Source organism: Labeo rohita, chromosome 17, assembly GCF_022985175.1.
Source record: "Labeo rohita strain BAU-BD-2019 chromosome 17, IGBB_LRoh.1.0, whole genome shotgun sequence".
NCBI classification, from domain to species: Eukaryota; Metazoa; Chordata; class Actinopteri; order Cypriniformes; family Cyprinidae; genus Labeo; species Labeo rohita.
In genome coordinates, this window is record NC_066885.1 from 30243771 (window position 1) to 30516913 (window position 273143).

The window sequence follows — 273143 nt, forward strand, 5'->3', positions numbered from 1 at the left end:
CTAATCAAACACACCTTTTTCTGCACTGATTTAATTGCTCAGTAGTAGAGAATTAGATAGATCAGATAAACCACGTGTAGTGTTAGTGTGCTTCATGTGCCAGTGTTTCTACTAACACGTCTTAACACCTCTGAGTTAACAGTTGCTTTAAATTTGTATTTGTCCCATTTGTATTTGCATTTCTCACCCAATTTAACCTAATGTTTCTGCTCCAGTTTCTGCTTCTTATTTTTGGCAAATTTCATCATACGCATACACCTGGTGGTGGTCTAGAGCAGGGTTTTCTAAACAAGGCTTTGTGAAGCCCTAACTGCAGGGGTCTATCAGTTGATGAAAAGCTAATAATTAATGAAATAAAATGTATGTGAACAGGGCTGAACAATTAATCAAAATAAAACTGAAATCGTGATATAGCTTAGTGTGAGTAGCAAATCATATGCTGTGACTTAAACAGGTAGATTAATGCTTATTTGCGTTGAAGTGGCTTGGTTCACAGTAGAGTTATGCATTATGCATCATAAATTTGTGGTAACACTTTAGATCAGGGGTGGCGAACGTCGGTCCTGGAGAGCCACAGCCCTGCATAGTTTTGCTTCAACCCTAATCAAACGCACCTGAACAAGCTAATTAAAGTCTGAAGGGTTACTAGAAAGCAACAGGCAGGTGAGTTTTAATTAGGGTTGGAGCTGAACTCTGCAGGGCTGCGACTCTCCAGGACCGGAGTTCGCCACTCCTGCTTTAGGTTAAGGAACATGTTCACTAATAACTATTAATAAATTACTCAATACATTCCTAATTTGCTGATTATTGATAGTAAGTAAGGTAGTTGTAGTTATGTTTAGGTATTGGGAAGTGTTAAGTGATCTAGAATATGGTCATGCAGAATACGGCATTAATATATGTGCTTTATGTAAGCAATAAGATACTTGAGGCTGTGCTGTATTGTGAATAAGTCATGGCTAAAGGGCGTTGTTAGGCATTGTTGTTAAGCGAAGTGGCTGCAAGTGCAACCCCTTCAGCCGTGAGTTATCCACAGTACAGCACAGCCTCAAGTATCTTATTGCTTTTATAAAACTGTTACCACACAATAAAAAATATTAAAACCAAAAATGTATGTACTGATATTTTACTTTTTTGAAGCAAGTTCGTTAAATGCTGTCTTCCTGCTAAAAAATAGTTTCTGAGAGTAAACAGCAAAAGAATGTTAAAACAGACCGGTTCGCAGCACAGTGCGAGTTTGTAAGCGCCATTACAGTGTAAAGTGACGGACATATGGACATACAGAATCATACCTGAAACAGAAAACTAATAAATAAAGTATTATTCCCTCCTCATGTAGGAAACTGTGGGTTCCACACAGACATGCACACACATCACAATATCTCCACATGAGAAGAGTTTCTCTGACGGGGAAGGGCGTGGTCTCAAAATTAAAGATGAAAGATGCAACATAACGGCAGCAGGGGTCACTCATACTCAAAGCAATAAATAACAAGCAGTTAACTGTCCCAAAATACATAATTCATGGAACAGTTTTGATGCTATATTATTGATTGTTTATGCTGATAAGGGTGCTGCTCAGTGATACACAGATTCGTTGGGTGAAGTGGTCACAGCCGTGCTTTATCGTGAATTATAAAATAGATAGTTCCGGTCCTTGATTCTAATTGGTTGAGCCACGTTCTAAGCTGTTGTAAATTACTCTACACAGGGCTCAATGCTAAGGTTTTTTTTTTTTTTTTTTTTAAGGATTTTTTGCCCAGTCAAAATTTTCACTTGCTCTGCCACAAAAAATAATACAGTTGCTGTTATTATTGTTTTTGACTCATGTTATTTTTTATTTTAATAAATAATATTATTAATAATGTCAGACCTTTTGGACTGTGTTGTGTGTTTTTCCCCCATGTATGCCCATATTTGGACTTCCTGTTCCATTTTCAATTCATTACGTCACTGTTTGATTGTTTGCACCTGTCCTCCCCTGATTAGTCAGTGTATTTAAGTTTGGTTGTGTCCACGTTTAGATCATCGGTTCTTGTACGTCATTCGGTAAAAGTCATATCAGTCAGTTTGTATGTTTCTCCGTCGAGTTACGTTGTGTTTTCTGGTTCCCTGCTGTTTCCTGTCCATTACTGTCTCCCTGTGGATTATATTTAATAAAACTCTATGCATTGGACCTCCTCGTTCCTCCTCGTCTTTTCCCGCACACAACTCGTGACAAATAATATATTACACCAAAATTTTGCACACCAATTAAATTGTACAATTCTCTCTTCCAATTTCAATACCACAGCAAAACCTACCAGCCCAACAAATATAAAGTTCAAACATTATTTGTTTGTTAAAAAATTATTTTATTATCATTAATATTTTATTATAAATTAAAAGATGCTTTAGAGAAAAACAGCAGACAGACTGAAAGAATGCAAACTCTTCCAAACGCGCTTATGGAATAACAGTGACATTATGTTTCTTTGCTTATCGCTTTAAACAAAGCAGTGCAGTGCTTATGAACGCTAGTTTAAATGCATTATACAGAGGCAAATGAAAAAGTAAAACGGTAAGTAAATTTTTCTTAAAACAGTCAGTACCCCTCAGAGACACATTCATATAAACCCCCGTTTCAATATTTAGGATAATATTTCCAATATTTTGTGCATTGTGAACCGTGATCTTGCTCTGTCTGCTAGAGTAATGTTTCCTCTTAGCGTTCGTCTTTAGCATCTCTGGCCTCTGTTAACGGATATTTAAATATTTCCACACACAGATGCGTCATGCCCATTGAAAGTATCTCATTCACAAGATACCGGCCTCACATCAGCGGCTGCCATGTTTGGAAGACACTGGTCTCTTATTCACACGATACCAGCGTGGAGTCACTTGCTTCCCCTGCGCAGAAAAGCGTGCAAAGGTGAGGAGTCACCTGATACCCCTGCCTTCTACTCGGAGGAGATCCGCGCTCGCCTCTCTTGGGAGAGCTCAGCAATCATTTTGTCTTCGCTACGCCATTTCAGACTAGGCCCTGTTCGCTTGAAGGAATTTCAGAGACTGCTGGGACTAATGGCAGCAGCATCATCGGTGTGTCATCTGGGTTTACTATACATGTGCCCGCTGCAGTTATGGCTGAGATCTCAAGTCCCATGGACGGCGTGGACTTCGGGCCGTTTGCACATCTGGGTCTCCCGCGGCTGTATCGAAACTCTGAGCCTGTGGCGCAACCCAGTTGTCTTCAGCCAGGGGGTTACCCTGGGCTTGGTGACATCATGTATCGTATATAAATCGTAAAGGAAGTGTCCGACCCAACAGGCAGGCAGGGAATCTCCTGCTATGGGCGGACCGTCACTTTCTCTTTGTCAGAGCAGTGCACATCCCAGGTTTCCTGGACCTGACAGAGCTGCTGGTGGTGCCGCCTTGGCCGATCCTCATCAGGAATTAAGGATCGGCTGTCTCAAGTGAGCAGTTCGGTGTGGCATCCGAACCCGGAGTTATGGAGCCTTCATGTGTGGCTGCTTTGGGGATATCAGAATAGCTGAGCCCCTTGCATTATCGTATGCAGGACACTCTATTAGAGGCGTGGGTGAGATTTCTTAAGGGGGTGAGGACATTGCGTCCGCCTTCAGTTTTGCCCTGGGACCTAGAGGTGCTGTTAAGAGGTCTTTCACAGCCACCATTCGAGCCTTTAGCATCTGTTACTATGAAGGAAACTCAACTCAGTCTTTCAAACTGCATTTTTTCTTGCCCACACTTTGGCTAAGAGCATAGGGGATTTACATCCCCACTGGATTGTGGAGCTATCGCAGCTGATTATATAAACCAACATTTGGAATGCCCTTTGCACATTAGGGCCCACTCAACAAGATCTATTGCTATGCTTTGCAGTTGGCTGGTCTTCTCAGAATACCTTGGCCAGGTTTTACAAGCTGGACGTTCAGTCCTTTGCCTCCCAAGTGCTGTCGGTGAGTGACTAATTCACAATATGCCACCTCTATTCATGTGTGTTTGCTGCCTCGCACAGTAATTACTCTGCGCAGTCCTGTATGCTACTGTTGTTGTTGTCTGCTCTGTAGTTAGTGCAGCTCCTGTTATCCAATGTCCAATTGGGTACCATCATCATGTTATGTGTTTTGTTGCTTAACACAGTTATCTCTGTGCAGCTCATTACAATACTGTTGTTGCTTCTGCCCTGTTCTGAGTGCAGTCTACAGTATTAATGACCAGATATGCAAATTTAGTATACCTGGGTTTTAGACGCTCATTGGCTTATCTACACCTATCAGCTGAAAGCCCGTCTAGCGAGCATCACTATTGGTTATAGGGATTATGTGTATGTCTTCGCATAGTGTGTAACTTGTACAGGCTGCTCGTAGCCTCTCTCACAGCAGGACTGAATATCATTCCCATAGTGGAGAAAGCTCTGTGATGTCTTGTGAAAGCTCGTAAGGGAATGTCTCTGGCTACTATTGTAACCTCGGTTCCCTGAGAGCAGGAACAACACATCGCGGAGGTTGTCGTGTTGGCTGCTCGACCAGCAAAGCAGCGTTCAGTATCAGATTCTGACGTAATTGTCGCATACACCGCATTTTATACTACCTCTCAAGCTTGTCCGTATTTGCATGTGATTTGCATACTTCTTGACAGTTGGCTAGTCATTTGGACTGGCGTGAGCCAATAGGACGTCAGGAAAGGTTGGAAGGGAAGGAGTTCCCATAGCGGAGAAAGCTCTGCGATGTCCCGCTCCCGCTCTCAGGGAAACGAGGTTACGATATTAACCAGAGATGATTTTACAGCACTGCGCATTATAACCAATCACACACAAAGCTGTTGAGCTTATGAATGCATTGACCAATCAGAGACATTCAGATGAGTTAACGCTAAAATGCTGATGGCTCTTTACTCGCTCGCTGGCTGAATACCACTTTCTGGTGAATTCAGAAAACAACAAAGTGCACATGTGTGTACGAATCTGTAAGTAAGATTCACAGTGTAAACAGTTTCAGTGATTTTAATGGGAGTTTTTGAGAGTGCTTGAACTCTAGATTGTCAGTGAAAATGTTATTTGATGATGTAAATGTTCTTTGCTCTTTCTGTACAATGAAAGTGTTATGATTAGTAGCCTAACCTTTTTTTTTTTTTTTAAACATTAACTTTAATTGTTAAATTCACATTAAATATAAAGTCAGTCATATTAAAAACCCTAACTGTAATGACCGTATTGAACCGGAAAAAAACAGAGTTCACGCAGACATTTTGAAAAGTTACTGCATGCAGTTCGTGTGCAAGCTCGGAACAGAGATCGGTCGAAATATGTCCAGTCGATCGCTGCATCTGTACTGCACTGTATAAATTAGATTAATCATTGTTAAAGCTACAAAGTTAATCGTCAAAACGAGTATTTTGACATACTTTTGTAGGCTTTTGTCCGTCAGAGACGTGTCTCTCTGTGATCGCTTGAAATGTTAAATTAACAAGGTTTAAAAACTCGTGCAAACGATAAACTTTTGTGACGACGCAGCAGTGGCCCGATAGGGCCAGTTACAAATTCGTCAACTGTCCCGAGTGTCTTTCACGCTGGCTCCGGGCTATCGGGGACTCCCTACTGTCGAGCCCTGCTACAAATCTTTGTTTACATTTGAGTGTTGCTTGGCAACCACTTTGTTGCAACCACAACTGTTTCTGAGGAACTAAACTGTTTGGTGGAAGAATACTGTTTTTATTTATTTCATTACACTTTATTTGCTCTGTTTTATTTTGTGAAACCTTGCTACATATATGGAATAACCGTGCCTAACAATGCCCCTTAGCAGTGTGACGGGAATCCCGAGGAGCAATCAGCGTCGCCCTGGCAACACACAAGCTGCACCTGGAGCTACTCACCACGAGCCAATCGGTCACGGACTAAACCCCCATATAAACCGGCAGCTCAGCACAGAAGGGTGAGAACTATCTCCGATGGTGTGTGAACTTACCTCGCTCTCTCTATCACTCTTCCAACAGACTCGCCGTGACCAATTGGCTTCGCACTTCCTGGACCCAATTCACCGGGGTGACCGCACGTCCTTGCACCCACCCCTCACGGACATCGACACTAGGAAGCACAGGAGAGGAAGGAATCACCACGAACCGCTCACCGAAGACGCTGTTTTTCCGTTTTTTTTGCCACGCACCGCTCACTTCCAGTTTTTTTGTTTCAGGGCGCGCTCCTCCCCGTCAGCATGGAGGACCTTGTGATGAAACTAGCAGAGGTTAGCGTCCGCCAGCAACATTGTTTTGAGCTGCTTACGGAACAACAAGGGCAGATTCAAGGATATTTAGCGGACTTACGTTTATCAGCCGCTCAAAACGTCCCACTTCCAGATCCGCGAGTGACGGCCGGTCGACTACTACCCAAGCTGACCGCAGATGATGACATCGAGGCTTACCTCAAAATGTTTGAGTCTGTCGCTCACACAGAGGGCTGGGCGAGAGGTACCTGGGCTGCGCTGCTGGCCTCGTTGCTTTCGGGTGAGGCCCAACGGGCATATTTTTCTTTATCAGCGTCTTCTCAAAATAATTATAATGAATTAAAAAGAGAGATTTTAGGTCGGCTAGGACTCTCAGCCACCGTCGCTGCCCAACGCTTCCATGACTGGGAATTCAGACCTCGGGTGCCAGCCCGCGCTCAAGCCACGGATCTGATGCGGTTAGCCGAACACTGGCTCCTGGAGGGGTCGCCGTCGCCCACTCAAGTCGCTGAACGGGTAGTAGTCGACCGCTTGCTGAGAGCGCTGCCCCGCTCAATGAGACAGGCTGCCGGCATGAGAGGTCCAAAGTCCCTCTCCGAGCTCATCGAGGCCGTTGAACTGGCGGACGCTACCTACCACCGGGAGGCTGGGGAGCGAGCGCCGCCATTTCCCCGGAGGGTGATCCAGGAGCGACGGCCGCCGGAGGGTACCCCACGGCCAGTGCACAGACCGTCCAGCTCCCGCGACGAGCCCATGCCCACCGACCCACCATCTCCGTCGACAAAGACTTGGATGGCAGGCTGTGTGGTTCACCGAAAAACTCCAAGGGGAGCTCCAAAGACCACAGTGAAGATTAAAGGCCGGCTGTGTCGGGCGCTTTTGAACTCGGGAAGCGTCAGGCCTGACACGTCTCTCTCGTCAGGCCTGACACGCTGGGACCCCGGCCAGTCTCCAAGGCTACAATCCCTATTACATGTGTCCACGGAGACACCCGTCAGGTACATACTAACTTCCTTACCTTCCATAAAGGTCGAGAAACGTGGACGCTAGAAGTTGGAGTCTTAAAGGACCTACCGGTGCCCCCGTTGTTGGGTCGTGACTGGCCGGGGTTTGAAGCCGCCTTGGCCGACGCCACACAACCTGCCCAGCCTCGTCACCACCAACGTCGTGCACCGTCGCGGGGGTCTGAGAGCCAGTCCAGCATGCTGACATCTGACAGTGGGAGAGATGGTGAGTCCCCCTCTCGTGACTCTAACCTTTTCTATGATGTATTCCAACAGATCACGGGAGGGGGAGACTTCGGGAAAGCCCAAAAGGAGGATGACCGTCTCAAACATTGCTGGGGACAGGTACGGATCCTGGAGGGCCAGGAGGTCCTCCCAGCACCCCATCCTCTCCCACACTTCGTCGTGCAAAACGGTCTGCTGTACTGTGTCGCGGAGCAGCGAGGGGAGGTAAAACATCTTTTGGTCGTCCCGAGGGGCAAAACAGAAACGGTCCTCGAGTTAGTTCACTCACACCCCATGGCGGGTCACCTAGTGGCTCAGAACACGGTCCAGCGCATCCGGGACAGGTTCCATTGGCCTGGCTTAGAAGCGGAGGTGAAGAGGTTTTGCCAGGCCTGCCCCGTGTGCCAACGCACCTCACCCAGGAAACCTCCCTCCAGCCCACTCATTCCATTACCCATCATCAGGGTACCCTTTGAGCGGATCGGGATGGACATCGTAGGGTCGTTGCCGAGGTCTGGCCGGGGTCACGAGCATATTCTAGTCATCATAGACTACGCCACCCGGTATCCCGAAGTAGTCCCCCTTCGTCGAGCCACCTCCAAAGCCATCGCCCGTGAGCTATTCCTGCTCTCCAGCCGGGTGGGTCTACCGTTGGAGATACTGACCGACCAGGGGACTCCCTTCATGTCCCGGCTAATGGCTGACCTCTGCCGGCTGCTGAAGGTAAAACAAGTAAGAACTTCCGTCTACCATCCTCAGACCAACGGGCTTGTCGAGAGATTTAACCAGACCCTGAAACAGATGTTGCGGAGGGAAGCTGCAGAAGATAAGAAAGATTGGGATCTGCTCTTACCGTATGTTCTGTTTGGAATCCGGGAGGTACCTCAAGCGTCCACAGGCTTCACCCCCTTTGAACTTCTGTTCGGCCGGCAACCCCGCGGTCTCCTCGACGTAGCCCGAGAGGCCTGGGAGCAGCAGCCGGCAGCCTACCAGACTGTCATTGAGCATGTCAAGGAGATGAGAACCAAGATCGCCTGCGTCATGCCATTAGTCCGGGAACACTTGGTGAAAGCTCAACAGGCCCAGCAACGTCTCTACAACCGGGCGGCCCAACCGCGGGAGTTCCAACCAGGAGACAGGGTGATGGTCCTGGTCCCCAACGCCGCTTGTAAATTCCTCACCCAATGGCAAGGGCCATTCACCGTAGAGGAACGAGTGGGCCCCGTCAACTACAGGGTGAGACAACCTGGCCATAGACAGCCCGTACAACTATACCACATTAACATACTTAAGAAATGGGTCGGGGACCGGGACCAAATGACCGCACTCACCCTCCAAGAGCCCGCTGTTGTAGACACCAACCCCAACCTGTCCGCCGCCCAGAAGGCGGAGCTGCAGCACCTGGTCGGTCAGTTCCGGGACGTCTTCTCCGACACCCCCGGCCAGACTAACATCCTCTCTCACGATATCCCCACTCCTCCCGGCGTTATTGTCCGACAACAGCCCTACCGAGTCCCTGAGTCCCGCCGGCAGGCAGGCTATAGAGGAAGAAATACAGAAGATGCTCAAACTGGGGGTAATAGAACCATCCCGGAGCCCTTGGTCCAGCCCGATAGTCCTGGTCCCAAAGCCGGATGGCACCCTCCGTTTCTGTAATGACTACCGGCGCCTGAATGAAGTATCCAACTTCGACAGCTATCCCATGCCCCGAGTGGATGAGCTCCTGGAGCGCCTGGGGAGGGCCGGTACGTCACAACATTGGACATTACCAAAGGTTATTGGCAAGTCCCTCTCACCGATGAAGCCAAACCCAAAACGGCCTTCTCAACGCCATCTGGACACTGGCAGTACCGGACCCTTCCCTTCGGCTTACACGGCGCTCCAGCGACGTTTCAACGGTTGATGGATGTCGTTCTCCGGCCTCACCAAACCTACGCAGCTGCCTACCTGGACGACGTGGTAATCCACTCGGATGCGTGGGAGGACCACCTGGAGCGTCTTCAGAGGGTGCTGTCCAAGCTCCGTCGGGCTGGGCTAACCGCCAACCCCCGCAAATGTCACCTAGCAATGAACGAAGCTAAGTACCTGGGTTTCACCGTGGGAAGAGGACTCATCAAACCCCAGGAAAACAAGGTAAAGGCGATCCTGGACGCCCCAAAACCCTGCAACAAAACCCAGGTACGAGCATTCTTGGGGTTGGCGGGGTATTACCGATGTTTTATCCCCAGTTTTTCCTCTATAGCTGCCCCCCTGACAGACCTGCCCAGGAAGGGGCAACCAGAACGGATCCGCTGGACGGAGGAAGCTGAACGGGCCTTCCAAGTCATCAAACGGGCGTTAACAACGGGGCCAGTTCTGCGCGCCCCGGACTTCACTTGCCCCTTCCTGCTCCAAACGGATGCTTCCGACACAGGATTGGGGGCCGTGCTCTCCCAGGTCCAGGAGGAAGAGGAGCATCCGGTGGTATACATCAGCCGTAAGCTGTCCCAGGCCGAAAGAAACTACGCAGCTGTGGAAAAAGAAGCTCTCGCCATCAAGTGGGCAGTCCTGGAGCTAAGGTATTACCTTTTAGGCCGACGATTCACTCTCTTCACAGATCATGCCCCGCTACAATGGATGGCCCGGGCTAAGGATACTAATGCTTGGGTCACAAGATGGTTTCTTTCGCTCCAGGACTTCCACTTCGATGTGCGACACTGGGCCGGTTCCAGCAACACCAACGCCGACGGACTCTCTCGGTCCTGGGCAGCATATACAGGTCTGTCAGGGGTCACTCCCCTCCCACCCCCTGTTTCCCCCTTTGTTTCTACCTCCAGGACCAGGACGTCGCTTAGGGAGGAGGAGTGTGACGGGAATCCTGAGGAGCAATCAGCGTCGCCCTGGCAACACACAAGCTGCACCTGGAATTACTCACCACGAGCCAATCGGTCACAGACTAAACCCCCATATAAACCGGCAGCTCAGCACAGAAGGGTGAGAACTATCTCCGATGGTGTGTGAACTTACCTCGCTCTCTCTATCGCTCTTCCAACAGACTCGCCGTGACCGATTGGCTTCACACTTCCTGGACCCAATTCACCGGGGTGACCGCACATCCTTGCACCCACCCCTCACGGACATCGACACTAGGAAGCACAGGAGAGGAAGGAATCACCACGCACCGCTCACCGAAGACGCCGACCACACTATCACCCGTATTGTTTGTCTCACCATTTTTTTGTCAATAAATATCACCCTCTGGGGCTCACCGAAGTCTTGCTCTGTCGTGTCGTTCCTCGCCAGGCCACAGCTGTTATAAAAATTCAGTGTAAACCACAGCTTCTTGGGGCTTATTGCTTTAAAAAACACAGCTGCTGACCAATCAGAATTGACCCTTCGCAAACAGCTTGATTGACATGCGATCTTACTAATCATTTTGTCATAAATTCTGTCTGATAAACAAATCACACAGGAGAGTGGATTAACTTTGGTGGACTTAAAGAAATTTGAAGAAATTGACGTCTTTCCGTGGTTTAAATAAAATACATTCTGATGGGTTTTTTTTTTTTTTGTCAGGCTTTAAGTAAAGAATAAAAGACAATCGGTTCACATGTCAATTGATCTAATAAGGCAATACAGTGATCTGTCACAACACATTAAAGAGTCACAAAACGGTAAGCTATTTATTATTTTAAATTCTTAAAAAATGACAACATTTTAAAGCTGAGACCTTGTTTCATACCAGAAGTAACCCGCTCTGCCTTGTCTGTCGACGTGTTGTCAGTGACTCTGGACTTGTCTCAACATGTGTTGCCACTATTTCATTTCCTGTTTTACTTCATTTGGTCTTGTTCCTGTCCTTGTTCAGTTTAATTGATTATCCCATGCACCTGTGTTACTTAATTACCCCTTGTATTTAAGTTCCTGTTTGTGCTGCCTTCATTGGTCGGGCCTACTTGTTGGTACATGTGTCATCTCAGCCCTTACTGTGGATCATCTTTTGTGTTTATCGAACAAAAGACTATTGACGTTTATTCATGCTCCAGCGTGTTGTTCCTGACAGTGTACTGTGACGGAAGACCTGACCCACAACAGTTAGCCCCGTGCCTACCCTTTGTTTTTATGTCTCGTTTTCCCACAGTGATTTTTCTTCCGTCCCGAATACCTCCTCCTCCTGCTGAAGCAGAGGGAGAGATCTCTCAAGAACCATACTAGACTCTTCCTAGAAGTAGCTAATTACACCAGCTACTCTGCTCGTTCTACAATGCGAGCTTCAACACTGACTGCAGAGTGCTGTCGTCTGAAGATGGTCCTCGGTAGAGCTTTGCCAAATTTGTGGAGTGAGTGCTGGTGAGAAACGGATCTCCCTTCATCAGTGGACCTGAGGATGATCTCGCCAGTCCCACTCCGGACCCAGCGCCCAGCCCACCATCTCCCCACTGTGCGAAGCGCATGCCTGAACCCACCGCTGACGGAGAGCCAGAGCTTCATATTACATCAGTCCAGGTGTGTGAGCTGGCAACAGTGTCCGCCACAAGTGAGAAAGCCGTGGAGAAGTGATTTCGTGGAGGGGAACTCCACCCACTGCAACATGGCTGAGGGTGTATTGCTTGAAGATCTGGGACTATTTGAGGCTGAGGGGGTATTTGACAGGGACCTAATAGACTTGTGGACTGACTTACTCCCTCTCCTCCCACCTTTATTGAAGTAGACTGAAACTGTAATGTCAGGACTCTGGACCTGTCTCATCTCCTGTTCCATGTATTTGGACTTGTTCCTGTTCTTGTTCAGTTTAATTGATTATCCAATGCACCTGTGTTACCTAATTACCCTGTGTATTTAAGTTCCTGTTTGTGCTTTCTTCATTACGTAGAATATACCAAACTTTAACAATATATGAGTGCTGAAATGGTCAAGTTGAGGCTCTCAGTAAAGCATTTCTAAGATTATATATATTTCTATCTGTTTCATGGATATTTCCAAGAAGGAATTTTGTTCATTGTAACTGCTTCTAAAACTACCAAGAGTTCAAATATGCAGTATCATAGCTGCATGTTACAAAAAACTTAATGCCTCTTAAAGCTCTCCCCACACGTTTAATGAACCAAGATTTTCTTCACATAGAATTTTTAATTATTAGAATTTGCTCTTGCTATAAAAATAATCATAATCATACACAGATCAAGGTAGACCAAATAGTATCCACTAATATCACCCCAAACTTTGAAACATATACTTTAAACAACTCGCCTGTGAACAGCTGTACATTTGAGTAAAGGGGATAAGCGCCTCAGCAAGAGTTTTACTAGAAATTGTTGACTTATTTTTTATTATTATTATTATTATTTATTTTATTTTTTGTCAATCTGCAACTAATTTCTGCTTTTTCAAAAGGATTTATTAATCCTTAAACAACACTGTGTTTGCATCATAGATATTTCTTGTACCCCTTTCTATAGGAGGTCTGTTGTGACCCTTTTAGTCTAAATCCAGAGAGCTCCAGAAGGAAAACCCTATAAACTACTGACCTACAAACAACTGACCATATCAGGACCTATCCAGGGCAGAAGTTTTATGTCACACATACTGTATCATACGCAGCACACAGGACTGACAACCCTCCAAAGGGCAAGAATCAGACATGGATATTGCTGCAATTGCTGTATCTTGCAGATACGACATCTCTACACTCTCTATACTCAGAGAACACTCTGCAGAGGCTATCAATATTAGCCTTACTATTGCAGTTTTTTGACCTCTCAAAAAATGCTGCAGAGGCTAACAGTGCAGTCTAGTCTCAGGTAGAGAGAGAGAGCGCTTTGCAACTTTTAATAAGATGATTGCTGGAAAGAGGAAACTCCAGAATTTCCAGAATTAGCCTCAACCAAGGAAGGACTGAAGTAGTTTAAGTCAGTGAAGGGTAATGCAAAAAAACTCAAAAACAAAAAGGACGTCTGCTATATATTAAGCAGGTTTTCTTTTACAGGTGAAATGGGCCATATTTAACATGCTGAAAAGTCAAAAATTAAAAAGTGAAATAAAAAAAATCAAAATGGAAAGAATGCAGTATTACAGAAACTGCAAAATTAAGCCATTACCATTGGACAATAAATGCTCATTGGGGCAGCAGGGTTGCGGGGTAAAGAAAGAGGTGGAGTGGGTAGAGAAAGGGGTGTAATGCGAAAAAAATGAAGGGTGTAACAGGTACAGAGATGAGTAGAGTGGAGGATGTGAAAAAAAGAAGAGAGGAGAAGGAAAGAGAGAAGAGATGAGTAGGGAGGAGAATGTGAAAATGAGAGGAGAAGGAGAGGGAGAAGTGCATTACTATGTAAAAAAAAAAAATAAAAAATAAAAAAAAAATATATATATATATATATATATATATATATATAAGTGTTGTACTATGATTGTTGTTGATAGTATTTTCAGTTCTCCTGGGAAAACTTCGGTCATTTACTGTAAATGTCCAAACATTTTTCTAAATTGAAATTTGAGATCATTCAGGTGGACAGTTATAATTATTTTAAATAGAAGAGGAGCATTTTTGACATGGTGGTCCAGAACAACATCACCAGCCACAAAGGAAGAGGCCTGTGGAGATGTTGAGACAGGAGCTTGTCAAGCATGGATTCAAAGTTCTTACAAAGTTCTTACATTTCTTCTCCAAACACAACAAATATGTAGTGTAGATAAAATGCAATGAAATTCTCTTCCACATGTAAATGAAAAGCAAAATCAATAATTCAGGATAAGTCATGTATACAGCAAACACACACACTATAATATATATATTGGCCAACACTGTATACAAACGTGTGTGTGTGTGTGTGTATCCACCACTGTGCTGTAAAACACTGATCTGTAGTTATCAGAAAAGTTTGTTTGCAGTTCTTGCTGCCAAAGGTGGCACAAACAGATTTTAAGTTTAAAGGGGCGAATATGTTTTTTCTCATGGGTGATAGCAGGTGTTGCACAACAATTTTATTTCATTTAGATTTACACAATATATATTAAACAAAACTCCCTGTTAAAGAATTGCAATAAACATGTATTTTCATTAGCATATCTGTGCATCTACGGCTGAAGTGTTTTATAATCAATAGAGAACAAACCTATAGATTTGATGTTAAAATTTACATTTAATAAATGCATTATTAGAAAAAATTGCAGTGCTTTATTTTGCAGTAAAGTTGAAATGTTTGGTTAAGATAATTTTGTGTTTGGATGGCTATGCTAATTGTTTTATGAACAAGTATACTGCATTGGAGAAAAGTGTCAAATCGATTGAGAAAAACTGTAATAAGAATCACAAACTGAAGTGTCATGAAATTGATGAAGATTTATTTTTTTAAAAAGTTTCAAAACCATTAGAGGAAAGGTAACACTTTATTTTGATAGTCCACTTTAGACATTCTACTAACAGTAAGTAACTTTGCAACTGCATGTCAACTAGTCATTAGAGTATTAGTAGAATGTCTGCTTAATATCTTCTAACACTCTTCTAAACTTTGCAAGTATATGCCAACTTATTCTACTAACCCTAAACCTAACAGTCTGCTCTGAGAGTTAGTAGACATGTAGTTGCAAATCAATAAAAATTAGTTGACATGTAGTTGCAAAGTTACTTATAGTTAGTAGAATGTCTAAAGTGGACTATCAAAATAGTGTAACCTAAAAAATATTCCCTAAAGACTACAGGAGCTTGTTGAACACAAGCGTTCCAGGGGTTCAGTGTAATGAATCATGATGCTTGTAGAATAATACATTTGAAGTTGGATCGAGCTGTCAAAGCAGTCTAGTCAGCCATTGTAACAGCGCTGATAGAAAAGTGGTGAACTCTGCATTTAACCTAACTAAGTAGGCTATGACTAAATAGCCTAGTGAAACTAGTTGAAATACCACGCACCAGAGAAAGGAGCAGTGCCTATCCCACCACTTCTGCTGCACATTCTAAGGTGACAGCAGTATAACACTTAGGATAACAGAGCAAACAGCAAATTGTATGATTCTTGCTAATCATTGTTGATTCTGTTACTTTCCTATTTAATACTGTGAAGCTGCTTTGAAACAGTCTCTGTTGTATGGAAGCACTATAAAAACAAAGGTGCCTTGATTTTACCTAATGTTTGATAGTCCCTATCCTTCAGTTTTTGCCCACTGTTATTCTTTGCTGATGAAGGCTTCCCATGCTTTGTATGCAGTCATAATTGAAAAGACTGTTGTTTTGAAAACACCAAACAAGCTCCTGCTATACAGGCTACCAGGATTTGTCTTTTTTGGAAGTCTGACAAATCACCTATTTCATGAAGCACTTGTACTAACCACTGCTAAACACAACTTATAAAAATATAATTACAACAGTTGTTTTTGTTTTGTATTGTTTTCACAGTAGTCTGTGCAAATTATATTAACCCCTATAATAATTAACTTTATCTGATCCCTGTCTATCCACAAGGAATAAGGAAAATGCACATGTGAACATAATATGCAAATATCTTTAGTCTTTAGTGTAACTGAAGAACACCTGTATTTTGCACTGTACAACTTGTCTCACATCAGAGTGGGTACATGTCCTATCAACTGTAAATGTGTACCATCACCTTGACCCAGTGAATATGTTAACTGTGATTAAACTTCCCTTTTGGTGGACAGCTTTTTGTGTATGCCTAGTTGTGTCCGCTCGATTCTTTGGCATAATCCATTAAATCACACAACCACCACTGAAGAGCAACAGTTACACAAAATAAATCTAGGTCAATCATATCTGCTGCAGCAGGAACATAAAAATCACACAAATACACACACACTTCCCATTAGAAGGCACACAAAGTGAGGTGAGGCTAAGATGTTTTACCCCAAATAAATATCCTGCCAAAGCAAATAAGCTGTTGTTTTGTGTTTCCTCTTGAAAAAAAAAGTGTGTCTGCAGCTACTGCTTGCACAAAAGTTAAATGTTTGAGTTAAATGCTCTTTCCACTGAAAGATGAAACAGCCAGTGCATGATTATCCAGTAAAATATTGTAAGCCCTAATTAGTTTACTGGAAAACTTTGACAGAAATTTTGCTTTATCTAGAAAGACCTAGATTTTACCTAGATTTTTCTGGGATGTGTTGTGAGCACAACAAAATGAGTGATTCAAACCTTGCTGTGTTCTACCAAAACACACAAATTAAACTTGTAATTGCAACTGCACTCCATTCCCTTTTCATTTGCTTCTTTTCCCGTTCACTTCTAAGCCATGTAACATGAGTTTGTTTCACTAGTACTTGTGTGCTGCACGCTGCAATAAGAATTTTGTCACAACAAAATTGAAAAACAAGTGGTTCACATTTGAATTGTAGGCTGATTTGTTGTGATCGGACCACTATAAACGTGATGAACGTAGGGGAGAGCATGTAGTCGACAAGGGCCAGAGTGTACACTGTCCACAATGACTCTTTCATAAAAAAAAATGTATATCCTGAACATGAATTGCTATAATTTATAGCATACTTTCCAGTTATTAAACAAGTACGTTTTACAAATTCTGGCAGCCCATTTGGTAAAGCTGAGCTACTGAGCAAGTCTGGCATTCAAGGCAAAGCATTATGAGAAGATATCACCCAAACACCTTGACATGTACAATTACCATGAACATAAAACACATGTCAAACACACATTAAACACATAACACACAAAATTTGTATGGTTCAAGCATTACAAAAGTGTATGTATACAGATGTCAGTGCCGGCAACTAGACCGTGTAGCGCCACGTGATGTGTGTGTGTGTGTGTATATGTGTATGTTATGAGGGTACGTGCCCATAGTTCATGCATAGTCATGGGTTAGCTCCGTGACACTTTCCAAAAGAGTAATATGAATAATAAATAAATAATTTCCCCGTTAACCATATAATTTTCCCACAGTCCGTTGCTGGTCTTCTTATTAATGTTTTTTTTACTTACTGATCATATGTTGGTTTTTTTAAAAATTGTTAAAATAATGTTAAACATAAGTAATCCTAAACAGCAACAGACTGACAGTGCTACTGCTTTGAATATTAATTAAGCTTGCTGTCCTTAATGGAGGCTCTAACCCGAGGCTCGGCTTGAGCGCCGAGTTCAACCCCCCATTGCAATATTACCTAGAGGGAGAATAACAGAAATAGAGGAGAAGAAGGGAAGTTGGAGGGATGCCAGAAGAACTGACGCTGGGACGGTGCCATGAGAGCTGCTTATATAGGCTCGTAATGATGATTGACAAGACTGAATGATTAGGCTCCTCCCGAACCTATGTTTGGAACTTCATTTAATTGTCAATTTTAAATGACACAGAATAGGGATTAAAACATTTAACACATATGAATAAAGGTTTGTTTAAGAACAAATCTCAGTGCAAGTGGTCCATTAGATTTGCTTTGTGGCGCCACAAACCAAGGCAAGGCAACCCCAGTCAGATTTAGTCACATCCCACTCAGTTTCACCATTCAATCCTCTTTAACTGGATCTGCAGTTATAAATGCACTCTATACTTATTCCAGGTCAAATTAGGAAAGATCATATCCCTGCAGTTCCCTACATTGCATCTCTGACCCTTTGATTTAACAGAAACAAAGAGCCTTATATGTTTGTAGAGGGTGAAAGCCTTCTTTCTCCTGAAGGTGAAGTGGAAAGAGGAAATGCCGGGCTGAATTTTCTCCATGTGCTGCTTGAGTGACATCCAAAGGCTTGAAGATAAAGAATGCATAAGGCTTGCTCCAAAGCCTGCTCCAAAGCCCACAGCTTCCAAAACATCTCCGCGTTTATATACTGCAGCATATTACCCTGGTAACCTGGCAGTAAATCAAGGCCTTACACTAGAACACAGTGCTTCTGGGAAGAAAAAGAGATGCAACACCATCTTAAAGACATGTTTTTCCAAGAAAATATGACTGGTGCTTGCCCATGCAAAACTCACCACCACAGTATTATGAGTGGTTTCTTAATGGCCTGAGCAAATGGCACCAATTATTGAACACAGTGTGTGCATAATTATTAAGTAAGTCAATAAAATGGGCGGTAAAAGTTAAAAAGGGCCAAAAAAAGAAATATAATGTGCTAAAACGGAAAATATTATTAAATGTCCACAAGAAGGATGCAATACTATAGAAACTGCAAATTTTGGGACGTGACTACTGGACAAGAAATTGGAGCAGCAAATAAAAAATAAATAAAAAAAATAAACAAATGGTTGTAAAGAAAAGATTTTAACTGCAAAAGACTTAATTAAGAATTAAGGTGAAGAATTAGGTGGTAACCCACAAATTAAACCATCAAGAACCATTTAGTCTCCATTGTCAACAATTTCCAGAACTGTAATCAAAAATTTCTTGTCCAATGGTCACACTTTAATTTCACAGTTTCTACAGTATTGCATCCTTCTCACGTGCATTTTATTTAGTCGTTTGTTTGTTTGCTTGTTTGTGTTTGTTTATTTACTTACTTATTTTGTTTAATAAAATTTTTATTTATATGATGATTTATTTATATTATTATTTATAAATGTTTATTTATGTGATGATTTCTAAAATGTGATAGGGAAAAAGGCAACGAAAAAACTGACAAAGGTCAGAACTGTTATGATGTAGATTTTTGAAGTGCATCCGTCATAAATTAATCCATTACTGTTCCTACATAATCTGTAACAAATAACAGTGGTAAAATATCTATTTAGGAGTCTTAGACCTTTCCAACGATATATAGTTTGTCATGATTACAATTTATTTGTAATATAGTGTAGCAAACTTACGCGTCCCTCTGAGGAGACGGGTGACAGTTAAAATGTTAAAACAGTTCCAGGGCCAGAAAATTTATGCTTACTCTTCATATATATTATTAAACATCAATATACGTAATTTTAAAGGCAAGAATCTTCAACAGAATTGACTTTCATTCCTATTGCCATTTACAGTTAATTTAAATCCTCCCATCTACCTATTTTTAATATAAATATGATGAGCATTTACTTGTGGGTCTTCCATGTCAACCAGAGGTCCCCCTTAACCATTTTACCCATCCAAGTGCACACACACAGTAGTGAACACACACACCGTGAACACACACCCAGAGCAGTGGGCAGCCATATTGCTGCAGTGCCCGGGGAGCAGTTGGACAGTTGAGGGTTCGGTGCCTTGCTCAAGGGTCTCACCTCAGTTGTGGTATTGAAGTTGGAAGAGAGCGCTGATCATTCACTCCCCCCACCAACAATACCTGCCGGTCCTGAGAAGCAAACCCGCAACCTTATTGAATTTTCCATATTTATTTTTTACACTGTGTTTTACACTGAGTTTTTTAAAATATTTCTAAAGTTTTTTTGTTTTAATTTTGATGATTAGAGCTTACAGCTCATGGAAGTAAAAAATCCAGTATCTCAAAATATAAGAATATTTCCTAATATCAATCAAAAAATGGATTTGCAAAAAAGAAAATTTCAAGTTTTTTAAAGTATGTTCATTTATGTACTCAATACTTGGTCGGCAGCACATATTACAGTAAATGACTTGCTCCTAGCACAAATTACAGCATCAGTGAAGTGTGGCATTGAAGTGATCAGCCTGTGGCACTGCTGAGACACTACTGAGCCTTCAGATTGTCTGTATATTGTTGGATCAACTGTTTCTCATCTTGCTCTTGAAATTATACCATAGATTCTCAATGGGGTTCAGGTCAGGCATGTTGGCTGACCAATAAAGCAGAGTAATATCATGGTCAGCAAACCACTTGGAAGTGGTTTTTGCACTGTGGGCAGGTGCTAAAGCCCTGCTGAAAAAGGAAATCAGCATCTCTATAAAGCTTGTCAGCAGATGAAAGCATAAAGTGCTCCAAAATCTCCTGGTAGATGGCAGCACTGACTTTGCACTTGATAAAACACAATTTCCTACTTTGCCTACCCAATTTCTTCCTTCCAGTCAACTTTCTATTTAATATGCTTTGATACATCACTCTGTAAACAGCCACCCCATTCAGCAATGACCTTCTGTGACTTACTCTCTTTGTGGAGGGTTTCAGTGATTGTCTTCTGGACCATTGCCATGTCAGCAGTCCCCATTATTGTGGTTTCAAAGAATAAGAGATACACAGAATTTATACTGTAGGAATGGACATTTAAAGAAACTCAAATGTAAATATTCTAATATTTTGAGATACTGGATTTTTGACTTTCATAAGCTGTAAGCTCTAATCATCAAAATTAAAACAAAACAACTTTTAAAATGTTTTACTTTACATGTAATGAATCTAGATTATATGAAAGTTTCATTTTTTAAAAAATAAGCTACAATAAAAAAAATGAACTTTTCATGATATTCTAATTTTTTGAGATGCACCTGTATATATAGTGAATGCAAAGTATGGCGATATAAATGCACCTAATGTAAATACTTTGTTTAAGTGAAACAAAAGACGAAACAAATATGATGACTGTTGAAATGCATCATTAGAGTCTTTGAAAAGAATCCATAGTGTCATTATTCGGCTCCAGTCAGTTCAGTGTTGATTCAGTTTATAATTTATATAAATTCCATCAGGTGTAAAACAAATTCACTTCAGCTATAAGCAGCTCTACAATCTGATTCAGTTAAAAAAGTAGTTCTGGAGAAGACAATAGTATCTTTATTCAGCTCAGTTCGGTTAAAATAAGTCTTTATTAACTGATAATCTGTTTCTGTAATCATTAGTTGTATTAAAAGGAATAAATAAAGGTGTTCTACTGTTTGCAGTGTCATTTCACCTGGAAACTACAGGGATAGCCTAGTTACTATGACACAAGTTGGAGTCCATTTCTGTACAGGACTTTGTTTACCTCTGCACTTCCTGGATGCAGATAACTGATATTCATCCTGAAAGAGAAGTAAACAGCAGTCAGGGAAGCTCTGGCCCAATCAAGCCAGGCATGTCCTCAACCACTCCAAGCTTAAAAGAGGTCACACAAGTACTTGTAGTACAAGTCCTTTCAGAGAATTGTGTTTTCATAATAGACACACAAAAATTACAATAAAAATGGTCACACTTTAGTTTGGGGACCAATTCTCACTATTATTAACCAAAACATGAATGTTAGACCCTATATCATCTAAGCTCTTAAAAGAGGTGTTTCCAGAAGTCATAGATCCTCTTCTGAAAATTATTAATTTGTCATTGTCATTAGGTTATATTCCAAAAACCTTTAAACTCTCTCATTAAAAAATAAATAAATAAATAAATAAATAATAAAAAAAACACAACTTGACCCTAAAGAATTAGTTCATTCAGATCGATCTCAAATCTCCCTTTTCTATCAAAGATACTAGAAAAGGTAGTATCAGTATCCTCACAACTATGTTTATTCTTAGAGAAAAAATGGCCTGCTTCTTCTTTTAACTGTTGCCCTGATGCCACTGAGCACCACAACAGCCAGGCACAAGAACAGCTTTTCTCTTAGGTCATATTCCACTTAAATAACATTTCAAGACTGCATATCTATACATAACTTCTCAAACATGTTCATCTGTAAATTTTTGCACATTTGCACATTCATGTTTCTGTCTATTATTTTTATTTTTTCATTTTATTTTTTTAATTTGCTGTTTATTCTCTTTATTATTAGTGTTCTGTTTCACTATATAATATGTATGTCTATCATATGCATGTCTGCACTATGTCTGTACATTTTCTTTGCACTGGAAGCTCCTGTCACCAAGACAAATTCCTTGTATGTGCAAACACACTTGGCAATAAAGCCCTTTCTGATTCTGACTTTTGCCTCCTAATAAGCTGCTTATTAATTGTTAGGTAGTTGTTAAGTTTAGACATGAAGTAGGATTAAGGGACCTAAAATATAGTCATGCAGAATAAAGCATCAGAATCAGAATCAGAATTAGCACTGCAGCCACAGTGCTGTTCATGATGGTGAGGGGGGGGTGTTTCTCCTGAAGTCCACTGTCATCACTACAGTTTTGAGCATGTTGAGCTCCAGGCTGTTGTGACTGCACCAGACAGACAGCTGCTTAACCTCCTGTCTGTAAGCAGATTCGTCACCATCCTGGATGAGACCGATGACCGTAGTGTGATCTGCAATCTTCAGAAGTTTGACAGAGGGGTCTTTAGAGGTGCAGTCATTTGTGTTGAGGGAGAAGAGCAGTGGGGAGAGAGCGCAGCCCTGGGGAGCTCCAGTGCTGATGGTGCGGGTGCTGGATGTGAGTTTTCCCAGCCTCACTAGCTGCTGCCTGTCTGTCAGGAAGCTGGTGATCCACTGACAGATGGAGGTGGGTACAGAGAGCTGTGACAGTTTATTCTGAAGGATATCTGGAATGATGGTGTTGAAAGCAGAGCTGAAGTCCACAAACAAGATCCTTGCATAGGTCCCTGGTTTGTCCAGATGTTGAAGGATGTAGTGCAATCCCATACTGACTGCATCATCCACAGACCTGTTTGCTCGGTAAGCAAACTGCAGGGGGTCCAGCAAGGGTCCAGTAATGTCCTTCAAGTAGGCCAACACCAGTCTCTCGAATGACTTCATGACCACAGATGTTAAAGCAACAGGTCTGTAGTCATTAAGTCCTGTGATTTTTGGTTACTGGGTACAGAGATGATGGTGGAACATTTGAAGCAGGATGGGACTATACACAACTCCAGGGATCTGTTGAAGATCAATGTGAAGATGGATAGCTGGACAGCACAAGCTTTAAGGCAGGCTGGAGAGACACCGTCTGGGCCTTTGGCTTTCCTTATCTTCTGCTTCCTGAAAACTTTGCAAACATCACCTTCACAGATCTTAAGGGCAGGCTGAGAAACAGTAGGGGGAAGGGAGGGGGAGGGTGTTAATGGCTGTGTTGCGGGACAGTCAGGGTGGGTGCAGGGTGTCAGACCAGTCTTTTGTTTTTCAAACCTGCAGTAAAACTCATTCAGGTCATCAGCCAGTTGTTGATTGTCCTCAGTGCTGGGGGATGGGCTCTTGTAGCTGGTGAAGACTTTCAGGCCATTCCACACTGATTTTGAGTCATTGCTTGAAAGCTGTTTTTTTTAGCTTTCCAGAGTAGTTTAAATTTGCCACTCTTATCTCCCTATTCAGTGTGTATTTGGCCTGTTTGTACAAGGCTTTGTCCCCACTCCTGTAGGCGTCCTCTTTGGCCTGTTGAAGCTGTTTGAGTTTTGCACTGAACCAAGGTTTGTCGTTGTTAAATGTTAAATAAGTCCTGGTGGGTACACACATGCCCTCACAGAAACTGATGTAGGATGTCACAGTGTCAGTGAGCTCATCCAGGTCAGTAGCTGCAGCCTCAAAAACACTCCAATCAGTGAATTCGAAGCAGGCTTGTATATCCAGCTGTGCTTCAACAGTCAATCTCTTTACAGTTTTTACTACAGGCTTAGCAGATTTAAGTTTCTGCCTGTAGGCTGGTAGAAGATGAACTAAACAGTGATCAGAGAGTCCCAGCGCTGCACGGGGGACAGAGTGGTATGCATCATTTAAAACAGTGTAGCAATGGTCCAGTATATTGCTGTCTCTGGTGGGGCATGTGATGTGCTGTCTATACTTGGGCAGTTCACGGGTGAGATTTGCTTTATTAATATCACAGAGAACGATAATGAAAGAGTCCGGGTGTGTGTGATCTGATCGGCCAACAGTTGTAGCACCGCACTTACATGCGCGTCAGGAAGAATATACACACTCACCAGAATAAACGAGGAAAACTCCCGCGGTGAATAAAAAGGTTTACAGTTAATAAAGACAGCTTCCAAGTTTGGGCAGCACATCTTCTTTAAAACTGTCACGTCTGTATACCAGCCTTCACTGATATAAAAACATAATCTACCGCCTCTCGTTTTCCCCGACGACTCAGTGACGCGATCCGCTCTGAACAGCTGGAAGCCCGTTAAATGAAGCGCGCTGTCTGGAATGCCTGTTTAACCAGGTTTCCGTGAAGCAAAGTGCAGCAGAATTATAAAAGTCCTTGTTTGTGTGGGTGAGGAGTTGTAGTTTGTCTGATTTATTTGCAAGAGAGCGGAGATTAGGGCTGGGCGATATGGCAAAAATGTAATTTCGATCTCGATCATTTTTCCCCATATTGAACGGTAACGATATATATTTCGATATAAGCTGTTAATGCTGCCAGCTTTAAAAGAGTATCCCAACAATGACTGAAGCCACAAAAATGAAAGGGTTCATTAAATTACATTTTAAAGTATAGTTTATTAACAAAAACAGATGACAGATTTGGCCTTAAAAATTAAAAAAAATAAATAAAAGTTGTGACAAAGTATGGTAAATCAGTAAATGTACAAAATGTAAACATAAAATTATTGTAAAAACACAATTTATAACAGAATTAGACCACAGTGTCTGACTTTAAGAGGTAGGTCAAATGTGCAAAACATAAAATTATACAACTTCTAGCTAGTGAACACAATTTGTAAAACTTTCACATTATTATCTTATTTATTTTTCTATTTTTTGCCAGAAAAACTAGTCTGTAAACAGTGTCTGGCATTAAGAGGTACATTAAATGTGCATAATGTAAACAAAAATATTCAACTTCTAGCAAGTGCACACAATTTGTAAAACTCTCTTTTTGCCAGGAAGACTAGTCTGTGAACAGTGACTTTAAGAGGTACATTAAATAAAAGGTAAACAAAAATCAATTTCTAGCTAATGCACTCAATTTGTAAAACGTTTACAGGTTTTTTGCCAGAAAGACTAGTCTGTCCACTGTGTCTGGCTTTAAAGCTGCCCTGTTGCAGCACACAACATTACCACCTGTGCTAAAAGCGCGCTCTGAGGGTGAGCTGGTGGCAGGAATACACAAGTAACGTTTTGCCAGGAGGCTCACTCTGGGGAATGTCGCTGCATTGATCTTCCACCATACCAGGGGGGGTTGGTCTCACTGTCTGCATCAGGAGCTTGCAGGTAGCTGTTTAGTTCAGTTTCAATAGCCTGCTGTTCTGTGAGACCAGATGTTGCAGCAGACTTAGTGTAGGACTTAAAAAAGCTGCCCAGTGTCTTCTTCTGCAGTTTGGCTGGTGTAGCATCAGCACCATCACTTTTGCCTCCTCCCAGTGCAGTGGATGGGAATTCAGGAGTAGCTTGCGATGTGCTCTGACATTCATCCAACATCTGAGCCACAGCTCTGGATTTTACAGCCTCAAGCTTGTCATCTTTGATGTAGCGTTTCTTAAAACGAGGATCAACAAGGGATGCTATGCTCAAAAGGTCATCAGTGGCAGCATTGTCATATTTCTCATTCAGATAGCTGATGACAGAAGCCTTGATGGTCTTTGTGAGTTCTGAGTCATCAGCTACAGGTTTCAAGACCTCCTCATTGAAAAGATGCAGTACAGGTTTCAGGTATGACACACTCACATATTTTTCACCAGAAAGGGCATCAGTGAAATTAGCAAGTGGGTTTAGAGCCTTGCACACAGACTCCAGAACCTCAATATCCTGCCATGAGGGAGCCAAGTGCCTTGTTTTTTTATCAGCTGATAAAACTTTTGCAATGGCCTTCTCCTGCTCTAGCACTCGTGCTATCATTGCATGGCGTGACCCCCACCTGGTCGGTGATTCTGTGATCAACTTGTGCTTTGGCAGCTTGAGCTCCTCTTGAGTGGCCGCTAGTTCGCGTTTCTTTTTCCACGAGAAGGAAAAAGCACTGACCACTTTTTTGCACACACCCATGGCTCTTTGGATTCTCTGGTCTCTCATACTCCCCTCTGATGATGAAGAAAACAGTATAGGCACATGCTCAGAATCTTTACAAGGCAAAGATTTTTATAAAAAAATACTTGTTTGTGATGATAAAAAGTATTTTGTTGACGATAAATTACAATGTTTTGAGATTTTCAAACAATAATGAGAAACAACATTTAGACCACACACACTAGGGCTGTCTTTTTATCCCACAATTCGGAGTTAAATAAAGGCTATTTCACACTGCCCCAATAAACTGACATAATGGCTTAAGCATGCAATGACAACAAAAATGGAATGAATTATGAGAAATTATCACGTTATTATTGTAGAACAGATGCATTACTCACTTTTTAAAACATTAACGCCATGTAACATACTTAATATATATGCATATTTATTAAATAGCGTCAAGCAGGTCTAGACGATCATTTATTTATTTATATCTGCCTTTACAGCGCACAACCACACGCAAGTTGGTGTTTGTTAGGGCAGTGTGAATACAACAGCATTTTCTAAATTATGCAGTCAAACGTGATAGCCTTAAATGCTGTGAAATCGTAGGATATGTTATAAATCCTCATATGCTGTTTTAGCACTTTAACTTTAGTAGATGCTTAACTTACCAATGGCTAGATGCAGCCGGTGACCAAAACACTGCAGGCGAGTCCAGTTTTAAAGTGAGACAGCCTTAACAATGTTTGCGCCGTTGTCCGTTGTAATGCACACCTGGCGGTCCTCGCTAAGGCCCCAAGATGCGAGTGCATCCTCCAGACCCGCAGAAAGTACTTCCGCAGTATGGTCGTCTGGAAAATATGCAGTCTGCAAGCATCTTGATTGCAGACCCCAGTCCTCGTCGATGTAATGAATGGTGAGGCTCAAATATGGCTCGGATGTGCGGCTGGACCATAGGTCGGTGGTAGTGGCAAAGTATCTCACGTTCCTTAGATTATTTTCCAGCTTTCCGCGGCACTCTTCATACAGCTGAGGTAGTGCGGTTTTGGAAAAGTATTTTCTGCCAGGGAGTTCGTACCTGGAGTCAAGCACTTTCACTAATTTCCTAAACCCGTCTTGTTCTACTGTGCTTAGGGGCATCATATCTTTCGCTAGAAAGTTAGAAACGGCCCTGGTTATATCCTTGCTCCTTTTGGAACACCTTTCATAAGGTGTAATGGCCACGAAAGACGACACGATCGATTTCTGCTTTGGTACAGCCCCACTGCTAGCCCTGCTAGTTGACGGAGTAGCATCGGCCCGCATTTTCATGCTTTCAGTGTGGTCGTTTGGGTGATGCTTTTTTAGGTGATGGAATAGGTTGGTTGTGTTGCCAGTCTTGGTTTTCACAAAACGACGACATATTTTACAGATCGTTTTAATCTGTGCCTCGTCATTTTTCAGATAGCCAACCACTTCCATATAACGGAATTCGTGCTACCTTTTTTGTCGACAATTTCAACATCTTTGGATAATAACTCGAGGTTAGATTCACTTTCGTCGCTGCTTCCACTAATTTTTTTGTCGTCCTGGTGTCAAGTTTGCTTCGCAAAGTGCGGTAGGAAATTAACTTTGACGTGCACGGCACGCGCAAGCTGCACGCTGATTGGCTGTTGTCGTATTGTTCTGCTGTGTGATTGGCTCTTAGATTAATCCATATCGAGCAAAAAATGTCTAGAGCTTATCATCGTTATTAAAATAAAATAAATCGCGATTCGATATGATATCGTTTATCGGCCCAGCCCTAGCGGAGATTCACCAGATGAATGCTCGGCAACGAAGTCCTAAGACCACGCTGTCGGAATTTCATGAGCACGCCGGCGCACTTCCCTCGCTTGCGTCGCTTGGAGCACTTGTATAGGAACGCAGCCCCTTCGACTAAAATGTCCAGTAAAACGTCTGAATGTTCAAACGTTGGCAAAAAGTTATCTGGTGTGCTATTTCTTATGTCCAAGAGCTCGTTTCTAGAGAAGCTGATCGAAAAACGTTGCTTAAGACAGGACAAACAAACAAAAACAGTAAAAGTACGGAGGGGCAACAAACCGAGGCAGCCATCTGCGGCGCCATCTTGATCGAAGTCTGAGGAGCATATGGTGGTACTTGCTGTGCTGACTTTGTGAAATGTTTTGTGAACCCAGACTTACACTTGTGTTTTAGATGCTGATAAATAACTGCAATGGCAAAGAGGACTTACTGTTTCTCATTCATCTTTTTTATTAAGCATTTTATGTCTCGATTCCATTAATATTTAGTCTTTTCCTTCCAAAAAAACTTGTCTATAGTGTCAGAAAACTGATTTGTTGTCTACAACATCTGTGAATGCCAATCATAAAAGTTCCTAGGCAACCAGTAGCAGGAACGTCCACTTGTAAGCTGACTGCCAGCCACTGGCAACATGCAGCAACAAAGTTGCTGGTTGTGTGAACACACCTTAAGCTTTATTCAGCCTTACACAAGCTTTCCTGTAATCACAGGAGGTCACTAAGTTACTGTATCATGAACTCTACTGCCTGCACTCCCTTTGGATATTACAGCCTCACATTGCTGCTCTAATGCTGGTCTATTGCTCTATACATATATAATTTAAAGATAAAGAGTTTAAATCATGTAAACAGTAAACAGGTAAACTAACGGTTACAATGATAAATATTTCTCATGGAACAGGCATGCCAAAACAAAACACCGAAAACACACAATACTATGGAAGAAAATTAATGACAAATGTCTTTGAAACAAAAAAGCATGGTGAATTGCACTAACTGAAAAAAATAATGCATTGAATCAACAGTGCTTGCATTTTAATACCTTGTATTTTCAGGGCTTGCATTTTTAGGTTCTAAAATTTAACATAGTTGTTTATTTAAGCTGTGCATATTTCAATTTAAAATATTTCACACACATTTTCAAAACTAAAAGTTCATATTCACCTTCCAAAATTCACTTCCCAAATATTCAATCTAGGGCTGTGCAAATAATCGCATGCGATTATGACGCGCATCTCTTCAGTAATGCCGGTTCCGTGATTAGTCGTAAATTTCCATCACGTGCAGTCAGACGCATTCATTATGGAGCGGCACTCACTACAAAGAGCCGAAATTCACTGACAAGCCGCGCAATATCGCGTTCTTGCGCGGCTTGTCAGTGAATTTCGGCTCTTTCGGCTCTTTGTAGTGAGTGCCGCTCCATAATGAATGCGTCTGACTGCACGTGATGGAAATTTACGACTAATCACGGAACCGGCATTACTGAAGAGATTATTTACGCATGCGATTATTTGCACAGCCCTAATTCAATCTGCTTAAAAATACGATGTATAATATTCGACAGGCAAATTTCAGTCAATTTTACATCACTTTACAAATTCGCTTCCACAAGTTCAGTGGTTTAAACTCGTCAGAAAATTCGGCAGGAGCTGCAGGAATAGCAGTAGAGCACCGATGCACGATCTCCAGCTGCTGTCAGTCGCTCACCAGCAGGTGTCGCAAGCGGCTGTTGATGAAGGCCAAAGCGACCAGTAGTAATGCAAGTCATTCATTCACAAAAACTGATTTGCAGAAATTAAGCAAGCGCTAAGTAGAAGTTATGATTATCAGGGCCAGTATGTATATGCGGAAAAGCTGATTGTCTTTACGTTTAATTTAACATCTTTGCTGCTACTCGTTTACCCGTGCAGACTACATGTAATCAGCTTTCTCTAATGCAGAGGAGATTATAATGTTGTTTTACCCGACGCTGATGTACACAACTAACATTACATCTGACAAAGACATATTGCTTTCGGTTACTTAGTTTCCTTAATTTTGTATCATAGCTTGCGTGACATAGTGCTGTAAATATTGGGGTTTCCCTCATAGGTCACACTCCAGGATTCCCCAACGACGCGAAAGCGCCTCAGTGAAGTAATGCAGTGCTATAAGACCTTGGAGTACACTTTATTGGTGATGCGAACCAAATACAGACAAGCAAAAGTGGACACTGTGTATTGTAGCAACAAAATTAAACCGGAGAAAGATTTGACGTGCTCTCATCTGACAGTTCCACCGACTGGGTTAAAACGTCTGGTGTATTTTATTTAAATGACTTCTAAGATTTAAAATAACACACTGTCAAACTGTAAATCTTTTATTACTCATAGTGATTTACTACAGGTGAGATTTCGCCAAGAACTCCCTCCATATATGTACAGTACACAATTATTTTCTTAAAAAAAAGATCCCTTGAAATTTTTTTTTTTTTTTTTTTTTTTTTTCATGTTCCAAGACTTATTTACCACAGGTTAGATTTTGCCAATATCTCCCTTACAGTGTGTACATTACACAAATATATTTTTAAAAAAACTACAGTAATGCACCAAAAGTTGTTTTTTTTCTTTCATGTTCCAAAGGTTGTAATATGTTGCTAGCGTCAAGATTGGCTTACTACATGTGAAATTTTGCCAATATCTCCCTTACTGTATGTATTATTAAAAAAAAAAAAAAAAAGAGAGAGAGATTTTTCATGTTCAAAAGGTTGTAGTATAAAAGATTGATCTACTGTTTGTACAGTAAGAAAGATATTAGCAAAATTTCACCTAGTAAGTCAGTCGAGTCACTAGGAATGTACTACAACTTTAGGAACATAAAAAAAAAAATCTTTAGGTGAATTACAGTAATTAAGAATAATTATATACTGTATGTACAGTAAGAAAGATATTAACAAAATTTTGTAAATCAGTCTGGTCACTGGGAACATACTACATAATTTGGAACACGAAAAGCCTAATTTTGGCGAACATCGTTTTTTACTGTGAGGTAAATTTGCAGATGTCCCCTAAAGCTGCATCTGCGAATATGCAGCCAAAATCAAACCTAAAACTGATTTTATCACGCTTGGTTTTCTGTAGGAAAATGTGGGTTATGGGCTCATCTGCTTAACTGCACATAGTATAGTTTATTCATTAGATGGTGAATTTGATAATTTATTATGACTGCCTTCTTTATGGGAAATATGTTTAACATGCAGTTTTGCACGTTGTGTAACTTACGTTCATATTCTGATTTTATCTGCCTGTATATAGTTTGCATCATCAGTAAGGTATTATGAGTTTGGTCTTTTAATGGCTATCATTGTGTGAGCCCACTGAGCCACGTGATTTATTTATTTATTGATTGATTGATTGATTGACGGAAACTGCATGAAACCTTACGCGTTCATTCATGTTCTACATCTGCTTAACTGTAGTCTACATAGTTTACATTATCAATAAAGTGTACTCTGAGGACTTGTATCACTGCATTAGTTCATTGAGGAGCTTTCGGCGTCATTGGGGAATCCCGGGGTGTGACGTATGAGGGGAAACCCCAATATTTACGGTACAGCATCACACAAGCCATGATACAAAGTTAAGGAAACTAAGTAACCGAAAGCAATATGTCTTCATCAGATGTTAGTTGTGTACATTAGTGTCGGGTAAAACAACATAATCTTCTTTGCGTTAGAGAAAGCTGCTTACATGTAGTACACGGGTCAATGAGTAGGAGCGAAGATGTTAAATTAAACCTAAACACAGTCAGCTTTTCCGCATATAAATACTGGCCCTGATAATCATAACTTCTACTTAGCGCTTGCTTCATTTCTGCAAGTCAGTTTTTGTGAATGAATGACTTGCTTTACTGCTGGTCGCTTCGGTCTTCATCAACAGCCGCTTGTGACACCTGCTGGTGAGCGACTGACAGCAGCTGGAGATCATGCATCAGTGCTCTACTGCTATTCCCGCAGCTCCCGAATGTAAAATGCAGAATGTTCTGCCGATTTTGAACCACTGAATTTGTGGAAGCGAATTTGTAAAGTGAAATAAAATGGACCGAAATTCACCTGTCGAATATTATAAATCATGTATTAAACAGATTGAATATTTGTGAAGTGAATTCTGGAAGGTGAATAAGAATTTTTGAATTTTTGAAAATATGTGTGAAATATTTTAAATTGAAATATTCACAGCTTAAATAAAAAACTATTGTTAAATTTCAGAACCTAAAAATGCAAGGCCTGAAAATACAAGGCATTAAAAGCACTATTAATTCAATGCATTATTTTTTAAGTTGCTTTTCAACATGCTTTTTCATTTCAAAGACATTTGTCATTAATTTTCTTCTATACAATACCCAGTTTTTTCTTCCAAGTTACAGTGCGTTGCGAATGTATTCATACCCCTCATTTTTTCCATGTTTTGTTATGTTACTGCCTTACGTTAAACTGCTTTAAATTACTTTTTTTCCCACATCAGTCTACACTCCATGCAGCATAATGACAAACAAAAAGGATTGTCAAACTTTGTAAATTTATTGGAAAAAACAAAAAACAAAAAAACAAACCTGAAATAAGTACATTGCATAAGTATCATACCTTTAACTCAGTACATACTGTAGCTGAAGCACCTTTACAGCCTCAAGTCTTTTTGGGTATGATGCAACAAGCTTTGCACATCAGCATTTGGCAAATATCTGCCATTTTTCTCCTCACTTCTTCCCCTCTCAAGCTACTGTGCAGGGGATGAGCTTTGCCTGGTTTCCTTCAAGCATGATGCTTAGAATTGAAGTTAATCAGACCAGAGAATCTTGTTTCTTACAGTCTGATGGTTCTTTAGGTGCCTTTAGTTGTTTTTTTTTTTTTTTTTTTTTGTTTTTTTTTGCTAATTCCAAGTGTGTTTTCATGTGTCTTCACTGAGGAGAGGACTGAGTCTTGTCACACTAACATAAAGCCCAGATTGGTGAAGTGTTGCATATATCTCCATATATGATCATGGAGCTCAGCCAGAGTGATTCTCAGGTTCTTGGTCACCACTCTAACCAAAGCCTTTCTCCATAAATTCCTCAGTTTGGCCAGGAGGCCAGCGCTAGGAAGAGTCCTGGTTGTTTCAAACCTCTTCCATTAAGGGTAACAGAGCCTACATGCTTCTGTGAATATTTAATGCAACAGATTTTTTTCTGAACTTTTCCCCAGATGTGTGGCTTGATGCAGTCCTGTTTCTACAGGCAGTTTGGTTGACCTCAGAGCTTAGATTTAGCTGTAATATGCATTGTCAGCTGTTAGGCCTTCTATTAAGACGTCCGCCTTTCCAAATCATACCCATTCAACTGAATTTGCCACAGATTAACTTCACTTGAAGTAACATCTACAAGCAATTTGAATGCTCTGGAGCTACGTTTCCCAGATAAGGGTACTGTTGTATCTTTTGATCAACTCGCTGTTAACAATGACACACAGACCACAGAGATTATGAATGGACTTCTTTTACTTCTCATCAAACTCAACTCAGGTACAGGGCACATGTGCAGTACAATTGCGGGCGTGCCCACTACACAAACTGTGTGGGGGTGGCCTATAGGCTAAACCATTCACTGCATATACTACAGGTATGAATACTTACGCAATGGAATCATTTAAGTTTTTTATTTTTAATACATTTGCAAAGATGTTAAAAACCTGTTTTTGTTTTGTTTTGTTTTTTGCTATGCAATTGTGGTGTATTAAGTGTACATGTGGAAAAAGTCATTTAAACAATTTAACATAAGGTAGCAACATAAACATAAAAAAATGAAGTCCATACCTTCACAAGACACTGTATGTTCATAAGGGTTGTACTGTATGTTACACCTAATTTTGTTAAATTAATGTTTATTGCATTATTTCAGTATCATGTGTGTTACCATGATGGTTTTTAGCATTTGTGTGAATAGCACTGTGAACCTTCTATATACAGTATATTGTATATGGAAAAGTGGATTGTGATGAGCTTTGGTTCATCATGTGACTTTCTCATCTCCACCTGCTTTTGGTGGTTATCAGTGTATTACAAAAGTATTAAACAGATTACAGAACTTCAATAGGTTGGTATATTAACATTATATCAGTTAATGAAATTAACATATTTTTTACTGTAAAATTCTGGCAAAATTCAAGCTGCCAGTTTTTTACCATAAATTTTACAGAATTTTTTGTACGGTATGGGCTCTGAAGCAAAACCAGCTAAGAAGAACTTTTCTAATGTTCACTGTATAAAGGGTTCATAAATCAAGGATGAATTGACAGTCTTCATTTTGATGAACCAATGTTGATCCTTAAATTCCAAAATCAATCTTTTAGCTTATGTTTTCTATTATTGCATGAACCAGTTTGGCTTAATAAATGTTTCAATCTTTATACATTATGCAAATATTAGTGACGCATCAAAATTTCAGCTGAAATAGCTTAGGAGGGCTGAAATCATTGACCAATTTTGAAACACCCTGCCACCCCAAAGGAGCATTTGACAGAAGCTGGAGCTATGGGAAAAGCTGGAAAAGGGGTTGTTTCTCTCATGGACAGAGCAGGAATTTTCCCACAATCAAACAAATAAACAGAGCAGTGCAGGGCAGTGCAAAGACCCCTCTCTGCAAAGGGGGAGGGCTGTCATTGTGATAAAAAAAAAAAAAATCCATGCAGCTCTACAAAAGAAATTAGCAGAACAACAAAACACAACTGATCCCTGAAATTAATTACGATAGTATAATTACTACAAATACTGACACCGGCTCACACCCTTGCTCAGCTTCGGCACCGGGGCAATGGTGTTCGCGGTCCTCCTTTCCTCAAGAACAGGCTCACAAGTCACGGCAGGCGAAAACTTCCTATCTGCGGGGGGAGTTCTGACGTTGTTGCAGCTGACACAGTGGCAGGTGTTAAGGAACTCCTCCATGTAGTCTTCCAAGCTACGGCCATTTTGAAAAATTAATACTGTTGCTCTACTCAACAGACTGTTGCCAACAAACATTAATGGATGCAATTTACATTAATCTCCTTGATTTTGAGGGTCTGGTCTTCTGTCACAACTTCGTTGTTAAAAGCATACAAAGAAGAAGATGAAGTTCCAAAAATCTTTAATGATAAACACTACAGAGAACCCAAACAAGGCAGGCAAACCAAACACAACCATGACACTGACAAGACTGGAGGAACTGAACTGAAACAAGGGGAACTTAAATACACAGAGCCAACAAGGTAAATTAACGATGCACAGCTGAACAGATGTGGCTTATTAATTGCTTAATGTAGGCTACTAAAATAATTTAATTGAATTTAATAATAATAATAACACTATTAATATTAATAACATTTTTTTTTCTATCAGTAAAGTACTATTTACAGACAAGCAGAATAGCCCAGAATTTGAATGTAGCACGCTTAAAATGCATGTTTAGCTTTTTCCCTCCCTACAGAAAACAATTATAAAGAAAACATTTAACATTTTATATCACGCTCTTCTTATATTAACCCACGTAAGCTACAGTTTTGTGGGGGGAGAAAACGCTTAACGTGCGATTTAGCACTTTATATTCATATTCTGGGCTACTCTGCTTGTCTGTAAATAGTATTTTATTAACAGTAAAATTGTTAATAAGGTTAATAATATTAATAGTGTAATTTGTATTAATAGTAATTAATAATTAACGGCATTGTTTAGTGCAGGGACAGGCATCGTGTCAGGCATTCACCACGGCCACCCTCATCTGACACACCTCCGGTAGCACCACCCACTCGTTCTCAGTCACCCGAATTCTAACTCGCATCACCTGTTCCTCGTTGAGCCACGCCCTATAAATAGACACTCTGCCATTTGCTCATTGTCTGGTCTACCGTTCACATGCTGGTTCTCACTCTCCTTCCTTTGATGTCGTGGCGTGGCTCTAACACTGGACTATTGGACTTCAACAATCTACATACGCATTCAGTTAAGAACCTCTTTCACTGTTTGATGATCTGTCTTTTAAATAAGACGTAGTTTAATAAATTGTTGAAAAGTATTGCCACTCATCTCTCGTCTCCTCCATCCCCTTGTGTGTGCGTGAGTGTGACAGAAGACCAGACCGCTAACAAGAAATACACAGCATGATGCACCGAAACACCCGCCGCTACTAACCCTTTCTCCGAGCTGGTGAATGCCTTGAAGGCGGCGTTCCAACCTCCATCGACGCCGCCATCCGTCTCAGGATCTCCCATGGCCATGCCCCAAACGTTTGCGGGAGAGGCGGCTGAGTGTAGCGGTTTTCTGCTTCAAGTTAATCTCTTCATCAAGATGCAACCACAACGGTTCACCACCGAGGACGCTAAAGTGGCATTTCTCATCTCACTCCTAACCGGTAAGGCCCTGCTGTGGGCTAGAGCTATTTGGAATGCGGAGAATCCGATCATACATTCATACAAACAGTTTACTAATCATTTCACCGAAGTTTTCAGCACAGCAACAGGAGAACTCGCGACATCAGATCAACTCTTCCGGCTACAGCAGGGCACTTCTTCAGCGAATCACTACACTCTTCACTTCCGTACGCTGGCGGCGGCTAGTGGTTGGAACGAGAAGGCACTGCTCAGGGCTTTCAGACAAGGCCTCAATCCCGATCTCCGAGCTGCTATGGCACTGTATGACGACAGCATTGGATTAGAGGCCTTTCTGCAACGTACCAACAAAGTCGCCCAAAACCTAGCCGCCTGCCAGCCACCCATTACCGCTCCTCAGCCCGCCTCGGTGGCTGCTTGTCATCCAGTATCAGAACCCATGCAAATCGACTCCACACATTTGTCACGCGCAGAACGGAACCGCCGAATCATGAATGGACTCTGTTTGTACTGTGGACAACCTGGTCATCACCTCCGTCAATGTCCCATCAGACCCCCACGCCCCGTGGTGAGTACCCTCTCTACAGAGGTGGAAATATCTTCTCTCACATTGCTACCTGTAACCCTGCATACTTCTAATATATCTCTATGTGTTTCTGCGCTGGTGGATTCCGGCTCTTCAGGCAACTTCATCTCTCAAGACTGTCTGAATCAACTTCAACTGACTCGTCGACCCCATCATCAAGTTCTATCAGTAAAAACCATCCAAGGAAAACCATTGGGGCGTGGGAAAATACGACACTCTTCACCCATCATCACCTTGCAAGTCGGTCTGTTTCATTATGAGGACATCAAATTTCTGGTACTGGAGGATTCCACCGCCAGCATAATCCTGGGACGTCCATGGCTGCAACAACAACACCCGGAGCTCAGCTGGGACCCATGTGACGTTCTGCACTGGAGTGATTACTGTAATCAACACTGCTTGATCAAGGTACCCTGACCTTCTACAGATCCTCTCGTCCTCTCTTCCACTCGGATTGAAAGCCCGGATCAAGACTCCGTTCCTGAGGTCCCAGCTGAGTACATGGCGTTCCAGGATGTGTTCAGCAAACAAGCAGCCACCCAATTACCACCACATAGGCCATGGGATTGTGCCATCGATCTGCTGCCAGGGGCCCAGCTCCCCAAGCGGCGAGTTTACCCTCTGTCCATCCCGGAGCGCCAGGCGATGGAGGAGTACATCTCGGAGGCTCTAGCTCAAGGATTCATCCAGCCATCGACCTCACCGGCCGCTTCCAGCTTCTTCTTCGTGGGTAAGAAGGATGGGGGGTTACGGCCCTACATAGATTACCGTCAACTCAACTCCCAAGTCATTCAACAACCCTATCCGCTCCCTCTGGTCCCAGCCGCCCTCGAAGAGCTTCGTGGAGCACAAGTCTTCATGAAGCTGGACCTGCGGAGTGCGTATAACCTCGTTCGTATCCGTGCGGGAGACGAGTGGAAGACGGCATTCGTGACACCCTCCGGCCACTATGAATACCGGGTAATGCCGTACGGCCTCTCCATCAGCCCATCTGTCTTCCAAACGTTTATGAACGAGGTGTTCCGGGAGTTCCTCCATCGGTTTGTGATTGTCTACATCGACATCTTGATTTACTCCCGGAACATGGCCGAACATCGCCACCACGTCCAGCAGGTCCTCCATAAGCTCAGAGAACACTGTCTCTATCTCAAGCAAGAAAAATGTGAGTTCCATCGTCCATCAGTACACTTCCTGGGTTACATCATTTCTGCCGAGGGCGTGCAGATGGATCAGGGGAAGGTTTCAGTCATCCAGGAATGGCCTCAACCACTCACAGTCAAGGAACTCCAGCGCTTTCTAGGATTTGCCAACTTTTACCGAAGATTCATTAAGGATTGCAGTTCCATCACTGCGCCGTTAACCTCCCTCCTGAGGGGTAAACCGAAGACCATCAGCTGGAACCCCTCTGCCCACGAAGCTTTCCGCCAACTGAAGAAGATTTTCAGTACCGCACCTCTTCTACACCATCTGGATCCAGAACTTCCCTTTATGGTAGAGGTCGACGCATCCACCACTGGAGCAGGTGCGGTACTGTCCCAAGCGGTCGGTGAGCCTCCACTCCCCCATCCCTGTGCTTTCTATTCCCGAAAGCTGTCACCGGCGGAGCAGAATTACGACGTGGGAAATAGAGAGCTTCTCGCCATCAAGCTTACCCTGGAGGAGTGGCGTCATTGGTTGGAGGGTTCCAAACTTCCATTCACCATCATCACTGACCATAAGAATCTTCAATACATCCGGGAGGCCAAGAGACTCAACCCCCGCCAAGCAAGATGGGCTCTGTTTTTCACACAATTCAATTTCAAAATCACCTATAGACCTGGCTCTAAGAACATTTCAGCGGACGCCCTTTCCAGACTCCATTCCACAGATCTACCCGTCGAACCAGAGCCAATTGTACCCTCCAACCTAATCGTCAGTCCCATCGTTTGGGAGATGGACGAGAACATCCGCAGCGCCACCCTCCAGGAAGCTGCTCCGCCGGATTGTCCAGAAGGCAAGATCTTTGTCCCTCTCGCCCTACGTCAAAACCTTCTGGACACAGCTCATCGGTCTCTGGGCTCTGGACACCCTGGCAGCCAACGGACCCTCTCGCTCATACAATCTCGTTACTGGTGGCCCAATATGCGCTGAGATACCATCAGGTACGTCCACAGCTGCTCTGTCTGTGCCATGTCTACTACTCCTCGTCAACTTCCTACAGGCAAACTGGTTCCACTACCCATCCCACAGAGGCCCTGGTCCCACATCGGAGTAGACTTTGTGACCGATCTCCCGGCAGCCGAAGGTAACACTTGCATTCTGGTCATGGTGGATAGATTCTCTAAAATGTGCAAGTTTTTCCCCCTAAAAGGTTTGCCCACGGTGATGGAAATGGCTGAGATTCTGTTCCAACAACTATTCCACCACTTCGGCTTGCCTGAGGAGATTGTGTCGGACCGGGGACCTCAATTCATCTCTCATGTATGGAAGGCTTTCTTCAAATTACTCGGTGTTTCAGTTAACCTATCTTCTGGCTATCATCCACAGACTAACGGCCAGACAGAGAGGAAGATCCAGGAGCTCGGACGTTACCTCTGGGCATACTGTCACACGGACCAACACTGCTGGAGCAGGTTCCTCCCGTGGGCCGAGTACGCACAGAACTCCCTGCGCCAAGATACCACCGGCTTAACACCTTTTCAGTGCGTACTCAGGTACCAGCCTCCGCTGTTTCCCTGAACGGAGGAACCCTCAAATGTTCCAGCGGTAGACCACTGGTTTCGAGAGAGCGAGAGAGTGTGGGACTCAGCTCATCACCATCTGCAGCGGGCTGTACGACAACACAAGCGCTTCGCTGACATCCGACGGAGACCTGCCCCCGAATTCCAACCTGGGGACCAGGTTTGGCTGTCGACACGGGATCTCCGTCTCCGTCAATCCTGTCGCAAGCTGAGTCCCCGCTACATTGGTCCGTTCAAGATCCTGAGACGCATCAACGAAGTCACGTTCCAACTTCAGCTCCCATCAAGGTATCGTATTCATCCCACCTTCCACGTTTCCCTACTTAAACCTTGTTATCCCTCTGCCACAGTACAACCGGGAGCTGAAGTGGAGCCCCCTCCTCCGGAGATCCTGGAACCACCATCCATCTACACTGTCCACGAGATCCTGGGCTCACAGCGTCGAGGGGGCCGGTTGGAATATCTCGTCGACTGGGAGGGGTATGGACCGGAAGAACGATCCTGGGTCTCACGGGACGACATACTGGACCCCACCTTGTTATCCGACTTCCATCGAGACCATCCAGATCAGCCTGCCCCTCGCGGTCGAGGTCGCCCTCGGCGTCGTGTTAGGGCGTCGGGAGCCACCCCTGGAGGAGGGGGTAGTGTCAGGCATTCACCACGGCCACCCTCATCTGACACACCTCCGGTAGCACCACCCACTCGTTCTCAGTCACCCGAATTCTAACTCGCATCACCTGTTCCTCGTTGAGCCACGCCCTATAAATAGACACTCTGCCATTTGCTCATTGTCTGGTCTCCCGTTCACATGCTGGTTCTCACTCTCCTTCCTTTGATGTCGTGGCGTGGCTCTAACACTGGACTATTGGACTTCAACAATCTACATACGCATTCAGTTAAGAACCTCTTTCACTGTTTGATGATCTGTCTTTTAAATAAGACGTTGTTTAATAAATTGTTGAAAAGTATTGCCACTCATCTCTCGTCTCCTCCATCCCCTTGTGTGTGCGTGAGTGTGACACATCGTCAGTCCTGGAATGCCGATGTACTGCAGAGTTTAGCTCCAACCCTTAAAAAAAACTTCACCTGCCAGTGAATTGGAAGACCGTGGTTCCCCCTATCTATCGTCAATGGGTTTTTGACTTTCAACATGCTCATTAAGTCTAAAAGATCAGATTTGCAATGAGACAGAAGTATAATCTCTTTTTGAAAGTTTGGTGCCATTTCCTGGATTACTTTAGGGCAGTGGTCACCAACCTTTTTAAGCCCAAGATCCATAAACTTGCCTATTATGAACGACAAGATCAATCTATTGAAGAAGATTGTACTTCCCATTTGAGGCCTTTATTTAGTGTTTTAATTAGTGATCACCAATCATGCTAGTTTTTTTTTTTTTTAACTAGCAAACTGGCAGATTCTGATAGTGTGTGTGTTTTATTAATTTTTTTTTTTTAGCAAATTTATTTACTGGTTATTTGCTCTATAGAAAGCAAATTAGGCCTAAATCAGAGGCAACCACTACATTTTAATTACAATCCAAACTTGTTGCATGAACATGTTGCACGAGCAGTTGTTTTTGATTTGAATGAGACTGTATAATTTCAGGATTTAAAGCAAAACATAATAGTCTGACTTTAGCTTTGTAAAATGATATTACATAAAACGTAACTGCATGAAACAAAAACAACAGAAAATCATAAGGGACCTAATAATGGCAGCGGAGCACATTTCAGAGTGCTTTAATAGAATTCTGACCAAGTCTGCAGATCAACCAGTGTTCATACTAGGGGACTTCAATACAATGATTGCCCAACCCGTTTCTGACGCACTACCCCATAGAACAGGGATTCTCAACTCTGGCCCACAAGATCCTTTTTCCTGCAGAGTTTCACTCCACCCTTGATCAAACTCACCTGCCTGTAACTTTCTTGTGATCCTAAAGACCTTGATTAACTTTCAGGTGTGTTTGATTAGGGTTGGAGCTGAAAACTGCAGAAAAATGGATCTTGCGGGCCAGAGTTGAGAACCCCTGCCGTAGGGGAAACAGACTGGCAAAACAGGGCAGGACGCAAGGATATATTCAGCAACAAACTGGCACAGGACTGCAAACACAAGGAGAATGAATAGAGACCAAACGAGAAGGGTAATGAGGGAAGACAGGTGGGGCAAAAAAAAACCAAACTGAACCTGAACAAGACATGAGTGCTGGGATCCAGGCACCACTCTCCAACATGAAACAAAGAAACAGGGCACGCAGACAAAAGAAAGCACACGGCTCGAGAATCCCAGAGACCACAGTCAGACAAGGACAAGAAAATACAGGAAATACAATTTTTGTGCTCACATTCGTTTTCTCTGAATCACAATTATGCACTGAAATGATCTTAGAACAAATTTGCGACAGTTTATACACTGTAAAAAGTTTTCACCAGTCATTTCAACTCACAAGTTAAATCAACTTAAAAGTACAAGTCATTTTACCTCATTTTATTGTAACAAGTTAAAGTGACTTGTAGTTTTAAGTTGACTTAACTTAAATTTTTAAGGCAGCTGCTGAACTTAAGTTTTTAAGTTGAAACTAGTGAAAACTTTTTACAGTGTGGCAAAAAATGGAAACATTTTGATATTGAATGAGAGAGGCTTCTGAACCCAATCCATTTAGTTTCGCTTTAATAAATTCATTTTAGCTTGACGTTTGTATTCTGTTTATAATGAACGGCACTATAGCCTAATTTGTGTTACTTTATAGTTTAATATAAATTTTTATAGCTACTCATTCTTCATTTTTTTCTGTAATACCATTAACCCTCAAAGACAGAGACAGCCGCCCACGGCTAAAAAAAAATATTTTAGAAAAACTGTAAAATTCATCTGCACCTTCTACCTCTCTTTCCACCCTTTCCACCCTTCTGTGGACTTCTTCTATATCCATGTCTTCTTACAGTTTCTTCTCATGCTCTTTGCACCACACCACACCTCTCCACTCTTCTTTTCTCCCTCTCCTTCTCGTTTCCTATTTTCATACATCCTCCTCCCTGCTTATCTCATTCTACCTGTTCCACTCTTCTTCTCTGTCATTACACCCCTTTCTGTATACTTTCCTTTTTATTATTACTATAAAGCAGTTGTGATTAATGTGTTAATGAATAGGTAAACTGGATTCCCTGTGTTGTGTGTTTTGGAAATTAAGAATTGTATAAACTTAATAAATCATCTAAACCAACAACCTGTTTGTTAGACCCTATTCCTATAAACTACTAAAAGAGATGCTTCAAGAAGTAATAGATCCTCTTTTGAATATTATTAACTCATCATTGTCATTAGGATGTGTCCCAAAAACCTTCAAACTGGCTGTTATTAAGTCTCTCAATAAAAAAACACTACTTGACCCAAGAGAATTAATTAGTTACAGACCGATCTCCCTTTTCTGTCAAAGATACTAGAAAAGGTAGTGTCATCACAACTATGTTCCTTCTTAGAGGAAAATAGTATATGTGAGGATTTCAGCCAGGTTTTAGACTGTATCATAGTACTGAGACTGATCTCATTAGAATTACAAACGACCTGCTTCTATCATCCGATCGCGGTTGTATCTCTGTAGTAGTGCTATTGGACCTTGATGCTGCGTTCAACACTATCGACCACAACATTTTTTTGAATAGACTAGAAAATTATGTTGCATTAGAGGAAGTGCACTGGCATGGTTCAAATGGTACTTATCTGATCGCCATCAATTTGTGGCAGTGAATGAAGAGGTATCATAACGATCACAAGTGCAGTATGGAGTACCTCAAGGCTCATGGCATGGATGACTAGTATTTTCTTACAGCTAAATTCTGAAAAAACAGAGATGTTAATTATTGAACCAAAAACTTCTGCATGTAATGACCTTGAACACTGTCTAATACTTGATGGCTGCTCTGTAAATTCTTCATCATCAGTTAGGAACCTAGGCGTTTGATAGCAATCTGTCTTTTGAAAAACATGTATCTAGCATTTGTAAAACTGCATTTTTCCCAAAAAAATCTTGCTAATTACCTATAAAGCCCTGAATGGTTTAGCACCTCAGTATTTGAGTGAGCTCTTATCAAACTATAGTCCTTCACGTCCGATCTCAGGACTCTGGCCATTTGATAACACCTAGAAAATCAAAATCAACTGCAAGCGGGAGATCCTTTTCCTATTTAGCATCCAAACTCTGGAACAATCTACCTAACACTGTTCAGGATGCAGACACACTCTGTCAGTTAAATCTCTTTAACCTGGCTTACATATAATACACCATCGCATTTCTATAATTCAAATCCATTAAAGGATTGCTAGGCTGCATTAATTAGGTCAACCGGAACACCTGATGTACTTGTTATATCTTATAATAATGGCATCTACGCTAATATTAGTCTGTCTCATTCTTATTCCGTGGTCACTGCAGCCACCCGGAACCAGACTGTATCCAGAGCAGGTGGTGGATGACCTCTACAGCCCTGAATGTCAGCGGTACAATAGTACAATACACACAATCGCAAAGTGTCCTTCACAGTAACTGCCTTTCATAAAGCTCTTACTATCAGGCTTTTCATTTGCATCTCTTCTCAGTCAGTTTAATACATTTGTCTATTATTTAATCTAACTCAACTAACTCAATGGTTAGTCAGTGAATCATTTGGTGCCTCTACAGAGATCTATAGATATAGATTCAATACATAAAGTTTCTAAAGAACATGTTTACAATTTAGGGATAACCAAATGTAATTAATTATTTTTTGCACTAAGTATATCTTAGATGATAACCACTATTTTGTACGTGAGTGTGTGTGGTTCAGGTAAACCCTATGTCATATGGGGACAAAATGTCCCCACAAAGATGGCAATATTTAAAACCCTTTTCCTTGTAGGAGACTTTTTTTTTCCTTGAGAAATAAAAAAAATGTAAGGGTAGGTTTAGGAGTAGGGTTACAGTTTTTTAAATTGGTTTGGTGCTATTTTCACAAGCAAGTGGTACATTTTCAAAACTCTTACTACTAATCTCACAACAAATCATCAAAATTGCACTTTTTTTCAAATATTTAAGCATATTTTTTATGTATATAATATATAATACACACAACCACAAAATATCCACACTACACAAAATAAATGTTTCATCTATATAAATGTTTCATTCACAATGACTGCCTTTCTTATAGCTCTTACTGTCAAACTTTTAATTTGTATGACTTCATTTGCATAGATTCAATAGATATACTGTATAGTTTCTATACAACTTTATTGCAATTTAGGGATAACCAAATGCAATTCATTATTTTTAACACTAGAAGTGATTTATCTAAGATAATAACCAAAATTGTGTGTGTGGTTCAGGGACAGTAAACCATATTTTATGGTGACAAAATGTCACCACAAAGATGGCAATATCTGAAATCATTGTCACTGGGGAGGAGCATGGCTAAGAGTCATGTCCGGAGCCTAGATACAAATCATTGAGCCTCGAGTGCACAGAAGAAGATGGAAAATTCACCTCCAAGCCGATACTCTTCACCGGGTTGGTATGCCCAGGGGAGGACCACAACACTTATCTGCACTAAACAAAGGTAATCCCCCGTTGAATACACAGTTTGAAGACGATCACAGTAGAGAAACTCCTGGAACTCTTCATGTCTTGCAAGTGTGATCTGTTTGGATTTTTGTACTAAGAGCTTTGAAAATATACACCTTACTTTTGAAAATAGTACCAAAGGAAATTAAAAAAAAAAAAAAAAAAAAAAATGTAAATGCTTGAGCTCTTCAATTCAAGATAGATTCTAATTCTGTCAATGTTTTTACCATTCATCAGCTGGGGAAAAAAAAATATATATATATATATATATATATATATATATTCTGAAAGTGATTCCCACAATTTTGTTCATCTATGTTGTTATTTTTATCATTGTGGTGTGGACTCCCCACAACAGTTTCAGACTCTGAAATGACATACATTTTGTGGTACGGTACAAATATTGTGTTCTTTATACTGTCTTTATACTTTTTTTTTTTTAATCAATGTGATGTTAAAAAAAAACGCTAAATTGACTTTTTTCTTGGTCCTGAGACAGCACAGATTTATTTGTTTCTATTAACATTAAATAAATGCTGTGACATCTACTGTGCAAATACCAACAAGTGCCATGCTCTGTGCATAAACACAGCACCAGATGTGGCTGCAAGAGTTAAACACCAGGACCACACTGCAACCATAGCATGCCAAGAACTACTACACTGTAACATAACATACAACGCGCACGGGCCATCGTAAATCAGGCAGGCGACCAGGGCTTAGGAGACAAAGGCATCCAGTGTGTTTCTAGCACAGAGACTTGGATCCTATTAATAAACGCTTCCAGATTTTCCAGCAGTCAACTCTCTTCGGCTAACACACGCCAACTGGGCACAGAGGACTCTAACTACAAGCTGTGATTGGTAGAGATCAGTGTAGAGATACTGTATATTGTGTCGAGTTGCTAATTATTGACAGAGCTCAGAGGAGCAACGTCAACAACATCCACAGAGCCACTATACACTTAATAAAAATGGTGAGCTGCCCAGCAGAATGACAGAGGGAGTGAATGAAAGCAAAAGACAGAGCAAAGCTAAAGGTCTCTGAAGTGTAGCCACAATCATGCTTTTAAATTTACATTTAATTATTTAGCGACTTACAAATCACGACAATACAACCAAGAGCAACAATATATAGGTACTGTGACATACACTACCAGTCTGAAGCTTTTGAACAGTAAGATTTTTAATGTTTTTTAATGTTAAAGCCTGTATTTATTTGATCCAAAGTACAAAAAAGCAGTAATATTGTGAAATAATTCTACCATTTAAAATAACTAATTTCTATTTAAAAATATTTTAAAATGTAATTTATTCCTGTGATCAAAGCTAAATTTTCAGCATCATCACTCCAGTCTTCAGTGTCACAGCAACAAAAGAACTCCACTCCTGTCTGTTCTGGACAGTACCCCAAGTATGATTCAGATTCATTAGTTCTCGTTCTACAGTCCGGCACCAGGTGTTCTTTGGTCTGCCTCTCTTGCGTTTGCCCTCTGTTGTCCAGTAAAGGGCTGGGCAATCCACCTCCATCCTCTTCTCATAATGATGGTTCGAATGCTGTCCTGTTTACAACGAGCAAGCAATTGCTCATAAGAAATGGTGTTTGGCCAGAAAATTCTCATGATTCTCCTCAAGTTTTTTGTGTGGAAAATTGAAAGCTTATTCAGATCACTGTCTGTCATCCTCCAGCACTCTTAGCCATACAACATTGTGGAAAGCACACAGCTCTGGTACAACTTCAGCTCTGGTCTTTATGTAGTACTGCTGGGACCTCCAGACATTCTAAATGCATTTCAGGCCTTGCTAAGACGATTTTCTATGTCGCTGTCCACACCTCCATCATGTTTGACACTGCTGCCGAAGTAGGTGAATTCTTTGGTCATTAGAAGATTTTCTCCATTTACCTGCACTGGTTGGGGATTTGGGATATTTAGTGTCATCACCTCTGTTTTCTGTCGTCAGCAAAATCCAGATCTTCAAGTGTAGAGAAGAGGGTCCATCTCACACCTCTTGGCTGGTTTTCTGTAGTTCTGAACATCACCCAGTCAATAACAATGTTAAAAAGGAATGCCGACATTACACAGCCTTGCCTCGCTCCAGTCTTCACATGGAAATGATGATCGCTGTTTACCATCTTATATGTGAAGTTGTTGTAAAAGCTTTTGATGAGAAGTATGATGTCTTGTGGTATTCCATATGAACGTAGGATGCGCCAAATGCCATCTCTGTGGATGCTGTCAAAGGCTTTCTTAAAATCTACAAAGTGGATGTATAGTTGCCCCGGCCATTCCGTGCATTGTTCAATGATGTTTCACAGTACAAAAATCTGGTCTGTACAGCCACTTCCTTTCAGGAACCCTGCCTGTTAATTTCTAAGATGTTGGTCAACTGCATCCGATAGTTGTTGGATTATGATTTTCATTAGGGTCTTGCTTGGAATGGACAAAAGAGTTGCTCCACACCAGTTACTGCACTCAATAAGGGCCCCTTTCTTGGGGATCCTCACAATGATGCCTTCTGACCAGTCTGTTGGTATCTCTTTTTCTTTCTATATTGCTGTAAAGAGTGGGAGAAGCATCTTGGCTGCAAGCTCTGGGTCAGCCTTGAACAGTTCTGCACTCAGGTTGTCCTGTCCAGGTTTTTTTTTTGTTTGTTTATAAGGGACATTATGGCTGCAATGATTTCTTCCTTCTCTGGTGGTGCAGTATTGATATCAAGATCATGCTCCGCTTCCTGAATGTCAGCTTCCGATGTTGGTGATGGCCCGTTCAAGACCTCACTGAAGTGCTCAGCCCAGCGAGAGTCAATTTCTGTTTCTGATGTCAACAGTTGCCCATTTTTGTCTTTGATTGGTGTGTCTTTATTTCTTTATTTCCTCAATATTTACCACAGATTTCCTTGGTTATTTTATAAACTTTCCCTTATTCTCCCCTGCTAGCTGCTTCTTCTGCTTGGCTTGCAAGGTTGTCCATGAATGCTCTTTTATCCAATTTTGCCAATCTCTTCACTTCTTTATCTGCTTGTTGGTAGCTTAGTTTGTATCTCTCTTTCAGTCTCTCTGATTTAGCATCAAAGAGCTGCTTCTTCAATTTTCTCCTGGTACTGATGGCCTGCAAGGTGTCTGTGGTGATCCATTCTTTCCTTTTCTTTTCTTGGGTACCCAAGCATACTTCGCTGGTCCGGAGATATGCTGCTTTTATATGTTCCCACCTGGTATTAACATCATCTTGTTCAGGTTGTGTGTGGTCTTCCATATCTCCAAGGGCTTGGTATTTGTTTGTCAGCTGAAGAACAAAAGTATTTTTAATTTTGGGGTTTTGCAGTTTCTTCACATCCTTTCAGGTCTTTTGCACCCTGTCTTTCTCAGCTTTACTTTCACTGTTGCTACAACCTGTTGGTGGTTGCTCCCAAAGTCATCTCTCCTTTTATTTCTGACATCCAGGAGTGACCTTTGCCAGGTACCATTAATCATGAAGTGGTCTATCTGATTTTTGTCCCTTCCATTAGGAGAGTACCAGGTCCTTCAAATTGCTGGTTGTCATCTCTTCCTAAGTATAACAGTGTTTCTCCTGTACTAGTTATCAGTCTTCCTGAACCTGTCTATCTGCTCTCACTGACTCCCAGGATATGTAAATTGTAATGTCTCATTTCTGATGTTACTTAAGACAGCTTGCCTGTGTCATACATCGTCCTCATCCTCACATTCCAAAATCCTATTTTTGTCTTGGTTTTGGTGCTCAGGACTTCCACCACCCTGGCAGTAGCTTCCCTCAAGCTTTCACCACTGCCATTCATCTGAGTTTCTTGCGGTGACTCTGAAAGCCCATTACATCCAGTAGTTTTAGATTCTTCTTTTGCCGTAACACCTTTACGGAACTGGGTTGTTAACCCAGTGTCCAACACCCAACCTGGAGGGCCAGTGATCACTCTTAGTCTGGTCTCTACCCTTTGACTTGTCTGACATGGTTAGCCCTAGCAGGAGCACAAGGCTCCAGTCAGCATAGCTCTCTGGGTCACTGAGACACGCAAGCCCCCAAGCCACAACAAGGTAGTGATCTTTTCAGGACTCTTTGATGAAAAGAAAGAGACAAAGATCAGCATTTATCTGATATAAAAAAAGCTTTTGCAATATTATATACTATACCATTCAAAAGATTGGAGTCAGTATTTTTATTTAACAAGGATGCTTTAAACTGACCAAAAGTGATGATAACCGGGCAGTTCTAAAAATGTGGTATGTGAAATTCAGCTCATCATTAATCACAACTTCAAGGTTTATGGCTATACTGAAAGATGTTATGGTTGATGCACCTAGATGGATGGAGAAACTGTGATGAAGTGTTGGGTTGGCTGAAACCACAAGCTGTTCTGTCTTGGCAAAGCTAAGTTGAAGGTGATATTTCTACATCCAGCAAATGTCCAGAAATGTCTGTTAGACATGTTGAAATATGAGCAGCTATGGTTGGATCATCAGGATGGAATGAGGGTTGAGAGTCATCAGCATAGCAGTGGTATGAAAAGCCATGTTTCTGAATGACAGATCCTAGTTATGCCATGTAGATGGATAAGAGAAGTGGTCGAAGAACTGAGCCCTGGGGAACCCCCGGTAGCTAGATGTTGTGAATTGGACACTTCACCCCTTCAAGATACCTCGAAGGACCTATCTGAGAGGTAAGACTTGGACCACTGGAGTGCGGTTCCTGAGATGTCCTTTCCCATGATAGTTGACAGGAGCATCTGGTGGTTAACCATGTCATAAGCAACGAATGGATCCAGCAAGTATTTTAGGGCTTCTACAACCAAGAGCAGGGCAGACTCAGATGTATGTCCACTTCTGAAACCAGACTGGTTGTTGACCAGGAGATTGTTTGGTGTGGAAAAGGCACAGACTTGGTTGAACACAATGCTAGGGATGGGCGATATCTTATTGTTTGAGATATACTGGTAAAATTTTTCCCCACGATTAGAAGTAGTCTTCCCGCGATAATAACGATAAAGTCCAGTTGTTGACATATTTCTGTGTGCAACAGTATGGAGTGACATGCTGAAGGCGGATGTGAAACTAGTATATTGCTAAACGAGGACCTCCATTCTAGAACTGGTTTGGTAAAAACTGTGCATTGCAACAAAAATCTGAGCCTTGAATATCGTTAAATGTACTAGTAGTACATGTGCAATGCAGTTTTGCATGTGTGTGAGCCTGTTTAACATGTTGTCCAACAAAGATATCATTTTCTCCAAATTAACTTCATAACATAGTCGAGTGTTTGAAATACCTTTTTGTGATCAGCCGTGGTCTCATATCACAGAATGAGGCTGAAATCATACTATTTTATAGTATTATAAAGGCTATGTCGATTAGCATTGCATTATAAATATACTTTATCCTTATAAAAATACCCAAAATTGCTTGAAGAACACAGACAAACCATATATTGTAGCCATCATATGTTTATTGTCTTTAAGTTTGCTCAGTTAAGATTTCTCTATGTGCATTCTATTCAGCTACACCGATAACTGGATTAGAGATTCCTGGAGCTTCGTCAGTACTGTTAGCCTACTTCTGCTATAAAGCATATGTGGAGCTTCTGCGCAAGGGCGCCCTCTGGCTTCCAAATCAGAATCAAAAAGAGATTTATTGCCAAATTTACACACAAGGATTTCGTCTTGGGAGTGTTTCATAAAATAAATTGACCAAATAAGCCAGGCTTATTTTAGTTAGTCTGACTTATTTTGAACCAAATCAAGTGACAATAAGTCAGACTAACTGAAATAAGCCTGGCTTATTTGGTAAACTTGTTTTATGAAATACCCCCCTAGTGTTAGGAGCTTCCAGTACAAAAAGTACAAAAATTTAATTTACATTCCAGTGAATTAAACAGGCATTACATTACGTGTGTACTTAGCTCACAATGCTCACAACACCCTGTTTTGGGTAAAAATAGGAAAGATAACAATTTTCTTTAAAGAAACAGTGTTTCCTGAATTATCGTAATTGGTATTGTTATCGCAATAAATACCAGAAATTATCTAAATACATTTTTAAGACCATCTCTACACAACACCTTCAAGTGTTTTTGCAATGAACGGTCTGTCGTTTTCTAAAAATGCAGGATTAAGAGTGGGTTTCTTAAGTAGTGGGGTTATCCAAGCCTGATTAAATGTTAAGGGAAATACATCACTGTGAAGGGATGTGTTAATGTTGTGAGGTACAACTGAAGGAGGAATGGCTTGAAGAAAATGACATAGAATAGGATCAAGTGGATAAGTAGTGGGATGATTCTTCAGCCAATGTATGTTTGCTGGTAAGATGTGTTTGACAGTTTATACTTGACACCTGACACATGAATCATATTTAGAGTGGGCTGTTTTGGCTTGAACCAGTATACAAACACCTAGCAACTAACCAAAACATCCATCAATATTCTAGAAACCACAAAGAACTGGCAAAGTTGTCAGTCCAATATTATGGTAAACACAGGCAAGCACCATTCATTTGTTTTAAGAAAATGTACAAATCTGGACTTTTTTTAAAGTAAATTAGCAGTTCCTTATGTCAAGTTCCATACAAGCCACTGAAGAAAGATTCCCCACGTTGGCACAGTGTAGGAGTGGGCAATATGACCAAAATATTACTCCATGGTATGAGAACATTTATTTTACAATAACAATATATATCTCAATATATTTTATTTTTGTTATTAAAAATAAGAACAAAGTACTGTGCTATGTGGATATATTTACATACTGCGAAATAAACAGTAGAGCAATAGACACTTTATACCATCACAATAGATATTATCATACCACCAAGCCCTACATAAGTGCATGTCTATTTTCTATTAGTATTGGTGTTTTGGTGCTAATGTTTATCAGCATCTGGACACAAACACTTCACATCCAGCTGCACTCATTCTAAGGATGCAGCCAGTAACACACCCACTTTCTCACCTTACTTGCATCCCATCCAGGAGCACTGCCAGCCACAACATCCAGATGTGACTGAATAGCCTGAGTGGCTTACCTCAGTGACTTATTTCTAACTCAGTGGGTCAGAATACATCTGAGCACAACACTTGCTGCACATATCTATGGGCATGATACATCCACCTGGACTTTCACTTAGTCAAAAGGCTTCAGCCAATGATGTACAACAGGCACAAAGAAAAATCTGAAGGCTCTCGGTGTAGGGAACAAAATATGTGGTGACTAAAGTACAGCTGGCCTGCAGGCCTGCCCAATTATTAAGTATAAAACAATGTAGTACCAACTTCAGATGTGGCAGGTAAGTTTTAGTGCAATAACTTATCTAATGACATTGCACTTGTAGGCTCAAGTGGCCTAGTCTTATTAAAGTCATTTTTTTCTGTTCACACAGATTTGCATTATTAATCTCACAGTAATGGAATGGCATAAATGCTAAGGCAAAGACATCAATGTGAAGGGATTTGTTAATGATGTAAGTGAGTGAGTGCATTTACAAATGAAGGAGAAATGGCTTGAAGGAGATGAGATGGATCAAGCAGTGTATGTAATTCACATTTTCACTCAAGACATCAAGACATAAAGCCAAATGTGTGCAAACTGGCGTTCTGTGTTACATCAATACAGGTTTTACAGAGTTTACATTTAACACTTCAGCAGCAGTTGGTATAACAAAAACACACACCAAAAAAAAAAAAAAAAAATCAAAGCAAATGCCAGATGCTTTCATTATCAATACCTGACTAATTTCAAGCCATAAGTGACAGAGCAACTATTATTTATTTATTACATTTTATTCTTTAAAACCACACATATCCACCTTATTTTGTTGTTATTTTGCCAATATGAGCATAAAGATGGAAACAAACAAAAGGATATTATTTGAGTATTATAGTGTATTTGGTCAGAGAAAATAAAATAGCCTAACTTTTCCCTATGTGGAAAGATAGAAACAGCGCCTTCTACTCGCCACGAAAAAAATACAGCCAGTGACTACTACACTATACGACACCGGCAAAACATACACCCATACTGAAATTATATAATGAATGCAATAAAACTGTGACTAATAATCAGTGTTTGTAATCACATTTTGTCTACACAATTGTCATAAATGTAAAAGTGAAAGAACACCGTTCTTATCCACAAAAATAATTACTCATTGACTGCCAACACGGCTGCATGAACGCCGTTTACCAAGTGTTACCTTAAAATTCACGTAAATTATTCCCAAAACGCTGCAGGGATTTGCAATTGGCAAACAAACGACAACAGACCGCCTTTATCTACACCCACATATAAAATCTATTTTACGTAAGAAGCTACATAAAAAAGATGATACGTAACATGGATTTTATTAAAGGTTTATATCTAGAGGAGTTAAATTTGGACATGTCCAAATAACCTGGACAGATTAAGTAATGCTGTGAAATATGTAATGTCAGCAATGTCTCTGTAATGTCAGTAGAGCTATCATAATCATTATACAGCTTGCGAAATCAACAGTGCTCATTTAGGCATGGTTACTTACTGTACATCTTCATCTTTGAGAAAAACGCGTTGTCTAAATTGTAATCCGTTTGCGCTAACAGCGTCAATTTTGCGCTCTGACTCCAGAAGTACCAGTAAGTGAACTGCGCGGAGCTGCTCCTCTCTCACCATCAGTCCAAACACTACACACGCCTACTAATGTCTCTCTTAAAGACACAGTTCCATCACCAAACATGTCCATCATGGATACATCCAAACTGGCTCACATACTGTTGTGCGGGAGTATGTTCCAATTGCCATCATTTATTTTTGCTCCACTGGTATATTATAGATCACTGTTTTGCTCTCGTCTTGTAAAGAAACTACTAACGTTACTGTAAAAATTGTATAAGTTATGATTATAAGCAACTTATGTGAACCTTTTACCAACCCTAACCTTAAACTAAGTCTCCTAATACTCGAGTGTTGCTTATAGTCAACAGACTAAGGGGACCATCAAAATAATATGTAACTTTATATAGAGAGAGAGAGACATCAGTTGGTATCAGCTGGTATATATGCACACACACACACCTAACCACTCACAAGATGTAGATTTAATATGGTGTTCATTGTGTGTTAGAAATAATTATACTCTTAAAAGTTATAACTACAAGTTATAATGTATTATAATGTATTATAATTGTTGTTATGATTATTCATGAGATTATATAGAATATTATAAGGTTTTTTATAATGCATTATGCATTCATTATAATGCCTTAAGAATACCCTTATAATGTATTATAAATACAGACTTCATAGAAAGTGTTACCAAAGTAAATATTAACATAAAAATGTAGGTGTGTTCTCTATTATACGTACAATCTGTATAGGACAGTTACAAAATATTCAGATCACTGTTAACTGTTTTGAGAACAGTGACCTGAGTTTAGATAAATGTGTCAAATCTTTAGAGAAAAAACTTTATATAATCATATTTCCATAAAAGTGCTAAATTTATTCATTTGGTAAATGTCAGTCATTTTAAAGACCAAAGACAGGGATTTTTCATTTGGTATTTCTAGAATGCCCTGGATATGCTCTGTACAGGACATCCAAACTTAAAAATGTGACATGTACAGTCACAGAGAAATCTAAACTACAACATCCTCTACAGAGGACAGAAGTCTATGCTTGGACATACATGGATAGGCCAAACATTATCACCAGTCACAGGTGAAGCGATTATCGATGATTATCTCTTAACCAAGGCCACATCCCTTATGAAAATTAACCATGGTTTTACTACAAATATTCCTCACGATCCGGTCTTGAGTCTATGACATATGATCATCATTCATGTGGATCTGTTGCTGTTCCCTCTTTGTGGATTATTGCCTGTTGGACTGATTAAAGATTACCTTCATCTTCGTGCGCTCGTGTTTCATACAGTAGCCACCCGTGACAATGGCTTTTGTGAAATTATTTTTATGTTTGTTTTCTCAAAACGAATGTTATTTTGAAAAATCACATACACATTTAAGAAACAGTCAGCATAGATATGGGTATCAGTATCATTACAAATTATCAGTATCATGTTAAATTAAAAAAGTTTAGTATATTGCCCATCCCTAGTATAAATAGTTACTTAAATTATGTTAAGTTAAGTTGAGCCATTGGCCAAATATGACCAAATAGTCTCTTTTGCATTTGCAGTATAACATGCAATACATCATGCAATATACTGTGGCCAAACTGGAGAAGGTCGAAAGATCCCTCAACATTCTTGTATTCATAATTCATGTAGTTTTAATTTAAGGGACTGTGCTAATTGTGAGTGAGTGTATACGTGTGTATACAGGAAATACTGGAATTCATTAACATACACATGTTAAACTATAAATTCTGAGCTTTATGATCCCTTTGTGAATCCTGCAGAGAGGTTTCAGGAAGGTAAATTTTACATACAAATTACTGTAAATTTACTCATATATTTAGGGAAGTTTCTTGAATGAGGCCCATTTGATATTTGTTTACTGGTTATCTATGGACCATGCCTGTAAACAAATGTCAAACAGGGCTACTCAGTCACCATAGGTGTATGCCTGTATCCTTTTCAAATATGCAGACCCTCTAGACTATATTTGTATAATGATGGAAGAACAGACAGGCAGGTTGATTCAGACATTGCAATAGCAATGAATAGACAGGACTGACAGGCACACTAAACACGTAACATATTGTTTACACACATATGTACACAAATGCACACCACTGTACATTCTAAGCATCCAAAACAGCACCTAAACAAACAAAGTGTCATTTTGCTCTGGTTCTGATGGTTCTGCAACCAAAATGTTGTGTAACATCAAGTATTACACTGATTAGCTACTCTTCTTTACACTACTTTCTTTTCCTTTCCATCTGTTCTTTTCCTTAGAACCCTTCCTAACCCTGTGGGCCTGCTAACCAAAGCTCTCTATTTATACTCTGCATTTAGGGTGGTTAACAGCATGCTATGGGCTCCAGAGGCAGACCCACTCTCCAAAGCCACCCGCTGCTCTCCAGTGCCAGGGGCTGTGCTGACTGTTCCAGTCTGGCCCAGGCAGCTAAATCTGAACTTGCTGAGGTTAGAATAGCAGCTGGAATGCTGGGTGAAATAGTCGAGTGCCCTCCAAAATCCCACAGAAGTAGGAATAAGCCAGGGTGTACTGTATCAAGATTTATACCTTTCATCTTGAATACGTTCATCCAGAAGGCTGACAGCATGTAATCAGTACAGACTGATCAAATTCAAGTTTTATTAAAAGAAAAATGGGTAATTAACCTTAACTACAACATGAGTCATATAAATTCATATTTGAAAACTTACCCCAAGTGTTAATTAGTTTTTTTCAGTCACTTTGGTACATTTCTCAGATCACAACTGAAATTCTCAAAGCTACTTGTTCAAACTTACATCATATAGTCAGTTGTGCACATCATAGAAGCAATTTCTCATTCTTTTTGAACAAATTAAAAAATGCTTTGGTACATTAATTTAATTGATTATACACAGTTGTCTGCTGTTTCCTGCATTATCAATTGCTTATATCATATTGATCAAAATATATTATACTGGTTCTCTGTTGAATAGTCTTACCCTCCAAAACATATAGTTATAAGTCAATATAGTTTTTCTCAGTCACTTTGGTGCATTTCACAAAACACAACTGAAATTCTGAAAACTACTTGTTCAACCTCCACATCATCAAATTATGTGTGCACATCTTGAAAGCAATTTTTCATTCTTTTGAATAAGTTGCAAAAACTTTGGTACATTCATGCAACTGATTGTGTACAATTGTCACAACTGCTGTTGTCTACATTATCAATTGCTTATGTCATGATGCTCAAAATATATTACAGTTTCTTGTTCACATCAGGTTTTAACTTCTTATTGATTTAGGCAAATTGCATGTTTTGGCATATGCATGAAAAAGAGTAAATACAATTGTCTACTATTTGCACAATAATTATTCTCTTGATTCTTCTTGATTCTCATTGAAACCGTCTAACGTAACAACTTCTGAACATTCTTTCATCATGTGAGCCATCACATGCATAGTGATTTGTTCAGTTATCAAAATCTGTCAGACATTCATGTATTCCATAAATATCTGAATGGTTGTAATGTCTGCTAAGTTGGTAAATGGCTTGCCATTATTGCAAAAGGGCAGAACATTTCTGGTAAATTTCCAGAAACTTTCCACAATTTCTGGAAACTTCACAGGATTTTATGAATTTTTAGAAACTTTTGGAAAGTTTCTAGAAATTTTCTGCTACTTTGCAACCCCTACTTGCCATTGTAATAAAACCGAAAATGCACACTTGATTGTTGTGAAAGAGCAACATGTGGTGATGTAAGGGGAAGACAATAGAGTTGGAAAAATGAGTAGGCAATGGTGAATTTTCAGTTTACATGTAACACAGTTTACATATTTACAAAATAAATGTACTGTAGAAATAAAAATGATCATTTTCTTTTTGTGTACTTCAGTATTGACTTTTACCAATATATTTTACCTAGTGTTGAAATATATATATATCAAAAAATGCTCAGTGTGTTACATAGACAAAACTAACATTCTTGTATAGTATAGAAAGCATTCTGTCAACATAATAGTATAACAAATATGAAATTAAACTGCATATTACAAAATGGAATTAGCATGTAACACTAAATTAAAAGAAATTTACATATAACAAATATTTTTATTGTAAAAAGAAACAAATAAGTAACATTTTGACCAGTGGGGCTCAAACCATGGAAAAGAAAAAAAAAAAAAAAAGATGTTTTATTGACAAGGTTCAGGTTAATCAGTTAATCAACTTAACCAGCACAGCGTGTAAAAACATCCAACTCACCTCTGTCCCACAACAGTTTTCCAGCATCCCTCCTACACCCCAGCACCTCACTATTCTCATCCCAGACTGAGGATGGGGGGAGTTCTCAGAGTTCAGGCTTCCGAGCTCAGAGCCCTCCCTCAGGACAGCACAACAAATATTTGTTCAATCTAATTATATGTAAGTGTGAACTTATGTGAATTTTGGTGGCACTTTTCAACTCACAATACACAATATAGTCTTTTTATACACAGCAGACTTACCTCTGCTCCTTGACAGTTTTCCAGCATTTCTCCACCACCCTATCTCCTCACCCCACCTTAGGACAGCACACCAAATATGCATAATTTTTTACTCTATTTATTTTAAGTAAGTGTGAACTCGTTACATGAAAAATTGTCTGTTTATTATTGTCTTCTAGCATTATTGACAAACTATTTTCCTGTTTGACACTGTAAAGCACTATATAAATAAAGGTGACTTGACTTGACAGTGACATTGTACAGTAATTTGTTGACAGACCACCAGCAGAAGTATAACCGAATCCCATTCAGTCTACTGCAATATTCATTCATAGGGTAATGTGTAAATATGAATTTGGTATATAAAAGAAAAAGAAAAATCACTCATTGTCATCCAAACCATAGTCACATCAGGAAATACTGTCAGAGTATCTTGTTTGTGAACAATGACACAAGGACTTGTTGTTCTGTTGGCACTGATATGTTGATTATCTTGTTTGTGAACAATGACACAAGTTTGACATTCTGATGGCACTGATATGTTCATTACAGTTTTTCAATCAGTTTTACATATTTCTGCAAACTCAGGTCACTATTCTCAGTTTACGCACTGATCTGAACACTTTTGTACACTAAACTAATTGTAGCTCCTATTATTGATTTTGCACAAATCACAAACATTTATGCACCTTTTGTCCAAACTCAAGAAACAAAACTCTGTAATCTGTCATATTATCAAATGCACATGTAATATTTTCAGTTGGCCGCAAACTAATAAATAAATAAAGTTAAATGAATAAATTCCTGATGCAAAATTAAAGAAAAAAAAAAATCATGTGTACATTGGAGGAGTCCCCACTGCTCCAGGAGCCCTTTCTGTGTTGAGTTCTCTGTGTTTCTCACACAATCCAAACACATTGTAGCATTTGGGCCAATCAGACACACAATTGTTCATTAGATTTACCAAATCAATTATTCATTAGATTAACAAATAATCACAGACTCCTTCACCCAATTTACCACACTGCGTGCTGGGATGTCTCCAATGGGCCACCAGGCCCCTGGTTACTATGGCAACCCGGACACCTCTGCCTGACTTTATGACCTTTATGACCTAAAAGTATGTGAGAGAATCTCCCCCTATTTAATTCTCTCTAAAACAGACACATACTGCTACAGGAAATGACTTCTTTCATTAATTCTTAGACAAACCTTTCTGTGAACGAACACACATATCCTCAGGTCATTGTGTATATTATTACTGTTCATGTATATTGCCTCTTGTACTGTATACTCTTTTGTGCATGTGTTATGATAGATCACTAGTATAACTCCACCAATACCATGTTCGTTCTCTATGAATTCATATTTTGATTATCTAAAAGATGGTGTATATTATCTGTTGATATCTGTGCATATCTATCTTTTGTAGTTTTGCATCAACACCCAATCAAATTACAAATTACATGAGTTTCTGATTCCGTCACTGCTTGTAAATATTGTCCCTTTTCCGATTCAAGCTACATGCTCTAATGCAATAGTACTTTAAAAATGGTTATTTTCTGTGGCCAAGAAAATATCATTTCTTAGAGCTGATGTGAAATTACCCTGAATGTTCACTGGATGAACAGATTAGTTACAGTTACAGTTACTACAGGCAGCTGATGTAAATAATTATAATTAATTATAATTAATTGTACTAATATATTGATGTATTAATATACATTTCCATTTTGAATTATTTTGCTACAACATACAGGACAGCTGAACTGGAGACTGTAAATGTGAATATGAATGTGTGCATGTTTGTCATCCCTGCTGAAAAAACAGCTAAAACCAGCCTAAACTGTATAAGTTGTAATCTTGCATTAATAGAGCAGGAATTAATTTGTTTCAGTCCCTCCTCCCAAATCTTCTTTGAAATATTAAGTCCAGTATCACTTTCCCAAGCTACTTTAAGGTGGTCTGAAGACACTGCAAAATGGGAGACAAACAAAGAAAAAACTGTGTCACCAAATGTTTGGCCATGGGAGATTGCCCGAAAAAATTATACAAATCATGATCTTGTGGTAACTCCTGAAACTCAATAAAATATTTTTTTATAAAATGACGCACCTGTAGATATCGAAAAAATTGTGACTGGAAAATCAAAGAGTGTTCAATGTGTTCAAAAGTGGCAAATTTTCCATCTATATAAAAGTCCTTAACTGTGGCCAGTCCTTTACCTCTCCACAGTGAGAATACCTTGTCCGACTGGCCAGGCAAAAAATTATTATTATTGCAAATGGGCAGCTGTACTGAGGGACATGTAATATTCAAAGCAGTCTTAATTTGATTCAGAATTCTAATGGAGTTGAGCACAAAAAAGTTTTTACATTGTGACTTCTTTAACGATGCAGTTTTAGAGAAAAGAATAGCGGCTAAGGAGCTACCAACAACTGACCGAGCCTCCATATATAACCACTTGAGTGAGTCCATCAAACTGTCAGCAGCTTGATCACTCATCTGCCAAAACATCATAGCCCTGGCATTAGTGGCTCAGTAATAATGATGGAACACTGGTAGCGCTAGACCACCTAACTTATTCGGCTTCTGCAAATGGGCCTTAGAAATTCTATGTGCTTTGTATCCCCAGATAAATGGCAAAATGACAGAATCTAATTGTTTAAAAAAAGAATGTGGCAGATACACCGGCAAATTCTGAAAAAGATAAACAAAGCGAGGCAGAGAGACCATTTTAATGGCATTGACCCGACCGATTAAAGATAACGGAAGAACCCTCCATTTTTTAATGGATAATTTTAACTTATTAATGGCTTCTGTGAAATTTAAACTAAAAATATGTTTACAGTTTTTAGGGATGACTAACCCCAAATAAGTAAAGTGATCCTCTGAAATTCTAAAAGATAATGACCTCAGGAACTGAGCATCCAGCCCCTCACCCAAAGGCATGAATACACTTTTCTCCCAATTGACAGAATAACCACAGAAAGAGCCAAAAACCTCAAGTGATTTCATTAAAAATGGCAAGGAAGAAGAAGGATCATCTAAATATAAAAAGTAAATCATCCGCATATAAGGACACCTTAACCTCAGAATGACCACATGTAATACCTCTTATCTCAGAATGATTACGAAGATGTATAGCCAGGAGTTCTAGGGCTAAATCAAATAACAGTGGACTTAAACAACATCCCTGACGTGCGCCACGCTGAAGAGGAAAGAAAGCGGACTTATCCGAATTAGTAAGTATTGCAGATTTAGGGGAAGAATATAGCATTTTTATCAATAGTTTAAAATTCTCACCAAAACCAAACCGATCTAACACAGAAAACATATAGCTATATTCAATTCGGTCAAAAGCCTTTTCAGCGTCTATAGAAAGAATAGCTGCCTTAGAACTCTTACTCTGACTACTTAACGAAGCCACATGTTTATTCAGATGAGTAGCCAAAATTTTGGCAATCACTTTTTGATCACAACTGAGAAGACTTATAGGCCTATAACTAGAAGGCCCTGTAACATCTCTATCTTTTTTCTTCAGAACACATATATGTGCCTCATACAAAGAATCTGGACATTTTTTCTTCTCAATCGAATTATTTATCATTCTAAGCAACAAGGGGGCGATTGCATTTGCATTAGCCTTATAAAATTCCACACTGAACCCATCCAGGCCATTCGAGAAGGAATTTATCGCCTCCAAAATTTCACAGAGAGAGAATGGTTCCTCTAATTCCTCTCTGGCACATTCATTAAGTTTTGGAAAATCTACCGCATCAAGAATTTGGCACCCTATATCATCCAGCTCTAAACAGCTGGAAGAATAAAGATGCTTATAAAATTCGGCAAAACAATTATTAATTTCTTTAGGATGTGTTAGCAAAGTTCCATTCTGAGATTTAATTTGATGTATCGCCCTGCTAGCCTGCACTCCTCTTAATTGCCTGGCAAGAAGTTTATCTGCCTTATCACCCATTTCAAACTGTTTCTGTTTAAGTTTAATTAACAAATTAGAAACCTGATCATTCAAAATAGAGTTATATTCATATTTTAACTTAAGAATAGCGTTAAGGTCAGTCTGAGATTTAGATGCACAAAATACTTGTTCTAAGGACAGCAATATAGATTCTATCTCAGACAGATGCCTGCGCTTCTCCCTCCTCAATGAAGATTCATATGCAATAATGTGACCCCTTAGTACTACTTTACAGGTTTCCCAAAGACAAGAGTCTGAAACGTCCCCCTTGTCACTGGTCTCCACAAACTGGCCTAAACACTCTGTAAGATTGAAATTGTTTATCCATTAATAATTGAGGATTGAAATGCCAGCAATACTGTGCCTTTGTTAGCGACATTTTCAGACCCATCAAAATAGGGCAATGATCAGAAATGAGAATATTATGATATTTAGAATAAGTCACCCTCTGAATGAGTTTCGAGTCAATGATAAAGTAGTCAATACGTGTATACGATTTATGAACACAAGAAAAAAAAGAATAATCACGAGCAGTCGGGTTGAGTAATCTCATCCACAAGATTCATGGATTTTATTAAATTATTTAATACACCTACCGACTGAATAGAAGGAGGAGCTTGTGAAGATTGACGGTCCAAATAAGGATCCAAATAGCAATTAAAGTCTCCCCCAATTATTACGTTAGTTGGGTTCGTGTCTGGAATAATCCTGAATAATTTTCGTAAAAAAACCCGGATCATCTACATTTGGTCTGTACACGTTAACACACGTAATCAGGAAATTATTAATAAATCCAGACACAATAATATATCTTCCCGAAGGGGCAGGCTTGTCCTTGTCCCGATCATTGTGTATCCGTGTGATAATGGTGCGAGGTCTCTGGCCTTCAGATGGCTTGGGTAACAGTGCCAGGTGCGCTCAGGTCCAAAATGAACACCGAGGGGCGTCCCCGCTCTTCTCCTTCCATTATTCCCACAAATTTGAGATTTAGCCTGCGAGAGCATCCCTCCAAGTCATTCAGCTTGGCCCAGAGAGATTTATTTTCTGCACGCAAATCTTCACACACCTTTTCCACCTCTCCTAGCTGTAAATCTGTACTGTTCAGGGGACCTTCTATTTCCACAATTTTTTGTTTGACGCCGGCCTGTTCTGACTGCAGGTTAACCACCGTGGCGTCTAACGCATCCAAGCGGCCACTGAGAGCTGTCATCTTGTCCTCTATTAACTTTTTCAACTCATCTCCTTGGGAACCGATTGCAGCAAGTATCGCGTTCACATTATCCTGTGAAATAGAGTCACTTGAATTGGCGTCCTCCTTCATAGCTGCAACGGCTTTTAAAGATTTCTTCGACGCCATTTTCAGACACAGAATGAGTTAACGAACCAACGAAAATCTTCCTCGAGGACCTTATTTAACACAACGTATTCAAAACAGCTAAGACAAGGTAGCTTTCAAAGAGTCATTATGGACACTAAAGTGAACTGATGGTACTTTAGTAGTGAAAATATTCAAATTAAAGCGCCAGCGGAGAGGAGCACAAAAAAAGACGACTACTCCATGATTTGCTCGTGTCATCGATGTGGATGTTACTTTGACACGTACCACCTACCTAACCATTGTTGCAGATCATATACACCCTTTCATTGAAATGGTATTCCCTAGGTGGCTGTGGCCTCTTTCAGCAGGATAATGCGTCTTGCCCACTGATCTATAATAGAGAATTGGATTGCTTATGACATCATAAAATTGAAGCCACTGAGCCGCCATATTGGTATTCCCTAGTATTTGCATACATTCTATTGAATGAATAGGAAATTATATGATTTTAATGAGAAAACATCATCTAACAAGTCAGCATTTTTATGTCTAAAGTCTCACTGTACATTTTCAAAACACAAATGTCCTAAGCATGTAAACAGTTATTTGTTTAATGTCGGGAATCTCCTCTGCTTATTACAAAGTTACATTCATATACATTACAGTGGCGTACATTAGATGATAAATATCGGGCGTTCAACATACGTTTACAAATGACAAAGTTCTCATTCAGAAATCTAAATAAAGATTTATGCTTTATTATCCTTAATTTGCCTTGTGTAGTTATTCAGTGTTTATGTAATAGTGTTTTTATTCATATAGTAGGCTAACTGCATGTTTCAATAATGATCTCGTTAACAGCATTAATTTTGAAGCAGGTAATGATTTGTTCGTTTAATTATTAATTCAACATATATACATAACATTTTACTCATATGGAAATGGTAATGTTAAATCATTATAGAATTCGCGATCTTTAAGAGTCTGAAATAGATGTAGCTCAGTCAGGAACATTAAAAATATGCACATCATAACTTGGAGAAATAACAATGACTACATACGGTACAGACTTAAATACATGAAGCTTTATTTCCACAATTTTAATTTCAATACAACATTGAGCAATATAGTAACAGAGGCTTGCACTGTATTATTTATTGTATATTCTAATCAATTTCAGATACTAACACCAGATATATGTTTATGTTAAATATTTCCTGCATAATTACGTGCATAAAGAAAAATATTTTGGGTTAAATCAGTTACCTGTGTCAGCAAGTGCACAGCTGACATGCCCACCTAAATGATTTCAATATATATCCTGGCCAAAAAGACCATAAACATTGCAGATAGCATCTTAAGTAAAAATTAATCAACATACACATATCCTAAACTAATCCTGTGTAAGTGATACGCCTCAAATCGGGTGATTTTAGGTCAGTGGTTTGGCTGTGATTCAATGTTGCTCCCTGCTAGTAGGGAATAGTAAGATGGCGGATCGAACACATGCGGTGGTTTCACTGCCTAATGGAAGTTTAGAACACAATGAGCAATCCAGTCATTATATATAGATCAGCGGCCTTGCAACAAAGCAAGAATGGTTCAGGAATGGTTTGAGGAGCACAACAGTGAGTTTGAGGTGTTGACTTAGCCTCCAAATTCCCTAGATCTCAATTCAATTGAGTGTGCTGAACAAACAAGTCCGATCCATGGAGGCCTCACCTCACAGCTTACTGGACTTAAATGATCTGTTGCGAATATCTTGGTGCCAGAAACCACAGCACACCTTCAGGGGTCCAGTGGAGTCCATGCCTCGATGGGTCAAGGCTGTTTTGGCAGCAAAAAGGAGGACCAACACAATATTAGGAAGGTGGTCATAATGTTGTGCCTAATCGATGTATATTGCCCGTATTGCTATAATTATTTCAGCAACAAAGGTGATTTGAAACATGCATCTTGCATAGTTTGGTTTTTGAATGAATTGATGTTAGTGTACAGTTTTGCTCAATCGATTTTGACACATTTCTCCAAATTCAAGTCAGTGTTCTCGAAACAGTTAACACAGCAATCTGTGTACACTTTGTAATTGTCTTAAACAGATTTTACTCATTTATTCATTTCATACAAATTTCAAATTATGCAAATAATTTTCTCAAAACACTGTTCACAAACCTCTCAAATGTTTTCGTAATAGCTACAACAAATCTGTAACATGAAAGTCGTGACAACAGAGTTGGGGATCCAAATGCAAGGCTTTTATTTACAAACGAGATGAAAACAGGCATGGTTGAGCACCAGCAAACAGTATAATCCAAGAATAATCCAAGAGAGTAATCCACAAGAAGGGAATGGTCAGGGCAGGCAGCAAACAATCAAAAAAACAAGGAAACAGTACAAGCATCAAAATACAAAGGCCAGGAAACAAGGAAACTAAGAAACAAGGGAACTAGAAAACTAGGAAAGGCTAAACAAAAGAACATTACAGACTATACATAATCAGTGATCTAAATGTCAGAATGAGCAGCTTTTAAAGAAGACAAGGAGAACACATGACAAAAGCAACCAATGAGAACAAGACGCATGCAACCAAGAAACCAATTAGAACATGACACATGCAACCTAAGAACCAATCAGAACATAACACACGGACAAGGGTAGCACATGACATGATCACATGAGGGGCAAGGAACACATGGGAAATGGAGTCCAGAAAACAATGGCCAGAGTACGGGGTGGAGTGCCCTCTAGTGGAATTCATGGGCACTCCAGTTGGCAATTGTGACACTCTGATTTTATCAGAAATTTATTTGCACCTTCTACCTCTCGTTCCACCCTTTCCACCCTTTCCAGCCTTTTGCCACTTTCTATGTCCATGTGTTCTAACAGTTTCTGCTCTTTCTTCTTCCACTACACCAATGCCCTCCCTTCTCTCTTCTCCCTTTCTTTCTCCTCTTCTCTTTTATCTAATCCTCCTCTCTTCTCATCTCTTTCTACCTGTTCCACTCTTCCTTTTCTCTCTCATTACACCCCTTTCTCCAAAACTAATAAAGAAGCTACAATTGCTTTTTTAAATATATTTTAAGGTAGAAATGTAATGTAACTGTGACATATACATGTAATGTAATTTTAATGTACAATAAGTTAAAAACATTTTTTTTTTCATTGCTTTCTCTGTCTTCAACCCCAACATTTTAGCTTTTCTTGTGCTTCAGGTCAGAACACAACTCATTCCCTTTGAAATACTGAGAAAAATCAAAGTAATACATATTTAATAATGATATAATAATTTACCATCATTGAGAAAATGGAATACAACCAGCAAATACAAATCAAAGTGATTTTGGTAGTCTGCTTTCTATTTTCATAGCATTCTACGCAGATAGAAACTCCACAACAAACAATAACGAATGTAACTGATCATACTTTATGGATCCAGTAATACTTAGTTACAGTGGTAAAATGTTATGCATTGATACAGCGCACAGTAAAAATATAGTAAAGTGATATCTGTAATATTAAAAAAAGTATATGTAGTACATGTTGTAGTAAAGTGAATAATATAATAAAATAGCAAGTACAACAGTACAATAACATGAGTAATATATTTATATAGATTTATTATATAGAACTATTATATAGATTTATAATAGCAAACATTACATGTATAATACCACAATAAGTAAATAAATAATAATAATAATATGTAACGCCAAGCCAGCAGAGGGAGCCCTCACCCTAGGACTGCCTGCATGCTCCCTCTGCTGCTTTTACTGTTACTTCCTGTTTGACACTATTTAAAGACTGACCATGTGCTCTATACTTTGCGAAGTATTGCCAGTTCAACCTGCCTTACCGAGCGTTTATATTTACTCTGTTGGATTTCCTGTTGCTATCTTGCTTTGTTTATGGACTATTGAGTTTTCGGATTACCCCTATAGGATTGTTTGCTGGTTCTGGACTGACTTCACGGTATTCAACCCACTGCCTGCTTTATCTCTCTGCTGCTTGGATTACGTTTATGTTTTGTATGCTGTTGGACTGCTTTTCTGGTTATTGACCCTCTGCCTGTTTCCACGTTTATGTTTGCTGTCGTTTGCAATAAACTTCTGCAATTGGATTCAAACGCCGCCTCAGCGTCCATGTTACAGAATACTTCCCCTCCCATGAATCCAGCGGAAGTTGCAAGTACACGACCAACCATGGACCCAGCAGCTTCTGACCGCCAAGCCAACATGAGTGCAGACACCAAGCTAATCCGTTTTCGCCAAGGAAATCACCCCATTGAGCACTATGTGAAGGATTTTCTGGAACTGGCACAACATACTACCTTTGATGAGGTATGCCTTATGATATTTTTCAGAGGAGGACTTTCTGAGCCAGTTTGTTCCCTCATGCCTTTTCCTGAATCCACTTGGACTTTAGAACAATATATTGACGTTGCATTGTTGCTGGCTGGGTCACCTTTTACTGTTGGGATTGCTGATGAGGGACTCTGCAATCCCACAGTAACCTCCATATCACAGCCTTCTCATGCCGAGCCTGCTTAAGCCATGTCTGCTAACGTCATGCCTGCCACACCACAGCCAGCTCAAGTCACGTCCACTAAGCCAAGACCTGTTCACGTCATGCCTGCCAAGCCAAAGCCTGCTCACGCCACATCCACCAAGCCAAAGCCTGCTCACGCCACATCCACCAAGCCAAAGCCTGCTCACGCCACGCCTGCCGCTCCAGGGCCTGCTCACCCCACGCCTGCCGCTCCAGGGCCTGCTCACGCCGGGCCTGCTCACGCCACGCCTGCCAAACCTGTTCACAAGATGGCTGCCATTCCAGAGCCAGTCCACAAGATGGCTGCCGTCCGTGAGCCAGTCCACAAGATGGCCGCCATCCCAGAGCTAGTCCACAAGATGGCCGCCATCTCCAAACCTCTTCACAAGATGGCTGCCATTCCAGAGCCAGTCCACAAGATGGCTGCCATCCCCAAACCTGTTCACAAGATGGCTGCCATCCCAGAGCCAGTCCACAAGATGGCCGCCATCTTCAAACCTCTTCACAAGATGGCTGCCATTCCAGAGCCAGTCCACAAGATGGCCGCCTTCCCCAAGCCAGTTCACAAGATGGCCGCCATCCCAGAGCCACTCCATAAGATGGTCGCTGTCTTCAAGTCACGCCACATGATGACCCATGTGCTGGACTCACCCCTAATGGCTGTACGGACAGCTAAGATGGCGCTCCCTCTTGTTGCGGCAGCTGCCCCTGATTCAAGTCAAGCTGCAGAGCCACGTCAAGCTGCAGAGCCAAGTGAAGCTGCAGATACATCTTCAGAGTCAGGTCAAGTTGCAGCTGTGCCTCCTGTGTCAAGTCAAGCTACAGCTGCTGCTCCAAAGTCCAAGGCTTCCAAGTCAAGTCCAGTTCCAGGGTCAAGTCCAGTTCCAGGGTCAAGTCCAGTTCCAGGGTCAAGTCCAGCTACAGAGCCCGGTCAAGCAACAGAGTCGAGTCAAGCAACAGAGTCGAGTCAAGCAACAGAGTCGAGTCAAGCAACAGAGTCGAGTCAAGCAGCAGAGTGTTCAAGCCCCATGAGTCAAGCAACAGAGCGAGTCAAGTCACAGCTGTCGAGTCAAGTCAAGCCATGTGGCCACAGCTGTTCCCCATGAACCAAGCCAAGTCACAGCTGTGCCCCACGAGTCAAGCCATGTGGTTCCTGAGTCAAGCCATGTGGTTCCTGAGTCAAGCCATGTGGTTCCTGAGTCAAGCCATGTGGTTCCTGAGTCAAGCCATGTGGTTCCTGAGTCAAGCCATGTCGTTCCTGAGCCAAGCCAAGTTGCAGCAGATCTTCACGAGTCAAGTCAAATTGCTGCTGTCTTCCCTGAGCCAAGCCAAGTTGCGGCTGTCGTCCATGAGCCAAGCCAAGCCGCGGTTGTTCTTCATGAGCCAGGTCAAGTTGCGGCTGTCGTCCAGGAGCCAAACCAAGCCGCAGTTGATCTTTCAATCAAGAAGGCCTCCCGAGTCAAGTCCGGCCCACAGGCAGGCCTCCCCGAGTCAAGTCCGGCCACGGCAGGCCTCCCTGAGTCAAGGCAAAAAACTAATGTCCTACCAAAACCTCACCAGGTCTCCTTTAACCTTCTCAAACCACCTCACATCTCAGCTGAAACCGCAGAGCCCACGCTCCCAAGCCGCGCAGAGCCCACGCTCCCAAGCCATAAGTCCATAACATCCACACCCACAAGGTCACCAGACACCCCATTATCTACTGTGCTGCCTGTAATGGCCGTAGCCACTTTTTTAGTGTGTGGGCTGCACACTGTGTTCCAGAGGTCTCGCCTGTCCACGAGTCTGCTCCAGAAGCTTCGTCTGTCCACGAGTCTGCTCCCGAGGCCTCGTCTGTCCACGAGTCTACACCAGAGGCCTCTTCTGTCAAAGAGTCTGCGCCAATGCCCCCAGAAGCAGCAGCTATGGCTGCAAAACCTCCTAAAGGGGCGGCGTTTCCCCAAGGACTCTCTGCCCGTCCTGTCACGGCCATGAAGGCCATTCATGACTTCCCTGCCTCACCTGCCCAAGCATCTGCGCCCATGCCCCCAGAGGTGTCAGCGCATGCTGTAGATCCTCCTATGGGGGCGGCGTCCCAGGATGAACTCTCTGCCCGCCAGGTCGCAATCAAGAAGACCCATATGAAACTCTCTGCCTGTCATGCCACGGCCAAGAAAATCATGCATGAACACACCGCTCTGCTATGCATGTCATTAGTCCCACTGTGGATATCTCTGCTCCTGTTTGCTCTGCCTGTTCTGCCTGCCCTGCAATGGCTCCCTGTTATGCCTGCTCTGCCTGCCTCGCCATGGCTCCCTGTTCTGCCTGCTCTGCCTGCTGCGCCACGGCTTCCTGTTCTGCCTGCTCTGCCTGCTCTGCCTGCCCCACCATGGTCCCCTACTCTGCCATTGCTCCACGGCCCAGGCCCTCCAGTACTGCACGGTCTGCCACAGCTCCACGGCCCAGGCCCTCCAGTACTTCATGGCCTGCTACTGCTCCACGGCCCAGGTCCTCCAAGGTTCCACTGTCTGTCACAGCTCCATGGCCCTGGTCCTCCAAGGTTCCACTGTCTGCCACTACTCCATGGTCCAGGTCCTCCAATGCTTCACTGTCTGTCCCTGCCCAACGATCCAGGTCCTCCAGTGCTTCACTGTCTGTCCCTGCTCCACGATCCAGGCCCACCTGCTCTACATGGACCTGGCCCTCCGTCCCACCCCCTGTTTTGCCTGCATGCTCCCTCTGCTGCTTCTACTGTTACTTCCTGTTTGACACTATTTAAAGACTGACCATGTGCTCTATACTTTGCGAAGTATTGCCAGTTCAACCTGCCTTACCGAGCGTTTATATTTACTCTGTTGGATTTCCTGTTGCTATCTTGCTTTGTTTATGGACTATTGAGTTTTCGGATTACCCCTATAGGATTGTTTGCTGGTTCTGGACTGACTTCACGGTATTCGACCCACTGCCTGCTTTATCTCTCTGCTGCTTGGATTACATTTATGTTTTGTATGCTGTTGGACTGCTTTTCTGGTTATCGACCCTCTGCCTGTTTCCACATTTATGTTTGCTGTCGTTTGCAATAAACTTCTGCAATTGGATTCAAACGCCGCCTCAGCGTCCATGTTACATAATAATAGCAAGTAGAATATGTAATATATACAGAATAGACAATATTTAAAAATAAATTAATGGTAAATTAAATTAAATTAAATTAAATAATAGTGAAAAGTACAGTTTAATAACAGTATCTGCGTAATAATTATTAAACATACATTACAGAATAGAGATATGTACTTATTTTGCCTAATTATTATTATTTTTTTTTTTTTTTTTTTTTTTTTACTTAGCACTGCCCTTAGCACTGAAGCTACCGAAGATACTTACATTTTCCCAGAAGACAAAATAAGTTAAATTGACCCTAATCTTCAAATTCCGAAAGTCATGATCAGCATTAAACAATCTGTGTAAATAATTTTACATGCAGTCTATGGTATTGTGAATGACTGAAGAAACTGGCTATATTTAAATGTTGTGTTTGCGATTGGCTAAAAAGGAAAAAAATAATCAGTCCACAGTTTCATATGATAAGCTATCAATTCCTTATAATGTAGTGATGATAAGCTTACTCTTTGTAAATGAGTAGTGAAATTAAAGAGAGATACTTTAGCTCCATCCCTAATCATGACAGTCTGACATTGTCTTGTCAAAGTGCTCACTGTACATATTGTGCTCATAACACAATTTAGTTTATGATATAAACTACAATATAAGTTAAAACCTAATAAAAATTAATTTAAACTTCATGATTTCTTATAACTATTTTACAGCTAACTAGCGATTGCTAGCTATTAATAGTGTGTCACTGGTGGTCAATTAGGCTGTCAATATAACATCAAAGTGACCAAAAAACAAGCAGAAACAACTGCTCAGTCTTACCTGTGCAAGATAATACCCTGAGATCTGTTTTTATTCATGTGCGATGGTTTGTAGATGCCCAAGCTGCAGACGATTCAGGTATCGTTTCTCTTGTACTGATATGAGAGTTGTGGAGAGTTGCCCTGCACAATATGGTGGCGACGCTGACGTACCGTTGAGCGGCCAATGGGGCGTCTAGGTATTTATATATGTCTATGTTCCTAGTAACCTTTCAGACCTTGATTAGCTTGTTCAGCTGTGTTTGATTAGGGTTGAAGCAAAACTCTGCAGTACCCCTGTACTGGAGTGATGATGGGTTTTTTTTTTATTTTTTTTTTATGTAATTATTGCTTAAGGAATTTATTATTACTGGTTTTTTTTTTTCAATTGCTAACAAGTGTTGTTCAATACTGAAGCCACATTTTCAAAACTGTTCATACAGTCTGCATTACCGACATGAATCTTGGCCAAATTGTATATCACCTCCAAAACTCACTCAGACCAACAAAACACTTCATATATGTTTCAAAATAAGCTTGTTTCACCATAACACTGGCAACAATTCTCATTCAGAAAACATACATTTCATTCATACCACACTGATCTAAAAAAAATACTAACAACAGGGAGCATTACATAAACTATGAACTTTTATCTTTGAAATTTAAATGATTTGTCACATAAGTATTTCATTATAGGATAAGAATAATATCTTTTCTTTTTACTGACTGTATTACAGCACAAAGAATAAATAAGAAAAGCAGCATTTTCACCCCTATATCTTAACATACCAAAAAACAAAAACCCATCAACACTTACAAAATTTACTTGTGGAAAAAAAAAAAAAAAACGATAAAAATAAAAAGTAGGAAAAATATATATAAATTCCTGAAGCAAAAATTACTTAAAAAAAACCCCCATCAACAGTATGTCTAGTAAAATGAGGTAATTTGAGAATCGGAGTCCCAGCTGCTCCAGGAGGCTTTTCTATGTGGAGTTTGTATGTTCTCTCCGTGTTGATGTTAGTTTCCCTTTTGGTTTCTTCCACAATCCAATGACATACAGGACAGGTGAACTGGAGACTGTAAGTGAGTGTGAATATGAATGTGTGTGATGGACTGTCCATCTGTCCAGCAGGTTGTCCTGCCTATGACCCAGGAAAGGCTCTAGCCTCCTCATGACCCGTAGGACAAGTGCTATGGAAAATGTAAGGAATAGATAGATGGATGGATGGATGTTCAGTACTGTGAGGGTTCTAGTTCACCCTCTCTCTGCCACTCTTTTTTTTCCACCAGTGTCTCTTCTTTGATCCATGTTTCCAAACAAAATCATTCCGAAGCCATCCATTTATCAAAAAAGAAAGAAAGAAAGACAGAAGAAGAAGACTAAAAATAGGACATCTGGCTTGGTTTTCAGCTGAAATTGCTGAGTTGTCTTAATTAATTAATTGGAATAATTAATTATTCAGTTTCATAATAAATATTCTGCTAAGATTTTATATTTCAATATAATTCCTGCAGAAATGGACAGAGTTTGCCATTGTTCTGATTTTAATGTGCTTTTGAGACCTGTATGAAGTGTTTTGTTGGTCTGAGTGAGTTTTGGGCTTGATATCAAATGTTTGGCCAAGATTCATGTTGATAATGCAGACTGTATGAACGGTTTTGAAAATGTGGCTTCAGTATTGAATGCTTGTTAGCAATTGAAAAAAACTGTAAGCAAGTTACACGCTTTTGCAACTAATCCATTGTGTGGTGCTGTTTGGACAAACTGTTTTAAGAAATGCATTCACTGGCTTCCGAATGTTAAGGCTGATTCAAGAAATGAACCAAAACAACTGAGAAAAACTGCAATACATTAACTAACAAACATGTACTGACATCTAGTCAAGGTGGTTGTTATTCACACATAAATCCATATGACTCATGTCATAGTTAAGGCTAGTTCTTGATTAGTACATGCCTTAAGTTATTCTTAGTTCATATTAACTTTATATTAACATAGCATATGTTACATGATAACAAGTATGTATTAGTACATGACAATTCATGTACTGTTATTGTAAAATGTTCCTGAAAAATGTTTGGTGATAGTGCTGTCTTATCTTAAAAAAGAAAAGACACAGCCAGAGAGCTATTTCTACAGGTGTTTTTCATTGCATTCCACTGGTTGAACAACCATGAGACTAGGACACCTTCATAGGAGGCCCTGATAAAATGTCCATAACACAGCAAAATTCTGAAATCCTTTGGAAAGAACATTTCTATAAAAGGTAATGGTATGCACCTAAAATCTTTGGCAAAGTGAACAGTGCACATGTCACAGATTACTTTGGCTGTGTTTCCCTAAGCAAACATCAAAATGTTATAAAGAAATCCCTAAGTTGTTATGGTTATGTTATGGCTTTCAATGGCTTAATGAAACTCTCTCACTCTCTCTCTCTCTCTCTCTCTCTCTCTCTCTCTCTCTCTCTCTCTCTCTTTCTCTCTCTCTCTCTCTCTCTCTCTCTATATATATATAATGACATCCATGAAAAATGTAGGCAGACAGAAGGACAGACAAGCAGAATGATAGATAGATAGATAGATAGATAGATAGATAGAAAGATTCTGGACCTGAAGTGTGTACTGTGGGTGATTTTATTTATCAAATTGTTCATAGCCATTTTAGACAGCACACAGCAAAGCAGTTTGCACATAGCCTAAAAAACAAGTTTGTTCTGTCCCAGTCTGTTGGAAAGGGGTGGAGCTCTATTATGTGTTTGTTTGAGACAGGCTAAAGAACAATAAACATGACCTTAGCAAGTAAGAGCTTCCTCATAATTAGACTTTCCTCATTTAATGTAATTAATACATATTGTCACGTTAAAGCCTGATTAACTTAGAAAAAAAAAACAACTGTATTGTAGCTGTTGTGTAACTGTTGTGTACACTATCATGTTTCACATGACATTTCTGCCTCATTTAGTCTTGTGTCTCTTTCTAAGAACACCAACGCAAAACTTAACCTCCTGAGACCCTGCGTCCTCATGTGAGGACAATGTATTATTATTACAATTATTACTCCCATTATTAGACTTCTTTTTCCATTACATGTTGGCCTAAAAACACATTAATATGCAAATTAGATTTAGTTTATATTTACATTGTATAAAATGAGAAAACCCATTTTATAGCCATTTTACACACATTTTGCATAAAGAAAAATGGTATATAAAATCGTTTTGTTATAACATAGTTGAGACTCTTCATAGTTTGGTAAAAAAAAAAAAAATCCTGAAAACTAAAAATGCATTAGTGATTTAAAAAAATGTTTTTGCCTATGCATGTGTATTCATGTCTTTTTATTATTATTATTATTTTTTTAATTTAGTCCCGAGGACATAGCATAACTTATGAATTAAATATCTTTTTTTTTTTTTTAATGCTGTAATGACATTGAAAAAATACTAATTTTTTACTACATTTTTTTCCCGGGTCTCAGGAGGTTAAAATAAGTTGAAATCATAAGTGAAATGAATATACAGAGGATTAAAGAGATGCGTATATCTAGTATCAGTCTTATCTATCATAATCTGTAGCACATTAACCATTTATGGCACAAAACATGTCAAGTCTTGTGTTGTTTTGTTAGGACTTCCATTAATGTCACCAAACAGCGTCACTTTCGCTTTTAATTCTTGGTAACTTAGGACATATGAATCTGTAAAATGCCATTGTTGTCACATGATGACAAATTCTCTGCAACAGATCTCAGCATGCCCTGATGGAAACGATCAAGACGTTGAGAGCTCTCATATTATATGACTTGGTGAACTCGGATTTAAATATGTCAGATATGTGGCTATTTGCACTTTGACTTGTCATAGCACATGCATATCATTACTCTTTTCTTGATTTGTAAGTCGCTTTGGATAAAGTGTCTTGGATAAAAGTTGAAAGTTCATTTTCATGCATTACCATCTGTCCCCAAAAGGTGTAAACTATCCATGTCTAGGCCTTGATCAATGCAAATTCCAATTGTTGGTTCCTGTCTCCATTTGGTGGATGTTTGTCTTTGTCAACATAAGGAAACTACTGAAGGAAATGTTGCAAGAAAATCAGCACGCTTCTGCAGCCAGATGAGCCTGTAGAATTAGTGTGGACACCCTCCATACTATGTTTTTTTTCTTAAGTTAGGTATGCATCCTTTACTCTCGGATTTATCTTTGAGAATTTAATGTTTTATTTTGATTTGAAATTACAAAACCTACGTATGTAAATTGAAAATCATGTTTATAGTATTTGTAAAACCTAATTTCCCTTTCGAGGAACTCGAACTGCGTCCTCTAGAGGTCGCTAATGGGGAACGTCTCCTACGTGACCCGTGTCTGAAGCTAACATAAGCCTATGACGTCACTGCCGGCACGACTCGTCGCTGCTGGCGCATCATACCAGCGCGACCGCATTGTACAAAAGGGAGCCGGTCGAACACAACGTCCTCTTCTTTGTCTTCAGCGACTGTTCTGTTTGAAGCCTGCAAATTCTACGGGTAAGCCTTTACCTTATTGCCATGGCCAGCACTAGCAAGGCGTATAAGAAGTGTGTGGATCCGTGTCCTAGGTATTTGACACCAGATGATACACACGATCTTTGCGTCACTTGTTTGGGCAAAGAGCACGCACGCGAGGTCCTTCAGGGGGCGATTTGCGTGCACTGCGAGCGTCTTTCTATGAAGAACCGCTCTTCTGCTCCCCGCAGTTCGGGACCTGCCGCTGCCGAGGCACGGAGGAAACTGAGCTCGTGGGGGTCGCAGGTGGATCTGGCCGATAAGGTGAATAAGGGGCTTTCCCTGTCCCGCTCGTCGGCTGGAGACGAAAGTGAGCTGTTGGATGATGACGATGTGATTTCTCTTATATCGTCTGATCCGACAGCTAGTGGTCTTCTGGGTTCTACCCAGGAAGAACAGGAGCTTTTGGATGAGGAAATGCAATCTGAGCCTTCTCAAAGCTCCTGCCCCGCGTATGAAGAGCTGTTGGAGGTTATGGAACGTGGATCTCCCGTGGAAACGCATGAAAAAGGCGCGCCACGTGGCCGCCTTAACGAGCGCTTCCTATTGGACCATAACCCCCCAGCTCAGGTGAGCCTTCCATTCCTTCCCGATCTCCATACTGAGGTCGTGAAGGCATGGAATAAGCCATTTTCCTCACGCATTCATAGGTTCCAACAGACCAGTTATGCGAATATTGAGGGAATGCGCGAGAATGGCTATGAGAGGATGCCCCCTATTGAAGAGACGCTTGCGAGCTATCTCTCCTTAGGTGAAGCATCGTCTCTTAAGGCTCCTTCCCTGCCAACCGAGCCCCTTCAGAGAACATCCAGCTTGAATGGCAGGGCATACGCGGCAGCGGGTCAGGCTGTGGCCTCTTTGCACACCATGGTGCTTCAGGCGGTGCTTCAGGCCTATCAGGCTGACCTGCTGAAGGACCTGGATAAAGGTCAGAGACTTTCCCCTGATGAGGTAGTGGAGCTCCGCTGTACTACAGATTTGGCTCTCCGTGCTACCAAGCAGGCCGCCACTGCTATGGGCAGGTCTATGGCGGCCATGGTGGTTACGGAGAGACATCTCTGGGTAAACCTGGCCGACCTCAGGAAGAAAGAGAAGGGCTTTCGTCTCAACGTGCCGGTTTCGCCTTCTGAGCTTTCGGTACTTCCGTCGAGACGGTGATCGAGTAGTTTAGGGAGGCGAAGGCGCGCTCTGCTGCCTTTAAAACCTACATTCCTCGAAGGACCGGGTCCGAGCCCGAACATCAAAGGGGTCCTGGCCCTTCCCGGTCTGAGGATCGGAGACAGGCTCAGAAGGACAGTGTGGCGGCCCGTGCCCCTCCTCCGCCTGCGGGCAGGAAAGGCCGCGGGCAGAGGGGAGGTTGCCAGGATCTGAGGGAGGTGGTTCTGACCAGAGCAAGTAACATCTTTTGCTCACGTCTCTCTCGGGGTGGCTCACCTCCCCTCTCTAATTCCCCTGCTGCGTAAAACTGCAGTCTCTTACTGCTGGACCATATGATGTGCTGGGTTTGTTCTATTCCATATAGAACGGCCGTACTGATAGTCCGGACTCTACCTAAGTGTTTGTGGAGCCACGAAATGTCATTATACACCATGTGGGTGAGTACGATCCTTTTTCCTTTCTTATTGGAAAATATTAAGCTGTTTTCTTTGTGCTGCAGTATGTGCGTTTGGGCTGCTGTGTTCCTCCTATGTTTCAGGGTGGGACCCCCCCCCCATGGATGGGACCCCTGGATGCTGCTGATATCTCCTCCTTCGTTGGACTTGGAGGATCTGCCTTCTGTTGCAGAAGCATCTTTAGATGCTACAAGGTAGCTCTTGTAAATTTGGGTCCCTCGCCACATTACTGCAACCCCCAGGGCTTTCGATCGCTATTCAGGTAACCTTTTCTCGTTTTTATCTCTGCTCACCTTTATTTTCTCCAGGACTTTTTTCTGTCCTTCTTCTAGGCAGGCTCTCTGAAGTCTCTCCATGAGATGCCCCTGATGCCCCTGGCTGATTACATCACACCCTTCTCGTGCCTCGCCCTGAGGAGCTTTCTGCTGTTGAGCTATTCACCCATTCCTCATGCTTGGGGTGTTTTCTGAGGAAAACCCCCTTCTCGGTGCTGACTCTGAGGAGCAGCAGCCCGCCTGAGGCATGTCTAGGCCTCTGTTCATGCGCACCTGAGGGTTAGCTGAACAGGGCCTGCACTCTCCTCTGAGGAGGAGAATGCATATTACCTGGGTGAATATAGCGAGAATGCATAAGCTCCCCTCCTTGGAGGGCTAGCCTTTTGGTGCTCACCTCATATGCGAACTGGGGAGTTTACAGCACGGGCTGCTTGGGCTAATACAGCTAGCCCCTCCTAGCGGAAGGTGAGGACGTTCCCCGCTGTCGCCCTGGATAGGCTCCCCTCCATGGAGGGCTAGCCTTTAGTGCTCTTTAGTATCTTCTAAGAACGATTCGACTTCCCCTCGATGCTGGATCTCGTTCTATGCTCCTTCCTGGTCTCTCGTCCCAGAAAAGGGTTGTGTATCCACCTTATGGGACGAGGTGGTCCAGAGCACACTATCCCTTGGTAGAGTGGATAGATCCTCCCCCCCCTCTGAGGGGGGTCAGGTATCTTCCTTGAGATCGCTGATGCTCCACGATGACCACATCGGATAATCGGCCGCTTGCTGCCGCCCGTTGTGATTTGTCTCCCATCACATTATGTGTGCATAGGAGGATATATCACCCCACTTGGGTATTGAGGTTCTTGCCTCTTGGAGCCTTATGCAATCAGTGACTCGGGTCCTTTGACCTCTTCTCTACCATTACGATGTCTTCTCGACACGGGGTGTGCAGGCTGTGCTCCCCTGCTACGCAGGGCCATTCGAGCAAGCTCTCCTGGGCAGAATACGTAGGCCCTTCTCTCTCAGTAGGTTAGGTGTCTACCTTTCAACTGCTGTGCGTCCCATCGCTGTCATGTTGGATTAGTCGGCCGCTTGCTGTCTCCCAACGTGCACTGGTTTCGGTCGCATTTGTGCGCACGGGAACCGTATTACTCCATGCCGGCATCTAAGGCATCCTGGCTTACGTTTTTCAACAGTACAGGTCACTACCTTGTTTCTGTCCATATATCCCTTCTTTTGGGAGAAGAGCATGGCAGTGCCTCCCTCTTTAGTAGGGATGCTTAGGTAAGCCGTACAGAGGTTTCCTCCTTCTGTTGCGGGGTATCTATCCTGTGGCTGCTATATGCTCGCCTTGGTTACTAGGATGGAGTTCTTATCTCATCGGACAGATTGGCCGCTTGCTGCCGTCCGATGTGTTTGCTTTCGCCACCTGTGTGTGTGGAAGCTGCTCTATCCGTTAGGGCCTTCTAGAAGCCCTGCAGACAGCAGTTTTCTCCCTCTGCCCCAGTGATGTCTCTCCTGACATCGCATGAGCTTGACAAATGCTCCCCTCACTGAGGGTCTTTTGTGAGCATGTCATTCTCAGCTGGCGCTCGGGTGTTCCTCTCTATACCAAGAGAGGGACCTCCGCTCCCTATGGCTCTGGCTTTCCAGGTAGTAGCCCCTGGTGGGATGACGTAAGTCGGCATTCTTTGCTCCTCTCTAAATTGAGGGTCTTCTGTGAGCATGCTATACCCTGTTGAGCAACCAGGTTTCTCGTCTTTTGAGAATTATATCTCCTCTGCTCCGGGGCATCCCATTCAGGCTGCTCATACTGAGCGCTATAGTGCTCCCACTTTTTGCAGAAGGGTCACATTGAGCACAATTCGGCTCCCTGAGTACTCAGAACCTGCCCTCCTTTTGGGGTTTGTGTTCTCTGCTTCCCAGAGCTCCTCCCTGAACGGTATTTCATTGTCTAGGCTCACCGGACACATCATAAAATTCACTTTTGTGGTAAGAACGCACACTAGCTTCTTGTGTTCTTTCTAAAATCCTGTATGGTGGGGATCACGCGCTCAGCTTCGTACCCTTTCTTGAGTTGGTTAGCCCCGGAATCTTGGGCTACACTCGACCTTTATATTGCCTAAAAAATGATACTTCTGAATGGGGTGCTTTGACCTATGCTGCTTTCCCTTCAAGCAGGGTTACACAAGCAATAGGTAAACCCCCTGGTGACAGGCCAAGGTCTAGACTACCTTTCTAGACTGTAGGCTATATCCCTTAAAGGAATCTCTTTTCTGATTCCAAGTCTGAGCTCTGCCCTCAGCCAGGCGTCGTTAGCCTGGACCTTACAGGTAAGTCCTTGGGTATGCAGCTCAGGCCTCTGGCCGAAGGGATTAAGTCACTGACAGCCGCCTGGACGTCCTTTGGGGCAGCTCCCCCTACTTAGGTGGAGCTGGTACTTAGTGCTCGCCGTTTGTGTCTGGCTTGCACTCCCCTCAGCATGGCAGCGTGGGTATAACCGTTCCCCATTAGCGACCTCTAGAGGACGCAGTTCGAGTTCCTCGAAAGGGAACGTCTCAGGTTACGTATGTAATCCTGGTTCCCTGAGAAGGGAACGAGACACTGCGTCCTCTAGACTTGTGGCCATGCTTCGGACACATGCTTCAGACGAAAAAGCGGACGTTGTGTTCGACCAGCTCCCTTTTGTACAATGCGGTCGCTCTGGTATGACGCGCCAGCAGCGACGAGTCACGCCGGCAGTGACATCATAGGCTGTCGCCGGCCAGTACCTTGTAGTTTTTGTATATAGCTTCAGACACGGGTCACGTAGGAGACGTTCCCCATTAGCAACCTCTCAGGGAACCAGGGTTACATACGTAACCTGAGACGTTTTCCATCTTAAAAATAGATCAAAATTACAGCCTATGCTCTCAGTGTCAAATGCAGAAACGTTAATTCATACATTCATGACCTCAAGGTTAGATTATTGTAATGCTTTATTGGTGGATGCTCTGCGTGCTTAATAAACAAACTCGAGCTGGTTCAAAATGCAGCAGCTAGAATTCCTAGAACCAGGAAGTATGATCATATTAGCCTGGTTCTGTCAACTCTGCACTGGCTCCCTATTAAACATCATATACATTTAAAAATCTTGCTAATTACTTGTAAAGCACTGAATGGTTTAGCAACTCAGTGTATGAGCAAGCTCATATTGCATTATAGTCCTTCCCATCCGCTGCAATCTCAAAACTCTGGCCATTTGATATTACCTAGAATATAACAGCTCCAGGCAGCAGATCATTTTACTTTTTAGTGCCCAAGTTCTGGAACAATCTACCTAGCGTTGTTCGGGAAGCAGGTGCAATCTCTAGGTCTAAATCTAGATTAAAGACCCATCTCTTTAACCTTGCATACACATAACACACTATCACATTTCTATATTGTTTCTGGATTGTTAGGCTGCATTAATTAGGTCATCCAGAAATGGGAACACTTCCCATAACACCCGATGTATTCGTTATATCATAAGAAGAATGGCATATGATTCCATTCTCATATGATTCCTCATCTTTTTTTAAATATTTTTTTTATATTGGCCTAAATAAGCTGACGAAATACACAATTACTGTGTAATTCCCTTACAAAAATTAACCATGGCTTTACTATTAAAATAAACAAATTTCCTATTATATATATATATATTTTATTATATAAAATAAATATGAATAAAAAATGGTTAAAAATTAAACTAGTTAAAAACTAGTTAAACCATGGTAAATTAAAAACACTAATCATATTTAAAACCATGGTATGTACACAAAATGGTAATCAATACACAGAAAAACAACAACAACATGGTTACTACACTTTCGCTATAATAAAACCATGGTTAATTTTCATAAGCATTGTTGGGTTTCCCTCCGTTGTGGTCTGTGCTTGCAGCACGTTTTTGTGTTTGGTTGTGTTGTGACTGTTGCAGCGCGTTTCTGTTTTTGCATCGCGTTTCTTTATTTGGTTGTATTGTGAATATTTGCAGTGCGTTTCTATTTTATTTCATAATTTGCTGGTGCTTTTTCTATTTGCATGAGTTTTCTTAAGTTGCAGTGCGTTGAGCTCTCTTGGCCACCGTAGCATTTACATCTGCAAGACGTGTTTTTTTAGAGTGTTTGCTCATCTACAAGATGTCTATAGGACATTTCCTATCAGATGTCAAATAGACATCTATTAGATGTTGTTAAGATGTTTATGATTTAGAATTTATGTAAAACTGACATCTTACAGATGTCTGTCAGATGATTGTACACAGCAGATGGTTTCCAGATCAAGTGATTTTTAACAGACATCTTGCAGACGTACGTGTGCTATCTGGGAACTCTGTGCAATCTACAAGAATGTGCAATCTACTAGAACAAGTGAAAAGAAGAAAAACAGTAAAACAGACTCACTCTGAAATATAGTACGAAGAAAGGTATGCTAGAATTTGCTTACTGTGAAATGGGTGCTACTGTGGGAAACCACTACCATTTCAAAACAGGCACAACTGGTTTCCTGGCATCGAGAAATGAATTACAGCTTTCTTGCATACTATTGTTGGCATGCAAATAAAAGTCCAGAAAACTATAAATGATAGTACTGAAGAGTATCAGTCTTCTGAGAAATTGTTGTTGTTGTTATTATTATTATTATTATTATTATTATTGTTATTTTTAGGGCTTTTTACAATACAGATTGTGTCAAAGCAGTTTTACAGTAATAAACAGGAAAACAGTATGTCGATAATGCAAAAGGACAATAGTAAACACTCAATTTTCAGTCAGTTCATCGATTCAGTGATGTCATTGTCCAAGCACAGTACAGTTCAAATAGTATAGATATTGCTGGAAATTAAGTGTCTCCAACTAAGTAAGCCAGGCGCGACAGTGGCAAGAAATCCAAACGTAATTAGTGACAGAGATTAAAAAAAAAACCTTGGGAGAAACCAGTCTAAATCAGGGGCCAGTTCTCCTCTGGCCAGAAGAAACCAGCAATTTAACACCAGGCTGCAACAAAGTCAGATTGTGCAGAGGACTTGTCTGGTTCCCGTGGTCTTGTGCTGATGGCCGTCTAGGTCAGAGGTCCCCAACCACTGGGTCGCGACCCAGTACCAGGTCGTGGAAGAGTTGCATGAATGTTCTGAGGAAAATGTGTATAGATATGACAGATATTTATTGTGCGTTAATTATTGTAAGTATATTCTGTGTTTTTGTTTGTTGTATGCGATTGCTATGGAGTAGCAATTTTTAACGATTTCATGTAAATTAAATGTTCAATTAGTAAATGAATGAGTGTTTGGATCTGTCATATTATATATACAGGTGCATCTCAATAAATTAAAATGTCATGGAAAAGTTAATTTATTTCAGTAATTCAACTCAAATTGTAAAACTTGTGTATTAAATAAATTCCATGCACACAGACTGAAGTAGTTTAAGTCTTTGGTTCTTTTAATTGTGATGATTTTGGCTCACATTTAACAAAAACCCACCAATTCACTATCTCAACAAATTAGAATATGGTGATATGACAATCAGCTAATCAACTCAAAACACCTGCAAAGGTTTCCTGAACTTTCAAAATGGTCTCTCAGTTTGGTTCACTAGGCTACACAATCATGGGGAAGACTGCTGATCTGACAGTTGTCCAGAAGACAGTCATTGACACCCTTCACAAGGAGGGTAAGCCACAAGCATTCATTGCCAAAGAAGCTGGCTGTTCACAGAGTGCTGCATCCAAGCATGTTAACAGTAAGTTGAGTGGAAGGAAAAAGTGTGGAAGAAAAAGATGCACAACCAACCGAGAGAACCGCAGCCTTGAGAGGCTTTTCAAGCAAAATCAATTCAAGAATTTGGGTGAACTTCACAAGGAATGGACTGAGGCTGGGGACAAGGCATCAAGAGCCACCACACACAGATGTGTCAAGGAATTTGGCTACAGTTGTCGTATTCCTCTTGTTAAGCCACTCCTGAACCACAGACAACGTCAGAGGCGTCTTTCCTGGGCTTAGGAGAAGAAGAAATGGACTGTTGCCAAGTGGTGCAAAGTCCTCTTTTCAGATGAGAGCAAGTTTTGTATTTCATTTGGAAACCAACAACCTAGAGTCTGGAGGAAGGGTGGAGAAGCTCATAGCCCAAGTTGCTTGATGATTTGGGGTGATGATTTGGGGTGCAATGTCATCTGCTGGTGTTGGTCCACTGTGTTTTTTTGAAATCCAAAGTCACTGCACCCGTTTACCAAGAAATTTTAGAGCACTTCATGCTTCCTTCTGCTGACCAGCTTTTTAAAGATGCTGATTTCATTTTCCAGCAGAATTTGGCACCTGCCCTCACTGCCAAAAGCACCAAAAGTTGGTTAAATGACCATGGTGTTGGTGTGCTTGACTGGCCAGCAAACTCACCAAACCTGAACCCCACAGAGAATCTATGGGGTATTGTCAAGAGGAAAATGAGAAAAAAGAGCCCAAAAAATGCAGATGAGCTGAAGGCCACTGTCAAAGAAACCTGGGCTTCCATACCACCTCAGCAGTGCCACAGACTGATCACCTCCATGCCACACCGAATTGAGGCAGTAGTTAAAGCAAAAGGAGCCCCTACCAAGTATTAAGTACATATACAGTAAATGAACATACTTTCCAGAAGGCCAGCAATTCACTAAAAAATGTTTTATTTATTTATTTATTTATTTTTATTGGTTTTATGAAGTATTCTGATTTGTTGAGATAGTGAATTGGTGGGTTTTTGTTAAATGTGAGCCAATTCATCACAATTAAAAGACCCAAAGACTTAAACTACTTCAGTCTGTGTGCACTGAATTTATTTAATACACAAGTTTCACAATTTGAGTTGAATTACTAAAATAAACAAATTTTCCACAACATTATAATTTATTGAGATGCACCTAGACAAAAGCATGCAAACCAAGTCGATTCCTCTTTCGCGTCTCCTTATATACATATTAGGGATGTAAGAGATTAGGGATTTGTGTAATATATATATATATAAAAAAGTAATATATGTATGTTTAACACAGTTCGTAGAACGGGAAGAAGGAGGCGGGAACCGGCGAACATTTAAACACTTTAATAATAAAATAAACAAACACGAAAGTAAAGCGGCAGCCGCTCACTGATGACTGCCGTGCACAAAGCACAAAATAAAGTCCAGGCCTGGTCCTCTCTCGTCTTCCAATGTCGTCGCTCCTTTGAATTTGACGCAGCTTTTTTTACTCCTTCACTGTATATGATGAAATAATTTTAAGATGAAATATTTAAAGACCCACCTTTTTAACCTGGCTTAAACCTGGCTCTAAACTGCATGTACAAAATATTATTGCACTTTTATGACAGAATATATAACAATTCAGATTATAGCACCTTCACTAATTGAATAAAAAAAGCAAAGCATACCTGATATGAATTATTTTTTTATAAGGCATTTGTAGATGAATACATTGTTTTTTTTTTTTGGTTGTGCTGTAATTGAATCAAAAAATGCCAGGGTGGAAACATTCATGACGCAAGAAGACTTTTCATTCTTTTGAATAATGGCTGCGTCAGAAAGCTCTAAAATGCTGCCTTTGGAGGCAGCATTCCAAAGCAGGAAGGCATCAAGGCATGTCCGAATACAAATTCGATTTCACTTCCTGTCTCCAGAGGTACCTTGTTCTGAATGAATTTTGAAAGCAGCATAGATGTATCCTTCACTGCCTTAGATATCCCACAATTCTGTACGTTCCATTCCGTGACAGTTGAGCTAAAAAAAATAAAGATGGCATCTGAAATTTGCGTTTGGTGGTCAGTTTGTGTGTAAACGTATATTTCTGACTAACTTTTTGCACTTTTCATGTTATTTCCAGCGAGAGATCAGTATTATAGTATCTAAATATTTGTTTGGCCATCATCGAAATTCGTTCCATTTTGTTATAGATCATTAAACCATTACACTGCCTCGGAAATCAGTTTCATAAGGTGCCTACATGCAAAAACGCTGCCTGCAAAGTCAATGACTGATAAGGCAGCGAGGCAGCAAGTCAGCTGTCTAGGCTTTCGGAAGCAGCCAATGCTAAAAAGGATCCTAGCCTAGAAGCCTCAGAGGGAAGGATGCAGCCTTCAAACTGTGAAGCATCCACACTTGATGCATCCTTCAGAAAAAGCTAAATTAATAATGCATCCATAATACATAATATTCATAATAAATAATAATAAATGATACTTTATAATATAATAAACAATCATTTACGTTTTGGCTTCGAACCACACATTTCACATATGCCAGCAAGTCATTTTGCTCTATTAATATATTTCTAATATATTATAATCTATTCATTTGCTCTATCATTTCTTAAATAAACTTCTATTACATAACGGTAGATCCCTTGAACGCAACTCAAAAGTGACGCTTGAGTGATCAAGAATATACTTTTATTATTATTATTATTATTATTATTATTATTATTATTCCTCCATCCTCATTTTCTTTCCTTAAATCCTTCCTTCACTTCCTGAGAGGGTGGAGCTAGGACGCGAGGAGAGGAAACGAGGGTGCACAAATACGAAATGAGAAGTACCCCACGGCTACATGCCAAAGATTCTTATAATTGATACGGGCTTAGACGTGGCAACCCAGATATACAGCCTTACTAGGAGGCATCCCTCTAATTTAATACCCATACTTGGCTGGCCTGGTGCTGCTGGCCTGAGACGGCTGTGACGTATTGCTTTGTGGTTCGTCACTGGTCGCTTAGGAACCAATGTACACAAAGAAGTAAAAAAGAAAAGCGTGAACTGAACGTGTGAAGCTAATCGGGTGCTTTGAATGGAAACGTCGATAAAAAGCATAATAAATATCATATAAAACAATGGTAAAGCAAACGATTCAAATCTTTGCCCGTGTGAAACCAACAAAGAAACCCACCGCGGTGAGTATTTTGCGTTTGTGTACTGTGTTATTCGTGATTATAGTTTTGTGATAGTCAGGCTTGTAGAATATATGAATCGTTAAGGAAGGTGATATACCATTTTGCATCAGCAAGATAAGGTGTGCTCATGCTTAACACATCCTCTTGCAGGAGTACTTTGTGGACAGTGAGGAGCAGGGCGGTAGTTTGGAGTTTGTTGTTCCCAGAGACTTGGCAGATGGTGTTATCAACAATAAGAGGGAAAACTACAAATTCAGGTGATGTGGAGGAAAATTAAGAAGAGAAATTTAATGAAATGCAATTATAGGGTTGGTTTCCCAAACAATTAATATCCTTGCATGCTTAATAAAGTATCATTTTTCAAATGACATCTCCTGTTTAAAGATGCAGTAACTTAATAATAATAATAATAAATTGCTGGATAAAACCAGCAATGTTTTGAAACATTTTTAAATAGAATTAGAGCAGATTTTGTCATAATTAAGTATACAGATATGTGACTAAAGTTTAAGTAAAAGCAAAATTAGTTTTTCTTTGTCTTTAAACAACCTGTTTCTACTAAAATATTTCTTCACTATAGGTTTCAGAGGGTTTTTGACCAAACAGCGAATCAAGAGGAAATCTTTGAGGCAATTGCAAAGCCTGTTGCTGAAAAGTGAGTTGAATTTTTTTCTTCTCTGAAGAGTTCTGCATGAAAGGCATGCATGTGCAAGCATACATTTCAGAAATACATGTTTATATTAATTGAGAAAACTATAGATATGCACGCTATTTAAAATTAAGAAAAACAGTATTTGGTATCATTAATGAGTAATATTCATTATTTAAATATTAATATATGTATTTCCATTTCACCCAAAATGTCACTTACTCCCTTTCTGGTTCTCACCCCTCGTTACGTACATTCAGTAAAAAGACCTTGGTCCTCATTTATAAAATGTTTGTTAGGTGTTTGTTCAAATCTCTCTAAATGACTGAATTTATGGTGGCTTTTCTCAAAATTTGTGGCATTATTTATGTAATTTCTTGTCTGGTTTTGTTTCTCACAACATTTTTCTATCAACAACATTTTTCTAACATTTATTGTTGATTTTCTGACCTCAAGGACACACGTGCAAACATTTTTCTTTTATATTTTGTTGAAAGAAAAAAAAATATTTTCTGACTATTATTTAATTATTTCCGGGCTTTCAGTTTTTTTTTTTTTTATAATATAACAAGCAAAGTATTTTATAATCATTTTAAAATTTAGCAAATGAAAAGAACTTTAAATATAAAAGTAGCCTACTTTTGAAGAATACACAAAATGTATAAATGTTTCAGACAGAACTGAAAATGCACACAATTGTAAAGTCTGCAATCAGGTTTTTGGGTAAACTATCCCTTCAACAGGCCTCAGCTGGCAGACCATAATTTTTCTCTATGGGAAAAATCTCTTAGGGTTAGCACAGGACCCAAACACCAGTAAGAGTCATCTGTAAAGAAATACATTATAAACCATCCAAAACACCCTAGTCTTCTGTATACACAAAAGGCCTATTTCTCTCAAATATTGTTCACAAATCTGTCTAAATATGTGTTAGTGAGCACTTCTCCTTTACCGAGATAATCCATCCACCTCACAGGTGTGGCATATCAAGATGCTGATTAGACTGCATGATTATTGCACAGGTGTGCCTTAGGCTGGTCAGTGTAGTTTATCAAATCAGCTCTCGTTATGTCTTGACCTTGTCATAATCAAACAGTTGCAGTGGTGTTAATGACCTACGAACCTCAGCCACCACGGCACTATATGACGCATATGCTATTTAAGGACAAGTCCACTTCCAGAACAAAAATGTACAGATAATGTACTCACCCCCTTGTCATCCAAGATGTTCATGCCTTTTTTCTTCATCCGTAAGGAAATTGTGTTTTTTGAGTTAAACATTTCAGGATTTTTATCCATATAATGGACTGATATAGTGCCCCGATTTTGAACTTCCAAAATGCAGTTTAAATGCGGCTTCAAACGATCCCAATTGCGGGTGTAAACGATCCCCGCTGAGGAAGAAGGGTCTTATCTAGCGAAACGATAAGTTATTTTCATTAAAAAAATACAATTTAAATACTTTTTAATCTCAAACGCTTGTCTTGTCTTGCTCCTCCTATACTCTGTGTATTCTGCTTCAAGACAGTTAGGGTATGTCGAAAAAGTCTCCCTCAACTTCAAAAATCATTTCAAAATCATCCTACATTACTGCAGAAGTACCGACCCAGTCTATGCACAGTGAACATGCCATGAAGATCAAACACCCTCAACAAAAAAGGTAAAACAGCAATATAAGACGATTTTGAAGTTGAGGGAGAACATGAAATGGGAGTTTTTCGACATACCCTAACGGTCATGAACCGGAAAAAACAACAGTTTAGGCAGAGTGAGACAAGACGAGCATTTGACATTAAAAAGTATATAAATTGTATTATTTTTTATGAAAATAACCAATCGTTTCCCTAGATAAGACCCTTCTTCCCTAGATAAGACCCTTCTTCAAAAACAAAAAAAACCTTGCATCTTAAATGACTGAGTGAAGTAAGTCCATACTTCACTCTGTTTTTTTGTACTTTCAGTCATCTTAAAAAAAGTGTTGAAAATTAGCAAAAATAAGCTAAAGAGTGAAGAATAATTCACTGGATAATGTTAACACACTGAATAATATTCTATGTCTAATTTAATAGACATTTAATAATATTAAATGTCTATTCACATTCCCAAATTGTAGTGACATGTGACCTCAGTTGACCTTATGTAGCCCCTTTTAGCACTGCGTTTGCTGTCTTCTGTCTTCTGATTGTAATTTCCACAGTGTTTAAAATCTTCCTGGTCTACTGACATTTGTTAAGACATTTGCTTTAAACATTACAATGCTCATGATAATGTTTGTTCTCTACAATACATAAATCCACTTTACCAGCTAAATTACTCTTAGACAGCGATGCCACAGAAATATATAGAGCTACTGCACAGACGGATGTTCAAAAACAATATTCTAAAGATGGTGACGTACTTGTTTCTCTGGAGAATAAGGTCAATTATCTGACTGTTGGGCAGATTTACATGACAGATATAATTCAGGATGAATGTGATTTGTATTTGTCTTTTCAGCTTTAAAGAACATATGAGAGAGAGAGAGAGAGAGAGAGAGAGAGAGAGAACCTTTCAAAAAAATACAACCCAGCAGAAAATAAAACCATACAAAAAAATTATAAAAATTCCATCTCTCTTTTTTAAAATATTTATTGAACATATTTGTTTATATATAATATAATACAATATATTATAAGCCTAATAAATAATCAACCTCAGAAAGGGAATTCATGAGCAATAACTCCTTCATTTTTCATATATTATATTATATTATATTGTATTATATTATATCATTACAAAGAATTTCATTTCTGTGTTTTCTTTTTATGTTTTTTTTTTTTTTTTTTTTAATAGCATTTCTTGGTAACACAGCACTGTAAAAAATGTTTTCTCTGGTAACGTAAGATGTGCATCATTTAGTCACAGGTGGCCGAAATGTCCACCCAATAGAGAAACGTTTTGCTCAGCAAGAAAAAAAAATAGAGGGAACATTGGTGGTGGGGCTGGATTATATTGATGCTGTTTGCATTGATGACCCCCCCACCTCAGTGGGAGATGGAGGGACTAAGGGTTCTGGATTTCTGGGGCTTCATCAGGTATCTCCATAATTGTGGCCAATGGGTGATGCTAAATCAACCAGAACCCTTCCGCTGAGATTATACCACGAGCCCTCCCATAAGTAAGAAATCCTACTGAGAAGCGCAGGTTAAGGCGGAGGAGGGTGGTTGGACGAGCTGCAGCTTCCCCAGAGACTGACGATTCTGAGTTTCAATTTTTTTCCTGTCTCGGACACAGTGGCTGTTCATAAGCCGTCTCTTCCTCTCATGGCTGTTAAAGAGAGCTTGTTCCAGAGTCTGCTGCAGCACCCCAGTGAGAGACCAGTGATTCTACATTTGTGTGTTTATCTTGAAAGTGGAGAAAGAAGAATGCCCATGATGTTTTGCAGTCTACTGTTTTTCCAAAGCCACAAATCTCCTCTGTAAATTCAGTCATGAACACCAAGGTTGTCCCAGAGCTGCCCATTTTTTCTGTTCTGGTGGAGAACACCAGTCCTGGGCCACCTACTCTGCCTGTTATGGCCACAAGGGTCATTCCTGAATTGCCAGTCACGGCCACGGAGGCTGTGTTAGACCAGCACGCTCTTTCTTTTATGGCTATAGAAACTGATCCCCAACTCCTGAGTTGCCTGCACTTCCTGCTACGGCCACAGAGGTCATCCCAAAGCTGTAGTATTCCCAGTCACTACAATTGAGTCGGCTCCAGCTCCTGAGTCTGCTGTAGTGTGAAGTCCACTCCTGAGTTTGTTCCCGAGTCAACTCTAGTCCAGGGGTGGCGAACGTCGGTCCTGGAGAGCCGTAGCCCTGCAGAGTTTTGCTTTAACCCTAATCAAACACACCTGAACAAGCTAATCAAGGTCTGAAGGGTTACTAGGAAGCTACAGGCAGGTGAGATTTTATTAGGGTTGGAGCTGAACTCTGCAGAGCTGCGGCTCTCTAGGCCCAGAGTTCGCCACCCCTGCTCTAGTCCATGAGTCTGCTCCACAGCCCACTCCTTGTTCACTCCGGAAATCAGTCCTGTTCATGAGTCCAGAATTTACTCTAGACTATGGCTGTGTTTGAGATGCCATACTATCATACTACTCTTACTATTTCTGCAGTATCCAGTATGTATACTATGCATAGTATGCAAATTTTGGAATACCCGGGTGACCTACTATATTTGCCAGAATCTGCTAAATATAACTCAAGTACAATGAAATCAATATAGAAGCTGTGTTCGAATGGCATACTACCATACAACTCCTACTATATTGCAATATGCTATGTGTATACTGTGAATAGCATGTGAATTTTCTGCGTGAAATACCCGGATTACCTGTTACATTTGCTGAAATTTGATGTATGCATCTGAAGACACTGCATGCGATACTGTTTCCCACAATGCAATGCGCTCCATGTGACATTTCATCTTCAACTGGAGCTAACTGGAGGTGGGGAATAGTAATTATAAATGTAACATGTATATGTACATATATGCATATATATATAAACTACAAACTGTCGCTGTGTATCTAAAAACAATATTGTTAGTAGGATATAAATTGTACTTTAATGTCTATGGCACGTTTCCGATCAAGTAAAATGACGTCACCTTTATCTCTATAGCGCTTTATACAGTAGTAATGGTTTCAAAGATATTAAATAATAATAATATTGCAGAAATAAAATATTTAAATAACATATATAAATAAAAGTAGTATTTCAATTATGCAAACAAAATTCAGATTCCGTGTAAAGCAGCTCTAAAAAGAAATGGGGTGTATTGGACAAATAGACCAATTTGTCAGCAGAGGCTACAGTGGGTACGGAAAGTATTCAGACCCCCTTACATTTTTCACTCTTTGTTATATTGCAGCCATTTGCTAAAATCATTTAAGTTCATTTTTTTTCCTCATTAATGTACACACAGCACCCCATATTGACAGAAAAACACAGAATTGTTGACATTTCTGCAGATTTATTAAAAAAGAAAAGCTGAAATATCACATGGTCCTAAGTATTCAGACCCTTTGCTGTGACACTCATATATTTAACTCAGGTGCTGTCCATTTCTTCTGATCATCCTTGAGATGGTTCTACACCTTCATTTGAGTCCAGCTGTGTTTGATTATACTGATTGGACTTGATTAAGAAAGCCACACACCTGTCTATATAAGACCTTACAGCTTACAGTGCATGTCAGAGCAAATGAGAATCATGAGGTCAAAGGAACTGCCTGAAAAGCTCAGAGACAGATCTGGCCAAGGTTACAAAAAAATTTCTGCTACACTTAAGGTTCCTAAGAGCACAGTGGCCTCCATAATCCTTAAATGGAAGACGTTTGGGACGACCAGAACCCTTCCTAGAGCTGGCCGTCCGGCCAAACTGCGCTATCGGGGGAGAAGAGCCTTGGTGAGAGAGGTAAAGAAGAACCCAAAGATCACTGTGGCTGAGCTCCAGAGATGCAGTTGGGAGATGGGAGAAAGTTGTAGAAAGTCAACCATCACTGCAGCCCTCCACCAGTCGGGCTTTATGGCAGAGTGGCCCGACGGAAGCCACTCATGGCTGTATTAGATCAAAAGGGTGCTTCTACTAAATACTGAGCAAAGGGTCTGAATACTTCAGTATTCAGATATTAATATCAATATTTCAGTTTTTCTTTTTTAATAAATCTGCAAAAATGTCAACAATTCTGTGTTTTTCTGTCAATATGGGGTGCTGTGTGTACATTAATGAGAAAAAAAATGAACTTAAATTATTTTAGCAAATGGCTGCAATATAACAAAGAGTGAAAAATTTAAGGGGGTCTGAATACTTTCCGTACCCACTGTATGTGGGGTTATACTAACTAGTGATCTATCATAACACATGCATAAAACAGTATACAACACAATATACAAGACAATATACAAGAAAAGTAATAATATACACAGTGACAACAAGTTCTCACTTCCAACTCATCACATATTAACGCTTGGTCAGGACCCTTTGGCGTCACTTCTTGACGCTCAGGGTACCCCTTTAGCGTCATTTTTCGATGCGATCGTCATGATTAAATTATGTATTGGATAATAATATTACTATTATTGCATATATGTTGGGGTGTGATTTTTTTTTTTTTTTTTTTTTAGATGCAAATAGTCACAACAGTTTTATTTATATTACACTGTGTACACATTTAACCCAACTCCTGCCCCTAAACCTCACCATTTGTCAACAAAACTCAAGATATAACATGCAGATACAACTATATTCAGAATTTATTCAAAAAGTATTAATATTCCAAGTGTTCTGAGGCAAAACGATTGATTTGTGAGAAGAATAGATGCAATCGCCATCTCCGTCCACTGCCCTGTGTGCTGCTGCAGTCTGTCTGTGCGCGAATTCAAAAAATGCCGCCAGCCTTTCGACAGCCTTGTTGTGAAATGCTATTGGCTCTTGGGTGTCTCGTGACCGTTTGCGTCATGCTGTTGTGAAATGCCATTGGCTGTTGTTTGTGTCATGTCCGAATGCGTCACGTTAATATTCGGGAGTATCTTTTTGAATGAGATGTGAGCGCATTAACGGAGCGGGATCATTTCAGCGATTAAAACTTTAAGACAAACAACTGAAAACAATGGAGGACCCTGCGCATTGAAAAATGACGCAAAAGGGGTACCCTGGCCGTCAAAAAGTGAGAACGTGTTGACAATGACCAGAGGATATGTGTGTTCGTTCACAGAAAGGTTTGTCTAAGAATTACTGAAAGAAGTCATTTCCTATAGCAGTATGTGTCAGTTTTAGAGAAAAATAAGTAGGGGGAGATTCTCTCTGCATACTTTTAGGTCGTAAAGGTCGTAAAGTCAGGCAGAGGTGTCCTGGTTGCCATAGTAACCAGTGGCCTGGTGGGCCGTTGGAGACGTCGCGGCACCCAGTGTGGTTGATTGGGTGAGGGGGTCTGTGATTATTTGTTAATCTAATGAATAATTGATTTGGTAAATCTAATTAACAATTGTGTGTCTGATTGGCCCAAATGCTTCACAGCCTAACAATCCTTTAACAGATTTGAATAATAGAAATGTGTTAGTGTGTTATGTGTAGGCCAGGCTAAAGAGATGGGTCTTTAATCTAGATCCCTCAGACAAAAGAGATATATCTACAGAACGCTTGAAGTGTCGACTTTTAAACAGGAGCACAGTGGATTATTTGTTTTGGAAAATTAATCCTCATAGTGGGAGACAAAAAGGAATTGGAGGGGAAAAGAAAAATGAAGGGTGACTATAATTAAATGACTATAGTTGACCATGTTCTTGTGTATGGAATTACAATGAGGAAAGCTGGCCTGCAGGCTCATCCACAGGGTTTTTATACTACTTACATGTACAATATAATTACAGTACGTAATAGCAGTACTTCTGATGAGAGATCTTTCACTGTAAAATTTATTTGTAGCCAAGAAGTCCTGACACGCACTGTATTTTTGAAGAACTGAGAGTCGACTGTCTAGGGGAGGTAGAGAAAGTCTTTTGTCAGAAGACTAAGAAATGGCTATAGTATAACAAATAACATATGACCAATACTGTTCTTTGTACAATTTGGCAGAGAATTAATTAATTAATTTATTTATTTATTGCTGTACAGTAACTGACAGTAGCCTATATTCCAATGTGTGTTTACAGTTGTTTGGTCTTTAAACTTTTATCCTCTAGTGATTTTCATCTACTCTTTACAATAGTGTAATGAGAATTAACTTTTCTTAAAGCTTATTGCTGAATTTTACTGTATCTGCACCCCTCTACTTAGGCTACATACTGTATTCAACACTGACTGTATTTGACAAGGATTTCTGTTTCCCCAAAGCAGGTTTTTGTAACAGTTTATTAAATTGATCTCACTAGTGTTCTCTAGGCAGGAAAGTAGTCTGTGTATTTGTAAGGTTTGTGTGTCATCTGAGTGAAAACACCCTCAGACCCCAGAGGGTTAAGGTAAAGGGGTGCAGAGCGAGTGGTGGTTTTTGTAGGCAAATATTAATGCCTTGAACTTTATACAAGCAGCTGTTGGTAGCCAGTGCAAATTCTATGAAGAGAGGTGTGACGTGCGTTCTTTTCGGCTCATTAAAAATCAATCTTTGATTAATTCTGGATTAATTGTAAGGGGTTGATAGAATAGGCTGGAAGAACTGCCAAAAGAGCATTGAAGTTGTGAAGCATGTTCCGAAAGAAAGGGCCTGATCTTCCTGATGTTGAGTAAAGCTAATCTGCAGACACTTCCGCAAAGGATAGGCAGTTTTAGCAATGTGGTCTGAGAAAGTCAGCTGATTATCAATCACAACTCCAAGTTTTCTGGCTGTTTTTGAAGGAGTTATGGTTGATGTGCTTAACTTAAACTCTATTAGAATAACCAGGAGAACATAGCCACAGATTCAAATCCACATCAACTCAAGCTAACATTAATACAGGACAAAAGAACAGGGGAGAACACAGGACTTAAATACTTGAAAGGTAATTAGGGAGAACTGAAACCATAGCAAGAAATGAAGAACCAAATCAAGAGACAGGAACACAACGGGTGCTTCTCATTTCTTATTTGCATCCTCGTTTCCTTGCTTCCTTTCGTGAGGACGGAGGAATGAAAGGATGAACATTAGAATATTCCTGACCACTCAAGCGTCACTTCAAAGCACCATCAGCTGCGCTAAAGAGATCTGCCCATATGTTGTTAAAGTTTGTTATTTAAGGCATTTATAATAAATATGAATAAAGCAAGATGCCCTGTTTAAATATGTGACGTTATTTAAACTGCAAAGGTCAAATATAAATGTAAGTTATTACGACAGATGTGAAGGGGGAGGAGAATTTATATGTGCGTCACATTTAGTCGCTAAACACTTCCGCAAAGGATAGACCTGTGTATCCTCGCTCATGATGCCTCAGGAAGCCTCCTCGCTCCTCGATCCTCGCCTCCTCGCGGTGTAATTAGAGAATTGGGATGTCCCACAAGATGACTGAGCTCGATTGGTTTCCGGGTCATAGGATATTGAGAAGCACCCAAGGAAATCAAAACCAGAATAGAACATGACGGTGACATTTAAAAAATTTTTTGATGCCTGGACTCTATTTTCAGGAGTTTAGAATAATATAAAGAGATTGTTTTGACTGCAAATGCCACATCTGTAAGGCTGGAATTGCCCATTTTCAATTTTCATCTGTACGTTTTAGTAGCCTACTCATTTATTAGTTTTTATATTGTTTAGAAAATATGAATTATAAATATATTTATAATGTGTTGAATAATGAGAGAACTTGTGAGTTTAAACTTAAAGGCGTTTTTTTATTAATTTGTCCAGTATTTATAGTTTCATTTTATATATTCATTTTGTTTGATAATGGGAATTCATGTGCAGGAGTAGCCTGCTGTAGTTCTCTGTACTGTTAAATAAGGACAGGTAACAAAGTATGTCCATGACATGTAGAATTGTAATGTTTGTTGTAGGAATTATTAAATGTAAATTTTAAACATTTGTATTTGTGACAAATATTAAGTATTGTGACACTGACATTAGCATATCTGCATTTAATATGCTCCAATACAAACTAAACCACTTTTCTTTATTTTATGGAAATGTAACATATTATTCAATAATATAAATAATACTGCACATCTGTTAAATTTGTAGAATGAGTAAAATGTAAGCACAGGCTCACTGTCATTTACTATATGCTGCCTGAGTTCGTTCTGAATAACAAATGCAAATATGCTTCTGTGAATATGAATTAATTATGAATTATTTAAACTAGTTTATCTTAGATTATAGACCAACTGCAACCAATTTATCCACTACTGCAGCCATCAACGAGCCTATTGGCAGAGTGCAAGAGTGCAGTACGTAAGGGAATGAGCTTTAATGTGTTCACATTCTAACATTTCAAAGTCTGTGGTTAAAGCACCACTTAGCTGTAAAGGCAGCAAATACACATTTCTAACATTGCCGCCGCGACATCTGGATGTAGATGAAAAATCAGGTTGATTTTTTTTTTTTTTTATAATACTGCTATTTTCACGTGGAAATAGAATCCATTTCTATTTGCACTTAATGTAAATAGTATCTATCAATATTTGCACTTATTGTAAATAGCCATTGTCATATTCAATTATTCAAGAATATAGCTGAAATTACACTTAAAAAATGCTAGCAGGTGGCGGCAAAGTCACTGTCTTTGTCACTGAGTCAGTTATTCATTCTATAGATTCTTTCAAACAGCTGATTCACTCAGGAAGGTATGATTATTTATGAATGGGTCATTGAATCATTGACTCACTAGAGTCACTCAAAAATGCACATTCATTCATAAACGAAACACCACTGTGTTCGCATGGAGATGCGCAGCTGTGACTTTGTTTGGAGCTATTATTGCTAATGAAATAGAGCAAAATCAGACAACAGTGTTCCTAAAACAACAACGATTGCGGTAACAAGCGAAGATGACACACAAGCATATTCAAGCAAATCCAACACAAATAAGTTGTGTGAAACAAAGCAAAATCAATGTTACTTACCTCTTAAGAAGAAACAAAGCAACCTCGCCGGTACCTTGGTGTCCAATGCCAGGCCTTCCCCCTCATTGAGTTCTCTCCACTGCTGGAAAGCTGCTCAAATATTCACGCTGGTCATACCTCTTGCCTGATCATAACCCTTCCTTTTAATGTTTTGTTCCATCTCCCTCAATCTATAGTTGATCTGCTAATATTCATCCTGTGCACTCACTTGCTCTCTTCTCCCTATCATTACTAGACATGCTCCTTACTGCTGATTGGCTGTAAGTGTGCTTTGGGACTCGGCCCAACACTGTGTTTAAAAGCATTTTTCAAATATTGCTTAGTGCACCATTAAGCTACACCAAGCATGAACCTGCAGTGTTGCCATGTCCACGTATATGCATCTTTGGACTTATTTGTTCCATATTACAGTTTTTTCCCACAGTGACACAGTGACCTGAATACTTTGTAATTGTCCTAACAGATTGTACATTTTCATTCATTTCATACAATTTACAAATCATGTGAATAATTTCCTCAAAATATTGTGCACAAACTTCTCAAATGTTTTCGTAATAGTTCATACAGCCAATCAAAATTTTAATATATCAGAAAATAAAAGAGAAAGTATAAAGAGTCAAGTCACCATTATTTGTAGCGCCTTTTACAATGCAAATTGTGCCAAAGCAGCTTTACAGTATTAAATGGGGAAATATTGTGTTGAAATAATATGTTGTTCTCCTCTGGCCAGACAAAATCAGCTATTTTAATCTCGGCTGCAGCAGAGTCAGATTGTGCAGAGGACTCATCTGGTTCTTTTGGTCTTGTGCTGATGGCCGTCTAGATGATGAGGTCTTCGGAGGGGATCAGTCTCTGGGGCACATCTACACTGTAAAAACAAATAAGTTGATTCAACTTAAAAAAAATTGTAACCTGGCTGCCTTAAAATGTTGTGTTAAATAAGCTAAAAAACTTATGTGGTTTAAACATATGTTGGAGTTCCTTAAACCTAGAATTAATATTTGGGGTAACAAAGGTGAAGCTGAGTCAACATTTAAGTTTTTAGTTAGCCCAGCAAGATGAGAAAGTTGTGCTAACCTAAATGCAAGTTGAAACAACATAAAATTAGTAAGACCAGGATGACAAGTAAGTTGTGCTAACCTAAATCCAAGTTGAAACAACATAAATTTAGTGAGACCAACAAACGTTAAGTTGTTTAAACTAACCATTTTGTTGAATGAACTTATAATTATAAGTTGTATAAACTGAATGAAAATTGGCTCAACTAAGCATTTTGTTGAATAAAGTCATATTTTTAAGGCAGCCAGGTTACTTTTTCAAGAATAGTTAATCTTACTTGTAATGTTAAGTTCATTCAGCTGGCTGAACTATGCAATTTGCCCACACAACTTAATTTAAATTTATAATTATAAGTTGTGCAAACTAAATAAAAATTGGCTAAACTAAGCATTTTGCTGAATCAACTTATATTTTTAAGACAGCCAGGTTACTTTTTCAGCAATACTTCATCTTGCTTGTAATGTTAAGTTCATTCAGCTGGATGAACTATGTAATTTGCCCACACAGCTCAAGTTTCTATTTTCTAACAGCACTGCAGAAAATAGCCTCATGGACACTGAAGAACATGCAGAAGGCTATTTTATTTGAATTCAAAATAGACAGCCACGTGTCAGTTAATGTGTGATTATGAGTACATCACATAAGAAAGATTGGTGGGATCTCTAACTTGTAGAATCTCTTACTGTATTATCAACACAAGGAAGACACTAGTTGGTAATAAAATAGATTTTATTAACAAAAGATAGACAAGAGTAATCAACAACTACTAAATGAATACCATGAGTGAAGAAGGAATAAAGTGCATAAGATGCATAAAATGCAAGTGATTATGTTGGGTGTTGCTATGTCAGAGCTACGTTATCTGGAAAGATAAACTGTTGCTACTCTGAAACAAATAAGGTGAAGAATCTTATTATGCATCAAACAAATACGTGTAAGATTTCTTAACTGCAATCAGCTATATAATACCTAATGCAAATTAGAAAATCATATACTGATAATATACAACAATGCCAATGTCTCTGGAAGAGGTTTGGAAGTGATATTTACGTTCGCTGTGGTTGAGTGAGCAGTCCAGTGGCGACGACGACTTCCACTGGTTGTGTGGGTGGCAGTACTTTGGGGAAAGGAGCAGGAATCCGTTTCGACAGCCTTGAACATGAAGTGCTGTAGGATGCTGATCTCCTGGAGCACCAAAGGTCCTAAGATCTGGAACACGCAGGTGTGGCCCTGGAGTATCCTTCACTTGGAACACGCAAGCAAAGTACCTAAAGTGAAGGTTTGCTCGTCTGTGCTTAACCTTGTTGCAAATGTCTGTGTGTCTCCTGCCTCTCTGGGCTAGAGACTCAGAACTTGGTCAGTCCACTTTGTCTCCCTAGGATGGAGACTCAGGACGCTGCATCTGCTGTTGTCTCGCTGGATGAAGACTCTGAACGTAGATTATTTTTCCTCGCAGACTGGAGGCTCAGAACGTGGTCGTATCTGTTGCTGCCTCAAAAGCTGCAGACTTGGACTGGGTATCTGTGGTTATCTCACCCTTGCGGGTCACAGAACGGTGTAGTTGTTATTGCCTCTTCCCTTACGGGACTCAGGCCCCGTACGGGTATCTGTTAGTCTCTCTGGATGAAAGACTGGGAAGGAGTTGATCTGCTATTGTCTCACCTTTACTGTCTCTCTGAACGGGAGACTCAGTTACAGTCCTTTCTTTGACAGGCTGCAGTCTCAGAACTGAGGTTAATCTGTTATCGTCTCACCGGATGGGAGACTCAGAACTTTGTGTATCTGTTAACCTCCCCTGGATGTGCCGGAGATTCAGAACGAAGGTTGTTCTGTTAGTGTCCTTTCTTTTACAAGACTCAGATTCAGAACGAAGATTATCTGTTTCTGTCTCTTCCCTTACAGGACTGAGACTCAGAACAAGGAGTGTCTTTTGGAAGGGTACCTATATACCTTTCCGATGATGAGGAGGCAATTTGGCGCTTCTCCATTTCCGTGCTGTGATTGGCTGGTTCCATCGGAGTGGGGGGACACGTGGTGGCCCACCCTTCTTTCCTCCTGTGGAATTTATTTGCGTAGTCCAAACACAAAGTTAGAAGAGTGTCACTAAAGTTTTACCGGTGCATTTATCACTTTCCAAACCATAACCAGAATGCATTTGGCAATGCTACAAACACATTAAGTCCAAACATGATGGGAAAAGATTGAACTGTCATGCATGCATTAATTTGTCCATTAACAGCTAAGTTTGTGTAAGATGTTGCACTACACGTTGCTGTCACAAGGAATACTTATTTGTCTGAACAAGTATAAAATGTGTGTGTTGTAGTGTGCATCAGTTTTAAGGTGTGAAAACCTAGTTTATGAATGGATTTGGATGGATCTCCATGATCTCTCTTTGTTTCACCCACTGCTGCTGCATCTGGAGGTCCTAAGGAATTTTTATGGTCGGTCACAGGCACCCTTAGAAATCAGTCGCAAGGTGGGTGAAGGGCACAGACTACATTTTGACCAATAGGAAATTCTGTCCTTCCCAGGCTTTGTACCAAAGGTGTTCTTCTTGCCCTCTAAGAGATGTCTGGCTGTTGTCCTGGCACTTTTATCTGATGGCGTTGGACAGTTTGTTTATGTTGGTTCACCAAGATCCAATCAAAATGTAGCAAACCTCTGTCCACTATGGTGATTAGGGAGGGGCCCCCTTTCCATAAACTGGGCCCTGGAATGTGCTGTCCACTACAATACATTCTTTTAAAAATATTTAAAAATAATAATAACAGCAACAACAACATCAACAAGCAGCAATTAAGTGATAAAGGTAAAGTAAATAAAAAAAAAAAAAGGCACAAGTTACATGAGCATGGCTGGGAGTATCAGACCAACTGCAACAAGTACTTTAATTTCCAGAATATAAGGGTGTTTCAAAACTAGCACTTTTGGTGTGCACCAGGTTCGGTTGATGTTAGAGTTTGGTTCATTTGGATGGTGTGAACTCTTAGTTCTTCTGTTGTTTATCTGACATTGTAGCCATTAGGGATGTGAGAGACTAGCTGCCAAAATTCTACCGCTGCTAGTCGATGCTGAAAATACCAGTCATTTAATATTTTTTTATTGGCACATTCTCACATGTTTTGCTTCATAGTTTTACAAAGACTTTATTCAAAGTACTGTCACTTTAATGTTACATTTTGCATACAAAATATTTGTAGTAAATAAACATTTACTAAATATTTTGTAAATTATTAGTCTTGGCCACACGTTCACAAGAGTATCACGACACTTGTGTGTGCTTCTGACACAGGAGTCGGCATTCTGATGTAGAACATGCATGCGCTGCGCCTTGTTTATGAGCAGAGGAATGCACACACATGCGTAGTCGTAATCCTAATTCCAAATGGAAGTGATCATCCCTATGCTCTACTCCAGAGCCCTTGGAGTGTAGACTTTGGAATGAGCAGGGCACTTGCGTGCCATTATGTAGATGTTTGGAATGCACTTGGCAAAGGGAGCGACATAATTTCCTCATTATCTTCAGCTGGCATTTTCCTGTGACAATGCAGCTTGGTGTCCGTCGACAGATGTCGCTGTTTTAATGGCATAGAAAATGTCTTTTTATTGTTGTTATCATTACTGTTGCAAATAAACATACATTTTATATTTAAAAAAATATAACATATAAAAAACTAATTTATATATAAAACTTTTTAAAATATAAACTGTATGTTTATTTGCAACAGTAATGCTAACAACAATAAAAAGACATTTATGCCATTAAAACAGCAACATCTGCAGACAGACACCATGCTGTATTGTCACAGAAACATGCCAGCTGAAGATAATGAGGAAATTATGTTGCTCCCTTTGCCAAGTGCATTGCAAATGTCTACATAATGGCACACACGTGCCCTGCTCACTCTAAAATCTAAACTCCAAGAGCTCTGCCCTTCGAAGGGAGTTGGGAGGATCACTTTCATTTGGAATTTCCCTGTGAACTGTTCGGTACTAATACATGTACCGTTACAGCCGTAATAGCAACTGATCTAAATTTTATGAATCACTAAGGACCACAATTTCAGCTAAAAATCTTCTACTGAAGCAAAAGTCACCTACACATTGCAAATTTTCATCTTAGGGTGAACTATCCCCTTAACACTTTTTGGCTTTTTTAGTATTGTGAATGTACCGTGTATCATGACATACAGTAAGTACTGTGTACCATATCCAAGATTTATTCTATTACCAGAAACACATCACTGCAGATTGATGGTGCTCAATTTGGTCACCCACAACTATAATGCCAACAGTCATGTCCTTGATGAATACCTCTTGAGAACCTGTGTGCTTTAATAAAAACAAAGGGAAGCTTTAAAATATGCCTTATAATATTAACAGTCACAGACTCCAGTAAATATTTTCAGTAAATAAATAAATTTACATTTAATGTGATAGTCATTCCCATTCACATGTCTGCATAGCACTGATGGATACAACTACAAAAGGACTTGCTGAGGTCCAACCACAAGATCGCTGAATTCTGTGCTGATCTTCAGTCATTCCAGAATATAACAAACATGAAAAATACAGAAACATGTTAAAACAACACTATAAATAAAACTAAATAAATCTTGACAGAGAAAGCCAAATATCATTGCAAGTTTATGTTTCATTTGCCAAAACCCTATTTTACAATCCAGAAAAGGCTTTTAAATTACATAACACAGAAAATTAGAACAAAAAAGGCTAATTTTACACATTTGTGACAATCATTATTGCAGGACTGTGTATACAAGATATACACCTTTATTGCTATTTAAAAACCTATAGTTTTATAATATATTTGTCCGGTGAGGCACTTCAGTAACTGAAAGAATAGTTTGTACCGGTTTGTGTCAGCAATCCCTGGGTGAAAAAAACAGCATATGCTGGTAGGTATGTTTTGATGCTGGTTAGGTATGTTTTGATGCTGGTTTAAGCTGGTCCTTAGCTGGTTTATGCTGGTCCTTTGCTGGTTTATGCTGGTCTTAGCTGGTCATGTTGCTGGTCAAGGATACTCTGAGGGAGTTCGTTTAAACTCTGCTCATTTGTTTCTCTTATAACATGCATAAAAATGGCACTTCAAGTAGTAAGCTTGTTTTTCTCCTCTTAATTTTAATCGTTCATATGTTTTTTTTTAATTCCCGCCATTCTAAATCCATACAGTTGTTCGTTCCTCTCAGTCTCATGCTGTGCCAGCACTGGCCTCAAATAATACATACCAAACTGTTTATTTAACATTCTCCATATAAGTTCAGCTCAGTATATATATTTATATCGAAAATACTGTAGAACCGCGTGTATTCTAAGGCTTCAGAGTGCCGCGAAAAGTTAACTTACACATAACCAACTAGTAAATACAAAACTTTAAACCATATTGTACTCTTCTTAGACAACATATGTAAATGTACATATATTAAACAAATAAATACAAATATTTACTTACCAAATTTGTTGATTGAGAACATTTTCAAACTCTGTGGAGAAGCTCACAATAATAGCTGACCAACATCTTCTTTCAGCAACAGTCTTCACGAGATCTTGCGATAAGTAACGTTAATAATGTGATTTCATTATTAAATTGATTCAACACATTTTTTTAAGTTGAGGCAGCAAATAAAAACATTTTGTCAAGTTGAGACAGTAAAATTTTAAATATTTAGTTGAATGAACAAATTCAGAAGCTGCAAGTTGTGTCAACTTTAAAAAATTAATTGAACCAACTGAACTGTGAAATATTTTTTTACAGTGTACACTGTAAAAAATAAAAAACAATTTGTTAAGTCAGCTTAAAATAATTTGTTACCCTGCTGCCTTAAAATGCTAAGTTCAGTCAACTAAAATAAGTTTAGTTAACTTGAAATGTTAAGTTGTACTAAGTAACAACTTAGATATTTGTGTTTGCTAAACTTAACAGATGGGTAACCCAGCTGCCTTAAAATTTTAAGTTGATTCAACTCAAATATCTAAATTGTCACTTAGTATAATTTAACATTTCAAGTTGAATAAACTTTTTTTGAGTTGACTGAACTTAAAATTTTAAGGCAGCCAGGTTACAAATTATTTTAATTTGACTCAACAAATTGTTTTTTACAGTGTAGTTGTCCTGGTCTTCCCTGACATTCAGGGCTGTAGAGGTCATCTCTAGGTGCTGATCCACCATCTGATCTGGATACAGTCTGGATCTGGGTGGCTACGGTGACCTCAGAAGAAGAATGAAACAGACTAATATTAGCGTAGATGCCATTCTTCTAATGATGTAACAAGTACATTGGGTGTTATGGGAAGTGTTCTAGGTTCCTGTTGATTTAATAAATGCAGCATAACAATCCTTTAACATATTTGAATTATAGAAATGCAGTGGTGTATATTGTGTAAACCAGGTTAAAGAGATTGGTCTTTAATCTAGATTTAAACTCACAGAGTGTGTCTGCATCCCGAACAGTGATAGGTAGATTGTTCCAGAGTTTGGACGCTAAATAGGAAAAGGATTTCCTGCCTGCAGTTGACAACATTACAACAATCTAGCCTCAAGGTCATGAACGCATAAATTAACGTTTCTGCATTTGTGTTACGGATCTGGTTGGTGAGCTGCGGACCGCTCACCATCAGATGTCGCCCTCACTCTACTTACACACACAGTCTGTTGCATTCCACCCCGGACTTCATTACCCATCAGCCACCACTCGTGTCACCCGCGTCCAATCAGAGACTGTATAAAAGCCCCGGACCTTCCCAGTGCACTTCACGGATTGTTGTGATTGTTATAGTTAGTGTTTCCAAGTCTCCTAGTTTCCTTTGTTCCCTGTGTTAACGCTCCTGCCTGGCCATCTCGTTTTGCGTTCGTCTGCTGCCTGCCTATTGGACTCTTATTTCGGATTATTGGATTATTCTCTGGTCTCTCCCCTTCACGGATTTCGTTCGCCTCTGGATTATCAAGGACTGTTAAACGGACTACTCTTGTGCCTAGCCTTCGTTATTCCTCTTTGCTTGTTTGTCTGACCCTGCCTGCTTTCACCATGTATCTGTCTCGTCCCATTAATAAAGGCTTGCAAGTGGATCCCCTCGCCTCTCGTCTCCCTCCCAATGTAGCAGAACAATCCGTCGCTACAGGATCCAGCAGCTTCACCCCCGGACAATCAACCGATGCGGACACAGACAGAATTCTATGCAGAATCAAACAGAGATCCCACACACTCAAACAGTATGCCCGTGAGTTTATTTCAATTGCAAACCATTCCACTCTCCCGGACTGTGTAATAATTGAGATTTTTTGTGACGGCGTGAACCAGCCCCTCCGTACGCTGTTGAGACGCGAGGGCCCGTGCTCGTCACTGGAGGCATTTTTGAACTTTGCGTTGTTGTGTGTGGGTTCGCCGTGCACCGTGGGGGTCGCAGAGAGGGAACGCGACAACGCGTCCCACTCGCAGATTGGCGGTCATGCCGGAGCACAATGCCACAAGCACGTGCACGTTTGCCGCCTGGATCGCTCGGGAAACGGCGGCCGTGTCGGAGCGTGCCCATGCTATGGTGGCGTCAGCTGAGTCCGTGCATAAGATGGCGGCGACGGTGGAGCCCGTTTGCAAGATGGCGGCTAAAGCGGGGCTCCATCACGTCACAGCTGCCCTACCCAAGCCATATCAAGTTGCAGCTGCTGTTCCTGTGTCAAGTCAAGCTGGAGCTATGTTTCCTGCGTCAAGTCAAGTCAGAACTGCTCTTAAGGCAAGTCAAGTTAAAACTGTGTTTCCTGTGTCAAATCAAGCCAGAACTGTTGTTCCTGTGTCAAGTCAAATTACAGCTGTCGCTTCTGTCTCAAGTCAAGTTACAGCCATCTTTACTGAGCCAAGCACTGACAAGATGGCTGCCACGCCAGAGCCACTGCACAAGACGGCTGCCACGCCAGAGCCACTGCACAAGACGGCTGCCACGCCAGAGCCTGTCGCAAAGATGGCCGTCACGCCAGAGTCTGTCGCAAAGATGGCCGCCAAGCCAGCACCCGCTAACGCCACGTCAGTCAAGCCAGCGCCCGCTAACGCCACGTCAGCCAAACCACAGCCTGCTCAGGACATCTCCGTCAAGTCACAGCCTGTTCACGTCATGTCTTCTGCTCCTGAGTCTGCACCCATCATGGCCGCCCTTCCTGAAGTGGTCCCTGAGTCGAGTTACGTCCTGCCTGACGGCCCAGAGCCTCGCCATGTCTCGTCTGACATCTCAAGATCACGGCCTATCACGATGGCTCACGTGCTGGAGTCACCCCTAAGGACGGTATGGGCAGCTAAAGTGGCGCTCCTTCACACCGCAGCGGCTACCCCTGGGTCTACCTGACGCAGGTTCCTGTTCCGCCCCGGAGGGCTGCTGCGCCCCCTGCTCCGCCTCCTGTTCCGCCCTGGAGGGCTGCTCCGCCTCCTGCTCCGCCCCGGAGGGCTGCTGCGCCTCCTGTTTCACCCCAGAGGGATGCTGCGCCTCCTGCTCCGCCCTGGAGGGCTCCTCTGGCTCCGCCCTGGAGGGTGCCCGCGCCTCACGCTCTGCCTCCAGCTCCGCCCTGGAGGGTGCCTACGCCTCCTGCTCCACCTCCGGCTCCGTCTTGGATGGCATCTGCCTTGCCGGTTCTGCCTCAGTCTCTCGGCCCCCCCACCGCTCCCCTGGACTGTTTTTCTATTGGAGCGTCTGGAAGCCGCCCCTTAGGGGGGGCTATGTTACGGATCTGGTCGGTGAGCTGCGGACCGCTCACCACCAGATGTCGCCCTCACTCTACTTACACACACAGTCTGTTGCATTCCACCCTGGACTTCATTACCCATCAGCCACCACTCGTGTCTAGACAGTATGTATGTATTAGACAGTATTCTAGGTTATTACACACAGAAATTTCCGGTTCAATAATTAACACCACTGTTTTTTCATAATTTAGCAGTAAGAAATTACTAGCCATCCAGTTTTTTATACCAACTATGCATTCCGGTTTTGCAAATTGGTATGTTTCATCGGGTCGTGAAAAAATGTAGAGCTGAGTATCATCAGCATAACAGTGAAGGCTAACACCATGTTTCCTGATGATATCTCCCAAGGGTAACATGTAAAGCGTGAAAAGTAGGGGTCTAGTCAGGCTTCCAAGTCAGGTCAAGACACAGAGTCAAGTCAGGACACAGAGTCAAGTCAGGACACAGAGTCAAGTCAGGACACAGAGTCAAGTCAAGACACAGAGTCAAGTCAAGACACAGAGTCAAGTCAAACTAAAGCTGCGGTTCTCCATGAGTTAAGCCAAGACACAGCTGTCGTTCTCCATGAGACAGGCCAAGTCACAGCTGTTGTTCATGAGTCAAGTCCCGTTACAGCAAATTTCCATGAGCCAAGCCAGGTTACAGCAGATCCTGATGAGCCAAGTCAAGTTGCTGCTGTTACTCCAGAACCAAGTCAAGCTTCAGCCGCTGCTCCAGAGCCAAGTCAGGCTACAGCTGTAGCTTCCAAGTCCAGTCAAGCTTCCAAGTCCAGTCAAGCCTCCAAGTCCAGTCAAGCTTTCAAGTCCAGTCAAGCCTCCAAGTCCAGTCAAGCCTCCAAGTCCAGTCAAGCTTCCAAGTCAAGCAACGTCAAGGCGGTCGTTCCTGCGTCAAGCAACGTCACAGCCGTGGTTCCTGAGTCAAGCAACGTCACAGCCGTGGTTCCTGAGTCAAGCAACGTCACTGATCTTCACAAGCCAGTTCAAGTCACCGCTGGTCTTCATGTGTCGAGTCAAGTCACTGCTGATCTCCAAGAGTCAAGTCAGTTCACTGCCAAGCTCCATGAACCAAGTCAAACCACAGCTGATCTTCATGAGCCAAATGAAGTTATTGCTGCTGCTCCAGAGCCTCCTCACGTCTCTTCTGAAACCCCAGAGCTCACGCTCCTAAGTCACAAATCCAGTAATGTCACAGCCGTCGTCCCTGCGCCTAGCAAGTTCACAGCTGGTCTCCAAGAGCCCAGCCAAGTCACAGTTGGTCACCACAAGCCAAGTCAACCCACTACTGAACTCCACAAACCAAGTCACGTCTCGTCTGTCCGTCCTGAGCAGCGTCACGTCTCGTCTGACCACCCAGAGCTTTACCATGCCCCGTCCGACGGCCCAGAGTCAGGACATGCCCCGTCCGACGGCCCAGAGTCAGGTCATGCCCCGTCCGACGACCCTAAGTCTAGTCGCATCTCGTCAGACATCCCAAGATCACGGCCTATCATGATAGCCAGCGTACTGGATCCACCCCTAGTGTCAGTAAGGGCAGTTAACATCTCAGCGGCATCAACGTCTCCAAGGCCAACTATTAATGAGGTCCTGCCCCCAGCTGCTGCTCTTCCTGTCATGGCGGTTGCCATTTGGTGTGTGTGGGCTGCACACTGTACTCCTGAGGCCTCGTCTGTTCACCAGTTAGCTCCTGAGGTTACGTCTGTTCTCAAATCAACTCCTGAGGCCACGTCTGTTCACCAGTCAGCTCCTGAGGTCATGTCAGTTCACAAGTCAGCTCCTGAGGCCACGCCTGTTCACCAGTCGACCCCTGAAGGCACATCTGTTCACCAGTTCGCTCCAGAGCCCCCGCCTGGCCACAAGTCTGCTCCAGAGCTCACACCTGATCACAAGCCTGCTCCAGAACTCCCGCCTGGTCACAAGCCTGCTCCAGAACTCCCGCCTGGCCACAAGTCTGCTCCAGAGCTCACACCTGATCACAAACCTGCTCCAGAGCTCCCGCCAGTCGGAGAAGCTGCGCCAATGCCTCCTGAGGTGTCAGCTGTGGCTGTAGAACCTCCCATGGAGGCGGCGTCCCCTTACAACGTCTCTGCTTCTCTCCGTACTCTGTGTGCCTCCTCTGTCCCTGCTTTCCCCAGGTCCCAGACCATGACGCAGGTTCCTGTTCCGCCCCGGAGGGCTGCTGCGCCTCCTGCTCCGCCTCCTGTTCCGCCCTGGAGGGCTGCTCCGCCTCCTGCTCCGCCCCGGAGGGCTGCTGCGCCTCCTGTTTCACCCCAGAGGGATGCTGCGCCTCCTGCTCCGCCCTGGAGGGTGCCCACGCCTCACGCTCTGCCTCCAGCTCCGCCCTGGAGGGTGCCTACGCCTCCTGCTCCACCTCCGGCTCCGCCTTGGACGGCATCTGCCTTGCCGGTTCTGCCTCAGTCTCTCGGCCCCCCCACCACTCCCCTGGACTGTTTTTCTATTGGAGCGTCTGGAAGCCGCCTCTTGGGGGGGGGGGCTATGTTACGGATCTGGTCGGTGAGCTGTGGACCGCTCACCACCAGATGTCGCCCTCACTCTACTTACACACACAGTCTGTTGCATTCCACCCTGGACTTCATTACCCATCAGCCACCACTCATGTCACCCGCGTCCAATCAGAGACTGTATAAAAGCCCCGGACCTTCCCAGTGCACTTCACGGATTGTTGTGATTGTTATAGTTAGTGTTTCCAAGTCTCCTAGTTTCCTTTGTTCCCTGTGTTAACGCTCCTGCCTGGCCATCTCGTTTTGCGTTCATCTGCTGCCTGCCTATTGGACTCTTATTTCGGATTATTGGATTATTCTCTGGTCTCTCCCCTTCACGGATTTCGTTCGCCTCTGGATTATCAAGGACTGTTAAACGGACTACTCTTGTGCCTAGCCTTCGTTATTCCTCTTTGCTTGTTTGTCTGACCCTGCCTGCTTTCACCATGTATCTGTCTCGTCCCATTAATAAAGGCTTGCAAGTGGATCCGCTCGCCTCTCGTCTCCCTCCCAATGTAACAATTTGACATTGGGAGCATAGGTCGTAATTTAAATATGTTTTTAAGATGGAAAAATGCAGTTTTACAAATGCTAGATACATGTTTTTCAAAGGAAAGATTGCTATCAAATAGCATAACTGATGACGAAGAATTTACAGAGCAGCCATCAAGTATTAGACAGTATTCTAGGTTATTACACACAGAAATTTCCGGTTCAATAATTAACACCACTGTTTTTTCATAATTTAGCAGTAAGAAATTACTAGCCATCCAGTTTTTTATACCAACTATGCATTCCGGTTTTGCAAATTGGTATGTTTCATCGGGTTGTGAAAAAATATAGAGCTGAGTATCATCAGCATAACAGTGAAGGCTAACACCATGTTTCCTGATGATATCTCCCAAGGGTAACATGTAAAGCGTGAAAAGTAATGGGCCTAGTATTGAGCCTTGAGGTACTCCATACTGCACTTGTGATCAATATTATACCTCTTTATTCACTGTCACAAATTGATGGTGATCAGATAAGTAAGATTTGAACCATGCCAGTGCACTTCCTTTAATGCCAACATAATTTTCTAGTCTATTCAAAACAATGTTGTGGTCGATAGTGTCAAACACGGCACTGAGATCCAGTAGCACTAATAGAGAGATACAACCACGATCGGATGATAGGAGCAGGTCATTTGTAACTCTAATGAGAGCAGGCTCAGTACTATGATACGGTATAAAACCTGACTCACATATACCATTTTTCTCTAAGAAGGAAAATAGTTGTGATGATACTACCTTTTCTAGTATCTTTAACAGAAAAGGGAGATTCGAGATCGGTCTGTAATTAATTACTTCTTTGGGGTCAAGTTGTGTTTTTTTAATCAGAGGCTTAATAACAGCCAGTTTGAAGGTTTTTGGGACATATCCTAATGACAATGACGAGTTAATACTATTCAGAAAAGGATCTATTACTTTTGGAAGCACCTCTTTTAGTAGTTTAGATGGAATAGGGTCTAACATACAGGTTGTTGGTTTAGATTATTTAACAAGTGTATACAATTCTTCATGAGTGGAATTGTTCCTCAGGGGATCTATAGCACACTGTCTGATGCGATACTGTGGCTGACGGCTGCATGGTTACAATTTTATCTCTAGTAGTTTCAATCTTGAAGTGAAGTAGTTCATAAAGTCTTTAGTACTGTGCTGCTGGGTAATGTTTACACCTGTGATTTTTTTGTTAATTTAGCCACTGTATTGAATAAATACTTGGGGTTGTGCTTGTTTTCTTCTAAAATAGATGTAAAGTAAGCAGATCTAGCATTTTTTAAGGTTATTCTGTAGGAGAGAGTATTTTCCCACCAAGCAATACAAAATACCTCCAGTTTTGTTTTCCACCAGCTGCGCTCCATTTTCCGGGCTGCTCTCTTTAGGGCAGGAGTGTTCTCATTATACCACAGTTTTGGACTGTTATCCTTTATCTTCCTTAAGTGTAAAGGAGCAACCACATCTAAAGTGCTAGAAAAGAGACAGTCCATAGTTTCTGTTACATCATCAAGTTGTTCTGAGCTATTGGATATGCTAAGGAATTGAGATAAGTCAGGAAAATTATTTACAAAGCAGTCTTTTGTGGTAGAGGTGATGGTTCTACCATATTTGTAACAAGGAGTTGAATTTACAACTTTAGCTATATTGAATGTGCACGAAGCTAGATAATGATCTGAGATATCATTACCTTGCTGCAGAATTTCAACACCATTAACCCTTTAACTGTCACCGCCCCATCTGTGGGACACAGAAGTTTACTTCACCATCTAACAAATAAATCCTAATCTAATCATGACAAACTATACATCTTTGGGAAGGTCTAAGACTCCTACATAAATATTTTACCACTAGTTTGTGTTACAAATTATGTTGGGAAAGTAATAGATTAATTTATGACAAGAGTGCACCTCAAAAATCTACATCATAACAGGAGTTCTGACCTTTGTCACAAAAAGACTTTCTTTGTTGCCTTTTTACCTATCATGCAATATAACTCTTAAGAAATTATATATCAACTGAAAACTTAAAATCTCAAAATTCATCCTTTGAAAACCATTTTAAAATCAGACATTGCATTACCATGGAATTGTACTTCAAAATCATATTACAAAATGTTTTCATTCATGAATAAAAATTTAACTTTGGATAGTGCATTTTTATGTCTATGTTTAAGATATGGAGTGACAGTTAAAGGGTTAACATCAATTCCATGTGACAGTATTACAGCTGTTGAGCAAGAACGCAAGAAGAATATGTAAAAAAATAATATGTAAAGGAAAAAAAAAGGGGGGGGTATAAGTTTACAAGGTTATGGAGTGGGAGACAAAGGGGTGTAATGACAGAGAGAAGAAAAGGGATAGAAAAAACGGGTAAAGAGATGAGAAGAGAGGAGGTTGTAAGAGAAGAGGAGATGAGAAGGAGAGGGAGAAGAGACATGTGGAGAGGAGGGCATTGGTATGGTGGAAAGAGCATGAGCAGAAACCATAAGAAAAGACATTGATATAGAAGAAGTGGACAGAAGGGTGGAAGGGGTGGAAGGACAGGTAGAATATGCAGATGAATTTCAAATGAAATCAGAGTTACCCTAATTGGCCATGTAAGACAACCATGGCTTTTCCTTTAGGGAAGTTAGCAAACAGTAAAAAAAAAAAATGCTTTGTTAATACACTTATAAGTGTACTATAACTGTTTGTTATACAGATTTTTAGCCCTTCTGGGACAACTTCTGTTGTTTACTGTAAATGTCCAAACATTTTTCATAATTGAAGTTTGGGACCATTCAGGTAGACAATCAAGTTGATTTTGAATGGAACAAGAGCTTTATTGACATGGTGGTCAAGAGCAACACCACCATCCACAAAGGAAGAGGCCTGTGGAGATGTTGAGATAGGACCTTATTACAGTTTTTCACAATCGATTGTCAAAACACACGTTGCATGCTCACAGTTTCTTATGTGCTTTGGTGAAGTGATATAAAGCGTGCAATGAACTGAAGAGTAAAGTATGACAGGACATGATAACTCGTTTTCTGAGATTAGTGGCTTTTTTTTTTATAACAATTTACAAAAGCAGCGAATAATGACACTGACATTAAGCCTGACCTCTCATTATGCTGCAGATCGGGACAGGGTTTTTCCCAGGCATTCTTTACTTAAACTGCATCTGACAGAAGTGTCAACAGCTTTCATGTGACCCACTAGTTGAGAAACACTGCATTAAACCAGTGTGGGATTAACTTCTTATTTTCACCCAGTTACCACTGAAAGAATTTGACCAATATTTTCTGAAGTTACGATATATAAATAAATATGAAGGTATTTTGGAGATCACAGATTTCTTTGATTAAACTTAAGCCGCTTTTCCACTATCAGGTTGAATAGTTTTCAGTTTTTCTCAGTCGCTTTGGTGCATTTCTCAGATCAGAAATTTATGTACATTTGTCTGCGTTTTCCTACATTATCAGTTACTAATGTCATGTTGCTCAAAATGTATTATATAGTTTTCTGTGCAATAGTCTTACCCCCCCAAAACATCTAGTCATTAGTTCATTGTATAAGTCATTAAATGCAAAATGGTTGGTTGTCATAAGCTGTCATATTTTCTACACATTTCTATTAGGGTTGGGTCGATAGACGATGCCATAGTCCATCGCCGATGGCCGATAGACATAACGATGCTGAGCCGGCATTGCGATCCTCCGCCCCGCCCCCGCTGCAGCAGCAACCTGCTCGCGAAAAACACACACTTAATCACACTATATAGCCAAATGAAATGCATGCTTTCAATTTCCGCATCTTTACTTATTTTATTATTATCCCACTGAGCAAACGACGTCCAAACGACGTCATTTCAACGTCTTTGTCGGAATATAGACATGATCTGCACGTCGGGTGGACGTCTCATGTTTGTTGGGATTATTATGAGGAAATAATAACAAGGAAGTTGTTAGCGATCACAATACAAATTACAGTGAACTCCAAACGAATTACACGAACTAGTTCGTTTACATTAATAAATGAGGCATACAAAAGCCAAAGTATTGCCAGATAGGTGAATTTGCACCTTTTTTACCAACCAAGTTTGTCGACGCCATTATAATGACACAGATCACTGTGCCTATTCATGCCAGAGTCCAGGGGCGTTTCTAGGATTTTAAAACATCCAAGGCTGGTGCCAAAACATCAGGGGCTATTGGTGGTGGGTAGGAGCTTGAAACTGGATCCTTTTAGGGGGGGTTCCGGGGGCATTAAACTGGGGGTTAAAGACCTTGTCACACTATGAACAATAGTAAATAGTAATCACTGCAAATAGCAAAGTATTATAACATTACAAAAATATGTCAAATAAAATAATATATTTGAAAATGTATTTATAACTGTAACAAATATATAGTTGCATGCAAAAAAAATTTCCCCCAAATTCCGTTTTATTTTAATTTATTTTATTTTTTTCAAATTCTGTTTTCTGTTTTCATTTTTCTGGATCTTTTTAATGATTAAATTTAATTTTATTAATCAAAATGTAATTAATCATGTGTAATTAATTAAAACCATGAATCTTAAACAATTTACAGTCAATTTATCAAAAGTTAAGAAAAATGACATGTTTAGGACCCTATAAAATGTTTTATTTTCTCACTTACGTTTTATTGTTACCAAATATGTTTTGCATGTCTGTATTTTTCTGGTTATCAAATGAAGATATAAAATATTAATTTAATTGATCTTTTAATGAAAATTATATTTTATTTTTTGACAAAAGGGGATTTACTATTAAGATTTAAAACGTGGAAGAAATATTGTGTGAAAAAATTGTATACATTTTATAAATTAATAGTAGTAGTAGTAGTAGTAGTAGTGGGCAAGTACATACTGAACCATTAATAAAATAAACCGAACTTTTACTTTGACGGGTTGCCGTGAATACCTTTAACTTTCTGTGTGTATTTTTGACACTTGTTTTACTCAGATGAAACAGTGAAATGCTCATGAAGTGAATCTCAGAGCAGTTCTGGAGATGTTGTCAAGATATTTATGTCCTCATTTAGTGAAACGGCAGACGCTGAAATCACTGGGAGCGTCCGCGCCGTTCATTCATAAAAAGACACGCGGAACATGAAGGATTCATATTTAAATAGTATTTTGCGGCATAATATTTACAGATACGAGTCCATATCGCGACTTGATTTAAGTTTAATGACCAACTTTTGATTATTTGATTCAAGCTTTAACAAATTCCGTGGAAATCATAGGGCCATACAAAAAAAAAAAAAAAAAAAAAAAAAAAAAACCCAAAACATTCGGGGCTGGAGTAAAAACGTTCGGGGCTCCAGCCCCGAGTGATTAGCCCTAGCGACGCCCCTGCCAGAGTCCCGCGGAAAAAGTGATTGACAGGTGGTAATTTGTGTGTAAATTATCTTTGTTTATTTATGGTTTGGTTATGGGTAAAACAAAGACCATGCGGGTCAGGTAGTGGAAACGGTAGGCTACAATTAATTAATTCGTTATGAATTAATTATTTAACAATAATTAATTGACTTTTACTAATGAAGAGAATGTAGATCAACCAATGATAAACCAGTTCTGAAATTCCTCATACTGTGCTGCATGCAAAAGCAAAGTTCTGGAGAAGGGGTGATTCCAGTGTTTGTCTTTCTAATTTTGTATTTTCACCCATATTTTTTCTTTTTTGTATCACAATGACTATCCAGTCTCTTTCAGTCAACATCCCCACATACAGTAATGTGTAAATTTGTACTTTTGAAATGGAAATATGGCGTACATAAAAAGTGCAGCCTTCCTAATTTCAATACAGTAACTGTCATCCAAACTGTTGCCAGTTGCCAAACTGTTGTTTACATCAGGTAATACTAACAGAGTGCACTGTTATATTGACAACATTTTAACTATCTTGTTTGTGAACAATTACACAAGGACTTTTTTCATTCTGATGGCACTGATATGTTAATTGATGTAAATACTTTTGAGAGATGAACTAAAGGTTTTGAGTAAGTAACAGGCTTTTGCAGGTTGTAACTGCCCATAGTGCAGTTACTATGGTTTTCTAGCAGTAGTACTTCTTCCATGCTCCCGGGGACTCTATAAAGTACTGCTCCTCTGGGATTAAAGTTAGGGGATAACAGAGCAAGAGTATGTTTGGTTGGAGGGAAGTATGACTCCCTCTGGTGCTAACTTCATGTGTACAGTCTGGGTTGGGAAACTGTTGTTTTAAGCTCAACCTAGTAAGTGCTTTTGTTCACTTTGTGTTGTTGATATTGCATTTATTTTGTATGTGGTTTATGTCTTATTTGGGTTATTTAAATGTGATGGTGTTTGGTGCTAATGTTAGCCTGTATGTTTCTGTATACACTGACCAAAACGCAACACTTTTGTTTTTGCCCCCATTTTTCATGAGCTGCACTCAAAGATCTAAGACTTTTTCTATGTACACAAAAAGCCTATTTCTCTCAAATATTGTTCACAAATCTGTCTAAATCTGTATTAGTGAGCACTTCTCCTTTGCCGAGATAATCCATCCACCTCACAGGTGTGGCATATCAAGATGCTGATTAGACAGCATGATTGTTGCACAGGTGTGCCTTAGGCTGGCCACAATAAAAGGCCACTCTAAAATGTGCAGTTTTACTGTATTGGCCAGACGCCATTGAATGTGAGCATTTGCCGACTCAAGTAAGTCAGGACGACGAACTGCAGTCAGGTTGAGAACCCGATGAGGATGACGAGCATGCAGATGAGCTTCTCTGAGACGGTTTCGGATAGTTTGTGCAAAAATTCTTTGGTTATGCAAACCGATTGTTGCAGCAGCTGTCCCGGTGGCCGGTCTCAGACGATCTTGGAGGTGAAAATGCTGGATGTGGAGGTCCTGGGCTGGTGTGGTTACACGTGGTCTGCGGTTGTTGGATGTACTGCCAAATTCTCTGAAACGCCTTTGGAGATGGCTTATGGTATAGAAATTAACATTCAATTCACAGGCAGCAGGTGGACGTTCCTGCAGTCAGCATGCCAATTACACGCTCCCTCAAAACCTGTGACATCTTTGGCATTGTTCTGTGTGATAAAACGGCACATTTTAGAGTGGCCTTTTATTGTGGCCAGCCTAAGGCACACCTGTGCAATAATCATGCTGTCTAATCAGCATCTTGATTTGCCACACCTGTGAGGTGGATGGATTATCTCGGCAAAGGAGAAGTGCTCACTAACAGATTTAGACAGATTTGTGAACAATATTTGAGAGAAATAGGCCTTCTGAATACATAGAAAAAGTCTTAGATCTTTGAGTTCAGCTCATGAAAAATGGGGGCAAAACAAAAGTGTTGCTTTTATAATTTTGGTCAGTGTAGGACTCTTTATTTTCCTCGTCTACAATTTTGATCTTGATACATACTTCTCTGAGACCTACTCCATTGCTAATGTTTCACTGCTCATCATTTGGATGTTGGAGACTTCCATTGAATAACAGATTGGTGATTATCGGCAAGGATTTTTCGACGTGCCCTAATGTAGAACCTGGGAACCCTCATGCAACTCTAACTGGAACTCATGCTAGGAAGGGAACTTCGGGAACATTTGCTCATCTCTGTGAAAACTCATTACATCTTTACCAAGGGACAATTGACTCCAAGGATAACGCAAAACTTAGTGGATAAAGAACAGATAAGCTTTTTTTTCTTAAGTAATTCTTTCTCTGTCAGAAATCAAAGAAAAACATACGTGCAATTGACTCTTTCCCTTGTTGTTGGTGTCTTTATGAAAGGTGTTTTGTGAAGCAAAATACTTCTTTGAAACTATTTCTGTGGTCAGCCTCATAGTTTGTACGGTTCTGGGTCTGGTTAAACCAAGTATAATCAGTGGAGACCTACCTTATAAATTTATTTGTAATTTGCCCTTCTGGGAGTGCTTAGTGGGGCGTTTACAAGGTAATCCATTGTGTGGTGCTGTTTGTACAAATTGTTTTGGGAAATGCACGTACTACTTTATGAACATTAAGGGTGATTCAAGAAATGCACCAAAGCGACTGAGGAAAAACTGTAAGCAAAGAGAATGCTTCGGCCCGATAGTGGAAAAGTGGCTTTAGATTGTGTAGCGGCTTCCATTAAGATGCTAGTATTGGTTATAAGAGCAGGCAAGTAATTGACGCATACAAAATAAAGTCGATGTAAATGCAAACCGATGTAAAATGCAAAGAGTGTCTTTCTTTATTGTGCTCCAGTGAATAAACATTGCTTCCAGTTAGCCTTCTGTGGTGTCATTTTGTCTAGTTTACAGAAAACAAAATTCCATACCTTGTAGATTCAACTCAATCCAAAACATATAATCCAATAAATTAGCATGACAAAGCACAATCTAAAAATGAAATGATCCAGCATGGTCAAAAGCTGTTTTCCCCACTACCAATACACACCTGTTGTCTCATTAACCAACTGCCCTGATATACCATTTCCAGTGCCACCCAATGGACAAATATATAATTGCATTAAAATCGGCTCCTATAGATTGTTTTAGCCTTTATTAAACTTTATGAAACTATAATGAATATTTTGCTGGTTAATCTTTTGAGCCATTTAACAGATTTTAAATACAATATGTAAAAAAATGTGTTGTCTTGTACCTTCCTGTTTTGGACAACACTTACGTTCTTCATCTCAATAGATTTCTTATCCTTCCTTTTATTTACTCTAGTGGACAATATTAGTACAACATGGTGTAGTCTGTCGGTCGTCTGCCATTTTGAGTTGGCAAAAATGTCTCCAGGTTACATATGTAACCATGGTTCCCCGAGGGAACGAGACGCTGTGTCAAAACACATTTGGAAAGCCTTCAGTGTAACCAAGCTCTGAAACACGTGTGTAATAGGTCCAACAGAGAAGCGAGACGTCATGGGTGGGGTGACGTAGAGGCCAGGAAGCTATAAAGCATGTACGGTGAAAGCAGCTGGCAGCTTCTGGTAGAGAGAAGGAAGCGCTTGCAGGGATGCCGGAAATATGGGTCAGAGAGGGGGAGATCAGATGACTCAAGTTTATGGAATAGCATCCCGATCCACCACTTCATAGCTACACCTGGCCAGAAGCCTCAGTGTCACAAGGGGGTGTCTGCCCACAGAAAGACCACTGAGAGGGACTTGGTAGGCCGCAATGGCCACCACGTAGACCTCCAGGGTAGAGTGGGTCAACCCTGTGGAGAGATGGGCCTGCAGGAACTCCAGCACTGTACCAATGGGGCAGTTAACTGGGTTGAGCTAGTGGTCACCTCACCAAGAAGTGAAAAGCTTCCGTTTCAAGGTGTACAGTTTCCTCGTGGAGGGAGCTCTGGACTGGAGGAGGGTCTCAACAGTTGAGAGACCGGAGGCTATGAGTTGTGCCCCAAAGCAAACCTCAGGAACTTCCTGTGTTGAGGAAGGATGGAAATGAGGAACTGTGCATGCTTAGATCTATTGTGACAAACCAATCCTCGAACATGATTTGAGACACACCCTGCTTGAGCGTCAGCATCCTGAACTTGAGGCGCATCTGCGGCACAGTTCAGCTGACGCAGATCCAGAATAGGACACCACCCGGATTAGAACCCAACTGCATCAACCTCCTCAGAGGAAGGTGTAGCACCATGCTCTCAATGGGGGGAAGAAACAGCAAGCGTGCTTCCAACCCCAAGAGAGAACTGTAAAAAATAGACATCTAACCAGATGTAGTAATATTGATTAATTCCTCAGAATTAAATGGCAATGGGGGCACAGCTAAACGTTTGAGATACTTCACACGTGCACGTCATTTGTGACATTTATGAATGAACATATTTATGAATGGACACAGCCCACCCCCTCAAGAGTGGACTGTGCGTGCTTAGCTCCCGAACAAACCACACATAAATTGCGTGAATTTTTGCCTGAGTAGCGAGGGCAGAAAGAAACAAGCAATCCCCACGACCACAGCCTTCACTCTGCCTTGGCAAAAGTGTGCGCAGCAAGAGTTAAACCATTTGGAAGATATACGTCAATACATTTTGTAGTCATTGCTCCAAGCACTTATTTAAACCATATTTTGGAAACCATTTGATGAGTCCAAATTCTTTTGATAACTTTTTGTCATGAGGGTCTCTAGGTCATACATGCAATTTTGGTGTTAATTGAACAAACGGTGTAGGATGAGTTTGAAAAAGTAAATTTATAAATCAGCTCAAAATGGTGGAACAATTTTATTCATGGTGAAAATCTGAGATATACATTTTGTTCAGCTCGACGTTCAGGGGAAAAAAAATTGTAAATGTAGTTGTGGAGATATGGGCAAAAATGTCAAATGTAAAATCTACGACTTACAGTTTTGGCTGGCCAGACACTTTTAGGGCAGAAAAAAATAATAAGAAATAATAAGAAGACGACTGTTCATTGTATCAGCATTTAACGACTGATACAATGAACTAATGACTAGATGTTTTGAGGGCTAAGACTATTGCACAGAGAACTATATAATACATTTTGAGCAACATGACATTAACAACTGATAATATAGGAAAGCACAGACAAATGTACATAGTCAATTGCATCAATGTACCAAAGCAATCGCAACTTGGGGTCATCTGATGCAAAGTTCACTTTTACATGTTGTTTGAACATTAATGTGTGTTGGCAGTGTATGTACACATCTACCCTATAATGATATAAATCCATGCAGTGGTTTTTAATTAATCTAAAAATAATATCCCCTTTTCAAATCGAGCCCACTCCAGAGGCAGAGGCCACTCCCACGATAGTTAATTGACATGAGTGTTTTACCTCAGACCCACCTAAATCATCTGTAACAGTCCGACCGCCATTGTTTCGATGCCGGAGCAGGGATGTAAGTTAGACAAGAATATCTCCGATTGAGTGATTGAGGTGTTGTGTTGCTGGATGTAATAATGAACATAGTGGTCGTCATTTACTCCTGACATTTAAACCGCTGAAGATGCAGTGGATTACGTTTGTTTGTGAAGGGAATGCGCCTCCCGATCTACATAAATGTGTCTATTGTGGCGCCTGATTTTAGCAAGGTAAAGTGTTATTTACACTACCACTGAGATATTTTAACCAAAGCATGTTATAGACTTTTCATTAAGACCCTAAAGAATCATAACAACTTGTGGAAAATGGGCATCCGATGACCCCTTTAAGCAATCATCTATCAAGCAATAAGACTTTATATAACCATCATCAACAATCATAGTAACAAACATAGCACACAAATGTCCTTTAGGTCATTGTTAACCTTGCACCTTTTGATAGTGTGCTGGCAGGTTATAATGGCACCATCTTTGCCTATGGCCAGACCGGAAGTGGGAAGACCTTTACAATCACTGGAGGTGCAGAGCACTACAGTGACCGAGGGATCATCCCAAGAACTCTTTCTTACCTTTATCAGCATTTCAGCAAGGTCAGTAGACATGCATGCATTCAGTAAAATGAAAAAAAAAAATGTTGATGAAGAAGTAATCGTGGCTAGAATCAAGATTTAACTGGTAAACTTGGACTGTTTTGATTTTACCTGGTATTTACTTTATTCAGTTAGTTGTATATCTATTTGCAGGACAGCAGTATGATCTATACAACCCACATATCTTACCTGGAAATCTACAATGAGACTGGCTATGATCTACTGAATCCCCAACATGAGGCATGTCATCTGGAGGACTTACCGTAAGTCTCTGCTTTAACCCTCACCAGTGGTATAGTCTAGAATTTTGTAGTGAGTATACTGTAACTTTTCACTCCCAGCCTCAAACTCACCCGTCCCAGAGCGACACCCTGTACGAAGCACCACACTTACTAATGCAAACAGTATGCATCTACATACATGTAACTGAGAGCATTCTGAAAGACTGCTTATGTGATATCAACATGTCAATTTATTATAAGCAACACAAGACTTGTTACAGCCAATGACATTTACAGCTGGGGAGACTGGACTGATTTTCTAGTGTTTAGTGTTAATCATCTAACTCAGCCAGTTGAAAGATTATGTATAACTTTAGTCAGATGCATTTACATTGTGACTGTGCCTCAAATGCAATCAACAAAAACCGTCTCTGTAAAGGTGGAAACCAAATGGTCCATCCATTTAGAATAAGAAAGGAACAGCATTTCTCTGGATCATCTTGTAGATTGCAGGATCCCCAGCAGGAAGTCCTGATAGTATCTATTGTTTCTAGCCATTTGTCTTTAGGTATAAAGTTCTGTCTTATAGACAGAACATTAAGAGAAGCTAGAGAAAAGCTATGGAGAAGCTAGGACCCGTACACAGGTTAAGATTCTTGAAGACCAGCAAGCTAACATCACTGACCTTCTACACTGCTACCTTTAATAAATGCTTCTCCCCACAAGACCTCTGGTCAAGCTTACTTATTTTATGTATTAGAGAAATTTAATACATTGGCGAGCCACCCAAACCACTGCTCAGCCAAATACAGCAAAATCTAACAATTTGGCGAGCCAGCCAGGAGAGACTAAGAAGACAAGATCTCACCAACTTCAACAAAAAGTGGACAGAAAAGTCTTGGATATTCTACAGTTTTTGTGTTGAAGAGCAACAGACTGCATCTGTGGACACAAGTTATTTGAATCAACTGGATCCTGTCTCAAAGACCCTAATTTGGTGAGTGAAATTTTTCAGCTCTCTAAAAGAACACTTAAAGAACACTTCATAAGTAAGCAGATCATTTGATGTATGTAGTGTAGCCATAATAATCAGTATAGCAATGTTTAAGAATTTTTTGGCTTAGGCCTTTCTCTTGAATCTGTAGGAACCTTTTAAATTATTTAGTTCGTTCGCCTGAGACTGTAGGAGCTATAGATATAGTGTTTATAGCTTGGACCTGTTCTTTGGAGTCTGCAGGAATTGTTAAAGAAACAATTTGGTCCATTCATAAAGAGATTGTAGAAGCAAAGGCTTGGTCCTTTCTCTTTTTGTCTGTAGGAATTGTGTAAGAAACAATTTAATCTTTTCATAAAGAGATTGTAGAAGCAGAGGCTTGGTCCTTTCTCTTTTTATCTGTAGGAATCGGGTAAAAAAACAACAAAGACAATTTAGTCCATTCGTCCAGAGACTGTAGGAGTCATAGAAAACACTGGGACTCATGTTGCTGCAAGAATTGTGAATTCTTGACTGCTATTTTAGTAGCCACTTTTTTAGTTTTGAAAAGTAACTGGGTTAAAAGAAGATGGCATAAAGCCATGAAACAAGTTTGTTTACCTTCTGTTGAAAGATACATAAAGATCTAAAAGTAAATTGTCTAAGGGACACATTTGAAGCAAATTCAGCCTTCTGAGCTAGGACTAGAATTAGACAAGTCTTATCACTCAGGATTTTTCAGAAATGAAACAAGGAAAATTAGTGAAAGTGAATGTTTTGTTTTGTATGTAGTATTGAAAGCTAAGCAATTTGGACAATAGGCTGGGACTAAGGAAGTGCCATGATGACATGTGCCAGAGGTACACCATTAAGCACTCAGAGAGTGGACAATGGGCCTTGTTGGACATTAAAAGGGCTTATGGAAAGATGCAGTGCTTATGGACAAACACCAAGAAAGATGGACTGTCTGTGATTTTGGTCAAACAAATTGTACAGCATCTGCAGAAGTGTGAGACTGACAAATTACAACGTGAGATCACAGCAGAGAAAGCAAAGGTTTGAGCGCTGGCTGAACAATTGTAGAATGTGAAAGAGGACAAAGAACGACTGTCATTCTCACTATGAGAATGACAAGTTGCTGAGTTTGCTCTCCAAATGACTGGATTCAAAATCTTAAAGCAGCTCTGATGACAGCAATAAAGACATCAACAAACATGCTGATACTAAAAGGAACACAAAGGTTAGACTTGCTCCTGTAATCGTCAAGAACAGATGGACTGAAGCTGAAATTGACAATGAGGAAGAGTTTGAGGAGAATGGTGAACCACAAACTCGCACTGTAAAAAAGTTGGTAAAGAAAAATGTCCCATACAGAACATACCAGACCAGCTACTCCAGAACAAGTTGACAAATGGTCAAAAGAATTGCCAGACGCACAATGTACAAGCAAGACAAGTGAAGACACCATACAAAAGGGAAACGCATACACAGAAACTTCAACAACTGAAGCCAAAGATGATTTAATTTAATTTAATTTAATTTAATTTATTTGATCAGGGACAATGCACAAACAACATTAGTCTAAAATAAGAAAAGATGTCATGTGCCAGGTTATAGCAAAAATGCTAATTTCCACCCGCAGTCCCTGGACAGGTTGTTGTTACACTTACAAAAGCTTATCAAATATATGCAGAAAAATACATAGAAGCTCACATCATAAAAGCACTTTCTATCATCATTCAATTCACTCACTCACAGTTTACAGCATTCATATCACAGTCATTTAATGCATACAAATTTGCTTTGATAATAACCACTGTTTGGTCAGGCGTGTAAAAGTACAATAATTTGTGCATGAAATAATTTCGTTTGGAAGAGTATTCCAAAGGCTCACTGCTTTATAAGAGAAAGATTGTTGACCATATGCAGTTTTACATCTTGTAACGCTGCACTCTCCTCTGACTGTCAACCGTGTGGTTCTAGAAATTCTCTCCGAATTTAGTGTGAAAAATGTTTTCAAAGGGGGAGCAGCGATGTTATGGATTATTTTAAACAAAGCAGAAATTTGATTATATTTAATAAGATTTTTGAAACTCAGAAAATTATATTTACTTTGTACTTTACAGTGATGATATAATCGAGATTTTTTATCATGAATTTTTATAGCCCTTTTATATAATGATTCAAGTGGTTTTAAAGATGTTTTACACGCCTGAGACCAACTAGACATGCAATACAGAAAATGATGTCCTAGTAGGCAGTGCTGCTAATCAAGCCATAAAGGAGAGAGGTGCACATACAGCGCATTAAGACAACTTCATCAAGACATACAGTTTTGCATAGTAAACAGATTCAAACTGAAGTGTCCAGAAAACATCATCATTGTTAATGGAAGATGGAGCAAAACTGCGTGATGACAACCAATGCATTAAGGAAAACCAGAAGGAAAAGGCTATGCCCTTTTAAACATGTCCAAGGCCAGCCCATGTTCAATGAAAATCTGACAGCCTTGTCCAAACTGATGAAAGTACACAATGCCAAGAATGAAGTTTTGGCACCTCCAAAGAGGGGCCATGGTATAGTAAAGATTAAAAAAACTCAGAGGTCACTTCAGGATCTCCCAGCATTTGATCCAGCAGTTAAGCCGTGGGAAAAACAATGAGTGGATTGATGTGAATTTGCCTAGAGATGAGGGATAGAAGGCAGTAGTGTTTTTCAGAGTCCAGATATGGCAGGACTAGGGTTTTGAGGCTCTAGCTTGTCACATGAGGACTGTAGTGTCCTTCCAACATCAAACAGGGACAGTTTATTGGCAGTTAGGCATGATTTGTTTAAAATCCTTTCTTTGGAAAGATATGTTTCCCTTTTCTCTTGTGTGTGATTGCAGGTGTTCCAGCGTTCCAGTGGATGACCAAAAACATCCAGTGCTTAGACTGCACTGCAGTGGCCACTTCCACGTGATCGCAATGCCAAAATAAATAAGGACTTAGGCAATTAAGAGAATGCGAACTTCACCATGAACTCTTATTCTGTCACCTCAAGTAATGGAGCCTGTATGCAGCATGCTGCATTCATGATTACTGAAAAATATGTTTTGTGATTAAAAATGATCAAAGGGGGGATTGAAAGATTATGTATAACTTTAGTCAGATGCATTTACATTGTGACTGTGCCTCAAATGCAGTCAACAGGAACTGTTTCTGTAAAGGTGTAAACCTAAATCTAAATGGTACATCCATTTAGAATAACAGGAACAGCATTTCTCTTGAACTCAGGGGAGGTCCTGATAGTATCTGTTGTTTCTAGCCATTTGTCTTTAGGTATAAAGTTCTGTCTTACAGACAGAACATTGGGAGAAGCTATGCTGAAGCTATGGAGAACTTTGGGAGATGCTAGGACCCTTACATGGATTAAAATACTTGAAGCTAACATCGCTGTTGAAGAACTGCATGTCTTTGAATAAAAGCTTGCATTTGGATTTATACGCCTCACATCGCCTTCACTCCATAACAGCACACATACATACTAACAGAAACAAACAAAAAAATACTTTTTTTGTAATACTACTATGCTATTACTATAACGTTACTTGAATCTGAATTTGTCAGTCACTGACTTCTAGATGCTGGAATTTTACTTTTAATGCACACTGAAAGTTTTTTGAGCTTTAAGAAATAGAATTTCTATGTATTCAGTGTATGTAGCCTATCCTTTTTAGTATTTTAGTATCTTAACTACATGTAAAATTTCACCAGTCTACTGATCAAGGGTGATTTCAGATGGTTTTTTTTTTATTTTTTGCTTATTTCTCAATAGTATGTATTTTTCCTGTAGCATGTTGTGATTTAAGAGGATTTTAAGGTACTAAATACTAATCTCTAATTTATTCACCATTTATCATCTGCAATATCATATTGTAACCACTAGATGTCTGTATAGCCCTATATAGAAACATATAAACACATCTTCCCTAGTTGCTGGGAACTTTGGATTCCCACTTAATTACTTCCATTTGGATATTTATTTAGACATTATTAAAAACTACTTTCTGTAAAAGTTTTTTTTTTTTTTTTTTTTTTTTTTAAATGTTAATTTGAAGTGTCTGTTTTTGCATTAGTCAAATCTGGTCAAAGATTTTTTTTTTTTTTACTAATACTACCTATATATAATAGCATGATCAGTCACACAAAAGTATGAGTATATCAGAATCAATGATGACTCAGTGCTATATATCAAAAATATATGACTGAGTGTGTTAAATACCATGAACAGAGGCATGTTCTCAAGAACTGCACCAGAAATCAATTAGGGATTGACAAATTCAGGTTCATAGCTTTATTGCATAGTAAAAATGATTTACTTTGCCAAAGCATAGCACTCTAATACATTAGTGCTGAGCGATGTCAGATTAACAGTACTCATAAAGTTTAACATCAGTCCAGTGGTGTAAGCAGATTGCTACAGGAAATTTAAATGTAATGACAAGATAATCCAACAACGTTAACACCATCTTAAAATTCTGAATAGGAGATTTATGTATGTACACATGTATGTGTGTATTAAAAGTAATATTTCGGCAGCAAGAATGATGCTGAACCAAACAAAAATTAATGTCTTTTGGCAACGGGCATATTTATTTCAACCAATCAGATAACAGTACATCAAGAGTTAGCGAGAACTTACTTGATTGGCCACAAGAAGAAGGGGCCCCGCCTTCCCTTCGTGCTTGCAAAACTCGATGAGTAAAAGAATCGTGGCAAAATTGTGCAGTTAAAGCAAAGAAAGAATGTTACATATCGGTTTATAGACATTTAGACATTTGCACATTTAGACATTTGCACATACAGATGGTTCTACTCACTCAATCCATTGTTTTCGCTTTCAAATCGCTGTTCACACATTTGCAGTGCTTTTGGCCGTATTTGGGCACAAAAAAAAAAAAAAAAAAACATTCCAAAAGTATAAGTACTGAAAAATGGAAGTCAGAAAAATACAGATCATATTTATTTTGTGTTAGCATGAAGTTGCAGTTTCACAATACATGGATTACACTTACGAATAACAGTAACATGCTGCAAATCTTTTTTTCCTTGCGCTTAAAATGCATTTCACACCTTACAAATCTTCTCTTGTGCATGCAAATTTATGTGTGCTATCTTATGTATGTACACTTCCACAAGATGCATATGCAAATCTTTTAGGCATCATTTTACTTTCATAGCTACATTCATCCTCAGATCTTATGTGAATATGGTTCCTGGAGCACAGGCTTTATTAGCTGCCAATTTTCAATGCACATTTTTTTTAAAATTGAAAAGACATAACAAAAGACAGTATAAAAAAAAAAAAAAACAAGAAAGAAATACACCAAAACCAATGACAAACATATGAACATACAAGCAATGTGTTGTATAACAATACTCCCCCGCCTTCCAATACATGTGAGAAGAAAAAGTTAATACAAATAAGTAATAATAATAACAGTAGTAGTATGGTAATAATAATTATAATATATTATGTAAATCCAGTATGTACACATTGCTATTATTGATAATAATTGATAATAATAAAAAGAAAAATATATATAAAGAAAAAGAAAAGAGAAAGAAGTGTCTTTGCCCTTTTAATATATGTAAAATTCAAAGTATAATTAAATTTCTTTTCTTTCCTTTTGTTACCATTGCTGTCATCACAGCCATCTTGAAAATATAGCTTATAGACCATTTCATCAGATGTAAACATACTGGTCCCGATACACTTCCTGTTTTTTTTTTTTAACTTTACACAAACATCACAAAAAAATACAACCAACATAACATTTGACTGGATGAAAATGTTACATTAGCACCTTTAAGATGTATTTGTATATGTGAAATAAAATAAAAAATAAAAAACAAAAAAACAGGAAGTGCTTCTGGACCAGTGTTGTTTACATCTAGCGAAATGGTCTATATAATAAATAAATAAATAATAAAGCTAGAAAACAAAAGATCTTTAAACGGGGAAAGAAAGAATGAAGAGGGAGAGAAAATGAAAACTGGAAGATAGACAGGGAGATGAGGAGAAAGAATAATGCACATTTAAGAGTGCCTGCTTTTAAATTCCCTAGCTCAATTTTCAGTCCACACGGCTGGCCAGCAGTTCTCATTTCTCTCAACAAGGAGATAAAAACATTGTGTTCTGTTTACTGCTGTACACACACATACACAGTATCTATGTTATCTTTCCCCTTTTCCCGCATTCTTTGATCCACCACTCTAATATTAGTGAAGTTATTAGCTATTTTGAGCTGTACTGTATCTCCTCTTAGGGCTGTAATGCTGCAAGCGCCATGCAAACTTGGCAGAGACCTTGGACCTGATCTGTAGTTTGTAGCTGTATCTTTTCTAGTTGTATCTTATCTTACAGTTTCGGTATAAATAATTATCACAAATTTAGCATAGACTCTACTCTAGACAATTGCTGTCCACTAGAGGGAGCCACAGGATAATAAATCTTTCAATCTTTCTCCCCTCATTACCATCGTTTTCAAAAAGTTGAAATTTACAAATAAATGCATACTTTACCTTTATGCTGGCAAGCAAAGTTACAATATATTTGATTGTGACCGGGTCAGGTAATGACAGTCTGATATCTAGAGGCCAGTGTGAAAAGGGACAGTTGACTGATCTGTCACTACGCCTATTGGGCCACTGCTATGTCCTCGCAAAAGTTTATAATTTCCACATTTTTTAAGACTTTCCAATTACAACATTCAAGCGATTTTACTCTTAATTAATGAATTTATTTATTTACAGTTGCAATCAAAATTATTCAACCCCCCAGAGACTGCAGCACTCTACAAATACAAGCTTTTCTAAAGATCCAGGACTTTATAAAAATTGCATCTACAACAGTTTACTGGCATATTAAAAGAGATAACAACATATGTCAACATATAATGTAATGTTTTTGAGTTTTATTATTTTTTAATAATACAGGTATGTCACAATGATTCAACATTACTGTTTTAACATACTTATTTTTATGAGCAGCAAAATATGGTAAAGTCAACAGAGCTCTCATAAAAGCTACAGAGAAGAAATAGTTTTATTATAATAGCAAATCCAAGGCTACATGAAGATTTCCAAGACACTAAAACTTCCTAGAGACACAGCTGAGAGCCTTATCCCTTAGTTTAGGGGTGTGTTGTACCAGAAAACCAGAAAACCTTTGACCTTTGTTGAACAAAAAAAAAAGAAAGGAAAGGACATGACATGTGGCCAACTATGGTGACCCATACTTGGAATTTGTGCTCTGCATTTAACCCATCCAAATGCACACACATAGTAGTGAATAGTGAACAAACACACACGTGCACACACACACCCAGAGCAGTGGGCAGCCATATTGCTATCACTGCGGCACCCGAGGAGCAGTTGAGGGTTCGGTGCCTTGAGGGACCTAACCATTAAGGCCATGGCTGCCCCCTAAAAAAAGATTACCCAACGAAAGGAGAAAAAAAACATTTCAATGCAGAGTATAAAGTCAACGTCTTGGTTACGTATGTAACCCTAACCCTGAAGGAGGAAACGGAGACGTTATGTCTACTGACGTCATGGGGTCTCACTTGGGAGCCCAATCACCTCTGAGCTTAGGAAGAAAAGGCCAATGAGAACTGGGAGTGGAATTTGCATGTCAAGCCACTCCTCCATACATACGGGTATATAAGATGGCGGCATGCAACCACTCATTCAGGTTTGTGCTGAGAAGTCGAGATGCATCCCAACATTCAATACAGTTCAAGATTGTGGCATGAGGGACGTAACATCTCCATTCCCTCCTTCAGGGAACGAGGGTTATATATGTAACTGAGATGTTTCCTTTTCAGTCAGTCATGTTCAACGTTATGCCGACTGATGTCATGGGGTCCCTGTGGAAAATGCCACAACCTGAACTGCATTACGTAATTGAGGTACAGATGCTTACAGGCAAGCGTGTCAGGACAAATGAAGCTTCCCAATGACCTGTATGCCAGATAATGGGCCCAGCAGCGGTGCCAGGGTTCTGAAGCAACTGTTGGGGGGTGGAGCACAGTGACAGAATGTAAGGTCATGTGGAGAAAATTGGAAAAATTAAGGGAAGGGGAACACAGTGGGAATAAACCGTGGGAATACTGAAACATGAAAGCCAAGACCGGAGGGGAAGATGGCAACCCACTACCAGATGCAGTACCAAACTACTCCGTCTATTTCGAACTGCGGGGCAATGGAGGATCCAGAGTTCACCAATAGGGAACAGCTGGAAAAAAATGCATGGATCCAGAGGGAATGAAACTGCAAGCCAACACCGAGCTGGCCTCCCGCAATTACCTGATGTTACCCAAAACACGGGAGGACACGGGCTCTACGGGAAGATTTTAAAATCTCACGAAGATGTTAGGTGTCCCCTAGCCCACAGCTCTGCAGAGAGGCGCTGTGCGCCAATGCCCAGGGGGAGGCAACTCTCCGAGTGGAGAGCCCTCACTTCCCAGGGGGCACGGCTCACTTTGGCACTGGTACGCCAAGGTGATGGCATCCACTACCCAATCAGCCAACCTAAGCAAACAAAGAGCTGCTCGGAGTGTCTAAAGCTCCGGGTGTGTTCCATGTAAATGTGCAATGTGCGAAGGGGACACAGCAGTGCAAAGGCTGGGGCAGCGCTTGCAGGTTCACCACCTGATCTTGAAAAGGATTGGTGGGAACCTTGGGCACATGCCCAAAGAGTCTTCTCTCAGCCATTTGCGGGTCATAATAAAAAGCTTCCTGTCAAAGCCTGGTCTTTATCCCTCAGGGGATCAGAACTGTTAAAACCTAACTCAGTTGACAGGAGAAAAGAACTCTCTTCGTCTGGACTCACTTAAGCAACAGAGCGCCCAGTGTTATTTCTGACCAGCTATGCATAAATTGATAAGCGAATAAACATGAAAGACAGATTTACATTGACAGTCCCCAGTCTGCAGGGCTTACAGGATCTAGCCAGCGTGACTCTCTTGACCCTTCGGACATTTCAGCTTGTTCATGAAAGCTTGTTTTATGTCCAAGATGCTGACATGAATGAAAAGTTGCTATTCTATACAGTGTTCGTAGTACAACACTTTATTGAAGTTAATAACAAAATTTGAAGAGATGCACTCCAACTTTTGACCTGCAAGGCGTTCTTGCCATCCAGTACTGTACAGAATCAGATAAAGCTTTGTGACTCTGCTGAAATCTTCAAAGTCTTTGGGCCATGCAAACTAAGCCGCTCAGCAGAACTCCGAGAGCATCACCTGGCGTAACTAGGCAACCAGCTTCCAAAGACGCATCCAGCCATTCCAACTGTCCAATCACCACCGAAGGCTTCCCAAAGACATCACCCGAAGACTGATCGGCAACCAACCAGAAGCAGCGTGATTCCCTCTGCGAAGACAAGCCCATCGAGGGAAACCCTGCTTCAGCACGAACGCAAGTAAAACAAGGTCTCCCTATCTTGCTAAAACTTAGTGCGAAATCTTAAACAGCTAGAGCCAAATCTCTGCTTTTGTGGTTTTCTCAGGTTGCGATTTAAGAACTAGTAGCAAATACTAGAATTTTTGGGATTCCATTCAAACTCTGTAATTCTCATTCTTTGAACTGTATGCATGTATGTGTGAATGTGTGTGTGTGTGTGTGTGTGTGTGTGTGTGTGTGTTTTAGAAGTTTAGTTCATGTATCTTCGAGTAGTTCAATAAATTTTGTATCATTGAAAAGATCATTGTCTTGTATTTTATGCTTTAAATTATTGTCTGTGCCCAGATCTGGCTACCCAACAAAATATTACCTTGTTTATATTATAATCGCACGATTCTGCTCCCCCGGAATGTGAACAGCATGCAGCGAGGAGACTCCAGAGGAGGAGATAGCGGGCGAGTTGCAACATGTGACAGGAGCAAACACCACCCTGGTGGTTGATGTAAGCCACCATCGCTATGTTGTCTGTACGGACTAGTACATGCTTGTCCTGCAGCATCAGTCGAAACCGGCGAAGAGCAAGCAGCACTGCCACCAACTCGAGGCAACTGATGTGCCACTACAGTCAAAGTCCCGTCCAGGAGCCGAGGCTGCATGCCCGTTGCATACAGCACCCCAGCCTGTCTTGGAATCATTCGTGTTGACAACAAAGTGCTTTGACACCTTACCTAATGGGCACTCCTGCCCATAGGAAGACATCTGGGGTAACTCCGACCTGGAAAGTGCCACGGTGCCATGCCCATCTCGGGATCCGGCCGTGCAGCCAGTGCTGAAGTGGTCTTATATGTAACAGGCCGAGCAGCGTGACTGCGGCTGCCATATGCCCCAGGTGCCTCTGAAAGAGTTTTAGAGAGACCGCTGTCTTACCCCTGAATAAATTCAGGCTGTTCGGCACTGACTGTGCGCGCTTGTTCGTGAGACGCGCTGTCATGTTGAACGAATCCAGCTCCATACCGAGAAAAAAGATGCTCTGCACAGGGGAGAGCTTGCTCTTCTCCCATTTGACCTGAAGCCGCAGATGGCTGAGATCTCGCGTTTAATATAAGCCGGTCGTTGAGATAATTGAGGACTCGGATGCCCTTCTCCCAAGGCGGGGCCAGGGCACCGGCAATTATTGAATAATTTTGAACATGAATGTTTAGAGAAAGTTTTTTTTTTTTTTTTTTTTTTTTTTCTTTTTTCCAGTATTCATCAACTTACGCTCTCAGAATCACTGAAATATGTATTAATAATAGTGTACTGATGCCTTTGTTTGAATTTTGTTCTCTGCAGCAAAATGTCTTGCAGGTCAAGGTGGTTGAATAATTTCAATTGCAACCTTATTTATTTATTTATTTATTTATGCTTGCACATAAGTCTTTTGTGACAGGAACAAGGAAGTAGTATATATCTCAATTTTTGTTACTGATACATGATTTAACAAAAAATTGGTCTAAACCGATTATGTTAGAGTGATGCTTATGATCAATACAGTCTTTTCCACTTCATTCTAATTCCTCTGTTTGCTCTGTTGACATTTAACTTGAGACCTCGATTCCCACAAATTGCACATTTCTGAAAATAGAGTGTCCCCACTTCTGACCACACAAGCTAAACTTTCAAGGGGAAATGGCACTTTAAATCCACGGTCACTGTTATTAGCAGTATGACTTCTCGCTTTTTTTTCTTTCTGCTGTTATCTTTCTCTGTTTATTCATCTACATCTTTGTTCATATTTCGCTCTGTGCCATTCAAAACAAAATATGTTAATAGTTTAAAATTAGAATGTCCAACTGGCTAACTGAGCTGTTGTCTAATTGACCCTTCGCAAAAAAAAAAAAAACACCCTCCTTAGTTACTGGTGCTATATGTCCGAAAAACAATTCCACTCACACTAGTCAAGTCAAGTCTGTTCTCCTCTGGCCAGATGAAATCAGCAGTTTAATTCCAGGCTGCGGCAAAGTCAGATTGTGCACTACGTATCATGTTCTTATGCTGAAAACATGCCGACAGACAAGACAGAGCAGGTACTCCTGGTACGAAACAATTTTTTTAAGAAGTTCAAACAATAAATGCAGTTTTACAGCTATGTGTCGTGACAGATCACTGTATTGGCTTATTGGATCAATCGACACATGAACCGGTCATCTTTTCCTATTTACTTAAAGCACAAAATAAATAGGAATGAACATCAGAACATATTTTGTCTCACACACAGAAAGTTGTCAAACACACATTTTTTTAAGTTCAAGTCCACTGAAGTTAATCTACTATCCTGTCTGATTTGTTTGTCAGACAAAATGGCAGATTTGGCGTTATGATTGGTCTGTCAGTCAAGCTGTTTGCAAAGTGTCAATTGAGCTATAATGTTATAATTTCATCTTGGTATAGATGAATAAGGTGTATACTCAATAAGTTAACATAAGTGCAGGGATAACAGAAAACAGAAAAAAAAAATCCTGTCTACCTACAGCAATTGTGTTGGGAAAAAAAACCTTAAATGCATTGCATTTAAAAGTAGTCCTGATGCCCTTTGCTTAAAAGATTGACTACATCCCTCACTTACATTATATTTTGTTTGCTAACATTTTGTCATTGATTTAGGAAGGTGACGATCATGGAAGATCCAGACCAGAACATTCACCTCAAGAACTTGTCGTTGCAACAGTCAGCCAGTGAAGAGGAAGCTTTGGATTTGCTCTTTTTAGGAGACACTAATCGTATGATCGCAGAGGTGAGGACATTAGTTTGCATGTAAAGGTTGATTCAGCTCTCTATTGGCATACTACTTTGGCCATATTTCACATAGTCAGTGTTTTCGATTGACAACTATTTTAGTAAGACATTCTTTTAAGAATTAAAAAAAAAGAGAGAATAAACTAGCTGTCATGCGGCATGTCAGTCAAAGTTGCTTTTTTGTTAGTAGTGTTGCCTGAAAATGATTAAAGGATTGATTATAATGGTTATAGAGTCTATTAGAAAATGCTGTTGTCGCTCCTTTGCGTGACTGAACTGTAAATAAATATAACCGTTGCTCTATACTGAGACATTAAGACTTAGCCATCAAGAAAAATTCTTAAAGGTACAGTATAACACCAAATGGACACATGGCACAGAGAACCAGATAAGAAAGAGCTGATTTGTGAGAAGAGCAATCACATTTATTTTTTAAAACTAAAAGAAAACTGAACACCTTAAAAATGCAAAAACAATAACTTTCAAAAATGTCTCTTTAGTTTAACATTTAAAATAATGTTAAGCAAAATTAAAAAGTCATAGCCTTCTTGCACTGGATGTGGCGGCTGCAGTTGTGTCCTCATCTCATATATAAAACACCTGTGATTTATAAGTACTTGCTAAGGAACTCACATTCACATAAAGTAGCCTTGTTGACAAGTCTGGGTGAGTAAGGGCAAAAAACACAAGATATAGTTGTAGCCGTGCCCCAAAAAACTCCCATCTCATTTTCTTCTTCAACTTCAAAATCATCCTAAATCGCTGCAGAAGTACCAACCCAGTGTTTACAAAGTGAACAGGCAAAGAAGGACAATTTTGATGTTGGAGGAGAAAATGAGATGGGAGTTTTTCAACATACCCTAACCCTTGCTGGGGTAGCTACTTTATTTTCTGCAAACATGTGTGTTAATATTTTAAAAATTGAAGAAGTTGTTAAAGGAAGATTATTAATAACACAATATCTTTTTAATGTTTTGAAGAATTTGGGTTTGGTGATAATTTTATATCATACATTCGGTTGTTGTATAGTAATGTTTTTGTTATGGTTAGAGCATGTGGTGGATTAAGTGCACCAATACCTCTCACGAGGGGGATCAGACAAGGTTGTCCACTTTCGGGGCAGTTATATAGTTTAATGATTAAACCGTTGTTGTGTAGGTTGAAGAGTGTTCTCAAAGGAATTTCAATTCCTAATATAAATTATCATTTTAAATTGTTTTTATCAGCGTATGCTGATGATATTACAGTTTTTATTACAGGTCAGGATAATATTAAAGTTTTAATTCAAACTACTGAAATACATGAAAAAGCCTCCTTTGCGAGAGTTAACTGGGCTAAAAGTGAAGGATATATCATTGGTAGGTAGGAAGAAACTGGGTTTCCTAAACTTCTGGGTGGGTTACATTGGAGACAAGATGATTTGAAAGCATTAGGTGTTTTCTGGAATGACCATTTTCAAAAGAAAAATTGGGAGGGTTTGCTGGAGAAGGTGTCTGCTAAATTGTCGAAATGGAATTAGCTATTACCACAATTGTCCTATAGAGGGAGAGTTCTGGTTATTAACAACCTGGCTGCATCAATGTTGTGGCATAGGACCATAGTTTTACAGCCACCCGAAGAACTTATTTCTAATACACAAAGGATGTTTGTTCATTTCTTTTGAAGTGGACAGCACTGGATCTGTGCAGCAGCACTCTGTTTACCAGTTCAAGAGGGTGGTCAAGGCTTGGTGGATGTGAAGAGTCGGATCCGGGCATTAAGGATACAAGCTGTTCAGAGACTCCTTTACAACAAAGAAGTGGCATAGGCCAAAACTGCAAGTATTTTTTTGAAGTGGGCAGGTGGACTTGGTCTTGATAGACATTTGTTTTTAATGACATTGGAAGAGGTAAGCCTGTCAGAGCTTCCGCCTTTTTATTGGTCAATACTACATGGAGAACTGTTTTGAAAGTGGTACGAGTTGTGGATGATCAAGGCTACTGGACTCCAGAGGAACCATTGTTTTTTAATCCAGTGATTCCAACGAGATTGTTGTGTTCCGTAAGTGTGAGCAGATGCTTACTGGGGAATGGTGTTCAGAAGCTTGGACATCTTCTAGATGAGAGAGGATGGAAATCAACTGAGGCACTTCAAGAATTGACAGGTTTGAAGTCCGTAAACCTTGTCTCATAATTGAAAGATGAAATCTGTAATGCATTACCTAGTGGCTGCAGGAACTGGATTGGACTGAGATCAGTACAGGACAATGGGAATGTGCAAAGTTTTTCCAGAAATAAGAATTTCACCTGCCATAAATGAGGAAGACGAAGATGTGGGCTCCCTTTTATCTCCAGTTACACCTTTTTAAAGATGCATCTAAGAAGGCTATTTATTATACTTCAGTAAAAGTTACACATCGAGAATTGCTAAAGTGACAAAAGAACTCTAGATGGCCAGGATTGCTGACCAGAGTCTGAGACCAGACTTTCTCACTGGGGACAGGTGGAGGACCCTGTATAAGCCCCCTGTAGAGAAGGGAACTGCTGATCTGCAGCGGAGGATTATTCACAGGGCCATAGCTACAGACAGACATGTTGCTTAAGATCTTGTTTAGTAATTTTAATGAAGAATCTTCTGATAAAGTGTTTATCGGGGGCATGAAATATAAGTTTTTAGTGACGATGAAAATGTATTTACTAAATTATTTAATTGGAACAGCTAAATTGTCAATTTGGAAAACAAGAAAGAACAAAGGTTTACAACTTGCTACAGTGGATCCTGAAATGATATTTAGATGTTTGGTGGAAGATTGGGAGGAAGATTGAGTTTGCCTATTATAGGCTCACAAATAATGTTGTATCTTTTTGTGATGTGTGGGGTGTCAATGATGTGCTTTATATAATTCATGTTGATCAACTTGAAGTGAATATGTAATGTAATTAATTGTACATTTTATTTATTGTAAAACAATGTAAGTTTCATAGAATATTAAAGTGCTTGTTATTAAGTGAATATTAAACCTCTCTCTCTCTCTCTCATTGACATTGTGGATGGTTAATACATATTTTGCAGCTAGTGTAGCTGTGTTATCATCTTCTCCAAGTAAGAATGGCATTTTCTCAGTATCACTAAGTTCAGTAAATGATGGGATCAGTGCTTCAAATCTGGGGAAAAATGTTTCCCCTCACATTGTAATATTTAGGGCAAATCAGCAGAAAGTGTTTCTCATGCTGTATATTACATTGTCTACAGATCCTCTGTTCTTGCTCTGTCCATGTTTGTCTGTCTTCCTCTCTCTATTTCTAAATCATGGTTACTTAATCTGTATTTGGAGAGGATTTGTCTTTCTTTAAATGTTTTAATTAATAAATAATTGGCAAAATCAGTGGTTCTGTTTAGGGTTGAGTAGCATTGGAGTTTATTTTGAATGTCAAAGTGTATTTTTAGTTATTCATCATGAATGTCTTGTAGGATAGGTTCCATGTGAGTTTGGGTTTCAAAAAAATCAGTTTTTCAGATTCAGCACAGTTTGGCAGTGATCAGAAATTGGGAGTTGAGGTCTGACTGTGGTTCTGCCATTAATGATGTATAGCCCTAAACCTTTACCAAGTTTTAACATTTGCTTTCCATTGGCGTTGACTAAACTGTCATAGCTGTTTCTTGGTGTGATAATTAATGAAGAGTGAAACGTGGTGTCATTGAATACGTAATTATTATCTACATTTACATAATCAATTTCTCTTCTGGTCCTGGCATTTAAGTCTCCACATATGAGAATATTTCTTTTTGACTGAAAGTCCAAGATGTCAGTCTGTAACTTTAGAAAGCTAAATTAGGTCATGAGATGGAATATAGAGTGCACAGAGGTAAAGATTATTCTGTGATATGACTGATTTCACTTGAAGCCAGATGAATTTTCAATTTTAATGATTTTTATTGAGTGGAATACACGGTCATGTTTTATCTTAGAGTTTTTTAATGAAGGAACAACGATTTGTTTGTATGCTGTTGGACAATGTAAAGTCTCATTACTGCGACACCATGTTTCATGAAAGATACAGATGTCCATATCTGTTACACTGCTGAGTAAGTCTTGGTCTGCAGACCTGGTTTCTCTCTCTCTCTCTCTCTCTCTCTCTCTAAACAGTGAATGTAGCATAAACTATCTGATCTCTAACGTAGTCAATGTAGTAGAATTAAAACAACACATACTCTTTTCTTCTGCAACTTCAAAGGAGGCAAGACAATGTTGTGTAAACTAGCGCTGAATTCCTGAGGTAATTTTATGTTTTATGTTTGTCTGTTTGCTGTGCAATGTCTGTTTGTTTCTTTACAATGTAGCCTGCTGTTTCAAATGTGCAAGCCCTTTAGATTTGAATGAATTCTGATTAGCTGTCAGTTTTTTTATCGTTCATCAGCTGAAAGGGATCCCAACGATATCGTTCCTCTGTATCGTTATTGTTCTTGGTGTGAACTCTGCTGTTCTCTTAAATTTGAAACATTTTTAGAATGTTATCTTTAAAGTTATAGTTATCATTATCATTCTTGGTGTGAACTGGCCTTTAACCTTGGAATAGGCATTGGTTTTTAAAACTTGTCACTTGGAGTCTGAACTATTCATTCTCTTGGAAGGACAATGAGCATTTGCTGCCTAAATGTTCTCAAACAAATGTAACATCTTTGAATAGTGTTGATGGCTGGTCACTCCCCATGCAGTTTCATAAGAGGTCCATTTTGATTTTTAAACAAATATTTTTAAACAGTGGTCAAATCAGCTTGCATCAGCTTGACTTGTTATGTGTGGTCAATTTGTAGCCCTTTTAGGAGTAAACAAGAAATCTCTTCTCTTAAACATTATTTCATGGAGATATAAAAAAATAGAAATAAAAAAAGCAGAAGAAGAAGAAAACGGTCCAAAATGGTGAAAATGTGTGACTTTTATCTGTTGTTCAGGGGTGATACATTGTCTTAAAATAGTTGCACAGTACTTGAAAATGTCTATGAATAGGTATGCCAGAGGTAAAAAATACTGATTAAAGCAGAGATTTATTTAGAGCACATGAGTGAGACTAGATTAGAGACTAGTGTGTGTGTGGTGTGTGTGTGACTACTAGTAGCATCCTTGGTGAGCGAGCTAAGTGAATGCATGTGTGGATGATTCAAAGTCTGGGGAGAGTGAACAAGCCTTGGAAGGAGCTGATCTGAAGCATGACAGGAGCTGTTTGGAGAGCCTGGGAGCTTGAGAGCAGGATGATAATGTGTGACATATTTTGGTCTTAGTGTAAGTGATTCAGGTCTCCAGCTCACATACTAATCATTTACTCATCTTATTAATAAGTGTATCCTAATTATTCCATGTTTCACACTGTCCATCAAAGTGTATTACTTTTAGCCTCAGAAAATAAACCACTGAAAAGTCACCATGTTTACCAGATATTAATTATACATGTTGGGCTTTGATGAAGGTTAGGCAGAACATGTTGAAACAAGCACAATTCAGTTTCCTATTTTGTGTAACTCTTAACAGAAAGTTCCTTTGAGAGTATTATTTGTTGCTGTTAATCATCTTGAGTTTCCTCATGTGTGATTATACCTGTTATTTATGTATGAGAATTGGGATTATTAGTTGTAAAAATTGTTCCACTTACAAAAGACATTTGACTCATAAGTCATCTCATTTCCATCTTTATGCAGACTCCCATGAACCAGGCTTCTACACGATCTCACTGCATCTTTACCATTCACCTGTGCAGCAAAGAGCTGGGCTCAGCCATGGTACGGCGCTCCAAACTGCACCTAGTGGATCTGGCTGGGTCTGAAAGAGTGGGAAAGACAGGTGTAGGTGGTCAAATCCTAACAGAAGCCAAATATATTAACCTCTCTCTGCACTACTTGGAGCAGGTCAGAAGACTTTCTTTGTTACAGATTTTTTTTAAAGGTGCATTATGGAAGTTTTTCTGTTGTTGTGCTTTTAGCTCATTTGCGCTGATGAATTTGATGGTTTGAAGTTTACCCATAGCTGCTTTTAATTACCATATCATTGGCATATATCTGAAAAATGTCATCTGACTCTGAGCAAGTAAATAGCATTGGTACCACCATAGTAGCCAGACTTTTTTTCTGTTCATGGATATAATGTAAACACACAAGGACAAACACTGTATGAACAGGAACAGTGACGGACAGGAAACATCAAATTTCCTTCCATTTCCGATCTAGCTGTTCAAAATATCATTATTCTAAAGTCATTATTCTAAGCTTATAGAGAATTTGGGTAAGGCAGTTTTGAACACTGTTTTTTCACATACTTGCTAAATAATGACCTTTTTTGTTCATTTTTACACAAATCATCCATAGTGCACTCAAAAATTATGATTTGAAAAAAAAATATATATATATATATATATATATATATTTTTTTTTTTTAATTTTGAATATAAACCTTTGAGGTTGAATCATATTACTGAAGCCACAATTTGGTGGGCTCCATTTGGTGTCTGCTTTAGGTCATCATAGCCCTGTCGGAGAAGAATAGATCCCACATCCCTTACCGCAATTCCATGATGACCTCTGTGCTTAGAGACAGTTTGGGCGGTAACTGTATGACCACCATGATCGCTACTGTGTCTGTGGAGAGGAGGAACACTGGTGTACATATTTTAACCTCAATTTAAACTTTGTGCATGAAAGACAAACATTGTCTGAAATATGCACATCACTCTTTATTTCTTTTTCTTTTCTTTTTTTCCCAGGAATCTATATCTACCTGTCGTTTTGCTCATAGAGTGGCTTTGATTAAGAATGATGCTTTTCTAAATGAAGAACTGGATCCTGCTCTGGTGAGTCTGACATTATCACATGACTATATATCCTGTTAAATTTAAGGTTGAAATTTCGCATAAATGCAAAAAAAAAAATCCCCACAATTTGCTGTGTTGACCTACAGAAAGTGATTTTTGTTGTGAGCTGTGCTAACATGCATCATACTATTGCAGCATACTATTGACAATATGCAAAGAACCTTTTTTTTTGCCTGTGACTACACCTTCAAAGAGTGCAAATCTTAGAGACCCCAAACTTGGGAGGATGCTCAGGCACACAGGTGCACATCCGACACTAGGAAGCACTATAATGAGGCAATTTAGCTTTTTTAACTCACAGTAACACAGTAATCATAACTCTGGAACCCTAGTGTCATGGTGCGGTGTAGGAGAAACACGAATACGAAGAAGATAACAGTAAACAGTCTTTAATACATACACATAACGTTAATCCACATGAGGGAGGCAGGCAGGATACACAAGCAACATTAAGACCGGACAACATACACTGAGCATACCATAAGCTGGACTTTAAATAGTAACGCAAATGAGGATAATTAACAAGACACACCTGAACCAAATGACATAATCAGACACAGATGGGGAAACTAGGTCAGGGAACACAAACTCAATTACAAGTCCATGAGGTGTGACATCTAGGGGCTAGATATATTTTCCATGAATCCTTGAGTTAAGCCCTGCAGAATGTATATCCTCATGTCCATCTATAACATTTTTCAGTAATTTAGAATTTTCTAAGAAACCTACTTTTTCAAAGTTCACTTAGAGTCCAATCTTCACCAAAATTTGCACATGGCAGCTAGTGCTGTTATGTTTCACTGTAAATTTATGGTAACCCATACTCAGGCTTTTCCTTTATGCAGAATTGGCATTTTTATTACCTGACACATTTTTGTGTTTGTCGCTGTTCGGAATAACAAACAGCTGTTCCAAAAGAATTATATTTATCACCCAACACAGTTTTTAAAGAGTGAAACGTTACATTTGAAAGGCTATGGAAATACCACCTGAAGTATCTTTTAAGTACCCTACATCAGATTGCAGATTTCTAAACAGGCACAGCATTTTATGCTTCCCAAATTCCCCTAGAGCTACCTCCCGATATTTACCTCGATTCCATGAGCAATCTCCTAGTCATTGCCTTCTCATCCACAAGTCAACTCCAAGTCTCCAAGTTATCTCCTGGTACTATTTTCTCTGTTAAATTAATACAGTTATTTGGATAGACTTATGGAGTTCTAGAAGACTGTTATATGGAGCAATTGGACCAAACTAAAACTTTTTGTTTCACTTGTATTTATAGGGTATGTGTCTGGATGAGGAGAAATGGAGAGATCCTGTTGCTCCTCTTTCTTTTAAAGCTTTACACAACTGTGTAATGCTCACAGGAACTTGTGAAGCACATGGAGACTCGAGAGTTGATTGCAGTTGATTACAGTAGAGTTACTAGCACATGTTGCTGATGTTTCCAGTGTAGCATAAATACACAATTTGTTTATAGAGATCTTATGGAAATGACCAGTGTTGACACAGTGTGAGGTGCGTTTCAAATAACATCTTTACAAAATTAGACACAAATAGCTTTTGCATATAACTTTTATACTTAGTAAAAAAATATATATTTTTTATAATTTTTAACTTTTATAATTAGTTATAAATATAGTTCTGTCATGACAACTCTGAGAGATTGGCATGGTAATATACATAACAGTGTTAATGTGTTTGAAATGTGAATAGATCTGCTATGCTATGCTCTGTACAGAGGCAGAGTAAGTACAGAGACTTGCTACTGCCAATACATCTACAACATGCTGCTGTAAGCATGCAAGAAATGCTGCTGATGCACATATAACATATATGAATAACACCCCACAAAGCAAATTAACAATACAAGACAATATGTGCATGCCATTCAGTATAAGAATATAACTACTGCATCAACAGACATGTATCTATCCACACACATTAATGAACAGACAGGATAGAACAAGACACCCCCTACAAAGCAGATCTATTGCCAAGATATATGTACTGCTGTTGCCATCCGGCTTAACACTAGGGCCTGTAGCTATGTGTGCCTGGGCTATCATGCTGACCGGCTTAACACTAGTGGCCTATATGTGTCTGGGATACCACACTGACCGGCTTAACAGTAGTGGCCTTTGGGTTGTGTGCCTGGGCCGAGCTTAGAGTTTAAATTCTAATTAGATGCGCACTATGTGTAATGTTAATTAACAGATGGATATACGTTGCAATCCGATAGAATAGAATAAGAACCCCAGCACTCACCTGAGCAAAATATTATTGAAGTCATTTGATAACTGTCGTTACTTTCTCCACATCATCGACTCCCAGCAGCATTAATATAACAGCTCATAACAGCTCATTAATTCATGCTCGTGATGAGATGGAAAAAGTTAACCGATACCTTGCAATTTACTCTCTTGTGCAGATAAAAGCTGTAGGGGTTACAGAGCAACTCCCTGGAAGGACTGAATTGAATGAATAGAAATAAAAGCAGAATATATACATTCTTCCACAGTTTTCTGAACTACACAGCACAGCAAAAGCACATGTCACTTGAGCACAATTCTGAATATATGGCGATCCTTGGTTAGAATGCATACAAACAAAAATGCTTTTTTCCATTTAAACCTATTCTCATGTCCGATACTGTTAGCATTTGCATTTGCTCCAGCTGTATAAACACAGATGCGTAAATGCTGCTGCTAATATGCTTAATATTTCGCTCCTGCATACGATGCAAACTGCTAAAATGACACTTAGTTTAAACTTGTTTATGGTTGCTCATTTTTTAATTCAATTAAAAAGGCCATGCAAAATAAACAGTGATTATAGATTAAAAGAGCATTTACTTATCTTAGACATTCTACATCATTTTAAAAACAATTCGAGCCAACTCTCACTCTTGTATGCTGCTAAAATTTTTATGTTGTATGTTTGGCAGCTGATTGTCCGTTTAAAGAAGGAGATCCAGTCTTTGAAGGAAGAACTGGCTCTAGTTACTGGAGAGCAAAGGAGTGACAAGCTAACCCAAGAAGAGATCCAACAGTATGTACCTGCAATTCCTCACAATCACTTACTCATTTTTTAAATTTAGACATTTAGCAAATGCTTTTATCCAAAGCGACTTACAAAAAAGGACAATGGAAGCAATCAAAATCAACAAAAGAACAATAACATGCAAGTGCTATTTTTTTTTTTTAATAATTTAAAATAGTAAATAAGTCTAAAAGGGCAAGTTTTTTTTATTATTATTTTTTTTATATATATAAAGAATAGAATTAGAATAGAGAGTGCTAGAGTTAGAGGGTCAAAAAAGATGGAAGAGATGTGTTTTAGCCGATTCTTGAAGATGGCTGTTCGGATTAAGCTGGGCAGGTCATTCCACCAGGAGGGTACATGTAATGTGAAAGTCCGTAAAAGTGATTTTGTGCCTCTTTGGGATGGCACAACAATGCGCCATTCACTTGCAGAACGCAAGCTTCTAGAGGGCACGTAAGTCTGAAGTAATGAATTCAGGTAAAGGGGTGCAGAGCCAGTGGTGGTTTTGTAGGCAAACATTAATGCCTTGAATTTTATGGCAGCAGCTATTGGTAGCCAGTGCAAATTGATGAAGAGAGGTGTGACATGCATTTTTTTCGGCTCATTAAAATGAATCTAGCAGCCACATTCTGGATTAATTGTAAAGGTCTGATCGAACTGGCTGGAAGCCCTGCCAAAAGAGTATTGCAATAGTCCAGCCTGGACAGAACAAGAGCTTGAACAAGGAGTTGTGAAGCATGTTCCTGGGGTCTGATCTTCCTGATGTTGAGTAAAGCTAATCTGCAGCACTGGGCAGTTTTAGCAGTATGGTCTGAAAAAGTCAGCTGATCATCAATCACAACTCCAAGGTTTCTGCCTGATTTTGAAGGCGTTATAGTTGATGTGTGTAACTGGTTGGTGAAATTGTGATGAAACGATGGGTTTGATGGAACCACAATCAGTTCTGTCTTGGCAAGGTTGAGTTAAAGATGATGGTCCTTCATCCAGCAAGAATTGTTTGTTAGACAAATCGTTTATAAACATACAATAGACTGTAAAATTAGTAATAATGAATTGTGCTTGCTAACAGCATTGTTTATGCTCATGTGTAATATGCAATATAAATCAGATTAAATGAATTGTTCAGGATTTGGATTGTTTCAGCTGTAGCAGTAATGGTGTTAACAGCACACTTAATTATTTCTGCATGTTAGAGTATGGAAGACTTAATAATTCCCAGAGGAAAGAAAAATTAAAGAAGTGAGATCTCTTTAACATCTCAAACATTTCTCCTAGACAGAAATTAGATTCTATTAAATGGAGACTTTTGCTTGAGTCTCCTGCTTCTCACACTTGTCTAATGAGACAAAAACTCTCACAATGGTCTCCTTTAAAGTTTCATAAGAGATCTCATTATCATCACACACTGTGCTCAGATTTTTCTCCTTTGTAAGAGAAACTGGTGCTCTCACATTTGGCTCCTCTAAATTTTCATAAGAGATCTCATCAACATCATGCACTGTGCTCAAACTTTTCCTCTTGGCTAGAGATGCTGGAGACTCTGCTGCTTTCACATTTGGTTCTACTAAAGTTTCATAAGAGAACTCAACAACACCACGTATTGTGCTCAGATTTTTCTCCTTAGTTAGGGAATCTGCTTCTCTTACATTTGGCTCCTCTGAAGTTTCATTAGAGATCTCATCAACATCATGTACAGTTCTCAGATTTTTCTCCTTAGCTAGAGACTCTGGATCTCTCACATTTGTCTCTTTTAAAGATCTCAACAACATCATACAAAGTGCTCAGATTTTTCTCCTAAACAAAAGACTCTGGTGGTCTCATATTTGTCTCCTGCAGTGGTTCAAACAATATCTCAATAACATCACACGCTGTGCTCAGATTTTTCTCCTAAACTAAAGACTCTGGTGGTCTCATATTTGTCTCCTCCAATGGTTGAGACAAGATCTCAGGAATATCACACACTGTGCTTAGATCTCACTTCTTTGCTATAGACTCTGGATCTCTCACATTTGTCTCCTCAAAAGTTGGAAAAATATCTCAACAACATCACACACTATGCTTAGATCTTATTCCTTAGCTAGAGACTCTGGATCTAAGCACAGTGTGTGATGTTGATAAGGTCTCTTCTAAATTTTTGAGGAGACAAATCACAAATGGTGAAATATTGAAAAAATAAAGCCTTGTACTCAGACAAATAAAACTACATTTTTATATTTTACATGACCTAAGCTACTGAGCTATGATTTGATTCAACCTCCCATCTTCTCCCAACCTTTTTTTCATCAAAATGTGCTTTTTACCTTGCCATCACTTATTTTACAATCAAGCCATCAAAATGTTTCTAACATTTCAAAACACATTGTCATGTTAGCAGACAGATTACATTTTTACATGTGACCAACAATTCCTCAGCAAACATAAAATATCATAATCAAATATTATCAAAATATTCACCTGATTGAAGTGACATAGAGTTGACACATCAGAAGAAAGTGACGAAAACCTGAATTTGTAGTCATTTTAACTAATACATTGAATCAATCAATTACTGTTAACAAACACAACAAACAGTATGCTATTATTTGTAAAGCTTTTTTTCAAGATTCAGATTTAAGTTTTTGATATATCATTGGAACACAAATAATCTATTTTGTTTTCTCTGTTGATGTTAGATGCCAATAGAACCTGCTTAAGGACAATAAAATGATCTAAACATTTAAAATAATTTCCTCAGAAATTGGAAGATGGTGTTGACATATTGTGGCTTTGACACAGGAAATACTAACAGTATGATTTAAAATATTCTAAAACTATAAAACTTACCAGAGCCTGTCTGACATTGATGTACTCTGCAGAGGTGGAATGTGGCAAGGGGGTCCATTAGAGAGATAGCTGCCCCTGATATTCTGGGGTTTTTTTTGTTTGTTTGTTTGTTTGTTTTGTTTTTTACATTTTAATGAGTGTCTGACAATGTTGACAAACCTGAGCACAGTGTGTGATGTTATTGAGAGTTTGAACCATTGGAGAAGACAAATATGAGACCACTTAGTTTAGAAAAAAACAGGAACCATGAACCAGGAAATAGATATGGGAAACATCCAACAACAACTGACAAACAAGGGGTGCTTCTCATTTCTTATTTGTGCATTCTTGTTTCCTTTCCTTGCTTCCTTTCCGGAGGAATCAAAGGATGAACATTGAAATATTTTTGACCACTCAAGCGTTACTTCACAGTGTCATCAGCTGCGCTAAAGGGATCTGCCCATACAGTATGTTGTTAAAGTTCGTTATTTAAGGCATTCATAATAAATATGAATAAAGCAAGATGCCCAGTTTAAATATGACATTATTTAAACTGCAAAGGTAAAATATAAATGTAAATTATTACGACAGATGTGAAGGGGGAGGAGAATTTATACATGCATCACGTTTAGTTGATAAAACACTTCTGCAAAGGATACACCTGTGTATCCTCGCTTATGACTCCTCAGGAAGCCTCCTCACTCCTTGATCCTCGCCTCCTCACAGTGCAATTTGAGAATTGAGATGTCCTACAAGATGGCTGAGATCAGTTTCCGGGTCATAGGATGAAGGACGGAGGAACGAAAAGATGAGGAGGGATATTGAGAAGCACCCAAGGACTGAAACACAGGAGTATATACACTTCTTCTAAGATTTGCGCCAGACTAGGCGCATTAACGGTGTATTGCTGCCCTCCTTAGTCCATCTGAAGAATGAGTGATGAGTAGAAAATTTGTGGCCCTGTTCTTTATTGAGCGTTCTCCCAAACCTACTTAAAATTGGCACATGATTACTTCCAATAGTATACCAATTCATTATATCCCATTCTCCCACTCTTGCATGTTCAGAAACCAGGTTGGCCCACCGTCATTTATCACCACCCATCCATGATTGTCAATAAAATCACCCAGAACTGAACCATTTCTATCTTGAGTGCCATATATATATATATATATATATTTTTTTTTTTTTTTTTTATATTTCTCAACTACCTTATCTCTCCCCTGGCTGATAACAACCTGCTCACTACAAGACAATACTTAATGCATATACTTGTATAACATTTCTGGTTGAATATCCTTAATCTTGAGAATCTTAGTCTGGCCTTTGCATTCTTTGATGTCATGATCTTCACTAAAGTTTCCACATCTGCGTTTTCCTCTACATAGTGTTGCTACGTGCCCAAATCTCTGACACTTACAGCATCTCAAAGGAGGCCTTTCATACATGCTAACTCTGAAACACACGTGTACTAGCATAACTTTCTCTGGTATAACATCTTCCATTAATGTCAGTAGCACTGCTGAGCTTTCCCTGCCTTCTGTTCTTTGGTGCTTTCCCATGCAAGTAGCTTTAACCACCATTTCTATCCATATCGCTGTCAGTTTCTTGAGTATCTTTATGGTTTCTCTTCCCCTTTTTACTCTTCACCTGGTGTCTGGATTGGCAAGTAATCTCAGTTGACATATTTTTTCTGTCCAACTCAGTAGAAGCTTTGTTTTCTACACCACACAATTTACGATTTAAAAAACGAAACTCCCACCTTGTCAGCTTGTTCCGCCTCAAACGTCAAGCCGAGCGTCCTCACCGTCTCTATATATACACTGGGTGGAACCAATGAACTAATGAGTAACTGTGGGAACTAACAAGAGAATGGGTGTGCTCAAATTAGTGTCCATGGCAACAAAAAGGGATCAGAGCAGCAGGGAAACATGAGGGGAACCAGGCAACAGTATGGACACAGAACACAGACAGGATGATGATGAGATCTCTCCCAAAACTTTAAAAGAAACAATTGTGAAAGTATTAGTTTTTTTCCCCTTAGGAAACAAGTTTGATAAGCAGGAGACAAGAAAAAGTCTCCATTCAATTTTAAAATAAATGATGTTTTATTAACAAAGTTTGGGAGGAGCACGTTCAGATAATTAACCTGGCCAATTCATCATCAGCAATTACACCTATCCTATCAGCTCGAGAAGAGAACCTCTATAAATAGCCTAAGCTGTCTTACCTTCATTTTCTCTGCAGTCTTCCAGCATTTGATGTTAAAGTAACTCAATTTCTGTCTAGCAGAAACATTTGGGATGTTAAAGAGATCTCTTTTTTTTCTTCTTTTTTTTTAACTTTTCTTCTCTCTGGTTAGCTTAAATGTCACTTATCCACACTTCTCACACATTTTATTTAAACACAATACATGCACAGTCATATTTGAAGTTGTTTTAGACAGTGTCAGTGTTTTATTGCACAATGATTTAACCTATAGTGCGCTGCCCGCAAGGCTATTGGAATTCCTTTTGTTTTGTTGATGCAATTATTTTACAGTGGAAGACATGAGTATTATTCCTGTTTTGCAGGTTGGAAGAGCAGATAAATCTGTATCTGGAGGACCCTGACATTGAAGGAACATTAAACCTTGGGCCTGATATGAGAAAAATCCACTTTTGTTTCTATCTCCTAAAGGTATGACTTCATTTTGATCGTTAGTTGTGTCTTGTTCTTTGATTATCAGTGTTATACATTCTTCCTCGAATCTTCTAATTTTTACTTAGTCTTTTAGCCTCCCTCTTCATTATTATTTAATGTCTTCTGTTCTGTTTGGTAATTTTTAACATGACTACTGGCTTGATTCCACCGAGTGGTACGTTCAGTACAGTACATAACGGTATGCAATTATGTCCGTTTCCATTGTCAGAAGTTGTGAATGGTACCAAAATAGCGAACCACACTGTACCACTTTTGGGTACCCTTCCGTTGGTGAACCTAGCTCAGCAAAGCGTACCAAAAGGATGGAGCTAAACTTACTGCAGAACGCTGATTGGTTGACTAGAATTGTCGCTTGTGTGTGCTACAAGGGGATAAAGCTTCTTCTTCACTCGTTCTGCTATGCTGTTCATGCGTGTTGGGACTATTTACATCAGAGTGCACAAACAAAAAAATGTAAGAGTGTATTTTATAATTTTATATTTTCTCACAGACAAAAGCTGTTTCACAATATGCGTTCTTGTTGTTCTTGTGGACTTGTGATACATGATTGCAAAAAAACCTGCATAATTTCAAAATATTACTGTTATGAAATTTTCCGACGAGAATGTAGTTGTTTAAAGCTAAAATCTGCGGATTATTTATAAAGATGGCGCCTATTTGAAAATTTGCTATGGCGATTTCGGAGATGTGAGCTCCAGGCGATCACCGGGCTTTCAGTGCTCATGCATCGGCCTAGAGCAGCCTTAGCTCCGCTAGTCCTTCTGACATTTGCCGCTGACTCTGATGTCTCTGTAGTGATTAAACATGAGATGCAATCAATCTATTATTTATTTATTTCTATTATTATTTACATTAATTTGTTGTTTGTTCCTGGTCACATAATTTTGGCTGAGCACAAAGCTATGTTTAACTTTATATATTTATATATATTATTTCATGAATTGTTTGCTTTTGTCTTTATTTCCTCTTATATAATGCTCTTCACACTAGCAGTGACTTCTGTTTGTAACCATGTGACAATCGTAACCATGTCAGATCATTTTGATCTGAACTTAAGAATTACATCTGCTTAATCAATAAAAAATAAAGTGCTTACTGGATTCTTAAAGAAAACAAAAGAATTGTAAAACAATAAAATAAATGCAGATATTAGACATTCTCAGAACCATTTTTGTTCTTAGAATTTCAAAAGTTGTGGATTCCCAAGTTTTTCACTTTGCAATTATGCTCCGCGTGGAATCGCCGAGACCGCGACGCGAGCACTGCCTCAACTGCAGGCGCCACCTCAGCTTGACGGGACGCTTCTGCTGCACAGGCGAGTGGCGGCCACGTGGCTTTTAGGGTGTACTCACACCTAGGCATGGTTGCCGTGAACCGGGCCCGAGTATGATTGTAAGTGTTGTTTTAATGATGTCCGATATGACAATATTGAGTGTATCACAAAAACACACACAGAGAGTGCATGTGCATCAGCATGAAGACAAATGTAATATTTATTTTATTTTAAATGTAATATTTTATTTTAAGTTAAATAAAGTTAGCATAAAGTGAAAATATTGGACACAATATTCCCTATTTTTGCTCAATTTTGCCAAAAATAGTTCCAAAGAAATATCACAGCACTGTTTTGCATCTTTGAGCATTACACAGGACGGCGTTTCCTTGAATGAATCAGCTTTTTGAACAAATCGGTTTAACAAATGGGTCAGTGACCATTAACACATTCAAATTTAGTTTAGCTCCAACCTTGAAAAAAAAATACCAACCTGTATCCTGAAGACCTTGATTAGCTTGTTCAGGTGTGTTTGATTAGGGTTGGAGCTAAACTCTGCAGGGACACTGGCCCTCAAGGATCAATGTTCCGCACCCCTAGTTTAAAGCATGGTGCTTTGCATATGAAATCAGATTAAGGGTTAAAGGGATAGTTCTCCAAAAAATGAAAATTCAGTCATTATTTACTCACCTTAGTTGTTGTTCTAATGGTTTATCACTTTCTTTCTATTTCAGACCACAATTTGAAAAATATAAAAATTTGGTAATTATTTGGTGGAAAACAAATTCAAATTTAAATTAGTATTAAACAAAAATCCTGCCATTGGTCTGTTGTGCAGTTGCACATTCATGAGACTGTATTAGCGGTGTCTCATAATTATTCATGAGGCTGTATATTCTTATCCTATGAGAAGACGCTTCGTCTAAATATTCACAACAGCACGTGTTGATTTGACAGACGCTTCAGACTGTGAGATTGCGTACAATAACTGAGAAAAACATTAATGGATCGAAGGAGACTGTTTTTGTTTGCTTTGTAAGTAGAGTTTGGCACAAACGTGATTCATTCATAAGGTGAGTGTAATAGCGTTTTTTACAACTCCTTAACACAACCTGTCAAAAGGATTATAAATGCTGCAAAATAAGCCTTAAAAGTTACTAGAAGTGCAACAACACGTTCATATATATGTTTCATGACCCTTTAAGTCATTGAGTCATTCATTCATTTGATTCTGTCAAATGACTGATTCATTCAGGAATTAAGTATGTGGTTCTCTTCATGAGTAGGTCATTGAATCATTGGTTCACCTGCTTCGTTCAAAATGCGGAATCACTCAGAAATTGTGTATTGCTTGGAGGCACATAACAGTTCTGCTGTGGCTTTAATAGCTAATATTTGTCTTAGCGAAATTGAGCAAAAACAGACAATATATAATCGGAAAAAGGCACCGCTAAAGGCAGCTGCCAAATTCGATAGATGCATGTGAATAAACAGGCAGTAATTTATTTTGCTATTTAAATATGGCAGGATGGACTGCCTGTTACGGCTCCCTCTGCTGCTTCTATAGTTACTTCCTGTTTGGCAGCCATATAAGGAGGACCATGCCAAACTCTACCAAGCATTTTCCCTGTTTCATTGCCTTGTTTTTTCCTCGGTTATTGTTTTGTTTCATAGTCATAGTTTTGCCTTGTTTTCATTGCCATAGTTTTGCCTTGTTTCATAGCCTTGTTTCATTTGCTACTTTGGACTGCTCTCTGGTATTTTGACCTTCTGCCTGTTTATTGGATTACGCTTTTGTCTTTCCCTACATATCACTGTTTGTTTGGAGATCGACCCTGCCTGTCTGACTACGTTGTGTTCAATAAAGCTCGCATTTGGATCTATCACGCTTCTGACGAGTCCCGTTACAGTAAGACATGGGGAATACAGTTGCAAATGGACTTCGCTTTTCCATTTGAAATTTGGCAGTCACTGTGCATTTGCGTAAGCTTGCTGTGGAATTCGCAATGCTCCTCCTAGGGTTTTAAAGCTTTTTTAAAACATTTTGATATCTTGAACAGTTTGGCCATGGCAAGACAATACAATTATGGCGAAAAATGGCTCACATCAAATTAAAAACTAAGGTTGTTTACAAGATGGAGTCATAGGACAATAAATCTTTTAAGCCCAATTCTTTTTCAGCTCAGTCTCCATCCCTTAGAATGACAAATAGATACATAGTATCAGTTCATATGTCCTGTACTGTCAGTATAGTTTTATGTAATTATTTTACTGTTCTAGAGTAACCATTTCATTGCTGTGACTCAACAATCAGACTGCCAGAGGTTTAACCCTCTGGGGTGGAATGCCACACTGTCATTAATTTTTTTAGTGTATAGATAAGAATAAGGTGTCAAAGACAAAGGGTCTACTTTTATTTGTGTATAGTCTTAATGACAACAAAACAATGTGCTATTGTAAAATAAGGAAAATAAACAAGGTGCGCTCTCTGCTGTCTCCCCACAGACACGTAAATAAAACAACCTGATTCTCAGCAAATACTTGCCTCACAAACATGATTAATATATGCATAGAAAGCTTGAAATGTCTACTTTACATCATAAACAAATATTCTCTAATAAAGTAATCTATATGAAACCAACGCAAGCTCCAGTTTTCCCTGTCTAAACTCGCTGTGCTGTTGGAAAATGTCAGTGCCTAAAATACAGTGGCTAAATTAATGAAAAATAAAGCTGATACTTTATTTTTCATCAAATTACAAATGTGTCTTCTTTGTGTTGATGATCCAAGGCTCTACTAGCTATCTGAATTCCCATGAATCTTTTAGATAAATCAGTTGACCAACTCCCTCCAGTTTGCTAATCTCAAATTGTTGAACAGCCTGTGGGAAGTGCTCCCATACTGCCAAATAACATGCAAAAGTGAACTTAGCATCCGATGGCCCCTTTAAGACTAACAAAGCACGAAACTTGGAGGGTAAGGTAATTGTGGTAGATTTATGTTAGATTTGTTCAGCTAACATTTAATAGTTTTTACAACAGAAACATTGTGGAATGTCAGTATTTTTGTGTTTTATGCCCTGAACAATCTTTAAAAAATCTTAAAAAAAAATCTTTTGAATCTTCTTGTCTCAAATAAAAGGAGACTACAGAAATTCTGCAATATTTAAATCTATTACACCACACAAACAGGTTTCTTTTTTTCAGGTGAGGGTGCGAGAGGGATCCTGTGCTCAAAATGGGGTGAGTAATGGCAGTACTCCTTTATTAGTGATGTCTGATGAAGAGCAAAGGAAATCATATGCAGAAGTCCAAAAGCTGCGGGACATGTTGACTCACCGAGATAATGAGATCAGTATCCTTTATTAAATTATGAATAGTTAAAAATATTATTCAAATTAATGGCACTTAGTTGGTTCAAATAAAAATAACAACTACTTAAACTTTTTTTTTCTCATTGTAATAATACTTAACCAGAATCGTGATTGAGTTGTTTAAGTTTAAAATTGTAATAATTTTAACCACTGTATCTTCTCAACAATAATGAAAATATTTGAAGTGAAGTGACCCATCCAAGTGCACACACACTGTGAACACCCACCCAGAGTAGTTGGCAGCCATATTGCTGCGGCACCTGGGGAGCAGTTGGGGGTTTGGTGCCTTGCTCAAGTATCTCACCTCAGTCGTGGTATTGAGGGTGGAAGAGAGTGCTGGGTATTCACCTTTACTGTTATCATTGGCATATTGTCGAAGTGTCTAATTTTAAAGTTTGGTAATATTATTTTCGACTCACTAATGATTCAATCACAGTGGTTAATAGTCCACTGGAGTAGAATAACAATAAAAAAAAGAAGACTGTTTTGCATTTTTTTTTTTCTTTTGTATCACACAGGTCTCCAAGATGCAACCGTTATCATTGTCATAAAATTATCATCCTTAATTTAAATTTCTCAGGTATATTAGTGAACATGCTCAAGAAAGAAAGGAAGAAAGTTCAAGATGTCACTTACCAGCTTGCCCAGTTACAAAATCAAAACCCATCAACCTACAATTCATCCTGGTCACCCACTACTATACAGGGGGAAGACATTGCAAAATGTGACCCTTCTAATGATTACACAAACACTCAGCATTTGATGACCAAAAATAGAGGTGAGTGATCACAGACAAGATCTCAGCTCTATATTATGTATAGTCACTGACCAGGATTTACTACATATTATGCTTGTCTTTAATTGCCTAACCACTCAGACAAAATGTGCAGTCACTGCCACTATCTCTTAGTCAGCAGGATAATGCAGCTATTAAAAATGAAGAGCAATTAAATCAGTTGTTTCACAAGGGCAGAAGGGGATGTATTTGGAAGAAAAAAAAGCTAATATAACAAAGGCATCAAACTAACCAATGGTGGGCAAAACACAATTCAGGCAACAGTGGTTGGATTGGTGCTTATACTGTATGGGGAAAAAGTGTTTACATGTCAGGAGGGATTCTGGAGGAACGAACACTGGAGGGCGCTGATGAAGGAGGGTTGGGCGGACTTTTCTGGGACTCAGGATATGCAGAAGAGCTGGCTGGAACCAGCAGAGATGAAGGAGGGCTGGACGGACCAGCAGAAACAAAGGAGACTCAGGAGACAAAGGAGGGTTGGAAAGGACCAGCGGAGATGAAGGAGAGCTGGACTCCTGTTTAAACTCTGTGACATGGGACTCTGGAGAGCAGTCTGGAGCTGAGAACTCTGGAGGAAACGTCATATCAAGGAGCTCTGAAGGGAGCATATCAAGGAGCAGAGAACTCAGGCAAGAGCGCCATCTCAAAAAGTTCGGGGACATGTGCTGGAGTGGACTCTGGAGCGGGTTTATGGGCTGTGGTGAACTCTGGAACAAACTCATGAGACATGCACAGAGGTGACAGTGATTGAGTGGAGGTGGTGTTTTTATCAACCGTACCAACTGTGAGGGAAGAATCTCCCATTCACAACACATAGTCTATATACTGAAGGAGGGAACATGTGGTAGCGGTGTGGGTACCTGATAGAAAAGATAGTCATCGAGTCCAATCCAGAAAAGAGTCTTCAGTGTGCCATCGCTCCAGGGCACAAAATGAACAAGTTCAATAAACTCCTCAACATACTGCTCCAGAGCACGGCCGTCCTGACAGATGGAAAAGAGAGGATCCTCTGCCCCTATTTGTTTTGAGTCCATCTTTGTCTAAGTCCTGTATTCTGTAATGGTATGTGGATGTAGAGAAGGAACGCAGGAGTAATCCAATAAACAGTCTTACAATACAATACAATAGTCTTGACAATGACACATAGAAACAAACATAACAGAAGCCATGTGCTCATACCAGACATGACAATATAAAAGTATATGGCCAATAAAAACAATATCACAAGCCATGCACTCAAAAACATCACACACCAGTAGTCAGGATGAGTCTAGGTGAGTTGGTGATGGAAAGAACACCCTGAGCATGTGCTCATAATAAAGACCAAACACAGAGCATGAGTATCTGGATCCTGACACATGTATCTCTCTGGATTGCGTTTGGTGCAATAGTTTTGGTGCAGTGTCTATTACGGTTGCCAGACTTAAGCATTAAACAATATACCACAGTGCACTATGTTTATACTATGACTTTTGTTTATAGAAAGGTCGCTGTGAAAAGAAATTGACCCTGTATCGGCGCACTGCCTAAAAAGGCCATCGTGCCGACGCAGGGCCAATTTTTTTTCACAGCGACCTTTCTATAAATTATAGTCATAGTATGAACATAGTTCATTGACATACAGCGCTGTTGTGCTACTGGCGTCCCATGTTCGAATCCTGACTTGAGGACCTTTCCCAATCCTGCCCCTTATTTCTCTCCCACTTTGCTTCCTGTCTGTTCTGATCTGTCCTGTCGTAGTAAAGGTTAAAAATGTAAAAAAAACATATTTAAAAAAAAAAAAGAAAGAAAAGAATTCGCTGTGAAAAGAATTTGACCCTGCATCATTGTTTTGTTCACAGTGAGAAAACTGAGTTGAAGGACTTTATGTGTGGTATATTTTAATAACCATTTTTTTGTATTCACTGTTTTCACAAGCAACCGTTACATTTTCAAAACTCTTAATACTGTTACAACAGATTTTTTTTTCTCAAATATTTCAGCATATTTTCAATTGTCTTAGTACAATACAAACAATCACACCCTTTTCGCTACACAAAATAATTGTTTCATCTATATAAATGTTTCATTCACAGTAACTGCTTTTCATGAAGCTTATACTGTCAAACTTTTGACATTTGCATGCCTTCTCATTCAGTTTAATACATTTCTCTATTATTTAATCTAACTCATCTTAATGGTTAATCAGAGAATCATTTGGTGCATCTATAGATATCTAGATTTAGATAGATTTAGATTCAATAGATATAGTTTCTAAAGAACTTGTTTGCAATTTAGGGATAACCAAATGTAATTAATTTTTTTTTGCACTATAAGCTATTTATCTTAGATGATAACCACTATTTTGTACGTGTGTGTATGGTTCAGGTAAATCCTGTGTTCTATTTCGTTCTTCCTGACTGCCAGAGGTAGTGCTTCACACTGAATGTTATCTCATCGCAGATGCACAGGTCGAGTCTAATACAAACAAAGTCCTTCGTGACCAGGGTGCCTAGGAGGTCCTCCCCTATTTAACATTGTGGCTTCCTGCAGACTGTCCCTATAATCTTCTCGCGTGCATGTATTACAGGTCGGTGAATATTAAAGGAAGACACTTGGAATGCGTTTTTCAGCTTCACAACAGATCAGCTGTTGGTGTTTTGCAACTGCGCATCCTCTAGAGGCTGCATCGGATTCAGTTGAATTAATTGAGAATGCGGTGTGGTGCATTTGTTACATTTATGCTCTGGGTTCATTTTTGTTTTCTCCGGCATTGTTTGGTCGCTAGATAAACTTGACATAAACAGACTTGACTTGGCATAAACAACTCACCAACAGCAGGGTTACAACATCAATACACGACAAGAGACAATGGCTACATGAGGGCTATATACACCAAACAATGAGGGTTACATGACAAACCAACCAATAGGGAACAAGACACATGACTAAAACAACCAATGAGAACATGACATACACAAGGCAGGGATACAAGAAAGCAAGTGAATCACATGACTAGACAAGGACCATGGCTAAACTTCAAAATACATGACAAGAAAACATGAACATGATACAAACCCCAAAACCAGGCATGACATAACCCCCCTCTAAGGGCAGCACCAGACACCAACATAACACACAACTCAAACAAACCCCAAAAAGTCCAGAAGGGTGGTGGAGCAAAGGTGGAACTGGGGGAGGGCCAGACCCATGCAGGGGAACAGGACCTGGATCATAACATGGCAGAGGATCAGGACGGTGGAGCACTGGTGGACCTGGACCATGGTGCAATGGCAGACAGTGAAACAGTGGAGGTCTTGGGCCATGGAGCAGAGGCAGACTGTGGATCATTGGAGGACCTGGGCCATGGAACAGAGGCAGACAGTAAAGCTGTGGAGCAGAATTCCACCAAGTCAGATCCTGAGGAGCATGGAGCCAGGACGGAGCTGGTAGAGCAGGGAGCCATGGCAGCACAGGCAGAGCAGAAGAGGCCTCAGAGACAGACTTGTGGACAGGAGAGGCCTCTGGAGCAGATTTGTGGACAGGAGAGGCCTCTGGAATGCAGTGTACAGCCCACACACTCAAAATGGCGACGGCCATTACGGACAGCGCAGTGGACAGAGGGAGGCCTGCCGGACCTGAGGATGTAGCGACCACTGGGATGCCAGCTGCTGGCACTGACATCATTGGTGGGTCCATCACACTGGCAATCATGATGGTTTGAGACTTTGGAGTGGCAGCAATGACATGACGAGGCTTTGGAAAGTCAGGCGAGACATGGCATGGCTCTGGGAGATCAGATGAGACATGGCAAGCCTCTGGAAGGTCAGACTTTGGCATAGGGACCGTGGCTTGGCTTGGCGAGGCTCTGCGATGGCAGCCATCTTGGCCTGTGACTCAGGCGTGGCAGGCATCTTGGCTGGGGACTGAGGCATGGCGGCCATCTTGTACTGAGGCTCTTGAGTGGCCAGCATGATGTGAAGAGGCTCTGGCTTGGCAGGTGTGACGTGAGCAGACCTTTGTGTAACAGACGTGACGTATGCAGGCTGTGGCTCAGTCGAGCAGGCCCTAGAGCAGCAGACATGACATGAGCAGGCCCTGGATCAGCAGACATGACGTGAGCAGGCCGTGGAGCAGCAGACATGACGTGAGCAGGCCCTGGAGCAGCAGGCATGACGTGAGCAGGCCCTGGAGTAGTAGACACGACGTGAGCAACTCCAGACATGACAATTGGGGACATGAAAATGTTCTAATGTAACAGTCATAACATGAGACTTGGGCAAGGTGCTGTGTTCCCCCTTCACATCTGTGATAGAGCAAGCAAACATTGCGAGAGCTTCACTAAGGAGAGCAGAAAGTGCCAGACTTGACGCCTCTGTTTTCAACTCCACCCGCGACTGCTCTCGGCTAATCTCGTTGATCACCGTCTGCAGCTGTAGATTAAGTCGAACACACCTCATGACACATAAACAAGCCAGGGATACAAGAGGGTAAGGGAATCACATGACTAGACAAGGACCATGGCTAAACTTCAAAATAAATACAAGAAAACATGAACATGAAACAAACCCCAAAACCAGGCATGACAGGTACATTGGTAAAGACTGCATGGTACTATAACTCACCTTTCATCTGAAAAGTTCAATTACAGTATAGATTCAGTCATATTTCATACTGTTTTGACAGTAAACTGTTCTAGCACAAAACCTTATGGTCATGTCGTACCTTGTGATCACAGTAACACAGTATATAAATACTTTTACAAACATTATGGATTTTATGTGAGTTATGCAAACTAGGTAATGTAACTGTATTTTCTAAAATGACAATTATTGCTTGTATTACTGTAATTATTGCAACAAAGGTGATTTTAAACATGTATCTTGTTTGCTCTTGAATGAACTGATTGTTACAGTTTTTTAATTGGTTTGGTACTATTTTCATAAGTAAGGTGTACATTTTCAAAACTCTTAATACAAAATTTTAAACTGATTACACCGTGTGTCTTGCCGTTAAACTGTTCTGTGTTTGTTTTGGTCCCTATGTATTCCATGTCCTGGTTTTTCCTCATGTTCTCTTATGCCCATATTTAGTTTTCCTGTTCTAAATTGTGTTTCATTGTTCCCAGGTGTTCCCCTCATTATTCTCATTTAGTCTGTGTTACTTAAGCCCTGTTTTGGTTTAGAGTTCCTGGTCTGATGTCTATAGTCATAAAACGTGTTCCTGTGTTGACTTTGATTATTAAAGTCTTCTATTTACGTTGATTCCTCATCTCCTCATTTTCCTGCCTACAACTGTGACAGAACAGCGGACCTACAAGATGAACTGGGCTGAGGACTTCCTCCCAGAGTTCCAGCAGGAGGGAACCTCTTTGGAGCAGTATGTGGAGTATTTCCTGGGTATGATCCGTTTCCCCACTCTTCCTTGAGTTATCCGAAGCTACTCCTTAGTCCTCAGCCCAGGAGCACTGGCCGCTCCCCAGTCAAGCCGGTTGGCCGGTGCACTATCAAGCCCGCCGGCCGCCCAGCAGCCAAACCCACTGACCACTCCTAAGTCAAGCCCGCCGTCCGCCACACATTCAAGCCAGCTGGCTGTTTTACTCATAAGAAGAGAGATGGCTTTAGCCCCGGACCAGAGTCGAGAGATGGCTCTAGCCCCAGACCAGAATCAAGAGATGGCTCTAGCACCAGACCAGAGTCGAGAGTGGGCCATGGATCCTAATTTCAGCCTAGAGAGGGCGCCTGATCCCACATTCTTCCCAGAGAGGGCTTCTGATCCCAAGTCAAGTCAAGAAAGTAACTTCCCATGGCCCCCTGAGCTCTCCTGATCCCAAGTACAGCCCAGAGAGGGCTCCTGATCCCCAAGTTAAGCCCAGAGAGGGCTCCTGATCCCAAGTTAAGCCCAGAAAATCTTCTGATCCAACATTCAGCCCAGAAAGGGCTACTGATCCCCAATCAAGTCGAGAGAGAGACTCTGTCCCCAAATTAAGCCCAGAGTGGACTCCTGATCCAACGTTCGACCCAGAGAGGGCTCCAGCTCCCAAGTCCAGCAAAGAGAAGACTCCAATCCCCAAGTCCAGCCCAGGGAGGGCCTCAAAGCCCGTAATTCCCCCTATAGCTATAGGGCTCCAGCCGTAGTGGCCAGGCAGAGGGTTGAGGCCAAGGCCATGGAGGCTGCTCCGCCATGGTTCCCCGAGCTCCCTGCTGGCTCTCCAGACTACCTGCTCCGCCGCACCGCCATGGCTCCCTCCAGACTCTAAGCTCCCCGCACCGCCATGGTTCCCTGAGCTACCTGATCCGCCATGGCTCCCTGAGTTGCCTGCTCTGCCATGGTGCCTGGACCCGGCACCGCCTTGGAGGCGTCCCGTACCAACCTGTCCTAAGGGACCACCTCAGGCATCCACCCTCCCACCCCTTTGATGTTATTTGGTGTGAGGACGCGCCTCCAAATGTGTATTGTACTAAGACAATTGAAAATTACTCTGAAATGTAAAAAATAAAAAAAGCACTTTTGATGATTTGTTGTGATATTAGTATTAACAGGTCTGAAAATGTAACAGCTTGTGAAAATAGTACCAAAGCAAATAAAAACTATACCACTGTAAAATGTTAAGTAAATTATATGAGCATGTCCTGCATGGTGCTGGTGTTTCCACCCTCAAAATTTGACTTTTGTAAAATGTTTGATTCCTGCTCTTTTCATGCTAGGGAAATTTCTATGAATTTCTATCTGGATTCAGTTGAACTGTCACAGCATAATGAAAACACAAAATTAGCTATAAGGCTAGATGTACTGCTGAATCCTGTATTTCCACTGTTGTCCACTTAGGAAAAGCATAGTTGCACAAATATTTACATTATTCAAATGTAAATATTTGTGCAAAGCATTCCAGTTTAATACAGTTTTTGTGGGTTTCAGAGTCTGTGTTAGTCCTGGAGTTTGTAACAAAATACCATTTAATTAAATATAAAAGTTTATATGTTCACATGATCTTATTAGACATAAGTTTGAATTATCTTAGTAAGAATACAGTCCCTTAACTTAGAGTACTGTTCACTTTTCTCTTTCAGTACTGGAATTGTCTGTGGGTCAGCAGGAGGCATTTGAAGTTTTTCTGAGAGATCATGAAGACCGTTTATCAGCTGAAAATAACAGAGCTGTGTTGCAACAAAGGTCAGTGTTTTCTTTCTACAGTGTTATTATTATTATTTTATTATTTTTTTTTAGGGGCCAAGCACCGAAGGTGCGAAGGCACCTATTGTATCCGTTGTCGTTCTTATTATTATTCTTCTTCCGTTTCTTCCGCTCTTGAGTCTATGGCAGCCCATAGAACAGCTTGGGGGAAAGTTATGAAATTTGGCACACTGATAGAGAACAGTCTCAACATTAACCATAGCAACTGTTTGGCGTAATGAGACCAAACTTGGTGTGTGTCATAACAAGCAAGACCTGAGACTACCTGCAGTGTTTCGGCGCAGTGCCACCTAGTGGTCAGGAGATATAGAAAATGGCTATTTTGCTTATAACTTCTGAATGGTTCAGCCAAAAATCACAAAACTGGTCTCTTCAGATTCGGTGTCCCATGCCCTAGACCGTTTGTCCAATTTTCACCAAATTTAACTCAGATCATCTTCAGACCATGCTAGCAAAAATTTATGGATTTCGTGTTGATATACAAAATGGTTTTCGTTTAGTGCATCAACGAATTTGCTTTAAAGATGCCAAACTACATCTGAGGCTGCGTCTCTGCAATGCTTTGACATATTGACATCAAATTTTATATGTGCCATTGTCACCTCACTCTGCCCACTGTATTTATGATTTTTCAGCCATTTCAACTGATATCATGCTAAAATGGCTTTAATTACTCATTGTTGTAGTCAGGCTGTTGCTCCTTGCCATGCTTAGCTCCTCATTCTGCCACTTTTGTGCTTGGCCCCGCATTTGCTGCTTGCAGCTATATTTTTATTTGTTATTATTATTTAATAAGATGTTTAGTTGTCCATTTGGGACACGTGGGTCAATAGATTTTGTCCCCACCACTTTTTTTGAAAGCCTTTGAAAAAAATAACTATATGAGGTTACTTTAACATCAAATGGAGACTTTTGCTTGAGTCAAACTTGTCTCCTGATACAAAACTTTAGCACTCTCACAATTGTCTCCTTTAAAGTTTTAGAAGAGATCTTATCTTCAGCACACATTTTGATCAGACTTTTCTCCTTAGCTAGAGGCTCTGGATCCTTCACAAGAGGCTCTTGTCTCCTCAAAGGTTTAAAAGAGATCTCAATTACATTACACCCGGTGATCAGAATTTTTTCCTACACTAAATACTCAGGAGCTCTCACAATAGTCCCCTCTAAATTTCAGAAGAAATCTCAACAACTTTGCAAGGTGTGCAGGTAAAATGTTTCAATATGAGCTTAAACATTTCTACCATATACCATATGTATTAATCAACTGAGTCAAAGATTGAGTCATAGCTCATTTATTGCACCTTTCAGCAAAGAAAGCTTGATAAAGGTATTGGGTACATTACTATTTCCAACAAATGATGTGCTCTATGTACATAAACTGTACGGCTCTATTCTCTAATTATGTGTCAACAACGCAGAGTAACATTATTGGCTTAAACTTTTTAAAAACTTTTAATGTTGTTTTTTTTTGTTGTTGTTTTTACTTTATTAGGGATAATAAAATTATAATCTATAAAATAATTAAGAAAAAAAAGGGCACTATCTGAGAAATAAAATATTTTTATTCACCTTATTTTTCCCGTAAGAGCAGACACGGCCATTTGTAAACTTAATGGGTCTGACTTCTGGTCTCATCTGCATAAAGCTATTTTTTTAGCTGTACAAAACAGCTCATTTTGCTGCTTGATATTGCAAATTGGTGTGTCTTACCATACTATTTTAATGTGTTATCTTAATTATGAACACACTGGTTTGTAGTGCAAATAGTTTTACTGTTTTTCCTCAATTGTCTGTACTTTTATAGATTTTAAAGAATTTTAGGAGAAACATCTAAGACACTGTTGACACAAGAATAAGAAATACACGAGTATAACAAGTCTTATGAGCTTAGAAAGAGCAACCACTGAGCAATAAAATATTTCTATAATAGAGTCTTGATAAAGACTGCAGCAAGACAATAAAGAAATATTCTACTGTATGTTTTTTCCACCACATTCTCAGTTTTGACTTTTTTTTTTTTGTCTCAAATATTTCTCATGTCTTGTTGGTGTCTGCTTTCACTTAAGGAATTTTACGTGAGCCATCTGAAATGCTGTTGATACTAAAATAAAAGATATATGAGATTCACAACTCTCCTGAGCTTAGGAAGAGCAACCACTGAGCAATTTTCCTCTAGACGACCTTGTAACACACATTTCAGGATTTATAAGCAATGGCATATGTGCTCAGCGCCCCCTTTTACTGAGTGATCGAAGAGATCGAAGAGATGTAGTAAACAGAATACTTTCCATTTACACAAGTGTAGCGAATTTTTGCTCAAAGGGAAATATATATAAATAATTACAATTAATTATGATTAATTACAATTACTTATATCAGCTGCCAGTAGTAACTGTAGCAGAATCAATTTTCCATCAACTAATCTGTTCGCTCAGCGAACATTCAGTATAATCTTTATATCAACTCTAAGAAATGATATTTTCTTGGCCACAGAAAATAACTTTCTTAAAGTACCATTGCATTAGAGCAAGTAGCTCGAATCGGAATCGTAAAGGGACATTAATTTGCAAGGCAGAATCAGAATCAAAACTCATGTAATTTGTGCACAATAGTTTATTAACGAAGGACTAACACATAACTAATCTAAACAAACAAACATGAAATCACTCATACATGGGGAAGGGTCAGTGAGAAGCAGTTAGAGAGAGAGAAGGAGCATGAAGCTATGGAAAAAAGTCAGTTAACCACCTGCTGTGAAACCATCAGTGCTGTCTACAGCTTATACTAAACCTCTGTATTGTTTAGTTAAATGTACGATACTTGCATTGCCTTGGTCGTTGAACAAGTGTCCAAATGCAGTCTCTGGTGAAGGTCTTGATGGTTGGAGCAGTGGTGGTTTTGGAATCGTGATCACGTTCTTCTGGGTCCGAAGAGTGATGAACTCCAAAGATGTTCTGACTCGATGGTGACTGGGAGTTTCATCCCATGTGAAGAGTGAAGAAGAACCAAGAGCTGAGAGGGACTCAGCTGAAGTCCTGTGATCCTTGGGGAATGGAAAGACAAGGCCGCAAGGCCTGGCGCGTGCTTAGGGAAGTCCTGAAGAGTTCTAGCTCATCTTCTTAGGTTCTAAAAGAACCACTGACTGACTGAGGCGAGTCATGAAAATGAATTCAGGAGTTGAGTGGAAGTGTCTGGCTCTTAGTGGTCGAGAGCCAGTGTTGGGCCTGTCGGGCCTGCCAGGCACGCCCTGTGCCGGCTTAGGCTCCCCGTGGGTTCCTCCACACGGGCAGCAATCGGTAGATGTTGCAGACGAGTGAAGAGAGTGAAGAGAGGGAAGAACGAAGAACTAGGGAGGCGGTCAACCGTTTGCCTTTAAGCTCTCTGGAGGCTGCGCCTCCAGGAGGTCCATGAACCAATGGTAACTTTCACCTTTGGAGAGAAAGTTTATGACTCTTTGTCCGTGAGCATGGTATTTTGCATATGTAATTCGACTGGGTGTTGATGCAAAAACTACTAGGTTTCTTAAAACACTAATATGTTGCATAGGTATCAACATCTAATTTACACCATCTTTTAGATCATCAACATACGAATTAAAAGAGACCAAACATGACATAGGTGCTTTATACAACTAGTCATCTATCATAACGCATGCATAAAACAGTAGAAAGACAAATAAAAATACAACAGACAAAATTAAAATACAATGCAGTAATACTGTACACAATGACCTGGGCTATGTGTGATAGGAAGGTCAAAGAAAGGTTTGTCTGGGAATGAATAGGAAAGAGTCTATAGGCATTGTGTCTTTCCTATGGCAAATGTAGCATGGGCAGATGTGCATTCCTTGAAGCAATAAAACCTCTTATCAGATAGTCACCGTGGCAACTAAGCCCTTTTGAGGTGTTCGTTGCTTTGGGGGGTTGTCTTCAAAACTCCAGCATATAGCTGGGTTGTTGGTTTTAAAGATTATTTGTTAAATGTAACAAATAACTGTATGTCTGATTGGTCCAGACGCTACACAAGTACTAAATAAAAATCACCATGCAATTTTTAAGATCCCTTTTATTTTGTTAAAACTGTTAACTGTTATTTTGCAGATTCTGCAAGGTGTATGTAAATTTTGACTGCAAATGTACAAGAATTTTCACGTCTGCCATTTCATTTTGCAGGTTTGTTGAAGCCAAAACACTTGGTGAGCAAGTTAACCAGATCAGGATCAGAGTTAGTAAGTAATCCTTTCCTTGCTTTGTAGCCAAATTTGGACTCTTGTCAACAAGCACATACATTTTAAATTCAACTTATAGTTTCTGGTAGTGTGGTTTGTGTGAGGTCCTGGTAAACTGAGTCAACCAGTCTCAGTCCTGACTGGTAGTATGTCCTTTGCATGAAGAAACATTTTCTTCATGCAGGTTGCTGTCTGACACAATTTTCCCCTTTAGTTTGACAGGATACAATAGGTCCTGATCATTGGCTGTTTTAAAACAATCAGCTGATGGCCAATAGTGCAGATAACTGTTTGTGTCTGTGTGTGTGCATGTGTGTGTGTGTGTGATCATCACTTTATTGTGCTTTTCTTATGAAAAGAGTTACTAGTATTCACAGTAACATACTTTCACTTAACCATTTTAGTGTGAAAGAGATAACTGACAACAGAAAAAATATAGAACAAAGTTAAAAAGTAAACAAAATAAAAGACAACTATCTTCATAGTGTTAGAGATGAATGATATGCAGGAAGAAAGTATCTTAACAAAAGAGGACCAGAGAGATAAAATATAAAGAAATTACCTTCTTTCTTTCTTTTTGTCCTAAATTACGTATACTATATAGTATTACATCAGTTAACTTTTAAGAATGAAAATCAAGTCATGAATTCAGTTCTGATTCAGAATAGTTGTTATCTTCCCTCTATTAATAAATCCGTGGAGCACTTGGAGAGATTTTTTTCAATAAAATGAGTGTACTAAATTTTAGGTTAATGTTTTTTTTTTTTTTTTAATGTAATATTTAGTGTCCATAGGTGATTTTAGAATACTGAATAATATTCATGCATAGTTATATTCCATCCATTCTCTGTTAACCAGCATAGACCAGAAAATGACATTTACAGCTTGAACTGTCATAAATCTTGAAAGATTTGAAGCTTAGACTTTAGATGGTCTTGTCACAGAGTCAACAACATCCTCAGCACCAGACCTTGACACTCCACCTATACCACTGGTGCCGGAGGCTGGAGCCCAATTGGGAACCGGCCGTACTTTTCCACTCAAAAAAATCCTGGGCTGGTACTCAGATCCTGGTTCTGAATTGCCAGAGGTGAAAAGTATCTAATTACAAATACTTTCATTGCAGTACTTGAGTATATTTTATTCTACTTTTTTAAATACAACTACAACCCCAATTCAAGAAAAGTTGGGACATTTTATTAAATGCCATAAAATCAAGAATATGTTATCTGTTCATTCTCTTTAACCTTTATTTATTTGACTGACAAAGAAAAAATTTCCACTGTTTTCAGTGCCCAACTTTTAATTTTATATTGTAAATAAAACCGAATTTTGATTTTCACAGCTGTAACAAGCTCCAAAAAAGTTGGGTCAGAGGCATGTTTAACACTTGTGCCACATCAACTTTCCTTGTAATTCTTCCAATGTTTGATTTTTTGGTGAATTGAGGATACTAATACTTCAAGTTTTGCAAGCAAAATTGTTGTCCAATCTGGCTCTGCTCAGCAGTCTGTGATCATCGTTGTCTGATTCTCCTTTTTATGAATGGCCATACATTTTCAATGGGAGACAGATCTGGATTGCAGGCAGGCCAGTCTAGCACATTAAGTCTGTGTCTACGAAACCACGCTGTTGTAGCACATGCAGAATGAGACCTGGGATTATAATAACCATGGCTTTCCCATGAAAGTATATGTGTCTGTACAATCCCAATACATGCCTCCATTTCAATGGTACCTTCGCACATATTCCACTCACCAATGCTGTTTGCTCTGTTGCACCCCCATACCATGACAGTCGTTTGGTTTTGCATCTCTCGCTGATGAAAGTCTGGATGGTACCTTTGGTCTTTGGTACTGAGAACTCGACATCTAGTAACATAAATTCAGGTTGAATTTATTGATGCAGCTGCAGAATGTGTTAAGTGACAGCCATTTTCTGAAGCACTCCTGAGTCCATGTGGCTATATTTAACACCACAGCATGACGGTTTCTTATGCAATGCCATCTGAGGGCTCAAAGGTCATGCACATTCACCTGAGGTGTCTTGCTTTGCCCTACACAGACTGACTTTTCTCTGGATTCCCTGAAGCTTTTCACAATATTACAGTATGCGTGGTAGCTGGTGAAAGTCCTAAATTCTTTGTGATTTTCTATTAAGAAATTTGATTTTTGGTTTGTTTGACACTTTTGTCATGAAATTTAGCACAAAGTGACGAGACATGATCCAGCTTCTCTGGACTGAAATGCTCCTTTTATACCCAAACATGATATCCTCATCTATTTCCATTTCACCTGCTTACTGTGAAGTGCTACAAAACAGTTTAATTTGAATATTTTTATAACCTTTTCACCTTTATTTTGCCTCTGTCCCAGCGTTTTGGAAATTTGGTTATATTTACAAAATAAAATTACAATTTGGCTAGTGAAAACACTGGAATTTTTTTCTTTGCATTTTAGTCAAATAAAGGTTAAAGAGAATGAACAGATAACATATTCTTGATTTTATTGCATTTCACGAAACGTCCGAACTTTTCTGGAATTGGGGTTGTTAATTGTGGTGCTTTTACTTGAGTTGAACACAAATAAAGTATTCAACTTCACTACATTTATTTTTCACCAAGAGTACAAAGTACAAAAAAAATAAAAATTAAATAAAATACAGGACAAAGGTGTTAATGGAGAAACAGGGCTGGCATTTGATGGACACTTTTCAAATCAAACTTTTCAATCACCTCTGTTGGTGTTTTGAATCAGCATCATTGGCGTTTCAATATTTTAGTGAATAGTGAAGTGAGCTATGCTCTGATTTTAAATCATACTTTTGACAGCTGGAATGTTTTTGGACAAACAACCAGTTTAGTCTACATGCAAACTTAGCAATTCTGTCAAAGAAGATCTTCAGTCATGGATTATGCTCTTCAGTTCTGCACTAGTTGCCATACCGTCAGCGGGCTAATCACTGCATTTGTCAAGGACTTTATCCCACGATCCGTCAACAAATGGCAATTTATGAGAGCATGAATGGATTGAGAGCTTTATTCAGTGTTCCATAAGAATCTCACAGCGACTCAACCTGCACTGCATCCTCTGCAAACCTCAAAAGCAGTTAGACGCCCACGCCCAGTGGTGAGTATTATCCATATACCACCTTTGATTTCTCCTCTTGCCCGTTCAGATGTTAAAGTAATGACTCCCCATCAGTCTATTTCAATGAAAGCCCTCATAGACTCTGGATTTGCCGGTAACTTCAACGGTTGCTCAAACTTTTACCCAAGCTTCAACTTCATAAGAAACCCCATCTCAAGTTCTCCACGTGCATTTGATCCTGGGAAAACCGTTGGGCCATGGCTATATTTGTCACTGCACTCCCATCGTGGCGCTTCGTGTTTAATGCCTGCATGAGAATAAGATCTTGTTCATGGTGCTGGAGGGCTCAATAGCTGATGTTATCCTGGGACACCTGTGAATGCTTCAACATGCTCCTTTCATCTGATGGAACACAGGAGAGGTTCAACAGTGCAGTGAGAACACTTTAAAAAAAAAAAAAAAAAACACCTTCAAACCTGAAACATGAAATCGAACCCTTCTGCCAGTAATGCTGCAGTGTGTTCTATGATCAATGAAAGTCCTGCCACCACCAAGCAGCAAGAGATTCCCCTTGAATACCAGGTGTTCCAGAATGCCCTTCACAAAGTTTGACCTGCGGAGCACCTATAACACCTTACGTCTTTCAGGGATTCGTGAATGTTTTGTCATTATCTGTATTGACAGGTTCAGTAAGACATCTGGTGAACATCTTCAGTAAGATTAGTTGACCACTCACCTCTCTGTTACACAATGTGGCCAAGTCTCTGTCCTGGAACTCTGAAGCAACCACCACCTTCAAATAGCCTAAGAAAGACTTTTGTACAGATCCTACCCTAGTGCATTCCAATCCGAAACTCAAGGTTGATGCATCCACCACCAGGGTAGAAGCTGTGTTAGCTCCGTGGCAGGGTGAACCTCCAAAAATCTATCCATGTGCCTTTTATTCTAAGAAATTGTCCCTGGCAGAGCACAACTACAACATGAGACATATGACAGCAACCACAAACTACTTACAATAAAACGTCTAAGGTTACGTATGTAACCCTGGTTCCCCGAAGGGAACGAGACGCCGCGTCGAAACGCTTTGGGAACGCCTTCAGCGTGACCGCGCTCTGAATCACGTGTGCAATCAAACCAATGGAAGAACGAAACGTCACAGGCGGGTGACGTCACTGACCAGGAAGCATAAAAGCACGTGCGCCAGAACGAGCGTCAGCTTCCAGGAGAGAAGCAGCGCTTGCAGGGACGCAGGAGGATGGCTACGAGACGCGGCGTCTCGTTCCCTTCGGGGAACCAGGGTTACATACGTAACCTTAGACGTTCCCCTTCAGGAACTCGAGCCGCGTCGAAACGCTTTGGGAACGAGATGCCCACGCCGCCAGACCCCTAGTCCCTGCCTAGGGTGTGCTAGGACAAAGGACAGAGGTACCAGGCGAGACCCGCAGGTCCAATTCGTAAAACCTAACAAAGGTCAAAGGTGAGGACCATCCCGCAGCGTTGCAAATATCTTGCATGGGAACCCCAGCAAGAAAAGCTTTGGAGGCAGCCATGCTCCGGGTAGAATGGGCTCTGACCCCTAAAGGAGGAGGGAGGTCAGAAGCCTCATAAGCAGAAAGGATAGCGTCCACTACCCAGCGACTTAAAGTTTGCTTAGAAGCAGGGAGGCCCCTTTTTGGGGGGCCATAACAGACAAATAACTGGTCTGACTTTCTCCACCTGGCAGCCCTGTGGACGTATGCATCCAGCGCTCGCACTGGACACATACAATTAAGCTTCTGCTGGTCAGCATCCCGAAAGGGGGGAGGACAAAAGGCCTGGAGTACGACAGGCCGTGGTGTCGAGGTGGGGACCTTAGGGACATAACCCGCTTTTGGAAACAGGAAAGCTTTAGAAAGGCCTGGCGCGAAGTCCAGGAAAGAAGGGGCCACAGAGAGGGCCTGAAGATCCCCAATTCTCTTAAGGGAGGAAAGAGCTAAAAGAAGGACAGTTTTTAAAGTAAGGAATCTGTCCGAGATTTCCTCAACAGGCTCGAAAGGAGGCCTGCAGAGAGCCTCTAACACCATAGACAGGTCCCAAGAGGGGACACGAGGTCGTACAGGAGGCCTGAGCCTCAAAGCACCGCGGAGGAAACGTGTAACGAGAGGGTCCTTTCCCACGGAAAGACCACCAAGAGGGGCGTGGTAGGCCGCAATGGCCGCCACGTAAACCTTCAAGGTGGAGTGGGATAACCCTGCAGACAACCGGCTTTGCAGGAACTCCAGCACTGAGCCAACTGGGCAGTTAACTGGGTCTTGCTGGCGGTGTCCGCACCAAGAAGTGAAGAGTTTCCACTTCAAGGCGTACAGTTTCCTCGTGGAGGGAGCTCTAGATTGGAGGATGGTCTCAACAACCTCAGTTGAGAGACCGGAAGCTAAGAGGTGCGCCCCCTCAGAGGCCACACCCAAAGCTTCCACAGCTCCGGCCGGGGGTGAAGAATGGTACCCCCTGCCTGTGAGAGGAGATCTCCCCTGACGGGAATCTCCCAGGGAGAGCCGTCGAGGAGAGAAATCAGGTCCGAGAACCATACTCGGCCCGGCCAGTACGGGGCTACTAGAAGAAGGGACACCCCGTCCCGGCGCACTCTCTCTAGAACTCCCGGGAGCAGAGCGATCGGGGAAAGGCGTACAGACGTAGCCTCGGCCACGTCTGCACCATGGCATCCAGCCCCAGGGAGCTGGATGAACTAGAGAGTACCAGAGGAGACATTGCGTGTTCTCCCTCGTGGCAAACAGGTCCACCTGGGCTGGACCAAACACTCTCCAGATCTGCTTCACCACCTCGGTGTGAAGCATCCATTTCCTGGGCCTCGGCCCCTGTCTCGACAGGATGTCTGCTCCCAAGTTGAGATGCCCAGGAACATAAACTGCTCTCAGCGAGAGGAGTTTGTCCTGGGACCACACAAGGATCTGGTGCGCCAGCTTGTACAAGGGGCGCGAACGCAGACCTCCCTGGTGGTTGATGTAAGAGACCACCGAGGTGTTGTCGGTGCGGACCAACACATGGCGGTCTCTTAGGTCCGGGAGAAAGTGTTTCAGAGCCCGAAACACGGCCAGCATCTCCAGGCAATTTATGTGCCACGTGAGTTGCCGACCGCTCCACAGACCGCGGGCAGGGTGGCCACTCATGACCGCTCCCCAACCGATGAGGGATGCGTCCGTCGCTAGCGTTACGCGGCGACAAGGAGCTCCCAACACCGGGCCCTGAGACAAGAACCAAGGCTTCCTCCACATGTCCAGGGCACGTAGGCAACGCCGCGTGACCCTGATCATGCGAAGTGGGTTTCCCCTCGGGGAAAACTCCTTGGTCTTGAGCCACCACTGTAGGGGTCTCATGTACAGCAGGCCAAAAGGTATCACGTTGGACGCTGCTGCCATCAGACCCAGCAGTTGCTGGAACTGCTTGACAGTGAGTGACAGGCCTTCCTTCACTCTCTTGACTGCAGTGAGGATCGACTCGATCCGAGCAGGAGACAAACGTGCCTGCATCGTGGTCGAATCCCACACCACGCCCAGATAAGTGGTCCTCTGTAATGGAGAAAGCACACTTTTCTTGGCGTTCAGTCTTAACCCCAGCGCTTTCATGTGAGCGAGAACGACATCTCGATGCCGAACTGCCTCCATCTCCGACTGAGCTAGGATCAGCCAGTCGTCGATGTAATTGAGTATGCGGATGCCCTGGAGTCGCAGAGGAGCCAGAGCTGCATCCACACACTTCGTAAAAGTGCGGGGGGAGAGTGCTAGGCCGAACAGAAAAACCCGATATTGGTAAGCTTCGCCCCTGAAAGCAAACCTCAGGAACTTCCTGTGATGAGGAAGGATGGAGATGTGAAAATATGCGTCTTTTAGATCTATCGTGACAAACCAGTCCTCGGACCTGATCTGAGACACGACTTGCTTGATGGTGAGCATCTTGAACTTCAGTCTCTTGACTGAGCATTTCAGCAGACGCAGATCTAAAATGGGACGCAGGCCCCCATCCTTCTTCGGAACAATGAAGTACCGGCTGTAGAACCCGGACTCTCTTTCGTGAGGAGGGACCACCTCGATGGCCTCCTTCCTCAGGAGAGTGGCTACTTCCTGTTCCATTACCAGACCCTGCTCGGGGCCCACCAGAGTGGGAGAGACCCCGTTGAACGGCGGTGGTGGTGCGCCGAACTGAATGCGATAACCTCGCTCTACAGTATGCAGGACCCAAGCAGACACATTGGGCAGTAGTTTCCACGCTGCCAAATGATCTACTAAGGGAACCAGCCTCTCGAGGCTGGCCTCTGGTGTTAAGGGGGCCGCTGGAACGGTGTCCTGAAACGGTTGCCCGGCAGGAAGCACCTGAACCAGCGGTCCCAGAGACCCCCGCGGGGGTGGCGAGCTCCCCAGCCCTGCTACGTTGCCGGGCGGGAAAAACTGGGGTGGATGCTCGCTGGAGACCGCTGCGCCCTGAAACACTGGCAGGGTTGGCAGGGCGATCTCCCGGGGCACGGGGGGACCCGGACACCGAATACTGCGGTGCTACCCGTTTCCCCCAGATGGGGCTGCCCCGGCGGTCCCGACCCGTCAGGACCGCTTGGTCGAGGACCTCTTCGACTGAAGCACGACCCTCAGATCGGGCTTAGCCTGGGAGGTCCTCGACCTAGAGCGTTTGACCACTCGCTCTCGATGGGGAGGAGTGCGAGTGGCCACGCTCTGTTTCTGAGCTTCCCGGTACGAGGAGCTGGTAGACGGCTGGGGCTGCTCCGTCGCAGCAGCCCCGCGAGCCGGATGACGGCGAGGGAGGAACCGCTGGAACACCGCCGCTTGCTTACGCGCCTCCTGGTATCTGTCGACGACGGAATTGACGGCGTCGCCGAACAGACCAGCAGGCGAAAGCGGGGCGTCCAGAAGGAAGACCCTGTCCTTCTCTTTCATGTCGGACAGGGTCAACCAGAGATGTCTCTCCGCGGCCACAAGGGCTGCCATAGACCGCCCAATGGCACGGGCGGTCTCCTTAGTGGCGCGGAGAGACAAATCAGCGGTCCTCCTGAGCTCAGAGATATCGCTATCTTTGATCTCCTCACCCTCATCCAGCTCTTTAAGCAGGTCAGCCTGGTACGCCTGTAACACCGACATGGTGTGCAGACACGCACCAGCCTGACCCGCAGCCGTGTACCCCTTGCCCACCAGCGCTGAGGTGACTCGCAGCGGCTTGGAAGGCAGGACCGGAGCCTTCAGAGATGATGCAGACTCGGGGGACAGATAGCTCGCGAGCGTCTGTTCCACCCGAGGCATCGCTCTGTACCCTCGCTCATCCAACCCCGCCACATACCCGTAATTATATGAGGCGGGGATGAACAAGCGGGACGAGAAGGGTGAATTCCATGATCTCGACACCTCAGTGTGGAGATCAGGAAAAAAGGGAAGGCTCCGGCGTGCTGGAGGTGGTCGAGACCGCAAAAACCTCTCGTCCAGTTTACTTTTCTGCGGTTCGACTAATGGCTCGGCGGGCCAATCGATGTTCAATTTGGCCACAGCCCGAGTCACCACCTCCAACAGCTCCTCATACTGGGGAAACTGAGGTGCTGCAGCCTCATCCACACTCACCACATCAACCTCCTCAGAGGAAGATATGGGGAGCGTGGAGGCCGACCCCCGGGGGGAAGAAACCGCAGCGCGGGCTTCCGATCCCGAGGGCCGGGCAGCGGATCTGATGGGTGAGGCAGGAGATAGGGGGTCACCCGTCTCCATACCCTCCACCAGATCCAGTTGCGAACCCCACGAGTGCAGCCGCCGCTCCGCCTCGGCGGAAGCGGGACCGGACCCGCGGGGAACGCTGATGAAGGATCCCTCCGCGGAGAAGAGATCCTTCCGGGAGCGGAGCAGACGCATAGGCAGTGCGTCACAATGCGGGCAATCGGCCCGCTCGAGGGCCGATGCCGCATGCTCCGCTCCCAAGCAAGCCACGCATAGAGCGTTACATCTCGAGCGGGGAGGAACACACGCTCTAAAACCTGGCTTGCTGATGTTCTTCGACTTTTTCTCGCACTTTGACATACTGTCTCGAAATAAAAGTGGTGCTAACTTGCGACCAAAAAAGAGACAGCACAGACAAACACAGAGCGCTGCTGAAAGACAGAAGCTGACGCTCATTCTGGCGCACGTGCTTTTATGCTTCCTGATCAGTGACGTCACCCGCCTGTGACGTTTCGTTCTTCCATTGGTTTGATTGCACACGTGATTCAGAGCGCGGTCACGCTGAAGGCGTTCCCAAAGCGTTTCGACGCGGCTCGAGTTCCTGAAGGGGAACTGGCTTTAGAGGATTGGCGACACAGGCTGGAGTTCCCTCCTGCCAGTGTCGCCATTCCTCTAAAGTCAGTTTTATTGAACATCAGCACGATGGCAATTGCCTTTCTGTTTCATTCTGATGAGATCAGGCTTTGTGGCGACAAAAGATGTTTGTACTTTAAGATAAACAACACTACCTCTTGTGGAGTGGGGAGTAACATTAACATACAGTAACCCCCATGCAGGAACTGCTTTGTTCTCCCTCAAGATTATTATGTGTAGAAGGCAGAAATGAGGACTTCTGTATTCCATTGATAAAAGACTGATCCAATCACCATGTGGTACCTCTACCTGTTTCTAATAGGCCCTGGTCACACATTTGAATCGAATTTCATCACGGACCTACCATCTTTGGATTCCCCTACCTCTATCCTCATCATTGTAGACCACTTCTCCAAAGCATGCGAGTTGATTCCACTAAAGCGATTACCCACCACCTTCGAAACAGCCAAAACCCTCTTCCAACAAATCTTCTGTCACTTTGGGATTCCAGTCCAGTCATCTTATTTTCCGGATGTCCACAGTCCAATGGCCAGATTGAACAGAAGATACAGGATATACCTGCTGTCATATTGTCATGATCATCAAAACAGCTGGAGCCATTTCCTTCTTTGGATTGAGTATGCATAGAACTCCCTGTGTCAAGCCACCACAGGATTAACACCCTTCCATTGCGTACTCTGCTTCCAACTGCCCCTGTTTCCCTGGTCAGGGGAGCCTTCCAGCATTCCAGCTGTCCTTTACTGGTTTTAAGAGAGCAAGAGGATCTGGGACTCATCTCACATTTACCTGCAGAGGGCAGTTTGCAAACACAAGAGGCAGACCAGTGCTAGAAGATCTGTAACACCCCAGTACCATCCAGGGCAGACGGTCTGGCTTTCAACCAGGGACATCCGTCTTCGACTGCCCTGTTGCAAACTGAGTCACCGTTATGTCAGTCCTTTCACCATCCAGAGGCATGGTGCCACATACCAGTTAAACCTTCCTTTTCACTATTGCATCTCACCTTCATTTCATGTATCATTACTCAAACCCTTTACTAACCTGTAGTGATTTCAGTTTTAGATTGATTCACACAGGGCACCATTAAATGCAATGATTTTAATGTTAGATAGCCCCACACGGGGCACCACTAAATGTAGTGGTTTAAAATCTAAGTAGCACCACCAATGTATTGGCTTTGAGTATATAATATTTAGTTTTGGTCATACTACTTTGGGGGGCACCAGCCAAGGAATTTCACCTTGAGAGTAAAGAACAATAATGGAAGATATAATAGAATAAATAAGAATTCCATAAATTGTAGGAAGTTGTCGTCTGACCAATCTAAAGGATTTGAGAGATATTGTTAACTTGTAGAGCCTCTTACTGTATTATCAACACAAGGAAGATACCAGTGTAATAAAAGGGGTTTATTAACTAAAGGATAAACAAGAGTAACTACTAAAAGATCTGTGTTGCATCCTTCTGCTTTGTGCCTCAATAAACTCATAATTTGCTGCTGTTAGTAAGGTAGTTATTAGGTACTGGGTAGGATTAGGGATGTAGAATATGGTCATGCAAAATATGTGCTTTACTAAGTACTAATAAACAGCCAATATGTTAATAATAGGCATGCTAAGTAGCTAGGTAATAGTGAGAATTGTTCCCTATAGAAAAGTGTTACCGAAGACACTTGACAGATTATTGCTGAATTGATAAAGTAAAAAAAAAAAAAATCATGTTTGTCTTTTTTTTTTTTTTCATATAGCAAGTTTCGTACCATTTATAAAGTGAAAAATTCTAAAAAAAAAAAAAAAAAAAAAACGAAACGTCAAATTTTTTCATTACAAAACGACTAAGGAGCAATAGGGAGTCTTAACTCGCTATTGCTCCCTAGTCATTTTTTAATCAAAAATTTGACGTTTCGTTTGTCAGAGCTGATTTCTTGTTTCTTGTTTCCCCCACCTGGGAGCATTTGAACCTTCAAATAGAGAAGCTTCTGACTCTCAAGGTAACTCTGCTAGTAGCAATAGATTTTCTTAAGGGGATAAGAGATTTGCAGGCTCTTTCAGTTATCCCCTCCTGCCTTGACTTTGCCCCTGGGCTGGTACAAGTGATGTTGCATTCTAGGCCGGCTTATGTTTTTTTTTTTTTTTTTCTCAAGTGAGACGCTTTGGTTACTACTGATTAGATGTCTGACTAAAAAGTGACAGTGATGAACATTGTGGTGATCCCACTAAAAACAAATGGAAAATTACATTACCCTCAGAAAATGCTTCGGTAGACACACAGCCTTACTTCTGTAATGTGGAGAGGGGATCCATATGCAAGCTTTTATTAATAGGACGAGACAAGTACATGGTCAGACAGACAGGGTCAGAACAATAACAAACAGGTATATTGGGGAGAGGCTCAAGAGTACTTCGTGAGGCTGGCGTGGGTCGATCAGCGGCGAACATAATCCATGACGTGAGACAGAAGAGTAATCCTACAACGAGCTAGAGTCCAGAAAGGCAGGCGGCGAGACAGACGAAACGAGATGGCCAGGCGAGAATACTAAACTAAGCGAACTCAGGAAAACGGGAACTAGGAAACTAAGAACTAGGAAATACAGAAACTAGGAAACAGTGCTAGCACTAGGAGAGCGCTAAACGCAACTGACACAGTTCTCCACATTTACACTCCACAATACTTGGTGCCTACCGAGTGAAAGTCCGGGGCTTAAATAGAGCTGCTGATTGGCCACAAGTGTATGACGCAATCAGCGTGGTGGATGATGGGAGATGTAGTCCGGGATGTAAAGCAACAGTCAGTGTATAATGACAGGACCAGAGTGACATTCATGACATAGCCCTTACATAGTCCGGCTTCCGGACGCTCCAACTGAACAACAGTCCAGGGGAGCGGTGGGGCGGGAGTGAGACAGGGCGAGGGTAGGAGGACCAGGTCCATGCAGGGGACCCAGTAACTGAGGCAGGACCGGCAGAGCAGGAACCCTCCAGGGCGGAGCAGGAGGCGTAGCCGGAACCCTCCAGGGCGGAGCAGGAGGCGGAGCAGGAGCCCTCCAGGGCGGGGCAGAGCAGGAGGTGCAGGGGCCCTCCAGGGCAGAGCAGGAGGTGCAGGGGCCCTCCAGGGCAGAGCAGGAGGTTGCGTCATGAACTGGGACCTGGGGAGAGCAGGGACAGAGGAGGCAAACAGAATAGGGAGAGAAGCAGAGAGTCCGAAGGATAACGCCGCCTCCATAAGAGGTTCTACAGCCAACGCTTGGTGACAGACGGGACCTCTGGAGCATAGTGTGCGGCCCACATACGGAGAATGGTGATCGTCATCACACTGGCAGACATGACGTGACAAGGCTCTGGGAGGTCAGACGAGACTTGACTTGACTCTTGTCGATCAGACGTGTCGTGACAAAACTCTGGACAGACAGTGGAGATGTGATGGGGCTCTGGGAGGTCAGATGAGACGTGAGGAGGCTCTGGATGGACAGACCAAACGTGACGAGGCACTGGGTGGTCTGACGAGATGTGACTTGGCTCTGGACAGACAGACGAGACGTGACTTGGCTCTGGACAGACAGACGAGACGTGACTTGGCTCTGGGCCTTCGGATGGGATGTGACTTGACTCTGGGCCGTCGGACGGGACGTGACTTGGCTCATGAAGATCAGCTGTGACTTGACCAGGCTCATGGAGATCAGCTGTGGCTTGACCTGTTTCGTGGAGATCGGCTGTGACTTGACCTGGTTCATGGAGACCGGCTGAGGCCTGACTTGGCTCATGGAGACCAGCTGTGGCTTGACCTGGCTTGTGAAGATCTGTAGTGACTTGACCTGACTCATGGAGATCAGTAGTGACCTGACCGGACTCATGGAGATCAGCAGTGACTTGACTTGGCTTATGAGGATCAGCGATGACTTGACTTGGTTCGAAGAGACCAGCCGTGACTTTACTTGACTCAGGAACGACAGCTTTGACTTGGCTTGACTCAGGAACGACAGCTCTGATTTGGCCTGAGTCAGGAACGACAGCTCTGACTTGGCTTGAGTCAGGAACCATGGCTGTGACTTTGCTTGACTCAGGAAGAGCGGCTCTGACTTGACTTGACGCAGGAAACACAACTCTAACTTGACTTGACACAGGAACAACAGCTGTAGCTTTACTTGACCTTGGAAACACAGCTGTAACTTGACTTGACACTGGAAATACAACTGTGACTCAACTTGACAGAGGAAATACAGCTGTAGCTTGACTTTACTTAGGAAGAGTAGCTTTGACTTGCCTTGACACAGGAAACACAGCTTTAACTCGACTTGACCCTGGAAACACAGTTGTAACTTGATTTGACACTGGAACAACAGCTGTAATTTGACTTGTCTCAGAAACTTGACTTGACTCAGGAAACGCAGCTGCAACTTGACTTGACACAGGAACGACTGCTGTAATTTTGCTTGACTCTGGAGTGGCAGCCGTATCTTGACTAGACTCTGGAACAGCAGCTGTAGCTTGACTTGACTCGGAAACTTGACTTGACTCGGGAAATGCAGCTGCAACTTGACTGGACTCGGAAACTTGACTTGACTCAGGAAACGCAGCTGTAACTTGACTGGACTCAGGAAACACAGCTGCAACTTGACTGGACTCGGAAACTTGACTTGACTCAGGAAACGCAGCTGCAATTTGACTTGACTCAGGAAACACAGCTGCAACTTGACTTGACTTAGAAACTTGACTTGACTCAGGAAACACAGCTGCAACTTGACTTGACTCAGGAAACACAGCTGCAACTTGACTGGACTCAGGAAACACAGCTGCAACTTGACTGGACTCAGGAAACACAGCTGCAACTTGACTGGACTCTGAAACTTGACTTGACTCAGGAAACACAGCTGCAACTTGACTGGACTCGGAAACTTGACTTGACTCGGAAACTTGACTTGACTCGGGAAACACAGCTGCTACTTGACTTGACTCCGAAACTTGACTTGACTCAGGAAACGCAGCTGCAACTCTACATGGCTCTGGTATGGCAGCTGTGACGTGATAGAGCTCAGGAACACGGAAACTAGGAACTAGGAAATACAGAAACTAGGAAACAGTGCTAGCACTAGGAGAGCGCTAAACGCAACTGACACAGTTCTCCACATTTACACTCCACAATACTCAGTGCCTACCGAGTGAAAGCCCAGGGCTTAAATAGAGCTGCTGATTGGCCACAGGTGTATGGCGCAATCAGCGTGGTGGATGATGGGAGATGTAGTCTGCAACAGTCAGTGTATAATGACAGGACCAGAGTGACATCTGGTGGTGAGCGGACCGCAGGTCACCGACCAGATTTATGACAACTTCGTTGGAACAGTTTACCAATTTCTAATTATTCCTAATTCCAGTTAGAACTGCACCAACAGTACATATTTTTTAATCAGAGTTTAAAACTCATCTACTCTCTTTATCCCACAACTTGTGATGTTCTTGTTGTCTGTTGTTTCAATATTGTGTGTCCCATTCTTTTTTTTATGAGTTCATAGCACATTAGTCAACTGTTGTTTTTAATTGTACCTTTATAAAACATGAAGAATTGGATTGGCAAACAGTGTCATGGTAGATCAGTACAGTTTACAGTATAAGTATTTTTAATAAAACAAATCACCAATACATAAAACATTTTAATGTGTCTTCCTTCTGTTCTCTTCTATATCTCGCCTCTTTTCCCTGACTTTCAGATGAGTTGAAGACCCATCTGAAAATTAGACGAAAGCAAATGGCAGCCCAAGGTTAGTGACTTTCAAAATACTTAAGACTTTTAAATAACCATTAACCATTCATTTTTACATTCCTTTTTCTTACCATATTTTCATTCTACTCATTCAAAAATGGGTCAGTGTGTGTGCCATGGGTCTGGCAGCAACTGCCTTTTTGGTCATGTTACAGCTTTTTTTTTTTTTTTTTTTTTGTTTGGCTATGGTACTATTTTCTCAAGTAAGGTGTATATTTTTAAAACTTTTATTACAAAAATCTAAACTGATTACACTTGTAACACCGCTAGTCATTCTTTCAAAAGCTGATCTCATGCTTTCATTACAATTACACATATTTTCATCCACTCAATCACTGTTTCAAAACATTAGATTATTGTAATATATATTAAGAACATTTGATTTAATTACCGAAACAACGTTGTGATCTTCTTTCAGTGTAGTATTTTTAACAATCAGTTCATTCAAGAGCAATTAAGCAAGATACATGTGTTAAACAGTGTACATTTGTTGCTGAAATAATTACAGTAATACAGGCAAACCCTAAATTGCAAACAGTTCTTTACAAACTATGTCTATTGAATCTTTATCTATAGATATCTATAGATGCACCAAATGATTAACTGATTAACCATAAATATGAATTAGATTAAATAATAGATAAATGTATTTAACTGACTGGAAGACATGCAAATGAAAAGTTTGATAGTAAGGGATTAATGAAAGGCAGTTACTATGAATGAAACATTTATATAGATCACAATTCTGTATTGTTAAAAGTGGTATGTAAATAAAGGTGTCCTTGACTTGTCTTGATAGATGAAACAGTTATTTTGTGTAGTAAAAAGGATATGCTGTGATTGAGAGTATTGTACTAAGGCAATTGAAAATACACTGAAATGTTTGAAAAAAAAACTGCACTTTTAATGATCTGTTGTGATATTAGTACTAAAAGTTTTGAGAATTGAACAGTTGCTTTTGAAAATAGTACCAAAGCGAATAAAAAAATCTGAAAAAGATAACCGTAATGTAAACATGGACTATGTAACATACTATAGTGAATTCTAAACAGTGTATATATTTATTTATTAGGATTTTTTTAAGAACACTTTTTCAAGTGTTTTTAGGTAATTGTTTTATGAGTGACAAACATTGCTAATGTTATAAAAGAATTTGATTTGAGACATGTATGTAAGTGTTTTGGCAGTTGTAGCAATTTTTGAATGTGAAATTAATTGTAGTGCCGAGTCAAGTCAACTTTATTTTTGTTGTGCTTTATATAAAGGAGATTGTTTTAAAGCAGTTTCAAATATATGCTGTACTAAAATAAGTAAAACTAAAACTGAAATTAAAAAAAGTTATAAATTACTTTATCTGTTGTTTATCTGTTAAGTGTCATTATTCATCTCTAGTCAGTTCAGTGTTGATTCAGTCCAATAACTTTGTGAGCTTCATCAATTATGATAGTTTGCCTGCAAATCCACTCCTGGTGGTTAATGGTAAACAAACTTGGCTTGCTGTCCACAATGGAGGCTCAAACCCAAAGCTTGGTTTGAGTGCAGAGTTCAACCCCCCCATTGCGCTACTACCTAGAGGGAGAATGACAGAAATAGAGGAGAAGATGGGAGGTGGAGGGTTGCCGAATAAATTGACGCTGGGAAGGTGCAATGAGTGCTGCTTATGTAGGCCTGTAATAATGATTGACAGGCCTAAATGATCCTCCCAAACCTACATTTGCAACTTCATTTCATGAGTTCGCCTGCTCATCCAGTCCTGATGGTTAATGGTAAACAAACTTGGCTTGCTGTCCACAATGGAGGCTCCAACCCGAGGCTTGGCTTGAGCTCAGAGTGCAAACCCCCCAAAAAGTGTTTACAAGAGACAGCAAGCTGGGCAAACAACTGTGAGTAGTTTTGGTGATGCAAGTAGAGAGCAGAATACACTTCACTGTTGTGTTGAAGAAATAAAAGGCAGATGGGTGCTTGCAAACCGTCTGGGCTGGGTACGGACTGGATCCGGCGGACTGCAGTGATCACCTGATCTGGATACGGACTGGATCTGGTGGTTAAGGTGACCTCAGAATAAGAAAGAAACAGACTAATATTAGCGTAGATGCCATTCTTCTTACAATGCACTGAGTACATTGGGTGTTATGGGAAGTGTTCCCAGTTCCGGATGACCTAATTAATGCAGCCTAACAACCCTTTAATGGATTTGAATTATAGAAATTATATTGGTATCAATGGTCATTTCAGTTAGGACCACATTTAGCACAAAAGCTATTGCAGAACAGCGTTTCCTAAGTATGTTATCTTATCTTAACTACTAATAGAAGGGGACTATTACAGAAACCTTCTAACTTGACAAAAAATCCTAAAAAACTTAACATTAGGGCAACCCTAGCTGTCCTAAAAGCTTCAAAATTATTTGAAAGTTAATGGAAAAAATGCTTAGAATTCCGCTGTCCAACAATGGAATTGCATTTATTAACAATTGAAAATTAAGAATGTTTAATGGAAGAAAGACTCTTGGAAGACCCTGAAGATGTGACAAGACACTTTGTAATTACTATGGACAATTGTAATTACTAAGTAATTACAGACTGCTGAACACTGTCACGCTGTCGCATGCGGGGAATGAGGAGTACGGACTGGATCCGGGGGACTGCAGTGACCATCTGATCTGGATACAGACTGAATCTGGTGGTTAAGGTGACAATTGTACCCCCCTCACAGGTGACATCACCCCCCCCAAGGCGCGACTCGTGCCGTAACAAATACACCGGGGAGGGTGGGCGCCCTGGAGGCTCATGCAGGGCAGACACATAAGGGAGAGGAGGTGCGCCTCCAGGGCGGATCAGGGAGCTCAAGGAGCCATGGCGGAGCATACAGTCCAGTATGCCATGGCAGGTCAGGGAGCTCGGGGAGCCACGGCGGAGCATACAGTACGGGGTGCCATGGCGGATCAGGGAGCTCGGGAGCCACGGCGGAGCATACAGTACGGGGTGCCATAGCGGATCAGGGAGCTCGGGGAGCCATGGGTGAGTACACAGTTCAGGTGGCCATGGCGGGTCAGGGAGCTCGGGAGCCACAGCCGAGTATTCAGTCCATGTGGGCATGGCGGGTCAGGGAGTTCGGGGAGCCATGGCCGAGTACACAGTTCAGATGGCCATGGTGGATCCGGGAGCTTGGGGAGCCATGGCTGAGTACACAGTTCAGGCGGCCAGGAAGGCCGGGAGGCGCAGGCACAGGAGGGCGCTCGGGAGGCAGAAAATAATCCAACAGGGAAAATAATGCGCTTGGGAGGCGGAAAATAATCCAATGGGGAAAATAATCCACATGAGTCCATAATGTCCTTAAGGTTAATGTGGCTTGCCATATTTTCAGCCGGTAATCCAGAGCACGGGGGCGTGGCTGGAGTCCGTGAGCTGGCCGCTGCCGGAGTCTATGAGCTGGCCGCGGGTTCTGGGCTGAGGATGAGGGAGGTGAACTGGGGTGAGCTCGTTGGAGCGGTAGGTGGAGGACGCTGGCTGGTGGTGAGCTGGATGGCAGCGTGTTTTCGGATGGGAGGAAAATTAGAATCTTCCACATCGACATAGAAGTCAGAATGACAGAGAGCAAGGATATGATTAATGAATTCAGCTACGGGTCTGTGGCAGTCGTCAGGAGTCACGGAACAGAACAGTTGGTCATGTTTTAGCCCCATCTAAAAACACGCATTAATCATTGAGTCGCTCCAACTCACCAGATGTAACATGCTCAAGAATTCCTATTCGCCTGCTGGATATTCATTAAAAACTCCTCAGCCCAGAACATCTTGTTTGTGGTTGGTTAATCTGTCATGCTATCGCATGCTGGGAATGAGGAGTAGGGATGAGGAGAATCTGGAACATGCACTTTTATTTAATAATCCACACAAGGAACAGGAACGGACAGGAACATCAGGGAATCCAACGCAAAATGACATGAAAAGGCTTTGAATACACAGAGTGACATAAACAATAACCGACAACCAAACGGGGAACACAACCAAACTTAAATACACAGACCAATCAGGGGGAGACAGGTGTGAATGATCAGACAGTGACGTAATAATTGAAGACGGAACAGGAAAGACCAAATAAGGGCATACATAGGGAAAACCACAAAAACAGTCCACAGGGGTGTGACAAACACTTGCTCACTTCCTGTCTTTGTGGACACCGGTACAAACTTGTACGCACTGGTACGCAGTACCGGCACTTCTGTGTTTTAGCCTTTTGCGTACTGGCACTTTTTTGTGTGTACTGGCACTTCTGTTGCCGATACTCAGAGTCAAAGCGTCATTAGAAATGGCCCTGTATAAATCACACTGCCAGGAGGGGTCGCCTCTCATATCGACAAATCATGTGAATGAATGCAAGCGGAGTCGGTCTACGTTAGGATTGGGGTATGTGTATAATATGCATGTGAAAACTGCGTATTATATGCACCTCAAACACAAATTCAAAAAAAAACTAAATCAATTTCAGGGTATAAATACAATGCCAAATAGAAAATTGTGCTATTGATATGCATTTTCATAAGACTGGGCTCTCGAATAAGTACATAATAACGAAAACAATACCTTACAAATGAAAAGAACCAGTTTTTTGTGATCACATAATTTTTAAAAGGTAAACTTGGAAAGTCAAAAGATCCAGTAAGTGAACACATTCAAACAGTAAGTTAAAAACAGCGCTAAATGCAGAGAATAGTGACTTATGTCCAGATGCTGGTAAATTATTGTTTTCAGTGTGTATTTAGCTTAAAAGCAGAAGTGTTTTATAATAATGCCGGCTGAAGGTGTTTTATGCGGTGGTCGGATAGTGATTCGGAATGGATCCATGTAGTGGTACAGTCAGGAATTGTGCTTGTATGTATTTAAAACATTTATTTAATTATTGATTGATTGATTGACACTATACATACATTGTAAGTTCTGAAAATTAAAAATACTTATTTATTTATTTAATTGGTCACTTTAAGCACTGTATATAATAAAATAAAACAGAATCATTTGTAGAACCAGATGTGAAACCAGGAGCTGTAATGGAACACAGCACTTTGGAAGGTGTTATTCATTTTTATGACCACTAGATGGACATAACATGAATCGTTTTGAAAAGCTTCGAAAGCAATGAACCTTTTTCAGATACAATTGTGTTGAAACCTTTGCTGGTTCAGAATGCTTCACTTCGCCATCAATAGTCTTTGCAGAGCATTGTTCACCGGAGCAGATGAGTGGGAGTTTGTCGGGTTGGGACGCTGTTCATGGGACAGGGCTGGGTCATTTGCCGGGAAAAATTGATGCTGGGAAGGTGCAATGAATGTTGCTTATATAGGCTTGTAATGATGATTGACAGGCCTGAATGATTAGGCTCCTCCCTAAACTATGTTTGAAACTTAATTAAAATTCAGCAGTTCAGTGTTGTTTCAATTCTTTTCAATAACAATGTTGATATTGCAACAATAGTGTCATATTACTCTCCATTCATTTCAAGTTTTGTTATCATCCGATAGTGTCAGTGCCATCAACACTGATAATATTACTAAATATTAAGTGTCTATTAAACTGAGAGCTGGTAAGAGTGGTAACAATGTGAATATTTTGAAAAAGTAAACTACTGAGAAATATGTCCTAGAGATTGCAAAAAGCTTTAAGACTCTTACTGGTAATATTTTGCACAACAGAATTTTGAAGGAGCGTTTTGACTTCTGGAAAATTTGTCAAGCTTTTTGCTGATTACATTTGATAACAGTTCTGGAATAAGCCACATTACATTGCACAAATTTCTTATTGAATCTCTTTGTTTGGTTCTGTTTAGGCTTAACAGGAAACCAAACAGCATCAGAGCCAGACTTTGTTGAGGACAGAATTCTCAATCAGATAGAGGAGGAAAAGAAAAAGTGTGTCTCGTTTTATTACTCAAATATTTGTACTTCACTACTCTAACCTTCATTAATCTTGTAATTTACAAATTTAAAACAGTATTATTCCTAATAGAGTGTTTTTTTAACAGAATATGCCTTGTATACATTATTCATATTTATTTTTTTTTTTCTTTATAGTTACAAGATCAAATCTGGATGTTTAAAAGGGTTGAAGACAGAGATTGAACATCTACAAATGTTGCATGAAAAGTTGAAAGTGAAATTCCAAAAGGACTTCGAGATTTGGTGGACCCAGGAGGGCACTAGGCTACAGGTTTTATTTTTTTCAATATGTAGCAGCATGCTATGTTACTTTTTAATATTTTGCTACTTAGTAACTCTACAGTACAGTCTAGATTTATCTGTTTAACGAAGTTTGACTAATACCAATACACTATAAATAAACTATAAAAATTATATTTAAAAAAACAAAAAGTGCATATTAAGCGTATAAGCAAAGGCAGAATGGGAATATGCATTGTATCAGTAACAACAGCAACAACTATAATAGCAGCAGCAGAAAGACAACTTTGCCGCGAGGATATAGCCATATTGTACTTGATGTTTCTACCATTCTTGGTGGTGCGGGCGAGGCATCTTGATAAAATTAATTTTAAATCCAGATATGCTTGTGATGAGGTGCCTTCATCTAAGAAATGTCATGCATCAGCAGTTAAGACTGAGTATGTGTGTCATGCATTAATCTAAATAAACAGAGTGTCTATTTACACTAAGTGCAAATAGTCCACTTTGTTAGCAGAGGCTGTTTACATAACTCTACCCATCAACCTGCTATTACGGTAGTCAACACTACAAAAGACTCATCAAGCATCAGCTCCAGTGGCATAGATGGTAAAGGACATGCTACAGTCTTTTTGACACGATCGACCCGATTTCAAATCTGCCTTTTGCCAAACGTTTTGTTTTCTCCCTTTTCAAATCTCATATTACATAGGAAAGGCATTTATGTTCAATAAAAATGAAGGAAGTAATCAAAAAGAAAAAAAAAAAGTATCGGGAAGGGTGAGGGTAGGTGTCTTTATTGTCCCAATAAGGTGGCATCCATTTAATAATTTGATTTAAAATTATATTTTACACTCTACACGTTATTATTGTATACTGTTTTATAATGTAGTACAATACTGATATGCAGATAATTGCAACTATTTGCAATAAATAGTATTAATAACAGAAAATCCTGCTATTTAGTGAAAACAGAATCTATAACTATTTGCACTTATAGTGTAAATAGCATATCGCTAAAAAAAATACTGTTATTTACATTGTGTAAATAGCCTCTATCACTATTTACACTTAGTGCAAATAGCCACTGCCATAAATAAATCAATCATTTATTATACAAAAGATATCTGGTCAAGGGATCAGGTAAACATAACATAGTCTACTTGTGCTTATCCCACATAAATAGTAAAACATGCGATTCCCGTGGCTGTTCGGAGTGGCTTTTTTGGGGACTGTATTGTCCTGTTGTGTCCTGTTTACTGTCAGCTCCTGTGTGGGGATATGCAGGTGCATCTCAATAAATTAGAATGTCGTGGAAAAGTTCTTTTTTTTTCAGTAATTCAACTCAAATTGTGAAACTTGTGTATTAAATAAATTTAATGCACACAGACTGTAGTAGTTTAAGTTGTTGGTTCTTTTAATACTGGTGATTTTGGCTCGTATTTAACAAAAACCCACCAATTCACTATCTTAACAAATTAGAATATGGTGACATGACAATCAGCTAATCAACTCAAAACACCTGCAAAGGTTTCCTGAGCCTTCAAAATGGTCTCTTAGTTTGGTTCACTAGGCTACACAATCATGGGAAAGACTGCTGATCTGACAGTTGTCCAGAAGACAATTATTGACACCTTTCACAAGGAGGGTAAGCCACAAACATTCATTGCCAAAGAAGTTCACAGAGTGCTGTATCCAAGCATGTTAACAGGAAGTTGAGTGGAAGGAAAAAGTGTGGAAGAAAAAGATGCACAACCAACCGAGAGAACCGCAGCCGTGAGAGGCTTGTCAAGCAAAATCAATTCAAGAATTTGGGTGAACTTCACAAGGACTGAGGCTGGGGTCAAGGCATCAAGAGCTACCACACACAGACGTGTCAAGGAATTTGGCTACAGTTGTCGTATTCCTCTTGTTAAGCCACTCCTGAACCACAGACAACGTCAGAGGCGTCTTAGCTGGGCTAAGGAGAAGAAGAAATGGACTGTTGCCCAGTGGTCCAAAGTCCTCTTTTCAGATATGAGCAAGTTTTGTATTTCACTGGGAAACCAATGTCCTAGAGTCTGGAGGAAGGGTGGAGAAGCTCATAGCCCAGCTTGAAGTCCAGTGTTAGGTTTCCACAGTCTGTGATGATTTTAGGGTGCAATGTCATCTGCTGGTGTTGGTCCACTGTGTTTTTTGAAATCCAAAGTCACTGCACCCGTTTACCAAGAAATTTTAGAGCACTTCATGCTTCCTTCTGCTGACCAGCTTTTTAAAGATGCTGATTTCATTTTCCAGCAGGATTTGGCACCTGCCCGCACTGCCAAGAGCACCAAAAGTCGGTTAAATGACCATGGTGTTGGTGTGCTTGACTGGCCAGCAAACTCACTAGACCTGAACATCATAGAGAATCTATGGGGTATTGTCAAGAGGAAAATGAGGACCAAGAGACCAAAAATTGCAAATGAGCTGAAGGCCACTGTCAAAGAAACCTGGGCTTCCATACCACCTCAGCAGTGCCACAGACTGATCACCTCAATGCCACACCGAATTAAGGCAGTAATTAAAACAAAAAGGAGCCCCTACCAAGTATTGAGTACATATACAGTAAATTAACATACTTTCCAGAAGGCCAACAATTCTCTAATTTTTTTTTTTTATTGGTCCTTTGAAGTATTCTAATTTGTTGAGATAGTGAATTGGTGGGTTTTTGTTAAATGTGAGCCAAAAAATATTACAATTAAAAGAACCAAAGACTTAAACTACTTCAGTCTGTGTGCATTGGATTTATTTAATACACAAGTTTCACAATTTGAGTTGAATTACTGAAATAAATTAACTTTTCCACGACATTCTAATTTACTGAGATATACCTGTATGTCTACTGATACAGCAATTTGTTTTACATACTCTCGCTTGTATTGTCTTTTTCTTGTCTCCTGCTTTGTTGGAGGTGATTTCATGTAAGCTGAGTATATGCAGCAGCAGTGTAGAAAATCTATTCCGCCAGGACCAAATATATTAATGTTTTATATCCATTACCATGCCTAATTACTCAGAGATGTCATGATTGGAATATCTAGTTCAGTCATGAAATTCTAGGTGGTGCAGACTGCTTAGATTAGCTGATTCTGCAGCCAGTGAGCTTGCTGCTTAATTTTTTAAATAGTTTGTTTTTGTTTTTTCTGTAAGCAAGTCTTGTGGCATGCTATCAGTAAACCCTCCACCTGCCCCAACTCCGCCCATATAGATCTGCTATGGGCAATTAGTAGTAGCTGCACCATGTCTTACATTTTCACAGAAGCAACAGCACCTGAAGCGCATAGTGCAGGTGCACTTAGGGCATGTCAGAATCCACTTTTTCTAGTTAAACGATGGAAAAAATGGTCAGTGTGCCAGGCACATGGTCCAAAAGGGTTGTATCTATTCTCTCAATGAGTCATGGGATCAGCTTGAGCGCAAGGTTAAAGCGTACACAATAATAATCTTGTCCATTGTAGTCCTTTCATTTTTAATATTTTTTTGACATGTTTGTGTGCTGCTGCACGTGCTTGTGTGTGTAATAAGCAGAGTGTACACGCGTTGTGCACCTAGCTATAGGTACATATTACTAACACACCCTTTAAATAAAAAGGGCACCTGGTGTATTATAGGGCACATTGTTTCAAAGCAGCTTCACAGATTTTCATGATGCTAATATCCAATTGTTTAGCAGTTTAGAGCTGGGTGTTAGTATGCTTTATTTTTGGACAACAATATAAACAATATAAATATGTACCAAAAACTAGATTCCACTAGGTGATGCTATAATATTCAAAACTCTAAACTGTATGCATTTTTTGTTCCATATATTGGAATTAAATAAATAAATAAATAGATAGATAAATAAATAAATAAATAAATAAAATACATGCTTAGCTAGAATTGTTTTATTGGCATAAAGTATGTCTTTGTATCATTCTTCATCAGGGTCACAGTGCAGAGAACGCAGGAAGCAGCCAAAGTCACCTCAGCCCTCTTAGCTGCTTGTTACCAAGGTGACAATGTTACACACACACACACACACTGGTATATGTGGTTTATGGGGACTCTCAGGCATAATTGTTTTTATACTGTGTAAACTGTTTTTTCCATCCCCTTGCCCTAAACCTACCCCTCACAGAAAACCACTAGCATTTTTTTTTGAGCCACAAGAAGTGTCCTCATAAACCATATTTATGTTACAATACCCATGTCATTATGCACATTTGTGTTCTCATAAAACATATATTCAGGAACACACACACGTGTTTATAGTTTGCTTTTTGTGAAATACAGTATGTACATAATTGCATGGGGCCCAGGGTGCTAAAATTTTAAGGTGCTTTTATTTTACTGTACTATTTTTACTGTCAATATATTTATCAGAAATCACTATATTAATTAAAAATTGAACACTAACTGAGTGTAACTGAGTGTAAAACATTTTGCAAACATGCAATACACTGACCAATAGTTAGGGTTAGTTTTTAGAATGTTTTTGCATTTACCAAGGGTCCTTTTTATTCAGGAACAGTAATCCAAAAGGTGATGACACTGATCTTCAAGAGAGAAGACAAAGGGAACAAACATCTTTCACTTCCAGAGGTCAGAGGTAAGATCAGATATGATTCTGCATAATAAATAAAAGATTCAGGAGTGTAAAGTACTTCAGTAATTGTACCTCATAACTTAAACATGCATTTGCATTAATAAACTTCCAAAGAAAGCCTAGTCAAAGCCTAGGCAGATAGTTTAAGTTTAAGATTCAAGGGTATGTAAACTTTTGAATGTCATTTTTATGAATTCAGTTATTATTTTGTCTTGTGGAGTATAAATAAACATTGTTATGTGAAATAGCTTATTCAGGAAAGTACTAAATAAAAATAACATGCAATTTTCATGATCCCTATTATTTTGATAAAATTACTAACATTTTGCATATTCTGCAAGGGGTATGTGAACTTATGACTACAACTGTACATGATCATTATACATGAAACACTCAGAAACCAAGAAACCAGAAACCAATAATACAAACTAAAAGCCTAAAAAAAGCCTAGTTCCTCAAATAAAAGTTCAGTAGAACTTTCTTCAGAAGAACACTAAAAACCCATGGTCTTTGGTGATTCATACAAGACAGTTGGTGCTTGGCGATGTAGTGAGGTCTTCTGAAACAAAACAGTCGGTCTGTGTCAGTTTTGGGCAAACAGTACTGGAGCTCAAATGTTCTGTCACACAATGACATACAGTACTTGTTTGTAAATATTGCACAATATATATATGAAGAGTTCATATGCAAAATCAGCTAAATCCATCTGATGTCTTTCTTTAAAAAATGCATTTTTATCAGGCTCAGATCTATAGATTTCTATGTAAGTACCACTCATCTGATTGGGCTAAGGCTGGTATTTTAGCGAGTTTGAAGAAAAATTATTTGATGGACATATAATATGTGTCAAGAGCTATCACTCAGTATCATTATCTCATTTTTGACCGAGATGGCTTTTAGCTGGTTTTGCATCTGAACTCTTCATATATACTGTATGAAAATCTGTAGAAAATCATGTGTGAACTGATGCCATTGTTTTTACAACTGTTACGGAGTGAACAGAGGAGGAAGCATTCAGATCCATCTGCAGAGCTTTATTCATGAGCATGGTTGAAAACAGGCATGGGTCAGTACACAGCAAACAGACATGAATGAGGCAAGACAAAGAGTATTCCTAGGCTGGGCGTGGGTCATCGATCGGCGAACAAAATCCAGAGGGAAAGATAAAAGGGGTAATCCGTAAACACAAGAAGAAGTCCAGGCTGGGGCAAACAGTATCCAAAACAGGGTCAGGCAAATGGGTAATCCAATACACACAGGCGGGAATAACATGACCGAAGAACAGGCAAGGCAAAACTAGACTAAGGCTAGGAAAACTAGGACAGGCTCCATGAAGTAGCTATTACCTATCACAGTGATAAACACTAAACGATACTCTGCAATCTGAAAAGAATCTATGTGGGTGTTAAATAGTGTGTGTGATTGGCTACAGCTATGTGTGTAATCATTGCAATGGATGATGGGAAATGTAATCCGGGGTGACATGCAACACATTATGTATAATGTTTGGAGCGTCTGAAGCCACTCTTTGTTGTTTTACTCTGCTGGAAGCCGGAGTAGCCCACCAGGACAAAGAAGATGGAGCAGGAGCCCACTAGGGCGGAGAAGATGGAGCAGAAGCCCACCAGTGTGGAGTAGACGGAGCAGGAGCCCATCGGGGCGAAGCAGACAGAGAAGTAGCCCTCCACGGTGGAGCAGAAGACCATGGCAGAGAGTGGAATCTGGGGGAAACTAGAACACGAGAGACAAACTGTACAACCCCAAGGGTCAGGACAGGGAACACAGTGGTCTCTTTTACAGTCTCTTTGAACATGCCTGACAAGGTAGAGAGTACAGTATCATTCTTCTTGAGAATGGCAAGAATGTTGCTGGCTCTGGAAATTAGGCAGTACTGAACACAGCCCAAACACACCAAAAAGCGGTCCCCATTGTGGGAAGCGCTACAGACAGGGGACACAGTTCAAAGAGGGTGAAGGCAAGTAGGTTTGGGAATACCAGCTGTGCGAGAAGACACCAGTGGTGCATCCCACATGCTGGATACCAGACTTGGAAACTGAAGGATTGACCTAAGAGTTCTGGGTACAGCAAACGGGACGTGATGTGATTCTAGATGATCAACTGTGACGTCACGTCATTTTGTAGTATCAAGCAGCAACACAGAACGTTTTCAATTCAATTTTCAAATGGATGTGCCACTTTTTCGTGTCACTCCTGTTGCTGTGAATGTACAGTAAAGCAGTACAGTACAGTAAAACTACCACACAGAGTAATGGCTACTCTAGTAATGGAATTAATGCCTTCTAAATAAGAGTAAATGGAAGAGAAGCTGCTTCTAAGGTATACGCTCCTGTTCTGGTAAACATGAGACATACACTAACTGGACCAAACTAAATTGCACGTCTTTTAATGTTATTTGAGCATATGAAACTTTTCTTTCTAGCAGCTTCGCCTTAAATCACTCTTTCAAGTAAAGACTGTTCACTCGTCGTCCATATTTCTGCTCTCATGCACTCGTAACACGGCCAAAGTATATGGTATTATAGCCCAACTATATGGCATTTCATTTACTCGTTGCATTGCACATTGATAAATGTACAACTGCTGCCATGTCGAAGTCATATTTTCCCTTCAAACCGGCATAGGAGTATTCCTCCTCACACCGAATATAACATGTTTACAGTATACCATGGCAAGTCTACAATATAAAAAAAGACTAAAAACAGCCACATTTTTTTCAAAAGCCTTCTTAAAACAGATTTAAAATACATATTTAACACTTACTTTGAGACCAGAGATGATTATCATCGAAAAGTTATTCCTGCCTTCACCACACGGGGGCTTCTTCTGTTTAGTTTTGGCGCGTGTTAGGTAAACCAGAGCGTGAAGTGCATTACCGCCACCTGCTGCTTTGAAATTTAGTTGAGTAATATATTCTATTAATCCTGATAAACTCAAAACTCACATCAGTTGTTAGCACTAATGTTGAAACAAAAAAAAAATAAAATAAGTAGAGTAAAATTATACATTTAAGTGGTGCCTGATTCATCAACAAGTTCAGATTAATTATTTTTTTATTAATTTAAAAAAGAAAAAAAGTCACAGGAACTCAAAATATCTAAGAACTTTTTTTTTTTTTTTTAATTAAGTTTACTGTACTTAATCTGGAGCGTCTTGAAGTATTTTGAATGTTTGGGTTTGGAGTGCACACTGTAAAAAATGCTGTGCCGATTTTACTCCGTAAAATTGAGGCAACTATTTGCATCAGCCTTTTACGTATTTTGAACTTATTTTATTCTTGTTTGTTCTATTAGACTTTACATGTTTCCAACTTAAACTCTTAAGTAATGGCAACTCAGTTTTTTTTTTTTTTTTTTTTCAATTGGCAACTCAGTTTTTTCAGTTTACATAATGTAAGTTCATAAAATAAGCCATATTTTTGTGTTTTAAAGATGTATTCAATCTGTATTTAAATATTTCAACATTTTTCTACAATAGTGTAATGAAACAGTAAACAGTCGTCTCAAAACAAACCATTTATTTACTTTACAATGTTACAACAGTGCAAAAATGCTAATTACAGATCATCATTAACACTACTGGTAACACATTAGTTTAGAGACCAACTCTTAGTAATAACTCACTTACATATTTCTAGCATATTGACTGTTTATTGGTACTTATAAAGCACGTATTAATAAATCAACATATTAACAACCTCATACCTAAATTTAAAAAAAAAACCTTACTAACTATTAATTGTATTGAGGGAAAACTCTTACTTAATAGTGAATGTGTTCCCTAATTCTAAAGTGTTACCACATATCCTTTTCAGACAAATGTATTCACCTTTACATACAGCTGTTTAAACAGTAAACTTTGAAACTTAAAATGTATGTTCTACAGTCAACAATATCTTAACACTACAAGCTAAGCACACTTCACTTGGGTTAGTTTCCCTCAAAAAAAAAAACAAAAAAAAAAAAAACAAGAAATTCTGTCATCATTTATTCACCCTTATGTTGTTCCAAACCGGTAAGACTTTTGTTCATCTTCAGAAAATAGATGAAGATATTTGTAATGAAATCTGAGAGGTGTCCGTCCCTCCCTTGACAGTTTATGCAAGGACCACTTTGACGCTTCAAAAAGTTTATAAAGAGATTGTAAAACTAATCTATAAGAATTGAGCAAATTAGTCAAAAATTTCTGAAGAGACTTCATCACTTTATATGATGATCAGATCTAACTTAGCTTCTTATTCACATATACACTATTGTCAGAGCAGATCAGTAATGGTAAGCAGAAGCTCAAGCATCCTTGCTCGATGTGTGAGAACCAGTGAGGTTCATTCTTGTGTTATGCAGCATGTTTAAGCTTCTGCGAGAACCAATGGGGTTTGTTCTTATTTCTCAAGCAAGTACTTCTGTTTATGTTTACAGAAAATGCTAAATTCAAACTGCTCATCATATGAAACAATCATGGCTCTGCAGAAAATTTTAATTAAAAACTGCTTAATTATGAACTTTTTTAAAGCGTCGAAGTGGTAGTTGCATGGACTGTCAAAAGAAGGGAGATAAATCTCTCAGATTTCATTTAAAATATGTTAATTTGTGTTTTGAAGATGAATAAAAGTCTTACGGGTTTGGAATGACAAGTAAATGACAAGAATTTTCATTTCTGAGGTGTGGGATTGTTGATTGGAAGTGATTGAATCTTCTTGGATTTCCAAGGCATCTTCATCATCCACATCCAGATCCAGTTTAAGTCGACAAAGATTTTACTGTCATTTCAATTCATTACATTGAAAGTAATCAATACATTGATTTAGAGTGATTTAATTCTTTATTATTATCCTATTCTATTCTATTCTATTCTATTATTACTATTATTATTATTATTATTATTATTATTATTATTATATTCTAAAACAACTGCTTGTCTACCAAAATAAAGAATAACAAGCACAAACTGACTGTTAACTGGTAAGAAGTAGAAACACTATTTTTAATTTATACCCCATTACAATAGTGCCTTTACAACGTTCCAGCACCAGTGTGGTCATATTTAATGTGATTCTTACCTTTTTCAGTGCAGTTGGTCTCTGAAGGAGAAGATTTTAGTCTTGTCTCTTGATCTTCACATGATAATGCTTCAGTAGTGCCACATTCATAATAAGAGCTCAATTTTGACATCAAACTCCTTAAATATAAAGTAAAAAATGTGGCGATTACTGCATGACATGTTCCCCAAAACACGCTTCTTAGCCAAATTCAGCTCAGTCATTTATACAAATGCCTTAGGATAAACTGTTTTCCACACGCTTACAGACATACATATTTCATATAATTTCAACACATAATTAAATAAAAGACATAAATACTGTATCTTTATGTTGTATACAAGCAGTAACTTTAAATCATTGAGGATATGCATAACGAACAAGGTTGTAAGGTATACAATTCAAGGCTAAATTATGTAAAACAGCTAATAAAACAAACATGTAATGTTAACATTTTATTTGTGATGGAAAACCGTAATCTGCTCATTTTTAATGTATTTCTTACCTTTTTCGGTGGCGCTTGATTCTGTGGGAGAAGATTCATGACGGAGACACGGCTGATGCTGATGTCAAACTCCTTAAAATAAAAGAAAAATAAAGTGATTACCACATAGCACTTTCCCCAAACTCCGGTGTTATGCCAAATTCTGACCCCTGCCAGATTACTACCCCCCTAGCATTCAGGTTGGCCAATGGGGAGCCACCAGTAACAAGTTAACTTTGTCTAGGCAAACCTCGCTAGAATTCTTGGGAGCAGAGCTATTGGCCATGACTGTGCCATTACAGCCAAGCCCACTGAAGATGGAGGCAATATTTGTAGGATACCATGGCATGTTGTCTATAACAATCCTGTGACAATCATGTGATGGCTCACCAGTTTTGAGATTAAATTCTTAAATGCCAGAAGTGACAGAGGTGTCTGTCAAAACTATTGTCTGATGACAACAACATAACGCCATGCTGCCATATAGTAAGAATAAAGTGGTAAAGAATAAAATGATAGACGTGACCTAATGGATTGTTGTGGTTCAGATCTTGACATATGAGAGCAGCAGGGAAAGACCAAACTCTAGAACTAGGAACTCACTGCATAGTAGAGGCCCAGCACATGCTTGTACACGTGCTTCAGATGCACGTCACACCTGAAATGTTCCCTATAGTGTCAGCTACTGATGCAGCATCGATTGAAAGTATGAAAGAGAACACACACACTGTATAAAAAAATTCCATCGTGAGTTTACAGGAACATTACTGGCAATATATTGCATTACTTTCATAATAATTAACAATAAGAAATTTTAGTTTGCAGTGCATAACTGTGTCATTACAGTTATCAGCTGTAATTTGTACTGTAATTTATTGTATTTTAGTGTATTAACACTTAAGTATATTGTTTTTGTGTATTGTCTCATTTCAAGTACAAACATCTAAATATGTCCATTCTTGTTTCTTGTGGGAAAACAAGTGCATTTAAGTGCATTTTACTTAAAACGAGTAACATTATCCACCATGGGGTAAGAAAAATAATCTTAATGCAAACATAAACAAGATTATTATTTTTATTTTTCTTACCCAATTGGCAGATAATTACAGTATGTAATTTTTTTTTTTTTTTTAAATGTATCTTGATTTAACAATCTTTTGATATTTTGACATTCATTCGTTGCACATATTTTCATCATGCAGACATAGTCAAAGTGACAAAAATGGCACTGTTTGAGGAGGCTTCTATATAACTGCTTGAGGAGTTTTCTATATAACTGTAATGGCGAGTCAGTGGAGTTGTAATAACAAATAACATTTTTAGTAAGGCCGCTGTATGCAGAGCGGTAGGGAAAGTGGTGCATCATTACGTCTTTTTTCATCATGGGCATAGTCTCCGAACTTTTGATCGCACCTTGTACGCAGGGACTCACTGGCCTTTAAATATGATTTTTATCCTATCAAAATGTTTAATGCATTGAAATTTCATACTTTTTGTTACCAATTTTAATATCACAAACAAAACTAGCCTAAGAAAGAACAAGCTTACTGAAGACAAGTAAACAGTCATGACATACAATAGAAAAAAAAAAAAAAAAAAAAAAAACTAAATTCAGTGATTCAGTTAAGGACAGTGAGTGATTTCTTTCTAATGTTTGACACAAATGGCAACAGCAGCTATATTAGGCTGCTTTAGAGGAATAATTTGCACAAAAAAATGTAAATTCTGTTGTTGTTCTAAACCTATATGAGTTTCCTTCTGCTGAATATAGTTCAGTCTATAGAATATAGTTGGAACAATACTGGTAAACAAACAGTTGCTGGGCCCCCTGACTTCCATAGTATTAAAAAAAAAACACTGTTGGGGTCATTGGGGACCAGAAACTTTTACGATTATGAACATTCCTCAGAATATCTTCTTTTGTGTTGAGGAGAACAAGGAAATTCATGCAGGTTTAGAACAACTTGAGGGTGAGTAAATTATGACAGTATTTTCATTTTTGGATGAACTATCCCTTTAAAGTATCATCTTATAATGTCGGGATTTCATTTAGCCTACTCTTATACATGCTTTATCTTTAACTACACACAAATGACTGTGTTGACAAGGAGACAGTCATTTTGACACGTTACTATGTGTATTTGAACGTTTAAGATAAAGGCACGGAAAAAAACTCAAGTTTAGTCAGGCGCTGTACTAGCAGGTCTTACCATCTAACGTGCACATTTGCCAAAATGAATTCTGCCTTGCTGTCCCTGCACAGCAAGTTTTTGACATTTACATTTGTTTTTGACGCGCAAAACGACTGACATATTTCTACCGGGTTATCTCTCAACCCATAAGCAAATATACTTGTTTAAACACAAAAAGCAGTACATTCAACATATTAATAATCAAACTGACCTAAAATCTGTGGGAACGATGACACTGTGTTTTTATATGCTCCATGTGCCCGGTCCACTGTGTTTCCACAACTTCAACTCCATCATCAGCTTTACTAAAATAACCTAGCTTGGGATTTGACTAACTCAGCCCCCTTTTACAATGGTGTTTTTGTTTCTTTTTTGAGTAAAAAAGTTTACGTACAAGTGAAGAGAGGTGAATGCAGACATTAGATACAGCGATCAGCTGATAGATTTGTGCATGGTCCTTCAAAAGTAAAATATAGAATAAATGCGTTTGATTGGTAAATCAAATTCAAACGTGATGTTTCAATCTCTAATGGTAATGTGTGGAATTTAACGGAAAAGCTCCTAATAGCGCTAATATGTGGGAGGTTTGGTGAGGCTTTGGCAATCGGTGCTACCCATGGCCTGTCAATTTACTCCACAGCCAATCACAGGCCCCCTCCTTGCTTGGGCCCCGGGGCTTCAGCCCCGCCTACCCCAATGGTTAATACGGCCCTGCTTGTATGTTTAAATAGCACAAATAATGTACCTTGTAGTTGTAGTTTTTAGAAAAGCGAGCGCAGCGACACTGTCCGCGCACTGTGCATTTAACAGACTGTAATCGGACTCCTCTTCTTTAGTAACTTCATCATCCGATCCTTCATCTCTGGATGTGAAATAGTCCAATTATAACATTGTTTAGGGCACTGACATCACCAAGATTGAGCAGAATGAGATGAGTAAGATCATTTAAGTGAGCAGCTACAGTACTTTAGACTGCGTTGTGGCGCTCCGCCATCTCACGATATTATAAATAAATAAATAAAAAACTTTGCGTGCCATAGTTTACACAGGACTGGCGGGGAATGTGCATTGATACACCTTTATTAAATATGTTACATGGTTTATTTTGATAGGTTAACTGTTTTTGTGTTGTTCAGAGAAAGCACCTTCGCAGCGCATTCTTAACATAAGAGAAAGACAGTCATTTCTGCTTGCTGCAATAAATTGCTATTTTTCTGTGCTAAACAAGTAAATTTTGCCAATATATTTTCAGAGATGATAGACAAGATGATTTCAATTTTAACAAAAAATGGACATTCGCCCTATTTTTCGAATTTCCTGAAAACGTCCCAGTACGACATCCGGCGGGTTTTCCCAGATCACATCACATATTATTTGCTCCTCTTTTTTTATGCCACTTCCTGCCACTTTATGCCACTTCCTGAAACAACAGCGGGAGGCATGGGTGGGAACTTGGGAGGAGACTTGGGAGGAGGATGAACACCTGGGAGGAGGACGAAGAACAGAGTCCATGGAGGAGATGACAGAGGGAAGAGCCAAGAAGTAAATAGGAGGAGCCAGGGAGACGATAGGAGGGACTTGGAGTAGGCGGCGCCAGGTGGGACCCAGGCCACAGCCATAATAATGGCCCACAGTGAAACCGACGGAGGGAGGAGCCATGAAGGAGGAAGGGCTGACAACTCCTGGGGGCGGAGCTAAGGCCTTTGCAGGCGAGAAAAGGTCTTTGCAGGCAAGGGAGGTGAACTTTGCAGCCAGGGGATCTATGGGGAAACACAACAGAAACAAAAAACACTGGGAAAAAAACGGAAAACAAAACGGAGGATGGACACGGAGGTAACTCTGTCGGTCACAATACGCTGTTTAAGGAAGCACACAGGATACGCGGAGTAAATAGTAAATGAATAATGAATAAACAGTCTTTAATGAATAAACACAGGGGATAATCCACAACAGATGCTTGAACAAACACACGTATTCCACAAGTAGACCCGACAGAGACAAAGTGCAAAGACAGGAACTTAAATGCATGGGGTAATCAGAGGAAAACAGGTGCACAGGATAACTAATTAGACTAAATGAGGACAGGAACAAGACCATATACAGGCACACAGGAACAGAAACGGGGGCGGAAACACAACAAGACAAGAGATGGCAAAAGTACACACATCCTTCAGTAGAGATACTCATGGTAAAAGTAGAAGTACTGACTACACTTATTTATGTAAGTTAAAGTAAAGAAGTATGGTCTCAGACATGTACTTAAAGTACCCATTGCTACTACATGTTTTAGTGTCATGCTGGTAACTGGACCTCACATTATATTGACACATTAATACAAAATAACTTTCATTTAAAATTTGTTAGCTAATGCATGTATCAAGGCTAAACAACCACCATGTAGAACAGGGCCGGACTGGGACAAGGGCGGACAGATGGTGCAAATGAACCAATAATTAGGTAACAAGAAGGGCAGGGTCAAGACAATAGACATGAGAGCACAAACAAGACAAAGGAATGTGCTCACACAAAACAAAAATACAAGCACATTAAAAACAATACAAGCACAGCGAAACAAATCATAAGCCATGTGCTAGAAATAAACAAGACACGAACACGAGCTGTGTGCGACAACACAAGACAACGAGAAAGCACTCGGCCAAACACAACCACGCGCTACACAGAAACAAGCAGACAGAAGAGCACACGGCTGAGCAAACTCGACTGCATACTCCCACAACAAGGCAGAACATGGAACGTGAGTGTCCGAACCCCAACACGAAACCGAAGCTCAACAAGACATGAGTGCTGGGATCCAAACACCACACTCCAACGTGAAACAAGGAAACACAGCACACAGACAAGAAAGAGCTCGCGTGAAAACAAGACATAACGGGAGTGTCAGAGCTCTGTCACAAAACCACGAGAAAAACTAGACCGAAGTGACAAAGCCTTGACACTATAATTTTTCACCAGGAAATAATTTGTACATTTTAATGGTAGGGCACATAATGGTAATGTAACCCCTTTAACTTTAATAAATTGTGTCATTTTGTGTCAATAGGCAATCTGTTTGTTTATTGTACACCCAAGACAAAACACCAGTGGGGAGCTATGGGTCTTTTGATAATATTTTTAGAGGGCCTTACTCCTCTAAAGTTTGTTGTGTTTACTTTTTAAGAAAAACACACGTGTCCATCACTTGCAGAATTCAAACTTAATTAACTCCAGCACCAATCATCAAAAGCAAGACATAATTCTAGGGCCAGGTGCTTCTTTCACCCTGCCCCTCTACTATAATAATGCTTACATATGCATTATTGCAAATATCTCACAAAGTTTGGGAAGGTCTGTAATACAAAATAAAAAAGTTCTTCGAAACTTTGGGTATAGTAGAAAAGTCTGAAATGAAATTATGATAGCATTAATAAAATGTTAAGATAGCTTGAATGCAAACTTTTCATTTCCTCAGAAACTTTGTTATAGTTTACCCTGACACCACAGCTAACAAACCCATTCCTGAAACTAACGCAGCATTTAGATAAAAACACCTGTTTTGAAACTGGTTTGTAGAATTTAATTAAATCAAATGACAAACTTACCAATAAATACTGATAATAGAGCAGTCATGTATCCAGTCCTGTCAATACCTGAAGCATCATGTCTTGGTTTGTTCATTGTGTTTTAGAGCCTTGCCCTCAGCTGAATGCTCATCTACCTCTGTTCTTTTAACTGGAGATAAACAGACTGACGCTGATATACAGGCCTTCATTAGAGCCAGACACATCCTGCTTAACAGCACAGGTATTATTTACACACACACACACACACACACACACATGTTGGGTTTTCATGTTTTATGGGGACATTTTCATAGGCATAATGTGTTTTTCTGCTGTTCAAACTGTATTATCCCCTTACCCCCTAATCCTACACATAAACCTACTCCTCACAGGAAACTTTCTGCATTTTTAAAATCTCAAAAAACTTCATTCTATATTATTTATAAGCTTGTTTCCTAATGGGGACCAAAAGAATGGCTCTACAAGGACAAGGATTTTGGATATTGCCATCTTTGTGGGCATATTTTGTCCAATTAATGTAGGGTACCCAGATAGCATGGTGACATTGATACAATGTTGAGTTTTGATCCAAACCATCATTTTGGTTGAGAATGACAATTCAATATTTAAAGTATGCTTGGTTTCAGTATTAACTTACTACATTAGATGATAATAGTATTTTATATTGACAAAATCCAGCACACATTAACATTGATCAAACAATATAAATAATTTTTGTTAATTTCAATATTGATTCAACAGCAATGATGTAAAATCAACATCATAGTGTAACATTGATTCACTGACATTACCATTGATTATTTTTGTTAATTTCAATAGTGCTTCAGCATTGGTGACGTGGAATTAATCACAGTATAACATTGATTCAACAATATTACCGTTGCTTATTTTTGTTCATTTCAATGTTAATTCAACAGCTGTGATGTAAAATTAAACATAGTGTAACATTGATTCAATGGATTTATTTTTAACTTTTAGTTGAAATCTCACCATTGTTTCAACATTAACAGGTTGCAAAAGTGATATTGAAAAAATATTGATTTATAATGTTGAATCAATAATATTACAATTGATTTGTGGTTGAAATCTCAGCCATGTTTCAACATTAACTAACTGAGGGTGCAAAAGTGATGTTGAAAAAATATTGCTTTCTAATGTTGAATCAATAATACAGCCATTGATTTGAAGTTGAAATCTCAACATTATTTCAACATTAACTGAAAATGCAAAGGTGACACTGAAGCAACATTGTTTTATAACGTTAATTCAATGCAATTAATGATAAATATAAATATAAATATTGTTTCAATGGATGCTGGCTATCTGGGGTATACAAATACACACACACATTGACCTAAGGAAACATTTTAAGTATACAAAGTCTTAGCTTTGGGTTCAACAGGTATGTGCAAATGTCACAAATGGAAAGGGACTTGATTTAAACATCTGAAATTTGAATAATTTGGAAGGGTGTTTACAATAAAACTGGTTAGCCACAATATATTATTTTACCATGGATGTGTTCACATATATCATGAAGTTTAGTTAAAGTACTCTGCAAATTGCCTCAGTGCTTTTGTGGTTCATAATGTAAGTGGATTTAAAGGAGCACATTGGACAAATAATTTTAACCACAAAATGTTAAACCAAAAATATCATAGTATTTTCACCCACAATAACAATTTTCCATCAATCAATTCCCACACCACTTGTCCTGTGAAAGGTAGGGTAATAGCTGTATCCCTAAAAGAGTTACAGGTGTGATGGTAACCTTCTTGACTGTGAATCTCAGTTTCACAGTGATATCATCTAATGATATGATATTACTTTGAGCTATATGGAGGTTACTGATGTGCACAATATTGTACATCATCACATATGATGGTGTGTACATACACTTCATATCTTGTCAAAATGAACAATAGTTATTTATTAGCATGCATACTAGCATCCTAGCTGTTTATTAGTACTTATAAAGCACATATTAATGCCTTATTCTGCATGACCATATTTTAACTCCCTTGACCCTGCCCCTTTGCAAAACTTCACAACTATGTTACTTGTTATTAATGAGCAGCAAATGAGGAGTTTTTTGAGGCATAAGTCTAATCGTTAGTTAACAGTGAGAACTATATTCTCGCAGTTCCCTAAAGGGGGGTTTCAGCTGCTGTCATTGTATTTATTTGACCATTGTGTTTGACCAGTAGGTATCCTCAACATGAAGTGTTTCGATTACTTTTTGATGGCAAAGGCAAAGGCAAAGGCAAAGGCAAAAAAAAAAACAAAAAAAAAAAAACCAAAGCACATAAAACAGATTGTTTTGCTAACAACATTAAAGGTAAAGGGAAATGTGCAAAGATCACTTTAAAAGTAATGTGACACTTGGCTTTTCTACAGCAGACTTTGGGACATATGGATAACCTTAATCTTTCTAACCTCATTTGATAATTATAATGTATCTTTGTGTTTTTTTGTTTCAGGGGTGGCAAAATAAGGACAGTTACACAGTAAATAAAAACAGAAGAGGACAAACAATGAACAGTCACACATTTCTGCAAAACTCTGGGCCAGGCAGATCACTAAAAGACATCTTAAACATGTCAAAACCCTTGTGTCACTGGGTCAGAAGGAGCTGGGCACACTGAAAAATATAACAGCATCACTTTTTATTACATATCTTTTTTTACAACCTGTCTGGTTATTGATCTGTTACCTTTTGGAGAGCTTGCTGAAATAAGGAGGTTGATTTAAGGGTGATGTAGTTGCATAGCAGCCATATAAATAATTGGTAAAGGCACTTGTCTCGCCTGAGCAAATGTTTTTACAGGCTATATCATAAAATGTTAACCTGTGTCAGAGTTCTGTCTCCCTGCCAAAACCAATATAATCTTATTTATAAAATGATCATATCCTTTTGGTTTGCAGACATTAATTTATTGTCTTGTGTGTATATATATACAAGTTCTGCTGTAAAAACAATGTTACTTTTTCTTATTGTTTTATGTTCTTTGGTTTATTATAAAATGGTCTGTCAAATCTTTTTGGTCCTTTCACTGTTTACTAATGTTTTATGACCTAATGAACTGAATTGAACCTATTGAAAAATGTACCTGTACTTTTTTGAGGTGTAAAAAGGTTCTCTTTTCAAACAATGGTACATTGTCCTTTTCTGCTTAGAACCAATTTTGTGAGAATGCAAATAGAGTTAACATCATTTTTCAAGAACCTATTTAACTGTGAATAAATGCTGATACTTGTTGCAATATATAAAAAGTTATATCTCATAGATGCAATATACTAAAAGCGCTATTCTATTTTAGATATTCCAAATTGTAGTCTTTAACTGTTAATGGCAACCATTTGACATTTTTCTGCTTAAAAATCTTAAGACTGAGATCTGGTCATTTTTGTTTTATGATGCACTATTTTGCATGACTATGAATAGATTTGTTTGAGCTATGAGGTTCTGAGCAGTTATTTGCATAAGGGAGCAGCACTTTCTTTCATCAAATTGAACAGGCATAAAGTAGCCTTTCTTTGCTTTATGTAATCTGGAATATTCCAGCAATGTACAGTACAGATTGCATGTCAAGGCATATAAATATTATAGGATTATATGACAATTGTATACAATAACGCAGTCATTTATAAAGTTGCCTGAACCACAATCTAAAGTTTAATGTAAAATGGCCCAGTCATTTTCAGGTTTGGTGTCTGAGATCTTTACAGGCAAAACATCAGCCTCTGTGGCTCACATTGTTGTATGATGTGTTATTGGATGGCTATATCACAGGAACCGATGTTCTACTCAAACAGCACAGGGTATCAAACATCTGCTTAGATTTTACCAGACCAATGAATAATCTAATAAACTCTATAAATAATCTAATTATTTAGTTTAATTCATTTGTCATTACCTTAATAACCAGTAGGCAACCATTTTGTGTGCAATAGCTATCTTTTCGGAAAATAACATCTAATACAAGGGTCATGCCAGAAAGGACATTTTGGGACTGTCTTCTTGTCTGAACATCAAGTTCCTTTGAGCAGTTTGATGTACAGCCACCTCTGCTTACCCCAGCTCCTCCTCAACATCTTGACTAAATTCATGATCCTCCTTCTGGGCCACACACTGGCTCCCTTCAGTACAACAGATAGAAGATGTTCTTTAGTGCAAAAACAAGAGGAGCAACTCACCATGCCATCCAACTGTGAACAACAGAGAGGTGCATATATTGATTTAGTGGGGCCTTACAGTCCTTGGAGTCCTAATATATTACCTGTAATGTCTATGGGAAACAATCTTTTGGTAGAATATTTTTGAATACTTGATGATTTTTCAGAATAACAGATATTTGACTGATTTACAGTGGTCCCAAAAAGTCTTGTTGAGCCATGTAGGTTTTTTCTTTTTTCCTTATGTAAGACAGTACATTAAACCTTGTGAATATGGTTTTTAGAGAGTTTTTAGGGGTTCATGCGTGTACTGCTAAAAATCTAATTGTAATTGGTCGGACAGACCAAACCATCACCGAGTCGCAGAGACTTGAAACTTGGAGGGATGGTAGTACTTGCACCGTCTACAGTGTTACCAAGGCTCACCCCAAAAGTGCAAAATCGCTCATAATTCCTAAACTGTTCATCGCAGGCTCAAGTGTTTATCAGTGGTTCTCAATTCCAGTCTTGGTGGCCCCCTCTCTGCACATTTTGGATGTCTCCCTTATTTAACACACCCGATTGAAATCATCAGTTCGTTAGGAGAGAGATCCAAGAACTGAACTAACGAGCTGATGATCTTAATCAGGTGTGCAGAACAGGGGGCCCACAGGACTGGAACTGAGAACCAGTGCTCCCTTTTGGGAAGCTATAACCTGTCCAAATATACCCAAAAGCCTAATAAGCCTAAACGAAACCTAATGAAACCTGGTGAGCACATGCAACAGGTGATTCTAAACACGCATGCAAAGTTTTAGGAAGATCGGACCACAGCTGGCACTATAACAGTCATAAACGTTAAAAACATCATATTTCTATGTTAAAATGACCTGGATTTTACAAAAATGCTTCTTTTTTTTTTTTTTTTTTTTTTTTTTTTAAAGCAATGAATACAAGCAATGAATAGTTAATTACAGGCTTGATAAATAATATGTAGTCTTTTTCCATACCCCATTAATCGCTGTTTGCAGCTCTCTCTTTCTTTCTCTCTCTTTCTCTCTCTCTCTCTCTCTCTCTCTATATATATATATGTATATTATGTTAATGGTATATTTTGTTGATTGTATGTCTGATATTAAAACACATATCACATATGTTCATCCTATCATCTATATCTTGTTACGTTTATTCAAACTGTTATCGTTTTTTGTTTTTTTTTAACCTAAACCATATTCAAATACACATTCAAATGACCATAACTCAGACTATATCTATTTCTTTATTTATTCGTACCTACATAACTGAACTAAAGTGCAGTGGTTCAGAGATTTGAAAAAAGTAAATATTGAGGTGTCATATATTGGCATGTATGTGTAAGTGTGTGTTCTTGTGTTAGCCATTGGCAAGGCTGTAGATCAGACAGGCCTAAAGTAAACATATTACTGTAATGAATTGATGACCAGATTTTCCTCTTGGTGTGTGCTAATGTACTTTTTGAAATAATTGATTCATGTAAACAACCCTTAATGGGAGAAGCTAAATTTTGATACAAAACATGAAACCATTGGCAGATAGAACTGACTGTGGCTTCTAACCACTTCAGCCTCAGTCTTTAACTTCTCACTCCCTCTGTCTTCTGCTCTCCTTCAATCAACATTTGCATGCCAGGTCATAAGGTCTGATTCTGGAATTCATTACACAAGGGGGTGATTTGCCTGTCACATAAACAGAGTAAATCCACACCCAGTAATACCATCCTGCACCTGCATCGGCAGACAGGTGAGCCAGGCGACCAAAGGAACCATGCTCCCAGTGTTTTCGGGAAAGTTATGCCAGTTTCTCAGCGTAACTCGGTTCCCTTCTATCCTATTCCTTGGAGTTATTTATGTAGCCTATGTCCTTGTTGGAGGGCTGATCTTCTGGAAACTAGAAGGATGGTATGTGTTGCAACAGATTGATCTCCTGAAGGAGAAAAGAATGAAACTACTTGAGAAGTACCCATGTGTGGGTCAGAATGGGCTCCGAGAACTAGCAGAGGTATGATACGAGAGTAAATTTTGCTATTTATTTAGTTATTTATTTAACATTTTCAGTGCAAAAACCTGAATTCAAATTCAGGAATTTTCATTCACTCAAAATTGTTACTGCTTGTGGTCAAAATGTCTTTGAAATTAAAAATTGAGCAGAAAATAAGAAAAATAAGACTATTGTATTTCCTTTATTGAAAACTTGGAAATCTCTTCTACATAGAATTCTCTTTGTTAGTCTATTGTTCAGCTTATTTACATATTTTAGCTCTTTTTGTACAATGAAATAAACTTTTTGTTAAAAAAAAAAAAAGAATGTTTTCTGTTTGTAAAAAAAATACAAATAAAATAATAATAATTGCATAATCACACTCTCAGTTAGGTTTTTATTATTATTATTATTATTGTCATTTCATGTATTACAAAAAAGTACTCGTTGCTTATCATTACTTTTTTTAAAGATGATAAAAGCCGCTTCCCTGAGTGGCTTGAGTCCAGACAGCAATGACACCGCAGATGGCTTCTGGAAATTTACCAGCTCATCTGTGTTTGCGGCAACTGTGGTCACAACTATTGGTGAGGAATGGGGCATGTAACACATTGAATTTGACAACCCAGCTTGTTGTGTGGGATCTGTTCTGTTGGGTAAAGTTAATTTAAAGTTTTCATCTTTTTACAGGCTATGGGAATATAATTCCACTGACAACGGCTGGTCAAATTTTCTGTGTGTTGTTTGCTCTTTTTGGCATTCCTTTGAATGTAGTGATCTTAAATAGAGTTGGAAAATACATGTTGGCCATTGAGAGGAATTTTTGCAATTTTCTGGAGAAAAAAATTGATAGAGGGGTGAGATTTTATTTTATTGTTTATTTATTTATTTTTTACCAGTCAGCAATAAAGATGTTGTGGGTTTTAAGAAGGAATGAATGAATAAATAAATGTTTGTGATAAGCAATAAAAATAAAAATTAACATGCTTGAACTTTACGTGCAAACACACTGTATCCTTTCCTTCCCACAGAAATGTGTACGAATATCCATTCACAGTATATCCTTTGTGAGTTCAGCGTTCCTGTACTTTGTGGTTCCTATGCTGCTTTTTAAAGAATATGAGGGATGGAGTTATGCTGAAGCTATTTATTACTGTTTCATAACACTCAGCACTATTGGATTTGGAGATTATGTTGCAGGTAGGAGACAAAAATTAACAAACTATTTATTTATACTTCAGCTTTTATTCTTCAATATTACCTTAAAGCAAGTAAATTATGTGTGTGTTCACACCATTGTTATTCGATATGGACTATATAGGTTTTTTGTTTATTTGTTTGTTTGTTTTTTTGTTAATTACATAAAGCCACGTTTTACTGTTATTTACATATTTACATTTTGCGATTTTTCGTGTATCCCTGCTTGTAGTCAGGAAGTGACATCACAGCTTGGGTTGTGTATCATTCAAAATGAAATTTTCCTGAATTTGAATTTTGAAATGAGGTAGCAAATAAGATGCAGAATTGTAATTCAAATTTAAAATGTATTTAAGCCAATAGAAAGAAATTCATATAACTGTTGTATGCATACCATTTAATAATATATTTAATATTAAATGTAATAGGTAAACCATTTTCACTAGATATGGTGAAACAGAAATTGGTTAAGAAAAAATATACAATAAATAGGCATATGGCTACACATTATTTTGATAGTTCACTTTAGACACTCTACTAACTATAAGTTACTTTGCAACTACATGTCAACTAATTCTCATTAACTTGCAACTACATGTCTAATAACTAGGTTTAGGGTTAGAGTAAGTTGACATATACTTGAAAAGTTTAGAAGAGTGTTAGAAGATATTAAGCAGACAGTCTACTAATACTCTAATGATTAGTTGACATGCAGTTGCAAAGTTACTTACTGTTAGTAGAATGTCTAAAGTGGACTATCAAAATAAAAAAGAAAGTGTTACCAGGCATATTGAGTCAAATTTGCTGTAGTCATGATTTGTTTTCCTGCAAAACTTGAGTTGGATCAATTCCTCTGTTGTAACTGTGTTGCATTACTATGAACTGAAATTAATCATCTTGACATTACAATTCAGATTTCAAATTGTATCATCCCAATCCTGATAACAGTATCTTTACATCATTGTTTTTCCTGCCAGATCACAACCCAGAGATAAACTACCCAGAGTGGTACAGTTGTCTGATGGCAGTCTGGATATTCTTTGGTCTGGCTTGGCTTGCTCTTCTGATCAATCACTCCATTGATTTACTGGAGAGTCTGAATGCTTACATGAGAGGAAGGCAGAATGCAGAAACACAAGTGGAGGAGTCCAAAGAACAGCCAGAAAAAGGACTGAAAGGGGAAGAAACATGAAACATGAAAAATGAAATTAACAGTGGTATGAAAAACAGAAGGGTGTCTGGTGTGAATAATACTGTATCTACTCAACATAAAACAATATATGGTTAATTATTAAGTTAAATACTCAATGTTTAAAGTATCCTTTAAACTCATAGTAAAACTGATAGAATTCAAATCATAGTTTCTCTTAAAAACTGAAATGTTTTGATTACCAAACAAACTTTATGGTTAAAACAGTAATGATATTTGAGCATCACTTGTCTGTTTGACAATATTTGGGTTGAAAATTTCGCTCAGTTTACTTCAAATTAACCGCTGTCACACCACAAACCAACTGTAAACTAAATTAGAGGCCTGTAAAACTTACAGTGAGTTTATGTATTATATAACACCATCATTACACACATTAGTAATATTACATATGTGATGCAATCTAGAAAAACCCAACACAATGTGAAATGTTATCTTTACCTTTTTCATAAGGTGATACCATATGAAAGGTGGGTTCAAGCCCTTTCCAAAACTATTTTTATTTTGTCCATAGCTTGAATATAACCAAAGTTGTGGCTATCTTAAATTGGCTGATAACCATCACTTTCAGGAATGGACGGCTTTCACTTTCACTTCACGGGGTTTATCGAAAGCTGTCTGTCAATTCAGGAGCGCTATACTGAATCATTAAACATACAGACTAAGGTCTGTTTTCCATTGTTTATCATGGGCATAGACTCTGAACTTTTGATCATCCCGTGTATGTTTAGACAGCACCAATAGTGTACCTAGTAGTTTACATTTAGAAAAGCGAACACAGTGCAACTGTTAGTGCACTGTGCATAAAACAGACTCATCAGACTCCTCCTCTTTAGTAACTTCATCATCCGATCCTTTATCTCTGGATGTGAAATAGTCCATTATAACATTGTTTAGGGCACTGACATCACCAAGATTGAGCAGATTTAGATGAGTAAGATCGTTTAAGTGAGCAGCTACAGTACTTCAGACTGCGTTGTTGCGCTCCGCCATATCACGATAAAAAAAAAAAAAAAAAAAAAAAAAAAAACGTTGCATGCCGTAGTTTACTCAGGACTGGCGCGGAATGTGCATTGATACGCATTTATTAAATATGTTACATGGTTTACTTTGATGAGTTAACTGTTTTTTGTGGTGTTAAGAGAAAGCACCTCTGCAGCACGTTCTTAACATAATGGAAAGACGGTCATCTCTGCTTTCTGCAATAAATCGCTATTTTTCTGCACAAAACAAGTGAATTTTGCCAAGATATTTTCAGAGATGATAGACAAGATATTATAGAACAATAATTTAATGAAAACCTAATTTTGACAAAAAAATCGCATTCAACCTATGTCTCAGCATAACATCCGACAGGTTTTCCCAGATCTCATCACATATTTTCCAGAATTCTCTCATAATCAATATATTTCAGTGATATCAAACTGGAACACCAGTTAATAATCATTTTGATGGTATCTTTGTTAGAGTGTGAGTTATACAATGACTCTGAGGGGGGGTCTACCTTTTTAAAGAATAAAAAGATATAGATATAGATAATTTTGGTTTTGTGGTATGTTAAGGTTTAAACAAATGCCACAATAGTTTTTGCTGCCCCGACATAGTCATACATTAACTCTCAAAAACACTTAAGTTTTGGTACTTAATACACCTGTGATATGCAAATCTAACATAAACTGATAGATATTGACAATATGTTACATGATTGTACCACATGATATATATTCTGATTCCTGAAAGAAAACAATCAAGCAGCCTATTGTTATGGTTTTCCCCTAAATGCTAACATGACATCTGTGTGCAAGACTCTATTTAGTGCCAACTGACAATACACACTCTAACCAAGTTCTGTTCATACATCCTGTGTCTACAGCAACTACAAGTGTGTATTGAGCAACGCACTGAAAAAAATTTCTACTGTGTAACAGACAAGGATATATTACCGATCCCAGGAGTTCCAAGTTTGTAGGGTGAATTCAGGTAAATTGGGCCATTTAGGCTTGATTGTACTGTATATTGTCATATACAATAAATGATCTTGAATTAAAGAAACACTCTTTCTTCAAATGATAAAATAAGTTCTGCTAATGCAGTTTAACACTGATGATTGTGGCCAGAACTCCCTCTTCCACAAAAGTAGTAAGTCCTTTGACATTATGATTTTATGAATTTCTACATTGTTGGGCTGTTCAATTAATGTAAACAAATATTATTGTGACAGAATCTATTTCATTTGATATGGCAGGTAACATGCTAAGAATAACCTTTTATTGTAATATGTATATATGTTACTTTGGCTTTTAATTAATTAAATACATTGACAATGGATGATTATTTTATAACTGGCATGTACAACTGACTGTATAAAAACACCAATGAGCCTGCAGTCATGAATTTACAGTTAGAGATGATGACTTGGTCTACTGCAGACAGTGTTGGGGGGGAGGAAATGTAGACAGACTAAAAAAGACTTAAAATATGATTACATTTAAAGTTTAGTTGCTCCACTTATTCAGTTTTTTGTTGTTGTTGTTGTAAATGTGTTGTAGTCACATTTTTTACTATATTTAATTTATAATATAAATATGTAATGTAATGCATTTAATTTAATATAATTGCCTACATTCCCTGCACTCTTAAAATGATTGTAATTTTAATGGTAAAAGACTGTTAAAAATACTATGGTAAAAAAAACTGTTAATTGGTTAACCGCATGTTCTCTTTACTATATAAAGTAGGGGGGGAAATATATATCTAATCGGACATTTTATGTAATTGTACAGTAAAAGTAAAATACAGTACAATTTTTTTTTTTTTTTTTTTTTTTTTTTTTTTTTTAATTCATGTGGTTTCTATTTACCACCTGTGGTATTATGGTGGTTGTCAGTATTATTATTATTATTTATAGTGTGGGGACTAAACACTATGCTCCACCATTTGAACTGTTAGAAACACTGTTGTTGTTAGAAAGAATAGGAGCCAGTGGAGCTGGAGACCACCGGAAGGATTGGAATAGCCAAGGCTGAGTCATGGGTTTGATGGGCCGAGGTGGAGCCGAAGGGTCCACTGCCAGAAGCATAAACTCTTAAGATCATGGTGCTCTGGCTGACCAGGAAACCATGGTTGCACTAGAGGAGCTGACGTGAGCCAACAGATCTGGAGGATGAGGATTCATGTAGGATGATGATGATCAAGTGAGTCAAGTGAATCAGTCAAGATAGGCGGAACCAGCAGAGGAGTAATGGTTTTAGTTTACTACAGTGACAGGGGACCTTTACATTAAGACCTTCTTTCTTTCTTTCTTTCTTTCTTTCTTTCTTTCTTTCTTTCAATTTGTCACCACAGTGACACACTGCAAACTAAACTACCCATTGAGCATGCACCACAAGGGGGCACAATGAGGCTATGTACTATTAAAAATTCCTCTAAGGTCATCAAAAGATAAATGCTAACTTTCACTTTTTTATTGCATATTGCTTCTCTTTTGAACAAATGAGATGCACAGTGTTGCACCAAAAAATAAAAATAAATAAATAAATAAATACATTTTGTCCATGTGTCACTATTATAATATGTTGTATTTTTGTTTGATTGTTTGTTGGTTGGTTGGTTTTGAAAATGGAAAATAACTTAAGATCAAATTACATATAATGTTTTTATTATTATTATTATTATTACTATTACTCTTATTAATAATAATCATTTAATACTATTCTATAACTTATTCTAAATATTTATTTTAATTTAAATATATTTTTTAAATTTATAATTACAATTTGAACTTAGTATATGACTACTTTAAACAGGCTTCCAGTTGGAATGGGTCAAAAGCAAGTGTTAAGCTTCAAAGATTGATTGCTGTGTACCATGCAAGTCAATAGCTCAAGCTATGTCAGCTCTGTGGCTGGAAGATTTCGTTCATGCAAACTGACTGACTAGGATTTCCATTTACAGTCACACAGTGGCAGGCAAGTGTGCAGAGGAATTTTCCACTAAAAACTATTACTGTGGCACAAAAATATCATAAGTCATAATTTTAATTAAATTTAATTGAAACAGTAAATTTAATGTAATTTCACAGTACTATTTAATTTTTTGTGAATATATGAAACTTCTCGGTTACATATGTAACCCTCGTTCCCTAAAGGAGGGAACAGAGATGTTACGTTGACTGACGTCAGGGGTCTCACTTGGGAGCCCCAATCACCTCTGAGCTTTAGAAGAAAAGGCCAATGAGAATTGGCGAGTGGAATTTGCATGCCAAGCCACTCCCCGTACATACGGGTATATAAGATGGCGGCGTGCATCCACTCATTCAGGTTTGTGCTGAAGAGTCGAGACGCATCCCGGCATTCAGCACAGTTCAAGGTTGTGGCATAAGGGACATAACGTCTCTGTTCCCTCCTTCAGTGAACAAGGGTTACATATGTATGTGCTAGCCAGTTTTTGCCCACGGGCCACCCGTTGCCGACCACTGCTGTAGGAATTTGCTCTTTTAGCTGGCATGCCCAAGGGAGGACCACAGCACTTACCTGTGCTATAGCAGTGCGATCTCTCCGCTGAATGCACAAAAGAAGTTACACAACTATAATCTATTTAATCTAAACAGATTATTAACAGAGTTCAGCTCCAACCCTGACCAAACACACCTGAACCAGCTAATTAGGATCTGAAGGAGCACTTGATAATTACAGACAGGTGTGTTTGATTAGGGTTGGAACTAAACTAATCTCCAGCAACAGGGTTGGGCACCCCTGATCTAAACTCTGCAGGGCTGTGGCCCTCCAGGAACTGAGTTTGCCATATTGTGCCGCAACGCCCACCACACACCACCTTATTTGTGGAGAGGAGACAGAGTGATGAAGCCAATCAGAATATGAGGATGATGAGGAGGCCATGATGGTCAGAGGCCTATGTGCAAATTTGGCCAGGATGCCTGGGTTACACTCCTACTCTTTTTCTAAGGACATCTTGGGATTTTTAATGACCAGAGAATCAGGACCTGGGTTTAATGTCTCATCTGAAGGACGGTGCTCTTTGACAGTATAGTGTCCCCGTCACTACACTGGGGGATTAGGACCCACACAGACCATAGAGTGAGCACCCCTGCTGGCCTGACTAAAACCTCCTACAGCAGCAACCTAGTTTTCCCAGGAGGTCTCCCATCCAGGTACACTGTAAAAAATAAAAAACACAATTTGTTGAGTCAGCTTAAAATAATTTGTTACCCTGCGGCCTTAAAATTTTAAGTTCAGTCAACTAAAGTAAGTTTAGTCAACTTGAAATGTTAAGTTGGACTAAGTAACAACTTAGATATTTGTGTTTGTTAAACTTAACAGATGGAAAAGTAACCCAGCTGCCTTAAAATTTTAAGTTGATTCAACTCAAATATCTAAGTTGTCACTTAGTATAATTTAACATTTCAAGTTGAATAAACTTTTTTGAGTTGACTGAACTTAAAATTTTAAGGCAGCCAGGTTACAAATTATTTTAAGTTGACTCAACAAAATATTTTTTACAGTGTACTGACCAGACTCAAGCCTAGCTTTAGTGGGCAACCAGTCTTGTGCTGCAAGGGTGATATGGCTGCTGATTAATTAATGGATTCATGTTTTTAATGTGTGTTTAATGTGTGATCTTTTTTTTTTTTTTTTCCCTTCGTCTTTGTGAGCTTTTTACTGCAACCACCAATGACAGAAAAACGTACTAATTATGTACTAAAACATACTGCTGGTGGGAGAAGCCGGGGACCAGAGGTAGGAACCAGAAGAAGGCAATGGTAGAAAGGGGATCCCACTGAATGAGGGATCCCACTGAAACTAAAAGGATGGAGGACTATGGTGGAGCTGAAGAACCAGAGGGCCAAGGCGGAGCTGGAGGATTGAAGAACCTTGAGGTGATGTACTTGAGCGAGCTCTTATCACATTATAGTCCTTCACATCTGTTGCGTTCTTAAAACTCAATTTGATAATACCTAGACTATCAAAATCAACTGCGGGCAGCAGATCCTTTTTCTTATTTAGTGCCCAAACTCTGAAACAATCTACCTAACATTGTTCGGGAGGCAGATACACTCTGTCAGTCCCCATCTCAAGTCCCCAAGACCCATCTCTTAACCTGGCTTACACATAACACACTAACACATTTCTATATTTTTTTAAATCCGTTAAAAGATTGTTGGGCTGCATTAATTAGGTCAACCGGAACTGGGAACACTTCACATAACACCCGGTGTACCTGTTACATTATAAGAAGAATGGCATCTACGTTAATATTAGCCTGTTTTGTTCTTATTCTGAGGTCACTGTAGCCACCCAGATCCAGTCTGTATCCAAATCAGATGGTTACTACAGCCACCCGGATCCACGTTTTTTTTCTCCATTTCTCTCACTGATGGAGTTTTGGTTCCTTGTCGCTGTTGCCTCCGGCTTGCTTAGTTGAGGACACTTAATTTCCAGCGATATCATCAACTTAATCACACAGATACTATTTGAACTGAACTGAGCTGGATAATGACATCACTGAATTCAATGATGAACTGCCTTTAACTGAGTTGTCATTTTGCATTATTGACACACTATTTTCCTATTTAATACTGTAAAGCTGCTTTGACACAATCTGTATTGTTAAAAGTGCTATATAAATAAAGGTGACTTGACTTGACTTGACTTGACAACAATGGTGGAACTGGTGAAGAAGGAACAATGACTCACCAGCAGAAGAACCACGGAGTCAGTTATCAAGGAGTGGAGAAGGAAGGGCTGTATGGGCTGTAGGTTTGTGCACAGGCTCAGGGTCTGTTGTGAGCATGTGTGGAAGCTCTTCTACAAATTGGCCCTCAGTTACCATCAGCAAACAGTAGTGAATTTTATGGTTCATTTAGTCCAGCCTTAATAAAAAAAAAAAAAAAAAAAAAAAAAGAAAGAAAAAATAGGACACTGTCGTCAAGATGCACTATGCTAGCCAGTTGTAGAAATTTACTAAAGCCCTTTTTGTACGGTAATTGTATCTCATATGGACATATGTAAAAAATATTTTTACACAGCACCTCAGTGCTAAAACTCATGGACTAGGATGGCGATTTATTCACAGTGGAGAAGCAAACTACGAATCCTGGAACATGCTGCTCACATGGTCAGTCACATCGTTGTCTGCTGTGAATAAAATGTCATGCTTGGAATAATGAGAATAAAACGTAGTTTTTATAGTGCTATAGTTTAAATGGTTTTGCATTGGTCTTGCATTTTATTTCTCAAAATGATGTATGTCATTAGGCATATTAGCAGTAGCATTTACAATCTGTGTTTATACAGCTGGAGCAACACAGTCTAAAGCATGTTATCACTTTCAGGACACGCTGACAGTAACAGACATGAGAACAGGTTAAATTACAGGTTTAATAGAAAGCATCACATTTGTACACATTTTAGCCGGCTTAGTCATATTTAGCGGCATAATCTCAGTGTGCACATTGTTTTTCTAAGGTCAGTGTTTTAGTTAGCTGTGATGTGAGACGGTTGATTTCAGCTGCATGCAGTGCAGAAGCACGTGCTTTATTGCTCCTAGTCCATAGTCATAGGCCACTAGTTTTAAGCATGTCGATGTGGTAGCCCAGGCACACATAGCCCATAGGTAACCAGCATTAAGCCAGCGTGGTAGCACAGGTTCACATAGATAGTAATACATGTGGTTCACATGGCTATTCGGAGTAGCAGCAGTACAAATGTTATGCAGATAGATCTGCTTGTTGGGGGGTGTTTTATTATATTCTGTCTGTTTCATTCTCTCATGTGTGGATTTGTGCATGTCCACTGATGCAGCAGTTTATTCAGCAGCAAGCATATAGTTTGTATTGTCATTCTGTGGGGTCATATATGTTATATGTGTAGCAGCAGTATTTCTTACATGCTCACAGCAGCATGTTGTGGATGTATTGGCAGTAGCAAGTCTCTGTGCTTGCTCTTTTGCTGCAGCAGTGTAGCAGATCTATTCCACCAAGACCAAACACATTAACATTGTCATGTGCATTACCATGCCAATCCCTCCGAGAATTGTCATGACAGACATGTTCTTGTATACTTTCCAGCATTTCAGTAATAAGTATGCATGCAAATTACACCAGAAGTGCAAAAGTTGCTGTACGGTATTTGGCAGTATTTAATTTGTATGCGGGTGGTGGGAGAAAACGGATGCCAATAAAATCAATAACTAACCTCTGTAAATTCTGAAGATAGCTTACATCCCCTTAAGAGACAATTAGAAAGTCTGAATTGGGCTTTAGGGGAAAAAATGAAAGATTGTCCTGAGTAAGAAGAATTAAATGAACAACAGTTAGATCCATCTGTAAAGTTCAGTCCTTCAGTTGCTGGAAAGTTGTTGTTATTACACACACTGTAATAAATTCCGGGAAAAATTTTAATGGATTGACAGCCCTAGTTATTATAGTTATGAAATTGGACATTGTCTCTGAGGTGAGAAAATACAGAGTTTCAGTCTCACCAGCTTTTTTTTTTTTTTTTTTTTTTTTTATCTCTCCTGGTTAAACATTATAAAGTGGTAAGATTAGTTACACGGTAGTAATGCAAGTGTGCTGCATGGATGGAAGCAAATGCCCAGTGTTGGATTTGTGCAGCAACTGGGAACTCTACTGGGATCGGGGGATTTAAAGTTTAGTGGTTCAGTGGGCAGCACTGTTGCCTCACAGCAAGAAGGTGCTTGGTTTGAATTCTCTGGCAGGGTTTGTGCTGGTTTCGCCCACAACCTAAATTAGATGAATTAGAGACACTGCATTGCCTGGAGGTGTGTGTTAACCCTTTTATGAACTTCAGGGTGTTTCCCTGACTTTGGCCTAAAATGTGTGGTAGACTCCAGCACCCCTGAAACACTTACTTTCTTTTCCCATGTTATCTTAACATTTAGTAAGTGTACATTTGCAATTTGGAACCAAGTCTTTGTGTGTGTGTGTGTACTTGTTTTTGCTACATTGTGGGGACCAAATGTCCCCACAAGGATAGTAAAACCTGAAATTTAAAAAAAATTAAGTTAACAAAATTATTAAAAATAGTAAATGATGTTTATCTGAAAATGTAACAATGCAAACGTGTTTTCTGTAAGGGGTAGGTTTAGGGTTAGTGTTGGGTTAGGGGATAGACAATATCATTTAGTCAGTATAAAAACTATAGAAGTCTATGGAAAGTCCCCACAATTCACAAAAACGAACGTGTGTGTGTGTGTGTGTTTCTTTCTTTCTTTCTTTTAGCCATGTCAGGGACTTATGTCTTTGCTTTGCTTTCCCCTTTACCATTTAAGGGGGGCATAAGTGTGTGATGTGTGCTTGAGAACATGAGAAATGTGTGTAAATAAAAGATAAACATGTATAGCCTGCTACTGATACTGTAAAAACAAACACACTGTGATAACTCTTCTTTGAGGGTTAGCAAAAAGGCTTTACAACATGGTTGTAAGTCAATCTCATGGAACACATCTCTCAGTGATGCTTTAGGCATGCAAAATGAGCCATTCATTTATAATAGACCAAGCTTCTTACAGACCTGATAGTCCAAGTACAACATTTAATGATTTTTTTTTTTTTTTTTTTTAAGAATTTTACAGCACTTTATAAAATTATAGGTGTTTCACAGCAGTTGACCACCTAGAGACATCAGAGTGCCACCATGAATAACAGCTAAATAATTAAGCCATTTAAAGCATTCTGCAGCACCCATTTCTCCAAATAAATGCTGGTTGGAAAAAAAGAATAAGTGAGCAGAATACAGAGAGTGTGTTAAACTTGTTGCTGGTAATTTATGTCATATGTCCTCAGCCCAGCGTGTGTGTGCGTGCGCACACGTGTGTGTGCGTGCGCACACCTGTGTGTGCGTTTCCTAATCAAATTAAGTCAAATGACTTGCTGTTCTTTCTCATATTCCCTCTTTTTCACTCAACTGCCATTTCCTGGTCATGACCTGGGAACAGTAATTAATAATTTAAAAGAATTCCACATAAAAACACATTGTTAGAGACACTCTAGATGACAACTCAGCATTCCTTAGGCACAATAACAGTTTGCAAACACATGCCTGCAATAACACTGGAATGAAAATTATGCAGTGTGCTGATGGAACAAACCATTCTCCATTGTTAAATATGGATTTTTTTTTTTTTTTTTTTTTTTTTCAAACAGAGCATGACTCTGAGGTAACATGCACAACCAGTTTTTTTAGCAGAGATGTTAGAGCTGATGCAGCAAACAGGTTAATTAAAAGGGTTCACTGAAGGACTGGAAGGACTTAGCTGAAGGAATAACAGTCTTTGTCTTGCAGGCACTGGCTGGTATAGCTGAAGAGAACACTGAATACTGGAAGATAACAGGCAAGTAATCAAAGGTGAGTAGTGTAGACAAATACAGGGAGTCCAGTAGTAAGCAGAATAAAATAGTCCTTTTTAACAATGAGATGAGACAAATTTGCTGCATCCAAAAAACTGGAAAGTGCTGCCTTCAGAGGACACATTTCAAGGTAGGAAGGCATCAGGGCATGTTTGAATCCAATGTTAGTTTCACATCCTGCCTCCTAAGATATCTTCATCTGGTCAATAAATGTATCCTTTGCAAAAAAAATAAAGTAAGAAAGTTGCATTTAGTTGTCAGTTTGTGTGTAAATGTATTTTTCTGATCAGCTTTTTGCACTTTTGATGTTATTTCTAGCAAGAAATCAGTATTATAGTTACTAAATATTTGATTAGTTATCACCAAAGCTCATTCTATTTTGTTGTAGATCATTAAACTGTTCTGCTGCTTCAGAAGCATAGCCAAAATCAGTTTTAATGATGTGCCTTTATGCACAAACGCTGCCTGCAAAATCATTGCCAGATAAGGCAGCTAGGCAATAAAAATTAGCGGCCTAGGTTTTTGGATGCAGCTATTATGTATGTAAAGTGCTGGTTTAAACAGTGGCGGCTTGTAGTTTTTAAAACAGAGGCGGCACACTAATTGTATTGGTCTGGGGACCCTGCCAATTATTATTATTATTATTATTATTATTATTATTATTATTTGCTTAACCTCTTTAAAATGGCCTTTTGGTTGCTTTTAGTCAGAAAACGTAAAGAAAACGACACACATACAGCAAGATAATATAATTTCACTTACCTGGCCTAACACTTAAAGCAAACATCCATTCCTTCTTAAAAGTCTGTGTTAAAAGAGAGCTGCCTGCTGACCTGTTGTGCCATTTAATTGAGCCACGACTGCTGTAGCATGTATCCAGCTTAGGCATGTTCTTTCTTTATTTTTAATTTGTATACTGTTTGAATGACAGCTTGGTAAATCTGTTGGCGATCAAATATTCAAGATCGCTACTCATCATAAGTACTTGGTACATTATCTGCGCTGCGGGAGACATTCAAACTAATATCACGTAATTTACTTCTCTATGATGATTGGTTGATATACCAGAAGAGAGGCTAGCCGCCCCTGCCAAGTTTCATTTCTCAACACTCCTCAGCAACAAAGTGAACACTCGATGGTGTATTACAATACAGTAGTTGCATGTGAGTCCCTCACTTATCCTCTGTGTGAAAATATGGATGTCAAAATCATACAGTCATTGCTGGAAAGGGTTAAAATCCACAAAAATGCTGAAAAAACAAAGAATTTGTGGGACCTAAAAGATTTTTCTGAAGAACAGCGGGCAGTTTAACTGTTCAGGACAAACAAGGGACTCAACAACTATCACAAAAAAAAAAAACAGCTGTGGATCATTTAGGTAACAACATAGTATTAAGAATCAAGTGTATGTAAACTTTTGAACGGGGTAATTTTTACTAATTCACTATTATTTTCTCTTGTGGTATATGTAAACGTACTTTATGTGAAATATCTTATTCAGGTCAGTACTAAATAAAAAATGACATGCATTTTGTATGATCCCTCTTATTTTGGTAAAATAATTACAATTTTGCAGATTCTGCAAGGAGTATGTAAACTTTTGACCTCAGTGTATGTTCCAGTCTTAAGCACTAACAGACACAACTCTCAGATGGAATAGCCAGTACAATTCAACATCCCAAAGCATGTTCTCTTTCTTTCTTAAAGTGTTTAACTAAACTAAAATCAAAGACTAAGCAGGACCATACGTAACCAGGAGAACAAACAGCAGTCTGTCCTGTTTGTCTTAATCCTTGGATTTCAAGTGTGGTTTAAGTGTTGAAATACTTTTGCGTAAAAATATGATGCATTGAATTGACCCTTGATATTGAAAATATGATGCATTGAATTTAGTAATAAGTGAAAAAAAAAAAAAAAAAAAAAAACCTTTACAAAACTAAACTACTAAACCTTTACAAAAAGTTGTCTTTCAGAATTTGTAAATATATATCCAAATCCCCAAAATCAAAATAAGTCTTTATGTCTAAAAACAGTGAGACCACTTATAAGCCTTTTATATAGAGCTGTATTGGACTCTAGTGGCGAAACTATGGATTGCAGAAGATTTTCTTTTTTTTTTTTTTTTCTCCCACCAGACTTCAAATTGAATTTTAAAGTCAATGGGCCTCATTCATGAAACACGAGCAGAAAAAAAAATTGTGTAAATCGTTCATAAAGCCGTTCTGACGTAAACTTTTAAATTCATGAAATGTTAGTATTTTCAAAATGTTGTACACCTGCTCTGTACAACATGTAAATGGTGCATAAAATGTTCTGTGTTCTTTTTGGCAAATTGATGACACTGAATTTTGATGCACTGCCGTTATAATTCCAAGTTTATTTTCCCTTGCTTTTTATTTATTTATTTACTTGTATTTTTTTGTAGCTGAGTTGATCACTGTAAAACGCAGTGCTTGACACTGTCACAGAGCGAGACAACTACCAACCAACCGTCCTACTTTTACAACGACTGCCTACAATAATGGAGAAGTCAATATTATTGGTTACTGCTTTTCATATTTAGTAAAATTCTTAAAAATGAGATACTAAAAAAAAAAAAAAAAATTAAGTAGGTAATAATACTTTGCCACTGTGGATATTCCAAATCATAGCAACTAAAGCATCTCAGCTGGAAAAACAATGTGCCACCAAAGGAAGCGTGGGTTTAGAAAGCGTGTCTGACATTTTTTTTTCAGCTGGCCAAAAACTCTTTGGTGGACACACGTTATTGAATATTTATTGTTAGGCATATGGCCTATTAGTTTTTTTTTTTTTTTTTTTTTTTTTTTTGCTATACTGGAGCCAAACCTGAGAAAGTAGACCAGAATATTCCAATATGTTGACATGTGCCCTATTTACGAATGATTGGAATTCATTAACATACACGTTTAACTATCAAATTGAACGTTTACAAAGCCTTTGTGAATCCAGAGGAGAGTTTTTGGGAAGGTCTGTTTTACGCAAATTACTCAGAATTTACTCATATATTTACGCAAGTTTCATGAATGAGGCCTATTGTTTTTTGTGATTATCATTTTAACTTGAAATACTGCCATAATTGAAAAGTATTGTTTTCAAATGGGAAAAAATTGATCATAATTATTGCATAAATATTAAGTAGTACCATGAAATTCTCTCAAAGTAGAAAAGAAAAAAATATATATATTTATATATATATATATATATATATATTATGGAACAAAAATATATTACATTGATTTTACTGAAAATTAATAAAACCACTAACAACACAAATGTGACTCCCAAATGAACAATACCAGAGGATTAAGTGGTTTCTTCTAAACTCTATTAATGTAATAAATTAATGAAATTAATGATCTGGCATCCTTAGCTGGAGATGGGAGACTGGAGATGACTTTGGGTTTGGCCTCTTTTTTGACTTACTGCAGATTCAGCCCTATCATCTGAAATTGTTGACAGATTGGTCAAACCCAGTAATCTGCAGTGTATTTTATTTATTTATTTATTTATTTTTTGTGTATGTTGACTGCTAAATTCTGTTATTCACTGTTGTACCAAGTAACTAATGTCTTTCATAGTTTTGTGTCTCGTGTATAACTTAATATTCCTTCTTCTCACATAAAATTACTAAAACTCAAATTAATTTTTAATGTCCATTTATTTATATTAATTAGCATTAATAAAATGGAAAAAGTACTGTCATGTTGGTCATTATCTCAAGATAAACTTATACACTTTCAGTAACTGTAAGTGAAATGACATATTTATACAAATATATTATCCCTAATATTATGGAAGTATCTCTGAAATGTGAAATGTCTACAGTCTTAATAATTAATTAATAATTTGTACACCTACAACGTGTTTTAAGAACTGAAAAAGAAACCTAGCCAGCAGTTCCTGAGAGTCTTTCTGACTCCATGCAAATACAAGAACAAGTATTTTTGAAGAATGGTGACTCATCCACACACCTTTTGTAAACATAATCTGAAACAGGTTTTGTTTTTGAAGAATGAAACAACGTAACTTGCATGTGCATGACCATAAGCCTAACTACAAGAGACCAGCTAGTATGTATACACCAATATGTGCATATAATATAAAACATACAAATGTGCAATATGTGCTTTCTTAAAAAACATGTAATTCATAGCATGTATAAAACTAACCATACATCTCACAAGATCCAAACATTTTGGTGCATTTGGTACCAGTTTTAAAGTGTCGGTCTGAAAGGTATGAAATTATTTCAAAAAGTAACACAATGCATAATCAGCATACATGGCATTCTTAAAAACAGGTCATTTGTGGGAAGTTGAAATGACATGCATGGAATGTTAGTAAAAACTGGTCAGAAACGATTTTTTTTTGTTGTTGTTGTTGTTGTAGTTGTTTTTTTATTTTTTTTATTTTATTTTTAATAAAAAACAAATAAATAGAGTGTGTCATTGCTATACATGGATATAAAAGTCTTACTGTTCAAATTCTGAATCTTCCCATCTTGAATAACTGCCCTGGCTAACCTTGCGGAGGTTGTTTATGACTTCTGGGAGACTGAAAAACACTCTTTTGTGTTCTTCAAAAGTCAACCATGGTGGTCATCTGATAAAACCCTGTAATGAGACAGGGAACCAGGGGGAATTTATATCCTGAGGAGAGACAAACAATGATATGACAGGGACACTTAATTAATCTAAGAGTAGAGTTATTTAGTCAAACAGATTTTTTAATTAAATTTTATTTTCTGTCTCATCCTTGGTCATTATCTGAGTCAGTTATATTGTTGCTATAGAAAATCTTCAAGTTACCATGCTATGAACTGCCATTAATGTAGATGAGAAGCTTTTAAACTGAAACAACTTTCATTTGAAACTGTAAAATGGTCAAAAGATATGAATCCCACATGAATGCTATGTTATCTGTAGTTTAAGTTATGTAGGAGTGGTTAAATAATGTCACTACTGGATACTGTCTTTATTGTGCTTTTTTACTCTTATACATTAAACAGATTTCACAAAAGAAGGAGAACATTAGGGGTAAGCCAAGAAAGAGAACTATAACTGGAGGAGGGCATGCTAGCATGTTTGTGTTTTTAATAGTTATATAATAGTCTCATTTATTTAGTTGATTATTAAGATAGTTCGTTGAAAAAAATGTGGAACCAAATGTGTGAGGAAAATATTGAACTGAAACAGTAAAATGTTGTTATGAAAGAGACTGTGACAAAGGGGGACTTTAGTGGGTGGATCTTGGCCAACTTCCTTCTCTCACGGTGTGTTGAACTACCAGATGAGTCAAGAGTTTCAACAGCGCACTACACTAGCAATGCGAGCGGCGCACGTGGAACGCCAACTCTCCCGGAGACTTTAAAAAAAAAAAATTGTTAAAATATATTGTATTTGCTGGATATACAGTTTAACACAGCTTACAATTATGTTTCGTTAGTATTGTGTTTATTCCGAACAAGAAGCTGTACTGTATCTTCATTAAGAACTCTGTACGTTTGAGCTCGCGCTATATTAATAGTGAGAATGTGGGCGCTGTCAGAGTAATTTTTAAGTCACTCCACATCATTTGAGGTCATTATGGTGGACAAGGGTCCCCTTCTGACGTCGGCTATCATTTTCTACCTGTCCATTGGGGCAGCAATATTCCAAGTCATCGAGGAGCCAAACTGGGAGATCGCAGTAAAGACTTATAATGCAGAAAAAGAGAAAATATTGAAACAATACCCATGTCTTACAAAGGCTGACCTGGACCACATTCTAGAGGTAGGATTACTACTGTTTGAATGACGTCAGTTCTAACAAATGTGCGAAATTACTTGTTGCAACTCGTCTTCATGTTGGAGTGTAAACAGAAAGCTAAATGCATTCCTGTTGTTTTAATAAATTTAAGGTGTAGCCCTCTGCTAGAAACCTGTGCTTTGCATTAGGTTGAGGTATAGTAATCGCACTCAGTCAGCACTCATGGGAAATTTTTGGCGCATTAATTTGCATGTAGTACTTTTTAGGGAACAGAACCATGTTTAATGAAGATGTTAATTGCTTATATTATGGTAATACCAAATGTGTGAACTTTAAGACTTTTAGTATTTTAGAACTGGACAAAATGTACAGGAATGTAATGAGATGGCACACATGTCTCTTAGGGTAATTGAATTGCCTGAAACCAGAAACAAAAAGGAATGTAGAAACAAGTATGTTCTCCTGTCCCATCCCCCTAATGTAACTGACATTTGAGTAGATTGGGTATATGTTGGCCCAGTGAAATGACTCTTTTCAAACTGTGGTCGCATTCATTTTCACTTCTTTTGTTCTCTTTTATAAAGCATGAGGGGGTAGAGTGGGGTGAAAGAAAACTTTGTGGTGTAAGGGGCTTTCATTGTGTCTGGCTGTCTGTCAGCTGAGGAAGCTCTCTGCCAACTGACTGTAAAGCACGACCAGTGCAACCCCAGAACAAGATTGTTACAGCAGTAGCACCTTCTGAATAAACAGTATAACTCACAACAATGAATATTAAATAAGCCACATAATTATTATGAAGTACCAGTAATGATTATAGGGTTGTGCAGTGGCTTACTGGTTTCTTAAATCGGCACAGTTTCAGCTTTTCAATTTTGGCAATTTAGTATTCCAATGTTTTTCACAGTTGTGGTCATATGATTTATGAAGCAACAAGCCTCATGTTTGAACCATTTTTTGAAAGAAGTAGATCTCCTTTAAAATAATAATAATAATAATAATGAAAAAAAACATTGCTGTATTTAAGATGGTTAAGTATAATTACTTCTTGGTATTCACTAAGTCACACTGTTTCAAAACATTTGAAACTTTCCATTATAACAAAGAACCATTATGGAAACATTTGGTGGTTTTATTGTTGTCAAATGAAGATCAAAGGCAAGAACTGGGGCATTAATATGAAATCTGTGTAGTTTCATACAAATCTCAACCTTACTGTAGAAAAAGCTAAGGTTTTGTTGTAAGATTGTGGTTTTGTTGTTTAATAGGTTTTGTTGTCACTGAGTTGGGCTTTAAAATTCACAGTTTCTCTAAAGTGCTTTGTCTTATCCATAATGATAGAACTCATTACAGTGTTACAACACTAAATTGTTCATCTGTAAAATACCTGATTGCTAAATAATTAACTTTCATCTGCCCTTAGGGTTAACAGCATTCTTGTCTGGACTGTCATCATTTTATGATTCTGTGTAAGGCAATGAACTTGAATGAATTTAAAGCAATAACTGACAAGTATGCAATAAAAAGGCAGCAATAAGCCAGAAATAAGAAATGCTATATTTGATCAGGTCACCTTTGGAAAAGTTTTTCATAAGAGGGGAAAGATCTATCCATTTGAAACTGCGGGCATTCCCTCTTCAAGCATTACAAATGTTCAGGTTGACAAAGGTTTTGGCATGATGAATGCATTTACATTTATTTTATAGATGTAATTCACATTGCTGTGCAGTTTAGTCTCAGCCTGTTATATCTTTTTTTTATTATTTTTTCTTTTTTCCAAAAGTATTTCATTAGAAAGAGAAAAAAAAGAAACTGGGCTTGATAGGTTGATAGCCTGTTTAAAAATATTTAGTGCAACATAACTGTATTGCTTTTGCTTGTTTGATTATTTACATAAAATATGGTTCTACCCACACTTACCTAAGTTTGCATAGACACTAAAATGAACAATACTGACATATCAAAAACATCTAAAACATATATTATTTACATATAACTGCACAGATGTACAAATGTTTACTAAACTTATTCAAGTTATGAATATTTAGTTCATGGGATGAATTCTGTTATATTTATAATCCCTGTATTACAGTCTTTTAAAATCAAAAATTTGTATAATCTTGACAAAATACATATCATTGGAAAGGTCTGAGTCTGAAGATTCCACATTTGGTGGTCTATTTTGTGATAGAAGTAATATTGAGAGAGAAATTCATACAAATCAATGGAATTGGATGGCACCCGGTGGCTATTTGTGGTATAACGCCTAAACAAAATTCTGTAGGAACCTCAGTTATTTATATATATATATATATATATATATACTAAACCACATAGAAGGCTTAGGTTTATATATTCTAAACCACACTTATATATAATGACGAAATGTAAGGACAATAAACACTCGTCTGCAATAATATATAGTGAATTTATTGTCTGCCTCATTCTGTGATAAGAATCCACATCAGATCACACAAGGAAGTTATTTTAAACACTCGGCTGATGTTGTGAATTAAAAATTAATTAATAATTAATCATAATGTTTTTTTTTTTATAACTTTTGTTTTTATAATTATTTTTTTGGACAACAGGTTTAGAAAGGCTTATCATTGCATGTCTTTAGAATGGAAGATGCTCTGCGTGTGTTGCTTTTTCAAATATAAGTGAGGAAGCGTTTCCTCATCTATATAGTTTTTTTTTTAAAAGTTTAAATTACACATACTTTATTATGTTACTCTAGCCAGTGTAGACTGAGACACCACCGAGCTTTTAATATTTAATTTAACATACCACTGACAGTGTGAGCATGCCTGCATCTTTTGCACCATCAAAATATGATCAGTAGCCACTGATATAAAGGATTTGTGAATGTTTTATAGTTCCATAGCTTGAAATTTGTAAACTGGCTATGTTTTAGATATGTCTAGATTCTAGGGTAAGTGTACCCATTAAGCCAACCATAATCTAAGTTTATTTGTTTTTCATCGCTATTGACATGGTTTATAAGAAAAATCAATTGTTAAATTGTTAAACTCCAGCCACATAGGACCTGTAAAGACTGTAAAAAGACACACTAATCTACCCCACATTTAGATCACCTCACCTCACATTTTTCTTTCATTTTACACTTAGCCTATATAGCCATAATCTAGCTTCTTGTTTACAGTCTGCTTGAAGACAATCTTGCTCTCTGCCACTGAACTGAGGAAGGTCTCCTGTCCCCGATGAGCATAAACTCTGATCATGACCTTCACTTACTCCCAAAAAGATTTTCTGTCCACTCCAAACTGTATTGCTAGAACAGGCTAGAACAGTTTTTTTTTTTTTTTTTTTTTTGTGCCCTCATGGTAAAGGCGACATGCCTCTACGATTTTTATCAAACATCAGCAGAAACCCATTATATAATGGTGCTACACAGAGTGTAATTTGTAGGCCTAAATATCTAAATATAGTTGTAAATTAAAGTAGTAAGTAAGGTAAGGTAAAAGGTTAGTAAGCTAAAAGCACACATTAAACACTCAAGGTTTGTAATTAGAGGGATTCCTCATTGAAACAGATAAGGTAGGTTTAAATGGTTCCACAGTGAGTAATGGTGAAAAAAGACAATGTTTTCCTTTAAAAATGTAAGATACTGTTTACAAAGACATGCATGACGTTTAAATATATTGTAAACTAAGCATCATAGTAATTTTTATTGTGCCCACATTAAGAAATGTTAAGTTTTTTTCATTCAAGGGTAGCTTGTGTTGACTCTAATCTGCTCTGCAAAACAATTTATGATGTATTTATTTGTAAATTAATGTAAACAAGTTACTTGATTTAAAATGTAATAAGTTGTGTAACTTTTCAATTACTTTATTAAAGTAACTTATTACTTTTAATTGCTTTTTGATTACTTTTCTAAATTTTTTATATTTTCAACTGTTAATGATTTATGAAACATTTATGAAACATTAATGAAACATTTAAACCAGGCAGAGTTAACCTTACAGTAGCACTCAACACTGATTACTGTCAGACTTTCAAAATTTTTTATCACTTGAATTAAGATTATAATAAGTAAGGGATAATATACATTCTTACTTTGCGATAACAACTGGCTGAATGGACATTATCTCACACAGCTGCTTGATAGATTATTTAGATGTTTCGTGTCAAAATTATTAGACACGAAACGCTGATCTGAGTTGAAATATTTCAACGCAAAGTTCCCATGAAGAAATCAGTTGCTTGCAAACGGCAAGTTCAAACTAGACATTTTAGGAATACAGTGCAGTCATACCAGTTTTCTTACACAACATTTCACCACATAAATAATTAAGTAGTAGTACTAGTTTGTTAGTTATCTTATAATCCATTACAGTGTACAAAAAAAAAAAAATGTCAGCAGCTGTGTTTGTATGAAACAATAGAGCAAGTAATATTTTATTAGCTAACCAAACGCAAAGCTTCCACCAAGAAAAATTACCAAGCATATAGCACTGTTTTTTCTACGCGCTTTTATGTCTTTTATTGTGATAGGACAGTAGAGAGATGACAGGAAAGAGCGAGGAGGAGAGAGGGGAGCGGGATCGGCGAGGACCCCGCTCAGATCGCCGTGAGTGCACTTGCGCTATACGTCATAACAAAATCATAACATAAATAACATCATAACAAGAAATAGTTTAATAGCTATGCTGGGCTTGAAATCAAATGTTTGCATAGTTATGACAGAAAACACTAGCATCTAACAATGCCTTGGGAAAAACAATCTTAAAAAATAAAGTAGGCATAAACCCAAATAGGAAATAAAACAGTTATCGAATAAGCATGTGTCCTATACTGTGTCCTAAACTCCTGAAACATTGGTGTCTCATTTTAGAGCAGTCAATGCAATTTATGAAAGAAGTCAATTTAATCTGTAAGTGGGGGTGGGTGTGTGAAAAAATTCAGATGTAATCCCCTTTGTAATCACTGTCTTTTTTTCAAAAGTAACTGTAATTTAATTACAATTACATTTATTCTGTAATTAAATTACGTAATTCCGTTACATGTAACTAGTTACTCCCCAACACTGAGTAAGGCTAATGCTTTGACCTTGTGGTTAGCTTTGTGCACAAGCCAATAAAACTAATTTTTCCATTCAAAGAACAATTATATAAAATGATATACTATTTGTTCATATTCAAGAAACAATACATTTATCTCAATACACAATACATTTATCTAAAGTTTTTGGGTGTCTTTGCACAAGTTACCCTGAGACAGCATGCACATGAGTGGGGCTAACTCAGAATTGTTAAATGTGATTGGTATGCAATCAAAGCTGAAAGTGGACTTAAAGGGTACATGGGCTTAATAGGTACACTTACTTATTTTCAGCATCTCTCCAAATGTACAAAACATTTTTGTACCTGTAAATATTACATACAAGTACCTACATAAAACGATTAAACCAGGCTAAGTATGTCAAACATCTGGCCAAGATACAAAATAGATGACTCTGATGTCTTCAGGATAATTCAATGAGACTCTTAAATAGAGAGAGGCTTTTTAAGCGTAGATAACATTCAATTTGCATCCAGAGTAGAAAAGTGCATAGGGTATTTTATGATGTGGGTCATTCTGTGTCAGTTCAACCAGTGGTCCCGGGCTCAAATTTTTGTCAGTATATATTTTTTTTTTTTTTCTGAAGAAAGATAAACATGTATAGTGATGAAAGCCAAAATATTAAATGTCATCAGTGTATATTTACTAAGTAATCCACTATTTTGTAGAGAGGAGGGTCAAAATGACAATTTACAACTAAGATTCGAAGCCAGATTACAGGGGGGTAAAAAAATTATTTAGAAAGATGGCAGCATCATTGTTATTTTTACAGAGATTAGCAGGTCTGTTAGCAAAACCTGTTGACTTTAGCAATCTTTGTTGCATTATACACCATTGGTGATTGTTCAAAAATGAAAAAAAAAAGTTGGCATAACTTTAACTCAAGAAGTTTTAAAGATATCTAAATGCGCATTTAGAACTTAGGTAGGGATTCTAGAAAAATTCTAGATGCACTTGTACAAAAACTGAAACCAAAAATTATTTTTAATATTTATTATTTTAGTAAATAATATAAAATAAGTTTGGGTAACATTTTATAATGACTTTCATTAATAAATAATTAAGAAACATATCAAGTTTAACTAATCCTTATTTAATATATATTCACATATCTAGAAATATGAGATAATTTGCTTGCTAATGTTAACTAATCACCTTATTAAACATTAAAAAAAAATGGTTAACAGATCATTATTTAATGTAAATTAAAATGCTTACAAATGTCATCAATTCATATGATCATGCAGTTTTTAAAAAGTCTTCAAACGATTTTGACATGGTTTACAATTATTAAAAGCTTCATTAAAAAATCATTAACAACATTATATAATGCTTTACAGATCATTAGTTAATCATTAGTATTTACAAATGTCATTAAACTTTCAATATGCTTTAAAAATCTAAAAATGATTTTAACAGAAATTATATACAATGATTTCTTCACACAATGAAGTGTATTTGTTAAGGTACTTTTGAATGCTTACAAATGTCATTAAACTTCAGTTCACATATTAGCTAATGCTCATTTTTACATTTACAAATTTTTACAATTTTTTTCTGACAGTGTAGAGTGGAATATTGAGCATAACGTCACCACGCAATGATGATGGCTAGGGAGAGTGAAACCTGCTGAACACTGGGCGTTACAGTGGGCCATATACACTACCGTTCAGAGGTTTGGGGTCAGTAAGACTTGTAATAGTCTTTAAAGAAGTCTCTTATGCTCATCAAGGCTGCATTTATTTGATTAAAAATATAGAAAAAAAACAGTAATATTGCAAAATGTTTTTACAATATAAAATAATGTTTTTTTATTTTAACATACTTTAAAATAGAATTTATTCCTGTGATGAAATGCTGAATTTTTATCAGCTGTTACTCCAGTCTTAAGTGTCACATGATCCTTCAGAAATCATTCTAATATGCGGATTTATTATTAGAATGATCAATGTTGGATAATATCAACAGTTGTGCTGCCAAATATTTTTTGGAACCTGTGATTTTTTTTTTTTTTTTTTTTTTTTTTTTTTCAGGATTCTTTCATGAATAACAAGTTTAAAAAGTACAGTGTTTATTCAAAATATAAATATTTTATAACAATGTAAATTATTTATTATTAACTTTTAATAAACTTTTAATTATTAACTTAATACATCCTTGGTGAATAAAAGTATTAATTTCTTAAAAAAAAAAAAAAATGTACTGACCCCTTTTGAACGGTAGTGTATTTTTTTCTCCCTTTCAGTAAAAAAATGCCATTTTCGGTGGCCTACATTTCAATGTGGCTCGAAGTCTAGATCAGCGCTTCCCAACTCCAAGGACTGGAGTTGTGAAACGCTGGTCTAGTTTGATGAATATTATCCATTTTTAGTGGTCAAAAACCAAATGTTGGTTACTTTGTATACAGCTGATTCTTATTGTATTTTAAAGGGGAATGTCTGAAGAAATAATGTTGAAACTAGAACTGTATCTATTTGTATCTAATTGTTTCCCTTTGTCAAAAGAGTTATATAGAACATACCTGTCTGAGTGTCATAAATATTCTATTTCCAAAGTTTAAATGCCTTCAGCTCAGGAAGTATTAAAAAAATTCTAAATATAATTTTACATTCTGATTCTTAATAACCTTAATAAAATGTGCTTTGTTAAAAAGATGGGTCTTTATGCAGGGGAATTTTTGCTTACAAATTACAGACATGGCCGATTTGCACGGCATTAAGATCACAGACAACCTCCACAATTATTACAAATTAACAGAGGTCACCAGGTAATACTAATCCTGTCCTTTTGAAGCGTGATCTGTACATGTCAGACCTAACAGGATGCCAGATCACTGCAAAACAGTGTTGATAATGGTACAACATGTGCTTGTGGGCACATACCTATGTGCAGTACTTTAATGCATGTTTGTGTGATTTCAAAAACCTCACTGAGATGTTAAATATTTAATTTGTATTTTCCATTTTACAGCAATATTTTTCCTATAAAACTGTTCTGAAACACTGTGTTGTGAAAAAAGTGATAAACAAATAATTACGCAATGGCAAAGTCATTTTGTAATTGCAGCTATTTAAAGAAAAGTTAGCTGTTGAAATTACAAAATAAGCACCTCTATAACACCTACACTTGTGATGTAATGAATTGTATGAGGTTGACCAAAGAGTTAATAAAACAATTTTTGTTCTTTAGCTTGTAAGTTGTGTATCACTGGAGTGCTTACAAGGAAACGGTCTTAAGTGGTTCTGTTGTTCAAGCTGTTGCTCAAAGCCTTGAGCCATGGTAAAATGAAAAACTACCTGCAGTGAAGATCACATGGCCACATAAACTGCTGTCTGATAACAGTTGGAGTTTGTCATTGTGGTTGGGCCACACAATATTATCAAAGGCTAGCAGTGGGCTGGAGTTGAATGCGTTATTGTCGTCAAGTTATCAAGGACAATCAAACTACCCCAAAGGTAAAAATGACAATTGGAACGTTTTGCAGTTTCTTAGGGTGCTTTCAGACTTGGTTCGATTGCCTGGTCCAAACCCGAGATCGATTGCTCCCCCTCCCCCCGTCTGGGACTAAGGACGTCTCTTATTTAGATTTGCCACTTAACATCATATTGAGCAAAACCCAACACATCGGTAGGTCTACAATACTAGCCTAATATCAGTTATAGCCGTGTTAGTTGTAGTGGGTGACAAGCTACGGTATTAAACAAGCTAAGCTTGGTAACCTTACAATTGCTCATAGAAAAATACATTGGATATCATCATTTTGGTTTCACTTTATTTTGATGGTCCCTTTAACACACTCTGTTGAAATGTATAAATATTAAACGTATTAAAAATATCATGTAGCTATAGATTTTTGTTTGTTTGTTTTTTTCCTATTATATTATCCCGGCTTCATTTACTCAGCTGTAAATATTAACAACGGCGTTACATTTTGAAGACATTTGTTTTTGACGTTTCATGCAGGAGATTATCAGGCCATGTGTATTGTTTTATTTAACATAGATGAACACATAGCTTAAATGAGGAGTTGATTAGCTAGGAAAATTGTAAATTCACTCAACTAGCCACAGCCAAGTAATTATTAGGCACTATTGCTGTTAACTGAAAAGAGAAGAATAAAAGGTCATTCACAGGGAAAATATTTTAGTATTCAGTCAGAATTTTTTTTTGCAATGGCAAATCTTTGGTAATTGCCCATGATTTCTTAATTCTTGTCTGTGTTTTGCAAACCCATTCCCCATTCTTCTGAAATTAAAGGCTGCACTTAGGTCCTCCTTTCATTGCCTGATATGCAAGTCAAGTCAAGTCACCTTTATTTATATATCGCTTTTAACAATACAGAATTGTGACAAAGCGGCTGTACAGTATTAAATAGGAAATAGTGCATCAATAAATGCAAAAGGGCAACAGTAAACACTCAATTTTCAGTTAAAGGCAGTTCATCATTGAATTCAATGATGTCATCATCCAGCTCAGTTCAGTTCAAATAGTATTTGATATCGTTTGAAAAATAAGTGTCCCCAACTAAACAAGCCAGACTCCATTGGTGACAGAATGGAGAAAAAAACCTTGGGAGAAACCAAGCTCAGTCGGGGGGGGGGCCTGTTCTCCTCTGGCCAGACACAGAGGACTCATCTGGTTCCCGTGGTCCTGTGCCGATGGCCGTCTAGGTGACAAGGTCTTCACTGGGTATCCGTCTCTGGGGCTCATCTAGACCTCGGAATAAGAAAGAAACAGACTAATATTAGCGTAGTGCATCGTAAGAAGAATGGCATCTGAGTACATTGGGTGTTATGGGAAGTGTTGACAGAACCGGGCTAATATGGTCATACTTTCTGGTTCTGGTAAGCTGCTGCATTTTGGACCAGCTGGAGTTTGTTTATTAATCATGCAGAACAACCACCCAATAAAGCATTACAATAATCTAACCTTCTGTTCATAAACGCATGAATTAACATTTCGGCATTTGACATTGAGAGCATAGGTCATAATTTAGATATATTTTTGAGATGAAAAAATGCAGTTTTGTAAGTGCTAGAGATGTGGCTTTCGAAGGAAAGATTGCTATCAAATAGCACACCTAGGTTCCTAACTGATGACAAAGAATTGACAGAACAGCCATCAAGTATTAGACAGTGTTTTAGGTTATTACACGTGGAGGTTTTAGATTCAATAATTAGCACTTTTTTTTCAGAATTTAGCAGTAAGAAATTACTTGTCATCCAGTTTTTTTTTTATCTCAGCTACACAATCCGTTAGTTTTTCAAATTGGTACATTTCACCGGGCCGCAAAGAAATATAGAGCTGAGTATCATCAGCATAACAGTGAAAGCTAACACCATGTCCTGATGATCTCTCCTAAGGGTAACATGTAAAGCGTAAAAAGTAATGGCCCTAGTACTGAGCTTTGCGGCACTCCATACTGCATTGTGATTAATATGATATCTCTTCATTCACTGCCACGAATTGATAAGTACAATTTGAACCATGCCAATGCACTACCACTAATGCCAACATAATTTTCAAGTCTGTTCAAGAGAATGTTGTGGTCAACAGTATCGAACGCAGCACTAAGATCCAGTAGCACTAACAGAGAGATACAACATAACAGTAATCTTGAGGGGTAGACTCGTTTAAGATAATGTAATCGTCTGGTTTAAGCCAGGTTTCTGTCAAACAGAACATCTAGGTTATGATCAGTGATCATGTTATTTACAAAAAGCGCTTTTGTAAAAAGAGACCTGATATTCAATAAGCCAAGTTTTCATTTGTTTCTCTGTATTATATAATTTTTTTATTTGTTGAACATCAATTAGATTGTTACTCTTAAATTGGTTTGGACGTTTATTGTATTTTCTAGCTTGGGGAACAGACACAGTCTCTATAGCATGATGTCTAGGTGAAAGGGTTTAGCCATCCTGTCTGCTTCCTGAGCTGGGCACCAGTTAGTCAAGTGCAAACTCTTTGCCATATTACTAGAGAGAAGAGCGGCACCACCCCTGGAAGGATGAGGACCATCTCTTTTCAGCAGGTCAGGTCTGCCCCAAAAACTTGTCCAATTGTCTTTGAAACCTATGTTATTCTGCGGGCACCACTTAGACATCCAGCCATTTAGTGATGACTGTCTGCTATGTATCTTGTCACCACGATACGCAGGGAGGGGGCCAAGTCGAACATCATTAGTGTCGACGTAAATAACAATCCTCCTGAATTTACGTTTAGCATTAGCCAGCACTTTTAAATTTGCCAAGATGTCAGGCGCTCTGACTCCCGGTGCACTCATGATCTGTTAGAAAAGCTCAATTCACAGTTGTGTCATTGGCAGGTGTCAGTGCAGTAATGTTGGCTGTTTACACTAGCCGCTACTCTTCTACATTTCAGAGCTGGGGAGTTTTGCCGCTTTGTAAGGTCCCATTGCCTAAAATCTTGTTTTTTTTTTTAAGTTGTACAATTTTTCTGAATACTCTGTTCTGATTGCCTGGATGTCCCAGAAGCTTGTTTGCTCAAATTTTTACTATTGAAGACACTGCACTGATACTGCACTGAAAATACCTGAATATATTTATATTTATATTTATATTTATATTTAGATTTAGATTTAGATTTATGGTCACTCGCCAGCCTGGTAAGAATAAAGCTGTCATTGGTATTGCAATATATATATAAAACATCCTACGACATCCGTTTAAAATGAAGGACGGCACAATTGTGATAAGCCCACATGGAATCTATCCGTGTTTTGTGCTGATTGTGGAAAAAATCTGCTGAATTGATTTAAATATATGCAGCTGGTACAACTTTGTGAATAAAGGGCGGTAAAATTCTGAAATCTGCTGAGCTTTCTGTAAGCCTACTGATTGTACTTAAATTCTTTCCTACCATAGTGTTTTTGATGTCAAAATCTAAACCTGAGTCATAGATGGAAATATGGATTGAATATGTTGCAGTCAATCTATTACAGTTTCTTGTATTTATTGCAAAAGTATTTATTGAAGATAGTAGACAAGCATAGCTCTTAAAATCCACAAAACACAAATTTGTTAAATTAAGTTTGTTTTAAATTAACTCAACTTTTTATTTTTATTGATTTATTTATTTATTTATTTATTTTGTATTCCTTCACTATAAACTATAATTAAAAAAATAAATAAATAAAAAGGGATGTGACGAGACCAATCGGATCTCGCGGCGATATCCTTGCAAAACATTTTGCAGTGTTTACATTAGAGCTGCACGATTAATCTTTAAAATGTCGAGCTCTTGCTTCAAACACCCACGCAATCTTATTCCTGAATGACAATGATTTAGCTATGTCTATTAGGACTGTTTCACATCGCGGGTGTCGGTGGAGCGTGAGAAGCACGTCTTGTCGCTGCCCATGTTAATGAATCAGAGGGTCATGGTAAATTTGCAGAAAGCAAACAGTCTTTTCAACGACTTTATAGTCATTATTTCTGTGTTACAGACATTTAAATAATAGAAGTACTGGGATAAAAGTTTATAGTTCGGGTATAAACACCTATTGTCTACAGCAGCGATCAAAACGAAAGTATAACACTTATGCTCTTCCGTCAGGAGGTGGCGACAACTGCCCATTTAAAAAAAAAGTATGTCATTGAATCATTCATTTCAGGAAATTTCAATAGTCACTATTGAATAGTCACTGACTCCTTCATTGAATGTTTTTTTTGTTTTGTTTTGTTTTTTGTTTTGTTTTTTTGTTTAAATGAATGTTTTTAAAAGACTTAAGCAATGAACATTTTGTCAGAACCACTAGTAAATTACGTTATTTTGTTTAAACATTGTTGTTTATTACTGCATATAATTCATTAAAATGAAAATTTAATTTCATAAAGTTTCATAAAGCAAAATGCACCTTTCAGTTCAATAAAAGACTATTTCCCCCAAATATTTCATCACTGAGGATTTCTTAAGAAAAGTTTAAAAATCTCGTCTCGTCTCATTCGCGTGAACCCAGTCTCGTGTCTCGTCTCGTCTCGTAGAGTAAGTGTCTCGTCACACCCCTAATAAAAAGAGAAGGCCAATCAGGTAAAAAAAAAAAAAAAAGGCAGTTTAAGAATACAGGTCTGAGGCATCTTCAAAAGCCTCTTGCTCCAATACAACAACAAAGTTTGTGACATTAGGCAATGTGTTACGAGCATCATCTTCTTCAGTTATATTATAATAAGAATCCATACTTGCATTCCTCTGCTCTGTCTGTCATGAAGTGCCCTAATGAAACAAAGAATAAATCAGTATCACCTTACATTAACATTTTTAATCAAAAGAATAAATTGACCTTTTTTTTTTTTTTTTTTTTTTTTTTTTTTTTTTTTTTTATTTGCTGTTTTTGATTAATGCATAATTAAAACTTTCTAAACACTAAGAATTATTTATGAATCAAAGGCTGGGCTTTCAAATTCTGTCACTTATCCCAAATATCATTTGACAATTTTGTCTTTAATTCGGATTTATGAATCAAAGTCATTGTATTTGAAGTCTTAAAAATGGGTACCAAATAAAAAGACTTTGTTTCTATAAGCATCTGTTAAGAGTTGACTTTATGATGTAATATATATTGGATAAATTATTCAGTTTACCAGTGGTAGTACCTTATACATGTAAAAGTTTACAATAACAAGTGGTCATTTTGTGCTTGTTCCATGTTGCTAATAATTATCTCAGATTCTTAATATATAATTGCAGTATAGAGAATATGAAGCTACATCACACTATGTTGCATACTGCGGCAGCGCCACCATCTTAAGAGGATCCCTGTCTGCTGGGCTTTCAAATTCTGTCACTTATCCCAAATATCCTTTGACAGTTTTGTCTTTAATGTCGGATTGCCGTTGCAACCTCCCTGCTTACGAGTCATTGTATTTGAAGTCTTAAAAATGGGTACCAATTAAAAAGACTTTGTCTCTATAAGCATCTGTTAAGAGTTGACTTTATGATGTAATATATATTGGATAAATTATTCAATTTACCAGTGGTAGTACCTTATACATGTAAACGTTTACAATAGCAAGTGGTCATTTTGTGCTTGTTCCATGTTGCTAATAATTATCTCAGATTCAGATCATCTCTTTTTGATTTGTTCTGAAAATAAATATTCTTATTCTTCATGGTGTCATTTGCAGGGAGGAGAAGCTATTTTATTGCATTGCATAATATTTGATGCTTTCACTGCAGTTTTGCAGAATTCCATCCACAATGAGTCTGGGCTGTGTTTCCCAAAAGAATTGTAAACCTAAGTTGATCATACCTCCACCGGTGACAACGGTTCTACGATCAACTTAGGCTTATGATGCTTTTGGAAAAGGCCGACCAGGTTATGAGAAGAGTGTCAAGCACTGGGCACTTGATGCTGGTTTAGCCATTGCACAGTAGAAATGTCCAAATAAAAATATGTTCAACAAGCTAAAAGGAGGATGTCAAATAATAAGAAATGTTGTCCAGAAAAAGGATATACTGTACATTGCAGCAGCACCTCTTTACACCTTTGGCCTGAAGCCTGAAACTGCTTAGGGTGTGACAGAAATGTTACAGCTCTTACCATCATCAGTTATAGTTCCTCAGGCTTCATAAGCAGCTGTTCAATCAGGAAGAATCCGTCATCAGTTATTTAAGTGAAAGTTTATGTTTAATAAATCACCAGATCCTTTTATCTGTAATTGTACAAGTGTTCAGGGATGTGTTGAGCCTTTTTTTTTTTTTTTTTTTTTTTTTTTTTTACTATATCTCTAGGATAGCTTTACATGATCTGAGCTCAGTTCCATCGCCAAAAACCTTTTATGTAAGCAATGACTTGCTCACGTCCCAGAAATGACTGATTATGATGTCCCAGAAATGACTGTGGCAGGCTAAGCATGCACAGAGAGCTGTTGATAACATCACTGGCATGAGAGGATAGAAGTTCTGATCTTAGACACACAACAGATCCAGAATGCTTCTGAAGAAAACTCTTGTTGTTGTTGTTTTTTTTTTTGTTTTTTTTGTTTTTTTAAATAGGTGGTGTCTGATGCTGCAGGACAAGGTATCACCATCACAGGAGACAAAACCTTCAACAACTGGAATTGGCCCAATGCTGTCATCTTTGCAGCTACAGTTATTACAACTATAGGTAATGATCTAGATTATTTACAGTTGAGGTCAAAAGTTTACATACACCTTGCAGAATTTACATTTACATTACAATTTATGTTAATTATTTTACTAAAATAAGAGGGATCATACAAAATGCATGTTATTTTTTTATTTAATATTGACCTGAATAAGATATGTCACATAAAATACATTTACATATAGTCCACAAGAGAAAATAATAGCAGAATTTAAAAAATTACCCCATTCAAAAGTTTAGATACGCTTGATTCTTAATACTGTTGTTACCTGAATGATCCACAGTTGTTTGTTTGTTTTTTGTTGTTTAGTGATAGTTGTTCATGGGTCCCTTGTTTGTCTTGAACAGTTAAACTGACCACTGTTCTTCAGAAAAAATCTTTCAGGTCCCACAAATTCTTTGTTTTTCCAACATTTTTGTGTATTTGAACTCTGAAAATTTAAGAATTTGTAGAACCTGAAGCATTTTTCTGAAAAACAGCGGGCAGTTTAACTGTTCAGGACAAACAAGGGCTTATGTAAACTTCTGAACGGGGTCATTTTTATAAATTCAACTATTATTTTCTCTTGTGGACGATATATGAACATGTTTTATGTATAATATCTTATTCAGGTCAGTAATAAACATAACATAACATGCATTTTGTATGATCCCTCTTATTTTGGTAAAATAATTAACATTTTGCAGATTCTGCAAAGGTTTTATGTAAATTTTTGTTCTCAACTGTACACAGTGTGAAAATCATGTGAATCTGTTTCATTATTACTTTGTATTTATTTGTTTGTTTGTTTGTTTTTAAGCATTGTTTTCCTCTATATATGTCAGCCTGGTCTCATTGTTTATACGTTGGTACGTAATGTTTATAAGCACAAAACATACAACTTTGTTTTAGTGATACTGAAACATACAATTTAAAATAAAATAAAATAAAATAATCCATGCTTGATAAGCTCCTGTCTCAACATCTCCACAGGCCTCTTCCTTTGTGGCTGGTGGTGTTGTTCTGGATATAACAAATAATCAAATAATCTTGATTGTCCACCTGAATGTTCTCAAACTTCAATTATGAAAAATGCTTGGACATTTACACTGAATAACAGTTGTTGTCCCAAGAGGGCTCAAATCTGTACTATCAACAGTCATAGTACAACTCTTATAAGTGTATTGACACATTAACTTTTTTTCCCAGCTTCTCTAAAGGAGAGGCCATGATTTATTACATAGTGAATTAGACTAACTCTCATTTCATTTGAAATTCATCTGTACCTTCTATCTCTCCTTCCAACCCTTTCACCCTTCTGTCTACTTCTTCTATATCCATGTCGTCTTACAGTTTCTTCTCATGCTTTTTCCACCATATAAATGCCACCTCTCTCCTCCCTCTCCACTTCTTCTTCTCTCTGTCATTAAGTCAAGTCACCTTTATTTATATAGCACTTTTAACAATACAGATTGTGTCAAAGCAGCTTTACAGTATTAAATGGGAAAATAGCATGTCAATAATGCAAAAGGACAATAGCAAACACTCAGTTTTCAGTTAAAGTCAGTTCATCATTGAATTCAATGATGTCATCATCCAGCTCAGTTCAGTTCAAATAGTATTTGTGCAATCAAGTTGACGATATAGCTGGAAATTAAGTGTCCCCAACTAAGCAAGCCAGAGGTGACAGCGGCAAGAAAAATAAAACTCCCTCGGTGACGGAAATGGAGAGAAAAAAAAAAAACATTGGGAGAAGCCAGGCTGAGTCGGGGGGCCAGTTCTCATCTGGCCAGACAAACCAGAAACCGCAACCCCCCACCCCCACCCCCAATTTTTCCTGCATATTCCTGCAATTTGCTTATTTTTCCTTATTATTGCTGTAAAGCAATTGTGATAAATGTGTAAACAATTAGAAAAAAACTGCATTCACTGTGTTGTGTTTTATTAACTAAATAGTTATCAGTTTAGGTTTATTTAAAAGTATGACAAATTAATAGAGTTTTGTTTGTTCTGTTTGGACAAATGGTTGGTAAATGCTTGTGATTTGTGTAAAACCAAAAAAAAAAATAAAAGCGGCAATTGTTTTTTTTTACTGATATATTAACATTTTGATTGGCTGTATGCACTATTATGAAAACATTTGAGAATTTTGTGCACAGTGTTTTGAGAATTATTTACATAATTTGTCATTTGTATGAAATGAATGAAAACGTACCGTCTGTTTAGGACGGTTACAAAGTATTCAGATCGCTGTGTTATGTAGCGAATTAGCCCAAAAGGGAAATGTATATAAATAATTACAATTAATTATGATTAATTACCATTATTTATATCAGCTGCCAGTAGTAACTGTAGCAGAATTAATTTTCCATCAACTAATCTGTTCGTCCAGCGAACATTCAGTATAATTTTATATCACGTCTAAGAAATTATATTTTCTTGGCCACAGAAAATAACTTTCTTAAAGTACTATTGCATTAGAGCATGTAGCTTAAATCGGAATCGTAAAGGGACACTAATTTTGCAAGGCAGAATCAGAATTAAAACTCATGTAATTTGTGCAAAAGAGTTTTATTAACTAAGGACTAACACATAACTAATTTAAACAAACAAACATGAAATCACTCATACATGGGGGAAGGGTTAGTGAAAAGCCATTAGCGATATAAGAAAATGAAGCTATGAAAAAAGTCAGTTAACCACCCGAGTGAAACCATCAGTGCTGTTTTTCAGCAGGTTTACAGCTTATACTAAACCTCTGTTTCATTTAGTTAAATGTACGATACTTGCATTGCCTTGGTTGTTGAACATCTGAATGCAGTCTCTGCTGAAAGTCTTGATGGTTTGGAGCAGTGGTGGGTTTGGAATCGTGATCACATTTTTCAGGGTCGGATAAGTGACGAACTCCAAAGTGAAGAAGAACCAAGAGCTGAGAGGGACCCAGCTGAAATCCTATGATCTTTGGGGAATGGAAAGACAAGGCCGCAAGGCCTGGCACAAGCTTAGGGAAGTCCCGAAGAGTTCTAGCTCATCCTCACCCTCTTAGGTTCTAAAAGAACCAATGACTGGCTGAGGTGAGTCACTCATGTGAGACGAGTGAATGAAAATAAAAAGAAAACGCGCAGAAGCAGTGAGAAATGTCTGTTCGAGGACATTTCCATGAGGATGAATTCCAGGGTTGAGTGAAGATGAACTCCAGACTCTTTGTGGTCGAGAGCCACAGCTCTGTATGTTGGGGCCTGTCGGGCCCACCGGGCACTCCCTGTGCCGGCTCAGGCACCCCGTGTGTCCTTCCACACGGGCAGCGATCAGAAGATTTTGCAAAAAAGAGAAAAAGAACTCGGGGGATCACTCTTGTGACGCCTGTAAGGTCTCTGGAAGCTACACCTCCAGGAGATCCAAGAGCCAGTGGTGACTTTCACTTTTGGAGGGAATAGTTTACGACTCTTTGTCCGGGAGCATGGTATTTTGCATATGTAATTCGATTGGGTGTTGATGCAAAACTACTAAGGATTTTTAAAACATTAATATGTTGCAAAGGTATCAACATATAATACACACCATCATTTAGATCATCAAAATATAAATTCAGAGAGACCACTAGAGATCTATCATAACAAATGCATATAACAGAATACAATGAAAAACACAAAATACAAGGCAGTAATACTGTACACATTGACCTGGAGCTATGTGTGAAAGGAAGGTCAAGGATAGGTTTGTCTTTGAATGAATAGGAAAGAGTCCATTTCTATAGGCATTGTGTCTTTCCTATGGGCAAATGTAGTGTGCTCTGCTTTCATTCTTTGAGCAAACCCATGTTAAAACCCATGTTATCAGATGGTCGCCCTGGCAACTGAGCCCTTTTGGAGTGTTAGTTGCATTTGGGGGTTGTCTTCAGAGCTCCAACATATAGCTGGCTTGTTGGTTTTAAAGATTATTTGTTAAATGTAACAAATAACTGTGTGTCTGATTGGTCCAGATGCTACAGTTAACTGTTTTGAGAACAGTGCCTTGAGTTTGGAGAAATGTGTCAAATTGTTTGAGAAAAAACTGTAATAATGCTACTGCAAACATAATGCCATACGGGATTTATTTGTAAGTGTGTAAAGTGGTTCATACGAAAATAATTAACGTTTTAGGTGTCGTCAATATATCAGTATTGTAAATTAAACTGCTGAAAATACATCAGTATTTGTACATTTATATGCTGTAAATATGTCAGTATTGTACATTTTAGAGTGTAAAATGTGAGTGAATGCACATTTTGTAGAACCACATTTTACATAACATATAGGTGCATCTCAAAAAAAAAAATAATATTGTGAAAAAGTTATTTTTTTGTTTGTAACTTATTTATAAAACTGAAACTTTCATATATTCTAGATTCATTCCATGGAAAGTAAAACATTTTTGTTTTAATTTTGATGATTAGAGCTTACAGCTCATGGAAGTCAAAAATCCAGTACCTTAAAATATTAGAATATTTACATTTGAGTTTCCTTAAATGTCCATCCCTACTGTACAAATTCTGGGTATTTCTTGTTCTTTGAAACCACACTAATGGGGAAGACTGCTGACATGGCAATGGTCCAGAAGACAATCATTGACACCCTCCACAAAGAGAGTAAGTCACAGAAGGTCATTACTGAAGGGGGTGGCTGTTTACAGAGTGCTGTATCAAAGCATATTAAATGCAAAGTTGAATGGAAGGAAGAAACTGGGTAGGAAAAGGTGCACAAGCAAGACTGGATTGATTGACTGTTGCTCAGTGGTCCAAAGTCCTCTTTTCAGATAAAAGTAAATTTTGCATTTCATGTTGAAATCATGATCCCAGAGTCTGGATGAAGACTGGAGAGGCACAGAATCCAAGCTGCAAATCCGTTTTTTGATTGATCTTATGAAATATTCTAATATTTTAAGATATTGGATTTTTTTACTTTCATGAGCTGTAAGCTCTAATAATCAAAATTAAAAAAAAAAAATCTTTAGAAATGTTTTACTTTTCATGGAATGAATCTAGAATACATGAAAGTTTCGATTTTTGAATAAGTTACAAACAAAAAATGAACTTTTTCACGATTTTCTAATTTTTTGAGATGCACATGTACATATGAATTATCAGGAGATTACATTGCATATTTTTATTTTCTGTTTAATACTCAGAGAAAAACATGGATGCCACGTCTTAAAATATAACGTCTTCATACTGAGATGTATAGTATTTACTGTAAACTGAGCGTTTTCACTATAAATGGTTTATTTCCACAGGTTATGGAAATATTGCTCCCAAAACACCTTCAGGGAGGGTTTTCTGTATCTTTTATGGTCTTTTTGGAGTGCCGCTGTGTTTCACCTGGATTAGTGAACTTGGAAAGTTTTTCGGTGGAAGAGCTAAACACCTTGGGCAGTATCTTACTAAGAAAGGGGTAACATTGGTAAGGAATAATTACAAACAATCATTATATTTGAAATTTGAATGTCACAATAATAACAGCTTTGAAACTTCTGTGTTGTCTGCAAATATAATAAAACTTTCTATTATACAGTTGTTAATTGTGTGTGTGTGTGTATGTGTGCGTTTTCTCCTTAAAGCGGAAAACACAGTTTACCTGCACAGCTGTCTTTCTATTATGGGGTGTGTTGGTGCATTTGGTGATTCCTCCATTTGTATTCATGTCTCAAGAAGGCTGGACCTATATTGAGGGCTTGTATTTTTCTTTTGTCACTTTGACAACTATTGGATTTGGTGATCTTGTAGCAGGTGGGTGACTGAGTTGTTAGAACTGCTTATCATAAATCACCTGAGAAAATGAATCTAGTCACTTATGTTAGCTTGACAAAGCCTAAATATTTATCTGCTGTTATTAGTGATAGGTAAGGCATCACTATTGTGATTTCACATGCAGCATATTATGCATCAATATTATATTATTTGTAAATGTGTGAAATGGTCTAAAACATGCTAGTTATCATGAAATAAAAATTGACAATTCTTATTTTTTATGTTACATTGCAGTGTTTTTGTTTTGTTTTATTTATTTATTCATGTGTCCTTTATAGTCTTTAAACAAAATACCTTCCCCTCCCTCTTTTCACATTCTCTTTCAAATCAAATCTAATTTTTATTTGTCACATACATAACCATCCATAGTATGACATGCAGAGAAATTCTTTTGACATCAAAGTTTGTCCTTTTGAGCTTTACTTCTCTTGTTCTTTTTAAGATATGCACAAACAGACATATGCTTAACAATGGTTTATTCTCTTTTGGAAAATTCAGTGTGTAACAGTTGTTTTAGTAAAGCATAGATAAGAGCCTCTTTGAGTTTATGAACAAGGCATACAGGCATGTCAGAGTTCATCATAAATGTATTTAATAAAGATTTAATACACATTTACAAACTATTATCTCTGTGTCTGTTTTGTTTAGGTGTTGACCCCAATGCTGACTACCCTACTCTGTATCGGTACTTCGTAGAGGTATGGATTTATCTTGGTCTGGCATGGCTCTCTTTGTTTTTCAATTGGAAGGTGCGCATGGTTGTGGAGGCTCACAAAGCTCTAAAGAAGCGTCGTAAAATGCGCAGACTTTCTCTGGATGAGTTACAGCGCATCAAGGAAAGTCACAAGACCCTACATCTGCCACCAACTCCCAATGATGTCAACATCTTTAGCTTCCTGTCCAAGAAAAAACAAGGTTACAATGACTTAATCAAGCAGATAGGTGCAGAGAAGGAAGGAGAAGATCAATGTGTCAGCTTCATCGCCGCCAGCAAGAATAAAACCCCAAACCGCACAAAGAGCTGCAGTGATAGTCTTTCCATTAATGGAAATTCCATTCTCAGTCTAGACCGCTCACCTCGACAGAAGCGCCGCTATAGCTTCAGTGACAGAGTTACAGTAGCTCTCTCAAAATCCAGGAGCTATCTTCTTAGCCAAGAGGAATGTTTTCTCATGAATGAAATGCATGGAGAAGCAGAGACAGACACTGACCTAGACTGTATTAGAGTGTATGAGAATCAGCTGGACAAGGAGGCAGGAGAGAACCACAAAGGTTTCGAAACTGGAGGCTGCAGTGATGGCCAGATCTCCAAAAGTTGGGACTCCAAAAGTTACCAGAACCTCATGTTTCCCAATGCCAACATTACTTTCATTGATGAAGAGAATTTGCTAAACAACAACCTGGAGGATGATGATAATGACTTTATGCCTAAGTTCTCAACTGCAGATAAGACGGATTTCAAAGAGGAACAGGGTTCAGAATCTGAGACCTCCGTATTCACCACAGATGGGTCGGACCATGGCCACTCCTATGAACAGTTGGTGGAGGAATATTCAAAAGAGGACAACACTGACATTTGATCCTGTCTCCTTTCTTGAACCTCAGTAAAGTTTTTTTCTTTCATGAAAAACCTAAAATTATTGTGAAAACGTATATAAGCTGTGAGTAAAACCTTAAAAGCCTTTTTCTTTTTTTCTGTCCTCCCCCCCAAGTGATACAACAGATGTGTCTAAGCTGCAGGGTTTAAGATTCACTAAGAACTGGATCACTAACAATGCATGTTCACTGCATGTTGTTTTTCCACCATATTGGTGGTTTTCTTTTTTTTTTTTTTTTTTTTTTTTTTTTTTAGACAAAGAAAGAGGGTAAACTGTCGTTTTGTCAATTGTCCTTATTGGATGTTAAACCTATTTTTTTATTCTATTTTATAACCATATTGACCTGTTAGGTTTTAACTTATGTTAAATGGTATGTCATGATTTGACTTTTTAAAAGTTTTTTTTTTGTGATTTTTATTCCAAGTCTTTTATTGATGCAGACATTTTGTTTTAATGTTCCTAAAATGTGTTCTTAACTAATCCAACTATCCAAATATAATCTTAATATTTATGGTCTTCTGGACTGTAAATACGATGATAATTCACACTGAAAAACTCTATTGGCTTTTCTTGGTGTCCCTGTCAAGTCAAGAATTTGGTGGTTGAATTCGCCCTATATAACAGGAAATCACCAAGATAACAGGAAATTATTACAGTGTTAGCTTTGCTAACATAATAATGAGTGTTTTGGTGTCTGACTCATGTGTTGACATTATGCTGGTTCCATGTTGACATAAAACCAACATACAAAATATGAAAGGGGGGGATGAAAAGCCTAGCTGAGGTTCCCTTCATCGCAATGAAAGCAATGTTTTCTTATATGGTCCTCTTGTGTCCTGCTACTGAATGCCCCTGGTGTGTAGAAAGTTGCATCCTGAGTCACTTTCCAGTTGCAGATGTAATTGTGTTATAAGAGTTACCTCTCTTAATCTCTCTTAATCTTTAATTATTTTTATTAGTTTTTTTTTTTTTCGTTTTAAATAGAAGTTGATTTGAACTTATTTGCGCCCTAATTTGGTCTTCTAATATTCATTGGTGTGTGCATCACGTAAATGCATTTTGCACCAATTTACCTTTCTTCTAATGAGCTTTAATGTTGTCTTTTCTGGTGTTACTACCAAGCTTTTGTTAAGGTTAAAACAATCTGATGGAAATTAATAGTTTAATCATTCTCCAGTGTACTCTTGACCAAGTATTAGGCTCCTTGTTGTGAGCATGTGTTATTTATCTGTGCTACATTTGGTTGAATGTTACATTTCAGTTGCACTTTTGGTGTGTCAGTCTCAATTGTGTGCAAAGAGGTTTTTCATTAGCTCAGACCTTGAGCAAAAAAAGAGGCCCACCACCATTTTTCCTATTCTGATTTCTCAGAGATCTTTTTTATTCTCTTGAGAAAACAGTGTGTTTTTTAGGTAAACATTGGAAAATGGCTTGTCAGCAGCTGTCACTGTTAATCTTTTTTCATTATGTATTCTCTTGTAGTCTCTGTTTAATTGATTATGAGCTAAATGTCACAAATGATTAAAACCAGAATTTACATTACTGGCCAAGGTTAACTAACGTTAGATTAATGTCAAGTCAAGGTTTTGTGTTTGTTGATGTTGCAAACTTTCGTCTCGTTCTTTCATTAAGAAATCACAAACATTTAACCTAAATGATGTGAAGGGTAGAGTGGTTTTGATAGTTTTATTCACATTGCGTTTTGAATTTCCTGTAATTTATAATGCTGTATTTCCATATGTATTTTAATTATTCTCTGATGGTGCTGTTTTATTCAGTTCAGATGATCACTATTGATTTGAATGTTGGGACGAATTAACATATTCAATTTGAAATAAACAAGTAGGATTCCTGCCTTAGTCTGTTTCTCTAAATACATTCTTGCATGATGAGCCCAGGTCTCTTCTATTTTATGGCCTTGTGAAGTTATAAACCTTTGTCTGTTCCACGTCATTACATGTTCACAATTGTTCTCTGTGTGAATTTTATTTCTAAGACAAAGGCCACTTACTCAGACTTGATGGTGGTCATAAGGACAGGATGTGACAATAGGGACATGTCACATGTTTGTTTGTGTTGTACAACATCTAAAGATTCAATCGCTTTATTTCAGTATAGGAAAAGTTCTAGGCTGACAGTGAATTTTTGTCTCATTACTCATAAGCTCAAAAGACTCAGATTAGAGCTTACATGGCAATTTTTATTGCAGCAATACAGTGTGAGGCTGTTAGTACTTTGTTCAGATGTGGCCAACTGAATAACATGAACTCCTTGTGACCTCACTATTAATACACTTCTTTGAGCCCAGAGGCCAGTGTTGCGTAAAATGATCCAGGCCTAGTAAGACTCCACCCTCTTTGGCCTACCATTTCAAATATACTATTTTCTCGCTAAAAACTAAGAGTTGGTTATTTTGATAAATAACACAAGTTGTAACTTTAAAAGCTGCAAATATTTGCATTGTGTCACATGTTAATTTCACCAGAAACATGTCAGCAAAATGGAAAAACAAAATAAAGTGAGCTACTAAACATGCCAGCATTGTAATACGAAGCCGTAAAACTTTTCTGCTGAATTGTAAACCAGCCTTGCCTGATAAAGACACTCCTGTGATAAAGGAGTGATAAAGGTTCACTAACAGGGTGGTAAAAAGGGTTATTATTTTACATGGAATGATCAGTTGTACTTTATATAATTGTAAAATACAACTAAAGGCGTAAAATGATTCAGAAAAGATCATTGGTAAATAAAAGAGTAACATCTTAGTTCTAGAGTTTAAATGTCCAATGTTTTAAGTGTATGTGGGTATGCATGTTTACTGGACCAAAGGGAATGAGCCAGTGTTTGGGTTATACCTAGTTTACAAATGACCTTCGCACAAAATACAAAAGAAGTAAACTATGCTTTGAGGTTCCTAGACAAATGAATATGCAACATTTATAGCCCAGTCAAAGTAATATTAAGGTAATATTACATATAATATAATATAATATAATACAGGAAGTGCTCTCTCATTTATGAAGAGATATTTTGAAAAGGTACCATCTATTTACACTATGTGTACATAATGATAGAGGTTTTACACTGTGCAAATTGCAATAGATGCTATGTATAAGCAGCTGCTATTTATACTACTACTACTTGTTGCAAATAGTGGCAAATATCTGCACCTGTACCTAAGTATTGTAGTGCATCATAAAACAGCATGCAATAACAATGTATGGAGTGTAAATTATAGTTTTACTTCAATTTGTTAAATGAATGTCACCTTATAGGGACAAGCTCTCCCTACACCTACCCTAACCCTAACCCTACCCGATACTTTATTTTAACTTTTCATAAAAATAAAAAATAAATGCTTTTCCGATGTGATATGACATTTGAAAGGGGAGATTAAAAAAAAGGTTTGAAAATAGGCAGATTCGAACTCAGGTCAATCGCGTCAAAGGAAGTTACAATACAAGCTTTACCATGTGGTGAATTTTGCTTTCGCCAACCTAGGGAGGTGAAATAGAGTAGTGATGGGTACTCATGTCACAGCTGACATTATGATTCTTGGATCATGTGTCAATTAATGTGTGGTTATGACATCACATAAGAAAGATTGGTGGGATCTCTAACTTGTAGAACCTCTTACTGTATTATCAACACAAGGAAGACACAAGTTATAATAAAATAGAGTTTATTAACAAAAGATAGACAAGAGTAATCAACAACTACTAAATGAATACCATGAATGAGAAAAGAATAAAGTGCATAAGATGCATAAAATGCAAGTGATTATGTTGGGTGTTGCTATGTCAGAGCTACGTTATCTAGAAAGATAAACTGTTTCTACTCTGAAACAAATAAGGTGAAGAACCTTATTATGCATCAAACAAATATGTGTAAGATTTGTTATCAACTGCAATCAGCTATATAATACCTAATGTAAATTGAAAAATCATATACTGATAATATACAACAATGCCAAGGTCTCTGGAAGAGGTTTGGAAGTGATATTTACATTCGTTGTGGTTGAGTGAGCAGTCCGGTGGCGGCGACTTCTTCCACTGGTTGCGCTGGTGGCCGTACAGTGGGGGAAGGCGTTTCGACAGCCTTGAACATGAAGCACTGTAGGATGCTGATCTCCTGGAGCACCAAAGGGTCCTAAGATCTGAAACACGCAGATGTGGCCCTGGAGTAGGTGCTAAAGGTCCTTAGCTTAGAACACGCAAGCAAATGTACCTGAAGTGAAGGTTTGCTCACCGGAGCTTAACCTTGTTGCAAATGTCTATGTGTCTTCTGCCTCTCTGGGCTAGAGACTCAGAACTTGGTCAGTCTGCTTTGTCTCCCTAGGATGGAGACTCAGGATGCTGCATCTGCTGTTGTCTCACTGGATGAAGACTCTGAACGTAGATTATCTCTTTCCTCACAGGCTGGAGGCTCAGAACGTGAGAACGTGTCTGTTGCTGCCTCAAAAGCTGGAGACTCAGACTTGGTATCTGTTGTTGTCTGACCCTTGTGGGTCGAGACTCAGAACTGGTTAATCTGTTAGTGTCTCTTAGACATGCCAGAGACTCAGAACGGGGTGTTTCTGTTGCTGCCTTCCTGGTAACAGGCCGGAGATTCAGAATGTTGTTGTTCTGTTATAGTCCTTTCCTTGATGGGTGGCATACTCAGAAAGTTGGTGTTTCTGCTATTGTCTCACCTTTGCAGGCCGGAGACTCAGAACGGAAGTTGTACTGTTTGTGCCTTTTCCTTCACAGGACTCAGACTCAGAACTGTGTATCTGTTACTGTGTCTCTGAATGGGAGACTCAGAACGAAGGTTGTTCTACTAATGTCCTTTCTTTTACAAGACTCAGACTCAGAACTGTGTATCTGTTACTGTCTCTCTGAACGGGAGACTCAAAACGAAGTTGTTCTGTTACAGTCCCTTTCCTTACCGGACTGAGACTCAGAACAAGGAGTGTCTTTTGGAAGAGTACCTTTATCCCTTTTCGATGAGGAGGAGATTGCAATTTGGTGCTTCTCCATTTCCGTGCTGTGATTGGCTGGTTCCATCAGAGTGGGGGGGGGCGCACATGCATGCATGCATTCATTTGTCCATTAACAGCTGAGTTTGTGTAAGATGTTGCACTACACATTGCTGTCACTAAGAATACTTATTTCTCTGAATAAGTATAAAATGTGTGTGTTGTAGTGTGCATCAGTTTTAAGGTTTGAAAACCTAATTTAGAGTTTGAAGTAAAAGTATTTGATGGACGTGTTCTATGTGTCAGTAGCATTCACTCAGTATGATTATCTCATTTTTGACCGAGATGGCCTTTAGCTGGTTTTGCATCTGAACTCTTATATATATATATATATATATACAGTCATGTGAAAAAGTTAGGACACCCTATTGAATTCCATGGTTTTCCGTATTAGGACATCATTGAAAAAAAAAAACTGGTCCTTGGCTGGTCTTAAAATTTTGAAAATGAAACCTCAGATGAACAACAGCACATGACAAATTGCACCGTGTCATTATTTACTGAACAAAAATAAAGCCAGAATGGAAACGCCATGTGTGACAAAGTTAGGACACCCTTACTGTTAAAATTAGAATTAAGAGGGTAAATAACAGTCAAGCACTGCTAATCAAATACCTTTGATTAACTGATCATCAGCAAGTCTGAGCGCCTCTATAAAAGCATAAGCTTTGGCAGTTTGCTGGTCTGGAGGCTTCAGGTGTGTGTTAACACAATGCCAAGGAGGTAAGACATCAGTAATCATCTTAGAGAAGCAATTGTTGCTGCCATCAATCTGAGAAGAGTAGTGCGGCCATTTCCAAACAATCTGAAGTTTATTCACAAGTGGAAGACATTTAAAACAGACACCTCTCCTTCCAGGAGTGGACGTCCCAGAAAATTCACCCTGAGATCAGACCGTGTAAAGCTCAGAGAAATGGCAGACAACCCAAGAATTGCACCTCAGACTCTACAGGCCTCAGTTAACATGTTAAATGATAAAGTTCATGACAATACCATTAGAAAAATATGGGACAAAAATGGCATGTTTGGAAGGCTTGGCAGAAGAAAGCCTCTTCTATCTAAAAAAAAATCCCATTGCAGCACAGTTTAGGTCTGCAAAGTTGCATCTGAACAAAACACAAGTCTTCTAGAATAATGTCCTTTGAACAGACGAGACATCTAAAGTCTGTCTGACATCTAAAGTTGGGCCAAAATTGGGTCATGCAACAGGACAATGATCCCAAGCACACCAGCAAATCTAAAGCAGAATAGCTGAAAAGAAAAGAATCAAGGTGTTGCAATAGCAAAGTCCAAGTCCAAAGCTCATCCTGACTCAAATGCTGTGGTGAGAGCTGTGCATAAGCAAATGCCCACAAACCTCAATAAACTGGAGCAACATTGATAAGAAGAGTGGTCCAAATTCCTCCAGAACGATGTGATATGTCATGTTATGATGTTTATCTGAGAATTTACTTTCCAAATTTTAAGACCTGCCAAGGACCAGATAATTTTTTATTATGTCCTGATACAGAAAACCATGAAATTCAATAGGGTGTCCTAACTTTTTCACATGACTGTATATATATATATATATATATATATATAATATATCAATATAATCATAATCAATATATCCAATTAGAATAATACCGATTAAAATTAAACCAATAACAAAATCCATATTTGCACTGCGGAGTTGGCACAGAAGCTGCATCAGTGCTACCCTAAAACCCACACTTACACGCTTCCCTGGAACAAATGTCACACAACCCTATCATTTTACCAGCAAGGACTGTTGTCACATCTTAAAGTGCTCCTATTATGCCTTTTCAAATTTGGCCTTTTAAACTATCTGCAAAGTTTTGAAGCCGACAATGCACAATAAATAAAGTTATTGTCTAGCAGAAAAAAGAGTCGGCTCACAATCGCCTGAAGAGTCGTCAGGGATTAGAATCTTATTCTGTTATGGCTATATGTCATGAAGTAACATATTTGCATAACATCCGCCCACGTTCTACGTCGCAAACAACTTGCCTGCCCACAAACAGTAAACAGTAAAATTTCCATGTGGTTTACGTTATGTCGAGAAGACACTGTATCCTATGCTGTAAGAGCAAATTTGTTTTATATTCACTTCCAAAAGATGAATCTACAAAGATTGTAATTTCTAGCGATCATTCAAAATACGTAGCTGTGTATGTTCTGTTGTGTAACAACCCTGCACATGTCTTGCTAACCAGCTAACTCACGCTTCTGTGGTTCTGTTTTTCAGCTGTGGGCCCACTGTAGTCTAAAAATTTGTGATTGACGCAGCTTGACTGTCTGTCATTAGCTGGAGTAATGATAAACTATGGCGCACGAAGCGGCTTTCACATCGAATGCGGAAAGCGCTGTGCTATGAAACCCATTCATTTCAATTGCTTGCGCCGCATGAGGATGGCTTGTTTCTGCATTGACCAAAGCAAACGTGCAGCCGAGTGCACCACTGGTGCACAAGCCGCGCACGCTGCGCTCAAAGTTCAAATTAGGAACTTTTGCCGCTGCGCTCTGAAGGGCTGCACTGAACCCAGCGGCCAGCGCAGCACTTTCGGTGTTAAAGCTGCTTACTGCATTATACAGTGTTGAAGTTTACAACATAGAGGTGTACCCGGTTCGCTTACATAAGCAAATTGGGAGCTCTTTCCACGGTTGTCCGTGCTAACTTCTCGCAATGGGTGTTTCATTTTCCCGACACACGCTGTACACAGTAGACCAATCATAAAGGACTGTGCCATCTGACCAACCACAGCAGTGAGGGCTCATGGAAAGGAGGGGTTTAGAGAGACTAATTTACAAATCATTTAGAAGTGAGGTAAAATTATAAGCAACAATATAAGCAACCTTTAAAATGGCATAATAGGAGCACTTTAAAATCTCTAGGACACATTTCTCAATACTTAGGTCACTGTGTCAAAACTCTTCATACAGTTCTCCTTACCAACATACTCAGTTAGGTACAGCAGTTAATTTCACTTTCAAAATGCACTAAAACTACCAAGACACTTTCATACATGTCTCAAATCAACTTTCATGTCTCAGTTCTTTCATAACACTAGCAAAGGTTGTCACCCAACAAGTACACTTAAAAACTCAACAGGTAGCCTTACACAATATATCCTTTTGTAAAAAAAAAAAAAAAAAATACAGAGCAAAAATAACAGATCTTTTCTGTTTAGAATTTACTGCAAAAAGTTACATGGTTCATGTTTCCATTATAGTGCAATTTTATTTATACATTTTCCCCATTGTGTAGATGGTAATAAAATTTGAAGACTAACTGTTGTGTGTGTGTGTATATATATATATATATATATATATATAAATATATATATACAGGTGCATCTCAAAAAATTTGAATATTGTGGAAAAAGTTAATTTTTTGTTTGTAACCTATTTCAAAAACAGAAACTTTCATATATTCCAGATTCATTACATGTAAAGTAAAACATTTCAAAACTTTTTTTTTTTTTTTTTTTTTTTCTTGTTGATTAGAGCTTACAGCTCATGAAAGTCAAAAATCCAGTATCTCAAAATATTGGAATATTTACATTTGAGTTCCATTAAAGGGGTCCTATTATGCTTTTTCACTTTTTGAATTTTAGTCAGTGTGTGGTGTGTATGGTTGGGCATAAAAAAAGGTCTACAGAGTTACAAATCTCAAAGTCCATTCCAAAGGGAGATCGTTTTTAAAAAATCCCTTTTCAAGAACTACAACGAACAGCTCCTTTGGGCTCCAGCGTTTGTTTTCTGATGTTATGATGTCACACCGCAGCCCATTAGAATATCATTAATAAAATAACCTACCTACGGTAATTCGAGTGGTTGGGGGGTGGGTAGGGACGAGGTGGGGGATTAGCCTAACTTTAGCGATGCAGCACGGAGAGCAGATTTTGAAATGCTTCAATGAGCTGCAGCACGGTGGGTATAAACACAAGCATTGACTAGAGTGGCCGCGTCAGAGCCGTAACGTGGCGCAGAGACGCTGCTGGCATAAACACAAGAATTGACTAGTGTGGCCGCGTCAGAGCCGCAACGCTCCGCAGAGGCGTCACTGGTATAAACACAACCATTGACTAGAGTGGCTACGATCTACTCCAGTGGATGCGCCGGAGCCGTAACATGCTGTAGACGTCTGCAGTGTGTGGTAAGAATTTTATTGATAATAAAGTGTTGATAGCTTCACTTATAACGCGAGTGTTTTTTAAAATGCATAAACTTGCACTAGACTAGGCAAGGCTAATCAGTGATGATGTTCTTTGATAATGTTAATATTAGGCTGCTTTAAGCATTATGCTGGAGCTGGTTTCGGGCAATGAAACTAAATATGTAAATAATTAAATAAATTAGCATGATAATATTATGTATCGGCGATCTGGCAGGCTGACGATAGGACCCAACACTATTGTAGTGTATTATGTCCTCCATGCATCCTAGGTGTATATGACTTCCTTCTTTCAGACGAATCCAATCTGAGTTATTAAAAATTATCCTGGCACTCCCAAGCTTTAGAACAGCATAGACGAGTGTTTCTCTTCATCAGTCCAAAACAAGTCCAATAAAGTGCATCCATCCATAATAAAAAGTGCCTCACACGGCTCCGGGGGATCAATAAAGGCCTCCTGTAGCGATTTGATGTGTTTTTGTAAAAGTGTTCGAAAGAAAGATGAGAAATAGTAGATCCAACAATATACAGACGAGCTGAAAGCTCACTAGTGCCTCAGCAGTGCCACAGGCTGATTGCTTCTATGCCACACCTCACTGATGCCGTAATTTCAAATTGTTTGGAAATGGCCGTATTACTCTTCTTAGATTGATGGCAGCAACAATTGCTTCTCTAAGATGATTGCTGATGTCTTACCCCCTTGGCATTATGTTAAATAAATAATTCAGTACATAATGACATGGTGCAATTTGTCATGTGTTGTTGTTCATCTGAGGTTTTATTTTAGAAATTTTAAGACCAGCCAAGGACCAATTTTTTTTTTAATGATATCCTGATATGGAAAACCATGGAATTCAATAGGGTGTCCTAACTTTTTCACATGACTGTATATATATATATTAGGGGTGTAACGGTACACAGATGTCACGGTTCGGTACGTACCTCGGTTTGGGGGTCACTGTTTATGGAAGCAGATTAGACTAATAATTCACGCAAAAGACACATGCATGAAACCCAATTCACGTGCACAAAAAAAATATATATATTCACAAAAACCAATTCACGTGCACAAAATAAGAATATAAATTCATAAAATACGTTTCACAAATTGCAAAACACAGTTGACTTACGACTGTGTACAACAATTTTGAATGTTTAAAAATCACGAGGGTATCACGGACTGTGAGTGTGTGAATAGCCTTTTTTGCATGTATATTTTTTAGACTTGCGTGTGATTTTTTTGAGACTTTCCTGGCAGCATACTCCTCCCACGTGGGTCACTCGTGCTCTTTAGCCAATCAGATTTGAGCCTGTCGATCAATCAGTCACAACCCGCTGTGGGCATGCCTACCTCACGTTACGTCATCAGCGTGAGTCCATAGTTCCAGTTACGATTCATTTGGCTCTTGCTCAGGGGGGGCGCATGCGCGTAGTTTCGAGCGGGAGTTTCAAGTGTTCGAAGATCGTACGAAGGACATTTCATCTGGCGATTTGAATACAAAGACTCCTGATCCTAAGACTGACTGGAATACACATTGAGAGTTGGTGGTGAGTCGATTGGGGAGTGGTGTGGGGGGCATTGGCCGACGGCCTGTATAGGTCCGGTAGCAGTGTTTCCCCACAGCTTCTGCATCAGCCACTTTATATCAACTTTATCAAAATGGCGGGGAGGAGTGCGGATGGTATGGAATATAGTGAGCAAGAGGGGACTGGTAGTGATGAGAGGAGAGAAAGTGATTGGGAAGAAGTAAGGAGAGGAAATCCAGTAAAGAAAGGGGCAAGTCGTAAGAGAAAGAAAAAAGGTGAGGCTAGCACAACTGGAACGGAAAGTGAAGGAAGGGATGATGAAGGAGAGGGTCATAAAGAAAGATTGTTTAATATAGTGGTACGATTTGAAGGAGAAGTTAAGAGGATGGACCCACTTAAGTTAACAAAAATAGGACAAATAGGAGAAGTGAAATATGCAAGAATCTTGGGAGATGGAAATTTACTTATAGGTTGTAATAGTGTGGGGCAGATGGAAAAGGCAAAGAAGATGAGTTGCATTGGAAAAATTAAAGTAGACAAAGTAGTAAGAGTAGGAGAAAGAAGAATGGGTGGTAGTAAGGGAGTGATATATGGAATTCCTCTTACTGTAAATATAAAAGAGCTAATTGAGAACATGAGGGTGCAAAACAGTTCAGTTAAAAGCGCTGTAAGAATGACAAGGGGAGTTGGAAAAGTAGAAACAGAATCTGTTTTGGTTGAGTTTGAATCAAAGGAAATGCCGAAAGAGGTATATTATGGATTTATGAGATATAGTGTTAGGGAATACATACCTAAGCCAATGAGATGCTTTAAATGCCAAGAATTTGGGCCTGTGGCTAAGGTTTGCAAAGGAAAAAGAAGGTGTGCCAGGTGCAGTGGAGACCATGATTATGGGAAATGTGGGGAAGAAGTGAGGCCGAAGTGTTGTAGCTGTGGAGGGAATCACAGTGTTGCATTTTGGGGATGTGAAGTAATGAAAAAAGAAGTGTAAAAACAGCAATACATCACCTGGATATGGCAGGTTTGAAATGGGAAGAGGTGAGGGATGAGCTAAGTGTACAGTCTAGTCAACAGACAACATGTGTGGGTTAATTATTGTATTAATGTTGCTTCTTCAATGGAATGCAAGGAGCCTGATTTCAAATGGGCAAGAGTTCAAACAGTTTATTGCCATTAGGAGAGAAAAACCAGACGTTGTATGTGTTCAGGAATCCTGGCTAAAACCAAATTTGGATTTTGTTATATATGGGTATGTAGCAATTAGACAAGATGGGGTAAATGGTGGTGGAGGGGGGTGTGTTACTTTTGTGAAGCAAGGAATGCCGCACAGGGTGGTAGGTATAGGGAGTGAATATGAGTATGTAGTAGTGGAAGTATGGGGTGTAGGGAAGAAATTTGTAATTATACATTTTTATAATCTGTGTAGAAGACTGCAATTAAATCAGCTTGAGGAAATAGAGGGACAAGATAGCAGTAATATTATATGGTGTGGGGACTTCAATGCGCATAATACATTGTGGGGAAGTGAAAAAGTGGATATTAATGAACAAGTGATAGAAGAGTTATTAGAGGAGAAAAATTTAGTATGTTTAAATGATGGAACTAAAACAAGAATAGAGGTTAGTACTGGAAGGGAGTCTGCTCTAGATATTTTATTGGTGTCTAATAGTATGGCAGCAATATGTAATTGGAATGTGTATAAAGAAGGAACAGTAGGAAGTGATCACTATGCAGTTTGGTGTAAAATCAATATAAATGTGTCGCAAGTTATTGAAGGAAGAGGAGGAAGATGGGTATTTGAAAAGGCTGACTGGGATAAATCCCAGAAGGAAAGTGACAAATATTTAAGTCAGACTGAATATGATGGTGATATAGAAATGCTTGAAAATAAAGTAAGACAGGGTATAATAATAACAGTGGCGCTAGAATCTGTTCCAAAAAGTCAAGGTAAAGTAAAAAGAAAGGAAGTGCCATGGTGGAACGATGAATGTAAAAAGGCAGTCCAAAACCGAAATAAAGCATTTAAAGTAATGAAAAGAACATATAATTTCATGCATATGATTCAGTATAAATGTGCGCAAGCAATAGTAAGGAAAATGGTAAGACAAGCAAGAAGAATGTATTGGAGGAATTACTGCAGTTCAATTGAGAACACAACTCAAATAGGAGAAGTGTGGACAATGATTAAAAAGATGGGTGGAGAAAAGAAGAGATTGGAGCTACCCGGTGTTGTGTAATGGGAATGAGGTTGCAGTAACAAATAAGGAAAAGGCTAAAATGCTGGTAAATACGTTTGTTCAAGTTCACAGCTCAAATAATTTATCTGAGGAAGGGAAGAGGGGTAGAGAGAAAACTAGTACTGAAAATTTGGAGGCACTGAAAGTAATGGAAAGTGATGAAGGTGAACAAAATTTACCATTTAATATGGGAGAGTTAAGCAAAGCATTGGCAAAAACTGGGAAGACTGCACCAGGGAAAGATGAAGTTTGTTATAGTATGTTAAAGCATTTGAGTGATGAGGGGAAGAAGAAGTTATTGATTCTATTCAATAAAGTGTGGGAAGAAGGAAGTGTGCCAAAAAGTTGGAAGGAAGCCATTATTATACCAGTAAGAAAACCTGGGAAAGATTCTAGTAAGCCATCAAATTATAGACCCATTGCCCTGACTTCTCATATCTGTAAGCTAATGGAAAGAATGATAAATGAGAGATTAATGTATATTATGGAAAAACAGGGTATGGTGACTGAATGCCAAAGTGGATTTAGGAGAGGGAGGGGTACTATGGATGCAGTGTTATGCTTGGAAGATGAGATAAGGAAAGCTCAAATAAGTAAAGAGACAGTTGTAGCAGTATTTTTTGATGTGGAAAAAGCATATGACATGCTATGGAGAGAGGGGCTGATGATTAAGTTGTAAAAAATGGGAATTAGAGGAAGATTTTTTAACTGGGTTAGGGATTTCTTGAAAGGCAGAACAATTCAGGTTAGGATAGGAAAAGAATTATCTAGTAAGCATGTGGCAGAGAATGGAACCCCCCAGGGGAGTGTAATAAGTCCCATGTTATTTTTTTAGTTATGATAAACGATATATATGGAAATATACAAGTGGACATGGGAAGATCACTGTTTGCGGATGATGGGGCAATATGGAAAAGAGGAAGAAATGTAGAGTATATAGTTAAGAAAGTACAAGAAGGTATCCAGCAGGTTGAGAGGTGGGGAATAAAATGGGGCTTTAAATTTTCTGTTGAAAAATCTGGTAACGCTTTAGATTACAACCCGCAAAGAACTACGTAATTAAACTGAATTTACGGTGTATGTTTCTGCAATTATAGTGTACCTATAAAGTACGTACATGTAGGTATAAGGGAACAATATGTTATATTTGGGTAATAAGGGGATAACAAACCAGATATTCAACCTGCAAAGAACTACATAAGTATACTGAATTTACGGTGTACGTTTCTGTAATTATAGTGTACCTATTAGTACGTATGTGTAGGTATAAGAGAACAATATGTTACGTTTTGGTAATAGAGAGTAACAACAATATACAAATAAACTAAAGTTACGGTGAATGTTTCGTATTTATATTGTACCTACGTGTAAGTATAAGGGAACAAAAGGTTACGTTTATCACAGATATGCAAATAATTTACAATGGATTAATTTAAAAAACTTAACAGGTACCTGTTCTATTAAATCGTAAGTTTGGTGTATCTATACGTAAGCTTTTTAAAATTACTGGGAAATTATACTCTAGTTCCATGTAGTTACAGGGTAAGTGTGCCCTCTGCGGGTTGTAAATTAAAGTGGCGATTGTTCCCCTCTTGTTCAACGAAGTTACAGGGTTCAATACATATAACAACGCGACGTAAAATGTGGTTCCACAAACTGTACATTTATTTACATTTTTTACAGACAGTAAATGTACAATACTGACATATTTACATCATCTAAACATTTAACGTTTACTTAATATGAAATTATAACATTTCATTCTGCTCTGTGTGATTTTTGTTGCCAGCTCGTTTCCAAGAATAGGTCTACATAATGTTATCATGACTACACGTTAAACCCTTAAAATAAATAATATTTCTGCAATCGTTTAATCATTCATGTAATATTAACTTCGTTTGCCGTGGCGGAACACAAAGGCGTTTTCTCTAACATGCTGTGACTAACAATAGAACCATAAAATACAACGAACACGCATCATAATTACAAATTAAACAATTTTATTTGTGTGCTGGAACCCAGATCTTCAGAATCCATACGATTTGCGACGATCAGAACCAAATTCAAGGCTTTGTCCGGCGATCTTCATCTCCATCCCTAGCAGCAACAGCCGTAAACCCGTGCTAAAGTGCATTTTGCGACAGTAAAATCGGACGTTCATTGGCTCTCGCCTGCATTCGTCACAGATTACGACATGCCGTGTTTCTGGTGAGATGTGTTGGAATGACGCGCGGGCGCCTTCGAGGAGTGGATCAAGACAATAATCTGGATAATATTTTCAGCGATTAACAATTTAAATTCTGCTCTTATCTACTGCACCTCAAACCTACTGTATTACGCCAAAGAGGACTGCGGCTGCAAACGCATCGTTATTTGGATTACGTTTTTGTATGGCTGTTGACATGTTTGCAATAAATAAATGATTGTGATTGCACTTTCCTGTTTTTTATATTTTTATTACTGTTCAGTCACAGTTAACGTTAGGTTTAGAGGTAGAAGTGGGATTAGCGACTATAAAAAAACATTTTTAGATATATTTTCAGATTGTGTGTTTATGTATTGAACCTACACTGTAACTTCGTTGAACAAGAGGGGAACAATTGCCACTTTAATTTACAGCCCGCAGAGGGCACAATTACCCTGTAACTACATGGAACAAGAGTATAATTTCCCAGTAATTTTAAAAAGTTTACGTATAGATACACCAAACTTACGATTTAATAGAACAGGTACCTGTTAAGTTTTTTAATTAATTCCATTATAAATTATTTGTATATCTGTTTGCTACCCCGTTATTACCCAAACGTAACATATTGTTCCCTTATACTTACACGTAGGTACAATATAAATACGAAACATACACTGTAACTTCAGTTTACTTGCGCAGTTCTTTGCAGGTTGTATATCTGGTTGTTACCCCCGAATTACCAAAACGTAACATAGCCTATTGTTCTCTTATACCTACACATACGTACTAATAAGTTCACTATAATTACAGAAACGTACACCGTAAATTCAGTATATTTATGTAGTTCTTTGCAGGTTGAATATCTGGTTTGTTATCCCCTTATTACCCAAATATAACATATTGTTCCCTTATACCTACATGTACGTACTTTATAGGTACACTATAATTACAGAAACATACACCGTAAATTCTGTTTACTTACGTAGTTCTTTGCGGGTTGTAATCTAAAGCGTTACCAAAAATCTAAAGTAATGTTTTTTACTAGGAAGAAAATTAATTAGGGTATTAGTTTAAAAAAATATGTGGAAATAATTTGGAGAAAGTTAATAAATTTTGCTTTCTGGGAGTACATTTTGATCCAAGGTTAATCTGGGTAGAACATATAAGGAAGGTGGAGGATAAATGCAAAAAAGTAATAAATACAATGAGGTGTTTAACAGGACTGGAATGGGGTGCAGATTATCAATCACTGAAATATATACATGTAAATTTAATAAGATCAAGGATAGATTATGGGAGTGTGGTGTATGGGTCAGCAGCCAAATCTGTACTTGCAAGGCTTGATAAAATACAGGCTAAAGCTTTGAGGTTATGCTTAGGTGCAGTAAAAACATCACCAGTATAAAAGAGTTCTGTCCAGCTGTGGTATGGCCTGACTATCCAGTGTGGAAAATGGAAACCATGGAAGTTGATTTTAAATTGCGTCAAATCAAATCAATAAACAATAATATAGACCTTGTAGATGAATATTATAGATATGTGGAAGACTAATATAGAGACTATATTCAGATTTATACAGATGGATCAAAAGAACCTGAAACTGGAAGGACTGCATCAGCAATTGTTATAGGTAATCAAGGAAATGAAGAAAGCAAATGAACATCAAATGATCTGAGTGTGTATACAGTTGAAGTATATACTATCATGATGGCATTAGAATGGATTGGAAAGGAGGACAAAATAAGTAAAATCTTAATTGGAAGTGATTCTTTGTCAGCACTGTACTGTCTCAGATCAGGTGTGTCCAATAGCCGTCAGGATTTGTTGTATGCAATATTGATAACATATATGAGAATAAAAGAAAAAGGTAAAGAGATTCAATTTATTTGAACTCCAGCTCACATAGGCATTTTGGGAAATGAAAGGGTGGATAAGTTAGCCAAGCAAGCAACTAAAAAAGATAATATTGAAGTAAATATAAAGATGTCAAAGGCTGAAGGGAAAAGTATAGTTTGGAAAGAAGCTGTGAGAGAATGGCAACAGCAGTGGGATAGGGAAATCAAAGGGAGACATTTGTATGGCATTCAAAATAAAGTTGGAACTGAGAGGAACTGGGGAGGGACTAGAAGAGAGGAAACAGTGATGACAAGATTAAGAATTGGACACAGTAACCTGAATAGTACATTATACATTATAGGGAAGCATCCTACTGGTTTTGGTGAGGTGTGTCAGACACTTGAAACCATAGAACATGTACTTATAAATTGCAGAAGATATGAAGAACAAAGGAGGAAAATGATGGAAGAATTAAGAAAAGATGGGTTGGTTGGGGCAGAGATAAAAGATGTACTGAAAAGTGGGGTGATTGGGCAAGGCAAGAAAAATATGTGTAGAATGTAATCTGTATAGAAAATAATCTGCTGAGAATCATCAGAGGAGAATCAACCAGAAGGTGGTGGTAGTGCAACGCTTACGGATGCAAGCCGCCGTTAAACTCCAAAGAAGAAGAAGAAGAAGAAGAAGAAGAAAATCGTCTTTTAAGGTAACTAGCCTAGTAAAGATGTATTGTTTTATATTGCATGCTTAATTAAAATTTGGAAGTAAAATTGGTCGTTTAGACACACTCGTTAACGTGACCAGTGTAAGCCAGCGGCTGCTATGAAAACAGATAGTGTTGCGAAAGATGCAGCTGTCTTGTGTTAGCCACAATGCCCTGTATATTGGCCAAAATGAAGAAAGAATTCTATTCATGGCCATGTTTCTGTTTAGCAACGCTGGGTGCCCAGTCTAGATCCCACTTAGCATTGACCCTGCCTTTATTATCATAGCTTTATGTAATGATGAATAGACCACAGGAGAACTGTGTATGAATTAGAGGTTGACATTTTTTCGGGAATCCCGCGGGATGGGAAACAAAATCACTAATAATCACGGGATTGGGACGGGATAGGAAAAAATGTCAGCGGGATTGGGCAGGACTGGGAATCATAACGCTATGAAAACCAACTTTATACACAAATGTACCTTTTATATAAATAAACTATAAACGATATATTGTAATTTTGAACTTAATTCTAGTTGACCTGTCTCTGTATGTTCTCCTTCTGTATGCTTTGGTGTGGCTGGTTAAGCACGGACAGATCGTTAACGACTGGTAATACAGCAGGACATCCAAATGCTCACCTATCATTCATCGACCATATGGCTTTTCATCTGAAAGATGTATGTAGTAGCAAGTTTACATGGCCGCTCAATCTAATGTTAACCTAGAAAAATGTGCGCTATTGAAGTGTCAGTGCGAGTGTGGAAGCCGAATAGCAGCGCGGTACTGCATGACAGAGGCGCCGGTGCGGTCACTTGCTTTTAAAATACCGTCATTTTTGGTCATACAGATAAGAGTGATAGGCATCTTTCTAATCTGTAAAGACTCAACGTTTATTTGTGTGCACTCAGAAAAACAATGAAACGTTGCGCTTTCTTAACCCTCTGGTTGTGTTCGGATTCCAGTCACACTTGTGGTGTTCCCGGTCAAAAATGACCGGACTCCGAACGATTGCTTATAAATCTGTAAATATGCTATATTATCACTAAAGGTGATAATATGAATGGATTCATTCTTTTTGTCAACTTGTTTTCTTTCATTTAGGACTGGTTTCGTGTTTCTATTTGCATCCAATTAATCGTAGGCCTCATTTTTCTGAGAGAAGGTCCCTCATTTTTTGAGTGAAAAAAACAATTTTTATGAATAACTTTCACAATATGAGATAAAAATTTATAAAAATTTGCATGGTTTCTCACACTAATGTGCTTGAATGATTAATCAGGAAGTTTCCTTTTAAATTCTTTTATTTTTTACAAAATTGCAAAAAGTCACACTTGTGGTGTTCCTGGTCAAAAATGACCAGACTCCAAACAATTGCTTATAAATCTGTAAATATGCTATATTATCACCAAATATTGGATTCAGTCTTTCTGTCAACTTGTTTTCTTTCATTTAGGACTGGTTTCGTGTTTCTATTTGCATCCGATTAATCGTAGGTCTCATTTATGTGAAAGTAGGAAAAACTGTACAAAATTGCACAAAGTCACTTGTGGTGTTCCCGGTCAAAAATAATTGGACTTGAAACATTTGCTTATAAATCTATCATTATGCTATATTATCACCAAATATTGGATTCAATCTTTTTGTCAACTTGCTTTCTTTCATTTAGGACTGGTTTTGAGTTTCTATTTGCATCTGATTAATCGTAGGCCTCATTTATCCGAAAGTAGGCAAAACTGTACAAAACTGCACAAAGTTACAAAATGGCTGGCCATTGAAAATGAATGGGGAAGAATGAAAGTCAAGTCAAGTCAAGTCACCTTTATTTATATACCGCCTTTAACAATACAGAATTGTGACAAGGCGGCTGTACAGTATTAAATAGGAAACAGTACATCAACAATGCCAAAGGCAACATTAAACACTCACATTATAGGTAAAGGTAGTTAATCAAAAACAATAAAATAAAATGCAATATTGTGTTAAGAGAAAGTGTCCCCAACTAAGCAAGCCAGAGGCGACAGCGGCAAGGAACCAAAACTCCATCGGTGACAAATGGAGAAAAAAAAAACCTTGGGAGAAACCAGGCTCAGTCGGGGGCCAGTTCTCCTCTGGCCAAAGTTCCCGTGGTCTTGTGCCGACAGCCGTCTAGGTGATGTGGTCTTTAATGTGGATCCGTCTCTGGGGCTCATCTAGTTGATGTGGACTCCGCTGACATTCAGGGCTGTAGAGGTCGTCTCTAGGTGCTGATCCACCGTCTGGGCTGGGTTCGGACTGGATCCGGGGACTGCAGTGACCATCTGATCTGGATACGGACTGGATCTGGTGGTTAATGTGACCTCGGAATAAGAGAGAAACAGACTAATATTAGCGTAGATGCCATTCTTCTGACGATGCACCGAGTACATCGGGTG

The 273143-nt window shown here is 39.2% G+C and overlaps 5 protein-coding genes across 12 annotated transcripts in view; 3 read left to right on the forward strand and 2 right to left on the reverse strand.

The window, feature by feature from the left end:
• Window positions 1-53795, reverse strand: part of daam2 (dishevelled associated activator of morphogenesis 2) — a 149567-nt gene extending 95772 nt beyond the window's left edge. For 4 of the 6 annotated variants that reach the window (XM_051134179.1, XM_051134177.1, XM_051134178.1 and 1 more), the window contains exon 1: window positions 53657-53795. In XM_051134179.1, the coding sequence (XP_050990136.1) occupies window positions 53657-53787 (131 nt within the window). In that variant the 5' untranslated portion in view covers window positions 53788-53795. The remainder of the gene's footprint in view (window positions 1-53656) is intronic. The other 2 variants (XM_051134185.1, XM_051134183.1) reach the window with 2 other exon arrangements.
• LOC127180198 (E3 SUMO-protein ligase ZBED1-like) lies at window positions 24654-28711 on the reverse strand. The gene is made up of 2 exons (XM_051134188.1): window positions 26739-28711; window positions 24654-26135 (listed from the first exon to the last, which is right to left on the reverse strand). The coding sequence occupies exon 2, from the start codon at window positions 26125-26127 to the stop codon at window positions 25252-25254; it is 876 nt and encodes a 291-aa protein (XP_050990145.1). The 5' UTR covers window positions 26128-26135; window positions 26739-28711; the 3' UTR covers window positions 24654-25251.
• Window positions 53796-87027: 33232 nt separating the features above from the next.
• kif6 (kinesin family member 6) lies at window positions 87028-209557 on the forward strand. Of its 3 annotated transcripts, none has more exons than XM_051133284.1 (22): window positions 87028-87317; window positions 87468-87574; window positions 87898-87972; window positions 122636-122783; window positions 122937-123046; window positions 136070-136199; window positions 141875-142081; window positions 142687-142830; window positions 142933-143019; window positions 145991-146094; window positions 151464-151569; window positions 156073-156220; window positions 156820-157017; window positions 164085-164187; window positions 168381-168436; window positions 183583-183633; window positions 189461-189542; window positions 189705-189840; window positions 193758-193825; window positions 194344-194421; window positions 205836-205951; window positions 208212-209557. In XM_051133284.1, the coding sequence occupies exons 1-22, from the start codon at window positions 87258-87260 to the stop codon at window positions 208223-208225; spliced, it is 2328 nt and encodes a 775-aa protein (XP_050989241.1). In that variant the 5' UTR covers window positions 87028-87257; the 3' UTR covers window positions 208226-209557. The 3 variants fall into 3 exon arrangements, with proteins under 3 accessions (XP_050989241.1, XP_050989240.1, XP_050989242.1); XM_051133283.1 differs by having other exon boundaries at window positions 87029-87317; window positions 194338-194421; XM_051133285.1 differs by lacking the exon at window positions 142687-142830 and having other exon boundaries at window positions 87030-87317; window positions 194338-194421.
• A 2097-nt stretch (window positions 209558-211654) lies between these two features.
• Window positions 211655-215339, forward strand: kcnk17 (potassium channel, subfamily K, member 17). Its single transcript, XM_051133287.1, has 5 exons — window positions 211655-211923; window positions 212375-212489; window positions 212593-212759; window positions 212934-213102; window positions 214077-215339. The coding sequence occupies exons 1-5, from the start codon at window positions 211690-211692 to the stop codon at window positions 214289-214291; spliced, it is 900 nt and encodes a 299-aa protein (XP_050989244.1). The 5' UTR covers window positions 211655-211689; the 3' UTR covers window positions 214292-215339.
• Window positions 215340-230023: 14684 nt separating this feature from the next.
• Window positions 230024-254011, forward strand: kcnk5a (potassium channel, subfamily K, member 5a). The gene is made up of 5 exons (XM_051133286.1): window positions 230024-230488; window positions 245564-245675; window positions 250927-251093; window positions 251251-251419; window positions 252089-254011. Exons 1-5 carry the CDS (start codon window positions 230303-230305, stop codon window positions 253018-253020), a joined length of 1566 nt encoding a protein of 521 aa, XP_050989243.1. The 5' UTR covers window positions 230024-230302; the 3' UTR covers window positions 253021-254011.
• The last annotated feature ends 19132 nt before the right edge of the window (window positions 254012-273143 follow it).

Bases quoted from the DNA above. Each gene is read 5' to 3' on its own strand.
- kcnk17 (XM_051133287.1), top strand. From the start codon at position 211,690: ATGCTCCCAGTGTTTTCGGGAAAGTTATGCCAGTTTCTCAGCGTAACT. The intron at 211,924-212,374 runs GTATGATACGAG...CTTTTTTTAAAG, and splicing joins GGCTCCGAGAACTAGCAGAG to ATGATAAAAGCCGCTTCCCT. The intron at 212,760-212,933 runs GTGAGATTTTAT...TCCTTCCCACAG, and splicing joins AGAAAAAAATTGATAGAGGG to AAATGTGTACGAATATCCAT.
- LOC127180198 (XM_051134188.1), bottom strand. From the start codon at position 26,127: ATGAGAGACCAGAGAATCCAAAGAGCCATGGGTGTGTGCAAAAAAGTG.
- kif6 (XM_051133283.1), top strand. From the start codon at position 87,258: ATGGTAAAGCAAACGATTCAAATCTTTGCCCGTGTGAAACCAACAAAG. The intron at 87,318-87,467 runs GTGAGTATTTTG...ATCCTCTTGCAG, and splicing joins CAACAAAGAAACCCACCGCG to GAGTACTTTGTGGACAGTGA. The intron at 164,188-168,380 runs GTCAGTGTTTTC...TTCATTTTGCAG, and splicing joins AGAGCTGTGTTGCAACAAAG to GTTTGTTGAAGCCAAAACAC.
- kcnk5a (XM_051133286.1), top strand. From the start codon at position 230,303: ATGGTGGACAAGGGTCCCCTTCTGACGTCGGCTATCATTTTCTACCTG. The intron at 251,094-251,250 runs GTAAGGAATAAT...TTCTCCTTAAAG, and splicing joins CTAAGAAAGGGGTAACATTG to CGGAAAACACAGTTTACCTG. The intron at 251,420-252,088 runs GTGGGTGACTGA...TGTTTTGTTTAG, and splicing joins ATTTGGTGATCTTGTAGCAG to GTGTTGACCCCAATGCTGAC.